The sequence below is a fragment of the Ostrea edulis genome, chromosome 5 (genome assembly GCF_947568905.1).
Source record: "Ostrea edulis chromosome 5, xbOstEdul1.1, whole genome shotgun sequence".
Taxonomy (NCBI): Eukaryota; Metazoa; Mollusca; class Bivalvia; order Ostreida; family Ostreidae; genus Ostrea; species Ostrea edulis.
In genome coordinates this window covers 88,032,458-88,295,372 of record NC_079168.1, presented here as the reverse complement: position 1 = coordinate 88,295,372, position 262,915 = coordinate 88,032,458, and the positions used below count along the sequence as shown (strand labels likewise).

Genomic DNA, 262,915 nt, shown 5'->3' with positions numbered 1-262,915 from the left:
GAATAAAGATATTGAATTTTTTCATGCTTGATATAATTCAATGCACCTTTGTTTCTCTAAACCACCAAGACCTTTACAATGAAATGAAGTTATCTTATAGGGGCATTAGCTTTGAAAGTGATGTCAACCTTTTTTTTTTCCCCTCAAAATCTCTCAATGGCATAGGAATACATGTTACATGACTAAGAAAAACATTTGTACAAAAACAAGAAACCTAATAGAACTACATTAAATAACCACTTTTAGTGTAAAGAAATATAAAAGGTAAAATTATTGTATTGCAAGACAATAATTATCTAATCACCAAAATCACATGTTCATGTGCCTGTTTTGAGATTAAAAAGTGTTTGAAATAAAATACTGGTGTTATTACTGAAATATATAATGTAGAGCAGTTTTCATTGTATTCAATTTTTGGTGACAAACTTACAGATAATGCTCCTTTGTTAGCTGACCTGTTTTTATATTCTTATAAAGCAGAGTTTATTCAAAAGCTTCTACATGAGAAGAGAAAATCTCTTACTGTCGCCGACATTGACATTTTATCTATTAACAATAATTTTCATTCGTATGTAGATTTGATGTATCCCTGTGAGCTAGACATGAAAGACACCTAAGAGTCGTCCACTTCTGCTTCGTACTTAGATATTTTATTGAAAATTGATATTAACGGCAAATTAACAACTCAACTTAATGACAAACAGGATGATTTCAGCTTCTCCGTCATCAACTTCCTATATTTATGTAGCAATATTCCATTATCACCTGCATATGGTGTTTATATTCCTTAACTGATTCGATTCACAAGAGCTTGTTCTGTGTATGATCAGTTTTTAAATCGAGGCAGGCCACTCACAAACAAGTTGAGTTACAGGGGTTTCAACAATATCATTTAAAGTCAACATTTCGCAAATGCTATGGTCGTTATAAAGATCTAGTTCGCCAAAACATCCTATCATTGGGTCAAAGGCTGTCTTATATGTTTCATACCGATTATTGGGCTGTTCTTGGCACACTGACTTTGACTAAGGATTACTCTGTTTATCTGATCAAGACATACTGCTCACAGCGGGTATGACAGGTCAACAGGGGATGCTTACTTCTCCTAGGCACCTGATTCCCACCTCAGGTATGTCCAGGGTCCATGTTTGCCCAACTCTCTATTTTGTATTGCTTATAGGAGTTATGAGATTGATCACTGTTCGTTATCTTCACCGTTCATGCATGGAGATTTTGAATTGAAATATGGGATATAGATATATCATGAAATTGAGTAATTATATGGTTCAGTCAGATAACTTTTGGTTGAGTTATGGTCCATCTAGTTCATATGTAAGTGATGGAATACGTAAAAAGATCATTTCAAAAACCACAAAGGCACTATGTGTCAAATAGATACATGTATTGTAGTGTAGATTTAAACCTTGGGCCCTGGGGCTACATGAGTAGTGTGCACTGAGACATAAAACCAGTTTGAACCAGAGATTTAAAGTTTTACGGAGAATTATAAACAAAAAAGGATGGAATTTGCCAAAAGCATCCATATTATACCTTCCTTTGAAAAAGATTGGGCGTATTGCTATGCAGTTGATGGTCATTTTGTATGTAGAAAGTATGGTGTCAAATGTCATAGACAGGTGGATCATGACCAGTAGATGACCCCTATTGATTTCCAGTTAAAAGGTCATAGATCATTTACTTTCTAGCATGCATGTCTCAAACTTGTTTTTTGGGAACCTTTTACCTGATTGTCATCAAACTAAATAAACAGGTAGATCAAGGCTAGGAGAGTTCAAGTTTGTGTACACTATGCCCTAGGGGCCAGGTGTTGGGCCATATTAAGGGTTTTAAATTTTACTTAGGAATATCTTATGAAAAATATCATTCTAAAAAGCCTCAAGTTTACAAGATGTCGAATTGATATGCAAGAATCCTCCTGTCATAGTTTGAGGACACCATGACCCCTGGCGCCAGGATGGGGTCACAATAGAAGTTCTAAACTATTAGTTCCCCAAAGTATGATGGCATGTATCTTCATATAATTAAGGTGACTGGTGGGCAGTGTGACCTATCCTTATCAATGGTGATGAGGCAGCGCTGAACTTTAATAGCCGTTTGTTGTGAAAACTGCTGGTTCATGTATTTCCTTCTAGACATCAGTAGAGTGGAAACCTTTTCAACCTTCATAGAAGACATTCATATTTATGCTCCCCTTTGAAAAAGTGGGGACATTTTGTTTTTCACCTTTCAGTCTGTAGACCAAGTTTTGTTTGCTCAATATATTGAGAACCCTTTCCTTGACAGACATTAAACTTGGTATCCTGGTACATAGTAAAGAGTAGATGACCGCTATTGATTTTGAGGTCTCATGCATAGTCAAGAGTCAATCCACTCTGGAGAAAGGAAGATACTGTTCGCTCAGTATCTTAACAACCCTTTCCTTGACAGACATCGAACTTGATACACTGGTACATCATAAGGAGTAGATGAATCCTATTGATTTTAGGTTCACATGATCAAGGGTCTAACTGGACATAGTAATATATTGTTTCCTATATTTTGAGAATCATTTGCTTGATTGACACCAAACTTGGTACCCTGTGACCCTATTGATTTTATGGTCAAAGGTCAATCCACTCTGGACATTGGAAGATAGAGTCCACTCAATCTCTTGAATTGTTTTGGCACTATTATTAATCAAATGATACATGTATATAACCCTTTTCAATTTGGGGGGGGGGGGGGGGGGGGCATACATGTATATGTTTCTGAAACATATCTTGTTCTTTCCAGCTTTGTACATCATTTGCTTATTTTGAATTGTTAGCCCTAGACACTCTGTTTAATCATCATTGTGACATTCGAGTCACATTTACAAAGAGTTGGTTGCTATGGATTACATTTCCAACCATTTTCAGATTTCTATATAATGTAAATACTAGATGAAGCTTTCCACTAGAACCAGTCTGAATGTCTATTGTGAAGATTAAAAGGTGTATTCCACCAAAGCTGTAAATATGCACAGTGACTAGTAGGTTATAAATAACCTGTATTCAGTGAACAATTTCATTACTGTGTTCTTCATTGTTTAATCCGACAAACAGACCAGTACAGTGTTTGTATTAATGATGAACCATAAGGGATATTTTGCAGCCTACACACTGATTTGATAACCACATGAGAAGGATGATATTACCCTGAAATAAGTCCCTCCTGTGCACCTATTGTACAATATTGATTTTCTTCTCATCATATTTGTGCTTTATTTTTCTCATTTTTTATATCAGGTCCCTAATTAAGGTGATCAATAAATGTTTCCTCTCTATATTTTCCTCTGTGTTGTACATGGTTTGTTAAGGTCATGTGAAGTCTTTGAATTCACTTTGCACTCTGAAAGTCATAGAAAATAAAATGGGAGTGTTTGAGAGTCATGGAATTTCAGACTTTGTCACAGTTAAGTGCTCGAATTTAAACATAATTTCCATATTTGGTTGCTAGTATTTTTGTGTTATTCATTGTCTTCATAAAAATTCATTCACCAATGAAAAAATCTTGAAAAATCATGGAATGTGAAGTTGATAATTCTGTACCAACCACATCATCAACTGGTATTTGAATGTTGAGATTTTTCATTTGGCTGTCAATCAGATCAAATTGATAAAATATCTTTCACTGACCAGAGAACAATATCGGATATGTTTCGTGAATTCAGACTTTGCTTTATTCACATACTTTAGGCATTTTATGCCTGTTAATTCTATTGATATTTTCCAAGACTATAGGCCAACCTGGTGACATCAGTAAGGAGAAATATCGGTATCGTGGTGAACAGGTTTCCCTTTCTTGGAGCTCTTACGTCTGATCTTTGTATATTGTGTGAATGAGCACCATGTTTTTAATTTAGATTCACTATATATCATGTTAAAACAACAATTTTAATATTTGTTGAATTACAGATTTTCTTTCCTAACATTAAGAATGATCAGAATAAATATTAAAATGGGGGGATACCACAGAAAACATGCAAAAATTTATTGGAAATGAAAGGTGCACTTTATCCTGTAAATGCTTTGTGGTAACAATTATTAAAACCATTATTCATTTCAAAGGAACTTGAAAGACCTGATTGGTAGGTTCAAAACAGTTAACTTATATGAATTGCATGCAGCTTTCTGAAAGATTTCTTTATTAAAATGAAACTAAAATTTTGTGTTTATCAAACTTGGAGGAAAAATAGATATGAATGTTGCTCTGCAGGGGAAAAAAATGTCTGAAGAGTTATAAATTCAGAAAGAATAAATAAAAGAATGTCTGAAGAGTTCTTCTTTCAGAAAGAATAAATGAAAGTTATAAACATGGTAAATGAATATTATTAGTGTTATCTGTTCTGTCAACAAAATTCCTAGATGCAAAGTGAAGATAATGAACAGTGATCTATCTCATAACTCCTACAAGCAATACAAAATAGATAGTTGGGCAAACACAGACCCCTGGACACACCAGAGGTGGGATCAGGTGCCTAGGAGGAGTAAGCATCCCCTGTTGACCGGTCACACCCGCCATGAGCCCCATATCCTGATCAGGTAAACGGAGTTATCCGCAGTCAAATCAGTCTGCCAAGAACGACTTAACAATCGGTATGAAACACGTCAGACAGCATTTGACCCAATGGGAGGTTGTATTGACGAACTAGAACCTCTGCACCGTGAATAGTGATCTAAACTAAGGTTTGTGTGGGCAGGGATTTTTTTTAGGGTCTGTAGGGGGCCGAAATAACTAAAAAGCTGGTATTTTTTCCAATTTTTGATTTGAAATTCCCAAACAATGAAAACAAATGAAGCAGAGTAGCCAAATCGTTCATAAATCTTCTTCACAGGCCCACAGATTACAATTGTTGCTTCAAAAGTCTTAGGTAAACCTAATTTTTTGGCCTCTGCTTATTTGAATGAGGCAAGCTTTGACCAAATTGAAAGTCAGAAGGAGCCCAATTATACCTTAAAGCACTCTGAATTGGGTTTTTCCATATTTCTTTGTATGAAACATTTTCCCCAATTTCAAGCAAATGTTGCTATTTTTCCCAATTAGAAAGGCCCTGGCCCTTGAAATCAAAACCTTTTTTTATAAACCCTGTTGGGTTTGTTTGTTTTTTTCTATTATTATTTAAAGGTGTGGGGGGAAAATGCACACTGCAAGATTTTTGTGTATACAGGTAGTCAGGAGATAGACTCTTGAATGTGCGAGACTTGAAATGCTAACATATTGGAATATTCATGAAAGGTGAAAATAGTGAACAGTGATCAATCTCATAACTCCTATAGGCAATATATAATAGAGATTTGGGCAAACACAGACCCTTGGATAATGGATATACAAGAGGTGGGATTAGGTTATTATGAAACACATTCATTTATGTCAAAAAATAATATTTAATCAGATTAGTAAACAATCAAATATTTCTCATATTTTTATTTTATTGGCATATAGGGTGTATTGATTTTTATTGGGTTAACTAGACTAAAAACCTTGAATTTGAATTTATGTTCTAAAAGTTGAGGGGGGGGGGTGTTGTCATATCAGACTTGTAAGCCAACAAGTTAAAAAAAAAACTTTCTTAATGTGCACTACATGTATGTTTTAGGTTTGGGTTCAGAAATCAAAGGAAGGTGATAACAAGAAAAGAAAACGAGAAGAGGATGAAGGACCTACCAGAAAAATCAACCCAAAGTTGGCAGCCTTCGCTTTCTCTAGAGATTGATAACAACTTTTTAAATAAAATTTTTAAGTTTAATATATATTAATATGATATAAAAATGTGTCATTATTTTTATACAGAAATGTATGCTAAACATGCATTATGGCAAGTGGAGGAGAGAAAAACTGGTTTATAATAATCTTCATGGCAGTGTTTTGAAAAATATGCATGGTTAAAAATATTGATAGGAATCTTGCATGAGCCATGAAAGCTCTACTGAGAAGTAACCATATTTGGCAGTGCTGTTGTTCTCTAACTTGTGTTGAACTATTGTAATCTCCTAAATGGATTAGAAGTAGTGTTAGTAAAGTGTTAGTAAACATTGTGTAACGGCTCCTGCAGTGTTAAGAGATGAGATTATGAATAAGCCCTTTAGGCTTTTTACATTTTTTCATCTCGGAGAGTTAGTGCTGGTGCATTCACAATTCACAATACATGGTAAAAAAAACATAATCACAATGTCATGAATTTCTATCACAATTAAAGGCAACATTTTCAAACGCAACATTGTTACTTCTGTACGTTTTTATAATGGCTGCTGACTTTGCAAACTGTGGCGGCTTTCTATCAATGCTGGACTCTGCGCATGCCACTTGGTAGGAATAGCGACGTAATGTTTTCGTAGCTGTGACGCGATCTTCCGGTAAAGTTAAATTGGCACTGCTTGTACTATAACTACTTTGTGGACGAGAATGCTGCAAATTGGGATTGTCTGAACTCGAACACTTGTCTTTAGGAGGACCATAACGTCCATTGATAGAATTCATGACGTCATCAGTAAGACTTTCCATGGAGGCAAAATGACATAACGAAGTGTCTGTGGAGAGGACAGAGTTTCTTGGTGAATTTCCAAGAGTATGAGGAATGGAGTCTGGTGTACTTCCGTATTTTGACGAAGTTTGGCTAATCTTCGTTTGAACAGCGTTTGAGGGCCCACCATTTTTGTCTACTGAATCGCCATTCACATGTGTGGCTTTGTAGTTTGAAGACACAGTGTTCCCTGTGGCAGTGAGGAAATTGACATGCTTTGGTGTTTCTTCAATCTGGCCCATGTTAATATAGGCTTGTCGCTGGAGTCTTATGGCTTTCGTTGCTTCCTCCTTCGCCTTTATGAATTTCTTGATTTTTCTGCGATCTCTGAAACAAAAACAAATTGCACAGTCCTGCATTTATCGATATAAAAAGATGTTTTCCAACGATTGGAATAAATTGCCCCCTACCTGACAGCTTTAATGGCGGAGATAGTGCAGATGAAGATGAATAATCCACCAAACAAAACAATGAAAAATATCCCCGCGAAGTCCTGTGCCAACATTGTCGCCGTTTTCTGTAAAAGGAATTGATGGCATCTGATGATAAGCAGTTGCATTTAAATGAATTCACAATTGATTACTCTCAAACACCGAGAGGAAATTTTACAAAATTGGAAGTGTTTCCGAGACGGTTATACCTGCTATCGATTTGTTTTTAGGAAAAAGCAAGATCCATAGCCAGCAGAAGAAAGCAACATTTTAAGTTTCATTTTAAATACACATGAATTCCGTTTCCTTCATTGTTCAGCGTCTTTGTAGGACTACACGACTGGTGATGTTCCAAGTCTACGGAATCTCGTGTGTGTACTGAAGTGAGATCACGCGAGAGAGTAGGGCAATAATTCATCATCGTCAAGTTGAGCAATTCCTTGCTTCATCTCAATAATTGGATGGTTGAATATACGATGTGGTATGAATAAAGTGCAGCAACACAAGGGAGATTAACTCGACATCTGAAAAACAAAACAGCAGCTGTATAGGGACTTTAATTACATCAAACTTTTCTCAGTGAGCTTTTCTGCCTCGTCTAGGTATCCCCTGCGTTTTGATCATCTTGTTTTAATTCTATAGATATGTTGTTTACACGCCAAGTAAATTTAATTAGTAGGGCTCATTAATATCCGCGATCTGTTTGGTATGTTAAAGCAACAGGAGATGTGAAGTTGATGGTTGTGCGCTCTGGGACTGTGAAGGGGGGGATCTGTGCCGCGTATGACTTCTTCCAGATTGTTCTCCACATGTTTGTGTGTAATTCATTTAAACGTGTTCCACGATAACAATCAGTGTTAGCATACTGCCGAATGTACCAATCTGTATTTCATTGAATTATTTACTGGTCTTTCGCGGCTTTGCAGGCAATATACTGTATAGATTAGCAAAGCTTTTCGAGCGACAATGTATTGTATTATCAATAATTCAAAAAGACAGTCTTGACCAAAAATAAAAATTATGAGCGGGTTGTGTTTAGATTAGGGATGTCAATTTTACTTCGGCATAGCCTAGTAGAATACTCGGAGACTTTAGTCGAGTACTCGGTACTAAAAAAAAAAACCGGACTGACAGAATACAGGTGTACCTAAGTCATCAGTGCATTTCATCTTTTTTCCATCATGCGATCTTTTAAAGTATGTCCAAACTGTGGATTTCGGAGACATATTTACAGACCGACACCAAAATCAAATGATTTATTTGAACATAAACGAATTAAAACTGGTTTGACTTTACTCTTAATACATGATTTTTACTCACAAAAACACTGAATCGTTTAGAATTTATATGAACATTACTAAAAAGGCTATTTTTAACGAGTACTCGACCATGAAAAATTTAGTCGATCGGTATGACCGAACGATAGTCGAGTACTCGTTGACATCCCTAGTTTAGATCTAAATGCATTGAATAAATCCTGTTTTATGATTCATCTAAAAGTCTTATTTGTGTCGACACCAAGTCATCTTACCGTGCATAAGGGATTGTGTCGCAGATCCAGAAAAATATTAATTTCGACCTATGATGGTATTTTGTCCGTCCAAAATGCAGGTTATAAACCGTTTGTTTTTGGCCGAAGGTTATTTTAAAAAGGGAGTACACAATGATGAAACTATCGTAGATACAGTTCACGGAAGTAATATTACAAAAGTTGTAGATTTTCATTTCTTCAACCGAATTTCCCCACAGGCACCTGAAGTATGGATTATTACCACCCACCCACCCACCCCCTTTTCATAATTTTTTCTTTGGTGGCAATAATTTCTCTGAAATGTGTGAATTCCCAGTCTATCTCATCCCTCTTTCGATTCATGTACAATGTAATCGTTTCACACTTTTTGTAAGCTTTAGAGATTGGCCTTCTACCGGTACAAGGCCAATCTCTAAAGCTTACAAAAAGCGTGAAACGATTACATGAATCGAAAGAGGGATGAGATAGACTGGGAATTCACACATTTCAGAGAAATTATAGCCACCAACAAAAAAAAATATGAAAGGGGGGGGGGGTAGTAATAATCCATACTTCAGGTGCCCGTGAATTTCCCTGCATTTGAATGCTAAAACTACAGAAGGAAAGCAAACATTGTTTTTATTTAAAGATCGTGAATGAAATATATTAGTGACGAACTGAATAGCCAATGAAAAGTACCGGAGACGAACTGAATAGCCAATGAAAAGTACCAGAGACGAACTAAATAGCCAATGAAAAGTACCCGAGACGAACTGAATAGCCAGTAAAAAGTACCAGAGACGAACTAAATAGCCAATGTAAAGTACCCGAGACGAACTGAATAGCCAGTGAAAAGTACCAGAGACGAACCGAATAGCCAATGAACAAGACACCCATGGGTCACATCGCTCACCTGAGTCACGTTGACCCTGCAGTTGTGATTTTCACAAGTTTTTTTTTCTTTTTTCAATTTTTATTCCCATAAGAAATTTTAAAGGGTTACGATATAACTGAATATGAATTCACACAACATGCGGATGGCTCGACACCAATATGACTAACACGACCTTGCTGTTCTGGGAGAAGGTCAAGGTCACATAGACCATGTTATGAAATGAAAGGTCTTGTTATAAGAAATCTATATACAAAATGTAAAAGTTATACTGTTAATAGTTCAGGATATATTGAATAGGTCATAGTTTTTAAAAGTAGACCATACTCCAAGGTCACACACCGTGCTACCATAAGGTCTCGCCATAAAGGATATATACACAAAAAATAAATAGCACAGGAGATTATAGGTTACGTTTTCTTCAAAGTAGGTCAAAGATTATGGTATGAAATGAAAGGACTTGCAAAAAGAAACCTATATTTGAAATATATATTTTTTGATTGCATAATTTTGTGTTAATGCAGATCAACTCGAACTGATCAAGTCATTTCTATTTCTTTTCCCAAAGAATTAACCAGAATTAAAATTTAGGCCTATGCTCGGCGCTTACGGCCTTTGAACATTCTCAAAGAATTCTTCTTATAACATGAAAGGACGTACAACTATGAAAATTAAACCTGCGTGAAAAAAGAGGTTTACGTTTCGTGTTCGGTATCGATTACGGCGTCAGATGTGAATTGCAGCGACAATTGGGGTTTGCGTTCAATTCACAAAGAAATTGTTATGTATTTTTCCGTCAGTTTTAACGGGTTATTTCTGCTGATAAATCGTACAGTCAACTTTTTTCTCTCCATATTTAATTGTGTAGAACAAACGTTACTGTTAGAACTGAATATATTTAATTATTATGATGAAGATATTGATTTCGTTTTTACAATCGAAGCAACAATCCTACCGTCTTGTCAAACATTAGAAGTTTTACATTAATTGAAAGTCTTTTGGAAAACGGAGGTCCCGTGTCACAGTAGGCGTTGACATGGTAAAGAATCCTCACCACTACAGTCATTCGTAGGTGAACATTTTGTGGCACTTCTCCTACAGCTGGTGACGTCTCGAGTAGAAATTTATCGAATGAGTCGTTAAACAACATGCAATCGAGGCAATGGACAGAATCTCTCTCTTATTCTCTCCTGTTCTTTTCATCTTTACAATCTATTATATGTACTTCAATATTCCTCGATTTTTGGTAATATCACCGAAATTTGTCTTTAAGAATTACCGCCGGTGAGATCGCTCTTTGTGCTGACGCCCCAGAAGAATGCGATTACTTTAATAAAACAGGTCTTACCTTGTAAACACTGAACAGCCGTCTGCTCGATAAACGTCATACATCTGATAATCGTCTTTGAAAGGCAGTGGATTAACACAAAAATGATAATCGTAAACCATTCTTTGGTCTTTTAAAAGAAGTAAATGCATGGCGAGTACTAAACCAGAGGGCGCTAGTGTGCACTTCAAAAGGTTATAGAAATCATTAATTCAAAATCATTAAGTTACAGCAAAGGTGTTGTAAAATGAGTTCTCGTGATGGTTAATTATTTGAGAGAAAATCGGATTTAGTCTAATCACTTTTCGATTCGTAACAAAAGGAATATTTGATGATTATTTATAAAGTTGTATTGTTTTTTACCTGTATCCCAGGCGAAAGATTTCCTTTAATGGAAGAAAACATCTGTTGCTATCGATCCGAATACTATAAAAAAAAAAAATAATAAACGTCAGGAAGCGCAACTACCAGTTCTACAATACCTATATTGATAATGTGTGCATGTTAATTGGCAACATATTGCGCAAGATTACCCTTGTCTGTCGTGTCTGTGCGATTTTTGGCTGAAGTCTTTTGCTGGCGACTGCCAGGTGAAAGTCGATCTGTTCGTGTCTATCGGATCAACTTCTGTCCAAGCTAAATTAACGTGTAGTGGGGGCGATATAGCCAGTACGTTTTTACTCGTATTTTACCGTGGTTTTTTTTTATAGTGATATATACTACAGCTGGGCGGGGTGGGGGTGGCGGCGGGTTTGTAATGCAGAGAATACGAATACGAAACTCGACTGGCAATATGCATCCATGAATAATGCAAGTTTGGTCAATGCTTTAGAGTGGATCATTCTAGGAAATCATTATTTAAGCAGGTAACTAATCGTTTATCAACCAAACAAACCTTTGACGCATAATAATAATAGTAATCTGAGACTATAGTATAGGCAGGAGTCCGGCATATGTAACTTATGGGAATGGATTCAGGTGTCTGTCTTAGTGCTTATCCCGAGTCCGATCCCTATTATGCAGTAGAATTGCGCTCCCTTCCTTATAAAAAGTATACATGTACATGACGGAGGGAGATGTATAATCAAATCTCCCACTGTTACATATGTAACCAGAGAACGCACAAATGTTCAATGCCCATACATCTCTGACGCGATCAATACTTTTATAAATGAAATTCCCCCATCAAATGGGCATTCGTGTCTGCAATTGTTATCACTTTCTATGGTCCAACAAATAAGGAGCGACCTTTGGAGGTCAACAGCTTCTACAAATTGCTGAACACGACATCCTAAAAATATGGACGTTTAACCAAAGACAAGCATAAGGCAAGACACTCCTGGTCCTCATTCAGCGTACCGGAAACAAGCGGAGTTCCATGATTACATTTAGATCGGTTGAAGAATGTAACGAGTAGTATCTCCTGGTTTTCTATTACGGCAAATCGCCACGGTGGCCTAGAGGTAGAGCGTTCAGCCCTCATGCGGAAGGTCGGGGTTCGAATCCCGACCAGGACAGACCTAAGTCGTTAAAACAGGTAGTGACAGTTCTATCGCAGAACGCTCAGCATTAGGTGTGAATGTCACGGATCCTCGTAGATTACCTTAAAATGAAAGGTGAAGATAACGAACAGTGATCAATCCCATAACTCCTATAGGGAATACAAAATAGTTGTACAAACACGGAACCTTAGATATACCAGAGGTGGGATCAGGTGCCTAGGAGGAATAAGCATCCCCTGTCGACCGGTCACACCCGCCGTTAACCCTATATCTTGATCGGATAAACGGAGTAATCCGTAGTCAAAATCAGTGTACTAAGAACGGCATAACCATTGGTATGAAACACGTCAGACAGCATTTGACACAATGACAGGTTGTATTGGCAAACTAAATCATTAAAACGACCATAGAATTTGTGAAAACAAGACTATTGAAAACCCTGTAACATCAACTTGTCTGTCAGTAGCCTACATCCGATAAGAAAATGAAACAATGATTTAACAAAAAACATGAAAAATTACAAATGAAAGAATAGAGAGCTCATAAATACCTAACTTCATCACAGTAGGACCCATGCATTTACATCTATAAAGATAATGTTATGTTTACAAATGCATTATAAAACAGATTTCTAGTAATACAAAATTGGATGCATACTGAATAATATTGCATAGTGCCTCTCATCCCGCCCGATGAAGATGTAAGGTATTGTCCTTGTCTTCTCGATCTGTAACTCGTCACACGAGACTTGAAGTATGTTACCATAGAACTTTCGATCTTGGTCAGTGTGCACCTCAATACGAAATCCAAACACGACAATAAAGCGGATGATAAACTTCCGGACATTCAATCTGACTAAAGTACAGACTATTGCCGGACATTGCAATTGATAGAACCTCTTCCTCCGTGATGTTTTTCGATGAATTGGAATACATCATTTCCGCTATTTTTAAGAGACTTCCCATTCTCTGTCCGTTAAATCCAGGGATTGCGGTAAAAAGATTTTAAATTGAGCTGCCGTATTGTTAGGAACGGAATCTATAGACCCATCACTGGGGAAAATCAAGTAAAAACCTTATCGTTGAGCCATGGTTACTCAAATGATGAAAATGACCCCCCCCCCCCCCCCCTGTCTCTCTATACCGGTACACACTTTGTAAAGTTCCATATGTGAGTTTGCTTAGTACCGGTAATCATGTTGGTAAAAAATAACACATTTTTTAGGATTACATTTTTATTTTATAATATTTTTTAAACATATGAAAAGGGTCAATTGATATCGTAGCCCCTTCCCTCAAGAATATACAAGTTACGTCAGCGTGAATTAAGTCTGTAAAGACAGTGTTCATTTGTGGGTGTCACGGAACACAGGGGTGTGATTCTGTCGTTATACAGAGGTGTGATTCTGTCGTTATACAGAGGTGTCGTTATACAGAGGTGTGATTCTGTCGCATCGGTTAGTCTTCGTCTTCCTGCTCCTCGTCTTCATCATTGTCGTATTTATCTAAGTAAGATTCAAGTAAATATTTGTTTTTGCGAAGAGCCATCTTAATGGATTTATTTACTGGTAGTCCATGATTGTCGGACACAAATTCATCGATGGCGTCTGTCACCTTTTCGTCCGTTGTGTCTTGTATTTGATTCAGATCGTAAAAGAACCGCTCGTACAGTTTTTTTATACTGATGATAAGTTTTCCCTATGGTCTTTTCGTCTACCCTCTTATTGGCTTTCCTTTCTGACATGTTTTGGTTCAGGTATTTCTCGTATCTCTTCTGCCACTCTGCAGCATGTTTTTGCGCTTATTGTCTTCCGCTGCGTTACTGCCAGTCTCACTGTGTTGGCTTGCTCGTTTTGTAACCGAGAGGTCGTGAGTTCGAGCTCCGCTTGTGCCAAACCTAAGACGTAAAGAGGTAGTGATTGCTCCGCCAAACGCTCGGCATTCACGGGTCTTTCGGATGTGACCTTAAAATCGGAGGTTCCGTGTCTCGGTTGGTTTTGGCACACTAAAGAACCCTCACTATTACGGTCGTAAGCGCTAAGCATACCCACAACTGGTATATATAGGTGGATTCACGACGGGACGAGAAACAACCAACTAACAACCACCACCCACACTTTCGTTAACACTATCCATACTATACCACTACCTACACTTTCGCTTACACAACCTAATTTCCACATACCACCATCCACGTTTTCCTTAACACCACCTATACACCACATACCAACACTTATACACCACATACCACCACCTTTACACCACATACCACCTCCCACATTTTCATTAACACCACCTACACACATTACTCACACCACTACCTATGTTGGTCTTAAGTTTCCACTTCTTTGCATAACAATATTAAAGAGGTTAATCTACCATGATCACCACCATTCACATACCACCGCCCACATTTTCATTAACACCCAATACCACCACTTATACACTACATACCACTACTTATACACCACATACCACCACTTATACAATACATACCACCACTTATACACCACATACCACCACTTATACACAACACACCATCATCTATTCACCACATACCACCATCTATTCACCACATACCACGGCCCACATTTTCATAAACACCATCTACGCACCATTACTGGTACACCAGATGCCATCACTTACGTTTTTTAACACCACTCACACCACTACCTTTTGAGGTATGATAATTGATAGTTTTGCATATCAATCTTCCTCAAAGAAATCGATCTATCGTTAATACTATATATGTACCACCACCACATACCACAACCCACATTTTCTTTAACATCACATGTAAAATCCCCTAAGCTAGGGCTTTCTACGGACTTGGGTATTGACGACTTTAAAACAATGATTCATGATAACATGCCCCCCCCCCCCCCCCCCCCCCCAGAAGATGGGGACATTTTTCGTAATATGTAATAAAAATTTAATGAAAATATTTGTAAGCACGTGCTTACAGTGCTACAATGCAGCTACGCCACTGACATTTAATTCTAAACACAATCATAGAAAGTTGAATGTTGCTACCTCTTTCTTATTATTTTGGTTTGAGTTTTCATGATCAACGAAACATTCCCACAGTGAATTCTCATATTAAAGACATGAACAGTCCTGTGGTATTAAAAAATGACTGCACAAATAAAAGTAAGGAAAAAAATTAAGGAAATTACATACGTCGTGCGAACGAGAAAAATAAGTCGTGTGAACGAGATAAGTCGTGCGATCGAGATGATATCTCGTTCGAACGACATGATATTTTCCAACATAAGAAGGACAAATATATTTGCATATCCTGAATATATGGAGCGCCAGATTAACATAAACTCAATTATTTGAAGATATCATCAATTCTTATTGCTCTCTTTAATTGAATTAAGGCGCGCATTAAATCAATTATTGCTCTCATCAAATGAATTAATGTGCGCTTCAATTCAATTATTGCTCTCATCAATTGATTTAATGCGCGCATCAATTGAATTAATGAGAGCAATAATTGATTTAATGCGCACATTTATTCAATTATTGCTCTCTTCAATTCAATTGATGAGAGCATCAATTTCGTAGAAATATTGCTTGCAATAATTGATTTAGAGCTCGGTATAAATAATTTGATGATCTCTTTAATTCAATTGAAGATATCTTTAATTATTTACAATGCTTTTGTATAAGGGATTGATGCGCGCATCAATTCTTTTAAAGAGAGCAACAATTCAATTAAAGAGATCATTAATTCAATTGTGGATATGTTGAATTGAAGATATCTTTAATTATATAGTTGCTCTCTCTAAAAGAATTATTGCTCTCTTCAAATGAATTAAAGATATCATTAATTCAATTGAAGAGAGCAATTATTGAATTAATGCGCGCATTAAATCCATTATTGCTCTCATCAAATGAATTAATGTGCGCATCAATTCAATTTTCGCTCTCATCAATTGATTTAATGCGTGCATTATATCAATTATTGCTCTCTTCAGTTGAATTGTAGCGCGCATCAATTCAATTGTTGATATCATTAATTCATTTGAAGAGATCATTAATTCAATTAAAGCGCGCATCAATTCAGCAGAAGAATTAATGCTATCATCAATTCATTTAATGCGCGCAATAATTCAGAATTGAAGATATCATTAATTATTTGAAGAGATCTTTAATTAAATTGTTGCGCGCATCAAATGAATTGATGATATCTTCAAATAATTGAAGATATCTTCAAATAATTGAAGATATCTTCAATTATTTGAGTTTATGTTAATTTGACGCACCATATGAATATACCACCGTAAAATCTTCAATATCAGGAGATAAATAATTACGTCATGGGATTCTTCATTTTGTGATTGGTTTATTTTGGGGTTTAAAATTATACCTAGACGGTAAGCAATGTAGCACTAATTGTGATAGAAAGTTAGAAAGTTAGTTTAACGGCCAAAACATTTATTTGAAGCACTTACGTGCACATTAATGGCTAGAACCGGCTGAGGTGAATGTGAATTTCCAGACATGTCTTATGGACTGCGTCAAAATTTGGTGATGGCGTCAGTCCAAATATCCAGCCGAGATTCTCTCTCTCTCTCTCTCTCTCTCTCTCTCTCTCTCTCTCTCTCTCTCTCTCTCTCTCTCTCTCTCTCTCTCTCTTACCAGATCCTCTTTATCTCTTCCTTCCTCTAACCAGTAAGTACTTTATTATAATTTAACACGAAGAGGGCATATAAAGGTGCATAACATTGAATAAAATGAGAGATTCCTAAATGATCGTTAACCAAATATATATATATATAACCATACAAATTCTGAACTCTACATGAAGATGTTGACATCAGAGAAACTGAAATAACAAAATATATTGTAAAATAAAAATCAATATTGTACTAAACTATAAATTTACCTCAGTTTGAGTTTCTTTAGTAATGTTATTGCGCGCATTAATTGAATTGCTGATGGCATTAATTGTTCTGCTGAATTGATGAGCGCTATAATTGAATTATTGCATCTTTCCAATGAATTGATTATAATATGATGCGTGCTACAATTCAATTGAAGAGAGCAATAGTTCAATTAATGCGCGCATTAATTCAGTTACGGTATATAGCGCGCAATAATTGAATTGATGATAACTAACAAATACTTTTAAAGATATCTTCAATTATTTTAGGTTTATGCTAATTTGGCGCTCCATATGTGACCTAGTGATTGTCGACTACAAATTAATGTAACTGTCGAAGTCGATTGTTAGACGTGTATCCAGTGATTAGATTCAATAGATAGATAGATAGAGAGGTAGATAGATAGAACTAACTTACTCCAGTGATTAGATTCAATAGATAGATAGATAGAGAGGTAGATAGATAGAACTAACTTACTCCAGTGATTAGATTCAATAGATAGATAGATAGAGAGGTAGATAGATAGAACTAACTTACTCCAGTGATTAGATTCAATAGATAGATAGATAGAGAGGTAAATAGATAGAACTAACTTACTCCAGTGATTAGATTCAATAGATAGATAGATAGAGAGGTAGATAGATAGAACTAACTTACTCCAGTGATTAGATTCAATAGATAGATAGATAGATAGAGAGGTAGATAGATAGAACTAACTTACTCCAATGATTAGATTCAATAGATAGATAGATAGATAGAGAGGTAGATAGATAGAACTAACTTACTCCAATGATTAGATTCAATAGATAGATAGATAGAGAGGTAGATAGATAGAACTAACTTACTCCAATGATTAGATTCAATAGATAGATAGATAGAGAGGTAGATAGATAGAACTAACTTACTCCAGTGATTAGATTCAATAGATAGATAGATAGAGAGGTAGATAGATAGAACTAACTTACTCCAGTGATTAGATTCAATAGATAGAGAGGTAGAGAGGTAGATAGATAGAACTAACTTACTCCAGTGATTAGATTCAATAGATAGATAGATAGAGAGGTAGATAGATAGAACTAACTTACTCCAGTGATTAGATTCAATAGATAGATGGATAGAGAGGTAGATAGATAGAATTAACTTACTCCAGTGATTAGATTCAATAGATAGATAGATAGAGAGGTAAATAGATAGAACTAACTTACTCCAGTGATTAGATTCAATAGATAGATAGATAGAGAGGTAGATAGATAGAACTAACTTACTCCAGTGATTAGATTCAATAGATAGATAGATAGAGAGGTAGATAGATAGAACTAACTTACTCCAGTGATTAGATTCAATAGATAGATAGATAGATAGAGAGGTAGATAGATAGAACTAACTTACTCCAATGATTAGATTCAATAGATAGATAGATAGATAGAGAGGTAGATAGATAGAACTAACTTACTCCAATGATTAGATTCAATAGATAGATAGATAGAGAGGTAGATAGATAGAACTAACTTACTCCAGTGATTAGATTCAATAGATAGATAGATAGAGAGGTAGATAGATAGAACTAACTTACTCCAATGATTAAATTCAATAGATAGATAGATAGATAGAGAGGTAGATAGATAGAACTAACTTACTCCAGTGATTAGATTCAATAGATAGATGGATAGAGAGGTAGATAGATAGAACTAACTTACTCCAGTGATTAGATTCAATAGATAGATAGATAGAGAGGTAGATAGATAGAACTAACTTACTCCAGTGATTAGATTCAATAGATAGAGAGGTAGATAGATAGAACTAACTTACTCCAGTGATTAGATTCAATAGATAGATAGATAGAGAGGTAGATAGATAGAACTAACTTACTCCAGTGATTAGATTCAATAGATAGATAGATAGAGAGGTAGATAGATAGAACTAACTTACTCCAGTGATTAGATTCAATAGATAGATAGATAGAGAGGTAGATAGATAGAACTAACTTACTCCAATGGTTACCTACAATGTACCTTTATATACAAGGGTGTAGGAGTAGGTGCATTGTAGCTAGAGCACGTGCCCCCCCCCCCCCCCCAACCACCACCACCTCCCCCACTTTGGGCCCAGCCATGTCCTAATATACTAAGGATATAGTATTGTTTTCATTAGTTGCAATATTTATTACAGTCACACTAGGTAGCTTGAAATTATGAATATTGTGTAGTATTGTAGGACGAATCCCCCCCCCCATTTTTTGCTGCCTTTTTTTTTAAATTTTGCTTATCAGGAAGTTTAGACAAGTTATCCCCTCCACTCGCTGCCCCTTCCAATGGTTGTGTCCCCTCCCCTTTCAAAATGGAGCTAATCCACTGATATATAAAGAGTACGTAAATGCAAAATTCGCTGTCTCATGAATTCTATAAAAGTATATTAGGGGTAAGCAAATGTTCGATTACTTGAAAATTTTCAGCATGTTCAAAGTATGGTATTATGCCGCATAGCATTTAGGGACCGGTCAATGTTTAGGGGGGAGGGGGTCATTCCATATTACCATTTAATAATAATAATAATAAATAAAATTTATATAGCGCCTTATATAAAACGAGTTACTCTAGGGCGCTTTACAAGGGTAGCGGTGAGGAATGCAACAATAATAATATAAAAAAAAACCCAAAAAAACCAACAACAACATAAAATCTTACATCTATAAAACTATCAAAATAAAACATTATTATTAAGATCGATAATTAGAGTGGGTTTTTCTTTTATTTAAAAACCCCCACCATGTCCTATATTCTAAGAATACAAAAAAGTATGTGTCCTATCTGATAAATAAATATATAGGTAGGATTAACCAACAATTTGAATTCATTATCATTGTTACAGATCATATATAATAGCCCTTGATTTTGTCTGGAACCTCTACTCCCCCCCCCCCCCCCCCCCCCCCCCCCCCCCCCATGAAGATGGTATATTTTCCTTTTCACTTTCATTATTGCTACTACTACAATCAACGCTATTTAATAGTAAAGTTACAAATCTCATTATTTTCAACTTTTTTTTCTTCTTCTTCTTTTGTTAAATTGTTGTTTAAAGTGCAACATTTTGCATAGTTTTTTAAATTTTGCTGAATTTTTGTCACATGTATATGCAAGTATCTTTTGCATCTCGGCATTCTATATCAAATATCAAAGATATGTTTAGACTAAGTAAACTTATTTTATTGCAAATTGTCTCTGGTAAATTCAACTTGGACATGAAATAAAGCATGCATACAATTCAGTACTATTGTTCGCAAGATAGATAATTTCTAGAATTTAAATTTGAAGTTTGAAATACTTTTCAATGGTTTTTTTTTTTTTTTTTTCAAGCAATAAGAAAAATATTGCTGTACTATCAATTTTGAAAATATAAAAAAAAAGTTGGAATCCTATTAGTATGTGGGCCAAAATAAATGAGTCCTATCGCATTTTGCAATGAGAATTTCCAGAAATAAGGGACTATTCCGAGATTTGACGGATAGGCGTCTGTCAAAATCTCGCAACAAAGCCGGATATCGCGGAGATAATATACACTTATCTTAGCAGTATTAATAAAATCGAATAACTTGTAGTACGGGGTATTGAATTGCATTGGATATCCGAGCCCGATGTAATTTGACGAGCGATTCATGTTGCTTCAAACTATCTTAGTATCTAGATACGGTAAAGATGTTAATGTGATTATGAGAACTGATTTACTTTAGCTTACTGTGTATGTTATGTTATTTAAACAGTGAAATGGTAAGTAAGAACTCAATTAAGAATCAACAATTGATTGTCAACATGTTTTGTTCGAATTTCCTCCATTGACATCCGATTGATGAAATCATTCAATGACCAATTTTATTTTGCAGAAGATGTCGTTAATAAATCACATCTTTCGTAGAGGATTTAGGTAAGCAATATTAAGATATAAATAGACTTAAGGCGTATGATTGTCCCATATGATTTCTGTTATAGTATACTTTATAGTGGCCTCATCCTAATCCGGAGGTTTGGTTTTAACAAAATTGCTTCAAAATCTGAAATTGTCAGTCACATAAGTTAAACGTTCTGTATCTTAAAAGAAGATCATAACAGAGATGATATTTGCCTCTCCTGAGTAGGCCCTAACTAACAGAACCTCAGACATCACTTTTAGTAAACATTCTTATTTAACACCAAGGTCATCTGTCTTTTCACCTCACCTGGATGGATGTCTGGAGAGCTATTGTCATGACCCCGGTGTTGACACCAGGTCACATTTTAAAGGAAATCTTTAACCTTGGCTATATCCTTTGAACCAAGGGATATAGAGGTTTGATATTTCACAAATCATTGAAATAGATGCTTGATGGCCAGGCTTTCCATTTGGTACCAAGACTTGTGACCTAGTGGTCTTCACCTTGAATTTTGGCCTACTTTTTAAAAACTTCAATCTTGGCTGTGTCTTTTGAACCAAGGAAATAGGGCTTTGATATTCCACATATAAATTCCTCGTGACTTACTGTCAGGCCTTGGATTCTGACTTGTTTTCCAAAACTTTACCCTGGGCTATATCTTTTAAACCCAGAGGGATAGGGTAAATAGAGTCAAGCTTCCAATTGAACTATGTTGCCCTCTTACAATTCTTGTTAGCTAAGCTCACCTGAGCTGAAAGCTTAAGTGATTTTTTTTTATCCTTTTATGTGTTGTCTGTCCATCTGTTAACTTTTTACATTTTTATCTTCTTCTCCGGAACCACTAGGTCAATTTCAATCAAATTTGGTACATATCATCCTTGGATGAAAGAGGTTGAAATTATTCAAATGAAGGACAATGCCCCCTTCAAAGAAAAGATAATGATGAAAATTGTGGCCCTCAGAAGTAGGTTGGGGCCACAATAGGAGATCAAAGCTTAATTAGCTTTACATGGTAATATAAAGGGAAACACCTTTAGAAATCTTCATCTCAACAAAAGCAGGGTCATAGTAAGTCTGACATATTGATATGCAAGAATCTTCAGGTAGTTCAAATTCAAGTTTCATCAATTCAGGGGCCCCATCGATAGGATGGGGGCACAATTGAAGATCAAAGTTTTATATGGACATATTTATGAAGGAAATTAATTTAAATGAATTCTTTTTAAAAGTAGCAGGGTCACATTAAATCATATCAAAATGCAGATGTTCCTAAGTTGTGTGAATTCTAGGTTTTTATACGACTATACTTAGAAGCATATCATTTTGTCCAGTAAGTTTGTTTGAAACTTTAACCTTGCTCATAACTTTTGAATGGTGAGTGATAGGGCTCTCATATTTCATATGTACATTCCCTATGACAAGACTTTTTTTTGGGTACCAAACGTTCTTAATCTTATGACGTTAACCTAACCTATTCAATATCAGGAGGCTCCTGAACTATCAAATTTTGTATATATATGTTTCTTATGGTAAGATCTTTCATTCCATACCATGATTTATGCCCTTATAATTTTAACCTTCTCCAGAACAGCAAAGTCATGTCAGTTTATTGGTGTTTAGGCATCCCCATGCTGTGTAAATTCAAGTTTGGTTCTGTTGTGAGCCTTTGGCACTAAGTTGAGGCCAATATATAGGGTTAAAAAAATTCATGGGATTATAGGTTTGGAAAAAATCTTTTATTAATTACAACAGCAGAGCCAGGGGTTACTCAGGTGAGCAATGTGGCCCATGGGCCTCTTATTTAAATGTATGACTGTTTTAAAACGATGACAGTTGGCTCTTTTCTACTCGCACCAGTTACGGTAGCCTGGTTGTTTGGGTGCTCATGGGGATCCGGGTTAGAATAGGTCCTCAGTACCCCTTGCTTGTTGTAAGAGGCGACTAAATGGGGCGGTCCTTCGGATGAGACCGCAAAAACCGAGATCCCTTGTCACAGCAGGTGTGGTATGATAAAGATCCTTTCCTGCTCAAAGGTCGTAAGCGCCGAGCATAAGCCTAAATTTTGCAGCCCTTCACCAGCAATGGTGACATCTCCATATGAGTGAAAGATTCTCGAGAGGGACATTAAACAAAAATTAATCAATCAATCGATCGCAACTAAAATGTTCCAGATTCGATGACAGTGAAGAACATGTTACTTCTAACATGTTAAAAGTTTTCAGCAGACTCAGTATATGCAAAAGTTTTTGGACCACACAGGACATTCGGTCCAGTGTAATCAATGAACACACCGGACCGAACCAAATTTTGTCAGACCGAAAAACCTAATGTAAAAAAGTGAAACACGTGAAAATGCAAAACCAAGGGAATCTTATTTATTATAATAGTAATACTATACCAGGAATCCCTCCCGTATAATACTTTAGACAGTCCATGCAGATTTAATCAATTCATTTACATATTTGGATGTGTGCTATTTTTTTTTACTTATAACAAACTCCGCATGAAGATAGTAAAGCTCAAAACCGGACATTGAGACATCGGACATTCCGGTCCGGTGTAAAAAATGATGCATCGGACCTGAGGCACTGCACATCGGTCAGGTCCGACGTCTTTCGCATAGACTGAGCAGTGTAGAAATATATTTTCAGTATGTTTCATTTCACAGAACCACTTTACGGTCAATATGATGAAATGCGTTTACAGGTGTTAATGGATATATTCAACCTTTGACCTCTTTTCAATCTTTGATTTGATGTAATTTGTGCATGATACATCTGATTTCAGCACCACTACTCCTCTAAATGAACTTCAACTCCTAAGTAGAGTAAAGGTAGTAGACAACAGCAAAATAGGAAGGAATGCCAAGCAGTCTGGACGGCCCGTGCGGATAATTCACGTGTACAATAAAACACACGTGGGTCGTCTTGGTGACAAAGTTCTTTTAACCATTGAACACGAGAAAAAGAAAGGTTACATCGTGGGATGTAAACAGAACCAGGGACCCTTCGTCCCCAAGTTTGACAGTAACAATGTAGTTCTTGTGGACGATGATGGTCAGCCTTTGGGGACCCGAATCCGGGCCCCGATTCCTTCCTGTCTGCGTGCTGATACAGACCCAAACTTTGTGAAGGTCTTGTCTTTAGCCACTACATTTGTATGATTTATTGCATGGCTTTGTAAGTGTGCGAACTGAATAAATGGAACATAGTAATCTGGTTTGTTTCGTTTTTAAATAAAATATAAAATGATAAATGTAACAGAATTTGAAAATTGATTTAATCGTTTTTAATAAACATAGTAAAGAACATCCTCAGAATTAAAATACCATCTTTTTGCTCCACATCAGTGTGCAAAAGTTTATGCGAGTCTGTTATGTACGTGTATTACAATTATCAATGAACTGCTAATCCTCTTCATCACTGCCGCCCCGGAATCTAACGCCTGCCGTGTTTGGAGTGGGGGCTTTTTGAGTCTCTGTCGGAATACCTCGGCGTTTACCGGCGATAGCGCTTCGTAGAGAGTCTTCTCTGTGTGGGTCTTTGCCAAGTTTCATCTGATTATGTATAGTCATTAGTTCCCTGAAAATATTCGTTAATATGTTCTGAAAAATCTTAGAAAGTAAGTTTTTTTTATTAAGGTATCGATGTACAATGGCAAAGAAATGACAAAAGAGGACAGTAAAACAGGAAAGTAAATTTTGGAAGATTTTACGTGGAATTTTAATTATCATATTGAATACATGCCATCATTTTACTAAGAGGCTTTATCAAAATATGCCCCTTTTTTATTATTTACAAACCTCAAGACTTCCTCCCTCCGATTTCTATACACAATTCATTGATCAATATTGATATGTTGTTATTTTTTAAAGCTTGGCTTCAATGATAGAGTCCTTCTTAGTAATATCTTAGGTTCATTTATCTCTTAAACTTAAGAATTATTATTCGGGATGGTTAGACATGTATTTACCTACTTTAATTCAAACCGTCGGTCTCGTGTTTCTTGTAGCGTCCTCTTGAGTTCGTGGAGTCTGTATTTGTTGATGTCTGTACCAGAATGCTGTAATTCGAAGATTAAAAAAAAGGCAACGTTTAAATACTTCATTTAGTATGATTGGTATTGAGAATTTCTGAATTTTTAGGAATAATGCCTAGAATTCCCGAGTTTCAATTTCAATTAATATGGTAGACACATTTTTCACTTTTGTAGTTTGAAATAATAACCGCGTTGACGGAATTTATGGAAGAAAAACGCCCCCCCCCCCCCCCCCCCCCAGTCTCGAAATTTTGATTGAAAATAAAACAGAGACCGAGGTTTTTTCTTCATCAATTCGGACAATGAGGTACTTATTTCTTTTATACGGAAGCCGATAGGTGCCAGAGTATAGAATTAATATTCATTTTAACTGGCGGCTGCAACTTAATTTATGTGGCGACCACCACCTATTAACTGGCGGCCGTCACTTATTATCTGGCGGCCGCCATATGAATTAACTGGTGGCCGCCAGTTAATGTATATGGCGACCGCCACTTAATTTATGTGATGGCCGCCACTTAATTTGACTGGCAGTCGCCACATAAATTAACTGGCGGGCGCCATTTAATTTTTATTCAACTCTCTCTCTGTCTCAAAATCAAAGGGGTGCAATCCCTTTACCCTCCCTCTCTTCTCCAATACTTAGTAATATGTATGTGATATACAATTAAGAGCAATTATTATTGTTTTTTGAGTTTGCTGTATACAACTCGATATATGTTCCCGGTATCAAATGCCGACAGATTCGCGCACGAGCAAATCTTCATTTGTACATGTCTGTAAACTGTATGGTTTTATGCTAATAAACTGAACTGAATATACCAAGTATCAGGCACGTAGAACCAGGATGCTGACCCTTCACTTTTTTGACAACGTTCTTTTTTCAATTTTCATATGCAAACTAAGTTATTTTTTCACATGTGAAAAAAGATTAATTGGCTGACTAGCCCCCTCCTATTCTTTTGGTGGTAGTAATGAATAAAAAAAAAATGTAATAATGAATGAACTGATGAATTGAAGGACGAATGGAGCCCCCTTCCTCTAATTTAGGAGTATGAAGTTTGGGCAAAAGAATTTTTTTAGGTTCCTTTTCTGCTTGTCAACATTTGTAGAAGACAATTTCTCCGACTGTCCCTACACTTTGAAAAACGATCCTACGTGTTTGTTCTATTCTAAATCTTTCCAAAATAATCACTCAGCAGACTCAGCAATATGAGTTAAACTTTTTTTAGCTCACCTGAACCGAAGGTTCAAGTGAGCTTTTCTGACCACATTTTGTCCGTCGTCCGTCTGTCTGTCCGTCTGTAAACTTTTCACATTTTTGACTTCTTCTCAAAAACCACTGGGCCAATTTCTACCAAAGTTGGCACAAACCATCCTTTGGTAAAGGGAATTCTAAATTGTTAAAATAAAGGGCCAGACCACCTTCCAAGGGGAAATAATCAAGAAAAGGTAAAAATGGGTAGGGTCATTAAAAAATCTTCTCAAGAACCACTGGGCCAGAAAAGATGAAATTTATAGATAAGCTTTATTAGGTAGTGCAGATTCTAAATTGTTGAAATCCTGGCCCCCGGGGGTCGGATGGGGCCACAATAGGGGATCAAAGTTTTACATACAAATATATAGGAATAATCTTTTAAAATTTTCTTCTCAAGAACCACTGAGCCAGAAAAGCTGAGATTTATATGAAAGCTTCCTGATATAGTGCAGATTCTAAATTGTTAAAATCCTGGCCCCCGGGGGTCAGATGGGGCCACAAGGGGGATCAAAGTTTTACATACAAATATATAGGAAAAATCTTCTCAAGAACCACTGAGTCAGAAAAGCTGAGATTTATCAGAAAAGCTTCCTGATATAGTGCAAATTCAAGTTTGTTAAAATCCTGGCCCCCAGGGGTCGGATGGGGCCACAATAGGGGATCAAAGTTTTAAATACAAATATATAGGAAAAATCTTTTAAAATCTTCTTCTCAAGAACCACTGAGCCAGAAAAGCTGAGATTTATATGAAAGCTTCCTGATATAGTGCAGATTCTAAATTAATTGTTAAAATCCTGGCCCCCGGGGGTCAGATGGGGGATCAAAGTTTTACATACAAATATATAGGAAAAATCTTCTCAAGAACCACTGAGCCAGAGAAACTGATATTTACATGAAAGCTTTCTGACATAGTGCAGATTCAAGTTTGTTCAAATCATGGCCCCTGGGGGTAGGATGGGGCCACAAGGGGGATCAAACTTTTACATACAAATATATAGGAAAAATCTTTAAATATCTTCTTCGCAAGAACCATTGGGCCAAAGAAGTTCACATTTACATGAAAGCTTTCTGACATAGTGTAGATTCGAGTTTGCAAAAACTATGGCCTCCAGGGGTAGGTTGGGGCCATAATAAGGACTAAGATTTTACATGCAAATATATATAGAAAGTCTTCTGATATGGACCAAGGTGACTCAGGTGAGCGATGTGGCCTATGGGCATCTTGTTGAAATTGGCAGCCGCTATCTATAAATTAAGTGGCAGCCGCCATCTATAAATTAAGTGGCGGCCGCCAGATGAATTAAGTGACGGCCGCCAGTTAAATTAAGTGGTGGCCGCAAGATAAAATAAGTGGCGGCCAGTTAATACGTGGCGACCGCCAGTTAAATTAAGTGGCGGCCGCCAGTTAAATGAATATAAATTCTATACCCTGGCACCGTACTTTTATACTACGGTGATGTTTGTTGAAACGTTTTTTTTCTCGATGAGACGTACAGCCATTATACATGACGTCAAGGTATAAAATCTCCAGAAAACCCATTGTCACAACGTTTTTGTTGGGTTTTTTTTTTTTCTTTTTTGTATTTTTGTTGTTGTTGTTTTTTATGCAGACAGGTTTACTGGGAAAACACCGCTAAAATGGTATAAAGAAAATTTCATTCTTTGCTCTTTTGAAATGCATCATCATCACTAACCTTGACGAGTTCTACAACGTCATCTGTGGATATTAGTACGCCTTTTTCCTCATATGACTTTGGGAAAAGTTCTGTGAGTTCCACGTCTTCTTTATCACAGAATTTTACGATGTACATCAGACTACCCATGAGCGGATCTAACGATCTTTCTCTTCTAGAGGGTGGTAACCTCAGTGTTACAGTAAGGCCTCGCTTTTCTCTCAGTTTATGGATCAGTAACGCTAACTCTGTGTGTACGTCAGTTCCCTGTTCATTAATGATATATTGGGTATGATTAAAATTTCCAAGAACGATATGGACCGGTTCATGGAGACAGTTTGAATCTCGTTGGGGTAAAAATAAAAACACTTCTGGTCCGCTCTGAGTTTTTACCATTGTAATATATAGTGTATCGACTAAACATTACATTGTACAATTACATTAACATTAACTTGTACAATGAATAAGATATTTGTATTTAACATCTAAGCAAAATATTGGATCAAAAGATTAGCTCATTTTATAATGTTATAATATAACTCGATATGTTGATGTGGTGATGGGAGTGGTGTGCGCATGCGTGTGGTAATTCTAGATTCTTACAGCCAGTTCTATTGTGGTGGTGGTAGTGGTGTGCGCATGCGTGTGGTAATTCTAGATTCTTACAGCCAGTTCTATTGTGGTGGTGATGGTACATGTAGTGTAATCTCGGCGAGATTCGTCGAGGCTGGATATTTGGACTGACGCCTCTTCCAAAGACGCGTCAGTCCAAATATCCAGTCTCGACGAATCTCGCTGAAATTACATGTAGTGGTGTATGCATGTGTGTGGTAATTCTAGGTTCTTACACCCAGTTCTATTGTGGTCGTGGTAGTGGTGTGCGCATGCGTGTGGTTATTCTTGATTCTTACATCCAGTTCTATTGTCTTCAGTGGGCTTCTCTTTTTAATCTTAGATGACCAGGGTTTTAAGAGCGCCATGGCTCCCTCAGAGGTAATCAGATTGTACGAAAGCTGTAATAAAACACATACATAAGCATGCTTCGCTGTATAAGACACATTAAGAGACAATGTTAATTAATTTGGGATGAAACTTTATAAGGTTTGCATAAAATACATTTCTCCTACCGTTCGCAAAAAATTATTGGACCGCAACAATATTCGAAGTTCATTATGGAACTATATTGCAGGATAGGATTCGAATGGTTGGACATCAACTACTATTCAAGTACAAAGACTGGACCAGGAAAAACGACTAATTTATAATTAGGTTTAGGTCTTTGACCAAGTCAATGAACTGTAAAATGTAGGTGATCATGAATAATTTAGCTATATTGTTGTATTGCTGTGCTAGAAGGTTTAATGAATGTAGTACGTTTATCTACAGAAATAAGAAACTTGGATGTATACTTTTAGCTGGTGTGGATGAGACTCCACTAGCTAGTTCTTATCAACTTTGTAGAGGCGAACTAAAAATGTACCAATTATCAAATTAATATATGCAAGCAAAACCACGAGAAAAAAGCCAGGAAAACTTGTAATTAATGATGCCATTTTTCTACATGTAAGTCCAAGGGCAATAACTTATTGAAAAATTCACGGACCGAAACCAATTTCGAACTGGATCTGTAACTTTTTTTGGCAAAGCAACGCACTAAATATCATATGAATATATGCAAGCAGAACAAAAAAGATAATTCATCTATTTTTCTAAGTGATGGGGCCATAACTGAAAAATCAACGGACCGAGACGAAATTCAAACTTGATATGTAACTTGTTATGGCAAAGCAATGCACCAAATGTGCTGTCTGTAAGAACAGAGAAAAAGTGCGGAAAACTAATTTACCGGACTGACGGACAGACGGAGCGCAAACCTTAAGTCCCCTTCGACTTCGTCGGTATGGGACTACAACAACATACGTACACAAATGCTTAGAGAAATCGAATGTGAAAGTATACAAAAGACGCTTCACAGAATTCTCTGTCAGTTCAGAGTATACCTTTAATGTCTGGAGAGCCTTATTATTGGGTAAAACCCTAGCAACAACAGGGGCGATTTCATCTGGGATTCTATTGGCTCCAAGGTCAAGGACGGTCAGCGAGGAATTGAGACGAAGGGCCTCAATCAGAAAACATCCTCCTTCTTTTCCAAGCCCATTCATATTCAAAATAAGACTTCGCAATTGCTGGTTGTGCTGGAAGCATTAAATATTGTTTCTGATGAAAGAAATCATTTTATTTGTTTTTTTTTGTTTTGTTTTTTTGTTTTTTTTCTTCTAAAGATAACCTTTGATTTAGAAATTGCAGAATCGATTTTGAGAATGCTGAATAATTTGAACAACCATTGTTGATGCTGTATGTAAGAGAGTTTCTTGGAAATGCAGGTACTCATGGCAAATATTTTTGATATATAATAATGTACTCTGGCAGATAACAGCCACGAATTAAAAAAACCCCTCGAGATTCTAGATTTGAACAATACCCTAAGCCCGGCAGCTAAAGCCTGGGCTCCAGGACGTGAGATCTGGTTCCAGGAGAGGTCCAAAATCTCCAGGGTGCTGTTGGATTCTGTCAATACAAAAGTTGATTTTTTAGTGACAGACTGAGATTTGGATGTTGATAAGTACATGTAATAAAACATAGTGCAAATTGAAGAATATAAGGATGATGATCGCTAGATACTTTGATAACAGCAATTAATTTGGAGAAAGGGGATGCGGGGTCATAATAAATGGTTGTCTTTGAGCGGTAGGCTCTGTAAGTTATAAACCGGTGTGTAAGCTATTAACCGATGTGTAAGCTATTAACCGATGTGTAAGTTATCAACCGGTGTGTAAGCTATTAATCGATGTGTAAGTTATTAACCGATGTGTAAGCTATTAACCGGTGTGTAAGCTATTAACCGGTGTGTAAGCTATTAACCGATGTGTAAGCTATTAACCGATGTGTAAGCTATTAACCGATGTGTAAGCTATTAACCGGTGTGTAAGTTATTAACCGGTGTGTAAGCTATTAACCGATGTGTAAGTTATTAACCGATGTGTAAGCTATTAACCGGTGTGTAAGCTATTAACCGATGTGTAAGTTATTAACCGATGTGTAAGTTATTAACCGATGTGTAAGCTATTAACCGATGTGTAAGCTATTAACCGGTGTGTAAGGATTTAACCGGTGTGTAGGCTATTAACCGATGTGTAAGCTATTAACCGGTGTGTAAGCTATTAATCGGTGTGTAAGCTATTAACCGGTGTGTAAGCTATTAACCGATGTGTAAGTTATTAACCGGTGTGTAAGCTATTAACCGGTGTGTAAGCTATTAACCGATGTGTAAGCTATTAACTGATGTGTAAGTTATTAACCGATGTGTAAGCTATTAACCGATGTGTAAGCTATTAACCGATGTGTAAGTTATTAACCGGTGTGTAAGCTATTAACCGGTATCTAAGCCTTAAATCATTATATAAGCCATTCACCCGTTTGTAAGCTATAAACCGGTTTGTCTGCCATAAACCAGGATGTACATGTAAGCCATAAACCGGTATGTAAACCATAATAGGCATGCCAGCTATAAACCGATATACATTGTATCGCTATTTGTCATAAATGTCATTAACCAGTATGTACGCCTTAAATCGGTTAGACATAAACAAATATGCTAGCCATGATAGGTTTTTAAGTCATAAACCGATATTTGGAAAGACTGATATGTAAATAATCTGGAATAAAACTTACCTAAAGCTTTCCCAAATTGTATGGCTGCTTCATTGCCGATCCCGTTTCGTCCAAGCAGAAGTTGTGTAATATATTGATTATGCTACAATGAAAAAATTCCCCGTACACGTGCATGGAATGAAACGAATGAGGTCAAGAAATCTCGAACTGAGTCAGAACACATGTACCATACCTCGAGTATATCAGCCATTAGTTTACCTCCGACATCTTGAATTTTACAACCTGAAACAGACAGCTACGAAATCGGAACTCCACTAATTAAGGGACAATCAGAACTTCTTTATAAAGTAATGACATCGTACCTGTTAAATCAATTTTCCGTACGTGAGTATTGTTTGTAAGTATGTAACGCACCACCTTTGCCCCCGGAACCCCGACTGGATTATTGGACAAATTCTGCAAAGTCAAATCAAGCACGATTCAAAACGCCTTAAAAGCCATACATGTATGACGTACAAGAACATAAAAACAAGGGCCCCACAGGCCTTATCGGTCACCTGAGTATTAGTTAAAAGTATCACTAGAGCCAAGGACTATGAATCTCTTGTTTTGTACATCTACGCTAAAGATGAATATTCAGCACCAGTATAAAGAAGATGTGTTCTTAAAACACAAAAAGTGCTCCCGAAAGTGTCCATCCTGATGAAAGACTTTAGGTAATATAATATATGTTATATTAACACTATTTTGAACCTGTCCTGGAGTCAGAACTCTGGGGTTGCGAAGTTCACAATTTTGGTACATCCCTTTCTGCTTTTTCTAAATACGCATTTAGTTTTAATACAGTATCAGCAAATTAAAGAAGAAGTATTTCGAATGATAAACACAGTAATGACTATAATAATTGTGGCCCCTTCCTTGCTGAAACCTAATCCCCTACCACCGAGATCATGAAATTTACAATTTTGGAAAAGGGCTATATATTCCTTTTAAATATCTATGTAGTTTTCATTTAGTATCAATTACATCAAAGACGTTATTTAAATAATTTACACATAACACAATATACCAAGTTTGACCCTTCCCCATGATCACGAAATTTACAATTTTGGTAAAGGTCTTCTTGTTTTACATGGCTAGTATGCATTTAGTTTTCTTTACAGATGTGTAGTTGTAGAGAAGGAAGATTTTTGAAAATTGTTTTGGCAGTTTTTTCCCGCCCTTAAGGTCCCGAGAATGCAGAAGTCCAGAAATTTACCATTAAAGCCCCCTTGTCCTAAAGATGCTTCATACAAGTTTGAAAAGAAGAAATTAAAAATGTTGAATTGTTGACACACAAATTTAATCACTTTGACCATTTTGGCCCCACTCTAATACCAAAACCCCTACCCCTGGGATCTTGAAATTTACAACTTTGGTGAAGAGCTACCTGCTCCTTGAAAATATTCTCTTATTTTCAATAGCATTAAAGATGATGCTAATCAAATGTTTTACACATAAACACTGTACACCATGTTCGGTCCTGCCCTGGAGCCAGAATTTCTTCCCCGGGGATCATGAAATTTACAGTTTTCGTAGAGGCCTTTCTGCTCTATATGACTATTATACATTTTGTTTTTCTTACAAATATATGGTTGTAGAGAAAATAATTTTTTTAAATTGGTCAATTTTTGGCAGTTTTTGCCCCGCCCCTGGGGATGCAGGAGTCCTGAAATTTAAAATGTCCCAAAAATGCTTTGTACCAATTTTGAAACGAAATGGAATGTAGTTATAAGGAAGAAGTTAAAAGTGTTCAATCATTAACGGACGACTATGGACGTGGACCAATAGCAATAGGTCACTTGAGTGACTCAGGTGTTCATAAAGACTGGGTAACATCCCTGAATTTATGCATTCATTGCTACATGCTGGTTTCGCTTTTGATACGAGTTAGATTTGAATCAGAAGGGTTCTAAAATATCCATGCCATGTGTCTTACTATTTCAGATACGTAATGATTCTGAAGAAGCATTTCCGCCAGAGCGTGGATGTGTTTTCCTGTCATTCCATTATCCTCAAGGTCTATCCTGGAGAAGGTTGAATTGTCCTGAAATATATACAAGCTTTACATGATAAAAACAATACTTTGGGCAATAGGAAATACTCTTGCAGGCTATTTCAATTCCGTATACCACTTTCTGATTACTTAAAATGTGAACCTAACGAGAAAATTGAATTAGAATGTAAACCTCTACTTCTTTACAGTGTCTGGAATGAGATGCACTCATCATTTGATGTGAGGAATTTTCATATTAGATCCCACATTAAAATTTTACCAGAGTGAGGGAGTGTGAAAAGTTCAAACAAGGTCTTTCTTGGTATATATATACCTGCAGTTCTGGTATACATACCTTCATCTCGTAACCCATGGCAGTGCAGTCGTTCTTGCTGAGATATCTATATCGCAATTTGATGTCGTCATCAGTTGAATGACGTAGGAGGTAGTGATTTGGTATTACGTTCAACTTCCGGCACATGCGCTTGTACTCCGGAAACGATCCATCATCTTTGATTTGTTTGGTTTTTTCGTCCACAATAAGCTCAAGTCCAACTAAAGCAATCGAGACCGATATTTTAACAAACCTTAAACAGAATTTTAAACAAATGCAACTTTAGTTTAAGAAGTAATTTATCTGTTTCCTGGTTATTTTTCGATTGAAAAGATTCACAAAATTACCTAATTCTTGATCAAGATCCGTGTCGTACTCTTCATCGTCGCTGGAAATTTCTTCTAGCCTCTTTTTCTCCAACCGGCTTGGTGTCTGTATGTTCCAGTACTTTTCCAGTTCGCGTTTTAATTTACTGCCCCTTAGCAGCCGTTCCTTTTTCTCGGCGTACTGTTTGTCCGTCAGGATAGGGACGTACTCCCACGGTTTCGAAGACAAATGTTTATAAGTCGTGGATTTGACGCTTGTGGCAGAGGGAATCGGACTTGCCATGTGGCTGTTCATTTGTTTTTTGCGAATTTTTGCACTGTTCTTTCTTAAACGTGAAACATTGTGGCTTCCGGTTCCACTTCCGGGACTCGACGGTTCGGAAACGAAAGACAGGGTGGCGGATCTAGGTGGGAGAACTGATGGTGATGGTGATGATATACCAAAATCATATCTGAATTTGTCAAATGTCTCCATACCTGAATTATATTAAGACACAAAACATTGCTTATTGATGCAATATAATTCTAATCTTTTATAGAGAGTAAAAGAAAAAGAAGGAGTTGATAAACGTGTAAAGTGAGGACAAACTATTCCCATTTGACTTGTGTTGTGGGGACAGAGTTGTCCTAACAGTTACGTCTCCATAAACGTGATCCACCAAATGTGCTAGCTATTACATTAATGGGGACAAGTGGTGTGGGAACATGCCCCTATGTATATTTTCTCTCATCATTTTTTTTTTTTTTTTTTTTTTTTTTACATTTCAAAAGAGATTATTGGATAACTTTTATAGGTGTCCCTGTAACTACACGAGAGTGTATTTTTTGCACTTTCAATAGCATATCTGTACATTAGTATGCTTTCCCATCCATGTGAGGACGTCCTCACTAATACTTATCATCGACTAGACAGAGAGAGAGAGAGAGGTAGGAGAAAGAGAAAAAAGAGCATACATACTGTTTTATTTTCTATATTTTATATTCCATTCAACAGTCATTACAGGTAATTCCCATTAATACAGAACTACGCCACAGACTGCTCACAGTTAACACTTTAATCCTAGTTAATCACCCTATTGTTAATTATAATGTCAGTGGGTTCGAAAATTCCGAAGCTTAGCAAATTTACTTTCGTCATTTTATTTTCAATAATTCTAACCTCCGATATCGCATGGAGGGCATCAAATAAATAAGTATATATATATATAGTGTTGTATCGACTGTACATCTTAAATATTCAATGTTTACTTCGCTCTGTGGTTGTTTGGATGCTTTCTCTCTTAATCCACATTTGTTTGCATATAAAGGTTTGTAAATCTCCTCCACAATGCAGTGAATTTGCTTTCATTGAAAGGGTATGTGGAATTTACACTAGAAATTAATAATACAGATGTGTCCGGCATTTTTAATATCAAAATGATCTGAGCCTCTTGACTTCAGCACGTTTTGGTCTTTGATGACTCTTTCTCACGGCAGATATAATTGTTCTCAATCTGCCATCAAACATTCAATATACATGTATTTTAATTTACCTTATCCTTCCCAAATTACTCTATTAAATATTTCAGAATGAATGCCCATTCAAATTTCAGTACACTTATGATTTGTCCTAAGAATATTGATTTTTGCTTGTCTCTTTAGTGTTTCGGCCTAAATTTACAACAACAAAAAAAACCCAGCCGTTTTGTGATTCCTACCCGGTCTATTATGTCATTATGCAAGATTTAGTGAAAAATTATTAAAAGAAAGCTTTGCTCTCCTATCATTTTCTTGCTTGATACTCAGGACTTGAGTGTAATGGGCCCGTTAACAGGGAATTTGGATGACTGGAGATAAATCACGCCTCTTCTTCTGTCCACCCATCATATCACCACGGAACCGATAGTTTGTTTTATTTTGTTTGTCTGCACATTTGTTGTGTAGAAAGTGACATACACACTGCGCTACATTATCAGTGGCTTTATCGCTGGCTGCGCCTTTGGTTCTTTGTACAATCCTAATCTTTAACGTGTATAAATTCTTGATGATGGAATCCTGGACGGGTATTATATCAGAGACGAAACACTATATCTGATTTATAAAGAACTCCAAAAATCCCACGTTCAAGTGGAAAAACAGAGTTGCAAACAATGGCATGTACTCCTAGTAGCAACATGTGGAGGAAAAATAAATCAACATTTAATGTTTTGATTGAATAAACTAGATGGATTTGTAATACATGTATATGTTGTACATTTATCTGGCTTGATGATGAAGAATATATTATCCCCCGGGCAATCAAGTTGTTGAGGGGTAGTTAGTTGTCCCTCTGAGTTTGGTTTTTCCTCCGTGGACATAGGTAGCTGCGGGCATAGACTGACAGTTAATTTTCGAATGAGTGGTTCAAAGGTCGAGGTGATATCTAACATATTGGGGAGGGGGATTCGACAAAAGTTTCGGGATATCATGTACGCCATTTTAAAACAAATTCAGAGGTATGCAGTAGAGACAATATCATGTTATTAACGCTTCCCTGTCTGTGTTTTATTCAAACTTCCTTGACTTTATTTTTATCATGGAACAAAGATAAAGGAATTTCTAATAACCCCTTTTCCAATGTAATTTTCACTAACTTACGTTACATGATAAACTTTCGAACTTTATATATATACAGTACTCTATATATTTTGTTTTCACGGAAGAAGACGGTCTTGGAGCATTCCCTTATTCTTTCCGCATATCACTTAATAAAGTTTAGGATAATTACATCATAATATTGGTTACATAATTTGAATGATTTAACAATTCCACAAACAACGTTAATTAAGTTTCGTGAACAGTCTCGGTATAAAAGGGTGTCCTTGTCGCAGTCACCTGTCACAGTCATAATGTTTGTACCCGCAGTTTTCCTCGGTCTTCTATTTAGCTGTATACAAGGCTATTCCAAGCTGGCAAGTAGTTATGAATATTTCTTGTTTTTCCTTTGAGACCCGACATGTTGACCTATATATATGGGTAGATGGACAAACTATTTTATTTATGGGGTAAAATCTTTGGAAAGTCGAGTCAATATCAGAGATATTTCATACTTGAATTTATCTGAATAATTCTTTAAGGATGTATTCTTTTTGTATATACGTGTATTGTATTTGAGCAAAAAAGCGCTGACAAGAATGGTAGGTAATTCAAACCATTGAATTTATTAAAATGATTTATTCACTTTTGTCTATTTAGAAAAAAAACTGCTTCTCCATGATCCATATGTTTTAAAACTGAAGAATCTACAGATGGTACATATCTTCGAATTTGTTTGAATTATGACAATATTAGTTACCTAATCAGGGTAGTACGGAGTAATCCGTCTTGATTACGTCCAGGACACCCCGCTCACAAACATAGTCCGATATCAATATACCGGTAGTGTTTATTCTTAATCAACCCAAACGTTACTCAGTGTATAAAAATTTGCTTTTACTTTAATTTGAATTTAATAAATCCTACAAGACTGTACTGTCCGATATTTTAAAAACCGAATCACTTGCGTATAATATCGATTTTCTGCAGAAAAATGTAAAGTCTGAATAACAGAGGGGAAATAGTCCCGGAGAATTGATTCTGTACGGAGTATAAAGAACAAGGTACGGTTTGGACATAAATAAGCCCTGTTATTTTCGAAAACTTATACGTGCAGGTGGAAGGATTTCATTTGTATGAATTATTATTATGTCATATCTAAAGGCCCAAATATACGAGATATTTAGTGCATGTGCGCGCATACGTGATATGTAGTGTTTAAATCCACCACGGGGAGTCCCACAAAATGCTACTTTACGTCTATTAATCACAAAACACAGGAAAAATTTAATGCCTACCCAGTCATTTCAGATTTTGGACAAAACCGTACCTTGTTCTTGATTGTTAGGAAACAACAATAACGAGAGCCCATGGGCCGCATCGCTCACCTGAGTCACCTTGGCCCAGAATTCCCCTCTACATATTCGCATGTAAAACTTTAATCCCTATTGTGGCCGCAATCTACCCCCGGGAGCCATGATTTTTACAAACTTGGATCTGTACTATGTCAGAATTTTTTCATGTAAATGTAAACTTCTCTGGCCCAATGGTTCTTGAGAAAAGATTTTTAAAAATTTGCCCAATACATTTGTGTGTAAACTTCGATCCCCTATTATGGCCCCATCCTACCCCCCGGGGCCATGATTTTAACAAACTGAATCTTCACCATGTCAGGATGCTTTCATGTAAATTTGTACTTTCCTGGCCCAGTGGTTCTTGAGAAGAAGATTTTTAAAGATTTTCCCTATACATTTGTATGTAAAACTTTGATTTCCCATTATGGCCTCATCTTACCCCCGGGAGACACGATCTTAACAATGTATCCAATGTGCAAAATTCATAAGCAATATCCAATTGGAAGCATATAAATTTTGCACATTGCATACATTTATAACGTAGATCTGAGGGCTAGAAAGATTCTTAACAAAGGAGCTGGTCAGTATACAGAGGTGCACTTGATTTACAATTGTTTTGTAGAATAATGGATGGGATCCGATTAACAAGGATTTGAAAGATGTCGAAAGAATTTTACTTAAGCTTGACCCAGACATTACAGAACAGGCAATTCCAAATGTAAGCTTCATCAGGCAAAAATTCTGGAATAAATGAGATCAGACAATAATTCTAAAGATATAGAATACCAGATTGTATATGGCACTATTTCATGAATTGGAAATATGTCAAATAATTTAGATTTCATTGAATAGTGAAGGATGCCTCATCAAAACAGATTTACCTAGAGAATGAGCCTCACTGGACATCAACTCGTAAATCATATTTTACATGGAGAAAATGTTTCTATATTTGTTTCAGAAAATGGAAAACTACTTCAGTCAAATAAGATCTCGAGCACGTAATAAATCAAAGACCAAACCGCGTGTTCAGAAGCCTGTTGAACAGGACGGTTTGGGGGTTGAATCCGACTTGTTACTCACTCCGGAAGAGAAGCATGATATGGAGGAAATGGAACGTAAAGGTCGTGTCCGACGGAAAGCGGTAGCCAATGAAATGAAGTTATGGCCTGGTGGAATTGTGTACTATCAGATGTCGAATGGACTCGGTCAGATTAAGTTCCTCTTGTAATATGATCCCTCTAATCAAGCGCAATCTTGATTCGTATTACATTTAACTCTTTCTGAAGACCAGAATGAAATGCATAATATAATATATTATAATCTATTCGTGGAATTTTCGTTTTTGATTAATGAAATTAGATCTGCTTGGAGGACAAAGATATAGCAAAACGCGAAACCTTGGGAAGGTCCGAGCAGGCACATCACGTGGAATTTATTCGATGTTGATTCAACTATTTTAAAAGTATATCAACATTGGTGTAACATCTTTTCAACGTTAATATCATGGCTGTTCTTCTACTTTGAAACAACTTTGAAATTCAAGACGATTTTCAACATTGAAAATGCTATTTTTGTTCAACTTTGAACGATTTGATGTCGGCTTGAAATTAGAAATGCAACATCCTGAATTAAACTTGCCAATAAAATGTATATTTGCGACTTGTTGAAACAATACTGAAATTTCATACGTACACAGTTTCAACGTTAGGTTGGTATTGTTAGTTCAACATTGAATCGTGACACTGTTTTCTCCCTTTGTAATTCTTTAAAATTTTAGTCAATATGGTAATTTTGTTTATGACTTTATCTTAGTCAATATGGTAATTTTGTTTATGATTTCATACCAGTAATTCTTCCTTTATGTTTATCTGGACGATTGCTTAAAATATTTTGACGTTTTATCGCAGTCACTGTTTTCTGAGATTTTTGCGCACATTCAATATTGTGATAGATTAAACTGCTACTAACACGATAACGAGTGCAGACAAATAGGATAAGGCACATTAGAGCGTTAGGATGATTTGTTTGTACAATGCTTCATGATGCATGAAGACAGAAAAACAAAGAAACAAACCAAAATATCTACATTTTCTCAGTAAAATGCTTTTATACATTAAACATGACTATTTACTCCATATGACTGCCCAGCGTACTCGATTCCGGTTTCGATAGGTTCTATATAACACGAACACTTCCGTCTATGTAATGTCTGCGTAATGTTATTATCCCGTCTATTCCGTCTATGTAATGTCTGCGTAATGTTATTATTCCGTCTATTCCGTCTATGTAATGTCTGCGTAATGTTATTATCCCGTCTATTCCGTCTATGTAATGTCTGCGTAATGTTATTATCCCGTTTTCTCTGTTTTAATGTAGAATAAATTCAACACTTGCAGTCAATTGGATAGTGAAATTTCAACATAAATTTATATACAACGACATGTTCGACCTATTATCAACCTTGATTCAGCGCTAGTAACAAAGTATTTATTTTCAACGTCGTGTCAATTTTCAAAACCACAGTCGTTTCAATATTTAAACATTCAGGTTAAATCAGCAGGATAAAAAATATATTCTACTGTTTATTCTTGTTATGAAGTCCAGTTCTAAATGTTCATTGTCTGTTACTAGAATATGCGATTAAATGTCAAATTACTGTCCAGATGGAGACGCCATTGGAAACATCACGTCCGCCATGAAGATCTGGGAAGAAAACACGTGTTTAAGGTTCCGGGAACACACCCCGATATCTGGCTCCCTGGACAGGGTTATCTTTGTTGGCATTCAACAGTAAGCGTGTGACAGTCTCTAAATTGTTGGGCATTTCGCAATATCATAATTATATAACTCATTAATCTTTTAAATGATTTTAAATTCAGGTGCCAGTCTCCCATTGGTCGACGAGGTGGACCTCAGGAAGTCATGATCGGGGGATGTAAAGACGACGAAGAGAATCAATATAAAGTAATATATATATATATATATATATATATATATATATATATATATATATATATATATTAAAAGAAATAGAATAAACAGTACACAAAGTTAAAAATTTAACGCAAGCGCTTTCATTTTATAATCCTCAGGCGTTACATTTTAAAATGTAACGCCTGAGGATTATAAAATGAAAGCGCTTGCGTTAAATTTTTAACTTTGTGTACTGTTTATTCTATTTCTTTTAATATTTTATACCGGACACTGTGATTTTTTTAAAAACACAATTTGGATATATATATATATATATATATATATATATATATATATATATATATATAATATATATATATATATATATATATATATATATAATTTACAATGTTTAAGTATCATTGCACGCGAGTGAGTACAAAAACTAGATAAAGCAGACTTAACATTGGAGATATTTTTTGTAGACCATTTCCATTGCACATGAAATTGCACACAGCTTCGGGTTCTATCACGAGCACACTCGCCCTGATAGAGATGATCACGTGACGATTTATTCGAACAACATTATGGAAGGGTTTGAGATGGATTTTAGAAAAATTGGAGTTAGAAGCATACATGATATTGAACCATACGATGTATCTTCTGTAATGCATTATGGTCCAACGGTGAGGAATTCGAAAAAATGTTTGAACTGTACCTGTATATGTCTGCCCGATAAACTTTAAAATGATAATACATATATTTAGATGTTTTATCTAGATCTAGATAGATCTACTTTTTGTCTAGAAAATTTCCTTTGCGTATTCATTGTAAGTAAACGGGGGAGGGGAGAGATGGCTGCTTGTTTGTCTGTGACTACAATGCAAATTGTTGTGATGAAATGTATAATTTATCGGGTGATTATATATGTTAGGCCTTTCTTGGCACACTGATTTTGACTGCGGATAACTCCGTTTACCTGGTCCAGATATAGGGCTCATGGCGATCGACAGCAGATGCTTACTCCTCCTAGGCACCTGATCCCACATCTGGTATATCTAGGGGTCTGTGTTTTCCCAGCTCTCTATTTTGTATTGCTTATAGGAGTTATGAGATTGATCACTGTTCGTTATCTTCACTTTTCATGTTTCAGTACATGAGTAAAGACTCACGGTTAAAAACAATCGTGCCACGTATGAAGAACTTGATGGGTGTCATGGGGCAGAGAGAGGAGCTGAGTTTTCTGGACGTTAAAACCGCCAACGACCTGTACAAATGCTCCAGTAGGTCCTGTAACTTAGGAAAAAATGTCACATTCAAGAATACAAAGACAAGGTATGCGTTAATGAAATATAAATTTGGTTCCAGACGGTTGTCCAGTACGCCTGGACTGTAAAAACGAGGGTTATGTTGGACCGAACTGCGCATGCCTTTGTCCTAAAGGGCTGACCGGAAGGGACTGTTCAGAAGTTGTGAGAAGTAATACGAGTAAGCTTCAATTCGTGTATACAGATGTACAGAATAATGTAGTTATAATGGAAAATATATAATTTTAGACATTATCTTACAAGCAGATGTATGTGTAGCAAGTAAAGCGGTGTTTGACAATTTCCCAGTATATATTTACGAACAAAACTGGAAATACAATCGTAAAGGCTTGTTGTTGTATATTTCGACTAATATAAAATTTCATTGCCTTTAGATTGTGGAGGGAGATTAACGAGCACAAGCGGGAATTTCTCTTCTCCAAATTATCCAGGGGACTACACCTCCAACTCCGATTGTCTGTGGGTTATAATGGTACTGTGCCGATGTCATTCTGTGGTTATTCACGGCTGCAGGGTCTATCCGTGGTTGTGGTTGAAAGTGTGCTTGGGAAAATGAGAAATTATTTTTATTGTTTCGGTAGAATAATTCCTTATCAGTAACATGTATAAAAGTTTTGGGTAAAAGATTTTTTAAAAATGTTTACATAAAAGTCTACATTACGTATCACTTTCATTCATTATTAAACAAATATTATCAATTTAGATTTTTATACGAAGTTTTTCCTAACAAGTACGCCTCGGAATGTCATGTGCAAAATATAGAAGCAACTCATTATGCATGAGTTGTCAGGCATTAATAAAATAGATAAATCTATAAAAAGCTTGTGTTGGTTGAATTTGCTACAGCTTCAAATACTTGTTGTTATGTTAAAAACCACGACGTGCAAAGCGGAGTTACAGATATACACAACATAGTCAATCCAGCAAATAATCGGCATCATCTGGCGACATAGACCCGGGGATACAGACATACACAACATAGTCAATCCAGCAAATAATCGGCATCATCTCGCGACATAGACCCGGGGATACAGACATACACAACATAGTCAATCCAGCAAATAATCGGCATCATCTGGCGACATAGACCCGGGGATACAGACATACACAACATAGTCAATCCTGCAAATAATCGGCATCATCTGGCGACATAGACCCGGGGATACACATTTGGTTTCTGCAATCCATTGAAACTCAAATTGTAATGATATTCATGTTTGCTTCATTTGAATGGCACTTCAGCATTTTATATATCAATTTTAATAGCATCTTAAATGCAAAATGTCTTATATAAGCTTGAACAGATTCAGGATTTCAGTTTAGGGGGGCTTGGAAAAATCTGAGACAAGGGTACTGAGAGCCGAGTTTAGATCGGGTCATGGTGGAGGCCCCAGGAGACAAAGCCACCGGAACTTCCCGTGATTTACTGGCGTTTTTAATAACGAAATCTGACGTATAAGTAATAGAATTTTGAAGAACATATGCTGCAATCCGATTTGGGAATAAATGATGTATTTTGTTTTTAACAATTCATCCAATCATGTTTGATAACACTGCTGGCTCAGTGTCTAGCATTTTTTTTCACAGACGGACTTGGGTGAGGTCCATATCTTTATACCGAAACGTTGAAGATATAGAGAAGATGATTGATTCATACCAATATCAAATTAAGTGTTAATCGGGGATAGACGCATATATTGTGAAAAGTTTAAAATATTTTAAAAACATTTTAGCGACCGATTTGATGCTTTGCATCAATATTATCTTGTTAGAAATAACGTTGACATAATAAAATACAGAGTCATGTTCTTACAGGGACCTCCGGGATCAACAATAACTTTCATAATAGAGGATTTCATGGTCGAAGTTTTGGACAACGTTTGCTATGATTGGCTGGAAGTGGCTCTCCAGGGACCTCACATAGGGGGTGCTAGGTAAGAATAAAAAGACTTGAAACATAATTCGACTATTTCCGGTTTTTCTCCCGAATAGACCATGTGTTGTTCTGAAAGGAAAAAGTAAAAAATGTGAAATGTAATTTAGATGTGACGCTTATTATTAGATTTGAGTACATGTATTCTGATTCATAGGTTCTTTTTAGATTTTGCGGTGTAAATCAAGGAGATGAAAACATGCCCCCACGGACTATGGAGTACCCTGGTAATACCCTTCTAGTAAGGCTACACGCCGACTATTCCAACGAGTTCAAGGGTTTCAGGGCCAGGTACACCATACACAGTTAGGAGCAGCATACCTGGGATGTAAACGATGGAGCACGACCCGAGGAGACGGATCCACTTATTAGAACTTTACATGTGGTGAACTTAGTAGTGTCATTTTTTGGTTTGTTCACTGACTATGGACAATAAAATTCTGTGTTTGCAAGGAAGGCCTCCATATAAATCTCCCTCTCCAGGGCCGTAACTGCCGATGAGGCAGACGAGGCAACTGCCTCGTCTGATTTTTTGGCAAAAAAGAAAATAAAATTATATAAATGTTATATTATAGGATATATGTTTAAAATGAAGACAAGCACCTTTGTCTTTGACACCATATTACGATTCTTTACATAGTACAAATGAAACACAAACATGATAAATTGGGATTTAAAAAGTGTCATTTTCAGTCGTAAAGTCAATCGGCGGCCCCCAATCCCCTGCCTCCCCTGATTTAGAACCCTACTTACGGCCCTGCTCTCTCTCCAAAATCAAAATGAAATGGGTGCAACTCCTCTAACACCCTCTCCAATTACTGGTAATGTGTATGTGTTAATGTACATAATGTACAATTGTGAGCATTATTGTTTGTCGGTCGTGCTGTTAATTTGTAAAGTTATATGAATATCCATGATACCAAATGTCGACAGATATATGCGTGCACGAGAAAATATTTAAAATTTGTACTTAACATACCAACTTACCAGGCACGAAGAACCAGGGGACTTATTTTCGTTATTATCACGTGCAAAATAATATATAATGGCAGAGTACCCCCCCCCCCCCTCCGCTCTTTTTGGTGGTAGTAATGAAAGGCAAGAATGTTGCCTTGAACAAGCTGTGGATAGAAGGACGAACAGAGCCGGCCCTCCCTCCAATTTAGGACTATGAAGTTTGAGCAAACAAGATATTTTTGTTCTTTTTCTGCTTGTCAACAATATATCTGTGTGCAAGAACTCACACCACCTCTATAAGTAGTGTGGTCAAAGAACACGTTCATCTGCACATGTTCTTGTCATTCGCGACTCTAAGAACAGAACAACGGGAACGGCGATTTCGAACGCACTCCAAAGTATTGCAACATAGAAGCGTGGAGCGCCAAATTAACATCACTCCAAAGTATTGCAACATAGAAGTGTGGAGCGCCAAATTAACATCATTCCAAATTATTGAAGATATCTTTAAAAATTTGAAGAGATCATAAATCCATTTATTGCGCCCAATACCTAATTTGATATGAGCATTAATGATATGATGTGCGCATTAATTGATATGATGTGCGCATTAATTGATTGATGCGCGCATTAATTAAATTGATGCGCACCAATTAAAGAGATCATTAATTCAATGGTGGTTATGCTAAATTAAAAGGATCTCTTACCAAATAATTGCTCTTTTCAAAAGAATTATTGCAATTAATTGAATTGGTGTGGGCGTTCATGGGATTTTGGTCGGTATCCATAGTAATTGCATTCAGCGTTTCATCTTATTAAGGTATGAACGTTATTATGTGAATCAGCTTGAGTCCCCTGTTAAATTTTAACTTTAAGATCATATACAGTACAAGGATAACTCTTAATTCTGAGGTTAAAGGTCAAAGCTACAAATCTTTCATATCCATTAGGCCTACATATCATTTCAGTTCTATCAATAAGACTTATAATGAAATATTTGCATGTTTCAAGTTTAAAAAATCCGTTTTAAAACACATATTTGTTGAACCTAGAATATCAAGTTTTTGTTAGAAACGTATGCCTATGGTCCACGTCCTTGTTTAAAGGACAGTAAATTGTTTTCTTTATAAATCAAATACGTACTGTAGCTTTTATTTGCCGCGTTGCCTCAAAATAGAGCGACCCTTAGGTTGATACGGAAACTTCAAATAAATTTCTGTAGTAAACTCAGGTAGATGGTAGTGTAAATAAAGGAAACCACAAGATGGAACCCATGGGATATAACTTTGGTTATTTGTTGGTTCTGGAACAGTGTTAGATACATGACCTTCCTACTAGCACTGACTAGTGGGTTATTCCTTTAGCTGGATTGGTAGAGCACTGGACTGTTTTGTCAGAGGTCTCGGGGTCAATTTTCAGCAAAGGCATAAACCAGTTTCTGTTACAATATGCAAATTGTTTACTTCCGTTTGTTGAAGAACTGTACAGCAATGCATTTGTGACGGTGCATGTCCGCGGTGTTGATCTCGAAAATGTTAAAAATGTTATAAATGTTTCAGAAACTGTTTAGGTTAAATGTTTCGTCTGATCAGTGGCGTATATTTATTCAAGCTAGTACTTGTTGCCGTTTTCATGTATCGGGATTTGAAAGGAAATATTAGTAATTTTAGCATTCAAGTGACAGGCTGTCCTTCTGGGGCTAGCGAGAACTCTAGTTGTATGCAGATCTTTGTCAGGTCGTACGTCTGGGGTTAGTGAGAACTCTAGTTGTATGCAGATCTTTGTCAGGTCGTACGTCTGGGGCTAGTGAGAACTCTAGTTGTATGTAGATCTTTGTCAGGTCGTACGTCTGGGGCTAGTGAGAACTCTAGTTGTATGCAGATCACTGTCAGGTCGTACGTCTGGGGCTAGCGAGAGTTCTAGTTGTATGCAGATCTTTGTCGGAAAATCGGCGTATCAAACAAATAAACAGAAAGAAAAAGTAAAAAATAGTTTTGCTACACCATTTATACATCTTCCAATAGTTTTTTCTTTTTATAAAAAAGAAACACGGAATAAAAAAGATACAGACTTGTGTTACTTGGTTACAGTCTGCCCCTCCCCCAATGACGTTTTGGTTTTACATCATACTTATTCCCGCCAAAAGTACAGAATTTGTGGCAATAAGACTTGATTGATAAACTTGTGAACACCTACACAATGATTCGGGGTCTCACGGGATTATACCCATAGAATTGTTGTCAATTCGGCCAAGGAAGGGTGTGCTCTTTGAAGTCTTTCTGCCTTTCTCTCTTTGTCTTTCAGGAACACATAAATAAGTACGAGCACGTCACACAACTGCGTAATGAAAATTTCCAATATTTATTATATTTACTTAAACGTTGGGTTCCTTTGAAATATTTCTATATAAAAGATGGTTAATATCACCTCAGGCATAACAACAACAAACATGTTCGCGATTATTTTCCCAAGTCTTCTGATTAGTTTTGCATTCGTTCATTCTAATCCAATTTCCGCAAGCAACAAAGTAAGTGAAATACTTCTAAAATTTTAAATACAGTTTAACGAGATGGATTGAAAAATTCATATGCTAAGTATATTTTCAAAGATATTTCTTATTTTCTTCTCTGAGCATTGAATTGTGTTTTTAAAACTGTAAAGACGTACGCATCTTATATGTAAGATGATATATAATGGGTTTAATATTTTAATGTTTCGATATACATGTATAAATTTCCAATTTGATTCCCAGGTCGGCGACTGGAATTCGGTTCACAATGATCTGGAGGAAATCGAACGCGCTTTACTAAAACTTGGCACTAAGACATCAGATGGCGTTCTCATTCCTAATGTGAGTATTCTGTGATATGTTTATGCAAATATTTCTATAGAAAATCTATTGATTATCAAAATATTATTTTAAATAACAAATGAAAATGTTTATTAGTTATTATCATTTTGTATATTTTTCCAGGCATCGATGAATAATTTTATTAACCACAAGAAACCAAGGGTTCGTAAAATCAAAACAAAACATGTCCATAAGCCTGCAGAACAAGAAGGACTGGAGTTCGAATCCGATATGTCACTCTCACCGGAGGAAAAAGAGGATCTGCAAGAAATGGAATCCAGGGGACGTTTCCGGAGAAAGGCGGTGGCCAATGAAATGAAGCTGTGGCCAAACGGGGTAGTTTATTACGAGCTGTCAAGTGGACTAGGTCAGTTTGTTAAAGTTTCAGTGTTCCAATTCAGTACCGTGTAATACTTTTATGATGTAGGTTTGAAGTTATTCTTGATACATGTTGCGCGTACAATCACTCTGAATGCATGTATAGGCGCCCCTCTTCCACAAGTACCGATGTTTGTCCCGCTAAAGTACTGTCCTTCCATTATCTACCCAGAGTTCCATGCGCTACGAGTACTACTACTCTGTCAACGGCCTTTTACAGAAATCTTGTAAAAGTTTCTAATATCCAACATTTATGTTTGGACTAAATATTTAGTCATATGAAATTAATGCTTTTGGTGCAATTGAATTGATGCTTACTGTAAATAGTTTAAAGTCGCTGTTTTCTTATCCTAAATTTGGAACTACTTCGTAACATAATATGAATGTAGGACATTCACTTGGTGGAGTTTTAATGTAAACATGGAATCAAAAGTATGAAAGGTTGTAAAAAATACGATGAAACTTGTATAGTAAGAGACAAACAGCTAAATGGAAAAAAATGGACTTAACAACGTGTCAGTGGACTATAAAAAGAGCCTGATGTATCACCTGTTGCCAGAACATTTACATGTAAAAGGAAGGAAACAGGAATGACTGTTTATATCATGTGGATATATTGCCACGTGATTCCAAGCGTTGACAGAGGTGTAAGTGAAACTTGCGTAACGCACCCTCTGGTGAAAGAATGCTGTCGTTATTTTGATTTTGTAGTAGTATGTTCTTATTCTGAAAGCAAATATTCAACGTCATTATCCGTGGCCGAGTGGTTAGAGCTCACACGGCCTCTCGCCTCTGGTCGGCGAGGGTTCGAATCCCGCTCGCGCCCGTAAGTGAGAAAGTTTCCCAGTATTTTTTTCGGAAGGTCGGTGGTTTCCATAGGCGTAGCTTGGGTTCGAATATTACCGAGGCAGGGGGTCTGGGGGGGTGCGCCCCCCAGAAGCTATCGACATTTTAACAACGTAAAAGGTGTTTTTTTTTTTTTTTTTTTTTACCGAGGCAGCTGCCTCGGTTGCCTCAATGGAAGCTACGCCACTGGTCTCTTCCCAAGTACATTGTATCTGGGTTCTCTCTTCCACCAATAAAAACTGGACGCCACCAGATAAATGAAAATTGTTGACTGTGGTGGAAAACAATCAATCAATCAATATATATATATTTGTGTCCCTTATTCAGCGTCATTATCCTATATATTTGTGTTATATATTTGTGTCCCTATTCTGAAGAATATTCAGCGTCATTATCCTATATACTTGTGTCCATATTCTGAAAGAAAATATTCAACGCCATAACGAGGATACCCAGTGCTCTTGTGTTGTTTCATCAATGTTACCCCGGCGTTATTCTAGAAGTATATTTAGTTTTAGGAGTAGTATCATACAGTACTTTGTACATATACATCTATTTAGTCATACTCTACTTTAAACACCTCTATATTACCACCTGTATAACAGACCAACAAGCCATTACGAATATCAAATCCGCCATGAAGCTCTGGGAGGACGCCACTTGTTTGAGATTCAGGGAATACAGACGGCAATCGGGGTCCTCGGATAGGATTATATTCGTTCGTTCACAAGGGTAACTCATTACAGTCCTTGTACAGCTCAAGTTTTATAATAGTACATTCGTGAGTAACCTGTAGTAAAAATGTGCTTTTGTGATAGTTTTTTTATTAATGTAACTTTAACCACAATCATTGATAAGATTAAAACCAAGTTCTTATCAAAATAAATATGTCCGTTCTATTGAATGTATCGCATTATATAGAAAACGATAATGTAATTTTACTTCATTCAGAGCTTTCTAACACAACTCTCTATTTTGTATTGCTTATAGGAGTTATGAGATTGATCACTGTTCGTTATCTTCACCTTTCATTCAAAGAGTAAATCGCAATTTCACAACAAAAATTTTCGACACCTAAATGACAGCTAATATTGCTTTTAAAATAAGAAACGTACATTCAAAAAAGAAAAAGAAGTAAACACCATTATTTATATCTAAAAGTTTGTTCGCACCACGTAATTTAACGGCCGCTAAAAATGAACTGTCTTGTAATCTCATTTTTTAAAGATGCCAATCTCCCATCGGACGACGAGGTGGACCTCAAGAAATAATGATCGGAGAATACTGCAAAGAATCGGTAAAATCGTGTTTTCACTCATTGATATTGATAATGAGCAAATATATTTCAAAATTTATACTTTTTTCTTACTGCTGTATATTAAAGAAATTAGTTCGTACAGAACATAAACGCCTTTTTCATAGGTTGGATCTATTGCCCACGAAATTGCACATAGCTTTGGGTTTTATCACGAACACTCTCGACCAGACAGAGACGAACATGTGACGATTTACAAGAATAATATAAAGCAAGGTTTCGAGATGGACTTCCAAAAATTCGGTGTTCGAAGCATAGAAGATATCGAGCCTTACGATGTGTCGTCTGTTATGCATTATGGTCCGACGGTGAGTAAATGCAGTAATTACATTTCAACTGTCTCTTCAAATTGTAATGATGGTAATTTTCTCATGAACGCGTTGAAGATGTTAATCTAGATAAATATAGTCGATAGGAATTAAAGTAGAATGTAGATAAACTTTATTTATTGAAAAATTCATAAGGGTATGAATGCGACGCTTTACGCCGGCATACTTTTTAGGAAGCCATTGCGTTCGTGACGTTGGTGTGAAACGTCAGTTTATAAACTCATGTATTTTCAAAATGAGATTTATTTCTTACTTATTAAGATATTTTTTCATAGTTAGATATATATTTTTTATTATCAATAAGGTACAAATACAGTATGAAAACAGTTCTATTTAAAATCTTAGTATAAGAAATAAAGTATACATAAAATGGTAATAATAATTGTTCAAAAATTGTAAAATACATATCAGGCATGTAGCATCGATTTTCAAAAAGGGGGGGGGGGGCAAGTTTACTTTATAATTATCTAAAATTCTTGACAAGCAAAGTAATTTAGATATAGGTTCAGTTCAGTTGGGGAGGTGGGGCAGTCACTCAATATATATATATTACTTTACATATGAATGTATCAAGTAACATTGCATGTATAAGAAAAAAAAGAATTTTGTCAAAAACGGAGGGGGAGGGGGCTCCTTCTCATTGTACGTACCTGCATATGCCTTAATGAAGTTCAGTACTGGCATAAATCTAGAGCTTTAAAATGGTACTATAGAAATACCGGTATTATCTATTGTCGACAGCAAATTTACGGCTCAGATAATCTTAGACATTGTTCTAGCAGTTCGCCTGTAACGGTTTGTTTCGTATTTTAGAATCATCGAGATTTTTTTCTACAGGAAGAGTGCAGCAATTAATATTATAATGTAATTACTGCATTACGCAGTATTCATTATTTTGCATACAAATGTACACCTGAACATTCTAGTCTCTTCCAAATATTTAAAAAAAAAAAATTATAAAAAAAAAAACAATAAAAAATAAATAAGCGATAGTAGTGTGGTTTTTGATAAATATTGCCCATCACAAAACATAGATCAAATAAACCTTTTCTGAATAAAGTCACACCAGGCGATTTTGGAATTGATTTATTTGTCTGTAAACATATTTTGCAACAAACCCACAACTGTAATTACTATCAGAAGTATCTTTGAACTGCTTCCTATCCTAAGTCCGAGACATAAATGGGCTACATATCTTATGTTCCATTTTCTCGGAGGAGGCAGGCCCATATAGCTAGGTTCTTTATTTACATCCCCACCATATGAAAAGGTTTTAATTTAGATATACGTCTAAGGCCGTTTGCGCTTCTGGGACTAACTTGATTAGATATCGGAGGTAAACAGTTTAGTAAGAATGTGTACACATGGACTAATTTAGTTTTACTTAGGCCAGCATACTTTAGATGTCGTAAAGACAACATTCATTTTCACGTCATTATAACGATTTGTATTACAGTATATGATTAGATGTCGTAAAGACAACATTCATTTTCACGTCATTATATAACGATTTGTATTACAGTATATGATTAGATGTCGTAAAGACAACATTCATTTTCACGTCATTATAACGATTTGTATTACAGTATATGAGTAAAGATGGGCAGTCAAAAACAATCGTGCCACGTATTAAGAATCTGATGAACACAATGGGTCAGCGAAATGTACTAAGTTTTCTGGACATTAAAACAGCCAACGATCTATACAAATGTGCAGGTAAACTATATAGCTTTGACCATATTACCAATACCGTTCTCAAATTTAAGTTTACATATTTATGAGAAAACAACAAACAACATTGTTTCAATGTATTTAATATCATTTTTGGCGATTGTCCATTATAAAGTTCAAACAAAGTAATAAATTTCATAATTTTATATAGCAAACAATATATATATTTATGTTTCTAACAAAACAGATTACCATATTTTGAGGATGTATTACAATATATAAGGACGAAATGTGAAACTAACCATTGAATATTTTAAAAAAAAACTATAATATTAAAAAAAACCCAATATAATCTGGCCTGTATGGAGAAATGTTTTTGATTAATGTATTTCCACTCTTTACATGGTCACTGTCAACACTGATATCCTATAATAATTATACTATGTGTGTGAATATCACGCGCAGATACTAGAATTTGCAAATAAAAAAATACCGTCCACAAATATACCCCCAAGCTAACTAGCCCGAAACATATCACCATATAACTGGTATTATCCACAATATTATTAATTTCAGCAAGTTGTCCAGTACAACTGAACTGTAAAAACAAAGGCTATGTTGGACCTAACTGCGCATGCCTCTGTCCTCAAGGGCTGACCGGAAGGGACTGCTCAGAAGTTGTCCAGAGCAACACCAGTAAGCTACTCAATATCAAAAGCTATATATTTTAGTTTTTCCTATTAAAGCTTTATCTAATTTTTGTGTTCTTAGATTGTGGAGGCGAGTTAACGGAGACCAGTGGGACCTTCACGTCCCCTAATTATCCCGGGGATTACTCTCCGTATGCGGAATGTATGTGGGTCATCAAGGTAAAAATGACGTCACTTCCGTTGTTACCGTTGATTTTCAACACACGTATGCTAGAGTCGTATGATGAATTTAAATATTTTACCGATAATTAGGGACCCCCGGGATCTAGAATTTCACTCACAATAGAGGACTTCAGGGTCGAAGATGACGCCACGTGTTACTTTGACTGGTTGGAAGTGTTTCTAGGAGGACCTCACATAGGGGGCGCTAGGTGAGAGTCGGAGCATTATTTGGCCTCTTTGTGAGAAGAGTCTGATCAATTAATGTTAAAATCGCTTGAATTGCACAATTATGTATACTATTAGAAATAAGCAAGAATCAAAACCGCCGTAAGTTATGATTCATGGTTGTTTATTTTTGCAGATTTTGCGGTGAAAGACAAGGTGGTGTGAACATGCCCCCGCGAACAATGGAGTACCCTGGTAACACCCTGTTAGTCCGCCTGCACGCTGACGACTCCAACGAGTACACGGGTTTCCGGGCCAGATACACCATACATACATAGAGATATATCATGCACGAGAGAGTGTGCGAATTGGACTGAATTGCCTCGCGTTTCTATTGGTGCCAATTGAAAAATGATAAAGATTATACACATCGTATTTTTTTTTTTTTACATGAAAATAATTCTTTCAATAATAAATATTATTTATGTTTCGTTTGTTAAGACAGCAAATAAATCCATACATATATGTAGTTTCCTGGTGTATTTCTCGCGCATATGTATTTTCCACTTTCTTTTACAATGAAAGAACATTGATTAATCTCATAACTCCTATAAATAATACAAAATGAAGAGTAGGACAAACACGGACCCCTGGATATACCAGAGGTGGGATCAGGTGTCTAGGAGGAGTAAGCATCCCTGTCGACTGGTCACATCCGCCTTGAGCACTATGTCGCGATCGGGCAAACGGAGTAATTCGTAGTCAAAATCAGTGTGTAAAGAACAATATGAAACACGTCAGACAACATTTTACCCAATGGTAGGTTGATTACTCATATCTAAATAAAAATAGATATTTAATCGGTATATACATACATACATAAATACCAAGGATAACCCCTGAAAGCCCGAACGCTTATTTCCAATGGGGTCCTTTGATGCACGGATGTTTGCGCTAGGGGGTCATTTAGATCTAGATCATCTAAACTATGGATTCCTCCACTAGTTGCCTGGGTTACCTCAGTATTGTCCACCATGTTGAGATTCCTCAAAGAAAGACCTAAAGCGCAGTGTCCTCGCTCAATATTCTAAAAGTTATTTTGACCAAATGAATTATGAAAAAAAAAAATCATACTTGGGTTGCATATCTACACAAATAGGACACACCCCTCCTCACGCACATAACATCTACATTGCAACACCTGAAAATTACAATATATATGGAATGGCACCCTTGTGGTAAAACCACTAAAGATATCAGTTGTCCACTTTTAAAGTCGTTTAATACATCTATTCCAACAAAGATGTCAATAGAATTTACACTGCAAGTGTGTCGTCATCAATGTTTCCTAGAAAAAATCGGGTTATAACAGGGCCGTAAATTACATGGAGGCGGAGGAGGCAGCTGCCTCCTCCAACTTTTGAGCCAAAAAAAAATAAAATTAAAATTTAAAGTTCATTAGAATTTATGTTGTTTCCAATAACTAAGAACATGATACCTCCCTTAAAAAGCATTCCAAATCTTTCTTTTAGAATGAGTTAGTCAAGTAACATCTTAGAAGGCCCTAGAATGAAGGATTTTGCACGAAACGTGTTCAGTGTGCACAAAATGTGCTCAGCGTCTGGGGCCCAGACCCCCGCCTAATTTCCAGCCTCCTCCAAATTGAAGGTTAATTTACGGCCCTGTATAATCCTTTATTATTTGGAATTCCATGTCGCCGAACCAATGGAATTTCATAAACGCGATGGAGTTCCTGCGAAAACATGAATTCACGTCAACCTTCAAGACTATGTACCACAACATCACGTTTTAGTCATGACAAAGCGACGAAATTTTACACATTTCTTTTTCTTTTATAATTCAAAAGGGCCGACCAGCTTGAAGGTTATAGTTAAAAAATTGTAGACAACGCAGTGGCGGATCCAGAAAATTTTCGGGGGAGGAGCAAGCTTGTATCTTTTCCGTCAAAGAAAGGGGAATTAAAGACACTAAAATGGCAACAACAACAACAACAACAACAACAAAAAGACTTATTTTAAAAACAAAATTTCAACCAACGTGGGGGAGGGGTACAATCCCTATGGAGTGCAAACTTAACATGAACTCAAAAAAAAAAGAGAAAGAAAATATTTTTGATTATTGAATTGTTACTCTCTTCAAATGTCAACAATTGATGATACGCACTACAATGTCAGTTGAAGAAAGCAATAATTAAATCAAAGCGCGCATTAATTCAATTAATGATCACAATAATTTAATTATTGCTCAGTTTAATTGAATTAGTGATATCAATAATTCAATTGATGGGCGCATTGATTCTTTTAAAGAGAGCAACTGTCTTAGTATAGAGATTACAAAATCGTTTTAAATAATCAAATATATCTTCGATGGAATTAAAGAGATCATCCAATCATTTACATCGAACTCCAGATTAACTTTTGCGATCAATAATTCCCCCACATTTATGCACTCAATTATTGAATTGATATGCGCATCAATTCTATTGATGAGAGCAATGATTGATTTGATGATGATATCTTCAAATAATTAAAAATATGAGATTATGTTCATTTGGCGCTCAAAGTATAGTGTCATTACAACAAATTAAAGAAAGGGGGGGGGGGGGGCAAACGTGTTGAAATTTATTTACTGTTTTGCAAATGCTGAAATACTTACTTGTCTTAAATCAAAATACGTTAGTGCTGTACATCGGGTTTATTAGATAAATTTTCAGGATAATCACCATCTTGCTATTGAACTTGTATATAGAAATCAAATATCTTAATATACCACCACCCATAGGTTAGGTAGAAAATGAATATATTTGCCTAGTTGAATGCACTTCCAGTTGTAACATACTAAATATTAGTCCATAGTTTCATCTGGAGCCCTGCAAAATGCATGGGGTTGAATTAATTTCCCTTGCCTGGGGAACATTTCGGGATCCGCTCTGTACAGTTTGTTGACTATTTTCGAGCACAACATAACCGTTACTTTTAGTTACTGATTTTCTTACTCAGTTTTAAGCAAGGTTATAGATCAATTTTTCATTAAAGGTATCGATATGCTTCAGATAAAATTGATCAATCATTCGATATCACTGGATTTCAAGTTATTTTAAAAGCGAAAGAGTTTTCGTACGAATTACTTGCTGTAATGTTTACTTCTTTTTGTACCGCAATTAACGAAAGAGTTCCGAGGCGCGAGAAGTGAAAGAAATGTTTGAGAGAAAAGGGAATGATCACTCAGATGACTTACTGTCAAAGCCACAACCAACACACGCAACATGTGAAAGACAGTCAGTCAACTTTACAGATTGTTCTGAAAGGTTTCTGTTGAAGGATAAGAGCTTTACCAGGCAGTATGCTCATTTATACGCAGAAAGACTGTGGGCAGTGCGTCCAGAGGTAGAGGTTGCTGCAAAGAAAAAATGGGGTACTTGTAGTTTTACAAATAGGGGTTTCTAGGTTATTCTGGACAGTAGTTATGTCAACACTGTTTGCAAAGAATATCCACGAGAAATTGAATAAGTAGTAACCTATTTTGGGAGAGGGCTAAAATAGGCTATGCCTGCTGCCCAATCCCTTTCACTTTTTGTGAATAAAATTATTATAAATAAAAAAACAAAACAAACTATTTTCGATCGACGTCAAAATTCCATATATGATTAATCCTTGCTTAATTGTTGTGGCGGTGATTTGAATGACTTTCTTCCAGATTTTATTCACATCATAATATCAAAACAAACCGCTTGGTGAAAGTGGAGTAATTCCGAACACAGAGCTGTGGAAAACTGCCGGTCATGCCGGCAAGACCGGCTTAATTTGGCCGTGACTGACATAAGTTGGTTAAATGTCGGACAGCATGACCGATGTTGTTTGCACGGCCCACATTAAGAAAAACACAAAATGCCACCGCATAAACAGTCTTTATCCAGAGTTGTCGTTTCTTATGCATCGGTAATCCTCGGATGACTTCACTACGCAATGCTTTAGGCCTATACAATATGTGAGGTGGAAGCCACTTGAGGATCTCCAAATGAAACTTTTGTCTGGTTCCCAGGTGGCTCACTAACAAATTTACATCGGGATCAAAACCAGACCAAGCATCAAAAAGAAAAGAAAAAGAAGAGTGTTAGGAATGGAATAAGAGTAGGTGAGAGAATGGATGATGAAGAGAGTGAGTGTGAATCTGAGAGTGTGAGCAAGATTTTGATGAGAATGAAAGAATGGTGAGAGAGGTTGTGAGATAATTAGAAATTGAGTTTGAAAAGTAGTGTAAGACATATTATAATAAACTTCTAAAACCTGCAATCTGTGTGTTAATTACTTCAGTTTTATAAATTATGTTAATTTTAACTCTTAATATTCGGACAGGCTTAAATCTGTTCGGACAGGCAAAGTTGATAAACATGTCTGTCCGAATGACAGGCTTCTGAAAAAAAAATTCCACAGCTCTGGAACAGAGAGCGGATAATTCTGGACAGGTCATATTTTGCGCAATTTTGAATTAATGTATAGGTAGACATGGAGTGCGTTCAAGATTGCCGTTCTTCGTACAAGTACAAATTCCTGTCAATCCCAAATGCCAAGAACGAAGCCCGAGAATGGGTTCAAGGTGCAAGAACTCACACCACCTCTGTAAGTAGTGTGGTCAAAGAACACATTGTTTGCACATGTTCTCGTCGTTCGTGACTCTAAGAATTGAGAACGGGAACGACAACCTCGAACGCAATCAATATGTCACTGACAAAGGGAATAGAGTGACTGTCGTATTTCAATAAGTCTTTCACTGTCTGGAATATTACCTGGTCATGAGGTTATAAAATTATTCTCATACTCAAATTCTACATTCTACATTCTCAAGATTTTTCGAGTAGGCTTTGGAGCTTGCTCAGAGTTGTACTCAAAACAAAAATGGCTGAGTATGAGTACAGTAAAAGTTTTATAACCTCCAGGCCTGGCGTTCAGAATTACCCGGATATCCCTTAGGCCTACCTGCTATGTTGATCATTTGTAAAACTTAAAGCAAGATCATATATTGATGATGGTGCAGCTAGGTACATCCATAGGCACCTGAAGTGTGGATAGCATGTGTAAATTGTATGTACACACCCCTCTACCCAATGAAAAAAGAAAACGAAAACTACTTTTTTAACTACTAAACAATAAACAAACAAATGTGTTCAAGCAGTGTACAGTGATATTTAGATCAAATTGCAATTCAATAAAGAAAATAATGAATATTTGTTTTTGTTATGATGGCTATTTTATAAGTAAGTAGGTAAATTTTATCTAAAGTCGGTACTGTATACAATCAATACTGTATGTGTTTAGAGTTTGTCCTTCATAGACTATTTCCCTTTACCATCATTCAAATGTGGAAATCATTACCAAATATGGAGTCAAGGTCAGATGATTATCAGCTATTATTTTTCAATAACCTACATATATTTTATGTACTTGAAATAATTTCTTAAAGAAAGTAAATTGTCTTTCTTTAGTTTGTTAAACAGGAAGGTCGCAAACATTGCAGAAAAAAAAATTGTATTGCAACCTTCATCTCCCGTTTATAAAACCAAAGAAAGCATTTTATTTTTTAAATGAATGTATTAAACCTTATTGAAACTCCTCAGTTTTCAACATATATAAGTTCTGATGATTGATTTAGCAGATCTTCTGATTTGAATGAATTGGAATTTGTAGGAAAGGATGTTTGTATTAGAAAGTTACATGAGCTGAAGAGTGATGAGACCTGTGTTGTGATAGGTACGCTGTTTAAACACATGGAACTGAAGCCAAGCATATTACAAGAAATCAGTGAAGAGGTGAGGATGTCGAGTTTTGTGTATATTATTATTATTATTCGGTGGTATATAGTATCTAGGTTCAATAACAACAAATTATTGACCCGTTAACATTCTTTTTTTTTTTCCATGTTGAAAAAGTCCAAACTAAAAATGAAGATTTTGTCTGAAACTGATATCTAGTTTTGAGTTTGTCCTGAAGTTGGGAGATTTTGTATGATTCCTTCAAAAAAAGCCTGAAAATCGTAGGCACTATTGATCGGCCAAAATTAATTTTCTCATATTTAAAATTACATTGTCAAAATTAACATATTTCCTGGTGCCCACACTCTCTGAAGCTAAATAGCTGTTAAAACTTGTGAGATTTGGCTAGTTGAAGAAAATGAAGAGAACTGTATGTTTGTGACTTCGAGTCTTGTAAATTCAAGATTTGCTAAAAATATGTTTTGTATATCTCACCAATTCAACAACAAATTTCTGCATAAGTTTTATCAGTTGTGTAGTGGAAAATTGCTGTCAAAATTAAGAATAAATAGACTATAAGTGAATGTAGTTCTTTATCCAGATCTATATTGTAGAATGTAAAATGGGGGGGGGGGGGGGGGGGGGGGGTAATGGTATAACAAGATTCGGATTTTTTTTTTCATTTTAAAAAAAACCTGGTTATTTATTAAAACTGATCAGAAATCAATGTCTATGTACACATACCTATTGTGCTGTAGTGAATACACATGAAATCAACAAAACCACTCTATCGAGTCATACATCAGTGGCAGATCCAGAAAAGTTTCAAATGGGGGGGGGGGGGGGGTTGCAATCCAAGAAAGGTGGAGGGTTTGGAGATTCAAAAATGGCCAAAAGTGACATTTAAAAAAAATATTCAGCTAATGATAAGTAACCCCCGTGACCACCCCACCTGTTCTAGATCATGATGAATTTACCATGGAGATAAAATGATCAAAATAAATGTATCAAACAAATGTAACCTGAGCTTGTATTTATATATGTATGTCAAAATGAAGAATTTTTCCTTTTAAATCAAGAAATTTAAATGCCTTGTTTTATAGATTAACTTTCTTGAAGAAATGCTGTATAGGTACATGAAATTAAAGAATGAAGTCTCTGCTTTATAGTATGATTCAAATTAGGCTAGGACATATATTTGTTAAAAATTGAAATTAATAAGGCCATACAGATAGTGAACCTAGTGCTTTGAATGTCTGTGTGCAGAAATGCAACTGCCCAGACAAGCAATGTAGCCACATGCATGGGTCTCTTGTTGTGAATGAACAAATGTTTTAAGATGATTTGTGAAAATGCATATAAAAATTATTCTATTCTGTGAGAAAATATTGTGTCCTTATGTTTATTTATTGTTCTACGTTCCATTCGAGAATTTTTTACTCATATAGTGATGTTACCAGTTTTTATGTGAAGTGTCACAAATTTTCCCTTCTACATGGTACTCAATGATTCTAACACCATACTGTGACCCTGTCACACGAGACCTCTGTTTTAAGGTCATATCCAAAAGACCCTTGACTTTCATTTTTAATGCAGGACACTTCGTGAAGAAAAAGTTACTACCTATATCAAACACCCTACATTTAATGTGGCATCACAATAAAAAAAATCAAACCGGGACCCCACAGTTTCGTAGCAAACACTGTAACCACTAAAATAAAGTTTAGATTGTCAGGATGCAAAAATAAAAGTGGGTAAAAAATACCAATACATGTATACAGCTATTTAAAACATCAAAAATGATTTTTAGCATAATTTGATGCCCCAGCCAGTTAGAACAAAATTTGTGGCAGATTCAGACAAACTGTATCTGGAGGATGAACTACAGAGGATAATTTTGGTGGGAGACCTGGACGTCCAAACAGCTGTTACAGGTATGCCTCACTCTCATAGGAATGGTGCTTCTATTTCCTCTGCCTTCTGAGGTCAATTGGGGAGGGGTTTGTAGAGCCTTTACACTTAAGTGTATACCTTTGATTATTCTTAAACTGTATGTTACATTACATCCAATCTTATTTTGATGTTAACTTGTGGCTAACAGGTGTTATCGTAGCTGTGTATGGCAAAGAACCCGAGGATGACCGTGGCAAGTTCCATGTAGAGGATTACTGTTTTCGAATGTTAAAAGAACAGGTCCCCAGGCCAGTTTTAGAGAATGACAAGTAAGGTCTTCCACATCTGCTTCATACTTAAATACATTATTAAACTTAGATGTTAGGGAAACTAACAACTCAACTTTATTAAACTTTGATGCTAACGGCAAAATAACAATGCAACTTGATGACAAACGGGATGACTTGCTCCTCCATCATCAATTTCCCATATTTATGTAGCAATATTCCATCATCACCTGCATATGGTGTTTATGTCTCTCAACTGATTCCATACGTAAGAGCATATTCTGCGTGTGGTCAGTTTTTGTCTCACAATGCGGAAGGAGACATAGAAATAATGGTGTGCATCCGTCCGTCCATCCCACTGGACTTTGTGGACGTAACTTCTCTGAAACCGCTAAACGAATTTTGTTAGTCACTATATGTAGTTGATCATACTGCGCGGTCATTTTGATTCGACAAATTTTACAGGAGTTATGGGACTTTGTTGAATTTGTACATGCTACACTATATAGAAACACTTTGTGGATGCAACTCCTTCGAAACCGCACAAGGAATTGGGTTCAAATTTTGTAGTATTGTTGGTCACCATATGTAGGTGATCTTATTGTGTCGCCATTTAAATTTGGCAAATTTTACAAGAGTTATTGGACTTTTGTGCTTTAACCTTTTTTTTTTGCATTGGTGGGGACATGGTTATGTGTAGCAATCTTGTTAAATTGAGTTAGGCTACTGACATGTAAGCTGATGTTACGGGTTTTGACAGCCTCGTTTAAAGCGCATTTCATAAATTTTATGGTCGTTATAAGGATTTGATTTACCAATCTAACTTGCCATTGGGTAAACTGCCGTCTGACATCGTTTCATACCAATTGAGGTCGTTCTTTGCATACTGATTTTGACTATGGATTACTCCATTTACCTGATCAAGATATAGGGCTCACGGTAAGTGTAACTAGTCAACATGGGGATGCTTACTCCTACTAGGCACCTGATTCCACGTCTGGTATGTCCAGGGGTTTGTGTTTGCCCTACCCTTAATTTTGCATTAATAGGAGTTATGAGATTGATCACTTGTGACCCTTTAGGGCTAGGATGGGGCCACAATATGGGGTCAAAAATTTTCATGGGAATAAAGATAGCAAAAAATCTTGTAAAGATCACAGTAGCTGAACAACAGCAGGGTCAAGGTGACCAGTGATCGCAAAATGTTGAAATGTTTTACAGGACATTCGGTCTGGTAAACACAGGAACATTATCGGACCGAATCACATTTTACGAAACCGAAAAAAGTAGTGATATTTTTATATTGAAACATGAAAGACTTTGAGCCTTCTGGTCATTGGATTTTCCTTTTAAAGGTAAACGGGGACTGCATTACTGTTCCATTTTAAGGACTTGTGGGACGATGTGGCCAAAAATAACTCGTCAATGAATATTTTTTTTATTTTTTTCATGAAGCACCATCAGGATGTCCTGTACAATGTGTATAAATTTCATGGCCACTTTCTAGGTATACAAGGGAGATAATAAGCTTTGAATTAACCCCCTTTTCGAAAATTGTGAATTTTACAAGATTATTCCGATTTTCAATTCCAAAAAATAATTTGATGGAATTTTTATCTATATCTTTTATAATAATTTTTAGAATATATGTAAAATATAAAATATATAATAATAAAATGCTTAAACATAGCCATATAATAAGAAATTTGGAAAATTTAAGGATTTGGGGTGGAAATTGGTACTCAAAAACAGGGTAGTCCAGATACTAAATGAAGCACTGCTCAAAAACTTGTCAATGAATTTTTTTGCAAACACTGCAATTAAAAGCTATTCATATCCCAACTTCCTGTAGAAATATGAAGGGGTGAAGCTAATCTTGATTTTGAGGTAGGTGCCCTTGAAGTTATACATTGATATGTTCACTTGGGGTTAGGCTTGGTGAAATATTTGTTATTAATAACTTTCAAGCTTATATTCTTTTCATGTACAACTACTCTTAAAAGTAATGGGGGATGGGACAGTCTCAATTTATTTGCACTACAAAATTAAAAAAAAAAAGCTCATTGTCAAAGACGGGGGTGGGGGGGGGGGGGGGGGGGGGGGAGCCTAATTCTTCGTGCCTGTTTTGGAATACATTGTTAGAAACTATATTTGTTTTGAACCTATTGAAGTATTTAGAATTTTCATAATTATGAAACAAAAATTGAGTTAATGGAAACAAATTGAATTTTTTTTTAAATATACATGTATATATTAAACATGGCTTCAAACAAAACGTCTAGTCTAGCTCTAAACAATACGTCTTCTTTCAAACCATGGGTTAGGTCTAGTTAACGTCAATATGAGCTACTACTTCCTTTACTACATGTAGATCAACAGCATTTCCGCGGCCATGGTAGCTAGTGTCGCTTGACTCGATCGTCTCCATGCTATTTTTCAAGGTATTTATGTATCGCACATGCTGTGACTTTGCACCTTTTTCTTTTTCACATGTCTGCTTCTCGCATAAATTCCGACGTGTGTCGTATTTGTTAAATTAGTTACCATTTCCTCAGCAGTGTTTTGTAAAGTTAGTAAAAATAATTTGGAATATGAAATAGTTTCAGAGATAAAGCGTACTTATATTTACATGAAAATGCTTGCAAAAATTAAATATTCCTAGTATGGACGTTAATATTTGACCAAAAGTAACGATTGTCATCATAAGGGGGGGGGGGGGGTATTTTTCGCAAACAAGGATCGATTATAAAAGCACCTGAATAGTTTGTACGTTTCCGAAGCAAGATTCGGAGAAATGTGTGTCCAGTTCTACACTACTATAGTAAATATCAACAAACGATCATCATCTTACACTTGTACTGAGTCATTGTTTACAGACAGTTGACTTTCTTTTTGTAAATGCCTAGAGATGCAAATTGCATGTGCATGTAGGAGCGATTTTGGTGACTTGTAGGCTATACTATCAAAATTATTGTGGCGCATACTATACTTATATATAATATATGCAATGTATATATATGAAAAATAGACTTGTAATCACTATGAAATAAAATGAAAATTATCATTTGACGAGAATTCAATCAACAGATTTACACAAAACACTTGACAGCGGTAGCAAATTACAACAAAATATGATGACATTTTCCCTGCGATACAACGTCGTGACGTACTTTTTTTTATTATGACGTCGTATAGTGTGTCTGTACAGTATTGTGATTTTTCTCGGGAAGCTTAACTGCGTTGTGTCCGGTTCTAAATTTATAATAAATTTGCAACCATCACGTGATCATCGTCCCGCATATCCTTAATTGGAACATGTTGTCGTTTTCGTATGTTTTTTTTTTATAAACAGAACTGGAAGTCGAACATTTGGACCGGAAATATAACAAAGTTTACCGGTCATGTCCGTCGGTCCAATGACATTTCGCTTTCACAGGTGACACGTGTGATCAATTTGGCCCATGGATCTCTTGTTTTTTATAAATGCAAAACACAATACGATAGGATACACGCACGATAGAACACGATAGGAATGTCAAGAATAATGTTGTGGGTACTGTACCAACTTGCAAGATTAACTTAGATTCTATTGAATTTGTCATGATGCTAAGATTTTGGTATGTCGAAGCAACAATTTTCCAATGGGTGTGTAACATAGATTTACAAGGTTTCAACAGTACTAGTTTTCATTGATTTTAATGTGTTTGATGTTTTTTTCCTGTTAGATATTTGATCCTGATATCAGGACTAGAAATAGGCAGTAAGGAAGAGCAGATCTTCACCCTGCAGCTCTTTGTTGACATGGTGACAGGAATGCTGGGTAATAGTCCAGAACAGAGTCGCTGTTCCGAGATATCCAGAATCGTTGTAGCGGGGAATTCTTTGAGTTCTAGCACACAAGACAGAGACAGTTTGCAAAAGGTAGGAAACGGAAAAAAGTGACGAAACTTTCTCCTAGATAGATTTCTATAACTAAATCTGACCTGTATCTGGTGTTTATGTGTGCATTGAAACATGAAATTGTCTCATGTTTCGCAGGCAAAGTACCTTAGTAAGAAAACAGCAGCAGGAAGTGTGGATGCAGTTAAAACACTGGATGATGTCTTCACACAACTAGCAGTAAGGCAACATGGAGTGAAATTAGAAAAGGGGAGGGGGAAAATTTTCCATAGTCTAAATGATAAAGTAAAAAAAAAAAAAATGGAACTGTGGCTCCATGAATTAAGCAATCTTCCTCCTTGGTGAATGACTGATTGCTTTCATAAAGTAGAATATTTTATTAGTAATCATAGAATGAAGCCGATATCACAACCATGAGTAAATAAATGTATAATCAAGATGCTCACATGGTATTTTTCTACATTAAGAGTTCCGTGGATATAGATTTGATGCCAGGTGAATTTGATCCTGCTAATTACACCCTCCCCCAGCAGCCACTCCACAAGTGTATGTTCCCACAGGCCTCAAGGTATCCGACCTTCCAGACTGTGACTAACCCGTACGACTTGAGCATAGAAGGAGTCAGGTATTTAATTTTGTGATTATCATATGCCCCAATAACAAAGTTGTGTGTGTTTTGGTGTGTGCATGCTGAAGATGGATAGTTTTTGTGATTTCTCTCTTCACCTGTAGTCACCATCCTTTACACATTGGCTTGGCATGGAATTAAAATGACGACTCATTTGGAGATCAAAGGTCAAGCAAAATAAATATTGGAATATTCCATGAATATCCCAAAGGTGAAACAAATTAAATATTGGAATATTCCATGAATGTGTCTTGAATATTCCATAAGAAAATTACCAGGCTTAATGTAGATTTAGGTGATCAATGGAATAGTTCTTTTAAATTAGTTATGGATTTGTCCCTTTATGTTAGTTATAGAACTGTTTTTTAGAAGTTAGTTATGAAATAGTTCTTTTAAGTTAATAGTCATAGAAGAGTTCTTTTAAGATTTTTAGGTCACCCCAATTTACTCAGGTGCCATTAGTCTGCATCCACTGTGCATTAACAATTGAACATTTTTAATTTCTTGATAACTACCATTTTCAAATTTGCTATGAAGTATCTTTGGGACAAGAGGGACATAAATTGTAAATTTCAGGACTTCTGCATTCCAAGGACCTTAGGGATGGGACAAAAACTGCCAATTTATTAAAAAAAAAAATCTCTACAACAGCATGTATGTTAAAGAAAAACTAAATGCAGTCATGTATAGCAGGAAGGCCTCTACCAAAATTGTAAATTTTATTATCTATAGGGCAAAAGTTCTGACCAAAAATTGGCATATATAGTGTGTACGTGTAAAGCATATTACGCTTTTTTTTAAATAAAGCTCTTTATAATGCATAAACTTTTAATTATATCGTAGAAAATAAATGAAAATTACTTTCTTTCATTAAAACAGGATTACGGGTTATCTTACATTGTGAGGATATAATGGGAGGCCATGATCTCAAAATGTTCCTGGTTAAAATCTTCCTCGTCAGTTATATTAGCTCTGCTTTTGGTTTCTGGATATTGAATAAAACATGTTTTGATTGGTCTGTTATTTTAGGATTCTCGGTACATCTGGTCAGCCTGTGCAGGACATCATTAGGTACAGTACCAATGAAGACTCACTGGACATCCTGCAGAAGAGTTTGGAGTGGGGGCACCTAGCACCCACCGCACCAGACACATTGGGTACAGTAAACTGCATCACTCTAAAAAATAGCGAACCTAATTCCTTTCTCACTCAAACTCTGATGTATGATTAAGTAACTTTTGAGGAGTTAAAGAAAATAAAATCATCAAAAGTAAAATTTATCAATGAATAAGCGAAACTGTCCTTGTAGGGCATATCTATGGCACGCCAAATTCACAAAAATGAGCTAAACATAGTTTCACAGTTGATAAACTAGGTTTATCGACTGTAAGCTATAGTTTACGGATCGTAAACTATAGTTAACGATTTGTTAAGTATAGTTTTCATCCGTAAAACTATATTTAATGGTTTAAAGTTTACAAATGCTAATCCAAGTTTTTCTGTCTTTAAATAAACGTTAACAATAGATTTTGCTGAAAAATACAGATTCACATTTGTAAACTATAATTTACATTCATTAACTATAGTTCACAATTGTTAATCCTAGTTTCACAAATTGTGATACTATATTTATTAGATAAACTATGTTTAACATTCGTTAATTATAGTTTTTCATCGTAAACTATAGCTAACTGCCATTTTTACTCATAAACTATATTAAACAAAACCGTGGTTATCACTTTTTTGTGAATTCGGCACATTAAATGACTATAAACTATATCTTACAAACCGTAAACTATCATTTACATTCGTTAATAATAGTTTAGACTTGTAAAGCGTAGTTTACTATCGTGAAACCGTATTTATCAGATAAACTAATGATTGTTTTCATTGTTAATTATAGTTTACACTTGTGAAACATAGATTATCTGTTAACTATGGTTTACAGATGTGAAATATAGATTAACGTCGTTAACTATAGTTTACGGTCCGTAAACTATAGCTTACAGTCGATAAACCTAGTTTATCAACTGTGAAACTATGTTTAGCTCATTTTTGTGAATTTGGCGTGCCATACATATCTCAGAATCTGTAGATAATCTTTAATAGGGATTTCATTCAAGCCCCCCCCCCCCTTTTTTTTTTGTAAAAGGAGGGGCTTATTACTTAGCACATGTCAGTTGGTCAATGATATATTGGTCTTCCATCTTGTGTGCAACAAGTAATGGAGAATACAGATTTCATTCTTAGTAGTTTGATACATATCAATGTGCAGATGATCCGGATTGTGGAGTAGGTCAGTATATTTAAGGTCAAGGTCACTACTAGATGAGACAGGTTTTGTATGTATAATGGATCTTCTGCAACAGATCACTTGAAAATGCTTTACCTCCATGCAAATTTAATCCTTACATAGACATATTTATTGTACATGCTCACTGTTACCTATAGAAGACTATATTGTTGTTTGGAATCTTTTCCAGGTTGTTATCCCTTCTATAAGGAGGATCCCTTCATTATTGATGATTGTCCACATATACTCTTTGCTGGAAACATGACAAAGTATGACTCAAAAATCTTCAAAGGTTAGTACGATAAAATATTAAGCCATTGAATGCATGACAGAGGGTTGCTCGTTTTCTGATATTATGAAATGCATGTATCGTAAAATTTTATCCTGTGAAGGAGTTGTACATGTACATGCATGTGTGTCTGAGGCAATTTCGAATTGGACACATGGAAAGAGCATTTTGTCAGTCTAAATTTGAAGTGAAGAACACTTAACTAAAGATATATCATTATATACAGAAGTCTTTTCTATACTTCACAATTTGTATGCAAATTTTGATAGTGGATTTGTTTAGGAAAATTTTCATACGTTTTGAACTGGAGACGAAGGTGTCCTGAATGTTGCAGAGATCCTTAAGAAGTTACAATCCTAATGATTTTTTGCAGATCCTGGTGGTCAGGAAGTCCTATTAGTGAGTGTTCCCAAGTTCTGCCACACCACCACAGCCGTGATGATTAATCTAAGAACTCAAGAGTGTCACCCTATGCAATTTTCAGCTTCTTTCACACCAGAACCCAACAGATAGGATAATGAAAAATAATTATTGTATACATGTACCAAATAAATTGTAACTAAATGCTGGATCTCTAGTTTAATTGGTGCATACATGGTGAATCTTATGATTGGTTTAACCTGTTTAATGATAAATTTAATTATAGTAACACGTTTTCCTTATACAGGTGTGTCTCACGTGAAATACTGTTCACATGAAATTCACAGGAACCTTTCACGTGAAAAGTGATTCACATGAAATTCACAGGAACCTTTCACGTGAAAAGTGATTCACATGAACCTTTCACGTGAAGTGATTCACATGAAATTCACGTTACATGTAATATATCCAAAATGTTCACATGAATTTCACGCGGACAGCAATTCACATGAAATTCGTGTTAAATTTTTCACGTGAAGAGCATTATATCACTTTTCACATTAGTTCCTTGTGAAAATTTCAATGATTTTCGCAAGCAAATAATGTGAAATGTGATTCACGTGAAAAGATTCACACGAATTTCATGTGCGAGTTCTTCGTGTGAAATTCACATGAACAATTTCACACGAAAAGCTATTTATGTTAAAAATTTCACAAGAAAAGCAATTAAAGTGAAATATTCACACTAAAATTTGAACACTTCTTGATATATTAGGTGAAAAAATTAAAATTAAGGTAAAATATAAAAAGATATAGAGATTGGGCAGTTTAAGATTTATAAAATGTTGGCAAATGACCAATAAAGTACTAGATCCAGCCCACCCCTCCCTCTCCTCATTTATTTGCGAAATTATTAACTTGCATTGTAGTTCTGTACGCATTATAATTACACTACTTTCCACACCTGATTTCTCTTATTTCCTATTATTTTTCTCTTAAGAATTACGAAATAAATTAAATCTCCCATCATTATAGATATTAATGAAAGCACATTTTACAACTACTTGAAGAATCACTAGGCTATATTGATAGAGTTAAAATATAATGCAACTTCAAAGACACTTAATTTCGTACACGTGGAAAATTACTATTTTACAGTAAAATCAGAGAGAACTATGAATTAAAAGACCACTTAAAATTGCCAATTGTTAGAGTAGTACGTTTTAAATTAAAAAAGCTAAAGAATATCTGCCCCCCCCCCCCCCCCCCCCAATCGAAGAGGGCTACATTATTGCAGCTTAGGAGGAGTAAGCATTCCCTGTTGACCAGTCACACCCACTGCGAGTCCCAATTTCTTGATCAGGTAAGCAGAGTAATCCATAATAGTCAAAATTCAATGTAAAGAATATCCTAACAATTGATAAGAAATATGTCCAACAGCATTCAACCTAATGACAGGTATTTGTAAAATTTATACCACTTCCATTATAATGAACAGAGAATTTGTGGAATGCTGACTTTTGCGACTGTTTAAACCCCTGTAACATCAACTGAAAAATTGGTCATATGTAGAACATGCTCTGGCGTGTTTAGTCAGTTGATATGCAGATGATGATGGACAAATATGAGAAGCTGACAATTGAGAAGTCAAAATCTGTCATCATGCGAATCTGCCACATTTCTGTGAATTTTGATCAATATGATTATGGCAAGACGCTACGCCATGATGGTTGTGCAAGTTGTGGGTCTGGCAGATTGAAAATATACTCTCTCCTTCCGAAGAGTACACTTCAGAACGTTCACATGGGAAATAGTCAGCCCTATATCTTGCTCAGGCAAATGGAGTAATCCGTAGTAAAAATCAGTATGTAAAGAAGTCTAACAATAGGTATGAAACACGCCAGACAGCATTCGACTCGGTGATAGCTTGTATTTGGAAATAACACCATAACACCCGAATAAATATTGTCTAACTTTAAAAAAAATCATAACCACCATAGATTCAGAATTTGGAAAATGCTTATTTTAAATGAGACCTATTGAAACCCCTGTAACATTAGTAGCCTTCCTCGATTTAAAAATTGATCATATGGAGAACATGCTCCAGCATATCCAATCAGTTCAGAGGCATAAAACACCATACAGGTGATAATGGAATATTGCAACATTAATGGGGGAAGTTGACAATGGAGAGGCTGAAGTCATCTCGTTTGTCATAAAGTTGTTTTGTTAGTTTGCCCTTGACATCTATGTTCTAATAATATATCCAAATATAAAGCAGATACGTAACTCTGGTATCTTTTATTTCAAGTTCACTGGGATATATCAAATCAGCCTATAAATGACAATGTCTATTATTAATATATAAAAGATATATTTTAATGTCGATCAGAAGGCCACAGCAAAAGATTTTTTTCTGGTCATGTAGAAGCTTTTGAATAAATTCTGCCTCATAAAAATATATAAGCAAGTCAGCTAATAATGGAGCACAGTTGGTGCCCATGGAAATTCTAATGGACTGTTGGAAGACCTGATCACCATAAACTACTTAGATATTGTCAATGAGGAAGTAATTTTTGGATGACTATACATAAGAAATGAATATTTCTGGGTTCCATTTTCATTGAAGAAACAAGTCATCTATGATGTCAATAAGAGTACCACAAATGGTACACTATGCACCCGTTGGACAGTGAAATTCAACCTGGAAGCATTACATGCACTGTGAATTGATACAACACACATTCTGAATAGAAAAGCTTTAAAGTAGGTCATGGTGCAGCAATCCGTTTCACATGTGAACTGATTATGTATTTCTCTGAGAGGGAGGTTGCGACAAAATGTCAGTGCAATATCTGTACCTATGATGAGAAAAAGTCCAGGAAACTATGTGACCTAGTTTTAGCCTTAATGTGATCAAAATGTATTTTTTTTGAGAGGGAGGTTGTGACAAAATTTCAGGGCAATACCTGTATCCACAACAACAAAAACATGGAAAACTGTTTGACCTACCCCTAAAGTAGGACATGGTGTACCAATCCAGCTAAAATGCAAAATTGTATTCCTCTGAGAGAAAGCTTATGACTAAATTTCAGGGCAATATCTGTATCCGTAATGAAAAAAAAGTCCGGAAAAACTGTTACCTACTTATAGCCTAAAGTAGGTCAAGGTGCACCAATCCAGCTGAAATACAAACTCATTCTTACGCTTCTCGATGGAGAAATTGTGATCAAATTTCAAAGCTGTACATGCATCCGTTATGGAAAAAAGTATAGAAAACATGAACTCTGACAGACAGACACAAGGGCATCGCCATAACATAATACGTCCCGTCTAAGTATATTTTGATGCTGTTCATTTGAGGAAAGATTTGTCATTTCAAATTTAATACTAAAATAGTTCTTTAATTTTCTGATTTACACCACTTTTTGCATGGCACAATGTGTATGAAGTTTCTCCTTCACAGCATTTAATGTTTTCGTGAGAAGTAAAGATGGGGACTTGGTGGAATGTTTACTGGATCCTGCAGTGTATCTTTGTAAAGGTTTTTGTGTAGTTTTGGAATCCAGTGTATGGAAATCCACATTGTTCCATTTACTGAGATATCCTTGGCAACAGACTGAGGCTTTCTAAAAATAGTCTACATACATGTACTCACTGTAAACCCATTCAAATCAAATTGATCATAAAAAATCCTCAAACATGACAGATATGCAAGACTATATTCTTAACAAAGTATAAAGTAACTAAATTCTGTTTAATACCAAACTGCTTCGCTTGATTTAGAAGATCTCCTCAAACTGAAATTAGATAGGAATCAATTGCTTTGATACATTCTTCCTCTGTCAATTCTTCATTCAAATATTTCTGCTTAACAGCTTTTAACTTCTTCAAGAATGTTTTTTTCTTAGCTGTGTTGTTTAGCTTGTGTTTCACTCCTCCTGAGGTCCATGTAGAAGATTCTTTCACACATTTCTGCCATTGCTTTACCATTTTTAAAAACTTGCATTGACTTTCCTTTGAGGCAGCTTGGAATCCATCTGATATTTGAGCAGGTGTTTCCGACTTCCTTCCCTTACATTTTTTCTTCTCGTCACTTATTCCTACTTGATTATCTCGTTTTCTTTTCTTTCCTGGTTTTGGGTCTACATCCGTTACCATTGATTGCGTGGTAGTATTCTGTTGCTCTCGTTTTCTTTTCTTTCTTGGTTTTGGGTCTTCATAACTCTTTCCATCCATTACTCTTAAGGGTGTGGTTATTTTCCATTGCTCTTTGACTCGCATTTTCTTTTTCTTTTGTTCACATTGAACAGCTCTGAGCTGAGCAAGTTCTGAATTCATTCGCATCACAAGTTTCCTTGCTTTTCTTGCTTTCTTGTTCTGCGTGAGAGGATGAACGTTCCTTCGACATTCATTTCTTATTTTCTCTAAAGTCTCGATGCAAGACTTGACTAGTTGCCTTTCATCTTGATTTGTAAGATGCACATCATTAAGCATCTGAATAAGTTCTTGAACTGAACTTTTTTTGATGATTTTGGCATGAAGATAAGCATGAGAAACACATCTACTCTCAGTTTCCACGTGACTGGACACATCACGATGTCTTGTGATTTTTGGCTTTCTAACACAAAGAGGACCACATGCCACAAGTTCTGTTTTATTTTTAACAATTTGTTGTGTTTTACCAACAGAAACTTCTGCAAATTCTTTTGATTGTTTTGGGCTTTGTGAAACAGCTTTATTTATCTGCCGAGTTCTTAAAACAGGCTCACTTTCGTCTTCACTTGAGTCTGGTGGGTGTGACACAACGCTACTCGTTTGCCTAGTTCTTAAAACAAGCTCACCTTCGTCTTCACTCGAGTCTGGTGGGTGTGACACAACGCTACTCGTTTGCCGAGTTCTTAAAACAGGCTCACCTTCGTCTTCACTCGAGTCTGGTGGGTGTGACACAAAACTACTCGTCTGCCGAGTTCTTAAAACAGGCTCACCTTCGTCTTCACTCGAGTCTGGTGGGTGTGACACAACGCTACTCGTCTGCCGAGTTCTTAAAACAGGCTCACCTTCATCTTCACTTGAGTCTGGTGGGTGTGACACAATGTTACTCGTCTGCCAAGTTCTTAAAACAGGCTCACCTTCGTCTTCACTCGAGTCTGGTGGGTGTGACACAACGCTACTCGTCTGCCGAGTTCTTAAAACAGGCTCACCTTCATCTTCACTTGAGTCTGGTGGGTGTGACACAATGTTACTCGTCTGCCAAGTTCTTAAAACAGGCTCACCTTCGTCTTCACTGGACTGTGATGTGTGGGAGGCTGTACCTTGTGCCTTGGATATACACTTTTCGTCACCTCTACTTGGGACTTTTTTTGATCTCGCTACATTATTTCTGTCAACTATTGACACTGGAAGTGTTTTTTGACCAGCTTTGTGCGAGACAGAATGATGGAGATTCTCTCCATCTTCTGATTCATCTTCACTATCCTCCCCAACAGTGTCTAAAAATTAAATTTAAATTCAGTAAAAGGTACCCATCCTCTAATCAATCAGTGTTTGTACATTTTTGTTTTATACAGAATCCTACCTCTTTGAGAAAGAAAATCAATTTTCTTTTTGGGTCCTTCTCTTTCCAGAAAATACTTTGCATGATATGCACTACTGAAATGAATAAAAGCTCATCAGAATAAGTAATTTAGAGAAAGCTTACAAAATCACTATTCAATTTAAAAATAGTCTAAATCTGTACTAATTATGTTGACTTGGCATGGAACTCTTCTAAAGAAGTTTCTGTTGAAGATGACTTGTCACAGTCAATAAAACTATTGGAATTCTGATCACTCCTTTAAAATATCAACACTTTGAGGCTATTAAGGAACATATTACCAAGTTTAGTGGCTTGGCATAGAGCCATTCTGAAGAAGACAATTTCCTCCAGCTAAACAAAAACCATGGTAGTCATCTTGGTGTTCATTTAAAGTAGGAAATATATTGAAAAAGAACCCTGGACAGGTTGATATCCTCAGTCCACTAATTCTACAGTCCTCAGTCCACTAATTCTACAGTCCACTAATTCTACAGTCCACTAATTCTACAGTCCTCAGTCCACTAATTCTACAGTCCACTAATTCTACAGTCCACTAATTCTACAGTCCTCAGTCCACTAATTCTACAGTCCACTAATTCTGCAGTCCTCTAATTCTACAGTCCACTAATTCTACAGTCCTCAGTCCACTAATTCTACAGTCCACTAATTCTACAGTCCTCTAATTCTACAGTCCTCAGTCCACTAATTCTACAGTCCACTAATTCTACAGTCCTCTAATTCTACAGTCCACTAATTCTACAGTCCTCAGTCCACTAATTCTACAGTCCACTAATTCTACAGTCCACTAATTCTACAGTCCTCAGTCCACTAATTCTACAGTCCACTAATTCTACAGTCCACTAATTCTACAGTCCTCAGTCCACTAATTCTACAGTCCTCCTTTCTAAATACCAGAAGTCTTTGATCCCGAACAACACTAGATCACCATATTTAGCTCTAAAACTTCATAGTGTTTTCGGATTTCAAACATTTCGGTTGAGCATCACTGAAGAGACATTATTTGTCGAAATGCGCATCTGGTGCATCAAAATTGGTACTGTATAAGTTTTACATCATCCCTGCTAAGACTTGTCAGACTGTTAATGCATCAACAGAGTTGGTCATGGCACCAAATGTTTTAAAGAAGAATACATATGGTTAAATCAGGCACTGAACTCTAGAATTTATGCAATTAGTCAGGTGCTCCAACCACAGAGCAGACAAGGCAGATATCCATGGCCACCAATTCTACTACATTCCTCCCTCATTAAAGCCATCAACACCAAAAACAACACAGTTCACCACTATTACTTCTAAAGGAACATTTCTAAGGAGTTTTGTGACTTGGTATTCAGCCATTCTTGAGAAGAAGTTACTTTTGCAAATGAGAAACCATGTTGGATTTTAAATGACTAGTTTGAAAAGAAACAACACATCTGGGAGGCTATCAGGAAAATTTATACAAACTATTTTGATTGGGTATGCAGCAGTTCTGAAGAATGTTAATGGACAGTGAAGGTAAGTTAGGTAATGGATATAAATGGAGGGATGGATGCCCAGTTAATGGACAGTGAAGGTAAGTTAGGTAATGGATATAAATGGAGGGATGGATGCCCAGTTAATGGACAGTGAAGGTAAGTTAGGTAACGGATATAAATGGAGGGATGGATGCCCAGCTGACGGGTAGATTGAGCTCAAACCTTTGGTTAATGTCTAATGGTTCTGGATCATCATCTGATTCAGCAATAGTGTTGGGTAGAACAACATCATCTGGTAACTACAAAAATATTAAAGTAAAACACAAATTTAACATAAAACAAACCACTTCTGTTTATCGTGATTTCTTCACACTCATTGTAATTTAAGTTTAATTTTCTTATCACCTCATATTTGATTGCTACTTCTATATAGATTGTTTTACAATCATGTCACGGTGGTAATCTTGTAACTTTCGACAATACTCACCCATGGGTGTTCAATAGGTAGGAATAACCCTAGACAGGGGCGGAGTTCTTCATACCAGTGTGTACAGCTGTAGAAACAGGTTCTTGTCAGTACCCTATAATTACCAGTACAATGTCATCAGTGTGTATACAAACAGGTTCTTGTCAGTACCCTATAATCATCAGTACAATGTCATCAGTGTGTATACAAACAAGTTCTTGTCAGTACCCTATAATTACAGTTGATGATCAATTGATTGCCAGAATAGACTGACTGTTTTATGAAGTGATGCTCAATTTCAATTAATGGGAAATTCGTTCAAGATAACTACAGTACTTTTAAATATGTGCAAAGTGTAATGCCTTTTTAATTCCTATATAATGTGGTGCAATGGTTGAAAAATATGACCCTGAATTAGCTATCAAATTCAACAAATGAAAATAACTTATCTACTGTTTACATAAAATGCTTGTTTAATTACAAATCACAATTTGCGACCACAGGTTGAAATAGAATCATCTATTATAAATTCAACATATTGTTTGAATTTCAAACTATAATAAACAAAACCACTAACCACATGTTCAAGCCAGTTCCAATGAACAGGCCAGTCAGTGTCTGTTGTGGTCTACTTATGAAATGTATCTTGGAGAGATATCCACTTACCAAAGTCTGCTAACCAGGGCCATCAAAGCTAAATTTTGTGGTACCAGTGTTCCAATGGTCAGCTGTTGTTTCAGATGACTTCAGTTTGTCAAGACATATAATTAGTAACACAGAAAAACGAGAATCAGATGGCAAAATGAATGAAACACTGATGCTCCTGTAAGGCAGCAAAGTAATTCCAGTCACCAAAGAAAGGTCTTGTCACAAGGAATACACATGTGAAATATGAAAACCCTAACACTAACTGTTCAAAAGGTCATGGCCAAGGTTAAAAGTTTTTTTCAAAAAGGAGGTCAAAACCCAAAGTCAAGGCCATGAGGTCGAAAATTTTGCCCTCTAACAAAGGCCTTGTCACAAGGAAATAATAAGAGGCCCATGGGCCACATTGCTCACCCGAGTCACACCTTGGCCAAAATTTAAAGATTATCCCTATATATTTGTATGTAAAATTTTGATCCCTATTGTGTGGCCCCAACCTACCCTGGGGCCATGATTTTTAAAAACTTGAATCTGCACTATGTCAGGAAGTTTTCATGTAAACTTCTTTGGCCCAATGGTTCTTGAGAAGATTTTTAAAGATTTTCTCTATATTTGTATGTAAAACTTTGATCCCTTATTGTGGCCCAATCCTACCCCCAGGGGATCATGAATTGAACAAATTTGAATCTGTACTATATCAGGAAGCTTTCATGTGAATTTGTACTTTCATAGTTTAGTGGTTCTTGAGAAGAAAATTTTTCCTATATATTTGTATGTAAAACTTTGATCCTCTATTGTGACCCTCAGGGGTCATGATTTGAATAAACTTGAATCTGCACTATGTCGGGAAGCTTTCTTGTAAATGAGTTTTTCTGGCTCAGTGGTTCTTGAGAAGATTTTTAAACGACCCCACCCCATTTTTGCGATTATCTCCCCTTTGAAGGTGGCATGGCCCTTCTTTTGAACAAACTTGAAAGCCCTTCACCCAAGGATGCTTTTTGGCCATGCTTGTTGAAATTGGCCTATTGGTTCTGAGAAGAAGTTGAAAATGTGAAAAGTTTACAGACGACGAACAACAGACGATCAGAAAAGCTCACTTGAGCTTTCAGTTCAGGTGACCTAAAAAAGAGAAATATCAAATCCTTATCACCTTTCCATTCAAAAGTTATGACCAAGGTTAAAGTTTTTCAAAAGTAGGTCAAACCCCCAAGACTAAGGTCACAAGGTCAAACATTTTGGTATGAAAAGAAAGGTCTTGTCACAAGGAATACATGTGTGAAATATGAAAGTATATCACCATACATTCAAAAGTTATGGTCAAGGTTAATTTTTTGTTAGAAAATAGACAGTAAGAAATTTGACATCACAAAGTACTTGTGTCACCTATCTTACAATCCCATACAAAGCAGATATCTGTAATACTTTGTATGGTTCCACTGTTCAAAACCCTTGTTTTTATATTATGATGAACCTACAGTCATTCAGTAGTCAATCTTAAGAAATCTCTTATACTTAACCACACAAGGATACACGTAAGCTGTGAAACAGTAGTTTATTGTTTGTCTGTACAAGTTTCTGACTCCCATCAATTTAACCAGTAGGTGCTCCATCATTTGTTGTGAAGGAAGATACGTGTTTCTGGCCATCAGATTGCTCCTGAAGCATTCAAAGTAATGGAATAAGAAATACATCAGATTGCTCTTGCAGCATTCAAAGTAATGGAATAAGAATTACATCAGATTGCCCCTGAAGCATTCAAAGTAATGGAATAAGAATTAAAGTTTTGAAAATGTTTTCATAATGCTTACCATTTGATTAATGTACAGTTTAAATCTTTTAAGTCACCTTTGATGTGGTGATATATTCTATGAATAGAGTACTGTAAATACATACGTCTGTGGGGGTTTCTATGATTAGGGTGCTATAAATACATACGAGAAGGTTATATAGGGTGTTTTTATTATAAGATGTTTGTTTTGTGACATTGATTAGCAAACATAACAAAATTTCATGAATAAAGGAAGGTCAGCGATATATCACCTGGTCTTTCAAATTTTCATATCTATTCAGGGTAGCTTATTAGATATATGGGTTAACCTATAAATCTGTGATCTGTGAATCACAGGTTTGAATCTGGCAGAATTTGAATTTTTTAATGTAACAATAAAATGTACCTTTGCAAGAGTTAACACAAAATCTATAATATCAGCTGAATATCATATCAATGTAACACTTTTCTTTTATTATGAATTTCTTGGGTTCTCATACCTCCTTAAACTTTCCTCAACAAGACATCCATATGTTGGGAAGCAAAGTCCTTGCAATACACACATTGTAAAGTTGTTTACAAAGGCCCTAGCTTTGAAACTATGAGATGAGTTAAAAGGACAATCCATGTACTCACTTTATAATAATTCCTAAACATTGACCAAGTTCAACAAGAGGTACTGTGAGCAATGCTCACTAAGAATACCCCCCGCTTACCCCAATCTCCCAAAGGGTGTTGGTAATAGGTATAAACTACCTCTTTTCTGAGTGTAAAAAACAAATGGCATGACAAACCGAACCATATTGCTACTTCGATGTCCAGTGCACGTGACCTTTGACCTTTTGACCCCAAAATCGATAGGGAACATCTTCATCCCATGGGTAATCCATATGTGTGATATGGTGACTGTAGGTGGAAAGGATAACGCTTTAGAGCCCAGAAACCATATTGCTACTTCGATGTCCAGTGCACTTGACCTTTGACCTTTTGACCCCAAAATCAATAGGGAGCATCTTCATCCCATGGGTAGTCCATATGTATGATATGGTGACTGTAGGTGGAAAGGATAATGCTTTAGAGCCCGGAAACCATATTGCTACTTTGATGTCCAGTGCACATGACCTTTGACCTTTTGACCCCAAAATCAATAGGGAACATCTTCATCCCATGGGTAGTCCATATGTATGATATGGTGACTGTAGGTGGAAAGGATAACGCTTTAGAGCCCGGAAACCATATTGCTACTTCGATGTCCAGTGCGCGTGACCTTCGACCTTTTGACCCCAAAATCGATAGGGAACATCTTCATCCCATGGGTAGTCCATATGTATGATATGGTGACTGTAGGTGGAAAGGATAACGCTTTAGAGCCCGGAAACCATATTGCTACTTCGATGTCCAGTGCGCTTGACCTTTGACCTTTTGACCCAAAAATCGATAGGGAACATCTTCATCCCATGGGTAGTCCATATGTATGATATGGTGACAGTAGGTGGAAAGGATAATGCTTTAGAGTCCGGAAACCATTGCGTCTACAGACGGACGGACGGACAGACAGACGGACAACCCGATTCCAGTATACCCCCCCCCACAACTTGTTGCGGGGGGTATAATAATGTGTAATTTGCTAAAAAATTTAATCAAATCGAAATCATTGCCACATGCTCATCTTCAATACCCATACAAACACTCTGTAAAATAAAAAGGTCCTCACTTGAAAACTGTGGGGGAAGTTAGTCGGACATATCATGTACCCTCCATATAAAATTAATTTTCAAATAAAGAGGCAAAACTCCTGTAAGAGAGGTCGAAATGGATCACAATTGCAACATGATCTATAGTGACCCCCAAAAAGCTACATAGCAAGTTTCAGCTTGATACATGTATGTGACAGAGAAATGAAATTAGAAACAGAAAACCCCGACGGACGGACAGACATCGATGTAACATAATACATCGCGGGTACGTTAAAGCAGGTTATGAAAATTTTTATTGGGATAAAATCCGTGAAACAATATGTGACGTCATAATTGAAATAAGTATATCACTAAGTATATATTAAATTCCAATTTCATTTTTTATTTAAGTTTTATTTATGCATAAAATAAACCATGCAGCTACTAAGATCCAACGAAATTCGAAATGCTATACTGCTGTTGTATAATTTCTGTCTGATCGATATGAAAGTAAACTGATGACGTCATGACTATACATCGAGTGACGTTGACACATGCAAGGAATTTGTTTATGTGTGCCATGCAAATATCGACAAAATGTGAAGTATTTGAAATATATGACATGGGATATATGGAATATATATGTGAAACGCTGAGAATTTATTGATATTAAGAAGGTATGTTGATATCATTCATTGACAATTTTGTTTAACGGAGAAAACATTCCATTTAGCATGTCGATCCGATTTTCCTCTGTCACACACTGAAATAAAACTGCAAAAGTAGCACATTAGGCCGCATACTTTTAGAGACTTTTTATACAACGTGTGAAAGGTCATAAACTAATGTACACGGCAATTACTGATAGAATCGTCTGTTAAGAAAACTGCATAGCATCAGTGCAAAATGTAAAACATGGGCTAGATGGTTTCGTGTTTAAATGTTCAATAATTATTTCTTATTGAAAGTGGTAGGATTCTATCAGTAATTCTGATATACTATGGGTATTTTACGGTCATTATCGCCAGTTAGACCAATGTTTACATCTTGGGATAATGTGTTACTTTTACATTTTCTATTAAGGTACCTCCATGATCTATTCATAACAGTCATGCAATGACGTCATATGGAAGTGCATGTTTGTCATGTTGTTATGATACAAAATGTTCTCATGTAAACAACCAAAATAGTTTTTAAGAGTTAGTAGCTCCCTCTTTCTGTGTAAGACAGATTTTAAAAATTATGCAGTTTACGTGCATAAATGAAGCATGACCTGCCTTAACATACCCGCGATCTCATCTAAAGATGGGTGCATAAATTTTTTTGTTAGATATGCATACAAAAATCTATGGTTGTAGAGATATAAATACAATTATACCTTCATGTAAAATACATGAATCTGATTGGTCGAGAAGCATTTGAAAAAAACATATTTTTACCCTCTGAGAACAGAAAGCACACACTCCAGGGTGATAATATCTAGCAACGGGTAACAGAACTTGACAACGGGTGATATTATAAAAATTATCACATGTCAAATTTATGCGCATACGGTTCGTCGTAGATTGTTAGACAATGTCGTTTGAGCATTTGTAATAAACGAAATATCGCATGACAGTGATTGATCAAATGTCAACAGACGCAAATTTTTCTGCTTTGCTGTTTGTATACCATCCAGTATAATAAAACAAATATTGCATGTAGTTAGGGTAACATTGAAAATTTTCACCCCTTGAGAAACCATTGTCAACTTCAGCTATGCCTCGGTTGACAATGGTTTTCTCGGGGTGAAAATTTTCAATATTACCTCAACTACATGCAATATTTATTTATGAGTTTCAAAAGACAGATTGTCGTTTTACACTTTCTTTCTGAAACAAGCTGAGTGCTGACCATGTGACTATGTCTAACATTAACATTCCATGTGCTATTTTCTTAATAATTCTTGGGTTTGTGCATCTCGAATTACACTTCGTGTTTTACACATGATCTAGCATAATGCTATTAATACATGTAAGAAGGTGCGTGCAATGCGAACATTATACAAAAGATGTCTGAGAGTTAGTCAAGAATTAACTAAAACGTTTAATCTATTCCTTTCATCTGGGATGAAATCAAATAGTTTACATAGCACAAGTTGCTATATATTGTCATTATAGATATGTTCACTGTTATTAATTTTTTTTTTATATTTTACTATAAATTTTACTATAAATATTTTACTGTAAATGTAATTTAATGTATATCAATTGCAAATTATAAATATCAAACATCTCTGGTTTTTAAAACACCTGGTTAACTTACTGTTGTAAAATGTGCAATATATCATCCACAGCCTTTTCTATTTTCATCCCAGCTAACTTTGTTAAACACACCTTTATCTACATCAAGTAAAAATGAATGAGTCGAACATTAAGATTATGATATGTAATATAAGACATTACATTAAAAATTAAAAGTAGAAGCAAGGAAATATGAAAAATAAAGCAATAATTGCATGTTATTCAAAGATACAAGTTCAACATTGTAAACATGATCCATACCCTCTTTAAAAACTGAAGAGTTTTTTCACTGCGTAACTGAGAATTCAGTTTGTAAATAATACGACACAGTGCAAACTCCTCGATGTTTAGGGCACTCTGCTTGTCCTTCACATTTTGCATCTCCTTCAAGACATTTAATACCAATGTCACTTTACCTGAAGATACAAATATACAGCATATATAAAAATATGAAATGGAATTAGCACAATTTATAATAATTCTGCTATCTATATATTTACAATGTAAATTACATACACTCATACTTGGCCTTATGAAGAATCCTACTGTTTAGAAATCTGTCACATATTACACCAGTCCATCACCACTTATGTTATAGTTTAAATCAATATAACATTGTACAGTAACAGAGACCGTAATTGTCTCTGCTAGGGATCGAGCTCAGATCCCCATGTGCTTCCTTCGCCATCAAAGTTTTCTTTCCTTCCATTTACAGTGCCATGTCTCTGTGAAATTTGGCATTCACATTACAAGGACCCCCATTGCTTTTTAGTGAGCAAGAGTGATTGCCCCAGAACTTTGTCCCACAAGTGTTAGCACTCCTAGAAAATTGGGGGCATCTCTCATTATCTGCATGGGACAATGTAGTAGTGGAAAGTTCCTACTAGATCTGCCTGAACTGGCTTGTGCCTCAGCATCTTTGCTAGCCAAGGGTTTACGATCCACACCACTTCTCTTGGCTAGCATAGAGATATAAAGCATATAACTGTACATAAAACATATATATTCTAATTTCTGGCGAACTCGGCACCCCCAGTTGTGAGTGAACCCTTTCACTCGATCACTAGAACACACGACTGTTGTACCTGGGAGCCCGATAGATGCCGAGTTCGACCCCAAGCAAAGGCAAATACTGTCTCTTACAGTATGTCAATAAAATGAATATAAATAACATATCCCAGTGAGTGTGCTTGCACAGGGCCTTGCTCCATTCAATATTCTCAAAACAGTCACCCAATCAGCTGATGTGATTTTTGAGAAAAATATGTGCATGCCAGGAATAAGGCCCTATGTTCTTAATACATGTATATTCACCTCTCTCTTTCAAAGGGGTAGAAAGAGATATTGTTGGTGGAGGTTTCAAGAGACGATTGTTCCAAACTGCCTGCATTATGATTGTATTCAGTATTGGATCCAATCTCTCACCAGAGAATGTATTGGATCCCCACATGGGCAAAAATCTTAGTCAACTAAACGCTTCAATTAGAATTTATGGTATTTTTTCAATGAGATTATAAAAACATATTCAGCCAGCAATTAGTGGAATTATAACTTCATTTTAATAGTATGTAAAAATATTTTTTTTCCGATTTTATCCTATTGATAAAAATGGATTTATAACCGGATTTTAACCCGATTGTACTCAAAATGCTAGTCGTATTCTCCACGTTCAAACTTCCGGTAAAAATAAATCAACGGGTTAAAAAGGATGGGGCTGTGTAAATGCCCCAAAAAGAAAGTTACAAATCTCTTTTGCTTTGAACACAGAGTCAATGTGTGTGAAAATTGCTTAGTGGCAAACCATGCAAAGGTAGGTGATTGGAATTCATTTTAAATACGTGTACATGCAGTCCGCATTTCCTCAACTAGTTGTACTGATCTGTTTTACATGACAGCTAGTAATGAACAATATCCTAACACTATATGTAAGCGGCAATAGATCAAGTTATGTAGCTTGAAAAACCTATACAAGATTTTAGCTGGATGCTACTCACTTTCACGTGACAGATGATCAATTCTTATAAACAGCTGAAACATTATTTTTGTGTTATGCTGTAGTTGTCCACTGCAAAGTACAGTGTACTCCATTTTGTCTTTCAGTGTATGCCTAAATTCCACTGCTGTTGGCTATTCTAAATATTTCCATTTTGTCTTTCAGTGTGTGATTAAATCCTACCTGCAGTGGTTACAGGACAGTGATTACAACCCAAATTGTAGGTTCTGTAACAATGTACTAAGTGATGACCAGTATGGAGATTGTGTTAGATTGACTTGTTATGGTGAGTGTACAGACATGTAAAATCAATTCTTTAAATCCGTGTAAAGGCAACCCACGATAGTACAGATATTGTAAAACCTATCAAGATATCAGTTGTAGATGCAAATCAATCAACTTTCAGGCGTGATGAAAGAAATCCATTAACAAAATGAATAAAAACTGCAATGAAATCTCATTCCCAAATTTAATTATACAATTAAGCTTATCAGTCATAGCTAACTTGTCGAATGGTATTCAAGATTCGAACATGACTTCAAATGATCCAATGACCAAATAACTACGGTTTTAATAAAGTAAATCCCTAGAGAGAATCATAGTTGCCAACTAACCCGATTTTGTCGGGTTACATCTGATTTTTTGACCTGTAACCCGATTATTTTTTATGACCCAGCGGGTCATACCTTTCACCCAATTTCCGGGTTTGGTTTTGTAAATTAGTTTGCGCATGTAATTTCCAGTTTGCAACACAAGCTTGGATCTACGTAAACAATGCTGATGGCCATGTACATTACAGATTTAAGTTATCAATGCAGGTGTTAACAATTATCTATGAGTTGTTTTGACAAATCGGGGATTGAACTCCTTAGGTAGAATGGCTTCTACCAGGAAGAGATCCTTATCAGGGCCAGCAGACACGCCAACAAAAACAAAAAGATTTATATATACTTATGTTCCTACCAACAAATCTGACTGGGAAAACGACTTTTCATGGGTAAAAAAAGTTAATGAGGACAGCATGAAGCTTATTGTGCATTCTTTAACTTGAACTTGTCTGTTGGGTCTGGAGCTGAAAATGATCTGACAAAACATGCCAAAATACAAAATCATGTAAAAAATACTCTAGTCATCTAATCACTGTCATGTAGAGAAAATACACACTGAATTCAGATCTGAGCTAAACAATGAAACCATGGATTCCCTGTTTTCATGTAAATTTAATCTATCTGTGTCCTGCCTTGTATATTGTTTATCTCCATCAGTCTTAAAAAATTCAAAATGTACCACTATCAGTTACAATTCTTCTCTTCAATAAAATAGTATACAAAACACACATTTCTGTTGTAAATATTTTAATATAAACACTTATAACACATGTGATCTTAATAAATATGTCGTGAATGCCGTTACGCATTATGACCAGATTTTTAATTTGCTTTCTTTTTATATGTTGGAGGTGGCAACTATGCAGAGAATTAAATGTACAAATACACTCTGTGAGTGAGAAAAAAAAGATAACACTGACAGAATCACTCAGATAGAACAAACGCAGTAACCGAATCGAGAGAACGACTCAGATAAAACAAACGCAGTAACCGAGTCGAGAGAACGGATTTAAAGCCAGATACAATGCTTATTTTATTGAAAGATGAAAAGAAATATACTTACAACTTTTTAAACTTTAGCTCTGACAATTCTGGTGACCAAATCTGACAAATAGTCAAATGTCTCCAGGCTTTTCTGAATCCCATTCACCAAATGACATGTTTAATTCAAAATGATTTTACTTCTCAGGCTTTCCAAAGCAATTCTCAGAATGATTTTACTGAAGATGCCAAATTTAAAGTTGAAGAAAACTAATTCCAGTCCATTACAAATTATAGACAACTAAGAGAATCATTTTTTAAATCATTTAACATATACACTCTTCTTTTAATCTCTTACTCTCACCATTGCAGACATATTTCACTGGCCTTGCCTGAACCAGTATGCCCAGCAGTTTCCTGCCAACACTGCACCAGCTGGTTACACCTGCCCAACCTGCAATGCTGGAATCTTTCCTCCACAAAACATGGTGTCGCCAGTGGCAGACAAACTCAAAACACTTCTCTCTACAGTGAACTGGGCAAGAGCAGGCTTGGGGTTACCACTGGTATGTGACATGAAATATATTTTCATTGTTTTTTGTTTCAATCAGTTATTGGTACAAGCATTTTATGCTATGTACTGTGTTAAATATTGATGTAATCAGATTAATAAGAACTTCATTAATCAATAAGTGTCACAGAATGTATCAACTTTGTCTGTAGATATTTAGCACAGCTTTGTCTGTAGAGATTTAGCACAATGTGTATTAACTTTGTCTGTAGAGATTTAGCACAGCTTTGTCTTTAGAGATTTAGCACAGTATGTATAGGTTTGTTTGTAGAGATTTAGCACAGTGTGTATAGCTTTGTCTGTAGAGATTTAGCACAGCTTTGTCTGTAGAGATTTAGCACAGCTTTGTCTGTAGAGATTTAGGACACTGTGTATAGCTTTGTCTGTAGAGATTTAGCACAGTGTGTATTAACTTTGTCTGTAGAGATTTAGCACAGCTTTGTCTGTAGAGATTTAGCACAGTATATATAGGTTTGTCTGTAGAGATGTAGCACAGTATGTATAGCTTTGTCTGTAGAGATTTAGGACATTGTGTATAGCTTTGTCTGTAGAGATTTAGCACAGTGTGTATTAACGTTGTCTATAGAAATTTAGCACAGTTTTGTCTGTAGAGATTTAGGACAGTGTGTATAGCTTTGTCTGTAGAGATTTAGCACAGTATTATAAGCTTTGTCTGTAGAGATTTAGGACAGTAATCACAGCACATAATGATATCAGCTAATCTGATGAATGCTGTATGTGTCAGTAGTGTCTCTTGAAACCCTGCACATTATGATATTGGCCCTATGCTCAGGTACCAAGTGAGACTTATCTGTGAAAGAGAAAAAGTTTCACATCCATTCAAGTACAAATATTTTTTTTGTAGATTGATGAACCACAAGAACCAGTCCTCCCGACAGCACCTCTAACACAGAGTTCAACAAAGTCTGAGGCAAGCTTAACTACCCAGAGCACTCCACAAAAATCTGCTCCAAATCATGTGACACCCCCCAACTCCACAGGGTTCTCAAACACACCAGCTGCATCTCCGTATCCATTAGGGGCCTCACCGAATCCCCAGACTGGAACCCCATATTCGCCAGTGTCTCCTCCTAACTACAACAACAGACCAAGTGCTCATGTTCCTCCCAATCAGCACAGTGTGATCAGTGTCGACGAGGGTACCTCTGTAAGGGGCCAGGAGAAACCTTTATTTGGAGGTCAGGACTCGTATATATTTTTACAATCTCTACAAACTGTTTAAACTTGAAATCATAAAGTTATCAACAATTCATTTTTTCGTCAGGCAGGTTCCAAAATACACAGAAAAATGTTGGTGAGAATCATAGTTGATGTTTCACATAAATGCAGTTGCACAGCCATCAAACAAACCTAGACAATGCCTCAATATTGTATCTGTACTTTAATTATTATACTCTCTGGAGCAGTCAGAGCTGATGCACTGTTTGGCATAGTTACGATTTGGTGTTACTATGTTCTATGTTGCTGGATATTGAGCAGTCAGAGCTGGTACACTATTTGGTGAAGTTACAAATTGGTCTTACTATGTTCTATGTTGCTGGATAATAACTTTTATTTCACAAGACCTTATTTTCGCGAGGATATAATGATGTATTTATTCACGAGACATAACCTTCGTCAATCTTTATTTCTGAAGTCTCTATTATGTAAGAGTTTATGCACAAGAAGTAAAAGTTTGCGAATGATTAGTCTGCAAAATTATGAGTAAATAATGATCTTGTGAATAAAATGTGCAAACCATCATTGTCAAATGTCAAACGCATTAGAATCTGAGTCCTTCTAAAATAAGTATGCAAACAGTATACAAATCTATAATTCAAATGCAACTATTAAATAATCAACAATTTTAATTAGCTAATGAATGCACGCAGGTTTGAGACAATGAATTAAATGAACATAAAACAAAGAATCAAGTATGACATCACATGTGACACATAAACATCACCTCCAAAGGATACGACATAAACATCACCTCTAAAGACACATAAACATCACTTCTAAAGGATACGACATAAACAATAAGATTAATAAGAAAGTGGCATCAGAATGAGAATTTCTGTCTCCTCTCATCATATTGAGGTCAATAGTGCTGGTTTAACAGTAGCTGAAAATAGGAAATACATGGAACCAGTTTCTTTCGTGAATTTTTAGGCTGTTATTCTTAGTTTAATAGTCACAGAATGCCCTCACCACCGAAACCTGTATAAACACAAAATGACACTAACCCTATCCCCATGCATGCATACACAGTGAAACCTGTCTTAATCCAACATGCTTTAGGGGACAAATTTTATGTCAGATTAAACAGAGTAAAGAAATAGACAATTGGAATGAGAATATATTGTAAAACAGATTATACAGGCGTGGGATGAGACAGACTGCAACTTTAATTCCTAAATGTCAGTTCCCCACTTTAATACGTGTAACTGTTACCTGTAGTTTTATTTGCATTCCCGGTTTCTCATACATTTATTCACATTGTTACAGCAATACTTCAAAAAGATGTTTATTATATACTTTTCTATGAAATTACAGATCCAAGGAAGTTGTTTGATTCCACCAAAGAAGATACAAATTCAATGTTTAACACGTCACTAGACCATGATGAAAATAAATACAGGAGAAGATCTGCTATGGAATGGCTCACTAAGTGGCTTAAGTAAGTGAAACTTGGTGTACAGGAGATAGTTGTCTCACAGTACTGAAAGTTGTAAAAAGATAATAGCTGGATATGAAAAATGTTAAAAACATTAATTCAAAGTATATGTATATAATGAATTTTTTGAAGAAATTTATTTCAAAATTGTACAAGATATAAAGCCATAAAAATTTAGAAATAATATGTATTTGTAAAGCATTTTGGAAAATGGTGAAGCCTTGTTGATGACATGTTATTATATTGCTATGCACAAATGACATATATATATATATTTATTTGTTTTAGGTCAAGGGATAGTAAGCATGGAAAAAAGGATGCAACCTCCCTAAGAAAACGGTTCTTGGTGGTTTTACTGATCGGAGTGATAGGATTTTTGACAGTTATTGTGATATTCTCAAAATTAGGTCGTAGTGACATTGATGAGGATCCATTTTTAGGAAATCCTCAAGTGAGAGTGATGGATGAAATTCATGACTGATGTTATGTCTGACAGTGATATTAAGTGTTCTGTTATTATCATTTACTCTCAATAAACAAATTTGATATAAAAATACACATATAAAATATACATTTTAATAAGTGGTGAAAAATAAAATGTATGTGAAACATCATAAAAGAAACTAGGCCTACCCTAAGAAGTTACTGGTTTGTTTTAAACTTAAGCATAAAAAAGGACATTGTAGAAAAATGATTGTACAGGTTCATTACTTTGATTCTTTTCACTCACTGTGATAGGATTAAAAATGTTTTTACGTATCTACTGATATTTAGAAATAGACTGTTAAATACGGTATATAATTCTGATTACCCAACACAGGGTATATTCATTGACAGGGGTCATTGTAAAAAAAAAAGATGAAATATTGTATAATGTGTATTGTACTGTATATTAATTTATGTGACTCTACTATTATTTAAAGGTAGTTTTACATCTGTAACACAATATTTATATGGAACTGCATGGATTAAAACTAGAAGTTTCACAACTAACATAGTGCTATGAAGATCCAGGAACTGGGAGTGGTGCCCATAATTTACTTTAATGAAATGAATAATTGGTGAAAAACAGTACTTGCATTTTGAAATACTCTAGAATGTACCATTTTGCATCACTTCAAATCTTTTGGGCAACCGCTTAATTGTTGTAATATTTACAGAAATTGAATTATTTTTGTGAACCAGCTAGTGTAATTATTGTTTGCTCTAAACATTATGTTTTATGAAGATCAATATGATGACATCATTATCTGTTTCTGAGAGTTATTGCTTAATTTATTTTGTTAATAAATGTCAGTTAAATAAAGAAGAGTTTCTTTGGTGATATAATTTATACGGAGTTACCGCCCTGGACGTCCCATTTTAGAGTTATCTCCCGGAACAAGTTTTGTTGCAGGTGACGACGAAACCAAGGAACGGCAAGAAATTTACTTTTTAGACCAGAGTTCCATAATGGCACGTATCTAAAGATAATATTATTGTATTTTAACTGGAATTAACTTTACCTTTGGTGTATTCTAATGATAATTACAGAAATCAACACGTGTACAAGTTAGAATTTTCTCTGTTATGAAGGTTGGAGGAAACGTGTCTTATGATAGTGAAATCATATTGTATTGCTAACCTGGGCTTTGGCATTGTACCTCTCAATGGAGATATCGTTATTATGGTATAATACTTGTTAATTGTAATACTCAAATCTCCGAAAGCTCACAGGTGCTTGTTTCATCACAGGTATCTGAATTTTAATCAGTAAATAGATAATAATAAAAAAAAAAACCATATATATATATATATATATATTTATATTTATATTACAAATCGCATTTTCCTCTATGAACCAACCAATTTCAGTGCGCGACACAATCCGTTCACATTGACTATGAACGGATTATGAACTAGCTTAAAGCACGCGACTGAGAGAGCGTAATGATTTGAAAAAAATAGAACAACTGTTACAAAAATCTCGCAAGTCACACCTTTGGATTAAGATTGTAAACTTACGTGGATTATCATCCTAATCTTGCAGTCTCCTCAATCCTCCAAAATACAATGCACCTTGCAATGTTGATAAAATGCAGGGTGAAACGAAATGTGACGTCAGGTCTATGTGTTGACGTACGTCACAATAACTACTGTGACAGAGGCTAGGAGTTCTTTATTATGCAACAAAATAGAAGCAATGTAAACAAACGGTGATATAGTAAATGAATATAAATATAAGAAATGAACAGCACTTTTGAGCTGTTCATGGTCAATATGAACAGATTTGGATTTGAGGCAAATTATCTGTGAATCGCTAGTGCGATTCACAGAATTTGCCTCAAATCCAAATCCGTTCATACTGACCATGAACAGCTCAAAAGTGATGTTCATTTCTTAAATATATTATATATATATATATATAATCCAAATAGAAAGAGTTGATATCACACCTGTCAAAATATTCAATAAAAAAGCAGGAAAATATGCAGTTCCAAAATATATTTAAATCACTAGCGCTTTCTGGATTTTAACATCCATCCTCAGGTGAATACAAAAATTGAAAACCTAAGTGAAATTGAAAATTTCAAATTGAAATTGAAAACCTAACCTGAGTGAACGTAAGTTCACAAAATTTTCAATTTTTGTATTCACCTGAGGATGGATGTTAAAATCCAGAAAGCGCTAGTGATTTAAATATATTTTGGAACTGCATATTTTCCTGCCTTTTTATTGAATTATATATATAAATATATATAGATACAGGTTGTTTTCTTTTTTCCATTTATATCTATTCACTGTGTAGTAATTAGTGCTACACGGACCGTGGATATCGGCCTGGATAGCTCAGTGGTTAGAGCACCTGACTAATAATGCAGGGGTCCCGGGTTCGATTCCCGGTCCAGCCAAAGATTTTCTCCTCCTATACTACATTTGGTACCGTGACCACCCCTGGTGGTAGACTACCAGGGGCAAAATGAACCTGGGTTGATAATGAAAGACAATTATAAAAAAAATTATAATTGATATTAAGGAGGGAGGAATGTAGTAATTAGGGCTATACGGACCGTGGATATCAGCCTGGATAGCTCAGTGGTTAGAGCGCCTGACTAGTAATGCAGGGGTCCCGGGTTCAATTCCCGGTCCAGCCAAAGATTTTCTCTCTCTCCTATACTACAACTGATTAAAGTTCAGATACCTGGATGTGGTTTCATAGATTTGGTAAGCTAATGATGCCATTTGAAAATATTGTTTTAAGAACTGAACAGCACTTTTGAGCTGTTCAATATGAACGAATTTGGATTTGAGGAAAATTCTGTGAATCGTGCTAATCCGTTCATATTGACCATGAACAGCTCAAAAGTGCTGTTCAATTCTTATATTTATACTCATTTACCAAATCACCATTTGTTTACATTGTATAAGTCAGGAAATATTTTGTTGCATAAAACGAACTCCAAAGATCCGCCTATGTCACAGTCGTATTGTGACGTACGTCAAAACATAGACATGACGTCACATTTTACCCTGCCTTTTGTCAATATTGCATGTTGCACTGTATTTTGGAGCTAGGAGACCACAAGATTTGGATGATAATCCACGTAAGTTCACAATCTTAATCCGAGGTGTGACTTTGCGAGATCTTTGTAACACATGTTGTATTTTTTCAAATCATTATGCTCTTAGTCGTGTGCTTTAAACTAGTTCATTGTCAATATGAACGGATTGTATCATGTGCTGAAATTGGTTCATAGAGGAAAATGTGATTTGTAATATAAATACATGTATAAAGTTATTAAATAGCATAGCTTACCAAGTCTATGAAACAAGCGCCTTTGATATAGCTCGAAACAAGCACCTTTGATATTGCTCCCTGTCTTAGAGGTAAAAACATGGCGGTGTATTTATCGATAGACTGCATATGTTGATGATTTCTTATTTCAAACTTCATTTTACAAGTCTGGAACAAGCCCATTTGCTCCTGCACAGTTAATTAAATTATTACAGTAAAACTCGAATATAGCGAACACGGATATAGTGAAATTACGGCTATATCGATGTGAAAACGATTTCCCTAGCAAATTCTTTATATATTCTATATAAAAATCTGCGTCTATAACGAACACGGATATAGCGAATTTACAGATATAACGAAGTAAATTCCTATTCCCCTTGAATTAAAAATGAACATAAAAATAACCTTTTATAACGATTTTTTTTCCATTTTACACTCGTTGTGATTTTTAACAATCTTTTGCATTGACATAAAGGATCTACAGTTATTACGACATTTCTGTTTGTATTTTTTCAAAAGAGGTTGTTAATGCAAAACAATACTTGCACATACGTTTAGGAAATATATCGTCGTTTTTGTTTACTATTCTCGTTAATTGAATTTGAAGTTTGATTGCATTTATTTTATCATACACTCCTTTATTTGTGTAAAGCAACAAGTAAATGACAATTGCAATAGACTGTTTGTACATGTATGTATTGCGCAAAATTTTGTTGAATTTTTCTCTCGACATGTTCTTGCGTGACTTAATAATCCCTCAAGATAAATTATCATATATAAATCAATGTGTATATTTCTTGTATAAAAATATTTCTTTTCGAAAATATATACTAGGCTTAATTTCTCTTAAAGACAATAAAAATGCAAGTATATCAATTGCTGCTTTCTTATACAACTGATATACATGTAGAACAAATCAGTTTTATAATGAATTTGTTATATTTGCTTTAAACGTATAGTGAATTACGCTTATACCGAATTTTTATAAAGTGTCCCCAGAAATTTGTTATACATACCAGAGTTTTACTGTAAATGGACCACAGGGGTTGGTATAGTATAGACCCCTTATCATTATGAACAAAATTACCGATTCCTGTTAATGGACATAGAATTCAATATTTAGATACACTATAGCATCCTATGCTATGACAGGTTGGGAACACTTCCCTTATAGCGAGATCTTTTCGTAAACATGCAATAATCCCTCAGGAAGAAAATAAACATTACATTTTGATTGAAAGTAATGACAAATCCTGTGCAATGTGAAGGAGTGCATGAATTGAATCTTTAAATAAAATGATACAACAGAAAAGAAATCATATCAACATGCTGCATAAGAGAGGAGGCAGAATGCAGTGTTTTGTTTGGGTTTATATATTTGAAGTAGTGTCAGGCATCCTAGCACTTTATCTACTTTTCATGTGAAACATGAATAAATGTACTCCTTGGGTGTTTTTCTTGGTTGACGGGATACAATTTACTCTTGCTAAAGGGGGACAATCGTGTTTTAGTGAGAAGAAAACTAGACTGACTTTGGGTTATTGATATTTGACATGTTCCAGACCTCCCATCGGATAGAGGCTGACAGCTTTGGAGAAATTCAGGTGCCAGCAGACAAGTATTATGGGGCTAACACTGCACGATCCATCATCAACTTCAACATTGGTGGACCCACAGAAAGGATGCCCGTAAGATCCAATATTCATTGAAAACGATGGTAGTCATTAGTTGTCCACAATGGGTTTAGTTTGCAATAGTCAGGGCTGTGTTCACACTGCAGACTCATGAAGACCCCAGCAGCATGATTATATATTATTCAGATTTCACTTTGAATTGATATTTTGTTTAAATTTATTATAGGATTAAATTTTCTTTTTGAAGAATTTATCGATGTGTAAACTCCGGACATTTTACTCACAAACTGAATATGAAGCACTTTTATGTTAAGTTTGTGAGTTAAATGTCTGGAGTTTACATATTGATAAATTCTTCAAAAAGAATGTTTGATTCTTATAATTTCAATTCATTCACTGCATTAACAATTTCAAAAATTTGAAAGTTCCCCCACACTACGTTATTTGTTTTCAGGCGCATATGAATAAATCGCGTTTTCGGATTTATTGATGTGTAAACTGAGACTCGTTCAGCTTTATTTTTGTCCAATCAAAACAATTGTAATAAATAACATTGGAATTATAATAAATTACAAAAAAAAAATCCATATGGATAGCATATTTAAAGAATTGTAATTTTTTAAAATATACTTTAAGACACTAGTAGCTGCAGTATAAGTTAAGTGTAGTTATATCATGCATATTTGAATTTGCAGCTTCCCATTATCAAAGCATTTGCCATTTTGAAGAAGTGTGCTGCAATTGTGAACCAGGAGTACGGTCTGGATCCCAGTATAGTCAGCCATATTGTTAAAGCGGCTGACGAGGTGTGTATGATGGATAATGGAGCTAAATAATCCAGAACTGATCCAGGATGGTCCTCAATACTTACTTAAGGAATAGATTCTTAAGCAAAGTATGTTATTGGGAATGGTTGCTTTAGAATTCATTTCTTATAATTTGATTTTAGTATCATTTGATAAATATGCTTTTGATTATGTTTTTAGTATGAATTTTAATTTTAAACAAAACCCTCAAGTGTTGTGACATCACAATGCTTTACATAGTGAGTTACATACTGAAAAATAATGTATGCATCTCTACATAAAAGTTAAACTACGCGTATTAAAATGTATATGAAGTGGTCTGACATACTCAATTGCCTGTACCAGATCACTCAGTTGTGGAACACCTGATTAGATAATTCAAGGGGTCCAGTTTTGAATCTCGGTCTGGACTGGTCCGTCATATTGTCCCACATGCTGTTACATACATTCTTGGATAGTAGATTAATTCGTTGATGTGGTAAATGCCTTGGTTTTCCCCTGTGTCCAGTGATTATTTCCTGTTTCTCGTCAGATAATTGATGGCCAGTTGTGGGAGCACTTCCCCCTGGTTGTGTGGCAGACAGGATCAGGAACTCAGAGTAACATGAATGTCAATGAGGTGATCAGCAACAGGGCTATACAAATGATGGGAGGGAAAATGGGCTCCAAGACGCCGGTTCACCCAAATGACCATGTCAACATGTCCCAGGTAAAGTCTATTTGTGGACCTCCATTCAAAATATATTGATTATTGGTAATTTTAGAAGGTTTTTTATTTATATCATCACGAGCATAACAATTCATGCCAGTTTTATTTCATTATGTATCATTGTTAATAAGAAAAATTTCAACACAAAAGCTTTTGGAATCTTTTTTGAAAGTTGATCTTGAAAATGTTATTGTATACAAGGTTTGATTTTATTTCATTTCAAACAAGAACGTATGATAATGATTTCATAATTATTGTAGAGTTTGGAATTTTATGATTTTTTGTAAAGATTGGAATATCATGATTTCATGAATTATTGCAGAGTTCTAATGACACGTTTCCCACAGCTATGCACATCGCTGTTATCCTAGAAGTCAATGAGAGGTTGTTACCTGGGTTACAGATCCTACACAAAGCCCTAGCAACCAAACAGGAAGAGTTCACGGATATTATAAAGATTGGCAGAACTCATCTCCAGGTCAGATTTAACAGTGGACACTGACCGCTGACCACTGTTTACTCAGTACTGACCGCTGACCACTATACTGTCACCTGGTTATTATGTTCCCCTATCAAAGTTTTTAACTGTTTCTTTATCTATACTTTTACATATTATGTTTCATAAACAAGGTTTTGGAATATATTGTTTTACTCTGTCCTTATATTTATTAACCCTTCACAATTCATTACGAGAGGGGATATAGAAATGGGGCCCGTTTGTGTGTAGGTGAGTGTATGTATTTAAAAATACACAACAGACATGATACTTACACAATAACACTGATGTTTGCATATAAACTTGATACATACACCCTAACTGTGACTTGATACACAGCAGACACGATACATAGACAATAACACTGGTATACACAGATAAACTTATACACAACAGACACGATACACAGACAATAACACTGGTATACAACAATAAACTTGATACACAACAGACACGATACATAGACAATAACACTGGTATACAACAATAAACTCAATACACAACAGACACGATACACAGACAATAACATTGGTATACAACAATAAACTCAATACACAACAGACACGACACACAGACAATAACACTGGTATACAACAATAAACTCAATACACAACAGACACGATACATAGACAATAACACTGGTATACAACAATAAACTCAATACACAACAGACACGATACACAAACAATAACACTGGTGTACAACAATAAACTCAATACACAACAGACACGACACACAGACAATAACACTGGTATACAACAATAAACTCAATACACAACAGACACGATACATAGACAATAACACTGGTATACAACAATAAACTCAATACACAACAAAAACGATACACACACAATAACACTGGTATACACAGATAAACTTGATACACAACAGACACGATACATACATAATAACACTGGTATACAACAATAAACTCAATACACAACAGACACAATACACACACAATAACACTGATATACAACAATAAACTCAATACACAACAGACACGATACACAGACAATAACACTGGTATACACAGATAAACTTGATACACAACAGACACGATACATACATAATAACACTGGTATACAACAATAAACTCAATACACAACAGACACGATACACAGACAATAACACTGGTGTACAACAATAAACTCAATACACAACAGACACGATACACAGACAATAACACTGGTGTACAACAATAAACTCAATACACAACAGACACGATACATAGACAATAACACTGGTATACAACAATAAACTCAATACACAACAGACACGATACACAAACAATATACTGGTATACAACAATAAACTCTATACACAACAGACACGATACACACACAATAACACTGGTATACAACAATAAACTCAATACACAACAGACACGATACACAGACAATAACACTGGTATACAACAATAAACTCAATACACAACAGACACAATACACAGACAATAACACTGGTATGCAACAATAAACTCGATACACAACAGACACGATACATAGACAATAACACTGGTATACAACAATAAACTCAATACACAACAGACACGATACACACACAATAACACTGATATACAACAATAAACTCAATACACAACAGACATGATACGTAGACAATAACATTGGTATACAACAATAAACTCAATACACAACAGACACGATACACAGACAATAACACTGGTATACAACAATAAACTCAATACACAACAGAGACGATACACAAACAATAACACTGGTGTACAACAATAAACTCAATACACAACAGACACAATACACAGACAATAACACTGGTGTACAACAATAAACTCAATACACAACAGACACGATACATAGACAATAACACTGATATACAACAATAAACTCAATACACAACAGACACGATACACACACAATAACACTGGTATACACAGATAAACTTGATACACACCAGACACGATACATACATAATAACACTGGTATACAACAATAAACTCAATACACAACAGACACAATACACACACAATAACACTGATATACAACAATAAACTCAATACACAACAGACACGATACACAGACAATAACACTGGTATACACAGATAAACTTGATACACAACAGACACGATACATACATAATAACACTGGTATACAACAATAAACTCAATACACAACAGACACGATACACAGACAATAACACTGGTGTACAACAATAAACTCAATACACAACAGACACAATACATAGACAATAACACTGGTATACAACAATAAACTCAATACACAACAGACACGATACACAAACAATATACTGGTATACAACAATAAACTCGATACACAACAGACACGATACACAGACAATAACACTGGTGTACAACAATAAACTCAATACACAACAGACACGATACACAGACAATAACACTGGTATACAACAATAAACTCAATACACAACAGACACAATACACAGACAATAACACTGGTATACAACAATAAACTCGATACACAACAGACACGATACACAGACAATAACACTGGTATACAACAATAAACTCAATACACAACAGACACGATACACAGACAATAACACTGGTGTATAACAATAAACTCAATACACAACAGACACGATACATAGACAATAACACTGGTATACAACAATAAACTCGATACACAACAGACAGGATACACAGACAATAACAATGGTATACAACAATAAACTCAATACACAACAGACACGATATAGACAATAACACTGATGTACAACAATAAACTCAATACACAACAGACACAATACACAGACAATAACACTGGTATACAACAATAAACTCAATACACAACAGACACGATACACAGACAATAACACTGGTATACAACAATAAACTTAATACACAACAGACATGATACACAGACAATAACACTGGTATGCAATAATAAACAAGCTTTGTATTCACGTCTCATCATTTGTAGTGTAATGGATGTATATAGATTTATTTTGTTTTGATTGACAGGATGCCACACCTTTGACCTTAGGTCAAGAGTTCAGTGCCTATGTGCAGCAGATTGGATACGGAATACAGAGGGTGAATGCCACACTCCCACGCTTGTATGAACTAGCCGCCGGTAAAACTTTATTCACGAGCAGTTACTCAATCATGCTATTATTAACAGTAAATAATAGGAACCCTGGCCTGCAGGTTATAAAACGTTTTTGAGTACGTTTTCATACTCAAACTCAAACTCTGTGCTCTAAATGGTACTCATACTCAAAATCGAAGGCTATAAAACTTTTTATAAAATCAAATGGAGTACATGTATGCTCAAGAATTTTCGAGTATGCTTTGGTGCTTGCTCAGAGTTGTACTCAAAACAAACATGTTTGAGTATGAGTATGGTAAAAGTATTATAACCACCAGGCCAGACTATTTGAGCAACACTCTGTGCAGAATATCAGCACTCTTGTTAGGTATTACAAGCTAAAAGATAATTCACAATTGATGACATAAAAGTATTTTTACCCATGAAAAGGTATTTAGATAAGGGTACCTGTAAAGTTCGAAATGAAACGAAACGAAATCTACCGAAACGAAACAAAACCCACCGAAATTAAACCTACCGAAACGAAACAGATTGTATAATAGAACTCTTTTAATTATAATGATTAAAAATGGTATCTTAGGCCCCTGTGAAAATTACCACATATAAATAAAACTCACCTCCCCTTTGATGTAGGCTTTCGGCTTGACTGATACAAAGTTTGAAAGTTGGAAGGGAGGTGAGTAAGCACCAAGTACATATCTGAAGTGGATTAAATACCATGTGCAATTAGTTTCGGATCCATAAATTTCAGAACGGAGGGTTACAGTCTCAGAGGTCTGGGGAAACACACTAAACAAGGGGTGGGGTTGCCGGCGTTGGATCCGCCTTTGGGCATAGATACATTGTTTGAAGAATCTGGTGTCTTAGAAAGTTGAAAGCAGGAAGAGCTCTTAACCTCTTATTTTATCTCTAACTGCTGAGGTGCGAGTACTTTTAATAATGGAAAAAATTAAATAGTATACCGTATTATATGAATGCAATTCAGTAAGATATATATACATGTATTATTAAAAATTATCATTGATATGTAGTGAGTCTAAATATAACTCTATACATTTGGGGTGTTGGTAAGATGGGGAATTGAAAACGGGACGGAAAACGGAATTTTTTTTATGCAATGATATCAGGAGGAGGTCAGCATTTTGTAAAATCAAAAGGCTTATAAGCAAGGGAAGCAGAAATTACAAAGAGAACGGGGGGACATACTCAGAATCCACTGTTTGATATACTACATACAAATACACATTATCCCCATGTATAAATAGAGTTATCTTTAGAGCAAAAAATACTGAAACATGCATTTATGCCCAAAGGCGGATCCAACGCTGGCGATCCCACCCCTCGTGTAGTGTGTTTCCCCAGACTTATGACCTGTGAGACTGTAACCCTCCGTTCTGAAATTTATGGATCCGAAACTAATTGCACATGGTATTTATAATTTAATCCACTTCGGATATGTACTTTGTGCTTACTCAACCCCATTCCAACTTTTAAATCAGTCAAGCCGAAAGCCTACATCAAAGGGGAGGTGAGTTTTATTTACATGTGGTAACTTTTACAGGGGCCTAAGATACCATTTTTAATTATTATATAAAAGAGTTTGGTTATACAATCTGTTTCATTTCGGTAGGTTTCGTTTCGTTTCTGTGGGTTTTGTTTCATTTTGGTAGATTTCGTTTCGTTTCAGTAGATTTCATTTTGTTTCGATTTCGTTTCGCAATTTACAGGTACACATTTAGATAAATGATCATTAAAATTGTTTAGAATTATTGACATTGTCATTGACTAACGAGCATAATTTCTTAAGGGGGAACAGCAGTAGGGACTGGACTGAATTCCAGAGTTGGTTTTGCAGAAAAAATAGCAGCCAAAATAGCAGAAGAAACAGGTAAAATTTTGTCATTATTCACGGCTGATTGTCGTGGTTTGTCTCGCATTCTGAAGAGTTTTAATATTATCTAGTCTGTTGTAGCAGGGATTGGGTAGGTCAGTCCAGTGACTCAGTGGATAGAGCCCCGGCATAGTTAGTCAGAGGTCCTGGGTTCGAGTTCAAGTAGATACTTAGTGAAAAGTAATCTATTTTGAAATGTGTAAAAATATATGATAATAAATGTATAAATGTATTTTAATGTAAAGATCTGATGATTAGTATTTGATACATGTTTTGTAGGGGACACCATATACATGTTAGGCATTGTCACCTATTCAAATAAGTGATATTACCCATCATACCTTGGAATGGGTAATGTCCCTTTCATATCAATTAAATACTGTATGTGTACTTAGTTTAGCAGGATTCAAATTTTAGCGGCCTTGGCAGTAATTGGTTTGTTTATTTTACGTCCCTTTAAGAATACTTCATTCATATTGAGATGTCATCAGCTTTTAGATGAAGTACAACAAATTTTGACTTTCGTGTAGCTATAGCAGTGAGAGTTCTTTAACAGTGCTAATGCCTGCTGTGACATGGGACTTCTGTTTTTAAGGTCATATCCGAAAGATCTGTGACTCACTTTCAAATGCTGAGCATTTAATGAAAGAGCAATCACTACCTATGTTTATGTCTTAGGTTTAACACAGCCTTGGCAAGAGCAGGGCTCAAACTCACAACCTTCGGTCACAAAGTGAATGCACTATGGTGGCGAAGCAAGAATGCTAATTCATAATTGAGGTAAAATACGAAATTCTCTATTCATTTCATCCATTATCATACGTAAAAGAAGCACTAAATCATGATTAAATGCCAAACAACGCATCAGCTTCGACTGTACTAAATTTTAAATACGCTAGAATAAGTACACAAACAGTATGTTGAGATCCTCAACAGAATGAGAGATGAAACATGGTGGAAGTTTTGACATCCAGTGTTGTAAATCAAATGAATATGAATAATACAACATCTTACATACATAATTCCTAAACGTGTGTTTCGTCCCTTTATTCATAGGATTTCCTTTTGTGTCTGCTCCAAACAAATTTGAAGCTTTGTCAGCACATGATGCTATGGTTGAACTCCATGGAGCCTTGAATGTGTTAGCATGTAGTTTACTGAAAATAGGTAATGATATTCGACTTTTGGGGTCAGGGCCTCGTTGTGGAATCGGTGAACTCTCTCTACCTGAGAATGAGGCTGGAAGCAGTATAATGCCAGGTAAAGTAACAAAGGGAATCCTTTAACTTTTGACCTTACACTTTAGTGAATTGCATTAATTTTCAAATTAAAAGAAATGTGATTGAATGGGTTGTGATTCGGAATGATATGGAGTGTGTGGTGCGTGACCCAGTATGTGTCTGCTAAAGCCACTCTTTTATAAATTTACAGAGGGTTAAACTTGAATGGGAGTATATAAATCTGTGCAATGCCTTGCTGTGTGCTAAAATACAAATTTTCTCATCATGTAAAGAAGCTATACGGCATGGAAACAGTAGGCAGTGATTGGCACATCAGATTTTTATTCTCATCAAATTTATGATGAATTCGGGATATGCTCATGGTTGAATATGGTATTTTGTTAAAAAAAAGGATAGATAACTCTTGTTCTTGCACTAAAATGGGTTGATTACACATTGACATTCAAAATTGTATTGTACCCAGTATATTTGCTGCAGGAAAAATTACATGTTGATGAGATAAAACTTAGATAAAAGCTATGCAATGGCAGATCAATAAGGGGGGGGGGGGGGCTTAGTTGGTTGCAACTCCCCCCCCCCCCCCCCTTGGTTGAATATTTATGTAATGAAATTGATCAGTTTTTGGACAAAAAAGGTACAAACATGGGTTGCAACTCCCCACCCCCCTTGAAAAATTTCTGGATCCACCACTGCAATAGAACTGTTGCACTATGTGACACATGTTTGTATGCCACTGCCTGAGTTTCCCATGGACGGTCACTTTAATCAATTAAACTTTACAAATGAAATATAAATCATGAAAATGCAGTTTACTTCAGCGCACTGTACTAAAACTAGGAATTGTAATTTGTTGATCTATATATATAAGAGTTATCTCTCTTATCAGAGGGCTGTTGAACTTTGTATCTTAAAGCTGATACTGTTAATGATATTTTCAGGAAAGGTAAATCCAACTCAATGTGAAGCTTTGACCATGGTAGCAGCGCAAGTGATGGGAAATCATGTTGCCGTGACAATGGGTGGAAGTCACGGCCATTTCCAGTTGAATGTGTTTAAACCATTAATCGTCACAAATGTTTTACAATCTGTTCGGCTAATTGGAGATGCTTGTGTGTCATTTTCTAGGAACTGTGTTGATGGAATAATTCCCAATACTGAAAAAATCAACAGATTTGTGAATGAGTCTCTTATGCTTGTCACTGCCTTAAATCCACACATAGGTTATGACAGTGCTGCTAAGATTGCTAAACACGCCCACAAGTCTGGGAGCACTCTGAAGGAGACGGCTGTGTCACTTGGGCTCCTGACCGCAGAGGAATTTGACGTCAAAGTCCAGCCAAAAGACATGCTCGGGCCAAAGTTATAGTAGTACAAATGTTAGAGCACAGTGAATAAAGTAAAGGAACAAATGATTAAAGTTTCAGAGGAAAAAATAGGGTCCTTGTAGTATTTTAGGATTCAATTTATAAGTCTAGTCATCATCTATTGAATTGTAAGTAATGTTTAGTTATTGCTTTAAAAACCCATAAGCCACAGTGCATGAACATTAAGAATTCAAAAACTGTTCACAAGTAGTCAGAATGTTTGTTAAAATGATTAACATGTACCATTTCAACGATATTTTGTGTAAACAATGTATACACATTTATAGGGTTATATTCAGGGGATGAAATTTGAGGTATTGTGACTTTACATATCTTGTGAGGGTATGTTATATAGAAATGTAAATAATAGTCGGATATTGAGATCAATCTGCAATCATGAGTAAGAGTAATCTATGTATATATGTTGACTATTGATGAACATGAATTTTGAGGTGCCTTGGACTTTAACATTCCATGTGCTAGACCAATTGTAAACATAGTTAGATAGGCAGCTGGTATCTGTATTTGGTTTTTGTGAGTTGTGATATTCTCTTTATGCCCTGCTATGCTCTATATCATGTCCACTTTATATCTGTTTGTCCATCTAATTCCAAACTACTGGAGATGCTTTCATTAAACTTCAAACAATCATATGTCTTGGTGAGAGCATTTGATTTTATATATTTTTTACATTGACCTTTCATATGACCTTGACCAATCATCTTCTGGCACCATTAACAATGGCTTCATGTTTAATAAGACAAGTGGTGCAGCTGAGGATGGGGAGGAGGATGCTTAGTGTGTGCTTCATTTTCCATTTGATTCAGTTGGTTATTTTAAAAGTTTTAGAACATTTGTAGACAAAGTAGTAGGCGCTACATGTACCAAACTTACAGGTACATAAGTTTTGAGAGTTACAAAGATGAGTGACCAGCATGTTGCTAAGGCTTAGTGTGACCTACTAAGGCTGAGTGTGACCTACTAAGGCTAAGTGTGATCTACTAAGGCCGAGTGTGACCTACTTTTTCTCTTTTATTGATTGAATTATGGTCAATTTTAAGCAATGTGTAAGATCTAGCTATGTGTTGCAAACTTTTAAAATTCCTCAGTGGTGAATGTTTAAATTGTGGATATGTTTTATTGTACCCCACGCAAGGAGGTTGCGGAGGCTATAATGTTTTTGACCCATCTGTCAGTCCCGTTCTTGTTAATGCAACACCTCTGAGACCGCTCAACAGAATTTTGTGAAACTCTGTAGTTAATAAGGACACACTGTGTAGATGTGCATATTCCCAGGAAATTCTGATTCAACAATTTTTCTGGAAGTTATGCCCCTTTTAAACCATTCTTGTCAGCACAACTCCTCTGAGACCGCTCAACAGAATTTCATGAAACATTGTAGTTAATAAGGACACACTGTGTAGATATGCATATTCCCAGAAAATTCTGATTCAATAATTTTTCTGGGAGTTGTGCCCCATTTGAACTTAGAATTTTGAGCCCGTCTGTCCTGTTCTTGCAGTAATGCATAGCATTACCATTCATTATGTGCATCATTCTCAAGCAATGTTGGGAGTGTGGGGTATGTGAGCTTGCTCCACTTTTGCTTTCTTTCATGTTTTCTAGTGTTGAATCTGTGAGGTGCGGACATGCTTTGGTTTCTCCAGTGGTGAATCTGTAAGTTATAGGCATGCTTTGCTTTCTCCAGTGGTGAATCTGTGAGATGTGGACATGCTTTGGTTTCTCCAGTGGTGAATCTGTAAGTTATGGGCATGCTTTGGTCTCTCCAGTGGTGAATCTGTAAGTTATGGGCATGATTTACTTTCTCCAGTGGTGAATCTGAAATGTGGGCATGCTTTGGTTTCTCCAGTGGTGAATCTGTAAGTTATGGGCATGATTTACTTTCTCCAGTGGTGAATCTGATATGTGGGCATGCTTTGGTTTCTCCAGTGGTGAATCTGAGATGTGGGCATGCTTTGGTCTCTCCAGTGGTGAATCTGTATAAGTTATGGGCATGATTTACTTTCTCCAGTGGTGAATCTGAAATGTGGGCATGCTTTGGTTTCTCCAGTGGTGAATCTGTAAGTTATGGGCATGCTTTGGTTTCTCCAGTGGTGAATCTGTAAGTTATGGGCATGATTTACTTTCTCCAGTGGTGAATCTGTAAGTTATGGGCATGCTTTGGTTTCTCCAGTGGTGAATCTGTAAGTTATGGGCATGCTTTGGTTTCTCCAGTGGTGAATCTGTAAGTTAAAGGCATGCTTTGCTTTCTCCAGCGGTGAATCTGTAAGTTATGGGCATGCTTTGGTTTCTCCAGTGGTGAATCTGTAAGTTATAGGCATACTTTGCTTTCTCCAGTGGTGAATCTGTAAGTTATAGGCATGCTTTGCTTTCTCCAGTGGTGAATCTGAGATGTGGACATGCTTTGGTTTCTCCAGTGGTGAATCTGTATAAGTTATGGGCATGATTTACTTTCTCCAGTGGTGAATCTGAAATGTGGGCATGCTTTGGTTTCTCCAGTGGTGAATCTGTAAGTTATGGGCATGATTTACTTTCTCCAGTGGTGAATCTGAGATGTGGACATGCTTTGGTCTCTCCAGTGGTGAATCTGTAAGTTATGGGCATGATTTACTTTCTCCAGTGGTGAATCTGAGATGTGGGCATGCTTTGGTCTCTCCAGTGGTGAATCTGTAAGTTATGGGCATGCTTTGGTTTCTCCAGTGGTGAATCTGTAAGTTATGGGCATGCTTTGGTTTCTCCAGTGGTGAATCTGTAAGTTAAAGGCATGCTTTGCTTTCTCCAGCGGTGAATCTGTAAGTTATGGGCATGCTTTGGTTTCTCCAGTGGTGAATCTGTAAGTTATAGGCATACTTTGCTTTCTCCAGCGGTGAATCTGTAAGTTATGGGCATGCTTTGGTTTCTCCAGTGGTGAATCTGTAAGTTATGGGCATGATTTACTTTCTCCAGTGGTGAATCTGTGAGATGTGGACATGCTTTGGTTTCTCCAGCGGTGAATCAGTAAGTTAAAGGCATGCTTTGGTTTCTCCAGTGGTGAATCTGTAAGTTAAAGGCATGCTTTGCTTTCTCCAGCGGTGAATCTGTAAGTTATGGGCATGCTTTGGTTTCTCCAGTGGTGAATCTGTAAGTTATAGGCATACTTTGCTTTCTCCAGCGGTGAATCTGTAAGTTATGGGCATGCTTTGGTTTCTCCAGTGGTGAATCTGTAAGTTATGGGCATGATTTACTTTCTCCAGTGGTGAATCTGTGAGATGTGGACATGCTTTGGTTTCTCCAGCGGTGAATCAGTAAGTTAAAGGCATGCTTTGGTTTCTCCAGTGGTGAATCTGTAAGTTATGGGCATGCTTTGGTTTCTCCAGTGGTGAATCTGTAAGTTATGGGCATGCTTTGGTTTCTCCAGTGGTGAATCTGTAAGTTATAGGAATGCTTTGGTTTCTCCAGTGGTGAATCTGAGATGTGGGCATGCTTTGCTTTCTCCAGTGGTTAATCAGTATGAGTTGTGCGCATGCTTTGAATGTGTATATTTTCTGCTTGTTTGACTTTGATTGGAGTCACCCGTAATATGTTACATGTACATGCATAAACAATGATAAACAAACATGTCCTCGATCTGTTGTAATTCTGTCTACATTTAAGGTGTGTAGTTCCGTGGATGTCCTAGATCTGTTGTAATTCTGTCTACATTTAAGGTGTGTAGTTCCGTGGATGTCCTAGATCTGTTGTAATTCTGTCTACATTTAAGGTGTATAGTTCCGTGGATGTCCTAGATCTGTTGTAATTCTGTCTACATTTAAGGTGTGTAGTTCCGTGGATGTCCTAGATCTGTTGTAATTCTGTCTACATTTAAGGTGTATAGTTCCGTGGATGTCCTAGATCTGTTGTAATTCTGTCTACATTTAAGGTGTGTAGTTCCGTGGATGTCCTAGATCTGTTGTAATTCTGTCTACATTTAAGGTGTGTAGTTCCGTGGTTATATCCATTACATACAGTATCATTGTCCTATGGATAGTTAGGTTTGTTTTCTATTTGACAATTTCAGTTATATATACTTCGGTTCTCTTCACATGTTTTATATAGGATGACATCTCTCGGTTGTCTTCACATGTTTTATATAGGATGACATCTCTCATCTTGTCAAAACCTTATCCCATTATCTCAATCTTCATTGTTCAAGAATAAAAAATGGGGAAAGTGCCAAATATCTGATTTCTGAGTCTTTTTATACACAAGTATTTATCGCCTGTCGCATCCAGACTTCAATCTGCCTTGTCTGTAGATATATTTATAGGCTTTGGCGATATCCTACATAGTTCACGCCGGGCAAGGCAACCAAGCTTATTCTAATGATCTGATACACTAAATCCGAAACAGAGTGTGAACGTTTATGACGTTTTGGCGCCCAGTTGAAGCTCGAGGGTCGATATTAACACTATCATCGTTCATTGAGCTGGATACACGCTGTACACGGCCAGCATCTGAAGGAGAAAGCAAAACAAATGCGTTTCTAAATGAAGCAAACCATCCCCTGCATGCAACGTCATCCGCATCGTTTACGACTGTTTCTTGTTTTGATTGAGGGGGTTGATTTTTATTTTGTTGATAAATATGTCAAAACATTGAGCAGTTAGGGTGGAACAACGATTCTGATAAGGCCAATAGACAAGGAAAGCCCCAGAAAGCCCTTTATCATAGCCGCTGCATCTCCTCCTTAACAATCGACCAAAACATAAAGATATTATACACCGCGCCAGTGGAGTGCCTATGGATGATACAAGTTTAATACAATCACAAATACATTAACTTGGGGGAAAAAACAAGGGCCGAGCTCCTCCTAAATATTGCAGGAAACGGCAGACAAGAGGTTGCATTGTACTATATGCTTCGTTAATCTTCAGGTAATCTTGCAGATTTAGCCTATTTCACAGTAGTTTTAGGGAGAAATATAGACGTTATATGAGTTTCGTTAAAAATCGGATGATATATCTGTGGAAATCAGCGGGCATCTCATGTTTTACAAATATCTTCACTGACATACATTATATGAATTATGAAACATTTTGCAAAATAGATAACTTTAGTTTTCAAAAACGTAATGTATTATGTTCTTTTAAAAATCGTTTTCGTTTTGGCATGTTGCATGGTACAAAGTTGAATTCATTTATCGCAAACAGAATTTTTTTGAATGACGATGTTCAATTGTTTTTTAATATAAAAATGTAAAACGAACGACGTTTGATACCATCAATCCTAGACCGCAACAGTTTTCGCCTTTCCAATTGATGAAATTTTAATGGTTGGAATTCAACGCATGTTGAAGATTTCAGTTGTATGGCAGAACAAGATGAAATATTCAATACGAAAATAAAATAATCAAAATAAGATGTCAGTATCTTTTCCATCGTAGATTTATCAGTGATGATTGTATTGATAACGCATGCGCCGTACATCAGCCTCTTCTAAAGGACCGCTCTGTACGGCAATCTGGTCTTATCTCTTGCCGTGTCACAGACTTATCGTAACCAGAGAACCGAATGTTAGACGTGCCAATCTACAGAGCTTGTGGTGCCATTTGGAGTATTTTACTTCTTCAAAGTTTTATAAAATTGACGACATTTCTGTCACTTTCAAGCAAAACGGCGTGTTTGCTAATCTCTGGACCATCAATAGAGAAATTCGTAATCTCATGTGCGTTTGTTTTATCTGTCTGTTTTCATCAGTCCGCATCCAGACGGTGTTCCTCTAAAGAAACCCGTTAAAATACATTACGCAAATGTCACAGAAACCAGTGAGCGATCTTTAGTATCTTTGATTCCCAATTTGTCTTCTAGATAAGCATCTCGCAGGTTGTTCCGGTATATTTCTTTAATATTAGTTGAAAAGCCTAATTAAAATGACATTACATTAAATGAATTAAAGGAAACCGTGCTCTTGATGAATATAACTTGTGTAGGAAAAGCACAGCTGACGTGATAACCGGCAAGATTTGCAGTCGAACACACGCCTTTAAATCGGACAAAAAACCCAGGAAGTTTCGCAGCAAGCATAACCTTTTGTTTCAAGACGAACCTTCCTGTATTAAATATAGATAAATCACATTTGATACAAAACTTTAGAAGCAAGCAGCCCAGTGCATGAAGTTGCTGCACCTCTCCAGTCGCATTCAAATGAAAAAAGGAAATCGTGCATAGAAAAACAGAAATAAATTTTCAAAATTTCAATTGTTTATCACTACAGTTAAAAAATCGACACATAATAAATATGTGCTGATAACATACCAGTAAATGCATTGTGAATTGTTTTTCTTTTATTATAAATGCCTGAAATACAATAACTATTAACAGAATATCGTTTACAATCTTGACAATGGTGGACGGTCATGTAAACAAAGGGAGACAAAAAAGTCCACACACAGGTAAATCAGCAGAACACACAGCTTTATATAGATAACAAGAAAATCATCTGAACACACTCGGATAGAAATTGCAGTTTAATGTAACAATGTATTTAGTTATTTTAAATTGCTGAGATGTTATTTTTTAAAACATGTCCAATAGAACACTGCTACATAATATTATTAGCAAGGAATCTTATTTTAAAAACAAATTTGAAAGGTTTAAATATTTGGTCCAATCAAAAGTCATAAACATGATAATTGTTTATTTCATAACCAATACAAACTAAATAGCAACAATTTATTTCATTTCAAGCAGGGTTTTGCAAATCTAAACATGTGGTCAATTTCTGGTCACAAAAATTCACTAAAAATTTGACAAAATAATGTCTTTGTTTCTATAGTACATGAAATGTGTGTCACAATGTGAGGTGAATAAAATGAATGAAACATGGTGAACATGGAAAATGACAGAACCATTGATGAAATATATTGTGACATGGCTCTCTTTGTTGAAAAATCTCAATAACAAAAATTCTCCACTGCTGTGATCTAGGAGTGTATCATGTTTATATGGTTTGTTGAGCTTTGGATGTGTTTAATTATTTCTAGTAGAAAATATCTTTGTACATGGTATAGGTAGAAGTATGAAGATTAGAACATACAGTAACTGAATTTACTTGAAGATAAATAATTTTCACCTGAGGTTGTCTTTCATTGTTTTAATGCAACTACACTGTATTTATGAATGAAAACAGATTATGTAATATTGGTATGTATGTCAATGCTTTACAGTACAAAGACACCTACTATAAACAAAACATATTCCACCTCCTTTTGAAGAGGTCCGTTTCTATTTATTTTTCTATTTTACGGTATTGAGAAATTTTTCACCTTGTTTACCAGCTTATGATAAAATTCACACCCTTCTGTTTATGCAAAACAACTCAAAAATTTGAAGTTATTCCAAAATCTGAAACAACCAAGGCAGTAAAGACAATTGTTTTGGTTTCCTAACAGCTGTGTTTGAGAGAGGACAATTAATTTATGCTATGATTTCAGACTTCTGTTCATCCCAACAAGGAAGTTCCTTTTGTTTCTAAGTGCCTTCATCACATTGCATACAATATTGGATTTGTGTATATCAAGATATTATATGGTACCTTCTGTCATTTTACTATCATAAACTTTCAAATTAGTTTCTTGGTCTAAGGGCAACATGATCTGAGAGAGCCATCAACATATGCTTAGCTGCAATGCTGCCAACTGTGTAAAGGTTAACGCTCCACGAGTACTTCCTCATGAACTTCTTATGCTGGTCATGCTGAAGTATGAATCCTAATAATGTCAATGTACTAATCTCATTAAACCAGACAATATTTTTTTTCACAATGGGAACATATCAGAAAAAATTGAGATGTACAATCAGCATTCTATAGGACATATATCATATATAAAAGTATAACAAATATACATGTACACAAATGTACCTTGCTTGAGTCCAAAGAAGCACCCCGGCCAATTTTTATGGAAAAAGAGATGGGTATTAGAGCAATTGTAATCTACAAGAAATATTGTGGATAAAATGTGTACCAATAGTTAATATTTGACAGCATATATATACCCCTCACCTTCCAGGTGTGTACTGACTGCAAGATTTACCATAATCGAGCCATCAGACTCGAGAAGAACTCCACAGTTCAGCACGCATGGAAAATTTTAAGGGTGCTTCTTTTAAGACTGAAGTACAGGGGGTTGCTAATGAGGTAAAGGGTGGTTTGAATAATTTTTCATATATTTTTAAAACAATGAATGATAGCAGTCTTAGCTGAAAAAAAAACCCAGTTTGTTTTTGAGCTTATTGTCTATAAAGTCAGTCTTGTGTACTGAATACTGGATAATAAATACAGAATGTATACTGGCCCTATAATAAACCATCCACTTCAAATGGAGAACCCAACAACAAAATAAATTAACATTACTATTGCAAAATATAAATATATAAATATTTACAGATCTACATTTTGTCAATTCAAACAATGATATTTTTTCTTGAAAATCATGAATCACAGCAAGCCATTAGAATGATGAGTTTTAGTCTTTCTACAAGCACCCACCACGTGCTGACACACTGGCTTGAAGCACAAGCACAATAGTGCAGGCACAGTGAATGCTATATCTCTGTGCTATCACAGCCTGGATACATTTACCGCACAATATTGAGCAGTTCACATTTAATGCAAGTCTGCCTATTAAAGTCAAATATAATTTAGACAACTGTTGCACATTGGAGGTCACCTGATGCAGGTATATAGTCTTCCTCACTTCATGGTTTTTGTGCTATTTTAAGCCAGTGTCAATTGAAGGTCACTCGCTATGCAGAAAACAGAGGATGTACTTCTCATATGGTTATGTAGAACTCTCTGATTCCATCCCTCTCATGAACCACTGATCTGAATTTTCAATACACACAACAGTCACAGGGTCTGAAGCTATGGTAACTGTTTTATGGGGCACAGATTGACTGGTGCTCGGTGAATTGGTTCCTTGTCTCTGTGATTGCCCAGGAATCACTCTGTGAGCAGAGGGTCGCGTGTTGAGCAGAGACATAGAGTCAGAATCATCAGATTTGGGAGAACTACTGCTTTCTGATGTCGACAATGGAGCATCTATGTTATCTAAATCTAAATAATTTCTGTCTCTGGACAACAACTGTTCAATTTGAATTCTCAAGTCTGTAAAATTTGGACGCTCGGAGGGAATTTCTATCCAGCATTGACGCATGATGGTATATCTGTAAAGGGAATGGCAAAAATAATTTGATATAAGTACAAAACACAAGCAAAATTAATGAAAACTTTCAATCATTATTTTTTTCCCTTCACTTTGATTTTTATTGCATTTGTCACATTTTTCAGATAAGTGCTCTTTGTTGAGATTGCATGCAATATTTGATTGACTGCTTTGAATCAAATCTTGAATAACTTATCAAAACTAAACCAAAGTATAGCTAAGTTTTCAGCAAGAAAAACAGAGATAGACTCAAGTTTTTTATTCAAATACTGATAATGAAAGTGAAGACTATTTTTAAGGTGAAAATAATACATCTACTGATAAAAAGACCTTTGAAATTCTTAATTTCACCTCAAGTTGAGAGAAACAAGTACCAGTAAATTCCAAGATATCCTTACAACAGCATATATTCAGACTGATAAATAAACTGTTTGATATAAAGCGTATACATGTCTTAACTGATGTCGATCTCCATGGGAGGCTTTCATCAATGTTTTTTTAAAAAATGGAATCGTATAAAATCTATTAAAACAATTACACTGTTTACTATTATATTTAACACATTGATGGAGATTTTCTGAATTAGGGATACAGTAAAACTCGAATATAGCGAACACGGATATAGCGAAATTACGGCTATAGCGAAGTGAAAACGATTTCCCCGGTAAATTCTTTATATATTCTATATAAAAATCTGCGTCTATAACGAACACGGATATAGCGAATTTACGGATATAATGAAATAAATTCCTATTCCCCTTGAATTAAAAATGAACGTAAAAATCACCTTTTATAATGAATTTATTTTTTTCATTTTAAACTCTTTGTGATTTTTAACAATTGTTTTCCATTGACAGAAAGGTTCCACACTTATTACAAAATTTATGTTTGCATTTTTTTCCAAAAATTTCTTGTATAAAAATATTTCTTCTCGAAAATATATAGACTTCATTTCTTTTAAAGACAATACAAACGCAAGTATATCGATTGGTGCTTTCTAATAGAACTGATATACATGTAGAACAAATCAGTTTTATAACGAATTCGTTATATTTGAATTATGAATTCGCTATAAACGTATAGCGAATTACGCTTATAGCGAATTTTTATAGAGGGTCCCCAGAAATTCGCTATATCAAAGTTTTACTGTATTTGAATTACATTGTATAACCAAGGAGGGACAAAACAGTTGTCCATCTATACAGGTTATACTGTACCAGAATAGTCAAGTACAGGTTATACTGTACCAGAATAGTCAAGTACAGGTTATACTGTACCAGAATAGTCAAGTACAGGTTATACTGTAACAGAATAGTCAAGTACTTGTTATACTGTACCAGAATAGTCAAGTACTTGTTATACAGAACCTAAATAGTCAAGTACTGTTTGAATCTAATATACCTCTACATATACTTTGAAGATCTATACTAAAACTTGCTAGATAAGGTCACTGGAATTAAATTTCCCATGAACACACAGCCAGTACTTAACCAGTCAAATATTAACTGATAGATTGTCAAAAAAAACACCAAAAACCAAACTCTGGCATACAAAAAATATCTAAAAGATTAGATTTACAACTGGGTGTGATCTTTCAAACAGTATGTTTTGTTACATAACAATTCATTGTTCAAATCCTCTTGGTATTATTGTTGCTTTGGCAAGAAAAAATTGAACCAGATGTGTTTTTCTTTTCTTTTAAAATAGAAGGATTATGATGTAGCATGTAAGAAGAAAAATTAAAAGAAGTTGATAAAATTTTAATCAGTTTCACTTTGATAATAATGTGGATCATTTCTAAACCTTGTGACTTTTGTAACCCTTTTTTCCCTGCAACTTGTAAATCAACAACTTTTATGACCTCATATTTCACTGCACATTAAATCTGCCAAATAATGTTACAATATGATTGCAGCTTGTTTGAGTAACATCAAAGTTGGCAAAAGATCTAATGCAAATGGACAAAAATTAAGACCTAGATAGAAGAACTAGGAAGGCTTTACATGTGAAGGTGATAAGAGACGAAGAGTACAAGATGATGAGTGAAGATGACCTTGACAATCAGAAGTAAAAATGGAAATTAGCACAAATAGCATGCAGTCATAACAAAAAATTATGGACATGCAGTCCAATCGGGATGATCCATGATTCTTAGAAGACATATGGTGGTGACAGTTTGAGGTTGAAGACCCAGGTGATTGTCTAGGAATCTTTAGCTGCAGACAGGGAGAACAATGCAACTCTATAAAGAGATTTATATGAGAGATTTGCTTTAAGCTGGGTTTTGTTAAGACCCACACCTGCTGAGACATTTTATCACATTTCCTGTGTAGAGTTCCAGCACCTTGTCAGTCTGTCTGCCAAAAATTTCATCCGTCAAATCAAATTGAGTTAATTTGCATTGGTCGACTGTGTGATAAGTGCTGAGGTAAACAAACTAGATCTAAAGTCACTGAGCTCAGAGGAGAAATGTTTGAAGACAGAGTGATTGAAAAACACCCTAATCCAATTAGCTTTAAAGGAGAAAGAAGATAAAACATACAAGCCTCAGTTGATAGTGGGCCAGTACGGTGCCTGTACACAACCTGCACTGAGTAAACTACACCCATTACTGGGTCTGACCTTGTAAAGACAGATGACCCTTAGCATATGTTTCAGAATCTGATGAATTGAATGATGCAATAAAATGTTTTGTATGCAGATTTTTTAACTTACAGTTCTGATGAACAATTACTGGGTCTCTCCATCCTGTAACCATTGGCTAGAACGTAGTAGAGGTCTGCTAAAGCTATGTTTGGATAGGGGGAGCCACCTGTCAAAAAGGAACATATGTGAAACACTCTCTTAACACTGGAAACCTATAGTTAGAGAAGGAGGGCAGTCCGACAATAAATTTATAAATCCATCAAAATATATAGTGAATAATCAATGGTTTAAGATGACCAAAATTCTAATACAAGACACTGCATATACCTGGAAAGAGATATTTATGTACATGTAGTGTTAAGTGCATGTAGTGTTAAGTGCATGTAGTGTTAAGTGCATGTAGTGTTAAGTGCTTTAAGTGCATGTAGTGTTTAAGTGCATGTAGTGTTAAGTGCATGTAGTGTTAAGTGCATGTAGTGTTTAAGTGCATGTAGTGTTTTAAGTGCATGTAGTGTTAGATACAAGTAGTGTTAAGTGCACTTGGTGTTAAGTACACAGGATGTTTTAGTACACTTGTTAATTATACAGTAATTGTGTTAAGTGCATGTAGTGTTAAATGTAAGTAGTATTAAGTGCACATAGTGTTGGATACATGTAGTGTTAAGTGCACAAAGTGTTAAGTGCATGTAATGTTAAGTGCACAATGTGTTAAGTGCATTATTAGTGTGAAGTACACGCAGTGTGTGTGATATTGCATGCATGATGGTTTGCAGTAGCGGTTCTGCTGTGGGGATGTCAGTTTTTAACATACAATTCAATAACTGAATACCGACATAACGTGCATCAGACTTGACATTGCATTTGTAAATACACTTTGTATGTCCATTTGTGAAGAGATATTTCTCTTTGTGGTGACTCTCATCTTATACATGCCTGCTAGCTTTAATTCTCAAACAAACATTCCCCTTACCCATGGTGATGATCTCCCACATGAGAATACCAAAGGACCAGACATCACTCTGAGTGGTGAAAATGCGGTCCCTCAGAGATTCAATGGCCATCCATTTCAAAGGGAGCTTGCCACTGGTAATTTTGTGGTACTGGTTATCATTATAAATGTCTCGCGACAAACCAAAATCACAGACTTTGACAACTTTGTCGTAACCCAAGAGGATGTTTCTTGCTGCCAAGTCACGGTGGACATATTTCTTTGCTGCCAAGTACTCCTAAAGACAAAATAGAAAGATTATTGAAGACTGTGATAAAAATATTTCAGTATAAAATTTCAAATTTATGTAAAAATAGGAGAAAACACTGAAGTATATACTTTGCTGATTGCCTAAACATGAATCTTAGATTCAGTACCAGACTTTGGAGAAAATACAATAAAAATACATGAAGAGAATTCTGAAACAAGAAAAAAAGCGTGCACACTTCACTTGATAATTTGGCTGAATGTGCATTACTTTCTTATAATAAACTCAAAATGATGTAGGTCTTTCGAATGTATTTGAGGTTCCATTGCTAGCATGTTATCTGTTTTGAACTCATGAACCAAATAAAATCAAACAAAAGGTACTCAAAGGTAGATAAATTTATGATAAAATTCCAGGAACATGAAACGGTCTAAATATGTAATATCAGTTGGCAGACATGGTCTTCAGAAGACATGTTGAAACAGCCTACATCCAATGTTGTGGTTGAATTTTATGAAGATTTGCTCTGGTATTTTCATTGCTCAGATTTTATCTCCTTGTTGATAGAATGTATAGTAAAACTGTACAAGAACACAAAACAAAACAAGTCTAGAATGCAGAAGACATACTTTGGCAACATCATATCGGATAGCCTGCATTTCAGGTTTCTGATTTGAAGATTTTGTGTCTTGTGGGGATCACTATAAAGTGTTATGGTGAGATTTTTGTGTTCAAGTTTAAAATGAAAACATGAAAGATAATTTCCAGAAATTATAGAAAAGTTGGAAAGGAATGTGGGTCAGACAGCTATAATTGTTGTGCTTTTACATGGGAAAAAGATGTACCCATTTAAATGATTATAAAACCCACTTTCTGAAATGAACATATAATTTTTAAGTGAAATTAAAGAAGCTGGTTTTTGGAGGGGACAACACAGTTTTTGAAAGGCAGCTGAATATTTATCTCAATATAAATAGATAATCTATCAAAAAATTTCAAGTCTGACAACATAGTTAGATTGCATTGGTGAAATTAAAACAAACTGAGTCTCAGTCAAGGGCAATAACTTCCTTATCAAAGTTCTATCAAAATATACTAGCCATTGCCATGGCAACTTGTCTAGCAAAGGACAACATGTCGGCCGGGGTAATAATTCCACTGTCAATGCCACCATTTTCATCCATCAGTGAGTATGCTACCTCGCTGGAGCGCCCAATGCTTTTCTGAAAGTCCCCTTCCAAACGGCACTTTCTGAAAGACAAAAGCAAGACAATGCTCTGAAAATGCTCGTATAACCTCCAAATGTTCACATGCCTCACCCATTTCAAGATGCAGTGTCTGACAGCATTCCAACTGCCATCTGACAGTAAGGAGTCACGAAGTAAAATAACAAAAGTCTGAATATAGGTTACCATAATTATAAATAACTGTAGGCATTGGAAATAATTCACAAAAAAGTGTTTTTTACTGAATTGCATTGGTAGAATCTGAGCTAGTGAGAATACATGAGTGCCAAAGAGCCCTAGCTAAACTGATGCTGTGTGTTTCATGTAGCAAATTATCAATGTCTGACAAACACAAATTTCTAAAGATTTAATGAGTCTGTCTTCAAATAATAAGCAGGAATCTTTTAATCAGTGTCTAAACACTGTAAGTAAACAAGTGATGATTACAAACTGAAGTCCTTAATGAGATGGATTTTCTCAGACCCTGACCCACTTAATGTCTCTGTTCCAGTTTGGATCAGTGTTAAATATCATTTAACAAAAACCTTGGTGCCAATTTGTATATTTCCAGGGGTATTTATAGCACATTCGTGGCAAAAAATTGATATATATGAACAAAGTGATAATACAGAATCAGGATAATTTGACTTTATAGTGGGAATTGGTCGTACATTTGAAATTCCCACATTTAATTTCTAACTCTTTCTATATCATGTCATATAACATTTGGATAAGAAATATACATGTACTTGCATATTACAGCTTGAATGTTCTTGTAAAGAAGTTTTGTTTTGAACATACATGTATTTTAGTTCTTTCAAATATTACCATATATAATATGTCATGCAAATTGGATTGTTGGGGAAAAAACAGATAAATAGCAAGCGCATGAAGAAAAGTTAAATAACATAGTACATGTACATGTATAGTAATTACTTAAATATACAAGATTCATCGGTGAATTTATGAACAACTCCAAAGATACTGGTATAGGTTTGCAGTAAAAAATTTGCATAACCCCATAATAGCAGGTTTGTATCTATGTTGACCAAATCAGTTAAAAAGAAATATTTCTAGCATAAAGAAGGTATGCTTTAGACATGCTTTAGACAGCAGAATATGGATTGCTCTAAGAGTTCTGCAGCGTGCATGTAAATAGTGTTGTGCACATTCAGTAGAATGCATTACACAGACATATCAACACACCAAGATTGTTGTTCATAGGGAGCATAATTACACAAATTTTTATGAAAATCTTCAGTCTTTAGATTTTTAATTTGATTTTAGATATTAGTTAACTACATAGAGATTATTAGCTAATGGTTGTTCCTTGAACCACATGCAATTGCTGTTATAGAGGTACTGGATTTTGCAGCACAGCTTCTAACAGTGCTGGGCAACTTGGAAAAATATATGAAATCAAAGGTAACTTTTAAGCTTGGAATGGAATCTTTAGAAGCTTGATATTTCTCTGTGAAGCAGTGTCTAAGGTCTCGTGCCAGCATCAGCTATATCATAGAGGTGAATCTCACACCCTCTGCAGACTTTGCTGAGTGCTGGGTATCAGCTAGAGCAGCTATAGGCTGAGTGATTTACGAGTCTTGTTAATTTCTGATTATTCTGATGCTGACTGTCCGACTGACAGACATGATGTGCTAGGGCTATAGGGAGACTCTGCATACCCACCTCACCACTGAACATTCATCATATAGGAGAACAAAAATGCTGTTTCAACAACATTGTTACAAAAAGGATTAATTGATGTCAATTGCATTCCTTTCTCCTTCTTTCCAAGAATGTTCATGCTGTTTATGAATTAATTGAAAAATGAAAGGATTTATCTATTGTGTAATTAGGTTTTCCTGAATACTTAGAATGGAGGAAATATGTAGGATTCTTTTATTCATGGACATAATTCCCAAATGATACATGTACATGTACATGTTTAACAAAATGAGAAAAAAATCCCACTTGCAAAACTTAAATTATTAAATAACACACACTTTATTTTCACTGTGCTTTTATTTTCATAGAGGGATAAATTAGTTGTGAATTTAACACATCAACTATAAGGACACTTGATACGAACAGAAATGGATGTATGGTTCATATATATATTTTATGGTTTAGTTTGTAATCAATTTTTTTAAAAAAAAAAAAGGTTATTTGCAGCAGGTGTCATTAAAAAGGAGTGAAATTAACATTTTTTTTTCCAGAATGAATGAATATATCTGGAGCTATATAATTAAACATTTTTATCTGTTAATCCCCAAAACAATAATCCACCCACAGGGTAAATATCTATCACAGTCAATCTGAGGTATTAGACATTTCGGATTGGTTTGTTCTTGTATAACATGTTAAATGACATACACCTCGCCCTGTGCACTGCAGCCTTCAGACTGATGTCTAAACCATCTGTTAGGGGGCTCAAGTTCAAGTGCAGACTTTGAAGAAAATGGAGAGTACCTGGTAGCATGTCATCAAGTAACAGTTCAAACTACCTCATCCATGTGAAAAGATGGCTGCTCAAAGTCATTAAAAGTGCAGAAAATGCTACAGTCGAAGCCAAATGTTCTACACACGCTTAATTATTTGTTGAACCTTCAAGAACAATTACTTTAACATTTTGCTTTTAATTATCTTCTGAAAAAATACTTTCAATCATTTTTGAAACGAGTCAAAAACAATTCCTTCACCAAAAATACATTGCCAATTGTTAAAGGTAAATGAAGGCTAATGATTCTGGAACCACATTGATTAAAACAAGGGAACATAGAGGAACACTGCAGATGTCTAACTACGCATGAAATTAGTGAGCTCCCTTGGTCTGCAGCTATAAAGATAACACAGAGTCATTTCTGTAAAAAAGAATTTGCTGGTAAAATTATGACAAGAATATAATTGACGATGGCTACCTTGCAATGTAGGCAAACAAACAAGAACCATTGCCAGAAAACTGTACATCTGCTTACAGCTGAGATTTACCGATCCCATCAAGATATGTGATGTTAAAAGACTTTCTGAACCTTTTCCTGCCCTGAATAATCTTCTCAATCAACAGATATTACCTGGCCTGTAACAACATACAAGGTTATACTAAACAGCCCAGCTAGTGGACGCAGATCATGCATTGACATGTTAGTGTGATTTCTGAGCACACAGTCATATGACTTTACTCAGTTGCTGTTGACAAACTGTTGATTTCAAAATCAACTTCTTTCATTTTAAAGGAATCATGACGACAACAAAATTTTATTTTGAAAACATCATAAAATCATGGCTAATGTTAATTAAAAGTAGGTCTTTTATTTGTCATTGACTATTTGGATAATAAGTTTATATTTTGGTTATTATGTTTTTTGACAATATCATTGAATACAAGCTAATGCAATCTTTAAAAAAAAAAATAATAAAAAAAAATAATTGAAAAAAGATTTTAATCGCCATATTTCACATAAGGTAACACTCAATGGAAATCTTTAAACTTTTAAAACTGAAATTGCAGACTACGTAAGATAAGATTCTGATGAATCAGTGCAACAGCAGTACTCTTTGCTGTGAAGATAATTCTATCAAATGAACTATAATCTGACAGGCAGGCACTGTACTACAGGTACTAGGAGGTCATACCTGATACAGAACTCTGGTATAAGTAGGTACATTCACTGTGTGGCATCAATTAAAACCTTGTTAAAGGGTAACTGGCACAATTTTATTTCAAAGATTTGGATATTATCCCAAGCCAATGGTCTGAATTTAAGGCCCCTTAGAGATAAGACGGCCAACTGAGAATAGGAAAGTTATTGGTTTATAGTTTCAAAAGATTAGAATTATAAAAACAATCAAAACAGAAGAAATCAGATGGCCATAAGTTTTGCAGCAAGCTCCGCAGGGGGAGGGTATTTATTATCTGTGAGAGGGTCATGTGTTAGTGGTCTCGCCTGCTGTGGTGATAATAGCCCCATGTGCCAACATAGAACAGGCCCCAAATGCACATCAGCAAATAACACCCCCAGGATTACCCCCAGGATTAATCTCTGGGGTGATTAGGATGTAATCAGCTGATGCATCCTGCAAAGCATCTTATAAAAACTATTTTGATATCAGAATTGTGCATGGAGGCAGGGTTCTTTGGCTGGCGGACTCTGCAGAGCAGTCAAACAGTAGGAGAAGCCAAGATGGAGGCTGAGGCCTTTGCTTATGAAAATGGGGTAATCTGTCCAAGATAAGGCACCTTCACTGTGGAGCCTTTCTCTTGTTCCAACCTCTTAATTACTGCAAGTGCCATTTTCCTATTACCTTTCAGTACTACACCACCGATAACTTGAATTACTAGAGTCTGTTGGGTTAATTAAAACTGCCTTGGTTCCATTACAATTACCTCATCAATCACATTCACTGACCCACATTTCTAAGTTCATCTGACCTGCAGAATTTCCCTGGGTATGACTGGTATTACCATTCTTCAGTTCCTTTAATTTCAAGTTCTAGTTAATGAAACAAATTTGAGTTGCTGCCTTTGAGAATCAACACCTTGATACCATCCAATAAATCCCTAGCTCTGACTTCAGATGCACCCTCTCGTGGGCATCAACTATCAAAGATATTTTCAAAGGTAGAGACTCTTTTTACAGTGCCCCAAGATCTCAAAGGACAGTTTTAAATTAGCAATGACTTTAAAAAAGAGTAGGTTTGTTAAGAGAGATAGAGTCTGCTTAAGGGGTCTGCCATTAGTCTAATTAATGTTTACATCATCAAGCTAGTGTAATTATCTATGAACATGGTTATATTCTTTACAATCTTGTTGAAATATTATTTACCATATATTTCTTCACCATTTCATAGATTTTATTTACACATCTATTTAAGAATAATTCATTTCAGAACCTTTATATTTGTATAGTCCTGGCCTGCATGTACTATGTAAAGAAAAAACTCAAACGTTTCTCATATACACACACACACAAAAAAAAGAAAAATCTAACATGGTAAAAAGCTCTACATCACAATTTTTTCACAATGAAATAAATCATGATTATACAAATGTATAATATATTATGAAATCTACCAATTTCATGAAAACCTGTAGATGATGCGGGGGGGGGGGGGGGGGGGGGGGGGGGGGGGGGGGGGGGGGGGGGCAAATTCATCACTCAATTGTATGTCATATAATGCAATGAATTTCAATATAACACAATCAACAGTTGGTAAATATTTCTCTATATATTTTATATAAAAATCACATTTTGAAGTCTTTAATTAGCTTCTACATATCTCATCCAATTCACTTCAAATCTGTCTAGCTGGGAAAGATTGTATCAAAGATTCACTACAGCATAATTGTTTCACTTTAACGTTGAAGTTAAAAAATTATCTTTATGATTTAAAAATTTAAAAAATGTTAACTTGAATTTTGACATCACAATTTATTATCATCACATATGAAATTGGAGGCATGAAATTTCACTGCCATGATTCATCATTTTCCTTCAAATGTGTAAAAGTACATTTAATTATCCGTTTTCATGAGATTTGAACCAAAATTGAATTTATGGTTAAAATCTAGATATGATATTTTTTTTATGAAATAATATAGGGAAAATTATATTTAATTAAGAAAATTTCATTTTTGAAAATACATGAAAGTATGAACTGTGATGCTTCACGCTGGCATACTTTTGAAGCACAAAATAAATTTTTTATAATCATATTCTGCTTTCATTTCTATCAGACTTCCCAGCCATTAATTATTACATTAATTAGTGCATAATGTTCACAACTGCAGCACATTCATGAGGAAATAGCTATCATTACAATTTGTGAAGATGATCAAATGCAAAACCATAGGAAATGTAACTATATAATAATATGATCCACAGATAAAAGATGTAGCTTCTAGTTGAATGAAAAAATAAGGAATAAGGACATTTTTTGGTGACATCTGACACCGTTATTTGGTGACATCTGACACCGTTATTTGGTGACATCTGACACCGTTATGGACATGCATGTAACAACAGACCCAACGTACAAAATATTTCAAAAATTTCCATAGCATATTTTTTTCAGTATCTGCTGTCCTTTTCTTAAATAAACCGTACTTATACTTACTTCAGAAAATTTTGAAGGTTTCCATAAGGGACATACTCCATGACCAGAGCTATCGGTTCAGACAGAGTACAGGCCCCTGACATGGAAACAATGTTAGGATGGGAGCCAATTCTCTTCATCAAGTTGATTTCTGCCAGAAGGTCTTCTTTGTAGGATAACGGTGCACTATCTGCAATGTTAAAAAATGCTTTATTATTTTATTTTCAGTCTTACAAAATGCTTATAACAAAATCTGTTGTGGTTCTAACATTGTAGGCATTTTAAGGAAGCTTGATGTACAAAGCTACAATCATTAATATTAATAATTCTTTTACGGCAGATTTATTTAATCAATGAATGTGTGCTTTATTCGGAGAAATATTTTGTTTTAAATTCCTTCAGAAGAAAAGTTAAGATTTAGTAAACAAAAAAAATAATTGTAAATTCAAATAAATAAAGATTCAACAAATGGGAAATTTTTCCTGGTTATCTCTCTAAAAGAAAAAATAATAAAAAAGATAGATTTAAACGCACCGAGGCACAACAGGCTGGTTACCCGTTCACACCAAAGTTTACAACCTTACGAGAGATCACTTTGTTAGCATTAAATGTCATTTATTTCAAAATTATCAGGATGTTCCTATCTAGTTTCTAGAAGTTGAACACCTGCTTCCTTCATTGATTAAAAACAACTGTTTCACATAGAGAACTGCAATTACAGGAAAAATACATATTTTCTGCTCCTTTTTACTCCCTAGATAAAGAAATGTTGGCAATAAATTAAGATATAAACTACATTTTTCTGCATTAACAGAAAACAAATTAAAAACTTGTTAAGATATATGTGCATGAATTATTACAATCAAAATAGTATCTTATTAGTGTTTGATACTGCGCATTGATCGAACTCACCTCTCACTAATTTGATGGCTACTCGTTGGTTCTCATAGTAACCAGTCACCACTTTCCCAAAAGCCCCCTGACCAATGGGACTGCTGAATTTGAGGAGGCGAGGGTCGAGCTCCCACTCATCACTTATTACCAATAACTGATTGGAATAATCCACTTTACCTGTGTACAATAATGAAGTTACACACTAAAACAGTTTCTGTGTTTATAAGATGAACAGTTTCATGTTCAGTAAATCTTCGGATATGTATTAATTATATTATAACTGATCAAAAGCTACGATGTTGGAGTCTTCTATACAATGAATAAATGTCTAGGTTGTTTGGGGGTATATAATGAATGGAAATATGAGATAATTCCTGTAATCAACGAATAAGTTTTTATGTTGGTTTGAAAGGTCATGCTTTTTAGAAATAAAATACATTGAAACAAGACAGGTTTATTACTGACAAAACAAAGGTAAATGTGAATATTTCTATTTCATATCACCAGAGATCATTACAATTATAGCAATTAACTGCAATATAATTCTAAAACTCTTTAGCAAATATCCAAGCATTGTTCACAATTTTAGGTCTAGAGCTTTAGTTCGTACCCAAGAGAGGACATAACAAAATGATTTCATGTTATGATGTCTACTTCACAAAAATCAAAGACTTGTACAATTTTATAATATAATTCTCTTTTTGAAGGCCATTAAAACAAATTTTGTGATGTAAAAAGTTTTGCATATTCCTTTATTCAATCTTTGAGTCATGATGACATTTACGTCAAAGTAAAGTCTTTTCTTTGCTGGGATGCATATTATCAGGATTTTCTTAAATTTCACCGCAGACTTTTTTCACTGTACTCAATTAAGACCTGAAAACGCAGCATGTTTTTAAACATCAAATTGTTCAGGCAGACTTACGTAAATGAAAAGCCTTGTTTGTTCCTCTTTTGTAATTATTTGTGGGTATTTCGTAATCAGGGAAGAAAGCGATGAAACTAACAAGATTGAGTCTAGTTTTTTTCTCTCTCTGTGTTTTCAAACAAACAAGTACACAAAAAGGGCAATAGGCTGTATTGCTGTGTCTCTAATATGTTTCTAATGAGCACAGCGTTACCCACATAATAATTACACAAAGAAAACAACATCATACTGACACAAAAATATCAAAACACAACATGAACGGGTTTTTATTTTCTACATGCAATTTTTAAAATCAACAAGTTGATTTTTTTTCTCACTCTCCACAATAAGTCTACAAATCACATTAAGAAATATAGCCAAGCTATTGAAGATGTTGTTATGATGCATTGAGCTATTTCTGACATAACATATGAACTCTCCCACTTGCTAAAATGTATGCATAGGTATGACTTAGGGCATTGTTATCAGTGCCTGCCAAAATCAAAGGGAGACAACTGAGGTGGAAACTTCCTGTGCTCCCCAGGATACTTCAAGTTATATGACTATTAAATGTGAGTAACGTTACACTGAATAAAAACGGAAGCCGGAGGGGCACATGAATTGTTAACAAGGCCCAGTGCCAAAAAACCTGCTGGATGACAAACAGGATCTGTATTCTTTATCAGGAGGTACAAGATTAATTATTGTAATATATTCTAGCTGAAATCAAATGGTTGATCTTACATTTTCGAACTTCTATATCCATCCCATCATTAAACTGTCCTATATGACACTTAATACCTGAATGAAATTTTGCTTTAAAGGACTCGGGTAATGAATTAGAAGATTCCAGGATATACTCAGAGATGATTTGCCAGAGTGACAGCACTGAGGTGCAGACAGTGCAAAATTACAAGCTGCATAAAAACATACATGCAAGTTTTATTTTCGAGGTTTGATTTAAGTCATTATTGTTCACATTCCTGGACAAGGCTGACTCTCTCCTAGTCTTTGTGGCATGTATGCTAGCGAGGAAACAATCTGGGGCGGAAAAAAAACTTGTTCGAAATTTTGTTGTCCCACACACGTATTATAAGGCAACAAGAATGAAAATTCCTCAGCTCAACACCGATCCCAAATGATCTACCCAACAGGGTCTGGTCATGCTTAGAAGCTTGAAGTGTGGCTTCTTTTGTAACAGGATAATCACAATCCCAGAACCTGAAGACTCTGGTTACAACAAAAGAATCTTTCTTTTTTCTGACTGTGCAAAGGGAAATATAAGAAAAGCATCAGAGAGCACCTGAGCCTGAACAACGAAATACATTCTCCCATTAACCGACTGTCACAAATCGAATCAAAACCTACACAACTTTGATCTCTTATATTACACAACCATTGTTTAAATCTTTTATAAGAATTGTTACATACACTTAATTCTTCACTGATAACTATATGTATATATAATATCAATGCTGTCCTAATAACTACATGTATATAATAATGCTGTCCTGATACCTACATGTATATGTAATAATGCTGCACTGATAACTATATGTATATGTAATAATGCTGCACTGATAACTACATGTATATAATAATGCTGTCCTGATACCTATATGTATATATAATGATGCTGCACTGATAACTACATGTATATATAATGCTGCACTGATAACTATATGTATATAATAATGCTGTCCTGATACCTATATGTATATGTAATAATGCTGCACTGATAACTACATGTATATATAATGCTGCACTGATAACTATATGTATATATAATAATGCTGCACTGATAACTATATGTATATAATAATGTTGTCCTAATAATTATGTATATAATAATGCTGCACTGATAACTACATGTATATATAATGCTGCCCTGATAACTATATGTATATATAATAATGCTGTCCTGATACCTACATGTATATGTAATAATGCTGCACTGATAACTACATGTATATATAATGCTGCCCTGATAACTACATGTATATATAATAATGCTGTCCTGATAACTATATGTATATATAATGATGCTGCACTGATAACTACATGTATATATAATAATGCTGCACTGATAACTATATGTATATATAATGCTGTCCTGATAACTATATGTATATATAATAATGCTGCACTGATAACTACATGTATATATAATGCTGCCCTGATAACTACATGTATATATAATAATGCTGTCCTGATAACTATATGTATATAATAATGCTGTCCTGATAACTACATGTATATATAATAATGCTGTCCTGATACCTATATGTATATATAATAATGCTGCACTGATAACTACATGTATATAATAATGCTGCACTGATAACTATATGTATATAATAATGCTGTCCTGATAACTATATGTATATAATAATGCTGTCATGATAACTATGTATATAATAATGCTGTCATGATAACTATATGTATATAATAATGCTGTCATGATAACTATGTATATAATAATGCTGCACTGATAACTACATGTATATATAATAATGCTGCACTGATAACTATATGTATATATAATGCTGTCCTGATAACTATATGTATATATAATAATGCTGCACTGATAACTATATGTATATATAATGCTGCCCTGATAACTACATGTATATATAATAATGCTGTCCTGATAACTATATGTATATATAATAATGCTGCACTGATAACTACATGTATATAATAATGCTGCACTGATAACTATATGTATATAATAATGCTGTCCTGATAACTATATGTATATAATAATGCTGTCATGATAACTATGTATATAATAATGTTGTCATGATAACTATATGTATATAATAATGCTGTCATGATAACTATGTATATAATAATGCTGTCATGATAACTATATGTATATAATAATGCTGTCATGATAACTATGTATATAATAATGCTGCACTGATAACTACATGTATATAATAATGCTGCACTGATAACTATATGTATATATAATGCTGTCCTGATAACTATATGTATATATAATAATGCTGCACTGATAACTATATGTATATATAATGCTGCCCTGATAACTACATGTATATATAATAATGCTGTCCTGATAACTATATGTATATATAATAATGCTGCACTGATAACTACATGTATATAATAATGCTGCACTGATAACTATATGTATATAATAATGCTGCCCTGATAACTACATGTATATATAATAATGCTGTCCTGATAACTATATGTATATATAATAATGCTGCACTGATAACTACATGTATATATAATAATGCTGTCATGATAACTATATGTATATAATAATGCTGTCCTGATAACTATATGTATATAATAATGCTGTCATGATAACTACATGTATATAATAATGCTGTCCTGATAACTATATGTATATGTAATAATGCTGTCATGATAACTACATGTATATAATAATGCTGTCCTAATAACTACATGTATATAATAATGCTGTAATGATAACTATATGTATATAATAATGCTGTCATGATAACTACATGTATATATAATAATGCTGCACTGATAACTATATGTATATATAATGCTGCACTGATAACTATATGTATATATAATAATGCTGCACTGATAACTACATGTATATATAATGATGCACTGATAACTATATGTATATATAATAATGCTGTCCTGATAACTATATGTATATATAATAATGCTGTCCTGATACCTACATGTATATATAATAATGCTGCACTGATAACTATATGTATATATAATGCTGCACTGATAACTATATGTATATATAATAATGCTGCACTGATAACTACATGTATATATAATGCTGCACTGATAACTATATGTATATATAATAATGCTGCACTGATAACTATATGTATATATAATAATGCTGCACTGATAAATATATGTATATATAATGCTGCACTGATAACTATATGTATATATAATAATGCTGCACTGATAACTACATGTATATAATAATGCTGTCCTGATACCTACATGTATATGTAATAATGCTGCACTGATAACTACATGTATATATAATGCTGCACTGATAACTATATGTATATATAATAATGCTGCACTGATAACTATATGTATATAATAATGTTGTCCTAATAACTATATGTATATAATAATTCTGTTCTGATACCTATATGTACATAATAATGCTGCACTGACAACTATATGTATATATAATAATGCTGCACTGATAACTATATGTTCATAATAATGCTGCACTGATATCTATATGTATATGATAATGCTGCACTGATAACTACATGTATATAATGATGTGAGATCTTTGGCTTGTCAATAACAGAGAGCACACAATTCAATTATGTTTTCAAAATATTGTATACACTCTTTTTTCTAATACATTTTTTTAGGAACATCTGTACAAAATTACAAACAAAACTCATTAAATGTCTTTTTTCCCATAAACTAGGATAACATGCAAACATTAGGGCAAACCTAACACTTCCATCCGTCAACTTAAGCACCATCATCAAGATCTCCAATAATGAACTGTTAGAACTCAAAATTCATCATTTCATATACATAGGAATATGATATCACTACAGTACCATGAATTGAAAGAAGTCATCAATTGCAGATGAAAGACACCAATATTTCCTATGTTGTACATATATATCTATAGTGTGAACCTTAAAACATGTCCTATCTATATTGTATACAGGTAATCGCTGAACATTTTTGAGATAATTGATCTGTACTCTAAATCTTAGTGCATTCTTCTTCAACAAATATCTATGCTGATCTTGTTTACTTCTCACTGTGTGAACTTTGAAGAGCGTTTAAGCAAATAAGTGTCGAATCTTAGAAACTGCCACGTTTGTAAATGTTAAAAGCACTGGGACTGATTTAAAAAAAAAAAAAAACCACAAAAATAGTAAATTCTAGATTATACTGAATGGCTTTCAAATAATACATGTGTCTGAGGCATCAGTATATAAAATAGATCTTGATAGAATGAAACTTATTGGGTTTTTTTTTTATTTGTTGTCCAATATCCCATTTAAAATTCTTCACCCCTGAAGAGAAGTCACCTGTTGTAGTTGAAATTCCACAAATTGTTATCTGTGCACAGCACTCAAGACTGAAGCAGCATGATTTTCATTTTTAATGCTTTGTGCTTGACAATGGATCAGTCACTGCCCATGATAAATGTCTTAGAATTAGGTTTGACATGGTGCTAAGTTTGAGGATTGAACCTGAAAATTCCTGGTTGCAAAGTGAGGATCCTAACCACTATCCGACAGTGAGTGGTTTTTGTTGATGATACATCAAGGTTAAAATATGAAACTTACATCCCACATTGGATTTGTAGCTGTTGCTCTTGGCGACTGTTGTCTTGGTGATGATGATGTCCTTGAAGCTGTGGCGTTTCTTGTAGACAAACAGCATAATGAGTCCCAATAAGCTGATGCTGAGTATCATTGCAATCCCATAGATCACCTTATCCACCACCCCCTGCATCTGGGAATGTTCAACTGTTGGATTCATGTAATAAAGTGTAAAAATCCATACTTTGAAACATGGTACATTTGTATCCAAGAAACAACTGTTTGAAATACTGGTCAAATACTTAAAGAATATCAAACATTACACAAACCCTTCTCTGTTAGTTCATTATATATTTTGTAAACTGGGCAATGGGTTAAAATCCTACAGAAAATACTTTAGGAAAATAGGGTTCAAACCACTTGAAGACTGTGCATCCATAAATTTACCCTTGCAAGTCAGATTAAAGAACAGAAGCAGCATCAAATACTTCAAACTTGGCAATATGGTTTTAGTTAAAAATAAGGAGGGGGGGAGGTTTAGAAAAAAAATCATTTAAAAAAATTTGAACCATTGTAGTAATAAACACTTTGTATCAAGAAAAACAAAGTTTAATATTTTACAGAATGAGCATTGAGATTAGTCCTCTAGTGCCGAAAAGTCACGTTGCAGGGTCACTACGACAAGGAGTATGTGCAAAAGATTTATATTTTTCAGGTGCAATTTTTTTCACCTTTCTTCCTTCCCTTTCTTTTGTCAACTTCTATTAAAAATTTTCTTTCTTTTGACACCTAGACTGTGTGCATGCTTATTAAACAAAACCTATACTGGTCTGATTTTGAAAGGTATGGAAATCCAGAAAAATGCTTACATGAAACTCCTATCCTTATTGTGCATTTGAGGATCTATAAAATTAGACAGAATAAAAGCAAATCTTAATAATTTTAGCAACTGGTAGGATGCAACTTTTTATGATTTATTCCAAATATATTATAATATCCTCCTCTGGGGCCCAACACAGGACGACACAATTTCTGTTTTTGGTCATTACGCATTTTTACGCTATGGCTGTGGAAGGGATATAACATGAACTCTATCCGATTTTGTTCAGGTGAGCAAAATATTAATATTCAGGGTATACAAAAAATGTCTTCTTCAAAGTACCCTTATAGATATCTCTTCTCTGAATGATACGGTTTTAATTTATGTGTTGGTTTACAGTAACCACTTCTCTGAATGATACGGTTTTAATTTATGTGTTGGTTTACAGTAACCACTTCTCTGTATGATACGGTTTTAATTTATGTGTTGGTTTACAGTAACCACTTCTCTGTATGATACGGTTTTAATTTATGTGTTGGTTTACAGTAACCACTTCTCTATATGATACGGTTTTAATTTATGTGTTGGTTTACAGTAACCACTTCTCTGAATGATACGGTTTTAATTTATGTGTTGGTTTACATACCTCTACTCATTCCAACTCTAGGTGTCTCTGGCATAGACTCAAACCAAGTGGTGTTAAAGATCAAAGGTTCACTCTCACTGTCCCTAATGTAATCCCCCTCTTTGAAGTCTTTAAAAACAGCTACCACCTACAACAAAATGGGAGCAGTCTTAACACATGTCATTCAGTATGTCTTGAAAAAATTCATTCTTAAATTATGACTTTCTAAACATAGCCCTTAATAAATGACTTCAGAGTTAAAAACATTATAATTTTTAAATCTACAGTTTCAGATTGTCATTACAAGAACCAATCTTTAATACTACAGCATCCTTGAGATCTGTTACACGGTCATTAGTACTGTTTTAAAATGACAAAAAAAAAAAACTAAAGATAAAACACACCGAAACTTCATAATCCTTGCTGGGATCTAAGGACATGACGCAAAAACTCTGGTTGGTAATGATGTATTTGTAGCTTGAGTCATGCTTGTATGAATCTGTGTTTACTAGTTTCCAGGCAACAGAATAACTTTTGATGTGTGAAGTATTGAATGGCACTGTCCACGAGACATTCGCTGTGACACGATTCGTGGTGACATCATAGGTCATGGACACAACATGGAGGTACCAAACAAATGGATCTGAAAAAAAGATTAAAAAAATGGAGTACCAAAACCAACGGATCTGAAAAAAGACCATAAAATGAAGTACAAAAACAAATGAATCTGAACCCCCCCCCCCCCCCCCCCACCAGTTTTGAATACATCTATCTGAATTTTCAACAAAAGACCCATGGGCCACATCACTCACTTGAGTCACCTTTGCCTAGCTGTTGTGATTTATAAATTTTCAATTTGTCCATCCCCCCACCCCCATCCTAAATCTTGAGAGCAAACTTGATATGATTCCTGATATAATATTCTAAGGTTAGTTGTAGCACCTGAATTAGAAGTATGCTATTTTGCACTTTTAAGAAAACCCACATTTAAAGAGAGAATTTGTGTATTTGCAATCACGCAAAACAATGGGGGAGGAACACAATGGAGAAAACTTGTGCAGGAAGTAAGTTTGAGTGGATTCCGTGAAGGCATGGACATCATCCGAGTTAGAAGTATATATAGGTTTGACAACGGAGAAATAATTTCTTAAGGGGCCAACTGATATGATGAAGCATCATTCAGATGCATATATCAACACATAAAGTCATCAGAGACTGTAGGCTTTAATGCAACTCTTTAAAAGTTCAAATCCTTAATCCTACAACAATCATCCTAATCCCACATGCAAAATGGCCATAAAAGATGAACAGATCGCCAATAATCAACACAGTCAGGCAAATGACTTCCCTCAAATCTTGTGACTCGTTTTCACAGAGACAAAATATTTAATAATAGATTACACTCAGTTCCCTAAACCAAAGAACTTAACTCCATTTCTGATTGTGTGTATACAATTCTAATATTAGTGCTGCCTTGAGATTCACAATGTTATGGTCTTTACTTGGAATGATAGCTTGGCATGCAATACAAGGGTTTTGATGTATGAAAAGCTGTCTGCAAACAGCTAAGTCTGACATTAAAAAGTATTTTCTTGATTCTTCTCTTGAAAAAAAAAACATTCCTGGACATCAGATAAGAGAAATGAATTCCCTTTCAACTGCTTAGATAGGATTTAGTTATTTATGAACTTTCTTATTTTCCCCTTTTCCTGATCAGTTTTAGCCATGTATTATTACTATCTTCAAAACAGAACTCTGCTTTACATATTAAAAATAATGAAGAAAAAAGATTTTGCAGACGACATTAATCTCCTACGAAGGGGTACAGCATAATAAAAACAATGTACAGTACCTCTGACGTAATACCAATTCAGAAGGTGCCAAAAATTGATGGAGATCTCTGTATTATTTTCTTTTCTCAGTGGGTGTTAAATTTTTATATCACATATTCTTTAGGTGGAAGATTGTTGAGTAGCAGACATCAGAGATATTGCTGATGAATTCTATGCACAAGGGGAGAAAGGCAGCATTATTCAAATCATAGCAATAGCTCTTCTGACGAGGCACGTTTACTTGTCTTGCATACACATACATAATCCTCCTGATTTGCGATATTGTGATTGAAGCAATGGAAACTTAACCGAAATTCTTAATTATTAATGTTGATTTTCCCCTGCGCTTTATTTGTTTTTTATCGCCTTCATACGTAATACTGTAATACGGACAGTACCCATGCATCACTGCTCTTTGAGTACTGGAATAACTTTCACATTCCAGTCATCTTCCAGAGGATTCGTCTTGTATCTGAGATATATTATGACTGATTTACAGATACCACATGCTTGATCAATACTGTCTTGATTGCATGTGTACCGCTTGTCCTGTCCTTGAAAATCATCTTAGTAGGAAAAGAAGTGACGTCTCGGGATACTGACCAATATCAGTTTTTATCAGACCATTTATGGTTGATGGTTTGTTTTCTTAAAAATGAAATTCTAACAGATACTGTGTATCCACAAAAGAATTAGGCATGACCTCAACTGTACTGCAGACTATTAAAAGAGATCAAAAGAATTAGGCATGACCTCAACTGTACTGCAGACTATTAAAAGAGATCAAAAGAATTAGGTATGACCTCAACTGTACTGCAGACTATTAAAAGAGATCAAAAGAATTAGGCATGACCTCAACTGTACTGCAGACTATTAAAAGAGATCAAAAGAATTAGGCATGACCTCAACTGTACTGCAGACTATTAAAAGAGATCAACATGATGGAACTTAGAAATGTCATAAAGTTAATTTTTCAAGGATGTAAAGTCATTGAATTGACATCTGTGTCTTTTTCTGTAAAATACTCATTAACTATTTCATTATGATATCATAAATAAAAAAGTTACATCATAATTTGATCAAAATTGATGAAAAACAGGCCTCAATTTGCATAGAAAATAAAAAGCATAGACATCAAACCAAATGATGTTTAACAACAGTTAGAACATCCCTATACATATCACATACTGCATAAATGCAGTTGCTGGATACTTGCTTTCTAAAGGAAAACTTAATTGTTCTGAAATTGTTATAAATATTCCTGCTTTTCAAATCAATGACAAAAATATGGCAGAATTATAATGATGTCATGTTATAATTTTTACATGTAATTGTTAATTGAATGAATTTTAAGACTTTGCAGTTCATATTACTGAGTATCAGGAAAGCATCTTTATTCCCCAAATTTGAATTTGATCCTGTAATTAGGGCAAAACTTATAGGCATGATAGTTTGTTTCAAGAAATGACTCATATTAATTTGGAGGGGGGGGGGGGGGGGGGGGGGGGGGATTGGACAGAAAACTACATCAATGCACAGAGTCTAATACGCAACTTCCGAGATATCAGCTCTTCTGTGATGGAGGTACGTTCAGTGTTCTATTGAACGCTTCGGTGGGTACAAGATGTATACATGTATTATAGACTAGCTATGTAAATACGGATAAAAGTAATGAAAGTATAAATTTTGTTTATATTAGCCATTGGTATACATTAAAATGACCATATCAAGAATAGTATTTGTTTGAATTAGGCCATTAAATTAAATATGAAATTATTTTTTATTTCCTCTTCTGCACGAGTGATATTTTAATCAAAGAAAAATGGTGATTATCGATTTTTGCTTGAGCTATTTTATTATTAAATGCTAATAAATTTATAAATATTGTGTGTCCCTGCAGTTTGGGTGGTTGTATGATGTCTGATAATCGGCCTTTTAGCATATAAATGAAGGCAGCGATAAGCATTTGTACCCACCGCGTGTGGACAGTAGTATTTTTGTGTGACTAATTCACAGTATATTTCTTGGTTGATACAGTATCGCAATATTTTCAACCAATCAGAATCAATGTACCATAATCAATGTTACGGAAAATAAATATATCCTTTCACATCAGAGTTTGCTCCCCCTTTTTTTTTTAGGTTAGTTCTTTTTTTCATGCTTCTCTATTTAATAGTGCTGTATGGGGCAGATTATTGTTTCCCTTTCAGAAGTTTCTTTAGACTTTCACATGTTCCATTTTCTGACTGTACAGCAATACAAGACAGAAAATTCACAGGATAGGAGTGAGAATTGTTTTAGTCTGATGTTTCAGAGATGAAGGGAACTTTTCCCATCCCGTACTTCCTCCAATTTAAATTAGACAAGGAAAGCATCTTTAACATCTCAAAGTAACAAAATAGTTTGTTTTCATTTGAAATGAAAGCTGCATTAAGCAATTTACCCATAGATCCTCACCCCTCCCTCAGAATTAGTGAAAATTACAGATAAATGAGATTTATCAGAATCACTTTTGGAGAATACTAGATGAAGGTGCTGCCTTGTGGCAGAATTTGGGGTTAGCCCCATTGACTTTGTTTTAATTCTTCACAGGCGATAAGCCTGAAGGATCCTAAAAAAAATGTTGTTTGAAATTCTGTCTGTAAATGACTGTTGGAGAGAGACTTGATCTACACTGTAGGTGCCTCATCTGATATGTCTTCCTTCAAACTTTGATTCCAATGTGTGTTGTGATAAGACATATAGTTTTATAGAAAATAATCAAATTTCAACAGGTCAAACAAATTACTATTGCATGCTTTTACACACACACACACACAGAGAGAGAGAGAGAGAGAGAGAGAGAGAGAGAGAGAGAGAGAGAGAGAGAGAGAGAGCCACCAATACTGGGGCTAGTTCATACTACATATTTCTGAAAATGTCAAGGTTGAAACAGTTTGTGAATGAAAACATGCTGCACTAAGTTTTAAAAGAAGTTTATAATCAATACACCACAAGGTTTGACAAGTGAATTGCAATACTCCTCATTCAGCTCAACTCACAGAAGTTGATAAATGTTATAATGCCCCCTGTATGTTGCTGATACAGAGGTTGATAAATGTTATAACACCCCCTGTAAGTTGCTGATACAGAGGTTGATAAATGTTATAATGCTCCCTGTAAGTTGCTGATACAGAGGCTGATAAATGTTATAATGCTCCCTGTATGTTGCTGATACAGAGGCTGATAAATGTTATAACACCCCCTGTAAGTTGCTGATACAGAGGTTGATAAATGTTATAACGCCCCCTGTAAGTTGCTGATACAGAGGTTGATAAATGTTATAACACCCCTTGTAAGTTGCTGATACAGAGGTTGATAAATGTTATAACGCTCCCTGTATGTTGCTGACTTGGACTAACCTGTTTCTTTCTCTTCTTCCTGCCCACTATACTTGTTGACATCGGTGCCCACTTTACTGTCGATGATGTTATCATTACACTTTGTGTACGTCTTTGTGTCCACATCTTCACAAAGCTCTGTTCGAAAATTCAATTTCCCGTACCATCGTTTTTTACTTTGCTGACTGGCTAAGTTTAGATCCACAACCAAATTGTATAGTGAGTTATACATCAGCGAATTTATAACATAGAAGGGCTAAAACAAAAATAAAGAAAAACTTACTCTCTAAAACAATTATATCTAAATTTTAAATTTTCCTGATGCTGTCATTAAGATCTAAATGATAATTTGGTATCATGAAAGTTAATGTTTTAAGAATTTTTCTTCAAAATTAGCTATTTTTACCACAAATTGAAGAGTTCTTTTCAAAATAGTCTATCTTTAATCTTTACCTCAAAAGATCTTGCATCAATGATGTGTCACAATTAATTTGTAAAATCTTGCTTTTAGGATCATGAAACCACATTATCTAATTTGCCCCCCAAAATAAGAATTTTGTCAGAAATAACTCATCTTCAAACTTTACCTTTATCTAAAAGTCAAGAAGTTTCAGTTTTGAAAGAAATCTGCCACATAAGTGGTCCTAGCTGTATTCACTCTGTATCTCAGATTTTTGACCATTGTCATAGTGTAAATTATGCTTTTTAACATTTCATTAATCAGCATTGTCTCTCATGGAGAACATTACAGCAAACAGTCAAAAAGTATTCCTTAAATTTACTCAGGGCCCTAGCTGTGGTAAACACTTCATTCAATTTTGTCCCACCCTGTAATTACCTCTTTATCCTTGGAATACATCACCGTGTGGGCATAGTGGTCAGCAGGCTGATCGCAGGGTGGGGAATACTCCCACACCTGACAATTCTCCATAAACCAGGTGACTCTGTAGGAATCGCCCGGCCCCAGGGGGATGGGCGGGTTGGACCACTGGATGAGGGCAGACAGAGTTGTGTCCTGTGCATCCTCCACGATGGAGAAGTTGACTTGGATAGGAGTATTAACTGAGGACCCATGGTTCGAGTCCTGGGAGAGGGAGGCTGAAGGTGGGTACATTACCTCTACAAAAAAAGACACAGATTTATACTTCATATACAAGTACACGGTCATGTGCAAAGCCCAGAATAATATGTTATGGAAATAAATGTGTATACTTTTTATGCTCTGACGCATTGATGCATGTTTTATTCCAATCTTTAAGATGGACACCCGTTGAGAGCTAATATGTTTATAATACAGTTTAACATTAGTTCTGTTGTTTTAAACATTCACCTGAAGAAAACAAAAGGGAAAGGGCAGAAACGAAAAAGGGAAAATATATTGGTACGAAATATTGATTCTAAAAGTATGAACTGAAATGAGAACCTGTAATAAGTTTTTTATTCTCCTGAAAGTGGATATTTGAAGCAGAGCCATTTTCTGTGACAGCAATCAACCAGAACTCAGAACTATGGAGTAGAATCTCCCTCTTCAATACCACATTCCTAGACGCTGTCTGAAAAGACAAATTATTATACATATAGGCTACTACAAACACAGAAGGATGAAAAAACTTTCAAGTGCATAGACATGCCTCAACTATGTTCAGCATAGAGAGAGAGAAAAAAAAAATTTGGCTAATTTTCAAGTGGTATAAAATTTGAAGAGATTGCAAAGAGAATCTAATCATTTATTTACGTAAAAACACCCACTTGAGGGTAAAGACAAGGATTTTATACAAATTACAGATTGTTGGATATCCTTCTTTCATATCTATGTAAAAAATCTTTTACAGTAAGTGTTCAAAAGGATTGGGAAGGAAGCAAAAGAAAACAAAGTGATATATACAGATAGATGGATCCTACAATCAGTATCATCTTCTATAATTTCTCAATCCAAGCAGTAACAAAAATTTATTGACCACTTGAAAAACACACAATATATATAATTTCCCTTTGTTTTCTATTGATGGTAGAAGTCGCCATCTGATACTGTGATAGGACAGACCATAATCTAATTATGAAGAAAAATTGTCCCATTAAGACCAAAAAGAGGAGTTATTTGGCTCCAACAATGATTTGGTAGAAATCACAAAGACTGGCACCAGGTACCATTAAGTGGGACTAAATTTTCTGATAAAAATACACAGAACCAGATTATCGAAAAAAAAATTAAAAAAAATCCACACACACACAAAAAAAAAAACGCTGTTAAAGTGGACTAGCTGTCTACATCTTTTGATATTTTTACCTTTACCAAAAATATCTTCTGAAAATTAAAAAAAGCAGTTTTCTGGTTCACAGTGTTGAATTTTTCATACAAAATTGAAAGATCTGGTTGAGAAACTGGGAGAACGTTTTATCTATTATCTTACAAATAAAAACTACAGTGAGAATTCTGTAGGAAGCATGCAGAGTGGCCCGCACTGCAAGGTGTCTGCACGTCAAATGAAGCAGGTAATTCTCAGTAAAGAAAAAAGGAAATCTTCGTCCATCAGCAGACTGTAATGAGGTATGATTCTGCAGTCATCTGTGACAGATCCATTGCTTACACGTGTTATAAGTATCAACAACATCAAATCCCCTACCATTCCAACTCTTGTTCTCCAGTTTAAGTCTCAATAAACTAACAATCCTTAAATCATAATGACTCGGCTTTATTTTCTTTTATGTTTCGGCACAGACAGAACAAAAATATCACATTATGACAGGAGCAATTGAAGAAACGACTGTTTCATGCTGCGTAGATTTGTACATGTAAATCTGTATCACTGAAAGTCAGAAATGATCTGTGCCAAACAACTTTGCACAAATCATTCTGTTAAAAGGATTAACAAAACAACATCATAAACAATCAATGTGAATGAATTGCAGTTTGCATCTATTTTCATCCAAATTGACAGATATATACTTGTATATTACAGATGGTAACATTTTACAACCTACATTCTTTATGCACATATTTCAATAACAACATTCAGATCTGAAAGCTGGTGCCAGTAAAGAATAAAACTACCCCACTTACAATGACACCCCCCCCCCCCCTCATACTATAGTCATAAGAAAACCTTTAGATATGGTGAAATTATCAATCCATAATATCTTATAAGATTTAAAATGAGAATGAAAATCAATAGGAGTTAAAATTAATTTGTGTTAACTCAAGTAATACTTAAACTTAACTTATAATGCATACAAGTGTGAATAGTAAGCGGATTAACTTTACCTGGATCAAGTACAATGTAAACACAACTTTACCCACATCAAGTACAATGTAAACACAACTTTACCCAGATCAGGTAAAATGTAAACACAACTTTACCCAGATCAGGTAAAATGTAAACACAACTTTACCCACATCAAGTACAATGTAAACACAACTTTACCCAGATCAGGTAAAATGTAAACACAACTTTACCCACATCAAGTACAATGTAAACACAACTTTACCCACATCAAGTACAATGTAAACACAACTTTACCCACATCAAGTACAATGTAAACACAACTTTACCCACATCAAGTACAATGTAAACACAACTTTACCTGGATCAAGTACAATGTAAACACAACTTTACCCACATCAAGTACAATGTAAACACAACTTTACCCAGATCAGGTAAAATGTAAACACAACTTTACCTGGATCAAGTACAATGTAAACACAACTTTACCCACATCAAGTACAATGTAAACACAACTTTACCCAGATCAGGTAAAATGTAAACACAACTTTACCCAGATCAGGTAAAATGTAAACACAACTTTACCCACATCACGTACAATGTAAACACAACTTAACCCAGATCATGCAAGTACAATGTAAACACAACTTTACCCAGATCAGGTACAATGTAAACACAACTTTACCTGGATCAAGTATAATGTAAACACAACTTTACCTGGATCAAGTAGTGTAAATACAAAGTGGTTAACTAAATTACCCAGATCAAGTACAGTGTAAATACAAAGTGGTTATATAACTTTACCCAGATCAAGTACAGTGTAAATACAAAGTGGGTTGAATAACATCTAGCTGTTACTTAATTAAGGCACATCAAAGTTCAGTGTGAACAAATGCATGTTGAATATTGCATATCAATTAGTTAATCCCAGTGAACCCAGTGTTAAATATTGCATGTTAATTAGTTAATCCCCAGTATGAACCAGGCCCATGTTTACTTCTGCTGTCAGAAGAATGAACATTTTCCAAAGTAGGACAAATGAAAACTTGACACTTTTAAGGTGATTGTGCATGCAGCATATATATTCAGGGAAAAAGCTGATGTAATGTTTTTATGACTTCATCACTAAACATGAAACAAAAGATTTCTATGATACCCAATTCCCCAAAACACATTCTTAAGGCAATTGTACCTGCAAAAGACTGTGTGCAATGATAAAGTATATACTCTTCCTCACAAGTTCACATCTACAATGTATAGGTAAATGTACTCATAAGACAGAGATGTTGTCAAACAATTAATAAACAGACACAAACCATTTGAGCTTTCTATTTAGGAACTGGGTCGCCCTGGAAGCATTAATACAATTGTCTGCACTTTTCTGCCTTTACACACAATCGTTAGTTAAGAATCTTATTGTATAATTATGACAATGATCCTTTGGCAATATATTGTTGTAAAGATATCTTCTTTTTATTATGCACTTAACAATCCAGGAGTGGTTTCATAATCTTCAGGGAGTAAGCCTGCAAATCATTTTATCTAAGTGTTCATGGTTGTATTTTCATTCTTTTTCAGGCAATTTCACAACACTGTATAAAAAAGCCATGGCTTGAAAGAAGTAAAAAATTTGTGTTTTTTGTGTCATTGTGATGTCAACATTAGTGTTTACTGTGTCATTGTGATGTCAACATTAGTGTTTACTGTGTCATTGTGATGTCAACATTAGTGTTTACTGTGTCATTGTGATGTCAACATTAGTGTTTACTGTGTCATTGTGATGTCAACATTAGTGTTTACTGTGTCATTGTGATGTCAACATTGCTGCTTAGTGTATCATCATATTGAAATATACCCTTATCTAGAATTCAATGGGATAGAGAAAAAAGTTTGAGATATCCAAGGGTTCAAGATATTGAGGTTAAAATACATAATGAAAATTTTGTTGGGACTTCCCACTCACATTGACATATCCATGGTGTACAAGATACTGAAGCTCAACCAGTCGGGGCAGTTTCTAAGTTTTCAATAATGAATCAAGGCAGGAATGGGGTCTGAATGCCTTGAGGCGCCCTCTATGGATACAAATTAAAGCCCTGTGTTGGATTCCTAAAAGCTAGTGGACTTGTATGAATTACCATATAAACCTGAGTGAAGTCTAACTGAGTCATTCGACACATGCATTTTCTTTGCTATAATTGGTAGAACGAATTGATTATAAAATGTTTATAAGAAAAGTTAAACTACATTTCACTTGAAATGTGTAGAATCATAGTGTGCCATTACACCTATTAGGCACCCCCTCCCCTCATTCTAATCAACCCAGACTGCCCATCTTCATGACTAAGGTACAAAATCACTTATGAGGGATAGGAAAGTGTACAATTCTACAATGATTACTGAATGAGAGGAAACCTTCTCCACATGCCTAGCAAGACACAAAAATGTGTAACAGTTCCTCTAGTCATGTTACGCTGACGAGTGTTGACAATGAGCAGCAGGCAGAGGATACAAGTAACACCGTTCAGGAGTAATGTGTACCAGCTGACCACCCCTAACCCTTCACAAGTCCTGAGTGACAAAAGCAGTATAGTACTGCTCCCTCTTAGGGGTCATACTCTGTAAAGCCTGATCAAGTACTCTGCCATTCTGCCAACAGGCATATATAGCAGCATAGCTGAAAGTCATTCTCTCAAGGTTATAATCTTTATGAATTCTTGGCAATATGTTATTGTTTCTAATTAATTCAATACAACTTTTAACATCAAAGGAACTCTTCTAAAATGCTTCATTAGCATTTATAGAAAGGTTTAAAGAATGCGATTTTTGAATACTCCAATTAACATGCATATTTTAACGGAATATATAAAGAATTCAACAAAATGCATTGAATATTTGGTTTTAAGGATCCTTACTACAAAATATCCCTCAATCAACATTTTTACTTTGAATCAAATACCTCCGTGTATTTTGATCCAGAGTGTCATTATGTAGCTAATGTAGCTAATACACAAATCGCATGTTCATATAAACAAATTCAGTTCATAATCAAGTGCACTGTTCACCTCCGTCGTTTGCCTGGTACAGGAGGATCACAAATAATTTACCCAGCACTCGTATTATTTCAAATAGATCATCCTACATCTATAACATGGAATCAGATTTTCATGCCATAAAATCTTTATTAAATAAAAATTGCTTTGTCAAGCCTCACCAATAATACAAACTGGCCTTGAAATTTTGATCAACTTTAAAGAAAATCTTCGCAAAATAAAATATCAGTCGATCCGACTCTGTTGGAGGTAGTTCAGAGATAGGGCAGATTTTTATTTCGATTACAACATCAAGTGCAATAAAAAAGGTTTGATGTTTGTTATGCTTCAAGTGGATACTTCATTAATGAGATATATTAATAATGAGGAGACTAGAGGATTATTGGGGAGGGAAAAAAACTAATGATGAGGGCCAGTCATGAAAAGTCCATTACGGTTGTACCAAGTTTTGCCAGTCAGCCACTTCTTGTATCTGTACAATGATAAGAAGATCCTTCAGAGGAGAGCAACAGGCAGACGTAAAAACAGCCTGATATTTGGTAGATCTGTTATAATGAAACATTAGAGTGGTATGTTTTCTAAATATTTCGAGTGCTGTTTCAGCATCTGGGCTAGCAATGTTCAAGCCTGAAGCTCACAGCAACAGGTGGAAAGCTCAGACATTTTTCATCACCTACTCCAACAGCATACAGAAAGGTAACGATGAGTATGTGTGTATTATAGTATCATAATCCATAGCCATGTGAGGCTCAGACTGAGTGCACTCATCTGAACCAAGTTTTACTGATTCCAATAAAATGGGAGAGTGAATAAATCGACATGTTTTTATTTCTGTGATTACGAGTGTATAATGCTGGCCACACACACTGACTGCCATCTTTCATAAGAATCAAGTGTTCAGCAGTTCTGAGATGAGTTCACAAACAGGATGATCCAGCCTATTTTAATCGTAAGCTGGCAGATAAAATTAGGTGACACATTACGAGGAATGTGAGCAAATTATGATCTGCCTTCACAATATTAACACTGCATGGAATACCAATAAAAACAATGATTTATAGAACAAAAATTTTCATAATATGCCCACCAAAAATAGATTTCCTACATATATATGCTGGGATATTAACACAGGTCCTGTGGATGAAGGCAATGAGAAATATTTTATGTGCAAATTAATGAAATATATGAAGAAAATGATAAATGGAATGTCAAATTTCCTTTAATTTGTTAAGCTATATTGATAACTTTCAGATAAGCAACATGGAGAATGACAATTTTCCCCCCATGCTACATAGACAGCTTCATGTCCAAAGTTAAGTTATTGCTTAATCTCATTCAAATATACTCTGCAAAAAAAACAGCTCAATTTAAAACAATCTTCCTTAGTACGTGTACTTAGTTGTCTCATGAAACGGTACTTCCTGTTCCACCAAGACAATCGAAGGACAAATTGACAAATGCCATACAGGAAACTATGGGATTGAAGCTCTGGGTCAATAAACTCTTAAAAGTGTATATTCTAAATACTTGGAAGTCTTGGGTTTAAAAATCTGATTAAAAAGAATTTTTATATGAAGGATGATCTCTCATTATTGCCATGTAGTATATATATAGGAAAGAGGAGAAAATCTAAGGCTGGACCGGAAATTGAACCCGGTATCCCTGCATTACTAGACAGGTGTTCTAACCACTGAGCTACCCGGGCTATTAATATCCATCGTCCGTATAGCCCCAATTACTCTATTCCTCCCTCCTTGATTTAGCCCTATAACTACTACATTCTCCCCTCCTTAATTTGTCTTCGCCCTCAAAGACACACACAAACCAGATTCATTTTGCCCCTGGCAGGAGTTTCGTCTGTAAATCCAGGGGTGGTCAACAGCACCAAATGTAGTATATATGTAGGAGAAAGGATGGCTGGACCAGGAATCAAACCCGGTACCCCTGCATTACTAGACAGGTGCTCTAACCACTGAGCTACCCAGGCCGATCCACGTTACATATAGCCGTAACTACTACACCATATAAAACAAAGTGCAAGAAACTTGAAAGATGATCTTTTTCTTTCTTTTTTTTTACCATATCTATATCTTTGACACTGTCAGTTGATTCAAGGGCAAAAATAAATAAGAAAGAAAACACTTAAGAGAATACAGCTTAGACAGAAAAGCCCCGTGAATAATGATGTGAATACACTAAAATCTATGTTGCAGGAGAAAAATTATATTAATTCAAAATATTGTGTCTTTAATGTGGTTCTTGAGAAATTTATTTTCCTGCAGTGTATATATTCCTATGTAAAACTATAAGCTCATCTTACACTGCAAACTGAGCTTTTATCCATGACAACTTTATTTCACGATTTGACAGTGATAAGCTGGTTCACGGTGACACATTTTCATGACAGAGATGATATCTTATAAACAAATACAGAAGACACTAAAGGGCTGTTTCACACTGAGAACTATTCGTGACAACAAGGTTCCTGTAAATTTCACAAAAATTTCTTGCAAACAAATAAATCTTGGTTTATAATAGCCTCTCCCTGGCTCCTGGGAATTATGGTGTAACAGACTAAAGGAATCTTTATTATAATTGAGAGTATGCTTGCTATGCACAGTGATTTGTCATATTAAATATGTCCTTGTGCTTCTTGAGAACACCATTTTTACAAAATTTGGTATATCTGTTTATGCCAATGTAAATCTCTCCTGTGGCTTCACTCTGGTTCTGGAGGTCGTAACAAAATGGAAACTTTCAAGTTTCAGCTTTTCTGGTCAAGTGGTTATTGATGTTGGAAGAGAAACGCCAGCCCTTCATTTGAACAAACCTGAATCCCTTTCACCTATGTGAAGTTTGATTGAATTTGGCTTTATGATTCTTGAGAGGAGGATGAAAGTGTGAAAAGGTTTTGGCACAGAGATGTCTGAGACAATGCTTGATCAGGAAAACCACCTCAGGTGAGCTAACACGAACTTCACCAGTATTATGAAAACATGTGTGCAGTTTATTGATATCATGAAGTTGAACTTGAAATGTGCTAGAAATTCAAAGCAAGTAAAGTATTAGCCATTACCCTGCAAAAGCCTTTAAGTTATATTTCATCATTATCATAACACCAGTCCTGAGTAAACATGATGTCTTCGACATGTGATAAGAAGCTGAAATCAATACTGTTTGATGAAGTTAATTCTGACATTATTAGTCCTAAATTGAAAATAATCTTCCATTTTTTGAAGAAGAAAAAAAGAGAGATAAAATGAAGTCACAAACTCCTGATCCTTCTAATCAATGTATGTGTCACAAACTCCTGATCCTTCTAATCAATGTATGTGTCACAAACTCCTGATCCTTCTAATCAATGTATGTGTACTTCTAATCAATGTATGTGTACTTCTAATCAATGTATGTGTACTTGTGTATGTCTGTGTACTTTTAAACAAGGTGACACCCAGTAACATCTGCAACTATAGTACATGTACGACCCATTTAATCCAATAAAAGTTTTCTTTTATTGGAATGCTCAGGCTATTCAGCTGTCTAATGAGAAGTTCCCTCTTTGTAACAAATTTCAAAAAGATCTATTGATTACAGTAAAAGAGAAACATGATCTTACTATAGGTAAAAACTATACCTATTTTTACATTTTGTACATAGACTTTTTTATATGAATGGAGAAAGAAGTCAGCGTATAAATACTACAGCATCTAATCTCACAGAACAGCCTTGACAGTTACTCTTAATTTGCTCCGCCTCAGTCTCTCTGTCTGTCTCTTTCTCTCTCTCTCTTTACCTGTATAACTTCAGTCCAGGCTCTGGTTTGTGGAGTATCCACTGGTTCCTTAGCCATCAGAACATACACAAAGGCCTGTCGATTCCCAGAAGCCTGATCAGAGGTGGGTGTGTCCCACGCTATTTCTATTTTCTGTGTCCTCTTAAAGAATTCCATCACTGGTTCCATGCTGAAAGACCAGTGTGATAGGGATGGGGATGCTGAAAAAATAAATGAAAACAATCAGCTTAATCTATGTTAAAAAGAGATCCCAAAATAATTAATACTGACAATGCTATAAATAATTCAGTAACGGTAAGCTGGACACTGACAATTTAATAATACTATAAATAATTCAGTAACAGTAAGCTGGACACTGACAATACTATAAATAATTCAGTAACAGTAAGCTGGACACTGACAATGCTATAAATAATTCAGTAACGGTAAGCTGGACAATGACAATACTATAAATAATTCAGTAACAGTAAGCAGCCTCAGCCTCACCATGATTTGAGTGGTGCACTGGCCACTGGGACTCATTTGTGAAACCATTGCAAAATGGCTGTGTTGAAGATATCAATGACCTTGGCCCTACATGTATTTTGGCAAAACATAAGTAATATTTAACTATCTGCCAGACACTGGTCAGTCAACTCCGTAGCCCTCCCCCCCTAGCAGATTTTGATGTTTTAATTTCCCTGTTTATCTTATCAGAGTCTATCTCCACCAGCAATCAAACTTGCCATATCTAGGAGTTGCCAACCTATGCAGGGGGAAATCTAAACTAATTTAAAGGAAGAATTCAACCAGTGCACTGGACAACTCCTGAGGCAGACAGTGAAGGGGGAACTTTTCCTGGACACCATCAATGTACAACTATTTACTGACACAAATCTATAGATTATCTTTCTGTAATAATTACTTTTTGCCTCTAATTCTCTCATGATTCCCACATAAAAAGTCTAACCAATTAGACGACCCAAAATGAGAACAACCCAAAATAATAAGAGAAGGGCAGCTTTAATGTCTCTCTCTGTTCTTTTTTATCTTTTCTGTAAGAAGAGTGGTAAAGTTGTTTTAATTGGATTTGGACTGTAATCCTGGGCATGTGAACAGAATCATTTGGTATATTCTGGTTAAGAAAGTGCATCATAAAAGAGAATTCGAACTTTTCTCTGACTGGAAATGGGGTTAAAATGTTAAATCGCATATTAAAGAAAGTGATGTTAGTACCAAAAGAGTAAAGGTCAAACTTATTCTTCTTGGATGTGAGAAGGTGAATGTAAGCTAGCCAAGATACTGAAAAAATGAGATGTCTTAGGAACTCAATATTTACCTGTGTTTGAAATATTTGTCTTGAAATGGCATGCTACTTTGCATCCTTTTTGCTGAAAAAAAGAGAGAAAGAAAAGAAAAAAATTAATACAAAATTTCATGGAAGAGCTAGAAAACTTGGAACCTATCAACTAACCACATTACTTCATTTTTACAATTACATTCATCTGTATTGAGCTGAGAATCAAAATATTGCATCTGAGTAGGTCTGTTCTAATGTGATTCATGGTTTGCCACATCAACTCAGACTGTTCATAAGTTTCCAATTAATGAATTGAAGCTAAAAATGAATCTAACAGAGAAATATGTCAGACAATATATCTGTGCTATATTCATGATATTTCTGACAATATTTCTTTTCTGGATTTTATATACACATACATATACATGTATACATGCCTGCATAATCTATAGTGTACATGTGGCTGATACATTGCAACTGAGTTTCACTTGTCGCATATAAATTCTAATACACTTTAAGTTTACAGATAATTAGTAATATGTTGTCTTACACATTTATCTCCATTGCTGCATATGTCGGAGTATATCTCTGGTTTAAGGACAAGATTTTCACACATTTTCCAGCACTGCAAGACAAATACTAATTAGAATACTCCCTGAGCATATAAAAACAAAGACTCTGAGGAAATTTCTCATACTTATAAGCATATGTACAATATACCACTATCTCTATATATGTACCATGGGCAATCATTTCTAACAAAAAAGGTTAAACATTGAATCAGAATTCAAAACTAAATAATTATCAATGCTTTGTTTTAATTTTCTGCAAAAAAGCTTATGGGAAAATTTGCAGAAAAGGGGAGAGAGGCGATTACATTTCGGGGGAATTTTTTTTGGGGGGGGGGGGGGGTCAGAGGAGTGGTTTGAAGAATATTCCTGCACCAAATACAATGATTTGAATTCTTAACTCATGAATTTCTTCAACAAGTATCAATCCTGTAATTTAGTGCAAATTTTGTGTCACATATGATAGATTTGGATAAGCTTCAAATAACTGCATGAATGTTACTTATCAAATAACTAATAAAATAATTCATTGACAATCTTATATCTTTGGGGAGGTTGATTGCTTGTACTTGAGCTGAATGACATAGTATTTTCTCCAATGATCAGCAAGATATCAGAGTATTCAAACCACCAGTATACCAACACTCTTCTTAATGAAATGATTATCCATCCAGAGCTCAACCATGACTTAATGGATATTGAATGAAATAATGGAGAAATGGTTAAAATTGACAATATAGTCACAGGCAATCATGGCTAATGAATGACCTTGTGAAAGGGTGGTATCTGAATCAAAATGTTCTTAAATGTTTGGCAAATGGTTAAAAAAACCACACAGTTTTTCTGTCATTTTATTAAAAGGTTTCAGAGGAAATGATAAAAACTACTATATCAATGGCATGTAAAACAGCCTGCATGGAACATCAGGTGATAAAGCTTATACTTCTTTATCAAGCAACGCCATTACAATATTCGCACAAGTTTGGTGGAGTATATATTTTTTTTTCAATTGTATTATTCTTACCACATCACAGCTTTTTCTATTGAAGCACAGGTCGTCATCATAGGGAGCTCTCAGTAACTGAAAAATGAAATTGGATTCAGGTACTATATCTTTACTCCAAAATGCAAAATAAGGTCAATTGGGACTGCATTTTCAGGAACTAATGTGCAAGTATGGTTACAAATATATCAAAGCAGGGACACTTGCCCCAGGGGAAGGGTTAGATCTATTTAAGACACATGCAATGCCTGAGGGTGGGATAGAGCCACTTGACACATTTATGGGTAAATGGAAGTGGAGAGGGGGGGGGGTGCTTTTTAAATATACTTTTAAAATCAGGTGTCACTGAATTGGGACTTTTGCATGCCTATATTTGTAATATATGAGAACAAAAAATATGTTTATTTCCTGTAACCCAATCAGTCCATAAAGGCATTTTCCTGCCCTACACAAACCCTTTCTAATGCTTCTGTCCCTAGTTTTCAAAAGGTTGGTTTAAATGTATATTCATTGATTCATCCTTTAAATGCACAAGTACATATTTAGCAGTCTGGTTTAAAAGTATCAATGCCAATAGGTGACTTTTTGTACATACATTTATATTAACTGGGGCTGTAAGCAGGTTATTAAAAGATTATGATAGTAAAACATTGCTTATAGCAGGAAATTTCACATTGCAAAGCATGTTATGGGGATTTTTTTTTACCTGAAAAGGAATGGAATATATACTAAAGGTATTATTTTTACAAAACAAAATATATGAAAAGCCCTCCATATCAGACTAACACAGCTAGCTAGGCTGACAAGTTCTACAATGTATTTTTTTCATTGCTTGATGCACTTCCCCTTGCATTTCTCAAAAAAATAATGAACATGCTGCTAAACCAACACACCTGTATCAGGTGTGCTTCCTGTGATTTTTTAAAAAAGCTACCTGCATGATACAATGGGTAATATTTTGTAAAACAAGGATGAGAAAAGTTATAATGTAGAAGAAGCCAATTAATTCTGCTCCTAAATATCTAAAATTCTGAAACATAATTAAGTTACCTGATTTGTCTTCTTACTAAAAGACTAATTTTTGTCTAAAATATTCTGGGTCTATATAAACCCACAATTTTGAAATTTTTCCTGTTTATTGCCATGTTATCTCTGGATATTAAAAATCTGTTTAAATTTCACTCCTTTCAAATTCAAGGTGTTCAATTCCAATTTTCTCTATAGTTTTAATTTTTCATGGATTTTCCCCCTACAACAAAATTGTTAATATTTCAAATTTTTTGTAATTCAGAAAAACTTTTTACATGAAATAAGCCCTTGTACACAAACAGTCTGTGTCATTCTCGGACAGACTGTGATCCTGTAAGATTTAAATGGTTTTCCTAATTAGAGGAACCAGCACAGGTACTAGTTCGTTGTGAGTATTAATTGCAAGTCTTCATCAGTATTTGTAATGGCGGGTGCCCAAATATAAAAAATCATGTTTACAGTTTTACCTTTAATAAATTTCCAAATGCAATTAAAGAATTTCTCTTTATAATGAATGATAAATATATATGATAATTTCTCAAAATATCAAGGGACTATCTGATTTTGCTATTTACTGTATACAGACATTTTCAAACATGCACCTGTGTTTGCATGTTTGAATAAGACGGTCACCCTTGCTAATAAAATTGTAAACACATTAATCAATTTGTCTCCGACCTGAAAGACCTGACAATAAGCTGTTTTCCCATAAATTCTTTTTCCTATAACAACATTATTACATAAAAGTATTGAAAGTGTAAACAGATTTATACAGTGGGAAAACTCACAGAAGATTAATGACTTTTTGAAGATTATCGTGCAGCTGTACCCAGGAAAACCGTGGACATTTTGGCATTTGGGATAAAAAACATGCAAGGTCAATGCATCTGTATACAGAATTTTACCTACTCAACAAAAGTTACTACTCAACTCCAACTCTCGCCCTGAATGCATTAGCAAACATCAAACTTTTGTTTTTTGTGACACTGCTTTTGATAAACTTTTCAACTTTGGAAGAAGAAAAAATCCCCGATACTTGGGTGGATTCAGGAAGCATCACATCACATACGTTTTGAAAGCACAGCGTTTTGCAATTTAAAAAAAAAAATTGTACAAAAAGAGTTTGCCAACAAGAGATTGAAATGTATGGAAGAATTTGAAGCTGAAAAATCCGAAAATTGGTTGGTGGGTTAATTCTCAATGCAGGTGCAAAATTACTTATCTTTCCCCAAGTTTTGTTTCCAGTATAGAAAATTAAACATGGAGAATGAATTTTTGTGTGTGTGGAATTTTAAGCGTTTTCGAATTTACGAACAACCACATAAGGAGTGAAAGTGCATTTGTCAGCAGTTCATAATTTGAATATTTAAAATTTTCGATATAGTAACCAGAGAATGTCGTTATTTTTCCATATGAAAGTAAAAGAGGTGGTTTGTCTTCTAATATAATTATCTTTTTTAAAAAGACATTTCCTTTTAAAACCCTTGCACTAGGCCTAGTTCCTTGTAAGCATGAATACAAAGCATAAGGTACCATGGTTTTCAATATATGTGATTCTTAAATCTATTTACAGTGCCTATCTACTTTTATCATTTATTTTTGTATTTCTGTAAGTCATATTTTTGTTTTTCAGGGCCGTAAGTAGGGTTCTAAATCAGGGGAGGCAGGGGATTGGGGGCCGCCGATTGACTTTACGACTGAAAATGACACTTTTTAAATCCCAATTTATCATGTTTGTGTTTCATTTGTACTATGTAAAGAATCGTAATATGGTGTCAAAGACAAAGGTGCTTGTCTTCATTTTAAACATATATCCTATAATATAACATTTATATAATTTTATTTTCTTTTTTGCCAAAAAATCAGACGAGGCAGTTGCCTCGTCTGCCTCATCGGCAGTTACGGCCCTGTTTTTTATGGTGATTTTCACATTTTGGAAACTCGCTACTCTTACCCATCGCCAAGAAAAACTATAAATGCAAGAATGACATTGGTCAGTTTTATCCGGATAATTTTTCAGCGAACTATTTCTTTCGGGATTGTCGTACTAAGACTTTTTTCGCGTGTGATTTAAAGTTAACGAAATAAAGAAAATCAAGTAGATCTATTATGAATTCAGAGTAACATGGAATTTCATTTACTCATGGAAAAAGTGAAGATAACGATCAGTGATCAATCTCAATGATTGTTAAATGAATTAGAAGTTCGTAGGACAGTTACCTCTTGAAGACACCTTGCCCGACACCGTGCTTTAGCGACGGATCCAAAGTTGAATGCAGAGGTCCAAGTAAAAGTAGAAACCACGAAAATTACCACCACCACAAATTCCGTAACTTTATCCATAGTTTTAACAAATTTAAAAACTAAATCCAACAGTATTCGAAACAATGTCATACAGTCATCGACCCATTGCACAAAATGGTACTGTGAAAAGTTATTTCCGTAAATATTGAGCCCAGTACGTACGTCGTGCCCGCGCACTCATCGCGTAACTACTTTAAGTGCCACCGATTGTTGTTGTGGCATGCAGGATACCTTATCTATATTATATTTATATCGAACGGAAATTATTAAGAAAAATTGCGATAAAGCACTCTCCCTGTAATTACAACCAAAACCTATGTACAAAACCAGAAAGGCTGGGCCGCGTTCTTCAAACGATAATCTCCGATCACATGGCCTCGCCTTATTAATCCGTAATTAATTGTAATATTCACTTCGGCTGCTTATCATCCACAATGTCGAAGTCCTGGCTGCCAAGACTAACTTATTTCCTTAAAACACTCGCAGGGTAGTTTTTAACAGTTTTCACCATCTAACCCCAAGAATCCTTTCGTACGCGATACCTGCTAGAAAAACCAATACCAACTCTCCAAGAAGACGCAACGATGATCAGTGCTGATGCAAGGCCAGGTGAGACGAATTACACACAAAATTTAAACATTAAACTAATTGATGAGAGGGGGTTTGGTTCGCTCCTACGAGTACGTATATAATATTGAATCTTTTTCTCCTCCGTAGTCTGTACGTGCAGTTTACTCGGAACGACTCCGACTGTAACACGAACCTCTCTGTATCTCTTCTTATCTCCACAGTTCTACGTAGGCTTGCAAACAAATCACATCAGACATGCCATAGATTCATCTACTGTACCGCTTCTAAAACCTACTGATATTCACTTTGATAAACTCCCGTTTGGTTTTTTTTTTCTTCTACTTTATCTGAGACAATCTGGGTCAAATCGAGTTACTTAATAAAAACAAAAAAAACTCATTCGATTCTTCCTACATGTAAAACCAAAGCGATATCGCGACAAGGAAATGACTACCAAATTCTTCGATGGCAGTTAATTCTTTTGATTTTGCCAATCCGTTGTTAATGTAAAAACTTCATTCTTTGTTGTAAAAAAAACCAACCCAATATTGTTTCTAAAATTGAGGGAAACCTTACTTGTAATTATATCACGAACTGCGAATAAACAATTTCCTTGGGGTTAGTTATCAGTATGAGGGGACAGGCCCCTCCAGACATCCCGATAGTGCTGGGTCTGAATACCATTCATTTCACAACCTCTCGACCCCCATTGTTTTTCTTTAAAAGACGGTTGTTAACAAGCAATGCTAATTGGTAACAATTTTGTCCTTAATTCCAGCAAAATTGTTTATATATAGATCACACGATCTGCTTGTACCAATTAACCCCTCTGAGAGAAAACATTCTTTTACACAACATAAACATCAACACATAATAAGAATAGTTTTGTTTTCTTCAGTGCGCGTGCAGTAAGCGATGCACTAGAGGCAATTTCCTGGTTGCTACCTGTTGTAGATTTTGATGTCACATCACATTTTAACTGTGCGTGACATCAACGCTTCTCACGGAACTCTTCCGAGACTCTCCGATTCGATATTGTTCTCTGCCATTGGACAAGCAAATCAGAGTCACGAACTCAAACAGCTTTTTTTTTTTCGTAGATGTGTTTGTCATTTTGTAGTTAGACATATGTTTTTGTCTTGGCGGTCTGACTGCAGTGTGTTTAGGCTTGTTTTTGCAGTTTCAATTACAAGGAAGATCAGATTTTCGCAATATTTTGCTATTCGGTGTGGGTGTCAGAGCACAAAGGAATTCATTTTTATCATACCAAAATAGATGTCCAATCATTTTAACGTATGTCCATGTTTTCAGAATATGTCGGCCTTAGTTGACGTTTGCTTTTGTCGACGGTCTTTTCCTGACTTTTGTGTTGGGAATCTTAATTCATTTTTTTTTCCATATGGTAGATATAGATGTGAGGTCCAGACAAAGTGGAAACAGGTGATTACATCTACAGAGCAGAAACTAATAGATACATTGAAAATGTTCTAAGCTATTCCAGCATTAGTGCATTTATACTGGTTAATTAGACACACCATGTGATTTCAACTGGAATCGATAAACTCTACTGCAAAAGATTTCTACTTAATACTGATTGTAAAATACCAATTTTTTTTATTATTGAGAAACAAGACAAGAGGCTCACAGGCCTTATCGGTCACTTGAGTTAAAAGTATCACTAGCCCCAAGGCCCATGGAATTCATGATAATTTTCCTATTTTGCTATTTAAGCTAAATTCTAATATTCAGCAGCAGTATAAAACAAAATGTGTTCTTAATACACAAATGCTTTCAAATACAACTGTTTTGGACTCGTCTAAGAGTCAGAACCCCGTGGTTGCGAAATAAACAATTTTGGTGAATTCCCCTTTGCTTCTCCTAAAATGCATTTAGTTTATACACAGTGTCAGCAAAATTAAAGACGAAGTCTTTTATAATCACTATGGTAATTTTTGGCCCCACCCCGGAACCAAACTATTATCATTCTGATAACCAGACTATTGGTCACCTCTTCAGTCTCCCCTCTCCATTTTGAAGGGGTATATCAGTTCACTTTGTGGAATCGATTGGAAGTAAATATCAGACGAACTATGTAGTGTGATCCTGAGGTACTACAGTATATATGATAAGTTGTTTTTCAGATTAATCTTTTTACTATTATTATACATTTATATAACGCTTTATCTAATTAACCCAGTGGGGATCCGGATTAGAATAGGTCCTCAGTACCCCTTGCTTGTCGTAGAAGGCGACTAAATGGAGCGGTTCTTCGGATGAGACGGCAAAAATCGAGGTCCCGTGACACAGCAGGTGTGGTACGATAAAGATCCCTCCCGAGCGTAGGCCTAGATTTTACAGCCCTTCATTGGCAGTGGTGACGTCTCCATATGAGTGAAATATTTTTGAGAGACGTTAAACAATATTCAATCAATCAATCAATCATCTAATTAAAACAATTACCCATAAGCGCTTTACATGTAAAACGATAAAAACAAACTAAAACAAAGAACAATAAATGCATATAAAAAGGCATAAAATAATACTAAAACTAAGGTGTTTTTACGTACTACAGACTGACGGACAGCGTGACCAGATTATGATATACTCAAAGTCGTAATACATCATATACCTCATCCTTTTTATATCGGGTGTCAATTTCTTTTTGAGGTACATATATCATAAGCAGCAGGTACATGACTTGCAAGTCGTTACAGCAAAATAGTTTTAGTTAGATTCCAATGCTCTGCAATCATTGAACAGGGATCCTGTAAAATTTAAAACAAATAAAATCGCTACGTTTATTATTTCATTTTGTTTGTACTATGGACCTTCCGTGACTTAGAGAAACCGAGACGGTTCTCAATGACATTCAGATGTCTCCAGGTAATGATTCTACCGCTAACAGGTGTTCACAATAAGTGTTCCACTGATCTCTACAATTGACATCTACTTTGCCTACACTCCACTAGCGGGGTAGAGAGTGCCAGATCACACTGCTTTGGTATGAACAATAATGGGAGAAGCAAGAGAATTAGTCCATAGGCCAACAGGAGAACTAGTCCATATGCCAACAGGAGAACTAGTCTATAGGCCAACAGGAGAACTAGTCCATAGGTCAACAGGAGAACTAGTCCATAGGCCAACTAGTCCATAGACCAATCCCTTAGTCAGTTATTGTTGCTGAAATATTTGAGTTGCGTAAGAAAGCCCTAACCCATGCACGTGTAACAGGAAGGGAGAAAATGCAACGGACCAGACCGGGATTCGAACCCGGGCCCCCTTAATCTCTAGTCAAGTGCTGTACAAACTGAGCTATCTGGCCACCGGCGATCGAACCCGGCTGACCGTTGCATTCACTCCTCCTTAAATGTCTTCACACTTGAAGACAACCCAGAATCTTGATCCCCTGGCAGACATTTTCACTTTGTCAGTTCCATGATCTGGTCACGGCACTAAATGTAACAGGAAGGGAGAAAATGCAACGGACCAGACCGGGATTCGAACCCGGGGCCCCTGAATCTCTAGTCAGGTGCTCTATCAACTGAGATAACTATCCACCGGCGATCGAACCCGGCTGACCGTTACACACGTATCTGGTACATCTGGACTGCCAAGACATGTTAAATTATCCAACCAATTAGAAGTATATGGTTCTCATATTGAATGATATGAATATCCGATAAAAAAAAAATCTGTGTTTTTGTGAACAGCTAAGCATCACCATTAGACCCCATTACAGCCCCATCCTTCTAATAAAATATACTAGACTCTCTCGCTCTATCTATCTATATCATATGGGTTCACATGAACAAAGTGAAGTGGGTCTTTAATGTGATTATATATATATATATATATATATATATATATATATTACGAAAAAACTCGCTTAGAAATAACTCTTTCGTATGATTGAAAAAGTTTGTTGAGGTTCCTTGATGCCTAGAACCGATCTCTCAGATACCGGAGTTTGTTACATTGACGTCCTTCACAAGATTTCATGGAATGGCAGGCAGCCCATGAAGACAGATTCAAATCACAACAAGACTGAGAATTACTGTGATTAATGGAGCTCCCAAAAAGCAGGCAAAGGAAGACCAAACATGTCTACAAAAGAAGATAGAAAACACATCTGTGGTGATTAATTCGATCACATACAATTTTTTTTACACTAATGAAAATCTGTGTACGATATTAAGCGTGTCATTTGACATTGTCTTTACAAGTGTTTTCATTGACTTTATCATTGTTATTTTCATTGACTTTATCATTGTTATTTTCATTGACTTTACAAGCGTTATTTTCATTGGCTTTATCAGGGTTATTTTCAATTGTGACGTAAAACTTTCCTTTGTATTTAAATTGCAAGAATAAAGATTTTTTAAATTGTCTTTTACGCCGATACTTTTAGAAACATGAGCAGGGAATAACGTACGTTAGCCAGGATTCGTTACTCTGGTCTATTCTCATGTGACGTCATATGGTTCTTTGCAAAATCTTTACTTCATTAAACTTTGTGCATGATAGAAATACAATGTATATCTTTTGTAGTAATTTATTCACGGGGTACAATGAGACAAATCTGGTAAACTATTTGATACTGATTCAAGAGTTTCTATTTTTTATAAATCATCAATGATCTACATTAAAAATGTTGCAAAGGATAACTCATGTGCTGGCAGGGCCGTAAGTAGGGTTCTAAATCAGGGGAGGCAGGGGATTGGGGGCCGCCGATTGACTTTACGACTGAAAATGACACTTTTTAAATCCCAATTTATCATGTTTGTGTTTCATTTGTACTATGTAAAGAATCGTAATATGGTGTCAAAGACAAAGGTGCTTGTCTTCATTTTAAACATATATCCTATAATATAACATTTATATAATTTTATTTTCTTTTTTGCCAAAAAATCAGACGAGGCAGTTGCCTCGTCTGCCTCATCGGCAGTTACGGCCCTGGCTGGTATTTTCTATATAATTATATAAAGTAGCAGTTCTTTGAAACTGTTAACATTAAATTTTGTTATTTTAAACATTTGTATGTACATGTACTTATTGTTATGCTGCTTAATGAAAATGTACGATTTTATAAGTTGATATTTACTTCTTAACATATGTTTTCTAGTTTGAACCTATACTACGGCAAAGTCACATATTCTTATGAAACAGAATTTACTCAAAAACTTCTACGTGAGAAGAAAACAGCTCTTGCCGTGGCCCTCAATAGACATCTAGATATATTGACGACGTTTTATCTATTAACAATAATAATTTTCATTCGCAAGTCGATTCAATATATCCCTGTGAACTCGAAATAAAAGACACCACAGAGTCGTCCACTTCTGCTTCATCCTTAGATATTTTATTGGAAATAGATGCTAACGGCAAACTAACAACTCACCTTTATGATAAACGGAATGATTTCAGCTTCTCCATCGTCAACTTCCCATATATTCCATTATCACCTGCACATGGTGTTTATATCTCTCAACTAATTCAACACACAAGAGCTTGTTCTGCGTATCGTCAGTTTTTAAATCGAGGCAAGCTACTGACAAACAAATTGATGGTGCAGGGGTATCAACAGTCTCTCTAATCCCGTGGGGGTCTGGGTTAGAATAGGTCACCAGTACCCCTTGCTTGTCGTAAGAGGCGTCTAAATGGGGCGGTCCTTCAGATAAGACCGCAAAAACCGAGGTCCCGTGTCACAGCAGGTGTGGCACGATAAAGATCCATCCCTGCTCAAAGGCCGTAAGCGCCGAGCATAGGCCTAAATTTTACAGCCCTTCACCGGCAATGGTGACATCTCCATATGAGTGAAATATTCTCGAGAGGGACGTTAATCAATATTCAATCAACAGTCTCCTTTAAAGTCAACATTTCGCAAATTATATGGTCGTTATAATGATTAAGGTTTGTCAATACAACCTATCATTGGGTCAAATGCTGTCTGACTTACTTCATACCGATTGTTAGGCTGTTCTTGGCACGCTGATTTTGACTACGTATAACTCCATTTACTTGATCAAGATATAGGACTCACGGCGGGTTTGACCGGTCGACAGGGGATGCTTACTCCTCCTAGACACCTGATTTCACCTCTGGTATGTCCAGGGGTCCGTGTTTGCCCAACTCTATGTTTTATATTGCTTATAGGAGTTATAACATTGCTCAATGTTCCGTTATCTTCACTTTTCATGATAATTAAGCTACCTTAAAATGTGATGTCCAGTTTTATATTATGCTCCTGTAAATATTATCACAATATCCTATTACGAAAAAGTAGAGATAAGGAACAGTGATCAATCTCATATATCCTATAAAGAATACAAAATTGAGAGTAAAGAAAACAAGGACCCCTGGACATACCAGAGGTGGAATCAGGTGCGTAGGAGGAGTAAGCATCACCTGTTAACAGGTCACACTCGCCGTGATTCCTCTATCTTGATTATGTAAATGAAGTTTTCCATAGTCAAATTCATTATGAAAATAACGGCCTATTGGTGAGAAATATGTTTTATCTTCTTCATTTATTCATTTTATTCGCTTAAACCACGATAGAAGTGGTACATGAGGTACAATACAGAAATTTCATGTATCAATACAAGTATCGTCAGAGGAATCTATATAGGTATGAGAATAAACAAAGTGAAATATTTACATAAATATGTATACAAAAATTTGAAGTTGTGTGTTAAGGAGAACACTCTAATTCGTATATCTTTAAAATAAACATGCAAAGGTTTTTAAGATTTTTAACATTACTCTTTGACATAATTTCATTATATTTGGTCTCGTACAATATTTTCAGTGTAGATATTCTTTTCTTATACCGGATAAAGCACTGTACTCAAATACAAAATGATATTCATCTGCAATTTTTGTTTCATTACATAAAACACATAAACTTTCGTTACCAAATATCAAGGAGTCCACTATGTTCAAAATTCTATGAATACATTAAAACCATGAATTTTTTTTAATTGTGCAATTACAGTGCTATATGTAGATATTTGTAAAGAATATTTACAATCTTGATTTCATTGCCAGATATTAATTTGGCCCATAAGAAATCATTCTTGTATACGATACAGGAAAACGTCCCGTTTCGCCATATACCATAAATGACGGAGTGAACCTTTTTAAACGAAAAATATGTTTCAAAAATCTTAAACGGAGAACTTCATAATTGGTAAGTTTTCATAACCTCAAATCTCAAACCTCTAAATTAAAACAGGTAAAATGAATTTATCGAACAGGTCAAGTTGGCACTTAACTGGTAAATTAAATTGTCTGATTTTTCTTATAACCTCTTCAATTTTTTTTTAGAGATACTCTGAAGGCCAACTATTCCTTTCTCTTGTAAAATATATAAAAATCATTAATGTAAAATGAGAACAAATATGGAGATATATTCTCTCCTTGTCTTACTCCAACATTGCATGTGAATAAATCACTGGTCATATCATTCATCTTAATGATTGATTTTATCCCCATGTACATAGAATGTGAAGATAACGAACAGTGATCAATTTCACAACTACTATACGCAATACAAAATAGAGAGTTGGACAAACACGGACTCCTGGATACACCAGAGGTGGAATCAGGTGTCTAAGAGGAGTAAGCATCCCCTGTCGACCGGTCACACCCACCGTGAGTCCTATATCTTGATCAGGTAAACGGAGGTATCCATAGTCAAAATCAGTGTGCCGAGAACGGCCTAACAATCGGCATGAAACACGTCAGACAGCATTTGACCTAATGATATGTTGTATAGGCAAACTAGATCATTATAACGACCATATAATTTGCGAAATGCTGACATAATTAAAGCGAAACTGTTGAAACCCCTGCATCATGAACTTGTTTGTCAGTAGCCTCGATTTAAAAACTGATCATATATGGAACAATCTCTTGCGTATCTATTTATTTCCATTATATCATTTTAGTGCTTTCATATGATTCACATATTATATTCGTATAATGATGAAATGTGAATCCCTTGATATGATTTACAAGTAATATAACTATGGGTTTTCGGCATTTTCAAGTTCTTAATTAAGGAATCTCATATGTAAATCATTAGTCAAATTTATACTCTTTTTTCCTGAATACTTATATATAGTTACTGAGGTATTTGCAATGATTTACAGAGATTTTCCTGCATGCTTACTTTGGTATTTCCATTGATTTAGAGAGTAGGGTTGGTATTTTCTTGGTATTTCCATTGATTTAGAGAGTAGGGTTGGTATTTTCTTGGTATTTCCATTGATTTAGAGAGTAGGGTTGGTATTTTCTATATCTAACCAATTACACGTGTTCGTAACATATCGATTTTTACATCAACAAGAATTCTCAATATAACAAATGTACGATGTAGAACATGCAGTTTTACATGTATTTCATACAGAATAGTAAATAACAAAAGAGTTAGTTGTACAATTTGCAGATCACAGAGACTACATGTGTTCTTCCTAATCATTTCTGTGTTACAATCCAAATGATTTAGGAAATAATGTTTTAAATTAAATTACGATACAGTTGTTCTAGAGATACTAGACCCAACACCGTGTACATTGATTTCGTATGTTTAAAATATATGAGATAGAATGCAAAGCAAGATAAATCCGAAATTAATGCTCAAACATAGAATAGTAAAGTATATCAATAAATCAATGATTACCTTAACAAATCACTTCCTAAACCATTTAATAATAATAATAATAATAATAAAAAACACCTGTCATTCTACATCTAACCATACCTTTGTTTTATTTAACACTTGAAAATCTCTGGAATTCCGTCTATATATATAAATATATATGTAAGCAAGAAAACCCAACAACACCCTGCTTTCTTAAAATGTCGGATCTAAAAAAGACACAAAGCCAGAAAAGAATTTTATAAAAGCACTGAAAAGGTCACGACACTGTTAGTTATTTAAGGAGGTATGATACACCAGAGAAATTTGATGTGGATGTAAAGTGGAGGATATGTACAACAATATTTTGAAGTTGAAAATTTTTTAATTTACTTTGTCAAAAAATAGTATTAGTAGAAGATACTCTGAAAAAAATGTAAAACTCCTGCTGGACTCGAACCAGCGTTCGGTATTCTAACCTACTTAGCTACTTGGCAAGGTATTTGAAATGAAAAGGAAAAGTCAAATATTTTTTCCTGCATGCTTTTAAAGGAAGTCGGCCATTATGACGACGTAGAGCACCTCTTTAAACGACACAACCCGCGTCTCTATCAGGAGACGTCGACATATATCACGCAAGGAAATATACTACACGCTACGAGAAAACGACAAATGTTACTAATCTACATTGTTAACAACAATGATACCCTGATGTACTAGATTGAGAAAAAACGTCTACTGAAGGATTTGTACCATCACCGGGTCGGGATGAGAATATAATTATTTTTTTTCAAAATTATAGAAATTAGACATAATTTTAAAGAGAAAACTCCTAAAACAACGTGATTGTGAAGTAAATGATGGGAAGATAAAGATTAGGAGTTATTAGGTAGCAGGGGACAGTTTCGCACTATAGGGCCTATAGTGCGAAACTGTCCCCTGCTACCTAATAGCTCCTAGTCCATATTTGAAGTGATATTACATGTGTAGAAATGTATACAATAATTTTAGGATGCATGTCAAATGTAGCTGAGTGCTTAATAAAAATGTTGATATACAACATGTAGGTGTCACCATGACTCCTAGCATATAGGTGGGTGCAAATACGAAACTAAGACACGTGGTCAGTTGCTGAAGAAATTCTGGTGAAAACATGCAGGGTCTAGCAAAAGGTCTGTAGCTGTGAGGGAAGGTGGATGGCCCCATATGAGAGGTAGATTTTTGAGAAGGGCAGATAGGGTTCTTGGTTGTGCAGTGTCTAAATCCCCATGTTTGGTACTGTGATGGTGTGGGGGTGGTGCGGATTAGCCCAAATGAGGGAAAATCAAAGCAAAAAAGGGGACCCTGCTCAGAGCATGTTTTGTGCACCAGCACCAGTATTTATAGATTACATGTAATTTAGGGCCATAATTTATTAACTACACTAATATGAAATACAAGTATTGACATAAAAGGGAAATGTGATTTTTCATTAGTCTGTCATAATCTGACTTTGGTGTATACCCCCTATCCACTATTCTCATTAAAGAAGTCGAGAGGCATAGCCTTCATCGATGAAGGCTATGCCTCTCGACTTCCCTTAAGAGAATACCTATCCACATGTTTCAAAACCAAAGAAACTGTCCCCTGTCACCTTAATTAAAAAAATATTTGGTAATTCGTACCATTGTGGATTCGGATATGGTAAACATTAATCGTGCTTTTGCAGTAATCATAGTTGGCACAACTATGATTACTGCAAAAGCACGATTAAAATCAACATAATAAACAAATGATCTCGCACTAAAATCACCAATACAAAAGATGAGTGGGAGAGAAGTCTGGAAAGATACTCTACTCGTGTTCACACGGCCTCTCAGCTCTGTCGGCGCGGGTTCGAATCCTGCTCGCGCCGATAAGTGAGAGAGTTTACCAGTTTACTTTCGGAAGGTCGGCGGTCTCTTCCCAGGTACATCGAATCTGGGTTCTCTCTTCCACCAAAAAAAACCCAAAAAACTGGGCGCCACCAGATAACTGAAAATTGTTGAGTGTGGCGGAAAGCATTTTTAAAAATGTACTAGTTTTCAAGGTCAATACATTTTGTTTTCCTTTTTTCAAGGTCAAACACATTAAAGCCACAATCCTGAAATTCTAATATCAAATCATTGAGCTATATGAATTCATACTTATGAATATTTTTAATAATGTTTTATCATAGTTTAGAAGTCTAAAGATGATAAACTAGTTTTCAAGGTCAATACATTTTTCGTTATTTTCCCTTTTTCACGCGCATTTTAGTTTCTACAGACTAAACGTCAATACTCACCCGATGAGATATTTTCTGTTGTATGATTGATAGAAATTATTATGGAAATACAATTATTAAGGATTATGGAAATCCAATTTGTCTTCCTCGTTGTAAGGCTCTGTCTCTGGATTCCTTATTTTAAACATGATAAGTATTCCCAAAATTGCGACTAGTGTTTGACCTTCTAAACTTCCAAATCATGTTAAACATTATTAGAAATCATTACAAGTATGGGTTTATATAGCTCTCTCTTTTTCATATGCTGGTATCAAGATTTTACTTCGTTTGACCTTTAAAAGGGGAAGTAAAGAAAAATGTATTGACCTTGAGAACTAGTAGATCTATATCATCTTTAGACTTCTAAACTATGATAAAACATTATTAGAAGCATTTATTAGTAAAGAATGTCACTGCTAAATGACCTCATTTCACTTGACATGGAGCAAGCAACATATTGTAGCTGTGAATTGAAGCTATAATCAGGGCCGTAAGTAGGGTTCTAAATCAGGGGAGGCAGGGGATTGGGGGCCGCCGATTGACTTTACGACTGAAAATGACACTTTTTAAATCCCAATTTATCATGTTTGTGTTTCATTTGTACTATGTAAAGAATCGTAATATGGTGTCAAAGACAAAGGTGCTTGTCTTCATTTTAAACATATATCCTATAATATAACATTTATATAATTTTATTTTCTTTTTTGCCAAAAAATCAGACGAGGCAGTTGCCTCGTCTGCCTCATCGGCAGTTACGGCCCTGATAATTATAATACATGATTGGAGGTATGCAGTGGAAAAATATGATCGATTGATTGTATCTTGTTTTAAGTCTCCACTCATATGGAGACGTCACCAAGACCGGTGAACAGGTGAAGGGCTTCAAATTTAGGCCTATGCTCGGCGATTACAACCATTGAACAGTGAGGGTTCTTTAGCGTGCCACACCCACTGCGACACGGGACATCCGTATTTAAGGTTATCTCGATCCGAGGACCCGTGACATTCACACCTGATGCCGAGCGTTTGGCGATGAAACTGTCACTTTCTGTGTTAACAACTTACGTCTGTCGCGGTCGGGATTCGAACTCCGGCCTTCCGCATGCGGGGCACCGCGGAAAAACATGTTAGGAAATGTTTGATATTAAATTTTGAGGCAGCGATTCAAGAACAGAGCGATATAAGACCTCAATCACATGCAGAAAAAGTTGCGATGTAAATCGGAGGCTTTTATAAGGGTCTCAGATATGGCCATTCAAAATTAATATTAATTAGTACTATTTTATTTTGCTTCAAATTGATATGCATAATATATTTACTTGTTAAATTGTAACAATGTAAGCGGTATGCATTATGATAGTATCGTGCTTTTTTTCATACTTACGAATATTTCTAAAATAGTAATTTTAAATGATCATCATTCTCATCAAAACGGGTATAGTTATCTATGTTACGTAACCCTCTCTCCGTACTTCGGGCGACATTATATACGTATCAACTGGTTATGAGGCCGATATCAAAGTTAACTGTTCCCTAAGTTTCGAATTATATTGTAAATATACATTGTTTTGTTTTTTCTCAAATTTTTCAAATTCTATTCTTTTTCCTCTCCGAAGACGATTACGAAAATCGTTTTTGAACAGTCATTCGGACATCATATATAGGCATGTGCATTCTATATATTTTAAAAAAAAAGTGCATTTTCAGCAAGATTGAATAAAAATGATAATCAGAATTGAATAATAATGATGATAATTAATATTATGATTTTAAAAAACCAACATGTAAACAATTATTTTCGTACTTGATGATTGACATTTTTTGCTCCTTGCGTTAAGACAGGATTTGCTGCGTCATTGATTGTGGGAGGCGCACCAAGTACACTGTACTCACTCAACGACAAACAAACGGATTTCCTGTGTAAGTGTCCTATCACGATCCCGTTAATAATTCATTATTGTTGGTGTTAAGTAGATAAAAACTAAATACTAGTATTTCTATCTATTGTTTATACCTATCTTCTCATTAAAATGAAATCATGCTGAGAGAAACAAAATCAGAAATCAGAAACGTCAGACGCTAATGAACAGCATATGGATATTAGATGTCATATTATCTGAACACAACATCTCTAAAATTCATAATGATGGCTATAGATAAAAGCTACATAAAGGTGCCGAGTTATTTAAGACATAGGAAAAGATTTTTCAGGATGACATCGCAAAGAAATAAATTAAAGTAATGTGCACTAAATTGTTTCAGAGAAAGATAAAGAAAACCATTTATTGGGTCAAGAAAATATAAGTATGGTCTTGTATATATCTGTTAAGATCCATATGGACAGATGTTGCCATTTGAAACATCCCGGAATAACTAATAAAACTATGTGATGACACATTTATAGCGACCATTCACGTCACGTGACCACTGAAGAGATTTGGTTTACCGGTTATATTGTATTCGTGAAGATTGTGTCTTCGTCTGCAAAATAGGAGGAAAAGGTTTATTTTAGTTAATCCATAAGATAATCTTTCAATAAGAGTTTAATCGAAGCCCATTGTAATTTTTTTTCTATTAATGTTACACCCAACTTGTTATATCGAACTTTCGTTTTCTATTCTTGCCACGAGCACTGTATTGCATTTTCATATTTTGATCGATTTAACTGCCAAAAAAAATCTTCAAAAATAGTTTAATATTATGATGTTCCATACCTTGCTTTTGTACTTTGTTATAAAATGACGTAAAAAATTCAAATACTACAAGTGTAATTACAATGATACATTTGGTCATTGGTAATGATAACTACCGCCTAGCATAGGTTCATTTGGTACTTTTCCAACGGCTGATGATGTCTCTGTATGATTGAAATATTCTCGAAAGAACCATAAACTCTAAACATTGACTTTGATGACATTTACGTAGAAGTAGGACTCTATCGCAGCGAACGCATTGCTCCGACATTTTAAGATAAATATCCATGAATCTGAACACTTTAGCGGATATTGACATCTATTCGTTGACATCTATTTGCTATAGTTTAACACGTAACAGGCGAGAACACAAATCGCGCTTTATGAAAATTTGTCGGCACACCCGTTTGGTGTTATAACGCAATAGATGTAAAAAAGAAAGCGTTTAAATGCTTATTGCCAGTCCACTGTGATCAAATGATTACATGTGTAGGGTATGTTTAATTCAGAGAGAAAGAAAGAGTGTGAACGTACAAAGTAAACAGGTAAAAATTAAACATCAATGTGACTTTTTCTTATTAGTATAACAGCACACCCCCAACCCCCCAACTTCGAAAGATTGCTGATAATACTACATTCATGTATATGTAGTACTAATTGCTTAATTTAAAAACATACGATCTAGAATAATAACACCCCACCCCCTCAAATCGTTATATACAGTGGAGATTTCAATATAAAATGAAATTCGTCTTCAATATCATGAAGATCACAACATGTACATAATGTATTAGATTTGATTATGTTGTAGTGTCTACCTAATTCAATATTCAAAAGATGGTTAAACAACCTTTTAGTTAACAATCATCTGTATTTTTTTTTATCTATGAGTTTTGTTTAACATGTTTGCAGACAAAAATTATCGAAAAGGTGTTGATATAAGTAACCCTTGAGATTCAAGTTAACGTTGAATCCAATTCTAAAATATCATTAACAAATCAGCTGTATGGATCTTCGTTTCAACTTTGAAATAAATTAACTTCTTTCATTCAAAGTGTAGCATTTTCAACCTTGTCAACATCAAGGGAGTTTAAACACAATTGCGCAGGATGCTACAAATAAGTATTTACTGGTTCAATACTGATCCCATTGGTGCAAACTTATTACACATCTATTACTGAACCATATCCAGTTGAAAAAATTGTGTAAATTCAAATTTTGAAAGGGTTTTGCAGGAACTATATTTTGTGGCGGAAGGATTGATTTATCAAAAAGTTCTAAATCTGCGTGATATTACAGTTTCTGGTTCATCTAATATATATTTTTATACGTATATTTCAGTTTTATGATTTATGCCACAAGTAGTTGAGACTTGGAACTAGATCAGATGTTGTAATTTATTAATTTGGTTGATATATTTTTCGAAATAGAAAACCGATTCTTAAAAAAGTTTTAATTAATTTACTCGAAAGTATAAAAATTCAATATTTTCGCCAATAATTTAAAAATTTGGTCTCCAGCCCCTACTTTTTAAAGTTATGTGAAATTTTAGAAATTGACATTACTCCTAATATGTCTTTTTAAACTCTCAAATTTGAAATTATTGATTTTTTGTATATCAAGTGTGGAAAGGTCATTATTTATTTCCAATACTTGTATCAAACTGTTTTTTATTTGTATTGTTAGAAGACATGATTATGTATGTATTCTATGTTATGATTGATTTATATTGCTTATATTGTGTTAACACCAACAGACAAATCAAGTTTAATTGAATACATTTTAAGTGCAAAAAGGTCATGTTTGGAACATTGTATCTCAATAACAAGCATTGCGACCCTACTTTTTCTTTTCAGTTTCCTAATTCTCCTTCAACGTAGAAATTAAAAATACACTTCCCAAAAAAATTGACATTACTCCAAATGTCAGGTACAGGGACCCTTAGACACACCAGAGGTAACATCAGATTCATAGGAGGAGTAAACATCTCCTGTCGACCGGCCACACCCGCCGTTAGTCCTATATCTTGATCAGGTAAACGGAGTAGTCCGTAGTCAAAACCATTTAATCTATGTTTGTCTGCCACCCACAAATAAAACCAACTCCGTTTAAAAGATAAAATAGGTCATTTATTAAGTATGAATTACAGCAAATCAACCAGAATAAAAAAAACAGCTGCCTGGTATATGAAAATACACAATATGCAATGAATAAAACCTCCCACCAGGCAAACACTCCAAATAATAAAAAGGAATTGACTAATGATACATTATGCACTAAATCGGTAACATATGTACAAAAGTTCGTCATTTGTATTTTACCAAAAATACTGGTACTAGTACATATGACTAGAAAATTGAGATAATTCAATAAAACATCCTGGTATGGGGCGTTACCTCGCCACATTAACAAGGTAGGCAGGTTTGTTATGTCACTGCTCCCCATAAAAATCGGGCCACATTGTTACGCCACATAAAACAAACATAGGTAACTTAAGACAAGAAAACAACGAGATATAAACAAAGTACTTCAAAAGAAAAGTTAAAAATCTGTATGGCGGTCGAAGCCCCTGACTGCTTAAGTTATTTCACATGCTGCACTAAGGAACCCCCAGCCCCTTACTGAGTGGTTCACATTCCTTATTTATTGTCTTGATAAAATTAAGACGATTTTGATTTTTACTTCTGCATGAAAGAAAAAATACGAGTCGCATTTCACTGTTACCACGTCACAACCAGCTTTAATCAACGTTTTCGAAATGGCGCGTAGGAATACATGTACGTACATGTAACAATGAAAACAACAGCATGGTTGTGTGCGTTCAGATCAGACAGAGTTACTGAGCAGAATAAACGGATTGCGGTGCAATGATTAAAAGATGAATTACATATGAAGGAAGGGGACAAGTGGTGACTCGATGTATGCTGTATTGTGTTTAGAGGAGACCTAGATCGATAATGGTTTTCTCGGGTTGACACCTCACTTGCATGCAACGTTTCAACCACAATTTATTATTTTTAACCTTGAAACAACGTTTTTACGTGCTGTTTGAATTAACTAAAGGTATTCTTGTAAATTTCGTTTCCAATAACTTTCAGTGCTTGTGAGTCTGTAGAATGCAACAGCACCGAAATACATGTAACCAGTGCTGCTTTCTTGAATGTAATGTCAACATGACTGGTTGTATGACAAGTCCCTTTACTATCTATTCGTAAAATAAGATATCTCTTTTAATAAGAGGTATATCTCTATTGGTTGTAGAGATATCTCTGTAAGTTAAATATTTTTCTACGCTAGGGAGATATCTCTTTAACCGAAAACGATATCTCTTTAAACAAAAACGATATCTCTTTACGCTAGGGAGATATCGCTTTCTCTCTGAGATATATCTCTTAAAGCTAGAAAGATATGTAAAAGAGAAAGATATATCTTTCTAGCGTAAAGTGATATCTATGAATGTAAAAAGATATATATCTTTAAGTTAGAGAGATAAATCTTTAAATTTTCAAAAAGAGATATCTCTTTAACTAAAAGAGACATCTCTTTAAATTAAACAGACCCCCCCCCCCCCGGTGATCATAATGACTTCTCCCTGCTGCATTGCCATTAATATGATGTAACCGTATGTTTTAATCAATCAAAATACTTCTAGTGTAATTGGCGGGCCTCCGATTTAGGGAGAATTTCTTAAGTATTCAAAATAATAAAAATATTGGAAAAAGATTATCTCTTTTTCAACGATTAAAGGTATATCTCTTACACTTTGAGAGATACCTCTCTAGGAATTCTTAGAGAGATATCTCTTTTAGTAAAGAGGATATCTCTCAAAGTAAAAGAAATATCTCTCAGAGTAAAAGATATCTCTAAGTGAAAGAGATATCTCTCAGAGTAAGAGATATCTCTCTAAGTGTAAGAGATATCTCTCAAAGTAAAAGAAATATCTCTCTAATTGAAAGAGATATCTCTTAAAGTATAAGATATATCTCTCTAAGTGAAAGATATGTCTCTCAAAATGAAAGAGATATCGCTGTAAGTGAAAGAGATATCTCTCTAAGTGTGTGCTTTAATTTATAGAGATATCTTATTTTTCGAATTAATAGTAAAAGGGCTTGCCATATGTTTGGTATTGTGATGTTTCGTCTAATTTGAAAATTTTCTGAAGAAAAATATGGCCTACATGTAGAGGGTATCCATTTTGCCTTTCAATTACATGTGTTTGAACAAAAATATTGGTCACGATGTTGACTTAAAGGGACATGGATACGATTTGAGCTAAACATTTTCAATTTTTTTTAACTGAGGTATTTCTAATGGTCAGCACAAATTTGAATGTCAGTTGTTGTGATACAATAGAGAGATATAGCACTCACAATGCCTTGTTAAGTAAACAAGGCTCGTGCCATGTTTTGTTTACATATAGATTGCTTAAGGTTTATCGATCCTCATGTGATGTCATGGGTTTTTGCAAAAATCTTTATCAAACTAAACTTTGCGAATAATAGAAATATATCTTTCAGAGGAATTTTATTCAGTGAATAGAATAAAAAAAAAAAATGTAAATCATCGATACTGAAAAAGTTTAAATTTTCCATAGATAATCAATTATTTGTAATCTTAAAAATGTTTTCAAGGGCAACAACTCCTATGCTGTATTTCTTCGGTTGTTAACAAGCAATGCTAATTGGTAACAATTTTGTCCTTAATTCCAGCAAAATTGTTTATATATAGATCACACGATCTGCTTGTACCAATTAACCCCTCTGAGAGAAAACATTCTTTTACACAACATAAACATCAACACATAATAAGAATAGTTTTGTTTTCTTCAGTGCGCGTGCAGTAAGCGATGCACTAGAGGCAATTTCCTGGTTGCTACCTGTTGTAGATTTTGATGTCACATCACATTTTAACTGTGCGTGACATCAACGCTTCTCACGGAACTCTTCCGAGACTCTCCGATTCGATATTGTTCTCTGCCATTGGACAAGCAAATCAGAGTCACGAACTCAAACAGCTTTTTTTTTTTCGTAGATGTGTTTGTCATTTTGTAGTTAGACATATGTTTTTGTCTTGGCGGTCTGACTGCAGTGTGTTTAGGCTTGTTTTTGCAGTTTCAATTACAAGGAAGATCAGATTTTCGCAATATTTTGCTATTCGGTGTGGGTGTCAGAGCACAAAGGAATTCATTTTTATCATACCAAAATAGATGTCCAATCATTTTAACGTATGTCCATGTTTTCAGAATATGTCGGCCTTAGTTGACGTTTGCTTTTGTCGACGGTCTTTTCCTGACTTTTGTGTTGGGAATCTTAATTCATTTTTTTTTCCATATGGTAGATATAGATGTGAGGTCCAGACAAAGTGGAAACAGGTGATTACATCTACAGAGCAGAAACTAATAGATACATTGAAAATGTTCTAAGCTATTCCAGCATTAGTGCATTTATACTGGTTAATTAGACACACCATGTGATTTCAACTGGAATCGATAAACTCTACTGCAAAAGATTTCTACTTAATACTGATTGTAAAATACCAATTTTTTTTATTATTGAGAAACAAGACAAGAGGCTCACAGGCCTTATCGGTCACTTGAGTTAAAAGTATCACTAGCCCCAAGGCCCATGGAATTCATGATAATTTTCCTATTTTGCTATTTAAGCTAAATTCTAATATTCAGCAGCAGTATAAAACAAAATGTGTTCTTAATACACAAATGCTTTCAAATACAACTGTTTTGGACTCGTCTAAGAGTCAGAACCCCGTGGTTGCGAAATAAACAATTTTGGTGAATTCCCCTTTGCTTCTCCTAAAATGCATTTAGTTTATACACAGTGTCAGCAAAATTAAAGACGAAGTCTTTTATAATCACTATGGTAATTTTTGGCCCCACCCCGGAACCAAACTATTATCATTCTGATAACCAGACTATTGGTCACCTCTTCAGTCTCCCCTCTCCATTTTGAAGGGGTATATCAGTTCACTTTGTGGAATCGATTGGAAGTAAATATCAGACGAACTATGTAGTGTGATCCTGAGGTACTACAGTATATATGATAAGTTGTTTTTCAGATTAATCTTTTTACTATTATTATACATTTATATAACGCTTTATCTAATTAACCCAGTGGGGATCCGGATTAGAATAGGTCCTCAGTACCCCTTGCTTGTCGTAGAAGGCGACTAAATGGAGCGGTTCTTCGGATGAGACGGCAAAAATCGAGGTCCCGTGACACAGCAGGTGTGGTACGATAAAGATCCCTCCCGAGCGTAGGCCTAGATTTTACAGCCCTTCATTGGCAGTGGTGACGTCTCCATATGAGTGAAATATTTTTGAGAGACGTTAAACAATATTCAATCAATCAATCAATCATCTAATTAAAACAATTACCCATAAGCGCTTTACATGTAAAACGATAAAAACAAACTAAAACAAAGAACAATAAATGCATATAAAAAGGCATAAAATAATACTAAAACTAAGGTGTTTTTACGTACTACAGACTGACGGACAGCGTGACCAGATTATGATATACTCAAAGTCGTAATACATCATATACCTCATCCTTTTTATATCGGGTGTCAATTTCTTTTTGAGGTACATATATCATAAGCAGCAGGTACATGACTTGCAAGTCGTTACAGCAAAATAGTTTTAGTTAGATTCCAATGCTCTGCAATCATTGAACAGGGATCCTGTAAAATTTAAAACAAATAAAATCGCTACGTTTATTATTTCATTTTGTTTGTACTATGGACCTTCCGTGACTTAGAGAAACCGAGACGGTTCTCAATGACATTCAGATGTCTCCAGGTAATGATTCTACCGCTAACAGGTGTTCACAATAAGTGTTCCACTGATCTCTACAATTGACATCTACTTTGCCTACACTCCACTAGCGGGGTAGAGAGTGCCAGATCACACTGCTTTGGTATGAACAATAATGGGAGAAGCAAGAGAATTAGTCCATAGGCCAACAGGAGAACTAGTCCATATGCCAACAGGAGAACTAGTCTATAGGCCAACAGGAGAACTAGTCCATAGGTCAACAGGAGAACTAGTCCATAGGCCAACTAGTCCATAGACCAATCCCTTAGTCAGTTATTGTTGCTGAAATATTTGAGTTGCGTAAGAAAGCCCTAACCCATGCACGTGTAACAGGAAGGGAGAAAATGCAACGGACCAGACCGGGATTCGAACCCGGGCCCCCTTAATCTCTAGTCAAGTGCTGTACAAACTGAGCTATCTGGCCACCGGCGATCGAACCCGGCTGACCGTTGCATTCACTCCTCCTTAAATGTCTTCACACTTGAAGACAACCCAGAATCTTGATCCCCTGGCAGACATTTTCACTTTGTCAGTTCCATGATCTGGTCACGGCACTAAATGTAACAGGAAGGGAGAAAATGCAACGGACCAGACCGGGATTCGAACCCGGGGCCCCTGAATCTCTAGTCAGGTGCTCTATCAACTGAGATAACTATCCACCGGCGATCGAACCCGGCTGACCGTTACACACGTATCTGGTACATCTGGACTGCCAAGACATGTTAAATTATCCAACCAATTAGAAGTATATGGTTCTCATATTGAATGATATGAATATCCGATAAAAAAAAAATCTGTGTTTTTGTGAACAGCTAAGCATCACCATTAGACCCCATTACAGCCCCATCCTTCTAATAAAATATACTAGACTCTCTCGCTCTATCTATCTATATCATATGGGTTCACATGAACAAAGTGAAGTGGGTCTTTAATGTGATTATATATATATATATATATATATATATATATATTACGAAAAAACTCGCTTAGAAATAACTCTTTCGTATGATTGAAAAAGTTTGTTGAGGTTCCTTGATGCCTAGAACCGATCTCTCAGATACCGGAGTTTGTTACATTGACGTCCTTCACAAGATTTCATGGAATGGCAGGCAGCCCATGAAGACAGATTCAAATCACAACAAGACTGAGAATTACTGTGATTAATGGAGCTCCCAAAAAGCAGGCAAAGGAAGACCAAACATGTCTACAAAAGAAGATAGAAAACACATCTGTGGTGATTAATTCGATCACATACAATTTTTTTTACACTAATGAAAATCTGTGTACGATATTAAGCGTGTCATTTGACATTGTCTTTACAAGTGTTTTCATTGACTTTATCATTGTTATTTTCATTGACTTTATCATTGTTATTTTCATTGACTTTACAAGCGTTATTTTCATTGGCTTTATCAGGGTTATTTTCAATTGTGACGTAAAACTTTCCTTTGTATTTAAATTGCAAGAATAAAGATTTTTTAAATTGTCTTTTACGCCGATACTTTTAGAAACATGAGCAGGGAATAACGTACGTTAGCCAGGATTCGTTACTCTGGTCTATTCTCATGTGACGTCATATGGTTCTTTGCAAAATCTTTACTTCATTAAACTTTGTGCATGATAGAAATACAATGTATATCTTTTGTAGTAATTTATTCACGGGGTACAATGAGACAAATCTGGTAAACTATTTGATACTGATTCAAGAGTTTCTATTTTTTATAAATCATCAATGATCTACATTAAAAATGTTGCAAAGGATAACTCATGTGCTGGTATTTTCTATATAATTATATAAAGTAGCAGTTCTTTGAAACTGTTAACATTAAATTTTGTTATTTTAAACATTTGTATGTACATGTACTTATTGTTATGCTGCTTAATGAAAATGTACGATTTTATAAGTTGATATTTACTTCTTAACATATGTTTTCTAGTTTGAACCTATACTACGGCAAAGTCACATATTCTTATGAAACAGAATTTACTCAAAAACTTCTACGTGAGAAGAAAACAGCTCTTGCCGTGGCCCTCAATAGACATCTAGATATATTGACGACGTTTTATCTATTAACAATAATAATTTTCATTCGCAAGTCGATTCAATATATCCCTGTGAACTCGAAATAAAAGACACCACAGAGTCGTCCACTTCTGCTTCATCCTTAGATATTTTATTGGAAATAGATGCTAACGGCAAACTAACAACTCACCTTTATGATAAACGGAATGATTTCAGCTTCTCCATCGTCAACTTCCCATATATTCCATTATCACCTGCACATGGTGTTTATATCTCTCAACTAATTCAACACACAAGAGCTTGTTCTGCGTATCGTCAGTTTTTAAATCGAGGCAAGCTACTGACAAACAAATTGATGGTGCAGGGGTATCAACAGTCTCTCTAATCCCGTGGGGGTCTGGGTTAGAATAGGTCACCAGTACCCCTTGCTTGTCGTAAGAGGCGTCTAAATGGGGCGGTCCTTCAGATAAGACCGCAAAAACCGAGGTCCCGTGTCACAGCAGGTGTGGCACGATAAAGATCCATCCCTGCTCAAAGGCCGTAAGCGCCGAGCATAGGCCTAAATTTTACAGCCCTTCACCGGCAATGGTGACATCTCCATATGAGTGAAATATTCTCGAGAGGGACGTTAATCAATATTCAATCAACAGTCTCCTTTAAAGTCAACATTTCGCAAATTATATGGTCGTTATAATGATTAAGGTTTGTCAATACAACCTATCATTGGGTCAAATGCTGTCTGACTTACTTCATACCGATTGTTAGGCTGTTCTTGGCACGCTGATTTTGACTACGTATAACTCCATTTACTTGATCAAGATATAGGACTCACGGCGGGTTTGACCGGTCGACAGGGGATGCTTACTCCTCCTAGACACCTGATTTCACCTCTGGTATGTCCAGGGGTCCGTGTTTGCCCAACTCTATGTTTTATATTGCTTATAGGAGTTATAACATTGCTCAATGTTCCGTTATCTTCACTTTTCATGATAATTAAGCTACCTTAAAATGTGATGTCCAGTTTTATATTATGCTCCTGTAAATATTATCACAATATCCTATTACGAAAAAGTAGAGATAAGGAACAGTGATCAATCTCATATATCCTATAAAGAATACAAAATTGAGAGTAAAGAAAACAAGGACCCCTGGACATACCAGAGGTGGAATCAGGTGCGTAGGAGGAGTAAGCATCACCTGTTAACAGGTCACACTCGCCGTGATTCCTCTATCTTGATTATGTAAATGAAGTTTTCCATAGTCAAATTCATTATGAAAATAACGGCCTATTGGTGAGAAATATGTTTTATCTTCTTCATTTATTCATTTTATTCGCTTAAACCACGATAGAAGTGGTACATGAGGTACAATACAGAAATTTCATGTATCAATACAAGTATCGTCAGAGGAATCTATATAGGTATGAGAATAAACAAAGTGAAATATTTACATAAATATGTATACAAAAATTTGAAGTTGTGTGTTAAGGAGAACACTCTAATTCGTATATCTTTAAAATAAACATGCAAAGGTTTTTAAGATTTTTAACATTACTCTTTGACATAATTTCATTATATTTGGTCTCGTACAATATTTTCAGTGTAGATATTCTTTTCTTATACCGGATAAAGCACTGTACTCAAATACAAAATGATATTCATCTGCAATTTTTGTTTCATTACATAAAACACATAAACTTTCGTTACCAAATATCAAGGAGTCCACTATGTTCAAAATTCTATGAATACATTAAAACCATGAATTTTTTTTAATTGTGCAATTACAGTGCTATATGTAGATATTTGTAAAGAATATTTACAATCTTGATTTCATTGCCAGATATTAATTTGGCCCATAAGAAATCATTCTTGTATACGATACAGGAAAACGTCCCGTTTCGCCATATACCATAAATGACGGAGTGAACCTTTTTAAACGAAAAATATGTTTCAAAAATCTTAAACGGAGAACTTCATAATTGGTAAGTTTTCATAACCTCAAATCTCAAACCTCTAAATTAAAACAGGTAAAATGAATTTATCGAACAGGTCAAGTTGGCACTTAACTGGTAAATTAAATTGTCTGATTTTTCTTATAACCTCTTCAATTTTTTTTTAGAGATACTCTGAAGGCCAACTATTCCTTTCTCTTGTAAAATATATAAAAATCATTAATGTAAAATGAGAACAAATATGGAGATATATTCTCTCCTTGTCTTACTCCAACATTGCATGTGAATAAATCACTGGTCATATCATTCATCTTAATGATTGATTTTATCCCCATGTACATAGAATGTGAAGATAACGAACAGTGATCAATTTCACAACTACTATACGCAATACAAAATAGAGAGTTGGACAAACACGGACTCCTGGATACACCAGAGGTGGAATCAGGTGTCTAAGAGGAGTAAGCATCCCCTGTCGACCGGTCACACCCACCGTGAGTCCTATATCTTGATCAGGTAAACGGAGGTATCCATAGTCAAAATCAGTGTGCCGAGAACGGCCTAACAATCGGCATGAAACACGTCAGACAGCATTTGACCTAATGATATGTTGTATAGGCAAACTAGATCATTATAACGACCATATAATTTGCGAAATGCTGACATAATTAAAGCGAAACTGTTGAAACCCCTGCATCATGAACTTGTTTGTCAGTAGCCTCGATTTAAAAACTGATCATATATGGAACAATCTCTTGCGTATCTATTTATTTCCATTATATCATTTTAGTGCTTTCATATGATTCACATATTATATTCGTATAATGATGAAATGTGAATCCCTTGATATGATTTACAAGTAATATAACTATGGGTTTTCGGCATTTTCAAGTTCTTAATTAAGGAATCTCATATGTAAATCATTAGTCAAATTTATACTCTTTTTTCCTGAATACTTATATATAGTTACTGAGGTATTTGCAATGATTTACAGAGATTTTCCTGCATGCTTACTTTGGTATTTCCATTGATTTAGAGAGTAGGGTTGGTATTTTCTTGGTATTTCCATTGATTTAGAGAGTAGGGTTGGTATTTTCTTGGTATTTCCATTGATTTAGAGAGTAGGGTTGGTATTTTCTATATCTAACCAATTACACGTGTTCGTAACATATCGATTTTTACATCAACAAGAATTCTCAATATAACAAATGTACGATGTAGAACATGCAGTTTTACATGTATTTCATACAGAATAGTAAATAACAAAAGAGTTAGTTGTACAATTTGCAGATCACAGAGACTACATGTGTTCTTCCTAATCATTTCTGTGTTACAATCCAAATGATTTAGGAAATAATGTTTTAAATTAAATTACGATACAGTTGTTCTAGAGATACTAGACCCAACACCGTGTACATTGATTTCGTATGTTTAAAATATATGAGATAGAATGCAAAGCAAGATAAATCCGAAATTAATGCTCAAACATAGAATAGTAAAGTATATCAATAAATCAATGATTACCTTAACAAATCACTTCCTAAACCATTTAATAATAATAATAATAATAATAAAAAACACCTGTCATTCTACATCTAACCATACCTTTGTTTTATTTAACACTTGAAAATCTCTGGAATTCCGTCTATATATATAAATATATATGTAAGCAAGAAAACCCAACAACACCCTGCTTTCTTAAAATGTCGGATCTAAAAAAGACACAAAGCCAGAAAAGAATTTTATAAAAGCACTGAAAAGGTCACGACACTGTTAGTTATTTAAGGAGGTATGATACACCAGAGAAATTTGATGTGGATGTAAAGTGGAGGATATGTACAACAATATTTTGAAGTTGAAAATTTTTTAATTTACTTTGTCAAAAAATAGTATTAGTAGAAGATACTCTGAAAAAAATGTAAAACTCCTGCTGGACTCGAACCAGCGTTCGGTATTCTAACCTACTTAGCTACTTGGCAAGGTATTTGAAATGAAAAGGAAAAGTCAAATATTTTTTCCTGCATGCTTTTAAAGGAAGTCGGCCATTATGACGACGTAGAGCACCTCTTTAAACGACACAACCCGCGTCTCTATCAGGAGACGTCGACATATATCACGCAAGGAAATATACTACACGCTACGAGAAAACGACAAATGTTACTAATCTACATTGTTAACAACAATGATACCCTGATGTACTAGATTGAGAAAAAACGTCTACTGAAGGATTTGTACCATCACCGGGTCGGGATGAGAATATAATTATTTTTTTTCAAAATTATAGAAATTAGACATAATTTTAAAGAGAAAACTCCTAAAACAACGTGATTGTGAAGTAAATGATGGGAAGATAAAGATTAGGAGTTATTAGGTAGCAGGGGACAGTTTCGCACTATAGGGCCTATAGTGCGAAACTGTCCCCTGCTACCTAATAGCTCCTAGTCCATATTTGAAGTGATATTACATGTGTAGAAATGTATACAATAATTTTAGGATGCATGTCAAATGTAGCTGAGTGCTTAATAAAAATGTTGATATACAACATGTAGGTGTCACCATGACTCCTAGCATATAGGTGGGTGCAAATACGAAACTAAGACACGTGGTCAGTTGCTGAAGAAATTCTGGTGAAAACATGCAGGGTCTAGCAAAAGGTCTGTAGCTGTGAGGGAAGGTGGATGGCCCCATATGAGAGGTAGATTTTTGAGAAGGGCAGATAGGGTTCTTGGTTGTGCAGTGTCTAAATCCCCATGTTTGGTACTGTGATGGTGTGGGGGTGGTGCGGATTAGCCCAAATGAGGGAAAATCAAAGCAAAAAAGGGGACCCTGCTCAGAGCATGTTTTGTGCACCAGCACCAGTATTTATAGATTACATGTAATTTAGGGCCATAATTTATTAACTACACTAATATGAAATACAAGTATTGACATAAAAGGGAAATGTGATTTTTCATTAGTCTGTCATAATCTGACTTTGGTGTATACCCCCTATCCACTATTCTCATTAAAGAAGTCGAGAGGCATAGCCTTCATCGATGAAGGCTATGCCTCTCGACTTCCCTTAAGAGAATACCTATCCACATGTTTCAAAACCAAAGAAACTGTCCCCTGTCACCTTAATTAAAAAAATATTTGGTAATTCGTACCATTGTGGATTCGGATATGGTAAACATTAATCGTGCTTTTGCAGTAATCATAGTTGGCACAACTATGATTACTGCAAAAGCACGATTAAAATCAACATAATAAACAAATGATCTCGCACTAAAATCACCAATACAAAAGATGAGTGGGAGAGAAGTCTGGAAAGATACTCTACTCGTGTTCACACGGCCTCTCAGCTCTGTCGGCGCGGGTTCGAATCCTGCTCGCGCCGATAAGTGAGAGAGTTTACCAGTTTACTTTCGGAAGGTCGGCGGTCTCTTCCCAGGTACATCGAATCTGGGTTCTCTCTTCCACCAAAAAAAACCCAAAAAACTGGGCGCCACCAGATAACTGAAAATTGTTGAGTGTGGCGGAAAGCATTTTTAAAAATGTACTAGTTTTCAAGGTCAATACATTTTGTTTTCCTTTTTTCAAGGTCAAACACATTAAAGCCACAATCCTGAAATTCTAATATCAAATCATTGAGCTATATGAATTCATACTTATGAATATTTTTAATAATGTTTTATCATAGTTTAGAAGTCTAAAGATGATAAACTAGTTTTCAAGGTCAATACATTTTTCGTTATTTTCCCTTTTTCACGCGCATTTTAGTTTCTACAGACTAAACGTCAATACTCACCCGATGAGATATTTTCTGTTGTATGATTGATAGAAATTATTATGGAAATACAATTATTAAGGATTATGGAAATCCAATTTGTCTTCCTCGTTGTAAGGCTCTGTCTCTGGATTCCTTATTTTAAACATGATAAGTATTCCCAAAATTGCGACTAGTGTTTGACCTTCTAAACTTCCAAATCATGTTAAACATTATTAGAAATCATTACAAGTATGGGTTTATATAGCTCTCTCTTTTTCATATGCTGGTATCAAGATTTTACTTCGTTTGACCTTTAAAAGGGGAAGTAAAGAAAAATGTATTGACCTTGAGAACTAGTAGATCTATATCATCTTTAGACTTCTAAACTATGATAAAACATTATTAGAAGCATTTATTAGTAAAGAATGTCACTGCTAAATGACCTCATTTCACTTGACATGGAGCAAGCAACATATTGTAGCTGTGAATTGAAGCTATAATCAGGGCCGTAAGTAGGGTTCTAAATCAGGGGAGGCAGGGGATTGGGGGCCGCCGATTGACTTTACGACTGAAAATGACACTTTTTAAATCCCAATTTATCATGTTTGTGTTTCATTTGTACTATGTAAAGAATCGTAATATGGTGTCAAAGACAAAGGTGCTTGTCTTCATTTTAAACATATATCCTATAATATAACATTTATATAATTTTATTTTCTTTTTTGCCAAAAAATCAGACGAGGCAGTTGCCTCGTCTGCCTCATCGGCAGTTACGGCCCTGATAATTATAATACATGATTGGAGGTATGCAGTGGAAAAATATGATCGATTGATTGTATCTTGTTTTAAGTCTCCACTCATATGGAGACGTCACCAAGACCGGTGAACAGGTGAAGGGCTTCAAATTTAGGCCTATGCTCGGCGATTACAACCATTGAACAGTGAGGGTTCTTTAGCGTGCCACACCCACTGCGACACGGGACATCCGTATTTAAGGTTATCTCGATCCGAGGACCCGTGACATTCACACCTGATGCCGAGCGTTTGGCGATGAAACTGTCACTTTCTGTGTTAACAACTTACGTCTGTCGCGGTCGGGATTCGAACTCCGGCCTTCCGCATGCGGGGCACCGCGGAAAAACATGTTAGGAAATGTTTGATATTAAATTTTGAGGCAGCGATTCAAGAACAGAGCGATATAAGACCTCAATCACATGCAGAAAAAGTTGCGATGTAAATCGGAGGCTTTTATAAGGGTCTCAGATATGGCCATTCAAAATTAATATTAATTAGTACTATTTTATTTTGCTTCAAATTGATATGCATAATATATTTACTTGTTAAATTGTAACAATGTAAGCGGTATGCATTATGATAGTATCGTGCTTTTTTTCATACTTACGAATATTTCTAAAATAGTAATTTTAAATGATCATCATTCTCATCAAAACGGGTATAGTTATCTATGTTACGTAACCCTCTCTCCGTACTTCGGGCGACATTATATACGTATCAACTGGTTATGAGGCCGATATCAAAGTTAACTGTTCCCTAAGTTTCGAATTATATTGTAAATATACATTGTTTTGTTTTTTCTCAAATTTTTCAAATTCTATTCTTTTTCCTCTCCGAAGACGATTACGAAAATCGTTTTTGAACAGTCATTCGGACATCATATATAGGCATGTGCATTCTATATATTTTAAAAAAAAAGTGCATTTTCAGCAAGATTGAATAAAAATGATAATCAGAATTGAATAATAATGATGATAATTAATATTATGATTTTAAAAAACCAACATGTAAACAATTATTTTCGTACTTGATGATTGACATTTTTTGCTCCTTGCGTTAAGACAGGATTTGCTGCGTCATTGATTGTGGGAGGCGCACCAAGTACACTGTACTCACTCAACGACAAACAAACGGATTTCCTGTGTAAGTGTCCTATCACGATCCCGTTAATAATTCATTATTGTTGGTGTTAAGTAGATAAAAACTAAATACTAGTATTTCTATCTATTGTTTATACCTATCTTCTCATTAAAATGAAATCATGCTGAGAGAAACAAAATCAGAAATCAGAAACGTCAGACGCTAATGAACAGCATATGGATATTAGATGTCATATTATCTGAACACAACATCTCTAAAATTCATAATGATGGCTATAGATAAAAGCTACATAAAGGTGCCGAGTTATTTAAGACATAGGAAAAGATTTTTCAGGATGACATCGCAAAGAAATAAATTAAAGTAATGTGCACTAAATTGTTTCAGAGAAAGATAAAGAAAACCATTTATTGGGTCAAGAAAATATAAGTATGGTCTTGTATATATCTGTTAAGATCCATATGGACAGATGTTGCCATTTGAAACATCCCGGAATAACTAATAAAACTATGTGATGACACATTTATAGCGACCATTCACGTCACGTGACCACTGAAGAGATTTGGTTTACCGGTTATATTGTATTCGTGAAGATTGTGTCTTCGTCTGCAAAATAGGAGGAAAAGGTTTATTTTAGTTAATCCATAAGATAATCTTTCAATAAGAGTTTAATCGAAGCCCATTGTAATTTTTTTTCTATTAATGTTACACCCAACTTGTTATATCGAACTTTCGTTTTCTATTCTTGCCACGAGCACTGTATTGCATTTTCATATTTTGATCGATTTAACTGCCAAAAAAAATCTTCAAAAATAGTTTAATATTATGATGTTCCATACCTTGCTTTTGTACTTTGTTATAAAATGACGTAAAAAATTCAAATACTACAAGTGTAATTACAATGATACATTTGGTCATTGGTAATGATAACTACCGCCTAGCATAGGTTCATTTGGTACTTTTCCAACGGCTGATGATGTCTCTGTATGATTGAAATATTCTCGAAAGAACCATAAACTCTAAACATTGACTTTGATGACATTTACGTAGAAGTAGGACTCTATCGCAGCGAACGCATTGCTCCGACATTTTAAGATAAATATCCATGAATCTGAACACTTTAGCGGATATTGACATCTATTCGTTGACATCTATTTGCTATAGTTTAACACGTAACAGGCGAGAACACAAATCGCGCTTTATGAAAATTTGTCGGCACACCCGTTTGGTGTTATAACGCAATAGATGTAAAAAAGAAAGCGTTTAAATGCTTATTGCCAGTCCACTGTGATCAAATGATTACATGTGTAGGGTATGTTTAATTCAGAGAGAAAGAAAGAGTGTGAACGTACAAAGTAAACAGGTAAAAATTAAACATCAATGTGACTTTTTCTTATTAGTATAACAGCACACCCCCAACCCCCCAACTTCGAAAGATTGCTGATAATACTACATTCATGTATATGTAGTACTAATTGCTTAATTTAAAAACATACGATCTAGAATAATAACACCCCACCCCCTCAAATCGTTATATACAGTGGAGATTTCAATATAAAATGAAATTCGTCTTCAATATCATGAAGATCACAACATGTACATAATGTATTAGATTTGATTATGTTGTAGTGTCTACCTAATTCAATATTCAAAAGATGGTTAAACAACCTTTTAGTTAACAATCATCTGTATTTTTTTTTATCTATGAGTTTTGTTTAACATGTTTGCAGACAAAAATTATCGAAAAGGTGTTGATATAAGTAACCCTTGAGATTCAAGTTAACGTTGAATCCAATTCTAAAATATCATTAACAAATCAGCTGTATGGATCTTCGTTTCAACTTTGAAATAAATTAACTTCTTTCATTCAAAGTGTAGCATTTTCAACCTTGTCAACATCAAGGGAGTTTAAACACAATTGCGCAGGATGCTACAAATAAGTATTTACTGGTTCAATACTGATCCCATTGGTGCAAACTTATTACACATCTATTACTGAACCATATCCAGTTGAAAAAATTGTGTAAATTCAAATTTTGAAAGGGTTTTGCAGGAACTATATTTTGTGGCGGAAGGATTGATTTATCAAAAAGTTCTAAATCTGCGTGATATTACAGTTTCTGGTTCATCTAATATATATTTTTATACGTATATTTCAGTTTTATGATTTATGCCACAAGTAGTTGAGACTTGGAACTAGATCAGATGTTGTAATTTATTAATTTGGTTGATATATTTTTCGAAATAGAAAACCGATTCTTAAAAAAGTTTTAATTAATTTACTCGAAAGTATAAAAATTCAATATTTTCGCCAATAATTTAAAAATTTGGTCTCCAGCCCCTACTTTTTAAAGTTATGTGAAATTTTAGAAATTGACATTACTCCTAATATGTCTTTTTAAACTCTCAAATTTGAAATTATTGATTTTTTGTATATCAAGTGTGGAAAGGTCATTATTTATTTCCAATACTTGTATCAAACTGTTTTTTATTTGTATTGTTAGAAGACATGATTATGTATGTATTCTATGTTATGATTGATTTATATTGCTTATATTGTGTTAACACCAACAGACAAATCAAGTTTAATTGAATACATTTTAAGTGCAAAAAGGTCATGTTTGGAACATTGTATCTCAATAACAAGCATTGCGACCCTACTTTTTCTTTTCAGTTTCCTAATTCTCCTTCAACGTAGAAATTAAAAATACACTTCCCAAAAAAATTGACATTACTCCAAATGTCAGGTACAGGGACCCTTAGACACACCAGAGGTAACATCAGATTCATAGGAGGAGTAAACATCTCCTGTCGACCGGCCACACCCGCCGTTAGTCCTATATCTTGATCAGGTAAACGGAGTAGTCCGTAGTCAAAACCATTTAATCTATGTTTGTCTGCCACCCACAAATAAAACCAACTCCGTTTAAAAGATAAAATAGGTCATTTATTAAGTATGAATTACAGCAAATCAACCAGAATAAAAAAAACAGCTGCCTGGTATATGAAAATACACAATATGCAATGAATAAAACCTCCCACCAGGCAAACACTCCAAATAATAAAAAGGAATTGACTAATGATACATTATGCACTAAATCGGTAACATATGTACAAAAGTTCGTCATTTGTATTTTACCAAAAATACTGGTACTAGTACATATGACTAGAAAATTGAGATAATTCAATAAAACATCCTGGTATGGGGCGTTACCTCGCCACATTAACAAGGTAGGCAGGTTTGTTATGTCACTGCTCCCCATAAAAATCGGGCCACATTGTTACGCCACATAAAACAAACATAGGTAACTTAAGACAAGAAAACAACGAGATATAAACAAAGTACTTCAAAAGAAAAGTTAAAAATCTGTATGGCGGTCGAAGCCCCTGACTGCTTAAGTTATTTCACATGCTGCACTAAGGAACCCCCAGCCCCTTACTGAGTGGTTCACATTCCTTATTTATTGTCTTGATAAAATTAAGACGATTTTGATTTTTACTTCTGCATGAAAGAAAAAATACGAGTCGCATTTCACTGTTACCACGTCACAACCAGCTTTAATCAACGTTTTCGAAATGGCGCGTAGGAATACATGTACGTACATGTAACAATGAAAACAACAGCATGGTTGTGTGCGTTCAGATCAGACAGAGTTACTGAGCAGAATAAACGGATTGCGGTGCAATGATTAAAAGATGAATTACATATGAAGGAAGGGGACAAGTGGTGACTCGATGTATGCTGTATTGTGTTTAGAGGAGACCTAGATCGATAATGGTTTTCTCGGGTTGACACCTCACTTGCATGCAACGTTTCAACCACAATTTATTATTTTTAACCTTGAAACAACGTTTTTACGTGCTGTTTGAATTAACTAAAGGTATTCTTGTAAATTTCGTTTCCAATAACTTTCAGTGCTTGTGAGTCTGTAGAATGCAACAGCACCGAAATACATGTAACCAGTGCTGCTTTCTTGAATGTAATGTCAACATGACTGGTTGTATGACAAGTCCCTTTACTATCTATTCGTAAAATAAGATATCTCTTTTAATAAGAGGTATATCTCTATTGGTTGTAGAGATATCTCTGTAAGTTAAATATTTTTCTACGCTAGGGAGATATCTCTTTAACCGAAAACGATATCTCTTTAAACAAAAACGATATCTCTTTACGCTAGGGAGATATCGCTTTCTCTCTGAGATATATCTCTTAAAGCTAGAAAGATATGTAAAAGAGAAAGATATATCTTTCTAGCGTAAAGTGATATCTATGAATGTAAAAAGATATATATCTTTAAGTTAGAGAGATAAATCTTTAAATTTTCAAAAAGAGATATCTCTTTAACTAAAAGAGACATCTCTTTAAATTAAACAGACCCCCCCCCCCCGGTGATCATAATGACTTCTCCCTGCTGCATTGCCATTAATATGATGTAACCGTATGTTTTAATCAATCAAAATACTTCTAGTGTAATTGGCGGGCCTCCGATTTAGGGAGAATTTCTTAAGTATTCAAAATAATAAAAATATTGGAAAAAGATTATCTCTTTTTCAACGATTAAAGGTATATCTCTTACACTTTGAGAGATACCTCTCTAGGAATTCTTAGAGAGATATCTCTTTTAGTAAAGAGGATATCTCTCAAAGTAAAAGAAATATCTCTCAGAGTAAAAGATATCTCTAAGTGAAAGAGATATCTCTCAGAGTAAGAGATATCTCTCTAAGTGTAAGAGATATCTCTCAAAGTAAAAGAAATATCTCTCTAATTGAAAGAGATATCTCTTAAAGTATAAGATATATCTCTCTAAGTGAAAGATATGTCTCTCAAAATGAAAGAGATATCGCTGTAAGTGAAAGAGATATCTCTCTAAGTGTGTGCTTTAATTTATAGAGATATCTTATTTTTCGAATTAATAGTAAAAGGGCTTGCCATATGTTTGGTATTGTGATGTTTCGTCTAATTTGAAAATTTTCTGAAGAAAAATATGGCCTACATGTAGAGGGTATCCATTTTGCCTTTCAATTACATGTGTTTGAACAAAAATATTGGTCACGATGTTGACTTAAAGGGACATGGATACGATTTGAGCTAAACATTTTCAATTTTTTTTAACTGAGGTATTTCTAATGGTCAGCACAAATTTGAATGTCAGTTGTTGTGATACAATAGAGAGATATAGCACTCACAATGCCTTGTTAAGTAAACAAGGCTCGTGCCATGTTTTGTTTACATATAGATTGCTTAAGGTTTATCGATCCTCATGTGATGTCATGGGTTTTTGCAAAAATCTTTATCAAACTAAACTTTGCGAATAATAGAAATATATCTTTCAGAGGAATTTTATTCAGTGAATAGAATAAAAAAAAAAAATGTAAATCATCGATACTGAAAAAGTTTAAATTTTCCATAGATAATCAATTATTTGTAATCTTAAAAATGTTTTCAAGGGCAACAACTCCTATGCTGTATTTCTTCTACAGCGTGTCTATTGTACATGATTTACCCAATATCCACAATTAAGTAATACATATTTATGAATTAGCAATTTGAAAAAAAATGTTGACATTTAAAATTTGTCATTTCAACAAGTTTTTATCTATTTTAATTATTCCGTATAACGAAAATGTGTGATTTTCTGATTTTAACATATATTTCTGTTTTTGTATGTCTGACATCTTTAAAAATGTGGCAAAATACACATTTTCTTTGGTTATCAACTATATTGAGTGAAAGTTAATACCGTTTTTCCATTTTCAACCATTAATATTGATAAGTCACATGAGGATCGATCCACAATATAATGTTTAAAACAAAATAAGATGTGACAGACACTGAAAACTTTAACTGTGTTCAGAATTAACTTGTAAATTGAAAAATCTGCGTTAACCGAAACTTTTACTTGCATATATATTGAAGCTATATAAACAAAAACAAGCCTTGTTTGCATTATAAAGAATTGTGAGCTCTTTATCTCTATTATGACTGACCATTAGAAATACCTTAGTTTAGCATTGTAAACATTAACAATAGAAAAATAAAATTTAAACATTTTCAGCTGAAATCGTGTCCATGCCCCTTTAAAAGAAGCAGACGTTGGAAATGATGTAAATAAAGTGAAAAAGAGTCAAATTAGGTATCGGAAATAAAATAAAGTGGTCGCATCTGCAGGTATGTAAAAAAAAAAAAAGGCTACATTCTCGTTAACAAAATATGAAGATGATTACAGAACTAAGGGATAGTACTACTTACATATACAACTTTGTTTTATTTTACATTAAAATAAATGTGCATTAAAATTTGCGTCATTTTATTAATTTCACCTTATCAAAAATGACTGAAAATAGTAAAAATGACTGCTTCAGAGACATATTTCAGACCCTATAAAATCTGTAATTTCCAGGAGCTTCCCCAGACCCCCTTCCTCATAAACTTGCGCCCCCTAACTACAATTCCTGGATCCGCTCCTGTATTCATCAGTTAATCAATATTAGTGCACACGAGGTAACTTATTAGTGCACATAAAGTATCTATTATTGCACGTGAGGTAACTTATTAATGCACGTGAGGTAACTTATTATTACACGTGAGATAACTTATTATTACACATGAGGTAACTTATTAGTGCACATGAAGTAACTTATCATTACACTTAAAATAACGTAGATAACGTGTTATTTACACGGTAAATAATTGTGTACTTTACAAGTAAGATAACGTATTGCAACAAATTGTTTTATAATGGAATTTTTATCCATGTTTATTTTCTGTCGGATGTTTGCGCCTGAACTTTCCCCACAATGCATTCGTGGATGCACAGGGACAGGGATGCACAGGGACAAAACAGTTGTAAGAAACTTGTGAATGGTTTTCATCTTTGGTTAAAAGATCTGAAAACATGATATATGATAACAAAGCCATCAATTTAAGTCATGTTTATTTATCCTATCGAATAAATTAGAACTGATTGTAAAGATTTCACACTACTATGTGAGTTTGCTCAGATTTCAGTTCTGATTACAATAACTGAACAAAACGAAATAGATCAAACGTATTTCGTTTCCTGACTCTGTCTGTTTAATCTCAAAAAATATAACAAAGTGAGGTCTTCCGACTGGAGAGCTTTTCCATCATATTGATAAATCCGATTATACATACGGCTGATTTTAAGGAGAAAAACAATGAAACAAGACTAGAACCTGTTCTGATGTTCCTATATCAAATAGGGGGGAAATCATTTTCATTCAAAGGAGCACTTTTTGTTAAAAATTGTGAATCTTAAAGTAGTCTTCTCATTTTTTCTTTTGTGTCATTCTGTAAAATTTGAATTTTAGATACTTATGAAATAAAAAAAAAATAGAATGAAATGCTACTGCGATTTGGGGAACTTCTTAGAAGGAAATACAATACGACGGTATTGATAACGCTGGGTATTAACAGAGCCAAGATCTACCTCAGTGTGAATTTCAATACGACGGTATTGATAACGCTGGGTATTAACAGAGCCAAGATCTACCTCAGTGTGAATTTCAATATGACGGTATTGATAACGCTGGGTATTAACAGAGCCAAGATCTACCTCAGTGTGAATTTCAATATGCAACGAAATTGATGTCTAACTTCCCTTAGTCGACGGAAACATACAGGAATCGTTTTACATCAGGGGATATCTATAAGCATACATCAATAGACGAGCTTTCCTTGAACAAAGCAAAGAGGAATTACTGTTACAGAGAAACAGAGTACTGACGTCAGTAATAAAGCAGCGAATTCCACAAGTTCTACTGTAGGCTAAAATTAAAAGAGATTCTTACCCTGACCACCTGAAATAAATTTTACAGATTCACATATCTTTATCACATGTCTTTGTCACATTACTTTTTTTTCTACCGATTCACTCAGAATTCGAATTTTTTAAGGTTTTGTTTTCGTCGTTTCCTCAGTTTTCAGAACTTCTTTGACGTCATCATTCACGCATTGTCTATTCTTCTGGACTTTCCCTACCAGTAATGGATAAGTTGCTGTCTGCAGCTTGATTTGGAATAGCTTTAACTTCTCAATGGGGGCAGGGATCCCGAGCTAGCCTACCTATCTACCCAGACTAGGCGATGAAAATCAAAAGTTATTAAAGAAAACCTTTACTGAATATTTATTCCCGATATTGTTTTAGCATGAGAGTTTTAAGAAAAACACTGTAACGGGTCTTGTCACTAGAATAGAAATGTTTCTGTTTTATATGAATTCAATGGCAAATTGAGGAACAATTCAAAAACATTAATTTTCTTTAACTGTCATCTATGATGGATTTTTTTCTCTCGTTGACTCGATTCCAATACCAAATCAAGGCTGGCGAAAGCTGGCGGCTCCCTTTTCGTGAGGAGGGAGGGGGATGCGATTCATAAATTGTGTTATGAGAAGAGTACCGCTTTTAGCTGCGCATTTCCTTATCAAATTCTGGGGGAACTAATTAATTTTTTCACAGCGTCAGGTGTGTTTTTTCCGGTGTTTCAAACCATCCCAATATTTATCAGATAACCCCAGCTTCCTACGAGGATAGCCTGATTACAGAGGGGTGATTATTGCTTAGAGAGTACATGTATTCCGTGTAGTTAATTACCACGGTGTACAACGGCCCCAGCTCAATTAATGTTTACATCTCCACAGGTCTACATATAGATCCATGCTATGGGTGTGCACAATATTCTAAAGTACCGTTTGTCCGGGTATTGTTCTAAAACGCACGTTTTATATATTGAGATACTTGTATTCAAAGAAACATTATTGTGTCAAAACTAAATATACTTAAACTTGTAGATTTCGTAGTACTAAGTACTCAAATTGTTAAGAGTTATGTAATTTATGGAACAATTTTGTACAATTCTACGGAAATAAAATAATTTATTGTCAGTGGTAAATTACCTGTTTACTTATACAGGTGCGTGTTTTAACAATGATAGTGGTGTTGTGTACAGTTTTGTATTTGTCCACCACTATTGGGTGTACATCACATCGGTAGGTGAAAAGAAACTGAGATTAGGGTATCCAAGAAATGAATCTCTAAGTTCATTGTATGACGGGTATGAAAACAAAATGGGGTATTTTTGTAAAATTAACGAAACTGATTGTGCAAGAATTACCCATTAATTCAATTAACTGCTTTTAAAAAAAATTCTGCATAATACATTTAATCCCTATATATTATGTGTTGTAATTTTTGGTTTCTCTTCAACATTTCACTTACGTGTCAAATTTTATATCGAGAACATCAAAGCTTTATTTAATACTAACAAAATATTCAGGTAGTAAAATGTGAATATTTGCAAATAAATTGTATTCAGGTCGACAATGGCGAGAGCAGGTTTACTGCGCGCTACTCACCCCCTTCAGATTTCAAGATTTTATGACATGAAAATCTTATTATAGGCTCTTATGTTCCAAAGATGAAATGTAACCGTTTGCTTACACCCATCAAATAATATAATTTGTTTGAAGATAGGACTTTTCTTTACAATAAAAGCTGCGAAATAAAAAGGCCTAGTTTGATTCAAGGTGTGGTAGATAGCAGTTGAAATGCATGTGTACTTAGTAACAATCGCCGTTTTCTCTTTCATTGTAAAAGACAAATTGAGAAAGGAGTTCTATATTTGTTTTTGGTGAGCTGTTATTTAAAAAAACGGGTTGTTAGTGCGGAATAAATTGTAAGAAATTCCTATATACTGTTGACATAAGAAGAGGCATAAACTTCATGAAGACCAACAGATCTTATGAAATATCTATGTTGTATTAATAAATACATGGGATGTCTTTGTTTTAAATCTATTTATCGTAACAGTATATACACGGTGTGTATCTGGATGGATATCAACGACACAGGGTGAGTCAAGTTTATATCGTTGCCATGAAGCTTGCACCATGCATGCAGTAGAATATTGCTGAATTTGGTTTTCATCGGTAAATTAAAAGAGAGAAAGAGAGAAAAAAATTCCGCTGCATGTGTTTTAGAAATATAATGTAATTTAGCTGATTCTGTATGCTTTGTGGTATGTGATCTACATTCTGACCTCCACAATTACGTTTTACATAAAAGGTGTCCCATCTTATACTTTTATGTAATCACCACGAGTCCACACATTAAGAAAACATTTACTGGTAAATCTAGAGGTTGCTGAGCAATATGTGGCGCACCATTCATTGTCTCTAGGGCTTTATTTATTTAGCTTGTGTTAAATCTTCGTCAGAGATTTCGGATACACACACCTCAAACATACTTGCATTGAATAAACTTACAAATGTCAAATAATTAACAAGATGTCTATGTTTCTTAACAACCACCTTGGGGTCGATATTCGTAAAGTAATTCACCCCTTTGATGGGCACAACGCGTCAGATATTTTTTTGGTGTTGAATATAGAGAGAATGCATTCCGTAAAATTCTTCTTTATAACCATTAAGTGAAATTGTTGTGCGAGACAGTACATCTCCCAGGCATTTTGTACCCTCACCCCGGATACCACCGTGGAGAGCCGTTTGAAGCCGAAGTTTTGCACCACTCTTCTACAATTCCTGGCAAACAACACGGGATCTTTGATGAATTTTCAAAGCCTTTTAGTGCTCAACACACTATACCATAATTTGTATTTTATCGTAAGGCGTTCTGTCTATTCCAATTACTTTGGTAATCAAGATCTTTTGGTAGCTCGGTGGATTCAGAAGGTGCGCGCTGTATTAATATTATTATTCTAGATTCATCAAATACAGGACAAAGTATGTAAAAATTATGTATTTTTGGGAGAAAAATGAACCTTCTTTAATATTATATTACTAGAGTGCTGTTAATGTTAAGTTTTAATCTTATAGTCATTAAGCATGCAACAGATTATTTGAATTTCTTTATTCCCATGACCAAATGAGATGTACTTTGCATTGCATACGTCATCATAGGAATTGAACTACTTTCAAATGGACCGGATCAACGAATGATCCGGCGCTCAATTCATCAGTGTGTTGACAATGATTATCGCAGATTTACGAAGATAATTACCCCCCCCCCCCAAAAATATTTTTAAAAAAATAAATAAATAAAATCAAATACTCTTCAGCCCTTCCCCAAAGCAAATCAAACAAAAATTCCCGAAGTTTAATCAAAACAATTATAAATTGAATAACTCAAATCTGAATCAGCGATATAAGTCAGCTGTGCGGAAATTTCTTTCATTCTCCTTTTTAGAAACTAGAAATATGTCCATAGGACATGAATGCCCCGCCCGATAATACAATATGAAAATAAAGGACCCATGAGTCACCTTGGCCCATATTTAAAAAATCACCCTATATCTTTGCATGTAAAATTGTGATCTCCTATTGTGGCCCCAACCTACCCCCGTGGGTCATGAATTTTACAAACATGAATCTGCACTATGTCAGAAAGCTGTTATGAAAGGTGAAGATAACGAACAGTGATTAATCTCAAAGCTCCTATACAAAATAGATAGTTGGATAAACATGGACCAAATTTGAACTTGTCTGGACTAGTGGTTCTTGAGAAAAGGATTTATAAAAACTTTTTTCTATATATTCGCATGTAAAACTTTGATTCCTTATTCCCACTCTACCACCAGGGGCCATGAATTTAACAAACCTGAATCTGCACAATGTCAGGAAGCTTCGATGTAAATTTAAACTTCTCTGGCCCAGTGGTTCTTGTGAATCTTTTAAAATGATCTCACCCTATTGTTGCATTTTTGTGATTATCTCCCTTTTGAAGGGGAAATAGTCCTTTATTAGAATAAACTTGAATCCCCTTTACCCAAGGATAATTTGTAATAAGTTTGATTGAAGTTAGCCTGTTGGTTCTGAAGAAGAAGAATTAAAAAATTTGTCGGTTTATTTTCACTATTTCGCTATTATTTCCCCTTGGAGAAGGGAATTGTCCATCATTTGAACAATCTGAATCCCCTTCACCCAAGGATACTTTGTACCAAGTTTGGTTAAAATTGGTCAGATGGTTCTGAAGAAGATAATGAAAATGTGAAAAGTTTACAACAACGGAAAGTTTGGATCAGAAACGCTCACATGGGCCTATGGCTCAAGTGAGCAAACACTCCCAGGGATTATCGGTACCTTCTCGTGGCCTGACATTCCGCCCCATTCACAATCGAAAATAGGTTGAATGTTTTCATTTTGTGGAAAAAAATTCAAAACTGAACTCTTTTTTTCTTTAAAGAAAATCATGCAGATTAAGGATGACCATATGTGCGATTGACAGGGAAATATCGTCTTCATGTAAAAATGACTTTATAGCTTTTCAATGGAGAGAGAAAGTTGCTGCACATATTTTCATTCACCTTATCCATGAATTAGAAGCGAAATGCAGTGCTTTCACAATAGGAAATTCACTTTGGTGTGTTATTAGTATCAGAGTTGAAACCTTTAGTGAACTTAGTCAAGTGTGGTTCTAGCCTTTATACAGGTAAATATGAGTTGTGTTCAATTCATATCACAAATTATATGATATAAAGAGAACCTTTGAAGCACTCTTGTCTATTGTTATTTACTCTAAAAGTTTTAATACAGTTAAACCTCAATTGTTTACAAGTCATGTCCTACATAAATAAAAGGAAAACCTTTCTAACAATCTCCCTTATCAATCCAATGCATTATTTTTGTGGCAAAATAAAGCGTTCTAATAAAAAAAGTCAACTTTTTATCCCCCCCCCCCCCGAGATCGAAGATCGGAGGCCATATTGTTCTTGTCCTGTCTGTCATTCTGTATTTCTTTCTGAAACTTTAACCTTGATAATAACTTTTGAACAGTAAGTGATATAGCTTTGATATTTCACATGAGTATTCCTTATGACAAGACCTTTCCGTTGGTACTAAACCTTTTGACCTTGACATTTGACCTACTTTTAATTTTTTTTGTTGCATTGGTCATAACTTCTAAATGGTAAATATTAGAGCTTTCATATTGTACATGAGCATTTCTTGTGACAAGATATTTCTACTGGTATCAAGATATTTGTCCTTGTGACCTTGGCCATCTTCGGAATTGGACATTATCGGAGGCATTTGTGTTTCACAAACACATCTTGTTTCAAAATGGTTTATATTTAAACTACTTAACTCAATTACCACCCATTCATTTCACTCTGAATATTATTAAAATTTACCAAAATTCTAAGAAAATTGCTATAAAAATGAATTGCAATTTTGCATTGGTTGCCTAGCTATCAATAGAAAGGTTATCATTATTCAAAATTACTTCTAACCAAAGAAGAAAAAAATACTCGCATGAAATGCTGATCCTCATTTACATACATGGATATCATAAACTGACATGATGGAAACCAATCTAATTAAAATTAGACTCGTATATCCCCCCCCCCGCCCCCGCCCCCCTTAGTATATGCCCTGACCATATTCAGAAAAGGACAAAAATTCTTCATTAATTGCTTTGAAACTGAGCTAAACACTAAAATAGGAAATAGTGAGGTCAAGGTCACAGGGACGGTCAAGGTCATAAAAATAATGCTACAGTTGAACAGCTACCATTAATATGTATCAGTGTAAGAGTTTTCATAAAAATATTGTCAATAGTTGCTTTGAAACTGAGCTAAACACCAAATATGGAAAATTGAAGTCAAGGTCAAATGAAATGTCAAGGTAAAAAGAATATTGATGCAGTTTAATAGATGATACCAATATGTATCAGCATGTAAGGTTTGATGAAAATATCTTGAATAATTTCTTTGAAACTGAGCTAAACATAAGGTGTGGTGGAAGGACAGACGGAAGATGGACATGACAAACACTATATGCCCCAGTCATATTCATGGCGGGGCATACAAATCCTATCTAAGCAGACTTTGACAGTTCACAATCGCTCCTTTCCGGCAGCGGAAGAACAACCTCGAATCATCGAATGCATTACGATTATTGCTGAAAATCTAAATGCAGCTAGTGAATATAAATTATACATTTTTTCGCAATTATTTTCCATAAAATTTCCTAACTGCGAAAATATTGATAATATTACCAAACAGCGACCGACACTAGTATAATGGTTGAAACCAGCTCTCTTGTAGGAATTTCTTACATTTTGAGTTGCCTTTCCTCACTTGCCAGAAAGGTCCGAGAAGTTGTGATAGCATTACAAACTTGAAAATAAGAATAGCAAGTTTCACAAAGTGTAATACCCGTAAGTAAAATTAAACAGCACGGGTGTTGTAGAAATACCAGAATTGAACGGTCCCTCATGTGGTCTTCCAGTGCTATATTTACACTCATTTGCTTTTCCACGTTCAATAAATCTGTATACTTAAATCTGTCAGACCAGATTTAAGTATTGTTATCCACTTCGTCTTTAAAGTGCATATACCTGATGAGAGGGACAGGTAGGTATAAAGCGCAGGTACGGATTTAATGTATTGAGGGTGTTTTAATGAACAGGCCAGCTATTCATCGTCTTTGATTTTTGCAGGTTGATGCCCTGCTTATAAAGACATAGAGTAAACACACGTAATGAGGCAGTCATGTAAGTAAAACAAACTAATGGTTATTGTTGTGTATGTGTTTAAACAGATTTTATTTAAATTTATCAAATAAAGGTATTTTATCACTTATTGGAAATCAAACTGAAGGAACAATTAGTTTTGCCTGCCTTTGGCAAAGATAAAAAAAATCCAAATGATTAGTTTGTAAGCTTACAATCCAAATGACTACTTTGTCAACCATCGCAGAGTTAAAAACAATCCAAATGACTACTTTGTAAGCTTACAATCCAAATGACTACTTTGTCAGCCTTCACAGACTAAAAACAATCCAAATGACTACTTTTGTCAGCCTTCACAGAGTAAAAACAATCCAAATGACTACTTTGTCAGCCTTCACAGAGTTAAAAACAATCCAAATGACTACTTTATCAGCCTTCACAGAATTAAAAACAATCCAAATGATTACTTTTGTCAGCCCTTGCAGATTTTGATTATTTTGTCATCCTTCGAACAATTTATTCAATCACTTTTGATTAACTTTCTTGATATCTGATTTCATTTTCTAACAATTACTAGGTTATGTAAAGAATATGCACGCGTTATCTAATTCAATGCTTTTTGACGTACTCTGAATAATGAGTGATAATGAGTGACTGTTTTTCTGTTTCTTTACGTTTTTCTCTTATCAATGACCCAATCAAGAATAATCAAAACACAATATTTCCCAACACGTGACTCCTGTTTTATGTCCAAGAAAGTCGTAAACCTGACCGGAAGCTTCTTCAATTCTACGTAAAACAATATCACGGCAAACGAGTAACAAAATCTGTTTCTCAAGAGGAACGACATAAGAGAATTTTCCAATCGATAGGCAGTTGTTGATGGGGGATTCAATCAAATGTTGCTGACTGGCACAAGCTTTCAGGTCTGTATCTCCAATTCATCGTCTTAGTTTGCAATTTAGGGATGGAGGAATGATCATATTTTCGTTTTTGATATTTTTTTCTCATATAAAATCAGGAATGCCACAGCTTTGAACGACAGAAGACCAAATATACAGTAAACCCTGTGATGGATAATTATTAGTAATCGACCTTTTTTAAATCTTATATGTCCGTAAATTTAGTGAGTAACTTTCCTCTAAATTCCGTTCATGTTTAGAAACATATTTGAATGCGATTATCATATCTGACCCCCCTGTGTGGGATTGACCCTCCTGGTAAGCTTTTTGATAAATTATCTGCAGACTATATCTACAGATTAATTATTACATCACAACAGTGATATGCACCAAAATGAACGTGCCAATGCGAAATAACGATTTAATTTACTTTGAATTAATATGAAGGACCCCCTATTCCGTATAATAAAAACCCTTAAATATCGCTAGTTGCATAATGAACATTTAAATTCCTTAATATTTTTTCTTATTCCCTCGTATACATATCACTTGATAATAGAATGGGGATATAAATTGGATTCTAGGTTTACAGAAAGGCAGAGTAAACAAATAGCAAATCGATTGTCCCAAAGAAGAAAAAACGTTTTTATCATCTCTGCCAAATGACAGAGAAGAGAAAATCCCAATCGAGCAATATTTGTCCGTAGTTACACACATAAATACATAATGTTGAACTCCTTAAGTAGCAGAAATGGATTAAATGCAGGTTTGCGTTCTGATTGTAGGGGAGCTTTCAATGTGTTAAATCACGTTAATCTAAGGACAATAGTTTAAACGATACAAAAAGCCGATCGGCGATTTGGTAGGTAATCGCTTTGTGTTCAATGCATTGCAGTTCATTGAAACTTTCTTTTTCTGAGACTTCTGAACCAGACACTGGAAAAACGGAAATTTATTTTGCAGAGGAAAATGTAGACATACGAAATTTGTGTGATTGAAAGAAGAACAAACAAATGGAATTCCCACTTGGGTCTGCCTCATTATTTCGCCAGTCTCTGAACACAAACCCACGGTAAGTACAGGTATCTCAATCAAATTTTTCATATGTACATGTATTTATTTGTTTTTAGACGTTTACTACTGTCTATCAACATCGGGATATACTTCAGTGGTTGGGGTACCTAAAGACATGTGATGATACCTTTAAACATATTTTTTCCAGTACAAAAATTTAGGATTATTTTGCTCTTTTGTGTGTAAGAAAATTTTCCCCACAATGCACGATATCAATCTGGATGACATCAACACTGTTGATATAAGAAATCTTCGCTATTTCTTGTACAGTTATAATGAATGGAAAGCATGCGTGTATAAAATAAATTCTACTGAATATATGTAGAATGTGTTTGCATGACGCGACCGATTGTGGACTTTGGCACTGTTAAAGTGAGCGTCACGTTTATACTTCAATTGTTTGGTCTCCTTTCTCGTTTCAAAAATTATAATTAATACCAAATACTGTTGGTGAATTCCATTTAATATATAATTATCCTGAACCTAACGTAAAAGATTTACCCAGACTTAAACAAACTATAGAAGTCTCTGTATCTCAACTTCATACGAAATATTCTAATTGCTGATAAGAATACATATTGAGAGTAAGGAAATGTATTGCAAATACCAGCCTTTAAAAGAAATAAGACAAACTCCACCAAAAAAAAATATCTACCAAACTATTACCCCAAAGAAATAGTAACGTTCATTTAGGTGATTTTTTTCTCTTACCCAAAATTATCTTATTCCTTTCTTTAATATAATCAAAAAAGATATTTGAATGGTATTTTTCAGCATTTAAATGGCTGGATGTTTATCAAAAGTTACAGTAGGAGCCAGCTGATTTTTTGCTTAGGAAGCGAAAGTCACGGGACATAATTTGAAGATTTTTGGAAATATGCAATCTGCATAGAATTGTGTTTGTGTGTGTGTGTGTGTGTGATTTTTTTTTTTAAAGTACAGAAAATAATTTGAATGAGTCATTTGGATTCATTTTAATTCTTAAAAGAAAACCTGAATAAACTGACCTTTGCTATCCCTTTAAGGACAAGAGATACTAAAAATATGCTGTAGATATTATGAAATGGTTTGTACATAGTTTTTATTGATAAAACGCATATTTTTCCGGAATGTACCCCTGCTGCGTCCACACTTATTCATGCATAATGACCTAAAGCTGGATCTTCATATCGATGTAGAAATTAAATGAAATAACATAATGAAATTGAACCTTACCCCCACCCACCCCAGACGTTTATATGTATTTGTCTATGCAAATGATAATTTTGACAACGAATGATCAAGATATAAGGCTCAAGGTGGGGTCAGATGCCTAGGAGGAGTAAGCATCCTTTGTTCACCGGTGAACAAAGGATGCTTACTCCTCCTAGGCATCTTACCCCACCTTTGGTGTGTCCAGGAATCCGTGTTTGCAAAACTCTTAATTTCATATTCTTTATAGGAGTTATGAAATTGATCACTGTTCATTATCTTCATTCTTTCATATTGTGTGTGTGTGTGTTACTGTGTGTGGATTTTGCATTATCTTCAAGACGAAGACAATTTACAGCATAAAACATCAGGTAACATGTTTGTTCTTCCAGCGGATTAGTGCCACATTTCAATATGAATTTAGAATCAAAGAAATAAGAAATCTTTTCCCTTGAGCATGTTATAAATTTATAATTTATCTAGTAAGCGTGAAACCTGACGTCGTTTGTTCATTGTGAAATAAGAAACAAGTGGATTGGATACGGTGAACGGCCACACGGGGCTGATCGTCTTGCAGACATCTAAGACACATTTCGATATGAAGTGTAGAATTGACTCTACAGTACATCATAAACTACTTGAAAAACTGGGTATAGATTACTTATATGTCAATGAAAAGTACGGAGGCCACCTGTTGGTGTTTTTTTATTACCAGCTGAGTAATCGCTGGGGATAGATATGGTGTTCTTAATTGTAAGGTCCTTGACATTCGTATGGTACACTGTACAGGTAGAATTCTAGCTCTCTCAGAGAACCTAATTACATGTAAAAAGGTTTGTACAGTACATAATCGGATAATTCGCCAAGTGTCACTCAGGTAATGTGTCTCTAATGAAGCCTGCAATAAGACGATTAACGGGGGCATATTGTTCAAATCACCCGGTTAGACATGAGTTTAAGACATCTCGTTCACATTTGACCCAGTATTCTATCGTGTACGAGATTAAATGTTATAAAACTCCATATCTATTGAAGTATAACGACGAATTTCTCTTGAGATGAAGATCAAATCATTTCTTTTATTGCTATAATAAAAAATTACATTACGTAGTGGTTGTCAAGGAAAGAACAGTCGTGTGCAGCCCTTGACATTTGCTACAAAAAGATGACGATGAAAACCAAATTGTTTGGTTTTATAAATAAAATGAATACAATTTATTACATTTTCAACAGTGAAATACGGCAATTTATTCATTGAATAAAAATTGATATTTTCGCAGTTATTTTCAAACAGTGCGAAAATAACAACCGGGACTAGTTGCCGCGATATTCATCCGCGATAAATAAGTTACGTTATGCATAATTTATTTTTCATGTTTTTATTTGTATACCCAATATAAAATTGAATTAAAGTTGTATTATTGTTGATTTCTATATTTTTGCATATTTCTTAATCAAGGTATTATATTTTCTGCGCAATATTGTTTTGAATGTCAATGCAGGGATAGCTTTTTTGAACATCATAGAAAAATCACAAGCTTATATTTGTACTTATTACAATAGGCCAAAATAATCTATATCAACCCATGCATCCATTTAAATCTGTATCAAATGTCCTTAACATCGGTTACTTTTATTCAACAGATGACAGATGTGATTAAAAACTCTTCTGAAAAGGATTTTGAGGATGAAAATGATAGAAGAGGGAGTGAAATGTCTTTGGATTCCTCGACTTCCAGCAGTAAAAAGAGGCCCTCCCTGCGGGGTAGTGCAAAATTCAAACGGATACCATCCGCAGCCAACAGTAACAGTTCTATGGAGGACAAAATGTTGGCATTAAATGCCTTGCTGTCGGACAGTTTATTGATAACTGAATTTCCAGAGAGAAATGGACAAATCAGCACAAACGGCAAAACAGATACAGACGATGATGACACGCTGAAAGACGAGTTTGGCGAGGATTTGAGCGACGATGATTTCGAAGAACTTCCAGAAGATGGAAGATCGTCCAGAGATGTCGATTACGATACAGATTTGGATATGGATTATGATGGTAGAAATCAATGTTTCATTTATCAGTGTAATTATCGGGTCTTTTATGGTAGGCGAATCTAAATTCAAACTACGCTGATAAAGACTGCGTGCGCATTCTACAGTGTACACGTGGTTAAAGTAATTATTTTCTTAAAGTAAGAATATGTTCACGGTAGGTATTGCAAAACAATGATATGATTTTTGTCTGGATAAGAATATCAGTTTTTATTGATACATACAGCATATAAAGTATGGTTACAGTTTAACAGAATCATGGTAAAAACATTCAGTCTTTGGGGGGAAAAAGAATGGATTAATTTGAATTTCAGAATGGATTAACGAAGCCAAGCGAGAGATAGAAAATGATAAGACGGGGGAGAAAAAATACCTGCACATTTGTGAAGAGACGGGTGTTATCCCGGCGTCACATTTCCTCAATCACATACAGGAGAAGGAGTTCTCGATGAAATATCATGGGCTGGGTCCGAACGGTGCTAAGGCCATAGCATGGCCTCTAAAGGTGAACTCTCATACAATAGCATAACCTCTAAAAGTGAAGACTCATACCTTAGCATAACCTCTAAAGGTGAACACCCATACAATAGCATAACCTCTAAAGGTGAACTCTCATACCTTAGCATAACCTCTAAAGGTGAACACTCATACCATAGCATGACCTCTAAAGGTGAACTCTCATACCTTAGCATAACCTCTAAAGGTGAACACTCATACAATAGCATAACTTCTAAAGGTGAACACTCATACCATGGCATGGCCTCTAAAGGTGAACTCTCATACCATTGCATGCCTCTAAAGGTGAACATTCATACCACAGCTTGGCCTCTAAAGGTAAACACTCATACCATAGCATGGCCTCTAAAGGTGAACACTCACACCATAGCATGACCTCTAAAGATGAACACTCATATAATAGCATAACCTCTAGAGGTGAACACTCATATCATAGTATGGCCTCTAAAACTGAACACTCATACCATAACATGGCCTCTAAAGGTGAACACTCATACCATAGCATGACCTCTAAAGGTGAACACTCATACCATAGCATGGCCTCTAAAGGTGAACACTCATACCATAGCATGGCCTCTAAAGGTGAACACTCATACCATAGCATGGCCTCTAAAGATGAACACTCATACCATAGCATAACCTCTAAAGGTGAACACTCACACCATAGAATAACCTCTAAAGGTGAACACTCATATAATAGCATAACCTCTAAAGGTGAACACTCATATCATAGGATGGCCTCTAAAGGTGAACTCTCATACCATAGCATGGCCTCTAAAGGTGAACTCTCATACCATAGCATGGCCTCTAAAGGTAAACACTCATACCATAGAATAACCTCTAAAGGTGAACACTCACACAATAACATAACCTCTAAAGGTGAACACTCATACCATTGCATGCCTCTAAAGGTGAACACTCATACCATTGCATGCCTCTAAAGGTGAACATTCATACCATTGCATGCCTCTAAAGGTGAACATTCCTACCATAGCATTGCCTCTAAAGGTGAACTCTCATACCATTGCATGCCTCTAAAGGTGAACATTCATACCATAGCATGGCCTCTAAAGGTGAACACTCATACCATTGCATGCCTCTAAAGGTGAACATTCATACCATAGGATGACCTTTAAAGGTGAACTCTCATACCTTAGCATAACCTCTAAAGGTGAACACTCATACAATAGCACGACCTCTAAACTCTCATACCATTGCATGCCTCTAAAGGTGAACATTCATACCATAGGATGACCTTTAAAGGTGAACACTCATACAATAGCATAATCTCTAAAGGTGAACACTCATACCATAGCATGGCCCCTAAAGGTGAACTATCATACCTTAGCATAACCTCTAAAGGTGAAGACTTGTATAAAAGCATGGTTACTAAAGGTGAACATTGATACAACTAGCATAACCCCTAGAGGTTGGTTTGTTGGATGTATATTGTTTAACGTCCCTCTCGAGAATTTTTCACTCATATGCAGACGTCACCATTGCCGGTGAAGGGCTGCACAATTTGGGCCTATGCCCTGCGCTTACGGCCTTTGAGCAGAGAGGGATCTTTATCGTGTCACACCTGTTGTGACACGGAACCTTTGTTTTCACGATCTCATCCGACGGACAACCCATTCACTCGCCTTTTACGACAAGCAAGGGGTACTGAGGACTTATTCTAACCCGGATCCCCACGATAGACCTCTACAAGCATAACCTCTAAAGGTGAACACTGGATATACAATAACATGGTTAGTAAAGGTGAACACTGATACAATAACATGGTTACTAAAGGTGAACACTGATACAATAGCATGGTTACTAAAGGTGAACACTGATACAATAACATGGTTACTAAAGGTGAACACTGATACAATAACATGGTTACTAAAGGTGAACACTGATACAATAACATGGTTACTAAAGGTGAACACTGGATATACAATAGCATGGTTACTAAAGGTGAACACTGATACAATAACATGGTTACTAAAGGTGAACACTGATACAATAACACGGTTACTAAAGGTGAACACTGATACAATAGCAATGTTACTAAAGGTGAACACTGATACAATAGCATGGTTACTAATGGTGAACACTGATACAATAACATGGTTACTAAAGGTTAACACTGATACAATAGCATGGTTACTAAAGGTGAACACTGATACAATAACATGGTTACTAAAGGTGAACACTGATACAATAGCATGGTTAGTAAAGGTGAACACTGGATATACAATAGAATGGTTACTAAAGGTGAACACTGATACAATAACATGGTTACTAAAGGTGAACACTGATACAATAACACGGTTACTAAAGGTGAACACTGATACAATAGCAATGTTACTAAAGGTGAACACTGATACAATAACATGGTTACTAAAGGTGAACACTGATACAATAGCATGATTACTAAAGGTGAACACTGGATATACAATAGCATGATTACTAAAGGTGAACACTGGATATACAATAGCATGATTACTAAAGGTGAACACTGATACAATAGCATGGTTACTAAAGGTGAACACTGATACAATGACATGGTTACTAAAGGTGAACACTGATACAATAGCAATGTTACTAAAGGTGAACACTGATACAATAGCAATGTTACTAAAGGTGAACACTGATACAATAACATGGTTACTAAAGGTGAACACTGATACAATAACACGGTTACTAAAGGTGAACACTGATACAATAGCAATGTTACTAAAGGTGAACACTGATACAATAACATGGTTACTAAAGGTGAACACTGATACAATAGCATGGTTACTAAAGGTGAACACTGATACAATGACATGGTTACTAAAGGTGAACACTGATACAATAGCATGGTTACTAAAGGTGAACACTGATACAATAGCATGATTACTAAAGGTGAACACTGATACAATAGCAATGTTACTAAAGGTGAACACTGATACAATAGCATGGTTACTAAAGGTGAACACTGATACAATAGCATGATTACTAAAGGTGAACACTGATACAATAGCATGGTTACTAAAGGTGAACACTGATACAATAACATGGTTACTAAAGGTGAACACTGATACAATAGCATGGTTACTAAAGGTGAACACTGATACAATAACATGGTTACTAAAGGTGAACACTGATACAATAGCAATGTTACTAAAGGTGAACACTGATACAATAGCATGATTACTAAAGGTGAACACTGATACAATAGCAATGTTACTAAAGGTTAACACTGATACAATAACATGGTTACTAAAGGTGAACACTGATACAATAGCATGGTTACTAAAGGTGAACACTGATACAATAACATGATTACTAAAGGTGAACACTGATACAATAGCATGGTTACTAAAGGTGAACACTGATACAATAACATGGTTACTAAAGGTGAACACTGATACAATAGCATGGTTACTAAAGGTGAACACTGATACAATAGCAATGTTACTAAAGGTGAACACTGATACAATAGCATGGTTACTAAAGGTGAACACTGGATATACAATAGCATGGTTACTAAAGGTGAACACTGATACAATAGCATGATTACTAAAGGTGAACACTGATACAATAACATGGTTACTAAAGGTGAACACTGATACAATAGCATGGTTACTAAAGGTGAACACTGATACAATAGCATGGTTACTAAAGGTGAACACTGATACAATAGCATGGTTACTAAAGGTGAACACTGATACAATAGCATGATTACTAAAGGTTAACACTGATACAATAGCATGGTTACTAAAGGTGAACACTGGATATACAATAGCATGGTTACTAAAGGTGAACACTGAATATACAGTAGTATATATGGCTATCGAAGGTGAACATTCATACAATAACACGGCTATCAAAGGTGAACATTAATCACGGTGGCGAATCAAGTGACTTAGACATGACCTATTACCCGGAAAAAAATGACGACGAAAGTTAACACGAGGGAAAATTCAAACGTGTAAGTAACACCTTTATCAATAATTCATTGTCACATAAGTTACATGGTAGTCTTAAAGCTTTTGACTGAAAACGAAAACCTGGGTCAATGTTCTCTGCTTTTATTGCACGTAAAACTACCATTTCAGTATAGATTTGTTCCTGAGAAAATCCTTCAAATGTTGATAAAAGTTATTTGACAATTTGTTATTGAAAAAGATGTTAATTAATCGTTTGAATTTTCCATTGTGTTGACTTTTGTCGCCATTTTCCGGGTAATATATCATGCCATAGTCACGTGATTCGCCACCGTGATTCATACGATAGCATGGATACTAAAGGTGAACATTCATACAATAGCAATGCTTCTAACAACAGCACTTTTTAAAACTCTTAACTGACGAAAACTTCCGTCTAAAATAAACTCCATTTTACGTGACTGTTTATATAAATTCTAACAAGAAGATGCACGCGGATTTCCATTCTTAAAAAATAAATACTCTTTTTATTTGATCATACAAGTCATATAAATGATGTCACATACTTATTTTCAGACGAATAAAATCATCGAGAAAATAAACCTTGAAGGCAACTGGATAGAGGCCGAGGGATCAATATACTTAGCAAAAATGCTGAAAAACAATATTTATGTAACAGAACTGGTGAGATTATCAAGCTCAAGTCTGCACTAAAACGAAATGTACTAAAGTTTTATTATAGCGTTTTAAAATTTTGAATGTCTCTTCTATCTGTTGTAGCATTTAGCAGAGAATAAAATAGGCAACGAGGGCGCCGAGGCAATAAGCGACATGTTACAGAAAAATGACATGATTTACTCCCTAGATCTCTCGGGGAATGACATTGAGGATTATGGTGCTGAAAAATTATGTAGAATGCTTTTGGTAAGGTAGAATTTTTTCATTAGTAAATATTGTACTTGGCTTTGATTTCTGCTTCCAAACTGACAGCATAACTTTTAATTAGTGTAAGGTCAAAGACTAAATGTTGATTATTTTAATTTTTTTTTTCGTATTTGTGAATTTCTGTCTAACTCTGGATAAATCGATAAGAGGAAATAATATATAGAGATATTTTTAAAAAAAGTTTCGAAGTTGACGACAGATATCTACGACCAAGTCAAAGTGTCCGAATGGTAAATCATTTCGTACACTTTTCATGCAGGAAAACTTCGACAATGTAATGATTATATTCGTAGAAAAATTCCTCCATCAAACACTTGTACCTTGCCAACAATAAGTTTGAAGAGAGGGCAGCAGGATGGCTTCGTGAGGTATTGATCACAAATGAAACGCTAGAGACTGTCGATCTCAGCTGGAATCACCTCAGAACCAGAGGCGCTGTTGGTATAGCAGAGGGCGTTCAGGTACATCCATTGATTGACTGTTGTTGTTTAACGTCTCTTTGAGAATCTTTCACTAATATTGAAATATCAAAAGCTGTTTGTCAACTGCCACGAAAATATTTTCCTAAAATAGTACTGTCGCAATGGAAATGTTGTAGGTCTTTAATGGTGACATGTTCTTTTAAAAATTGTTCACAACAAGGTAAAACCAATTGTTATAATCATAATATTGCTTTAATGTTTTTGGCATTGATTGACCTTACTTTGTAAATTGTAGGAAAACTAAGGGAATCTAGTAATGAATGGTTTTGACATTCATTGACCTTACTTTGTAAATTGTAGGAAAACTAAGGGAATCTAGTAATGAATGGTTTTGACATTCATTGACCTTACTTTGTAAATTGTAGGAAAACTATGGTTTAAGAGTACTGAATCTAGCAATGAATGGTTTTGCGCAAGATGGAAGTGAAGCAATGGGAAAAGCCCTGAAGAATAACCGAACACTACTAGAACTAGACCTCAGCCACAACCGGATCCCCGAGGCCGGGGCAGTGGCTATTAGTCAGGGTCTGCAGCATAACGATACCCTGAAAGTCCTCAGGGTAAGAGAATCTTGTCACAGAAAATTCGGGTGATATTCATTTCTTAAAAGACGTACATGTATGTATACATACACGTTTCATATAAAAGGTATGAGAAATTATGTATTTTTGAGACGCAAGTTGCTCAAGTGATGGGAACAGAAACGATATCAATGTTGGAATCCGATCATAAATGACAATCAGAAATGTAAATTTTAGATAGTATTTATCATACCAACATATATCTGCGCTCCCTGTCTTCGAGTTGTACTGTATTTCAGGTTTTCGTGAGACAAGAACTACAAAGCAGAGTCTATTTTGTTTTTTAAAAAATTAAAAAAATTTCAAGCATTATAATTAAGAATTGATTTATTATTACCAACAGATGGCTTCCAATCCTTTGGGGGGAGATGGACCCTTTCAACTTCTGCAAGTCATTTCCAAAAATGACATGAGCGAAATTCGTGTTCTAGATTTATCGGTAAAGATTTTTAAATTCTGCTGTCAAAACAGATGAAGTTAAGTGCAAGGAAATCTAATCATTATGTTTTTTACAACAATATTTACGTTTTGAGCTTCATGTATGATATAGCCAGTTGCATTATATTTTTGCAACGCATTCTCATCTTTAGGATGTCTTGGTGACGCCGGCTTTTAAGGAGCTACAAGAAAGTTTAGAAAAGGAAAGGATCTTAACGGTTCACTTTGGGAATGTGGTGGGCGAAGTTTTTGACTTCAGTTCAATTAGGTATGATCCATTCCGCGACTTCCGGCGAGATCCAATGTCACTACTCATTGAATATTGTAAAGAGGCTGGCTATAGACTGGTGGACCTGTTCAATGATTTCGACCGGGACGGGAACCAATTCATTTCTAAAGAAGAGTTCATCATGGGAATCAAAGTAATATAATATATACTTGCAGGAATATAATGATTTAAAAAAAAAATGTCCTTGCTTCCTAGTAAGAAACATAAATGGCATGAAGTTCTTACCAAAGTTTTAAACGAAGACTAAGAAATAAATTTTATTATTTTTTCTCTATATAGAAAGCTGGTGTTAAGATTAGTATACGACAGCTTGAGATCCTGATGGAATCACTAGATAAGAACAAGGACGGTTCTATCGACTTCAGGTAAATGATTCCAAATTGAATATTGGAAAAACATTCATAAGAAATTGGCATTAAAATTTTTAACTCTCTATGCAATAAATGTTTCACAGTGATTTTACTGAAGAGTGAAATCTAACAAAGAGTGAATTAATCATATCAATCACTGTTGTCAAAATCTTGATGTCATGTCAGAGTGATAATCATGTATATGATATACCAGTGTAATATATAGTTATGTTAACATGTTAATACAATTTCTTCCCTAGTATAATATTAAATTTTGGAGAAGGAAAATGAGTAAGTGGTTTCGTAGCACTGCAGGCAACTGAAAAAGAACAGCTACGTAGCACAGGATATAGCTAATTAGCGGCGCACACACGGCATAAAATGTTTATTCTTGTTCAGTCACGAGGAGGCACATCAAACAGCTTCTTGTGTAGATTTTCTGTGTAGATATCAATTTCTATCTAATCATACTACAAGTATGTAAGATATCCTAATATATTTACTATTCATTCTATGAAAATAGATGCATGCGAGTACTCTCCGTAGATTTGTATTATTTACTTATATCCCAGGGATAGAAAAATATTTCAAATTATTGACATCTTTTCTCTGTACGGATATCTAGAGAACTTTCAAACGCAAGAGGTATGTTTGTTTTGGGTTTTGCATGTTTTTCCGTTATTTTCCTTGAAATCGAAGATTATGCAAATACGTTTTTCCATATTTCTCTTCCATACCTGGTTTTGCATTTATTATCCTGAAACTATGCATGTATATTAAAATTCTTCAATGAGCATGATATGACATACGTTGTAGAGCAATGGTTTTCTGGTCGTGAATTGTGAACGAGAAACATCAAACACCTAAATGAGTACATTTATTATGATACTTACATGTCAGTTTGTGTATTTGTACATCCATGCTATTAAGAGGAGGGGGGGGGGGGGGTTGGTTGCATGTGTGTCATAACTACTTCCTAAAATTTGTCCATACTAATCTGTAGATTGTATTAGTGCTTTGTGTGTTGATGTGTAAATAATCGTAGATCGCTGTTTGTTACATTCACCCTTTCCATTACTTGTAATTATTTGAATTCAATGCTATTGTTGCCTGAGCTTGTTTTTAGTATTTCTTTAAAACGTTCATTATAATAATTTTGTTTTTATGATTATGTATTTAATATTTTTTAACCTAACGAATGGTGATATCATTTAGAAAGTTTGGAAGGGGTCAAATTAGGAACATGGAAAGAAAAGAAAAGAAAGAACAGTCGTAATTACGATAATAGAGCCTTAATTGTGAGATATAATAAAAAGTCGCAATTAACGAGATAAAAAGTCGTAAATCGACTTGAGAACGTCGTTATAAGGAGATAAAATATCTCGATAACGAGATAAACTCGTAAATTGGATTGAAGATTGATTGTATCTTGTTTAACGTCTCTCTCGAGAATGTTTCACTCATATGGAGACTTCACCAAGACCGGTGAAGGGCCTCAAATTTACGCCTTTGTTTGGTACTTACGGCCATTTAGCAGTGAGGGTTCTTTAGCGTACCACGGAATATCCGTTTTTAAGGTCATCTCCGAGGACCCGTGACATTCACACCTGTTGCCAGGCGTTTGGCGATGGAACTGTCACTACCTGTTTTAACGACTTAGATTTGTCGCGGCCGGGATTCGAACCCCGACCTTTCGCATGCGAGGTTGTCGATTTAAGAAAGTCGTAATAATGAAAAGTAAAAGTTGTTATCTCGTCTGTCTATAAAATGAGATGACATTTATCAGTGTATGAGAAAGGAGGAACTGATAAAACTGTATTTCAGCCACCGTGAAGAACCACATTCACAATTGACTTGTACACCAAATATGATTTCATTTATTTATAAAAACGTATGACTTTTCAACACTTTACAATACCATTCGTCACGATAAATTAAAGACTAGGTTTGTTAACACCATAGACAGCTGCTTCCTCAATAACAATGGAACACAGAAATATTCATATCTTGTGATCAATCATCCAAAAATTACTTTGTTAAAATCTCCGATTCCACGCACAAGTACTCTGAAGTTGATATTAAATGATTCTGGAGTTCCTCATTGACAATATCTACGTAGTCTTTGGTGATCAGGTCTTCTAACAGTCTGTTGGAATTCCCATGGGCACGAATTATGCTTCTTTATCAGCTGACTTGTTTTTGCATTCTTGGGAGGCAAAATTTATTCAAAAGCTTCCAAATGAAAAACAAATCTCTTGCTGTGGCCTAAACTCAACATTTAGATATAACGATATTTTTTTTCTATTAATAATACTCATTTTCATTCATGAGTCGATTCAATATATCCCAGTGAAATAGAAATAAATGGCACCACAGAGTCCTCCATATTTGAATATCTTATTGAACATAGATGTTAATGGCAAACGAAAAACTCAGGCTTTTTATGACAAACGGAATGATTTCTCTTCTCCATCGTGAACTTGCTATTTGTGTAGGAATATTCAATTACTACCTGCATATGGAGTTTATGTCTCTCAACTGATTCGATACGCGAGATCATGTTCTGCGTTTGCTGCAGATCTGTAGCTCTCTGGGATATTTTGTCAGAGAGCTACAGCTCTACAGCTAGTTCTGCGTATGATCACTTTTAAATCGAAGCAGGCTAGTAACAAATAAGTTGATGTTACAGGTCTCGGTTCAACATTTCGCAATTTCTGTGGTCGTTATAATGATCTAATTTACAAATAGGTCGTTCTTTGCATACTGATTTTGACTTCGGATTACTCCGTTTACCTGAGCAAGATATAGAGATCACGGCGGGTGCTTATTCCTCATAGTGATCCCATTTTCTTAAGTCATAATTACGACTTTATTATCTCGTTATTACGACTTTGAAAAAATTTACGCTCTTAATTTCATTTCACTAGACCTTCGTATAATAAAGATATAAAACCCTAGTTAATCTTATTTGTTTGATCATTGAACCCGACAATTAATTGTATACACTTCATGTCGATACCGTTGTTTGTGTCTTTGTTGTATGAATACAAATGTACAATCAGTGCTCCTAGTCTGTTCACGTCATCATACAATAAAACACTGAGTAAGAACCAACAGATATTATTACTGAATTAAATTTTGTAGAGAATTGGTTCTTGGAGAAAAGGAGTATAGCCATAAGAAAATAAAGCTGGCTTCAGAGGCAAAGAAATTAGGCAGAAATGTGACGGCTACACAACTAATGGATGAAGAATATCTAAGGAAAATGATCGACGAACAATATGTGTAGTCTAACGTACTTTTTATTAGGATAAGTTCCTAAATTCGCCATGCATTATTTAAATTTTCATGTTATGATGTTCAACACTTGTGATTTCTGTGGATGTCACTTCAATAAATGTTGTTGCACCTCTCCTTAAAACATCAAGGATGTATAAACAGCTGTCAGATGGTGTAATGTACCATTCCTTGTGAGGCACTGTATCCTATCACCGAGCCATTTAACCAGCTACAAAAATGTAAACAGTCCAACTTAGGGAGCAGTGGATTTCCCTTGTTCGAAATGTCTTGGTGTCATCCAATGATTCAGACAATGGGCGAGTTCAAAAGATCAATGTCGGATAAAAATCTAAATTCAAATAGTTGGGGGTGGGGTGGGGTGTGGTGGGGTTAAAAGCCCCCATATGTTTCCGTTATCCGATATTGATTATACGATTTTGGGGAACGATTTATTTCATTAAATGTACATTTGAAGTGGCATTTAAAATCTACATGTACATTTTCATTAGTAAATAAACAATAGAAAATATATACTGGTATAGAGTTTTAAAGTACGTGAATCGATTTGGATCAACATTCATCATATTTAGCTTTAAAGGGGGAATATTGATGAAAACTGTGGGTTTTTATCGTTTTCTTTTCAGACATTGAATTTTTGATCTTGCACAATGCACATTATTAAGGACAGTTAGGGAATTAGAGCACACGAGACTAGAACCCTCAACCAGAGCCTTTCGGGGGCGTGTAATGTTTCTCACTCTCGGAATTGGCACGTTCTGGCCTATACGGGACTATACATGTAGCATCATATATTTACTGGGGGGATGAACCAATCAATATAAATTTATCTTCACCAACGAAATAAACGCTATTGCCATTTCCTCTCGGATATCGTACATTGAAAAATTTGGGGACAACTGGGCAAATATATCCAAAATTATTGAAAATGGCCATCTTTTAAAGTTTTGTCCATGGTAATCGCCCTTGATAATATCATATTATATCGTGTGTAAACACTAATTTTAAACTAAATGTTGGCAATCAATGTGCTCGATATTCTTATCCAATCCTGTGCATATCAAGATGTGAACCTTAAAAAGTAAAAGAGCTAATATTCTTATCTCTATCAAATATTACATCTAAAGATTTTCTTGCTATTATCAGTAAAAGGTACGTGATGATACGCAGTAGTCAGATTTGTTTGGTTCCAAACTAACATGGCTAATACAGAATATCTGTATTGGTATTATATATTAACTTATGCTACATAAACTTATCCCAGATGAAAGGAATAGGTGGAAATATAAGTTCATTCTTTACCAATGTAACTCTCGAACATTTTCGGTTAGTCTTATTTGTATATTGTATGCATTGAGCGCGCCTTTTCACGAGAGGTCAGAAAGAAAACAATGGCGTCGGTAAGTTTCACATCAAATTCATCTTTGATATATATATGAATAAAGATATATCAGATTAAAATCATTGTGCTACATAATTTGTAAAACACTCGAGAATTGTTAGATATGCACAGAATCGAGACTCCGTAGAAAAATAGCACGCAGCATGCTAATAAGACAGTCACGTGGTCAACACTCGGCTCGTTTCGGAAAGTGTTTTAAAACCATCTCTACAACCGTAGATTTTTGTGGGAATATTTTTTTTATATTTACCGTTTAAAATATCGTAGTATTGATATCTGATATCAAAATTTACCATAAAAAATTAGTATACGTACTTTTAAGACGCCAATTTTTGCAATATATATATAGAGAGAGAATGTAGAGTATCTATTGAAAATCGTCTTCGTTTTCTGACAGTAAGATAGTTTCTCTTCATACAACAAAGTAAAAACATGTAGACACTAGATAAAGATCAAAGTATTTCTCGACGTTTTTAAAGAGACAAGATAAATCCATAACATTGTTTGGAGATAAAATTTCTGCAAGGTCATTTAAATAAGAATGGCAAAAGATTTTCCCTTGCCTCACTGCAACAGTACATTTAAATATTTCTGAACATGTTCCTTTAGCTACTGCCTTTGATTTAATTTCTTTTTACATATTAGTTATAATTTTAAAACAAGATATGTTTATGAAACACAAATGCCCCCGATAATTCCAAATTCCAAAGATGGCCAAGGTCACAAGGACAAATATCTTGTAGTAGAAAGATATTGTCACAAGAAATGCTCATGTGCAATATGAAAGCTCTAATATTTACCATTTAGAAGTTATGACCAATGTCATTTTTTTAATAAGTAGGTCAAATGCAAAGGTAAAGATCACAGGGTAAAAAATGTGGTACCTACGGAAAGGTCTTGTCACAAGGAATACCCATGTGGAATATCAAAGCTCTAGTACTTGCTGTTCAAAAGTTATTAGCAAGGTTAAATTTTCAGACAGAATGACAGACAGGACAAAAACAATATACCAATATGCATAAAACCCGGTCGCGGTAGCTCAGTGGTTGGAGCGTTCACATTGAAGCCGGAGCGCAAATCATAGGTCTAAATTTGTGGTACTTCACCCATATACAGGTCCGTAACAGTGAGTATGTTTTAACGTGACACGGGACTTCGGAGTTTAAGGTTTCATCTAAGAGTGTGGTAAAATATCAATCGCTATTTTACGTCTTAGTCTTAACGCGGTCAGAGCATGAGCGGGGCTCAAACCGACAACCACCGTCACCGTTCTAACCACTGAGACACGAATACATAGGAGAGATGCCAAGGATTTCCAACATAGAAAGACGCTTAAAGAGGGACTACTCTAACTCCAGCAATCACTTACGAGTACCAAAAACCATCTGACAAACAAATATTAGTCACAAGATATTTAAGTGATGACGTCAATAGCTAAAATATGGTCTGTCATTAATGCAGTGCATTGGTTTTTTGTTTTGAAAATGAAAAAAGAATTTGAAAACCAATCAAATTTTGTGCTACGACTCAAATTGAATTATAACCATTCGGTATATTCTTAAGAGACATTTGTCTATATTCGTTAAAGTTTGGATTGCAGCCTACAGTGTATATACTATACCATTATTAGTGGTCTAAGAGAAATAATGAGCCTGGGATAGACAACGACGTATGAAGCACGAAGATCCGTAGCACGCAGGTGACGTATCAATTTTATTGACAATAACCTGGAACGAGAAAGAAGCATGATATGCAAATACTGATTAAACCTTTAGAGCATTAAATTCCAAATTCAACGAAATACTCTATAATTATCATACTACACACACAATAATCTGGAACCAGAAAGAAGCATGACACAAATACTGAACAAACCTTCAAAGCATTACATTCCAAATCCAGCGCTCTAACTGCTTCACTAATAAAAGAAACTTATCGACTCGACCGCAACTACTTGGTAACTATAAAAACGAAATATTCTACAACTGTCATGCTACAGATACAGAGTTCGGATATATCATAATATTATTCTTACATTAGCAAGATTTAGAACAAGTAATCACAGATTACCTATGGTCTCAATGATGGAGTGGTGTGCCTTTGTACTTTATGTGAAAACGAGGTTGGGGATGACTTGTTCAGCTCTTATTGATAGTAGAAAATTAAATATACAAACAGACCAAAATGTCATAAACTTCTTTAACTTGTTTTCATGTAAAAAATGATCTATTGTGAGTAATCTTTCCAAATTCATAAATATAATTCACAAGAGTTACCCTTCCAAGTTTAAAAATATATAAACTGTACACTCTTTCCTGCATTGCATCAACTGAATTCTTTGTTTAACATTGTGTATATGTGTATATCTACTCTATGTTGTTTTGTACAATATGAGAATAAATTGAATTGAATTGATGGATGGACAAATGAAAATCGAAAGGGGTCTTTTTCTGCTTAATCGGAGAATCACATACAAAATTTACGAAAATCTCATGCAATCTCAAGTCATTCCGCGCCGTAAAGATTGTATTGATAATATATTGCTTAACGTCCCTCGCGAGAATTTTCCACTAAAAAGTACTATCTATCCTTCTTTGTCTAGTAAACCAGAAGTGATCAAATAATTAGTTAGTTATGAGACTGATCACTGTTCGTTATCTCCACCATTCATAGGTTACCTGAAGAATATGTTTTGGTTCCAGCTGACAAATCTTGTAACAACATTGGGCCAGTTTCACAAAACTATCTTACGACTAAGATCTGTCTTAAGACCAAAATTTGTCATAAGATCCATCATAGCTGTTTCACAAAACTGTCATATCTTAAGATAATCTTAAGATTGTTAGAAATCTTAAGACATCCAGATAATTGTCTTAAGTCTATACTGAACTATGTTGTGCTTAGAGATAGGTAGCTTATCTGGAGGGAACGTGGTTTCAGGGACAGAAACAATCTATTAGACTATATGGAGGATGTGGACATCATTGATAAGCTTCGTGTACCGCGACATGTGATCTTTATGATGAACTCAATATTCGTTTAGAATATCCCACAGCCAACCTTTTCATACTTTCGCTATTTAGGCATGTCCACTTTTTCTTCATTTCTTCACGCGACCGGATATAATCTGTTGAATTTACAGCATCTTAAAAATAAATGTTTTTTTCTCCACCTTGTCAAACAATACTGATATTTCAGCAACTGAAAAGTTGGACATCGTTTCATGGATATCTTAAATCTTTTGACAGCGATTTGTCTGAGTGCACGAACACGGACTTCGTCACAATTAAACGTATTCGAATACCATTCATTTATTGTTTGTAGGCACAAAAGCAGTGTTGGGTGAATTTATTTCTTCGCGTTTTTATGTTTTGGTTAGTTTTCGTACTATTTCATTTCATTCAGTTATGGGATTTTTCACATAGGAAAGCATTTGCGCCCAGTATACATGTACATAGTCGCACACGCGTATGATCACACGCGTTTTGTTCGATTAATGCGTCGTTCGTTTTAAATTTGCTTAAGTATTACTTGTGTCTTTGGTTTTACCTACCCAACCACACCCTCGTTTACTGAATACCTTCTTTGTATTCAGTATATTATTTTGTTGAATAAAACAAGTGCGGCGTTGCTAACTTGTAACAAACGGAACAATCCTAGGTTGTCTTTTTTCTTTATATTTCAAATTAGTTAATGGGGGGGGGGGGGGGAGTGTAAAAATATATATCAGACTTTGATCTAGTGTTTCTACAAAAATATCATTCAATGTTTTAATTTTTGTATCACAATTTCTGAAATCAAATAGTACACAAATTTAATGTAACTTTGAAATACGAAAAAAGAACAATGTATCAAATTTTATGAATATATTAAATAATAACAAATGCCTAAAATCGCAATATCTCAACTTCCTATTTATACTTTCATATACTTTAATCTTTCATTTACATGTAACATTTAAATAAAAGGTTATGAAGGAAACACGGTATCTTGCAATGTAACGAGTATACCTGTACATGTAACAACGTCCTATTAAGATTTCTTGAAGTTAAGAGTTTTGTGAAACGGTTCTGTTGTATCTTGTGATTGTCATAAGTCAGATCTTAAGACACTCTTACGAGCTATCTTATGACAATCTTAAGATAGTGTTCTGAAGCCCGGCCATTGTCTTTGTCTATAAGACTCATCATTACAACTGTATTTTAAACGAACTTGACATTAATTCCACTTTTGGTAATCGTACTTATAGTCCAACTGCCCTTTCAAAAGATGAAATTCTTCAAAACCATACTTCAGTTTTAGACACATTTAATATCCTAGTCAATGGGATGGATGTATATGAATTACCGTACCTACGAGGACTGTTAGATATGTTATGTATATTGTACGATATCTCAAAAGCATTCGACTCAAATAGTGAAATGAACATTACATCCCTCCAAAGTATTCTCCGCGGTTTGAAATACATAATTTCAATCTCCGAATCCATTTCTGAAATGTGCCATGGTACGCTGATTTAGGTAGACCTCTGAGGCACTGACTGATGGCTGAGCCAAGGGCTGGTCGGGACTTGTAACGACGACCAGATCAGAACTTTTCAACTTTTGGAAAAAGGAAAAAGTCGCATTGGGCTAGATCTGGAGAGTATGGTGGGTGTGGCAAGACGGTAACCTTCTCCGACTTATTATCATGAAGTAGCGTTGTTTATGGTAATATTTCTTGAGCGTTTTTAGTATAACACCTCGGTAGTACCGACCTGTAACACTTTTGCCCTTCGACACCGGAATTTGTACGGCTATTCCATCACATGAGAAGAATATGCGATAAAGAACCTTAATTGTGCTTATGGTTCAACTACAGGCCTTCTACCGTGTTTAGTTAGCCATAATTTGTTTCCATATTTTTTTACTGGTTCAAAATAGTGAACCCTTGTTTCGTCACCAGTAACAATGTTTGCAAATTGTCTTTGATTGAATTTGGGAAACATTATGAGCAATTGTTTAGCGGTTTGTACTCGTACCCGTTTTTGGTTATCTGCCAATATATGCGGTATCCATCTGGCAGAAATCTTTCGTATTTTCAAAATACACTTCAAAATGAAATGCACCCGCGATAGCGATATGCCAACAACTTTGGCAATATTTCTCTGACTTTTGAGACATTTGACTTGCTTGTTACAGTCACAGGTCGACCAGATTTTGCTACATCTTTGACGGACTCTGTGCCAATCAGAATTTTTTCTCTCCACCTACGAACTGTCTCATAAGATACCTGATCAGACCCATAAATTTCCACAATTGAGTAAAAATCTGCATTACCGAATGACCGAGTTTTGTGTAAACTTTTGTATATAAGCTCTAATTTCTTCAATATTCTCAACCTGTTTCCCAACCATTTTTACAACAGTGGCCAACGACTGGCTCTATTGAAATGACAATAAGTCTATGTGGAGCTGAAGCCTCGTATTTATACCGCTGGAAAGTATTGAATAGAGGTATTCAAGAGTATCATCATCTACGAAATCGTGCAAAGCGTTGTTGCGCTGTAGTACAATACACATTACATATCGAACAGCCCTCGCATACTGGATTCCTAAACTTAACAAAAAGCCTTACAAAGAAAGATACATTGCTAGATCGAGGAAATGTTCTACCAAGCTTGTATTTTTGCTCCTCACGAAAATATTAACAGCTGTGAAGGAGAAACTTCAAACGTACTATGCTACAATATATACCAGAAGTGGTGTAAATCAAATGTGGATTCTGAAAATTTTAGAGAACTTTTAGTAAATTTGAAATCGCTTTTCTCAAATCAACAACATCAAAACGTATGACTTTTCAATACTTTACACGATAAATCAAAGGCTAAACTTTTTGACATCATAGACAGTTGTTTCTGGAAATGGAAATATTCGTATCTAGTGATCAGTCATCCCAAAATCACTTTGTTAAATACCATTCTCATTCCATGCACAAGTACTCTAAAGTTGAAATAGAATATGCTGGAGTTCCTCATTGACAGTAACTTCGTAGTCTTTGGTGATCAGGTCTTCTAACAGTCTGTTGGAATTCCCAAGGACACGAATTGTGCTCCTTTGTTAGGTGACCTGTTTTTATATTCCTATGAAGCAGAATTTATTCAAAACCTTCTACGTGAGAAGAAAAGGTATCTAGCTGTGGTCTTCAATTCGACATTTAGATATATCGACGTTTTATCTATTAAGGTAACTCAAGTTTTATCTGATACAAGTTTAAAATGTGTATTTATTTCCATTCATTAGAGTTAAAACTAACAAATTATCAAATAAAATACATAGGTCATCACACTTTTTGTAAGATGTGAGACGTACATAAACAGAATCATATATCACTGTCAAAAAATTGCAATTTTCCTTAAACAGCGTTATTAAAATTCCATACAAACTGATAATGACGATATAGTAGCATTCATAACAATTTCATGAAACTGTGTCTTCACAAATATATACAAAATGTCTGTAAAAAATAAAGGAAATCATCGTATGATAGACTTGATAAAGAAATCAACAGAAACAGAGTTACTGCCCTTGATTTCAATATTTTGAAACGTATCATTAATTTTTCATCTATAAAGTAGACTTTTGAAACATTTTACTTTTAACAAGATTTTTTACAAGAACTAAAGAGAAAGACTCCAACAAAATTTATGTTCCTGTCATGCATAAATCTAAATAGATCATTATTATTGCAAAATCTGATGACATCACAGGAGGGTGGAATCACTTTAACAATAATGATTTCCATTCATATGTCGCTTCGATATATCCCTTTGAACTCGAAAGAAAAGACACCATGGAGTCGTCCACTTCTGCTTCAGACTTAAATATTATATTGGAAATAGATATTAACGGCAAACTAACAACTCAACTTTATGACAAACGGGATGATTTCAGCTTCTCCATCGTCAACTTCCCATTTCAACAGTCTCGTTTAAAGTCAGCATTTCGCAAATTCTATGATTATTATAACAATCTAGTTTGCCAATACAACCTATCATTGGGTCAAATGCTGTCAAGAGTTTTTTTATACCGATTGTTAGGTCGTTCTTGTCACACTGATTTTGGCGGAGGATGGCTCCGTTTGCCTGATCAACATGTAGGGCTGACTGCGGGTGTGACCGGTCGACAGGGGATGCTTACTCCTCCTAGGCACCTGATCCCACCTCTGGTGTATCCAGGGGTCCGTGTTTGCTCAACTATCTATTTTTTTCCTTGTGAGACTTGAGATTGATCAGTGTTCATTGTCTTGCCTTTCATCTGGAAACATCACCATTGCTTATGAAGGGTTGCAAAATTTAGGCCTATGCGCTTATGGCTTTTGAGCATGGAGGGGTCTTTATCGTGCCACACCTGCTGTGACACGGAACCTCCGTTTTGCGGTTTCATCCGAAGGACCGCCCCATTTTTTCGCTTCTTACGACAAGCAAGGGGTACTGAGGACGTATTCTAACCCAGATCCCTAAGGGACCTGCGCCATAAAGTGTTGTTATATTATCAATACTATACTAAAACATTTAAGCTTCATAACTCCGTAACGGATGAATATGAAAAATCAAAAGGGTTATTCTTCTTACTAATCCAAGCATTACCTTTGACTTCAATGAAAATCTACTTAAGAAAACTTAAGATATTGTGTGCCATAGAACGTGTAATAATTGATAAAGTCCTATAACTCCGTAACAATGAACCTGATAAATCTGAAAATCGAAAGGGGTCTCCCAACATGGTTGACTCCAAGTATTATGAACATGTATAAAATCTCTGAAAATTTTCCCAAGAAAAACTTGAATTATCGCGTACAAAAGCAAAGTGCTGCCCGCCGGGTAGACAGAATTTACTCTAGGCGTGTCCAAGCGTTACACGAATACATTTTCAAAAAAGATAATTTCATAAATGACAAGCTTATCAAATTTTTGTAACATTTAGATTGATCATGGAGCCTTGAAGGAAATTTATCTGAATGTGTACACACAGTGCAACACAAAGTCTTGAGTACTCAAGATTTTATCTCTCCAAGGCTATACAACACGCGTGCTAATGCACTTTTCTCCCGTGTGTGCTGATATTGCAGTATTTCTTAATCAGAGAGGTTTATTTGGTGTACAGTATGATACAAAAAGTAATACCATGTACATTCATGGTGTACATCTCGACCTTTAAGATACATTTCTTGTGATTTGTATTCAGGAATGCAATCTTGCATGAATGAAAGAGAAGGTTTTATTAGTTTTAGAGGAAGAAGTATAAATGTGAAGGTCATAGGAAATTTCTGTAAAAAAAGAAAAATCGGGAAATATCTCTGAAATAAAAACCAGTTTACAGTAGCTTTCAAGGTTAAATATAAAAGATTGAGGTCACAGATGCTCCAATTCTGACCACTTAAGTTTTGAACGTATTTGATAACTAATTTGGCAATTTCAGGGCGCTAAGTGAGTCTTTATGTTAGTTCTATTGCATTTCGAGGTGAAATGTTAAGGGCAAGGTCACTACAATGGAAATTCCTAAAGTTTCGTTTGTACAAGATTTTGTAGAAATTCCAAGAGTTATTTGTGTAGATGATTGTGCAGAAATTCCTATGGCTCCTTGCGTACAAGAGTTTGTAAAAATTCCAAGTTTCTTGTGTACACGAGTATGTGGAAATTCAAAAAGTTCCTTGGGTACAAGATTTTTATGGAAATTCCACTAGAGTTTGTGTACAGGATTATTTAGAGATTCCATTAGTTTCTTGTGTACAGGTTCATTTGGAAATTTGAAATAGTGTCTTGTCTACAGGATTGTTTGAGAATTCCAGTGGTTTCTTGTATACAGAATATTGTAAGGGTATACCATAACTAATTTCAGTGATGCTTGTTGGATTGCAAATACTCGAAGAACTGGATTCTTATTGAGTAAATGAGTGATTGGAGGGCACTTTTGGGCGCATTCAGTATAAGTTTTAAACGAGAACTTTGAGATATTGCAGACCATTTTCAGTCTCGAAGAATAGGGACGAGGTTACAATGGTGTCTTTGTACTCCTTTCTTGAGTACACCTTATAACAAAGCTTCTCTTATCTTACTTTCTTTGAATTTATACAACGAGTTCTGGGAACTTTAGTGGAGCTATATTATTAGATTATTACAGTAAGTAGTGCTGAATTTTCAACCATGGTCATAACTTTGAATGGTGATAGGACTTTCATGCTTCCCATGCGTATGCCTAGTGACAAGACATTTCTTTTGGAAACAAGATCTTCGAGATTGTGACATTTACCTTAGAGTTTGACCTTGGACATAACTTTTAATAAACTTTAACCTTGGACATAACTTTTGAATGGTTAGTGATAGGGCTTTTATACTTCATATGTGTATTTCTTTTAACAAGAAAAGGCGAAGATGATCAATCCCATAACTCCAACAAGGAATACAAAATAAAGAGTTGGACAAACACGGACCCCTGGATAAACCAGAGGTGGGATCAGGTACCTAGGACAAAACTCTTCTTTTAGAACCAAAATTTTTGACCTAATAACATTGGAGTTTGACCTACCTCTGATAAACCTTAAGGTCGTAGGTCATTTGTTTAGTGATAAGGCTTTCATATTTAACATGTACAAATATATTCCTTTTGACAAGACCTTTCTTTTGGTACCAAAAATTTTTACCTCATGATCTTGACCTGGAAGTTTTACCTACTTTTGAAAAACTTTAACTTTGGTCATAACTTTTGAATGGTTAGTGATAGGATTTTCATACATGAACAATTCTCAGAATCTTTTAAAATACTAACGACAGGCTCCAAACAGGGTATAAAATCTATAAAAATTTCGTTTATGTGGATTTTGTTATATATAACATAGTGCAGACTTGTACACAAACGTTATCAGCTGTAGATGAAGCACTCTAATTTAAGACCTATACATGGTGAGACCTTCAGACATCCATGTACTCTACTGTATGCCACCATTATTTGATGTTAAAAAATTTACTTATGCAATTATTCGGGCAGCATAATCTTTCGAGGACCATGTAGTAAATATTGGCCTTGCGATGACCCAATGTCATAAACCGATATACGGGACATTGAGACGTTTTCGTGGCGGCCAACGTTCCCTTTATCAATAACCCATTGTAATTCAAGTTCTAATATATGCTCCTTTATGGTGACTGCTCTAGTTTAGATGATCATATGATTAAACATTTAAAATTCATAACAGCTAAACAGGTTTCTTGTTACGGACAATGATAGGAATAATGTTGTCGGTCTCGGTGTTTTCACGGTACAGAACATATATTTTGATAAACTGTAATTTATTGTAGAGAAAATAAAATAAAATCGTTGGAGCTCTTCTGCACATGTTAATCCAGCCTGGTCTCGCTCAGGCTTCATTAGATATTACTTTATTCACGAAACTGAATAATGTTGTTAATATTCATCTTGCTAAAATTCCTAAAAGAGATGTTTAATAATATTGAAATCAGAGTAAGCATACACAGGGTTCCTGTACATACAAACCATCGGGTTTGATTTTATCGCCGACAAAGATATTGTCCGATCATTGATAAAGTTATCGTCCGAGCATTGAGAAAGTTATTGTCCGATCATTGACAAAGTTATTGTCCGAGCATTCAAAAGTTATATGTCTGATGTGAGAACCCCGATAGGGTGTCAAGTTCAAGTTCATTTTATTCACTCGAACTACATCAAATGTGGTACATATGATACATGAAATATTTTTTCACTAAATGAAATGGCACAGGTTGAACTTGCTGCACGTGGACGATTCTAAGATATAGGGTGCGTTCTTTATATTTATGTTAAGACTGCTTCTAGCTATGGTTCCTCCTAAGAGCGTGCGTCGTCTATTTTTTTTCCAAAGACAATGATAAGATGGAGAAAATCACACAGAAAACATTAACGTTTTAATAAAACATGCATTTAAATTACTTTGTATACCCAGATATTCCTTATAGGAACATCAATGTAGTTTCTTGTTAGACTGCCCTGGAACCATACAAAACAGTTGACAATAACGCGAATCCAGCAGACATGTCAAAAACTAAAATTTGGTAAAATTCACGGTATGAAAATCGTAGGGTCACGAGACTCAGCCAATTACAGTAATCCAACACTTTCCGCCATTTTTATTACATCATGCTTTTAAAACCGTTGTATACAATTCCCAATGGACCCAAAATTGTCTTCCCTAACTGTCCACCAGCAGGACATGTTTGTACTTGGATATGGTACCAGTGCATCCTCTCAGAATAGTCCATCATAAACATCAATTGTGGAATTGATAATTTCATGAATTATGTGTTGCAGAAAATTCTTTGTTTTGAGTTAAATCCATTCTATACCAGAAGCTAATGTAAACGTTATAAAGCACTAGTAGACACACAACTGACAAGCATGAGGGATCTAGTACGCATGTACCTGTGATCTAAATATCGATTGATATTTTTTTCACCTTTTTATTAAAACTCGAAAACTGCAATACGTAGTTCACCGTCATATTTCGGTAATTTAAGTGTTCTAAAGAAAACTCTCTAGCCTCTGTCTACCTGAATGGGTTTTATACAAGTATTCCTTAGAAAATCTACATTATTCTGACGTCACAAGGTGAAAAGGCCGCGGTCTTTTCACATGCACTACTGGCGGGCTTCGTATTTTACCACTCAAATTACATGTATTTCCGAGGTCAGAAAATAGAACACTATCGACAATAGCGCTTATATATCATTTTATCGCAATGCACTGTTGCTGTTGGAAATGACTAGGAAAGTGAGATATATCAAATTTCAATGAAAGATAATTCGTTGTATTTGATCTCTAAGGACATTTTCTATATAGTTAAACAGTTTCCAAATGATAAATATCCTATATTCGGTAATTTTGGCGAGGTGGAAAAGTCGATATTGCGTATGATGATAGCTACCATTAAAATGCTTTAATTCTAGTATTTACATTTCCAATGCTTTTGCCTTTGATATCTTTATCAAGTGTAATGATAACCATTTCCTCGTGTAAGCGCCGCAGTTTTGAACATTGTGCGTAGGGATCTTGATTAATATAGTACGTCTATTGAATTCTGAGAAAAATGAAAGTAGAATATAAATATAGTACGTCTATTGAATTCTGAGAGAAATGAAAGTAGAATATAAATATAAACAAGCATTTTGTAAGTATTGCATAGCAAGACATGTTCCTTACCGGCCTCAAGTCAAGTCGTCTGAGCAATATTTTGTGTGAATAATCATACGTCAACATTTTACCCATAAGCCTAATCAGGACCTATACAATGACGGCTATACACTCTCAGCAAAAACATCAATGGACCGGAACAAAATACGAACTTGATCTGGAAATGCAATGTACCAAATGAATATCTGCGAGCATGACCATAAAAGTGTAGAAACTGATAATCTGAGTGAAGTCCAAGGGCCATAACTCAGCTAAAAATCAATATACCGGAAGAAATTTCGAATTTGATATGTACCTTGTTGTGGTAAAGCAATTTATCAATTATGAAGTGAATATCTGCAAGCATGATGAAAAAAGTGAAAACTGATTTGCCGGACTGACAGAGTGCAAGCCTAAAGTCCCCTCCGGCTTCCTTAGAAAGGAACTAAAATGAATTTTCTTTTTGAAAATATATGAGGGTATGAACCGCAACGCTTCAAGCTAGCATATTTTTCATGAGGTGCTAATGCGCTTTATGAAGTATGCCAGCGTGAAATGTCGCAGTCAATGCCTTCATGTATTTTCAAAACAAAAAAAGTAATTCCAAAATTAATGTAACACTACTTAATTGGGGAAGTTATTTTTAATATTACCCTTCGAGTTGTAACATCTTTAGAAATAAATCGATCGTATTAACATAAAAAGTGGTAAACATTAGAATTGCCAATTTATACTGTGTTTGTTCAGGGTCAATTTATCTTATTCATTACTTATATCTATTCATTCATTCATGAAATACAAAATGGATATGCAGTATATATTTTGTGTATTCAAGACTATTTTTCGGATTCATACAACAAGTAATCTTGAAGTGATATGGGGAGTTGAGTCCAGATAAGTTATAACTCCAAACATATACATATGTTTATCAAAGACAAAATATGATATACACATGGGCAAGCAAACTGGTACACACAAAACAAAATAGACAGACTTCTAGCTTATTAGATTTATTGGCGGTAATGATCACGGCTGCTCATAAATAGTGCAAGGAGAAAAACCATAACCCGAAGTGAACCCTGGGACCAGATGTACACCCGGGAAAAAATAAGATAATGTTTATTTATATTTGAAATATCAATTAAATGAATGAAAAATCCAGGTGAGCTCTACTGGCAAGCTGAATCTCCGCCACTAGACTATGCAGCCACTGCATAGACTGCGCCACCAGTAGAGCCGACCCTCCCCAAGTAGTGGTAGTCATAGACAAAAAGATAAACCCTCATAATAGGTTGGAACTATCATCTCCAAACACACACAAAGAATAATAGTAAAACTGTAGAATCGTCGAAAATCTCATCTTTCTGTAAGCACCCCAGGTAAATCAGCAATAAGGAATTACAGTGCAATTGCCTCACGTGGATGGCCCTAAGCAAAACAAGATCAGTGAACACCAGAAGAACAGCAAGTATGAGCTGATTACATGCACCGTGTAAATACAACGAGCCAGCAACGATTTGTATAAATGGGTATCCTTAATAAAAGTGATCACGTCATCATTCAGTGAACACTACAAATAAGGATTTAATGCGTAATATGCTACAAAGGGAGTCAGCAACAATTTTGCTTAATTGGGCATCCTTAAACAAAATATGATCACATTGTAATCAGTTAACACTGAAAAAAAAAACCCCAAGTTAATATTTTGTCACAAGGAATACTCATGTGAAATATCAAAGCTCTAGCTCTTACTGCTCACAAGTTATTGACAAGGTTAAAGTAGGTCAAACTCCAAAGTCGAGGTCACAGGGTAAAAAATGTTGGTACCCACGGAAAGGTATTGCCATAAGGAATACTCATGTGAACAAGAGATGTTTGTAAAATACATATTCCCCCAGGGTACAAAATTGAAAAGGGGTATATACCACACATCATTTAATTGATAGTAGTGTCATCAATTCAAAAATTGAGCAGACAATATCTTCTTTTGTCAAGAGTGGATTGACCATGTGACCTAAAAATAAATAGGGGTAATCTACTCCTTATGCTGTACCAAGTTTGGTGTCAATCAAGCAAATAATTCTTAAAATATAGGAGACAATATATTACTATGTCCAATTCAACTATTGACCTTTGACCTCATAATCAATAGGGTCATCTTCTCCTGAAGATGTACCAGTGTACTAAGTTTGATGTCTGTCAAGCAAAGGGTTATCAAGATATTGAGTGGACAGTATATTACTATGTCCAATTTGACCCTTGACCACAAAATCAATAGGAGTCATCTCCTGAATATACACCAGTATTCTAAGTTTGATGTCTGTCAAGCAAAGGGTTCTCAAGATATTGAATGGACAGTATATTCCAATCTCCATGTTGACCCTTGACCTTTAAACATGTGACCTCAATATCAATAGGGGTCATCTTTTCCTGAAGATGTACCAGTGTACCAAGTTTGATGTCTGACAAGCAAACGGTTCTCAAGATATTGAACGGAAAGTATATTCCTATGTCCAGTTTGACCCTTGACCTTTGACCATGTGACCTCAAAATCAATAGGGGTCATCTTATCCTGAAGAAGTACCAGTGTACAAGTTTGATGTTTTTAAGAAAAGAGTTCTCAAGATATTGAGCGGACAGTATATTCCAATGTCCAGTTTGACCCTTGACCTTTAAATATATGACCTCAAAATCAATAGGGGTCATCTTCTCCTGAAGATGTACCACTGTACCATGTTTGATGTCTGTCAAGCAAAGGGTTCTCAAGATATTGAATGGACAGTATATTCTTATGTCTAGTTTGACCCTTGAACTTTGACCAGGTGACTCAAAATCAATAGGAGTCCTCTTCTACTGAAGATATACCAGTGTATTAAGTTTGATGTCTGTCAAGCAAAGGATTCTCAAGATATTGAATGGACAGTATATTCCTATGTCCAGTTTGACCCTTGACCATGTGACCTCAAAATCAATAGGGGTCATCTTCTTCTGAAGATGTACTGGTGTACCAAGTTTGATGTCTATCAAGCAAAGGGTTCTCTAGACATTGAATGGTCGGTATATTCATATGACCAGTTTGACCCTTGACCATATTACCTCAAAATCAACAGGGGTCATCTACTCCTTAGGATGTACCAGTGTGCCAAGCACAGAGTTCTCAAGATATTGAGCGGACATTATATTCCTATGTCCAGAGTAGATTGACCCTTGACATTAAAAAGAATAGGGGTCCTCTTCTACTCATAACCAACCCACATATGAAATATCGTAATCATCAAGTGAATGGTTCTCAAGATACTGAGTGGACAACATGTGGTCTACCGACCGACAGTTGCAAACCAATATGCCCCTCTTCTTTGAAGGGAGGCATAAATATCAAAGCTCTAGCACTTACTGTTCAAAAGTTATAAGCAAGGTTAAAGTTTCAGAAAGAATGACAAAAACAATACTCCCCCCTTCGATCTCGGGGGCATAAAAAGGGAGCCAGCAACAATTTTGCTTAAATGGGCATTCCAATCAAAATGTGATCACGTCGTCAATCAGTGAACACTGAAATAACAATTCTATATATAAAAAGGGGGCCAGAAATGGGCATCCCTAACAAAATGTGATCACGTCATCAATCAAGGAACACTGAAATAACAATTCAGTATATATACAAAAAGGGGGCTAGAAATGGGCATCCCTAACAAAATGTGATCACGTCATCAATCAGTGAGCACAGAAATGGCAATTCAATACATATACAAAAAGGGGCCAGAAATGGGCATCCCTTAACAAAATGTGATCACGTCATCAATCAGTGAATACCAAAACAACAATTAATATATACAGTATATACAAAAAGGGAGCCAGCAACAATTTTGTTTAAATGGGCATCCCTTAACAAATTGTGATCACGTCGTCAATCAGTGAACACTGAAATAACAATTCTATATTTACACAAAAGGGGGGCCAGAAATGGGCATCCCTTAACAAAATGTGATCACGTCATCAATCAAGGAACACTGAAATAACAATTCAGTATATATACAAAAAGGGGGCAGGAATGGGCATTCCTAACAAAATGTGATCACGTCATCAATCAGTGAACACCAAAATAACAATTTAATATACAGTATATACAAAAAGGGAGCCAGCAACAATTTTGCTTAAATTGGCATCCCTTGACAAAATGTGATCACGTCATCAATCAGTGAACACACAGGGGCTAAGCCCGTTTTGGGCCCGAACTCTGTGATACCATAAATATAGAAAGGGGTCTAACTCTGACACAGATAAAAAACTAACCACTCGCTTCAAATGCCTAAAAAATCTTAAACTAGGTAAGCTATGCGTATTTTGTCGTTTTCCTTGCATAGATTAATGTTTTAACTACTTGCATGCCAAATTTCAAGTCACTGGTTCTTAAAATAACAAAGATATACGTCATTGTTCTCTCGATTTCACTTGTATATTTTTACTAGGACATTTACCGGTCCAGGTCACTGAGTCGTTTCTCGCCTATGACAGCAGCGAAATTCAGACTAGTATGGAAGATTTCGGACCTGTCAATTAAAATTTCACATCAATACACTAAATACCCGAAATGTCTAAAACTTTAAAGAAGGGGAAAATGGGTAATAATAATCTAAATGAAATAGAATAAACAAAAACAAAAAATTAAAAAAGCCAAGAAATAATGTTCAATTTTCTTCTCTAAGTGCAATATCACAAGAATAATGTTTTGATAAGTTTTAAGGTATTTGAGATTTTAAGTCTATCGGGTATTTAGTGCGTTCATTAAAACGGCAGCTCTTGTCAACAGTTGATGCTGCTGAGGAAAAATAAGTCGTGTAACGTCTACACGAAGAACATTATTAAAATATGAGGAAGTAAGTAGCGTATAATTGATGTGAAATTTTAATTGACAGGTCCGAAATCTTCCATACTAGTCTGAATTTCGCTGCTGTCATAGGCGAGAAACGACTCAGTGACCTGGACCAGTAAATGTCCTAGTAAAAATATACAAGTGAAATCGAGAGAACGATGACGTATATCTTTGTTATTTTAAGATCCAGTGACTTGAAATTTGGCATGCAAGTAGTTAAAACATTAATCTATGCAAGGAAAACGACAAATTACGCATAGCTTACCTAGTTTAAGACTTTTAAGGCATTTGAAGCGAGTGGTTAGTTTTTTATCTGTGTCAGAGTTAGACCCCTTTCTATATTTATGGTATCACAGGGTTCGTGCCCAAAACGGGCTTAGCCCCTGTGAGTGAACACTGAAGTAACAATTCAATATTTATACAGAAAGGGGGCCAGAAATGGGCATCCCTAAACAACATGTGATCATGTCATCAATCAGTGAACACTAAACTAACAATTTGATGTGTTAGATCTATATACATGCACAAAAAGGGAGTCGGCAATAATTTTGTTTAAATGGGCATTCCTAGACACATTTGGGCAATAAATCATCAATCAATGAACAGCGTCAATCAATGAACACCACACTAAAATCCACACAAGGGCCAGTCACCAAAAATATAAAATTGAAGTATTTCCTCCGTTGAATGAGCACTGATATTGTTGTCTATTCATGAAATGATTAAATATTGGCCAGAACAAACTGTTGCCCACTAAGGACCAATTAAGGTAGCTCCATCCTCATGTGACTTATCAATATTAATGGTTAAAAGTGGAAAAACTGTATTGATTTCCACTCAATATAGTTTAATATAATTAATAACCAAAGAAAATATATATGTTGCCACCTTTTTAAAGATGTCAGACATACAAAAACAGAAGTATACATCAACATCAGAAAATCACATATTTTCGTTAAACAGAATAATAAACATAGATAAAAACTTGTTGAAGTGACAAAATTTAAATATCAACAGTTTTAAAACACTAATTCATAAATATGTATAGATTAATTGCGGATACTAGGTAAACCAATGTATAATAGACATCAAGTAGAGGAAATTCCAGCAAAGGAGTTATTGCCCTTGACAAAATTATTTTAATCATAAATAATTGATTATCTATGAAAAATGTAAACTTTTTCAGTATTAATAGTTTACCAGATTTTTTATTATATCTAGTGAATAAAATTCCTCAGAAAGATATATTTCTATCATGCGCAAAGTTTAATTTATTAAGATTTTTGCAAAAACCTATGACATCACATGAGGATCGATCGATCTTAAACTTGCACCATAATAAACCCCATCATCAATATTTCTCCCATCAATCCAAAAACACTAGAGCAGCCATGGTCACCAACATTGGGGGTTACAAATACTTAGTTAACTTGATCCTTGAACACATCAGGACTTTGAATTTTTAGCTCTGGATATCGTAACCCCCCCCCCCCCCAACCTTAAAATGAATATTCCATGGATTTGGACTTCAAACTGCCATCTCAGCTTCAGTCACTGGGAATGGGGCTTACTGAAGGGGCTTGCATATACAAGAACCAGTTCCTGATCGACGCTAGCAAATGACATAATGGGGTTTTACTTTCTTTAAACGAAACTGAATATCATAGTCACCTAAAACCAGGTGACCTGCTAGCCCCAAAGCGAATTGTGTGCATATACTTAAAAAAAAGAAAAAGAAATGGTGCATTCTGGATGCACAGTGACAAAGATAGATGAGTAAACAAGGAATAAATCTGTCCAGACCTGGATATCTTTGATAGATTTGAGCTTAGATTTTTTAGCCACTGCTAGGTTACCATCTTGAAGTGATATGTATTTTGTTTGATCATTGGGGTCCGCATAATTATGCACCAATTTGGCTAGATTGACATATTGGCCATTAGCAATTTGAAGTTTGATTTTATTGGGCACATTGTAACCCAGCTTAAGACAATAACTAGGCGCTTGCCGAAGTGAGTAACTATTACCCCCATTTTCATTAAAAATAAAGGCCAAGTCTGCATTACCTGAAGGGGTAGCCTCGCAATTTAAACTTGCGTCCCTTGCCCGGACTGGGATGGGAGTCTTGGTTACACTGGCCGCCATAGCATCCGTGATCTGCTGCATCTGTTCAGCAGTAAATCGTAGCAAAGGGAGGTCGTTAACACCCGTGAACTGACCCTGATCATCAATACACTCGGGCTCACTTACAGCGGGGATCCGCCTCTTTCTTCCGCTGGTCGGAAGTGGCATTTTATTTTCCCCATAATATGTAAAGTAAATTTAATCAAACTGTGAAAGGGAAATTCAGGTAGTATGAAATTGGGGGGGGGGGGGGGGTCAAAATTAACCAGAATACATGAATCCAAAATCAAAACAGGCAAAACTTAGCAAAATTAAAGCCAGGAGCTATATATATATATATATATATATATATATACATGTAGTCTTGATCTTAACTACCACTTCTTTTTTTTTTCGCTCCGAGCCTTAAAGAAAAATTTCGTCTTACCTCCTGAATTTCCATGTGCGAAATGCTGGGGAATCTTGCACGGTGGTCATGACGTAATTTATGACCTCACTAATACCCGAAAAGAGAATAGCCGGCAGCGGGGAATTACCCCGGCGATGCAGATTAATGATTAATATTGATATTTATTTTAGATAAACCGATTTAACTTCGATGAGTTAAATCCCAATATATTAGACTTTTAAAAAATCGTTATTTTTCTACGTCAGACTGTTTCTACTAACTAATTATGTTAGTATAGCAATTAATTAACTTAAAAATATCCGCATTAGAAATGACTTTACAATTAACTCTTCATCCTGAAGAGACGTACAAAATGAACATCGTCAGTGTGGTCCGATCTAAAAAAAATTAAAAAAAAACAAAAAAACAAAAAAACCCAAAACATTATGTTTGAGTTGTCTTCGATATGAAAATCAAAACAGAGAATAGTTGAATCATATGAATGATTATAATTATTACAAACTAGAAGAAGAATAAAATAGAATTGTTGAATTAATGATAAAATTAAAATTACTACTTCAACATTCTAAACATAAAATTTTTATTACATAATTCAAAAGTAGAATTAATGTTGTAAAATAATTTTAAGTCAAACTAGTTCTAATTGTAACGGGGACCGTTACAGATGTTCCCCAAACATCCCCCAATTAAAAAGTGATGTCCTTGTGAATCTATAGCAAAAAATCATTTTATTTTAGCCTTTAATTACATGTAGTACGTTCAAAATGGTAATTTCAGTACCAAAAAATGAAAGAAAGCGTTGCACGCGCATACACGCGCACGCGTGTATGATTCCGAATTTTTGTTGATGTCGTTCAACAGGCATGTGTATCATAGACCCACAGTGTGAATTTCATAACGTTTCCACCAAATACAAGGAAGTTATAGCGATTTTAAAATCGTCCAATCAGAATTCAGCACACGTGCATGCACGTGCTGAGCAGTAATTCTAACCACAGCAATTTGTAAGGAGTACCAAGACACATCTAAACCATTAATATCAATAGAATTTGATGAAAAACAAAAACGTTATCGTCCTTTAAAAATTGAACATTTAAAAAACGTTGCACGCGCATGCGCGTGTGCGTTGGCAATTTTTGCTACACCAATATATAGATACACATATTGTCTACGTATGCTGTGAATATCATCTCATTCGCTTCATAAATAAGATAGTTACAAACGTTTTAGTATTATCCAATCAAAATGAAGCGCACGTGCATGCGCGTGCAAATTGGTAATTTTGACCATGTAAATCAGTTAAGGGTCTCAATATCTACCTATGATATGAATTTCAAACCATTTCAATGAACAACAAAAAAGTTAGACTGATTCCAAAGTTAGCGTACAAATTTTGTAATGCGCGTGCACGCGCATGCGTGCGCGTGCTGGCAAAATAACTATTATTTTTCATATGTACAAATGATATACTATCATCCTATTTAGGTTTTATATCGCTTCCTTCAATATTCTGATTTTCCATTTTTTGTACCAAAATTGCAATGCACGTGCGCGCGCGTGCATGCAAGTGAAGACAAAATGACTATCACTATGCACATCTACAAACGCTATACTATCATCCTGGAAAGTTTCATATCGATCCCTTTTGTAGTTTCTGAGAACACTACCGGACAAAAAAGTACCGGAGAAAAAGAATAATAACTAGACACTCATTACTAGTAATGAGTAGGTCTTCCGTTAGACCACTTCCGGTAAAGAGCTTTCTGTTCCTACGAAAACCATTTAAATATATCAGAAAATGTGCCTTAACAATGAATGAGAAATGTATTATCGAAATTTTTACTCCTTTCTCGTAACTTCCGGTGACGACCGGAAGTACTATTCAGATGCTTTTTCCTATAAATGACAGCGACTCTTTACTGTCTATATTCCCTGAAAATTTCACGTCTCTATCTGAAAGAGTTCTCAAAAAAAGAAGTAAACCTAAGAAAGAAAAAGTAGTAGGTTACTACCGACCGGAAGTCAATTTTGAAAAACAAAATTATCAAAACTTTGGAAGTTTATACTTTTATTAAGACATGTGAAAATCATATGAAAGACTTCAAATATAAGCGAGATTTATAGAGACAAAGAGACGAAAATTAAAAAGGTATTTTATCAAGAAACCAGAAGTAGTCGTTTTGACTACCGACAGAGTCAATATTCTTTTGACACTTTGAAAGAGACTTAATAAACTAGTATAGGTTTCAATTTAAAGGAAAAAGTTTGAAATTTGCGATTCTTTTCATCACTTCCGGTGACGACAGGAAGTGACGGTCGACATGTTCAACCCACTACTGCACGCCTACAAACGGAGATTGATCATCCCTGAATGTTTGATGAACCTATATTTTACTTTTTCCAAGAAAAATGCTGGACAAAATTCCTTTTGAGAAACAGAAAATCGGCCATATTTTCCGACCGGAAGTGAATTTTGTAAAAACAAAAAGAATTATAGCAAGGTCATTTCATAAGACATTATACCTGAAAATTTCAGCCATCTCTGAGAAATCATTCGAAGAAATCGGTAAATCGACAATTATTCAAATACTTCCGGTATAGACCGGAAGTGACGGACAAAAAAATTGAATGTATGTGTACAATGGACTACTGTTAGTTGATCAACTCTACAAGTTTCAAGCGTCTATCTATATTCATTATTGAGAAACTGAAAAAACAAGGTTTGAATATGTCCACCCTATATCTCACGACCGGAAGTGAATTTTTTCAAAAATATTTAAATTTACTCTAGACATTTATAGTGTCTATAACATATGTAAAATTCAAATCATTAACTTGTTTTATGACCGAGATTTATGGCACTGAAAAATGAGAGAATGAATAGTCTTTCTTTGATATAACCGGAAGTTGGAGTTTCAACTTCCGGTGGGGTCAAATTTTTTTTGAGAATTAGAACCAGACCTAGTAAACCGATATAGGTTTCAGTTTGAAAGAAAAAAGTTTGAAATATATGATTCATTTAATCACTTCCGGTGACAACCGGAAGTGACGGCCGACATTCTTAACCCTCTACTGCACGCCTACAAAGTGAGATCTATTAACTCTGAAAATTTGGTGACTCTATCTTTTACCGTTTCTGAGAAAAACGCTGGACAACAAAAACAGCTAATAAGCCGTATTTGCCGACCGGAAGTAAATTTTACAAAAATATTTGACGTTACTCTAGACATTTATAGTGACTATTATATATTTAAAACTCAAGTCATTAACTAGTTTCATGACCGAGATTTATGGCACTGAAAAATGAGAGAATGAATAGGCTTTCTTTGATAAAACCGGAAGTTGAAGATTCAACTTCCGGTGGGGTCAACATTTTTTGAGAATTAGAACGAGATATAGTAAACCGAAATAGGTTTCAATTTGAAAGAAAAAAGTTTGAAATTCATGTTTCCTTTAATCACTTCCGGTGACGACCGGAAGTGACGGCCGACATTCTTAACCCCCTACTGCACACCTACAAAGTGAAATCTATTAACTCTGAAAATTTGGTGACTCTATCTTTTACCGTTTCTGAGAAAAACGCTGGACAAAATATCTTGTAAAAAGAGGAAAATTGGACATATCTTGCGACCGGAAGTGAATTTTGAAAAAATGAAAAAAATGCCTCGAGGTACCATCGTTCTCTATAACCTGTGAAAGTTTCAGGAAAATCCATCCAACGGTCTCGGAGACGAAAGGGGAAAAAAAATAATAATAAATAGACACGATCTCGTTGCGAGCAACGAGTAGGTCTTCCGTCCGATTTGTTGATGCACTCGGAGTTTAAAAAAAAAAAAAAAGACAAATGAGTCCCAATTTAGTTTCCGACTTTAAGACACTTTAGATATAATCAATTTTTCATATCATAAGCTTCTGAAGCAAAGTTGCGGTGAAATTCGTTTGAAATTCGACTCTCCAGGCGAGCCATAAGGCCCGCGGGCCTATTTCTTGATGTCATTTGTTAGCCCTCTATAGACTCAACAACTTTAGTTCTATATGTCTTTACAAAATATTTACCTGTAAAAAGTTATTGAGATCGACCGATATCGACAAAAAATCGACTCTACAGGCGAGCCATTAGGACCATAGGCCTATTTCTTGATATCAATCGATAGATCTCGATAAACTGAACAACTTTTGTTCAATATGTCCTTACAAAATATTTACCAGTTACAAGTTTTTGAAATCGACTGATATCGACAAAAATCGACTCTACAGGCGAGCCATGAGGCCCACAGACCCATTTTTTGATATTGATCGATAGGTTATGACACATTGAACAATTTTTGTTCAATAATGCTTTTCAAAAAATATGTCGTTTTAAAGATATGAGGCGTCAAATATTTACGATTTTGGCCCTTAAAATCTCTAATTACGTAACATATGACCTACTTTTTGATTTGATAAGATCAAGCTCGTTGAGATGAACATTTCCGCTTCTACAACTTATTATAAAATATTAATAGTTTCTGAGATATTCTCAAAAACATTTGGACCCTTCTGAACCCCTAATTTAAAGGGCCAGCCCGTTTTGCTTGATATCGTAAGAAAGGCCTTGTCATTTTAAACATTTTTTGCTCAACAAGTATTTAGAAATTCTTTACCGTTCTCGAGTTATCTCTACAAGAAATATTTAGGGGCCAAACTGTAGCTCCCTAACGGGGCCACATAGGGAAAAAACGAAATGTACATATTGTTTAGATTATCATTCTGAACAACTTTTGTTCAATAATGCTTTTCAAAATATTTGTCGTTTTCAAGATATGAGGCGTCAATTATTTATGATTTTGGCCCTTAAAATCCCTTATTACGTAACATATGACCTACTTTTTGATTTGATAAGAACAAGCTCGTTTAGATGAACATTTGCGCTTCAATGACTTATTACAAAATATTAATAGTTTCTGAGATATTCTCATAAACCTTTGGACCCTTCTGGGCCCTTAATTTAAAGGGTCAGCCCCTTTTGCTTGATATCGTAAGAAAGGTCATGACATTTCAAACATTTTTTGTTCAACAAGTATTTAGAAATTCTTTACCGTTCTCGAGTTATTTCTAGAAGTAATTTTTAGGGGCCAAACTGTAGCTCCCTAACGGGGCCACATAGGGTAAAAACGAAATATGCATATTGTTCAGATCATCATTCTGAACAACTTTTGCTCTTTATTACTTTTCAAAATATTTGTCGTTTTCGAGATACAAGGGGTAAAAAATTTATGGTTTTGGCCCTTAAAATCCCTTATTACGTAACATATGACCTAAATTTTTATATGAATAGATTTGGATTGTTGAGATGAACATTTTTTGTTCTTTGACTTATACCAAAATATTAACGATTTTTGAGATATTTGATCTAGACTTTGAGCCCTCCTAGATCCCTAATTTAAGGGGCTAGCCCCTAAATCTTGATATTTTCGAAAAGATCTCGTAAATGTGCACAACTTTTGTTCTACATGTCTTAACAAAATATTTGCAAGAAAATAGATATTGGAGATCAAAGGTCAAAAATCGCCGAAATCGGCGAAAAATTTTGGCATCCATTTTTTCAGGTCCAGGCGAGCGTTTAGGCAAATCGCCTCCGGTAAAATCGAATCCCCCACAAATCTTCTAAAATGTTTACTCTATCTTGTGTAGAAATTTCAAGACTCTAGCTTCAAAACTAACGGAGGAGATGTGTGGACAACAAGGCCCTTCAAAAAGTCACTAAAAGAGAGATAACTCCTGACCGGAAGTGACGTCAAGCACAAAATTTTGCAAGCAAAGTGTCGTCACCAAAAGACATCTTTCCTGAAAATTTCGTGAAAATCGATCGAGAAATGGCTGAGAAAAACGCGTGTACTACCAAGGAAAATAATAATAATAATAATAATAATAATAATAAAGAAGAAGAACGCGAACAATAATAGTAAGGTCTTCCGAAGGAGACGGAAGACCTTAATAATGAAGAAGAAGAACGCGAACAATAATAGTAAGGTCTTCCGCAGGAGACGGAAGACCTTAATAATAATAAACAGTAGAATCACTAGAAGGTCTTCCGTTGGAAACGGAAGACCTTAATAAGAAACAGAGTAAAAACAATATGTTCCCAAACTTTGTTTGGGGAACATAAATATAGAAATAGAATGATCAAATCAATAACTAGACACAAAATCTATAAAGATATAAGTGTTAATTTACTCACTGGAATTGAAATTAAAACCTGAAATAAAAAGATAAAATTGGGATTCAGAATCTTTGATGAATTTGAAATTTTAAACTGAAATGAAAAATGTAAAATCAAAATTGTGATGCTACATCTTTCCTTATATACGTAGTTTAAAGGGTGTCGTATCGCTCGCTCGCTCGCTCGCTTAAAAAACGGGTGGATAATTTCATTGGTGGTTTAGTTACAGGTATTTGCAAACTTTAAAAAGATATCAGCAGGACGCTGTCACACAGGTAAGTCTTCATGTTTGCAAACATTATCTAAATCGGGTCGTGAAAGTTTAATGTTGACTAGCTCACCTACGTGAGGAAAACGTGACTGGAAACAGACTTACATATGTTGTTGATTCGCCGCACAGCTGATCCCAGAGACTGACGAAGGTGAAAAGTCTAATTAGCGGGGAGTTACTGTTGATCATTCCTGATAAGGTAATTTTAGTCAAACCCAGTCAGATAATCTAAATTTAGTTATACTGTGATTATGCAATAAACAAAGACCTATCAACATTTGCTCTACTTTTACGACTATAAAGACTTCATTTCATTATGAAATCCTTTTCGACCAAACATTGACGTTAATTAAGATTTTCTTGTCGAATGCCGACCCCGAAGAATAATACTAAATATCAGCGAGGCTTATGAGGGTTGCATATACATGTACTGAGTGATAGCATACACTAAATGAATACGCCAACTTTTGCTTGCAATTACGTTTCGTTCATTCAAACCAGAGATAAGTGCATTTGTTCTAACGTTTTTACATCCTCGTTCACAGAAGACAGAAGTTCGCTCGGGCTGTTAGAACGGTTCAGGAAATAAAATGGTGATATTAAGAAAATAAACTAAAAAGGTATAAAATACGACTCTCCACTGTAAGATTATTCTTAAGGAGGAATGCTACACCAGAGAAATTTGATATGGATGAAAAGTGGAAGATATGTGCAACAATATTTTGAAATTGAAAACTTTCAAATTTACTTTCTTTGTCAAAAAGTGGTTTTAATTGAAAGCAATCTGAAAGTGAAAAATTTAAAACCCTTGCTGGACTTGAACCTGCGATCTACAGTTCAGCAGTCAATGTGCATTTTTTTAGTCAACCTGCGAACCTACTGAGCTACTCAGCTAGACAATTGTATTTGAAATGAATAGACAAATATTGCTGATATTCATATTTTCAACCATGTTTTAAAAGGAAATCAGTCATTATGACGATGTAGCATACTTCCTTAATGGAGGCTGATATTCAACCACGGGCTATGAGATAAAAATAAATCCCACCATATGCATTTTAAGGATCAGATCAGGGTAACAAAAGAAGAAAAAAGCTATTAGTCCGGATATGGTTTCAATCTTTACAAAATCTCACCCATGATCGTTCTAGATTGTTACGTAAGGCTGAGTAAATGTATCTGATTCTTTTTCAATGCCTTTAAAATGCAGATATTGAAGGGCTTACAACGATTAGCACGATGCGCGTATTATTTACGCATTTTGATATCTACATGTATGTCATATATCTTTCCCAAAGACATTCTGGACAGACAATTGTATGGCATGCTTTCCCCCCGTCGTACATGTGGTTCTGTCAAGCAACGCATAATGAATGATAATTGTCCTTGGAATAAAATCGAACACGGGAAGGACAGTTCCACATGACTGTATTTGTATGCTGAGAAACTTTTACTTTTTTGTATAACGAATTGATATGCATTTAAACTAGGTTATTGAATGAAAATATACACAAAATTAAATAAGATGAAAAAATGTTGAAAATGCGAAATAAAAATAAATTTGTGGCACGAGGCGGACTCGAACCATGGGGAAAAAGCAATCACAGCATATACTACCAGCGGTGCAACTGATTGAGCTGAATTCCCCTGTATTTAAAAAACAGTTCCAAAAAATCTTTGGGACGGGTCTGTCTTGATGGACTTCAAAGCCAAATGTCATGTCAAATTCGGTGGTTAATTCCCAATGCTGTTTAGGCCAACTTTGAAGGTTAATTCAAACAATGTAAATAATAAATTATAGGTTGGAAATGAAAATATGAAAAATTCGTAAATATGTACGACAGAAAATAACTAAAGAAACTTGATACAACAATGTGATTTTCCCCCAGGGAATTGTTCTTTTCTTCTGAACAAAAGATATGCAACTCTGAACTGATCCTTTCTCTCAATATCGCTATAACTAAGATTGGACCTTGTCGTGTCCAAGGTTGAAACTTTAAACTTCCATGCGTAGCAGTGTTTTCTTTAAATGGTCTGTAGTAACCGGTTGGTAGTAAATACAAGATTTAAAACATGGCCACTACCGTATAACTATTGCGAACATATGTTGTTTATATCAGGAATATAAACTAAAAGACGTGCGCAGAGCCCCCCCCCCTCTCTCTCTCTCTCTCTCCAAGTTGCATGTACACTGTAACTGCGGTATTTGGATTTGGTGGTCAGTAGCGTTTAGTCCCCATGACAAAACAATCCATGCTTTGTTTTTAAATAAATGGTTTCCTACAGACTTCCTACAGACTTTACAGCCTGATTCATAAATGAAATAGTACGCTTGTTCATTTCCGTAAGCATTCACAAAGTATTGAAATACATTACGTAATGGAGAGTGAAAAATGCATATATATATATATAACATGCTACTACAAATAATAATAATACAAAGGATATGTTATACCTAAGGTAAATATGATGAAGATCAGTACACGCATTTAAAATTTTTAATTGTAAATACTTTCCCAGTTTATAATTCTTTAACATTGTTGACACTCAGTAATTTACAAGCTTGAAAACACTTGGTTTATAACGAGATTTTTTAAATGTTTGTTTTAACAATTATTGATAGAACTGGCAAACAAGAATAAAATATTTGTCTTCAATGAAAAGTGAAGATAACGAACAGTGATGAATCTCATATCATTAACGCTACAACACTTACATATTCTGCTGCGTCTGTATATGCCACTTTGACGACCATTTTTGTATGTACAAATTATGTATATAGTAATACATGTATATTTCAACATGCATTATTGATAGGTTTTGTTAAGTAATATAGTAGACAAATATTATCAATCTGATGTCGATACAAAGCACATTTTCTCGAGTTCGATAACTTTGCTAACATATTTAGTTTTATATAGCAAACATTCCTCCTTCAATGATTTTATAAGCATTCCAAAAATCCAAATTCCCTTCACCCCCAAAATGGCTTAAACGTAATAAATGCAATTCCTGCAATCCAACTGTCATTATTCTCAACCATGTATTCACAACAAGATTGTAAAATACAATTATTTAATTAAGGGTGACGGACCTAATTCTAATTCTTTTCGTGATGGCGGTATCATAGGAAAACTATACGCGTGATCCAAACGTCCAATTTTCCCGATGAATTAAGAAAAGAATTGTAAGATTCATTTCTGATCATTTAATTATGCTTTAAATAGTAAAACAAATACCTTCTCTCATCAAAAAGCTGTAATTAACGTTTTTGAAACGGTGCGTAGGAATACATGTACGTAACAATGAAAACTTCAAAATGGTTGTGCGTTCAGGTCAAGTAGAGTTACTAAACAGAATTAACTGGATTAGACGCCAAATTAAAGGCGCAATGGTTTAAGGATGAATTAGATATGAAGGAAGAGGACAAGTGGTGACTATAAATAGCGCCAAAATTAGAGCGGGGAAGACGCATTCTAGAGAAAAGTAATCCCGAGTGCTTAGTGCAAATGAACTCTCGGACCAAATTTTTTTATATTAAGAAATCACACAAATTTTTCATCCGATCATCATCGTTGTTAAGTTATCACTTTAAAAGTCACGATTCGCCTGACTAACTTAAAGCCAGTATTTTATTTTTTAAATCAACTTTCTTGAATTTCTACCAAGTTCTACATGTACACCATATTACAGATTGTGAACACCAAGTATCTTTTTGTTTTTACAAAAACTCAAATGAACTTATTCGACATTTTGTGCTTTAGGAAATCCCCAAATGCCAAATCACTATTAACGTAAGTACATGTATTAAAAAAATCACACAATATCTCTTATATACGATATTAATTCAAAATGCCTCGATTTTACCATTCGTGCACAACCTCTTTCAGACACATCTTTGGCTTCACAATGCCTGTGGACATGGATGAGCAGTGCGGAGTTAGCTGCTTTAGACCTGCCTTCCTACAGCGCTGTGCAAGGGTGGGTGTCTTTGTGGCTTTCTACAGTCCTGCCTCTCTCTGTACCTCCGCCATCACCGTCTACATGTCATCTCAAATCACCACTTTGGAAAAACAATTTGGTTTTACCAGCGCCCAGAGCGGATTTCTAATGAGTTGCAACGACATAGGATTTCTGCTCACAACCATTTTTGTCGCCCATCTTGCAAGGACAGTTCATATTCCCAGATCCCTGTTTTATTCCACATTTTTCTTCGGAATCTCGGGCATCTTCTGCTCTTTGGCGTATTTTCTAGCACCCGAGACCCCTAATGAACAAATTCCATTCACTAATGCTTCATCGTTATCATCCACACCAATGTTGAATGCTGGTCATCATCTGTGCACATCTTTAAACGATACGTCTTCTGAAAATTGTGACCTCACAATAGCCAAGGTCGGTGCTCCTACAGAGTTCACGACAATAGCTATCGTCATTATAGCCATTGGAATGCTGTTTCAGGGATTTGGAAAGGCTCCCAGACAACCCTACATCATCACCTATATAGATGACAATGTTCCCAAACGTAAAACTGCATGTTATATGGGTAAGAAAATAAATGTAATTCTCTATAAGAATAGTATAGATTGTACACAGTTTATACATGTAATTATTTGTCGCTGCCACTTTTCATCTTGCTATTATTCATTATTTTCATCCCAACTTTATCCAGGAACCTGTCACATTCTGACTTCAATCCTGGAACATGGATTGTTCAGCAATAGAAAAAAGAGTAATTCAAGAGTTTTGACCTGGATATCTTTCAAACGGTTCTAGGTTAAAATGTGAAATTCATCTCAATAAGTGAAATTTTGATGAAAAATGAGTACCTACTAGTTAACTACATGTATTTCCATTGATTATCCCAAATCAAATATAGTTTTACTATGCGTAGTGCTAAAAGTTTATACATTTTAGGTATAATCATGTCTGTTGGAATATTTGGACCTGCTATGGGCTTTGGATTTGGCGCTATATTTAGTCAGATGCATGTAACATTGAAAGGTAAGATTAAAACAAAACTTGTAAAGCATAAGTCTTTAATTGGTATTCATTATAATCTATTTATTTAAGCAACAAATCACATTCATCTTCAAAGAGATATGTTCTATGAAATAAAACATACTAAACCGGAAGTGATGTAGCCTTCACAGTCCAAGATCACGTGACTGTAATTATTCTAGTATATTGTGGACCTTCACTCCTTACAAAATAAACATTCACTGTGTTTATTTCACATAAGATTTAAATAGAATACAATGCACTGGCAAAGGTTTTACCATATGATAGTTTAAGCATGGTATAAAGAATTTTATTCAAATTTCAAAATGTTTTCTATTTTTTGGCAATTTGATATATATGAAATGAATTTATTTCATATTCTACACTAAAGCTAAGTCTTCCCAAAGTAAACACATCTTCATTTTCAGTTCCTTTCTTTCATCAGTTGCTAGTGAATAACCTTTGAATGCAATATTCGAAATGAAAAGAAGAGGAAAACGTTAGAAATCTTTTGTTTCGATAAAATCATCGATAATTTCCATCAAGACAACTTTCAATTTACCCATGAAATGTTTTCCAGCGTCTCATTTGCTGAAAATACTATATTTTACTTGTATTTGGGATTAAAATAGCGGAGACTGGGATTTCTATTTTGTAATCTGATTTTTATCATAAATAAATTAATACAACAAAGTGAATTTTAAAGATAAACAATACTTGGTCCACCTTTTTGTTTTCTTTCTCGATAACCTTTAAGCATTTCTGTGGTATCATGTTAGATTTCTGTCTATATTACATGTACTAATAATCGTAACATTTCCCAGAGGTCCAGATGACCGTTAGGGATCCCCGCTGGATAGGGGCGTGGTGGCTGGGCTTCATTGTGTTTGGAATTTCGGCCCTCGTCGTGTCTATCCCTTTGATGTGTTTCCCTAAAAGAATGCCGTCAAGGAAAAATAAAGCAGCAGATAGGAAGAGAGAAGAACAATCAACGTCAAAGTCAGGCATCAAGGAGACCATTAAAGGTATTCAATGTACTTAACGATACTTACAGCATTCCAGGGATTGTTTTGTCTTTATGATGCAACTTAGAATAACAAGTCATACTACTGTCTCTTTAACTTCCTGCAACTGCTCTTTTAAAAACAGCTTGCAATTCTTCTTCAATTGGAATGCTGTCTTACAATTTTGTGTTACAGATCATCACTGGTTATACATAGAGTGGTTGTCACAATGTTTATTATTTTTAACAGATTTGACCAGGAAGGTAATTCGAATTCTGACAAACGCCCGGTTTACAGTAAATCTAATTGCTGTGTGTATTGTCTTATTCATCGTTGGGGGATTCATAGCCTTTACACCAAAATACCTAGAGACGCAGTTTTTCATTCCAGCGTGGTATGCTAATGTCTTACTGGGTATGTATTACTGTACAGAAGTGTTGGCAATTCCTCATTAACAATATCTTTGTAGTCTTTGGTGATCAGGTCTTCCAACAGTATATTGGAATTACCATGGGCACAAATCGTGCTACTTTATTAGCTGAAATCTTTTCATATTCTTTTAAGGCAGAATTTATTCGAAAGCTTCTACATGCGAGGAAAAATTCTCTGGCTATGACCTTCAACTCGACATTTAAATATATCGGCGACGTTTTATCTATTAACAATAATCAGTGTCATTCATATGTCGATTCGATATATCCCTGTGAACTTGAAATAAAAGACACAACAGAGTCTTCCACATTTGCCTCATACTTAGATATTTATTGAACATTGATGTTAACGGCAAACTAACAACTCAAATCTATGACACACGGGGTGACTTCAGGTTTTCCATCGTCAACTTTCCATATTTTATGTAGCAATATTCCATTATCACCTGCATATGGTGTATATGTCTCAATTAATTCCATACACAAGAGCGTGTTCTGCGTATGATCAGTTTTTAAATCGAGGCAGGCGACTGACAAAAAAGCTGATGTTACAGGGGTTTCAAGAGTCTCGTTTAAAGTCAGCATTTAGCAAATTCTATGGTCGTTATGACGATCTAGTTTGCCAATACAACCTGTCATTAGATGAAACGTTTCTTACCAACGTTTAGATCGTTCTTTACACACTGATTTTGACTACGGAATACGTCGTTTATCTGATCAAGATATAGGGCTCACAGCGGGTGTGACCGGTCGACAGGGGATGCTTACTCCTCCTAGGGACCTAATCCCACCTTTGGAATATCCAGGAGTCCGCGTTTGCTCAACTTTTAATTTTGTACTCCTTATAGCTGTTATGAGATTGATCACATTTTCATGCTTCAGATTTCCAATAAGCTCTCCGTTACTCACCAAAATCCACTGATCATTGATGATTATACTTTGTTGTGACGTAGAGAGCAATCTTAAAAATCCGTAATACATAGTACAATTCGTGGAATTTTCTCTTGCATTTCTTCGTAAAAAAGATGGTTTAGTATTTAAATGTTATTGTTTTCCCTTCCAGGTGGGGTGGTGATTCTTTCCACTTGCTGTGGGACGTTAATAGGGGGATGTCTGACCACCTATAAGAAGCTCCACCCATATACTTGTATCAAACTGGTGGGGGGAATAAATTTGATATCCATTGCGTTCCACGGATTGGGCCTGGTTATAGGCTGTCAGAATGCTCAAATTGTTGGGTAAGTTGATGCATTTCCTTGGACATCTACATATGTATGACGCCATTCTGGTATATGGTAATATGAAATCTGATCACATTTAGTTCAGTGTTTTGACTTACATAATTTAATTTCATTTTGTTATTTGTTTTGTATGTTCTTTTACGTCCCATTCGAGACCTTTTCACTCATGTTGAGATGTCACCAGCTAATGGTGAAGTGTCTTGAACTTTAACCTATGCATGGTCCTCGACCGTAGTAGTGAGGTAACAACACCTACCGAGACACGGGACCTCTCTTTTAAGGTCACATCCGACAGACCCATGACCCTTTACTTTTTACTTCAATATTATGGTTCTATTGGAATATAGAAAGAGTTTTAAATTTAATAATTCAATTCTTACTAGATATCATAAAAACGTTTTCTTTTATATCAATGTTGGGTTTTTTGCAAATACAAATATCATGATCTCTGGTGTGCATATTATGTACCTTTTCCGGTACTCTTGTTTAATAGCGCACGTTGCAATGACTTTAAACATGTTTAATACGCTGTCTTCGTATCTTTTTCATGGTCATCCATCTAACGTTTGATTACAATTGAGCACACAGTTCTCGTCTTTAAGTAAAGTAAATCACACGATAATTTCAGCTGGTAGGGTTTCTGCTGAATTAAAGATAGCCACCAGGTTTTATGAAGGACGATGCAAGGTAAAACAAGCAATACAATAAGATAAAATAAGACAATAAGATAGAGTGTTGATTGATAGACAGTGACATACTACGAACAAGTCTTGAGTGAACCTGAAATTACAGCTTTTCAAGGCAGAAGGTATTGTTGTGGTGATAGAAGCCATGCATTACTTCCACTTTTGGTAATCGTACCTATACTCCAACTGCCCTTTCAAAAGAATTTCAAAACCATGCATCAGTTTTCGACACATTTAATATCCCAGTTAATGGGTCGGGTGAATATGAGTTACCGTACCTATACTGGATTCCTAAACTTCATAAAACCCCTTTCAAACAAAGATACAATGCTGGATCCAGTAAATGTTCTACCAAGCCACTATCTTTGCTCCTCAAGAAAATATTAACAGCTGTGAAGGGGAAACGTCAAACGTACTGTGCGACTACATATGCCAGAAGTGGTGTAAATCAAATGTGGATTCTAAAAAAGTAAACTAAAAATCACAATTTTTTTCTGAAATCAACAACATCGAAACGTGTGACTTTTCAACTTTTACACGATCATTCCTCACGATAAATTAAAGACTAGACTTTTGACATCATAGACAATTGCTTCTTCAACAAAAATGGAAAACGCAAATATTCCTATCTAGTGATCAGTCATCCAAAAAAACTACTTTGTTAAACGCCACTCTGATTCCACGCACAAGTACTCTGAAGATGAAATGAAAAATATGCTGGAGTTCCTCATTGACATTATCTCCGTGGTCTTTGGTGATCAGGTCTTCCAGCAGTCTGATGGAATCCCCATGGGCACGAATTGTGCTCCTTTGTTAGCTGACCTGTTTTTATATTCCTTTGAAGCAAAATTTATTCAAAAACTTCTGCATGAGAAGAAACAATCTCTTGCTGTGGCCTTCAATTCGACATTTAGATATATCGACGACGTTTTATCTATCAACAATAATAATTTTCATTCATGTCGATTCAATATATCCCAGTGAACTCTAAATAAAAGACACCACAGAGTCGTCCACTTTTGCTTCATACTTAAATATTTTATTGAGAGTAGATATTAAAGGCAAACTAACAACTCAGCTTTATGACAAACTATTTATAGGGCCTCCATGGCCGAGTGGTTAGAGCATCGCGCTCAAAATCACACGGCCTCTCACCTCTGTCGGCACGGGTTCGAATCCCGCTCGCACCGGTAAGTGAGAAAGTTTCCCAGTTTACTTTCGGAAGGTCGGTGATCTCTTCCCAGGTACATTTTATCTGGGTTCTTTCTTCCACCAATAATAACTGGGCGCCACCAGATAACTGAAAAATTGTTGAGAGTGGCGGAATACATCAATCAATCAACCATATTTATGTAACAATATTCCATTATAGCCTGCATATGATGTTTACATCTCTCAATTGATTCGATACGCAAGAGCTTGTTCTGCGTATGGTCAGTTCTTAAATCGAAGCAGGTTACTGGCAAAGAAATTGATGGTGCAGGGGTTCCAACAGTCTCGTTTAAAATCAATATTTCGCAAATTCTATCGTCGTTATAACGATCTAGTTTGCCAATACAACATATCATTGCATCAAATGCTGTCTGACGTGTTTCATGCCGATTGTTATTCCGTTCTGGGCACACTGATTTTGACTACCGTTAACTCCGTTTACCTGATCAAGATATAGGGCTCATGGCGGATGTGACCGGTCTACAGGGGATGCTTACTCCTCCTAGACGCTTGATCCCACCTCTGGTATATCCAGGGGTCCATGCTTGCCAAACTCTCTATTTTGTATTGTTTATAGGAGTTATGAGATTGATCACTGTTCAATATCTTCACCTTTCATGATTAGAGCAATAAATGCTGACCTTCACGCCACGACCAATTGTATAACAATCATCCTGGGTTTTCTTTTTTTTAGATTGGACAATGTAGGGGCAAATTCTACTTGTTTGGGCACTTGCAACTGTGACAACACGGAATATCTACCTGTCTGTGGTTCAGATAATAGAAATTACCTGACACCTTGTCATGCTGGATGTGAAAATAGTATTCAAGGACCTACTGGCTTTGTATGTCTATTCAAAATCGACTGCAATTGGAAAACGAAATATTTACCGGTATATTAATTTTAAATTACTTCACAAACCCTTTTTCTGTTTCTTTTCAGACCTATACAAACTGCACGTGTATATCGGGAGGGGGCACTGCGACTCCTGGACTGTGTGAGACAGACTGTCAGATGTTGTGGCCTTTCCTGATTATAGCATTGGTCTCCTCTTTGTTTGCTGCCATTAGTATAGTACCTGGAATTATATTCAGCGTCAGGTATATATCGTGGTACAATTATTCCTTTTAGAGGAAGTAATCGGCAGGTTTTGAATTCAGGAATTGCGTTTGTATAAGATCTTACAAATTTTTACATATCGTTTCCTTTTTGACCAGAGGATGGCGGTTTGAACCCCGCTCGTCCCTTGGTCGCGTCAGACTTTAGCCTTGCTCATAAAATCTGAATGGTGAATGATAGTGCTCTCATATTTCATATATACAGTCTTTGTAACATGATCTTTCTTTTGTTTTTAACCTAGTGACCTTGAAGTTTGACTTACTTTCATGAAAGCCAAACCTAGCAATTTATCCTGAAATATTTAAGGTGGAGCGTTCATATCTTGTATATACAATATTTATGGCAAGACCATACATTTCATACTTTGATGTTTGACCCTATAATCTTGACATCTGAGTTTTACATGAAACCTTACCCAAAACTTTAATAACCTTGCTTATAACTTTCAAATGGTGAGTGATTGGTTTCTCATAATTTTAACCTTGTGATATTGAGTTTGGATTTGACCTACTTTTAAGAAAACAAAACCTAAGCAATATCTCCCGAACTATTCATGTTTTGTACATAGATTCCTTGGAAATTTCATTTGATGCAATGATGTTTTACTTTGTCACATTGACCTTGGAATTTGACTGGGATTTCAATAATTTAACCGAAACTTTAACCTTGGTCATAACCTTTGAATGATGAGTGACATATCTTCCATATTTCATAAATGCATTCCTTGTGGCAAGACTTAATTTTGCTAGCAAAGTTTATCTTGTAACCTTGTCTCTGGCTTCTGACCTCTTAAGAAAAGTTAACCTAGGCAATACCGCCAGCAGTGTTGAGCTTTCATATAGATCTTAATACCATATAAAATCCTTATGTCAAGGCATTACATTTCATAACATGATGGTTTTTTTACCTTATGATCTTTATTATGGTTATTTCGTAATCCTTTGGGGCTAAGTTGAGATTAAAACTTTTCATTGAAAATAAAGAACTTACTAGTACACAGTGGCGGATTTAAGGGGGGGGGGGCGCAGCCGGAGCCCCCCCCCCCCTCCTAAAATTTTCAAACTTAACGTAAATCGTGGTATCTTTGTTTAGAAAAATGTACAAAACAATGTAAGGAGCAATAATTTCTTCCAATCCCGGAGAAATAAATGACAAAATCTATTGATTTCTTGAATTACTTTATTGGGAGAACTTAATTTTTTCCAAAACCCTTAAAATTTGCGTCATTTCATTAATTTCACCTCATAAAAAATGATAGAAAATAGTACAAAAGACTAAATAAGAGATATATTTCAAGCCCTATAAAATCTGTAAAATCCAGGAGCTTCCGGGGGCTTCGCCCCCTGGGTCCCCACCAGGGCTTCGCCCCACACCCCCTGCCTCATAAAGTGGCGCCCCCCGTAATCGCAATTCCTGGATCCGCCCCTGGTACAGGGGATGTTTACTCATCCTAGGCACCTGATCCCACCTCTGGTGTGACCAGGGGTCCGTGTTTGCCCAACTATCTATTTTGTATTGTTTATAGGAGTTATGAGATTAAGCTTGTGTTGTAGTCCAAACAAAATACTATCCGATTTTCCCAGGTGAGGTGAGAGCTTGTTGTTCATCAACCAATTATGACACTTTCTAGCTATAATATAGGGATTAAAATGATAATAAGATTGCTATATCTGCATACGTGTATAATAAAGCTTTACATTCAGGATCATGTACTAAGAATTAAAAAAAAAAAAGCCTAACTACGACTTTGATTGATTGAACCTTGTTTAACGTCCCTCTCGAGAATTTTTCACTCATATAGAGACGTCACCTATACCGGTGAAGGGCTTCAAATTTAGGCCTATGCTCGGCGCTTACGGCAGTGAGGGTTCTTTAGCGTACCACACTTACTGTGACACGGAACATCCGTTTTTAAGGTATTCCGTGTATAATGAAAGGATAATGAACAATTTTGAAGGATTTAGATCAACATAAATGTTTATTGTTAAATAATGATGAAAGTGAAGCAGATGAAATTCACATGACTGGTACATAATTAGAAGCTAACATTTTTGCACTTAAGACTTTGGAAGAGTTGTCTGCCCTTTGTAAAAATAAGAAAAATCTAATTTTCTAAAAATGTGTGTGGTCAATGATTAATTTTATTTTATATTTTCATTAAGAGAAAGTGTATGTAACTTTCTACCAAGAGATTTGTATAAAAATATAATTTCTTCTTAAAATATTGTAATAAAACATGCTTTTCCCATATACCTCAATGTTAAATTCTAGGTGAAATAAATCAAGCAGTAAACAAAATTTTGAAATTTCCTATGGTGGGTTATTTTTATTTGATGAACCCTTCAAAATGATACCATGATTACAAAAATTCCACCATCCATTTATTAGATATGAAATATGGTCATTATACATTGAATACCTTAAGATCATCTCCGAGGACCCGTAACATTCACGCCTGACGCCGAGCGTTTGGCGATGGAACTGTCACTACTTGTTTTAGCGACCTAGGTCTGTCGCTGCCGGGATTCGAACCCCGACCTTCCGCATGCGGGGCAAACCCTCTACCTCTAGACCACCGCGGCGGTCTGCGACTTTGAAATCATAGATAGGTCTAGGTTTGTTGCACTTCACTTAGAGTTGAAGTCCAGATATGAGTGAACATTTTTCGAAGGGACGTAAAAACAAGCAAATAAATCTTACACTTCTATGAATTGTCTTCCATTTTCTCATTAGCAAATACTATGGGTTTTTTTTACTCCATTTGCATTTCAAAAATTGTGTTATATTCAATAAGATTTTAGGTTGATATAAAAAAAAATGCAATGATAGAATTCATCAACTTTTTCACACTTTCTTCGTATATACATATGTAGTCAGAAACCTTTTAATAACTTCCAAAAGGTATATACACTGCTCTTAGATAACATGATACATTATGACAGAAATAGACAACTTGCTCATCATTTTCCCATCTCTTGATGCAGGTGCGTGTCTGATGAGGACAAATCTGTGGCTGTGGGCGTGTCTTCTTTTCTACAGACAGCTTTGGGTAAGTTCTCACCAATATGAACTATATCAAAGACGAAAGTTTTAAAATTAATCATTCATTGTCAAGTATACGGTGTTTTTCATTGTCTCCTTTGGTACATAAACTTTAGGTTGGATGGCAGGCCCGGTGGTGTCCGGCAAAATCATTGACAGTTGCTGCAAACTCTGGAGTTCCAGTTGTTATGGACAGGGTGCATGCGCATTGTATGATATAGAAGATTTCCGCTTCAAAAAGTATTTCGTAGAACTCATCGCTAAAAGTATTGTTGTGGTATTTTATGGTATATGCATATGGATATCTAGAAATAGGACCGATTGGAGCACAGATGATGACGAGAAAACTGACAGTCCAGAAAAAGAGGAGCTAATGATGCAGTCAGACAAAGCAAATGGGCAGAAAGTCATAAACGCTTAGAAATAAGATGTTTTTAAGTTTTTACACTGTAGTCTCTAGCTACAAATTCTGTAATTTTATGGTTTTTATTTCATCTCAACCATAGGAAGTTATGAGATTGATCACTGTTCGTTATCCTCACCTTTCATATGCATGCACCGGGAAACATATACATTGTATACCTATGTAACAGGTATTAAGGTAATCTCAAATTTCCAACTACATATGTACTAGTATATTCCATATATTATTTTTGATGATTCAGAACATATAAAACATTTACCCAGCTGTCTACAATGATGCCTTTCCTTAGTAAAACGAGTTACAGACAGAAGTCGGCACACTGAAGGCACTCGTTGGTAGTTCACTAGAAGGAAACAATCGTGTCGCTCTAACTTAATAATGCCCAATACTTATATATATATATATATATATTATATTTTTTATTAGCATTGTCCATTGTACAAATAGAAATTAAGTGCATCATATTATATACTTTTATAGGTAAGATGTACAATGGATATATAATCACTCATACCAACCATTCATACTCCACTCATACATTTCAAAATTAACTGACATTATACCAACAACAAAAAATTATTGAGGTTGCTATAATAGTATCAAAAAAAAAATAAATAAAATAAAACAAGAGCAACGCCAACGTGGCATAATACGCCCGTAGATTTTGCTCAAGGAAAACATATTTTAGTGGGATTCATATTTTAGTGAAGTTAGCACTGGCCTCTGTGAGCTAATTCATTATCATGGTGATCAAATATACCAAGTTATAATATCCAGGAGCTTACGGTTCGGTTTGTATCCTGCCCACAAGGTTTTCCTTATAAGTGATACTGCGACCTTGACCTATGACCTTGAAAAAAAATAGACACCTTCCTCTCATTGTGATGATCAAATATACTAAGTTATAATATCCTGGAGCTTAGGGTTCGGTTTGTATCCTGCCCACAAGGTTTTCCTAAAAAGTAATACTACGACCTTGACCTTTGACCTTGAAAAACAATAGGCATCTTCCTCTCATCATGGTGATCAAATATTCCAAGTTATAATATCCTGGAGCTTACGGTTCGGTTTGTATCCTGCCCACAAAGTTTTCCTAATAAGTGATACTACGACCTTGACCTTTGACCTTGAAAAACAATAGGCACCTTCCTCTCATCATGGTGATCAAATATACCAAGTTATAATATCCTGGAGCTTACGGTTCGGTTTGTATCCTGCCCACAAAGTTTTCCTAATAAGTGATACTACGACCTTGACCTTTGACCTCTCACCTTGAAAAACAATAAGCACCTTCCTTTCATCGTGATGATCAAATATACCAAGTTATAATATCCTGGAGCTTACGGTTCGGTTTGTATCCTGCCCACAAGGTTTTCCTAATAAGTGATACTACGACCTTGACCTTTGACCTCTCACCTTGAAAAACAATAGGCATCTTCCTCTCATCATGGTGATCAAATGTACCAAGTTGTAAAGTCCTAGGGCTTATGGTTCAGTCTGTATCCTACCCACAAGGTCCGGACAGACGGACAGACAGACGGACGACGCCATACCATAATACGTCCCGTCTTTGACGGGCGTATAAAAATTATACAAGAAATGCAATAAAAAATATACTATTCAGTGGGTTCAAATATATTGTTCCACAAATTCCATTGTTTTTCAAAAGATAATTGATTGGAATTGTAAATAGATATACACCTTTCAATACTGTATTTTATTTTCAAATGGTTCAAAAGACCTAAAATGTTTAGTGTTTTACCTTGTAATGAGGTATTGTAAATATACTGTTTAGTATACAAAATAATAAAGTTAATTTTCATGTTGTCTTTAGTAAGTGGTAATTCTCCTAAAATTATATTTTTAAAATTAAAACCAATCCTTTTTGAAGTAGTCCTGTAAATATGCAAACTTAAAGCTCTCCAAAGAACCAATACCTCATTACAACTCGCAAACATATGTTGAATAGTTTCTGTTTCTTTTTTACACAAGTTACAAACATCTGATGTTTTGATTTAAATTTATTTTGAGATAGTAGCCGACAGGAAGAATTCTGTGAAGAAGTCGATACTGTAGCCACTGTACAGAGGAATCTGATGTAGTTTTAAAACAAACTTTGAAAACATCCTTTATATATCATTGACACCATGGGGAGATAACTCTACATTCCACTTTGGTATTGAAGTAGGAGTTACCTCATTTGTGTTTATACAATTATAAATAATATTTGTACATCTGACATTTGGCAGAATATTTTCAAAATAAAATGGTAAATAAGGAAGACAAATTTTCCACATACAGGTCCTCTCAATTTTCAAAATCTTGAAGCATTTTGACAGAGCACAAATAACACTATTATATTGCATCACATCTATATCAGGGATATGAAGCTTCTGTTCAAACATAGATTTTGATAAGAAAGTATAATCATCAGACAAAAAATCTCCAACAATTTTAACACCTTGTTCTTTATAAAAATACATTTACCACTGTTCGTTATCTTCACCTTGCATTTACCACCAATGTTTATGTTTGAATTATACCATACTGGAATAGTGAATGTTTTATTTTTCATATTCTTATATTGATCTATTTTCTTCATAACATGATGCCATGAGCTAAAAACATCATTCCAAAAAATATCATTTTTGTTCATTAGAACATTTGAAATATATAAATCTCCAAAATCCAAAAGGTTTTTCACAACAGCATTTCCATTAATGGCAAAAAATATATCTAACCAAGGTTTATCATTAGTAGTTACCAGTCTTTTCATCCAAGAACATTTAAGTGATTTGATAAAGTTATCAATGTTCACCATCTTTAAACCCCCAGAGAGATGGTCCTGGGTAACTACAGATCTTTTTACCTTGTCACACTTTGATTTCCATATAAATTCGAAAATGTCTTTACACAACAAAGAATTTTTTTCTGTATTGGGAGTAGGAAGAGAAATGAATATATGGTTAAATTTAGGTAAAATAAGAGATTTTACAACAGTGACTCGACTAATGTGGGTCAAAATTCTTCGTTTCCATTGTTGAATCATAGACTTGATCTTTGGTAGAACTATGTCATAATTTACTTCAGTGATAGATTCTAAATCTACTGAGTATTGGATACCAAGTAAAGAAAAACTTTTTGATCCCCAATCTAACTTCCATCTTGGATGGTGAAAGACTTGGTTTCAAATTTTTTTTTTAGATCCAATCCAAATAATTTTTGTTTTAGAACTGTTTATATTCAACCCAGATAATTTTGAAAAGAAAACTAAAGTATCTAGAGCTGCAAACAATGATGTTGGCGAACCGTCAAGGGCAAGCAAAGTATCGTCGGCATATTGAGAAATTTTATGCTCTTTTTGAGAGATGGTGATACCTTTTATGTCTTTATTTTGCTTCACAATGATGGCAAGGATCTCAGCACAAAGAAGAAACAAGTACGGAGCAATGGGATCTCCCTGTCTACAACCTCTTTGAATATGAATTTGGTCAGATAAATGCCCATATTGTAGAACTGATGCTTTGAAGTTTGTGTCCAAAATTTTAATCCATTCAACAATTTTTTCCCCAAAACCAAAGTAATTCAATGCTTTATACATAAAACACCATGATACTGAATCAAATGCTTTTTCAAAAATAACTAGCACTAGGAGACCTGGTATATTGTTGGATTCAGTATAAGACATTAAATCATAAATATTTTTGTAACTTAGAATCACGTAACTACATTAATAAAGTTATTAAAAGGGTAGATATTGAAGGACAATGTACTGTTTATGATCAGTTTGAAATTTTAAAGTTCAAACCTTTTATAAAAATCTATATGAAATAGAGACTCGGAACTTATTGACTTCGATCTTAATGATATCATTGATCATTCTGAAATTAAAAAACTGGTTGCAAAATCAATAAACGCCCTTGAAAATGATATTGTAGAGAGTGAAGTTTTCCATGTCTTAAAAAATATGAAAAATAATAAATCACCAAGTAGCGATGGTTTTACTGCTGATTTTTAAAAATTCTTTTGGAAAGACTTAAAAAGTTATATTGTAAGAGCAATTAATTGTATTTTCAAAAACAAAGAACTGCCAATTTCGCAAAGACTTGGTATTATTACATGTATACCCAAAGGTGATAAACCTAGACAATATTTAAAAAAGCGTCCAATAACTCTGTTGAATGTCTTATATAAATATCTGGATGTTTAAGCAACAGGATGAAATCTTCATTAGATGTAATTATTTCAGATACACAGTCTGGTTTTATGAAAGGTAGATATAAAGGTGAAAACCCAATACTTATATTGTTGCATATTATTTTTATACCAAAGAATCTTTTTATACAAAATGTATTTTTATTAAACTGCAAAACGGTTGGATTTGTTCTTGTCTTTACATGAATACTGAAATTTCATTGCTGCACGAAGCTGTAAAAATCGATTTACGTCTCTTCGGGATGTAGAGACAGCATGGATTATTGTCACACCCTAATGCTAGACAGTCGCCCTGCTGATTTCGGTAGTTTTGTTTTCACAAAATGCATGGTCAAATGTGGATTCTAAGAAAAATCCAGAGAACTTTTGAAATATGTGACATGACAACACTTTAACCAGATCAACAGCTTCAAAACAAATGACTTTTTTTACATTGTAAGACGACGATAAATTAAAAATAGGCTTTTAGACATCATAGACAACTGCTTCTTAAATAAAAATGGAGCATGGGAATATTCATATCTTGTGATCAGTCACCCACAAAAAGGCTACGAAAACACCTGTTGTCAAGCAAATCCATCACAAAATTTTAT

General features: G+C 35.2%; 13 protein-coding genes and 1 non-coding gene across 28 annotated transcripts in view; 10 read left to right on the top strand and 4 right to left on the bottom strand.

The window, feature by feature from the left end:
• The window catches only part of LOC125649408 (WD repeat and HMG-box DNA-binding protein 1-like), a 39,336-nt gene extending 33,079 nt beyond the window's left edge, over positions 1-6,257 (top strand). The window contains exon 27 of the mRNA XM_048876944.2: positions 5,639-6,257. Coding sequence (XP_048732901.2) covers positions 5,639-5,755 — 117 coding nt within the window. The 3' untranslated portion in view covers positions 5,756-6,257. The remainder of the gene's footprint in view (positions 1-5,638) is intronic.
• Positions 5,771-11,118, bottom strand: LOC125649410 (uncharacterized). 2 transcript variants are annotated; one of them, XM_056139192.1, is made up of 5 exons: positions 11,086-11,118; positions 10,744-10,852; positions 7,203-7,517; positions 6,973-7,079; positions 5,771-6,889 (listed from the first exon to the last, which is right to left on the bottom strand). In XM_056139192.1, the coding sequence occupies exons 4-5, from the start codon at positions 7,065-7,067 to the stop codon at positions 6,214-6,216; spliced, it is 771 nt and encodes a 256-aa protein (XP_055995167.1). In that variant the 5' UTR covers positions 7,068-7,079; positions 7,203-7,517; positions 10,744-10,852; positions 11,086-11,118; the 3' UTR covers positions 5,771-6,213. The 2 variants fall into 2 exon arrangements, with proteins under 2 accessions (XP_055995167.1, XP_048732904.1); XM_048876947.2 differs by lacking the exons at positions 7,203-7,517; positions 10,744-10,852; positions 11,086-11,118 and having other exon boundaries at positions 6,973-7,141.
• Positions 11,119-20,696: 9,578 nt separating this feature from the next.
• On the top strand, positions 20,697-24,233 carry LOC125652177 (39S ribosomal protein L14, mitochondrial-like). 2 transcript variants are annotated; one of them, XM_048881177.2, is made up of 3 exons: positions 20,697-20,801; positions 20,993-21,033; positions 23,807-24,233. In XM_048881177.2, exons 2-3 carry the CDS (start codon positions 20,996-20,998, stop codon positions 24,180-24,182), a joined length of 414 nt encoding a protein of 137 aa, XP_048737134.2. In that variant the 5' UTR covers positions 20,697-20,801; positions 20,993-20,995; the 3' UTR covers positions 24,183-24,233. The 2 variants fall into 2 exon arrangements, with proteins under 2 accessions (XP_048737134.2, XP_048737133.2); XM_048881176.2 differs by having other exon boundaries at positions 20,719-20,879.
• A 48-nt stretch (positions 24,234-24,281) lies between these two features.
• On the bottom strand, positions 24,282-35,553 carry LOC125652176 (leucine-rich repeat-containing protein 74A-like). 2 transcript variants are annotated; one of them, XM_048881175.2, is made up of 13 exons: positions 35,314-35,553; positions 34,377-34,832; positions 34,051-34,250; positions 33,639-33,746; positions 32,023-32,116; positions 31,893-31,942; positions 31,721-31,802; positions 30,471-30,556; positions 29,989-30,183; positions 28,900-29,001; positions 28,010-28,255; positions 24,996-25,081; positions 24,282-24,600 (listed from the first exon to the last, which is right to left on the bottom strand). In XM_048881175.2, exons 2-13 carry the CDS (start codon positions 34,828-34,830, stop codon positions 24,426-24,428), a joined length of 1,878 nt encoding a protein of 625 aa, XP_048737132.2. In that variant the 5' UTR covers positions 34,831-34,832; positions 35,314-35,553; the 3' UTR covers positions 24,282-24,425. The 2 variants fall into 2 exon arrangements, with proteins under 2 accessions (XP_048737132.2, XP_048737130.2); XM_048881173.2 differs by lacking the exon at positions 35,314-35,553 and having other exon boundaries at positions 34,377-35,043.
• A 3,335-nt stretch (positions 35,554-38,888) lies between these two features.
• LOC125651825 (blastula protease 10-like) lies at positions 38,889-44,855 on the top strand. Its single transcript, XM_056139189.1, has 10 exons — positions 38,889-38,981; positions 39,222-39,468; positions 40,927-41,053; positions 41,143-41,227; positions 41,662-41,862; positions 42,330-42,459; positions 42,545-42,664; positions 42,879-42,976; positions 44,320-44,438; positions 44,606-44,855. The coding sequence occupies exons 2-10, from the start codon at positions 39,225-39,227 to the stop codon at positions 44,745-44,747; spliced, it is 1,266 nt and encodes a 421-aa protein (XP_055995164.1). The 5' UTR covers positions 38,889-38,981; positions 39,222-39,224; the 3' UTR covers positions 44,748-44,855.
• Positions 44,856-47,807: 2,952 nt separating this feature from the next.
• Positions 47,808-54,350, top strand: LOC125652518 (blastula protease 10-like). Its single transcript, XM_048881802.2, has 11 exons — positions 47,808-47,921; positions 48,147-48,245; positions 48,369-48,612; positions 50,075-50,201; positions 50,697-50,766; positions 50,892-51,092; positions 52,700-52,829; positions 53,361-53,480; positions 53,556-53,653; positions 53,747-53,865; positions 54,018-54,350. The coding sequence occupies exons 1-11, from the start codon at positions 47,808-47,810 to the stop codon at positions 54,157-54,159; spliced, it is 1,464 nt and encodes a 487-aa protein (XP_048737759.2). The 3' UTR covers positions 54,160-54,350.
• A 2,624-nt stretch (positions 54,351-56,974) lies between these two features.
• Positions 56,975-69,450, top strand: LOC125652167 (DNA polymerase delta subunit 2-like). The gene is made up of 10 exons (XM_048881164.2): positions 56,975-57,256; positions 59,527-59,648; positions 61,402-61,525; positions 61,693-61,813; positions 65,497-65,692; positions 65,810-65,890; positions 66,139-66,296; positions 67,329-67,456; positions 68,783-68,884; positions 69,255-69,450. Exons 1-10 carry the CDS (start codon positions 57,040-57,042, stop codon positions 69,392-69,394), a joined length of 1,389 nt encoding a protein of 462 aa, XP_048737121.2. The 5' UTR covers positions 56,975-57,039; the 3' UTR covers positions 69,395-69,450.
• Positions 69,451-71,527: 2,077 nt separating this feature from the next.
• LOC125650080 (uncharacterized) lies at positions 71,528-84,713 on the bottom strand. The gene is made up of 9 exons (XM_048878028.2): positions 84,449-84,713; positions 83,396-83,550; positions 83,157-83,233; positions 78,939-79,064; positions 77,430-77,507; positions 76,785-76,878; positions 76,520-76,596; positions 74,820-74,893; positions 71,528-74,733 (listed from the first exon to the last, which is right to left on the bottom strand). The coding sequence occupies exons 1-9, from the start codon at positions 84,582-84,584 to the stop codon at positions 73,037-73,039; spliced, it is 2,514 nt and encodes an 837-aa protein (XP_048733985.2). The 5' UTR covers positions 84,585-84,713; the 3' UTR covers positions 71,528-73,036.
• A 39-nt stretch (positions 84,714-84,752) lies between these two features.
• LOC125650082 (zinc finger protein-like 1) lies at positions 84,753-91,270 on the top strand. Its single transcript, XM_048878036.2, has 6 exons — positions 84,753-84,944; positions 85,293-85,413; positions 87,089-87,282; positions 88,153-88,486; positions 89,844-89,967; positions 90,253-91,270. The coding sequence occupies exons 1-6, from the start codon at positions 84,843-84,845 to the stop codon at positions 90,443-90,445; spliced, it is 1,068 nt and encodes a 355-aa protein (XP_048733993.1). The 5' UTR covers positions 84,753-84,842; the 3' UTR covers positions 90,446-91,270.
• A 42-nt stretch (positions 91,271-91,312) lies between these two features.
• Positions 91,313-109,168, top strand: LOC125650081 (fumarate hydratase, mitochondrial-like). Of its 2 annotated transcripts, XM_048878034.2 has the most exons (9): positions 91,313-91,419; positions 95,305-95,430; positions 96,072-96,182; positions 96,715-96,891; positions 97,214-97,369; positions 100,368-100,479; positions 102,263-102,343; positions 103,403-103,606; positions 104,526-109,168. In XM_048878034.2, exons 1-9 carry the CDS (start codon positions 91,417-91,419, stop codon positions 104,951-104,953), a joined length of 1,398 nt encoding a protein of 465 aa, XP_048733991.2. In that variant the 5' UTR covers positions 91,313-91,416; the 3' UTR covers positions 104,954-109,168. The 2 variants fall into 2 exon arrangements, with proteins under 2 accessions (XP_048733991.2, XP_048733992.2); XM_048878035.2 differs by lacking the exons at positions 91,313-91,419; positions 95,305-95,430 and having other exon boundaries at positions 96,136-96,271.
• Trnai-aau (transfer RNA isoleucine (anticodon AAU)) lies at positions 92,782-92,855 on the top strand. The gene has a single exon. It is a non-coding gene; the product is annotated as a tRNA-Ile (tRNA).
• Positions 109,169-111,255: 2,087 nt separating the features above from the next.
• LOC125651004 (fibroblast growth factor receptor 4-like) lies at positions 111,256-156,610 on the bottom strand. Of its 2 annotated transcripts, none has more exons than XM_048879603.2 (17): positions 155,231-156,610; positions 152,003-152,059; positions 150,960-151,034; positions 150,449-150,500; positions 149,131-149,330; positions 140,487-140,616; positions 139,902-140,182; positions 139,085-139,319; positions 134,256-134,494; positions 133,873-133,999; positions 132,431-132,613; positions 126,227-126,385; positions 125,336-125,504; positions 119,096-119,246; positions 117,770-118,025; positions 116,869-116,965; positions 111,256-114,154 (listed from the first exon to the last, which is right to left on the bottom strand). In XM_048879603.2, the coding sequence occupies exons 1-17, from the start codon at positions 155,402-155,404 to the stop codon at positions 113,770-113,772; spliced, it is 2,970 nt and encodes a 989-aa protein (XP_048735560.1). In that variant the 5' UTR covers positions 155,405-156,610; the 3' UTR covers positions 111,256-113,769. The 2 variants fall into 2 exon arrangements, with proteins under 2 accessions (XP_048735560.1, XP_048735561.1); XM_048879604.2 differs by having other exon boundaries at positions 156,461-156,610.
• A 43,810-nt stretch (positions 156,611-200,420) lies between these two features.
• On the top strand, positions 200,421-216,586 carry LOC125651878 (leucine-rich repeat-containing protein 74B-like). Of its 9 annotated transcripts, none has more exons than XM_048880711.2 (13): positions 200,459-200,477; positions 202,123-202,199; positions 202,301-202,409; positions 205,247-205,655; positions 205,966-206,156; positions 210,664-210,771; positions 210,868-211,011; positions 211,326-211,493; positions 211,880-212,074; positions 212,439-212,534; positions 212,686-212,955; positions 213,102-213,187; positions 216,317-216,586. In XM_048880711.2, exons 4-13 carry the CDS (start codon positions 205,247-205,249, stop codon positions 216,459-216,461), a joined length of 1,812 nt encoding a protein of 603 aa, XP_048736668.2. In that variant the 5' UTR covers positions 200,459-200,477; positions 202,123-202,199; positions 202,301-202,409; the 3' UTR covers positions 216,462-216,586. The 9 variants fall into 9 exon arrangements, with proteins under 9 accessions (XP_048736669.2, XP_055995162.1, XP_048736668.2 ...); XM_048880716.2 differs by lacking the exon at positions 200,459-200,477 and adding exons at positions 213,798-213,817; positions 213,989-214,043 and having other exon boundaries at positions 201,779-202,409; positions 216,317-216,451; XM_056139188.1 differs by lacking the exon at positions 200,459-200,477 and adding an exon at positions 213,433-213,463 and having other exon boundaries at positions 201,791-202,199; positions 216,317-216,454.
• Positions 216,587-243,885: 27,299 nt separating this feature from the next.
• Positions 243,886-262,483, top strand: LOC125651765 (solute carrier organic anion transporter family member 2B1-like). Of its 2 annotated transcripts, XM_048880519.2 has the most exons (11): positions 243,949-244,145; positions 247,711-247,740; positions 247,837-248,492; positions 248,864-248,950; positions 249,772-249,972; positions 250,201-250,365; positions 251,446-251,620; positions 254,216-254,366; positions 254,465-254,622; positions 257,626-257,690; positions 257,800-262,483. In XM_048880519.2, exons 3-11 carry the CDS (start codon positions 247,856-247,858, stop codon positions 258,102-258,104), a joined length of 1,944 nt encoding a protein of 647 aa, XP_048736476.1. In that variant the 5' UTR covers positions 243,949-244,145; positions 247,711-247,740; positions 247,837-247,855; the 3' UTR covers positions 258,105-262,483. The 2 variants fall into 2 exon arrangements, with proteins under 2 accessions (XP_048736475.1, XP_048736476.1); XM_048880518.2 differs by lacking the exon at positions 247,711-247,740 and having other exon boundaries at positions 243,886-244,145.
• The last annotated feature ends 432 nt before the right edge of the window (positions 262,484-262,915 follow it).

Coding starts and splice junctions, on each gene's coding strand:
- LOC125649410 (XM_048876947.2), bottom strand. CDS start 7,121: ATGCAACTGCTTATCATCAGATGCCATCAATTCCTTTTACAGAAAACG. Junction 6,890..6,972: donor TCCGCCATTAAAGCTGTCAG/GTAGGGGGCAAT, acceptor TTTTTGTTTCAG/AGATCGCAGAAAAATCAAGA.
- LOC125652177 (XM_048881176.2), top strand. CDS start 20,853: ATGTTATGTTATTTAAACAGTGAAATG. Junction 20,880..20,992: donor GTTATTTAAACAGTGAAATG/GTAAGTAAGAAC, acceptor TTTATTTTGCAG/AAGATGTCGTTAATAAATCA. Junction 21,034..23,806: donor ATCTTTCGTAGAGGATTTAG/GTAAGCAATATT, acceptor ATCTGATTTCAG/CACCACTACTCCTCTAAATG.
- LOC125652176 (XM_048881175.2), bottom strand. CDS start 34,830: ATGGAGACATTTGACAAATTCAGATATGATTTTGGTATATCATCACCA. Junction 30,557..31,720: donor ACAATTTGGGAAAGCTTTAG/GTAAGTTTTATT, acceptor TTGTATTGACAG/AATCCAACAGCACCCTGGAG. Junction 28,256..28,899: donor TGAAGACAATAGAACTGGAT/GTAAGAATCAAG, acceptor ATTAATGAACAG/GGAACTGACGTACACACAGA.
- LOC125651825 (XM_056139189.1), top strand. CDS start 39,225: ATGGAAAACTACTTCAGTCAAATAAGATCTCGAGCACGTAATAAATCA. Junction 39,469..40,926: donor TCAGATGTCGAATGGACTCG/GTCAGATTAAGT, acceptor ATTACTGTCCAG/ATGGAGACGCCATTGGAAAC. Junction 42,460..42,544: donor CGACCTGTACAAATGCTCCA/GTAGGTCCTGTA, acceptor ATTTGGTTCCAG/ACGGTTGTCCAGTACGCCTG.
- LOC125652518 (XM_048881802.2), top strand. CDS start 47,808: ATGGTTAATATCACCTCAGGCATAACAACAACAAACATGTTCGCGATT. Junction 53,481..53,555: donor AGTTGTCCAGAGCAACACCA/GTAAGCTACTCA, acceptor TTGTGTTCTTAG/ATTGTGGAGGCGAGTTAACG. Junction 53,866..54,017: donor CCTCACATAGGGGGCGCTAG/GTGAGAGTCGGA, acceptor TTATTTTTGCAG/ATTTTGCGGTGAAAGACAAG.
- LOC125652167 (XM_048881164.2), top strand. CDS start 57,040: ATGTTTGAGAGAAAAGGGAATGATCACTCAGATGACTTACTGTCAAAG. Junction 67,457..68,782: donor CACCGCACCAGACACATTGG/GTACAGTAAACT, acceptor AATCTTTTCCAG/GTTGTTATCCCTTCTATAAG. Junction 68,885..69,254: donor TGACTCAAAAATCTTCAAAG/GTTAGTACGATA, acceptor GATTTTTTGCAG/ATCCTGGTGGTCAGGAAGTC.
- LOC125650080 (XM_048878028.2), bottom strand. CDS start 84,584: ATGTGGGGATCCAATACATTCTCTGGTGAGAGATTGGATCCAATACTG. Junction 83,551..84,448: donor TACCCCTTTGAAAGAGAGAG/GTGAATATACAT, acceptor TTGTATCTTCAG/GTAAAGTGACATTGGTATTA. Junction 79,065..83,156: donor ATATTGCACATTTTACAACA/GTAAGTTAACCA, acceptor TGAATGCTTCAG/GAGCAATCTGATGGCCAGAA.
- LOC125650082 (XM_048878036.2), top strand. CDS start 84,843: ATGGGGCTGTGTAAATGCCCCAAAAAGAAAGTTACAAATCTCTTTTGC. Junction 84,945..85,292: donor TAGTGGCAAACCATGCAAAG/GTAGGTGATTGG, acceptor TTTGTCTTTCAG/TGTGTGATTAAATCCTACCT. Junction 88,487..89,843: donor GGAGAAACCTTTATTTGGAG/GTCAGGACTCGT, acceptor ATGAAATTACAG/ATCCAAGGAAGTTGTTTGAT.
- LOC125650081 (XM_048878034.2), top strand. Junction 96,892..97,213: donor ACCATGTCAACATGTCCCAG/GTAAAGTCTATT, acceptor GAATTATTGCAG/AGTTCTAATGACACGTTTCC. Junction 100,480..102,262: donor CTTGTATGAACTAGCCGCCG/GTAAAACTTTAT, acceptor TAATTTCTTAAG/GGGGAACAGCAGTAGGGACT.
- LOC125651004 (XM_048879603.2), bottom strand. CDS start 155,404: ATGACATTGTTTCGAATACTGTTGGATTTAGTTTTTAAATTTGTTAAA. Junction 139,320..139,901: donor TGTATTCCAAGGATAAAGAG/GTAATTACAGGG, acceptor TTTTTGTTTTAG/CCCTTCTATGTTATAAATTC. Junction 114,155..116,868: donor AGTAATTGTTCATCAGAACT/GTAAGTTAAAAA, acceptor TTCCCTTTACAG/ATATACCATCATGCGTCAAT.
- LOC125651878 (XM_048880712.2), top strand. CDS start 205,247: ATGACAGATGTGATTAAAAACTCTTCTGAAAAGGATTTTGAGGATGAA. Junction 205,656..205,965: donor TTTGGATATGGATTATGATG/GTAGAAATCAAT, acceptor TTTGAATTTCAG/AATGGATTAACGAAGCCAAG. Junction 210,772..210,867: donor ATATTTATGTAACAGAACTG/GTGAGATTATCA, acceptor TATCTGTTGTAG/CATTTAGCAGAGAATAAAAT.
- LOC125651765 (XM_048880518.2), top strand. CDS start 247,856: ATGCCTGTGGACATGGATGAGCAGTGCGGAGTTAGCTGCTTTAGACCT. Junction 250,366..251,445: donor GTATGCTAATGTCTTACTGG/GTATGTATTACT, acceptor TTTCCCTTCCAG/GTGGGGTGGTGATTCTTTCC. Junction 257,691..257,799: donor TTTTCTACAGACAGCTTTGG/GTAAGTTCTCAC, acceptor CATAAACTTTAG/GTTGGATGGCAGGCCCGGTG.